Source organism: Ambystoma mexicanum, chromosome 1q (genome assembly GCF_040938575.1).
Source record: "Ambystoma mexicanum isolate Mex_15411 chromosome 1q, UKY_AmexF1_1, whole genome shotgun sequence".
Lineage (NCBI taxonomy): Eukaryota > Metazoa > Chordata > Amphibia > Caudata > Ambystomatidae > Ambystoma > Ambystoma mexicanum.
In genome coordinates, this window is record NC_090922.1 from 876,415,091 (window position 1) to 876,703,448 (window position 288,358).

At 44.2% G+C, this 288,358-nt stretch overlaps 1 protein-coding gene across 1 annotated transcript; it reads left to right on the forward strand.

The window, feature by feature from the left end:
- Window positions 1-17,178: 17,178 nt before the first annotated feature.
- Window positions 17,179-155,860, forward strand: RWDD3 (RWD domain containing 3). Its single transcript, XM_069641528.1, has 4 exons — window positions 17,179-17,352; window positions 118,685-119,154; window positions 155,073-155,188; window positions 155,289-155,860. The coding sequence occupies exons 1-4, from the start codon at window positions 17,265-17,267 to the stop codon at window positions 155,401-155,403; spliced, it is 789 nt and encodes a 262-aa protein (XP_069497629.1). The 5' UTR covers window positions 17,179-17,264; the 3' UTR covers window positions 155,404-155,860.
- Window positions 155,861-288,358: the final 132,498 nt, after the last annotated feature.

The window sequence follows — 288,358 nt, forward strand, 5'->3', positions numbered from 1 at the left end:
CTTTGCATTTTTGTCACAACCTCCGATTTGGATTTGGACTGCCTCACGGATTTCCTTGTTGTTTTTGGTACTTTGGCCACCGGCCTCTTGCAAGGCGTTCGCCTGGCTGCATAACCTGGACTGCCTCAAACCACGGTGTGCGCACATCCACAGAGTTTCGAACACCAACCCCTGACCCTCTGCTACTGGAAGTTCAAGTCCCATCCCAGCCCCACTATCCTTCAGGGTGACACTTCCTATACTTTTAGGTAAGCGGTGCTCTCTTTTCTTGCTGGGTATTCATTGTACAACACGCACATTGTTTGATAATCACTCATTGCCTTGCAGCGCTCCAGGGGTCCTTCTGGCTGTTCCCGGTTCCAGACCTGACGGCTCACAAAAACAACCTGTGGCCTCAAAGACCGCACAGGCACTGAAGATCTCGTTGTCTGTGTGGTACTTGGGGAAGGAGGCATTACTAATCTACACGACCATCAAGATCAAGTCCATAACAGACTGTAAAGCCTTCTTGGTCGTGCTGATTATGGATACCTCCGCCGGGGACCCTTTGACCGCTTTAATGCAGGCTGTCGTGGCCCTTAGGACCGACATGGCTGCCGCCACCACTACCATTCACCATCGTCTCGACGCTTTACAAAGCGCACGTCAACCTTTGCCCGTTGACGCCGAGTTTGGGGATCCCAACCCTCCACTCCAGCCTGCCCCTACTCCGCCTCCTACTCCCACTCCTGTGCTACTCCCAACTCCTCTTCCCCAGGCGGCTCCAGAACGCTACCAAGGCGATCCCCGGAAATACTGCACATTCATCAACCAATGCAAACTACACTTTTTGTGCAGACCCCAGGCCTTCCCCGACTCTGTTACCAAGGCCGCTTTCCTCCTGTCCCACTTATCCGGTGTAGCCGCCACTTGGGCGAATCCATTACTAGAGAACGACCATCCAGCTTTGTACGATTTCGAACTGCTAGTGTCTGAAATGGCAAAAGTGTTCGATACTCGTTATAAGGCCCAATCACGAGACCTGGAACTCCTTGAACTATCACAGGGCAAGCATTCTCTGATTGAATATATCACTCGGTTCAACCAGCTCGCAGCAGAAACATCCTGGCCAGAGCAGAAGAAGGCGATTGTCTACTACCGAGGGCTATGCAACCCCATGAAAGACGCCGTCGCGGTGGTTCCATCCCTTCCTTCTGTTTTCTCTGATCTAGTTGATCTCACTTTCCAGGTAGACGCTCGCAGAACCGAGCGTAAAGCGGAGACGTCTTTTTCTGGCCAGCTCTCTCCTGCTTCGACTGCCACTGGTGGTGAACCTATGCAAATTGGTGGCATCCATAGTCCTATAACCCCAGCTGAGCGGGAACGCAGAAGAACCAGTAATGCCTGTTTTTACTGTGGGATTAGTGGGCATTATGTAAAAGAATGTCCCCGTCGGCCAAAAAACAAAACTCCGGGTTTTCCGAAGGCTCGCCCTTGAGATCGGGGGTACCGGCCAGCCCCTCATTGACCCCCACTGGACCCGTATTTGGCCCTATCAGACCCATAGTGGTACATGCACTGCTGAAACCCTCTAGGGAGGTCATGCATGCCGTACGCATTGTGATTGACTCAGGGGCCACTGGCTGTTTTATTGACATCACTTTAGCCCAGCATCTCAATCTGCCCCTAATTCAGAAAGAACATTCTGAGCCTGTACAAGCGGTTGATGGCACCTCCCTTTCATCTGGTCCGATTAAACAGCAGACTGCCCCTCTAGAAGTGGTGATTCAGGACACCCATAAAGAAACCATGTCTTTCGACCTTATCACCACGCCCCAGTTTGGTATCATACTCGGTATTCCCTGGTTAAGACAACACAACCCCTTGATCAATTGGGGCACTGGGCAGGTAACATTTGAATCAGATGTATGTCAGCATTTCTGCTTAACAGAACCCGAGACACTCACCTCTCCCGCCGCTATTCTTGGCGCCATGGCCTCTTCCCGAATTGAGGATGTTGATCCACCCACACCTACACATACCGTGGGGGCTGTTACAGTTGGTATTCCTGCTGATTACCACGATTATCTGCAGGCTTTTGACAAAGCCACGGCAGAGGGTCTCCCTCCGCATAGGCCTTATGATTGCCCCATTGACCTGATTCCCGGTGCACCAATACCAAAAGGTAGGATTTACTCGTTATCCCATTCCGAAGAAGCAGCTTTGAAGGACTATATACAACAAGCCCTACGGTTAGGTCACATTTGTCCCTCTTGTTCCCCAGCCGCCAGCCCTATCTTTTTTGTGCCCAAAAAGGAGGGTGACCTAGGTCTATGCATAGACTACAGACGGTTGAATGCCATCACTATAAAGAACAGGTATTCCATCCCGCTCATCTCCACCTTGCTTGATAGATTGACACGTGCGTCCATCTTTACTAAGCTGGATCTAAGGGGGGCATACAACTTGATCCGAATGCGCCATGGAGACGAATGGAAGACAGCGTTCTGCTCCCGACAAGGGTTATATGAGTATACAGTAATGCCCTTCGGGCTGTGTAACGCCCCTGCCACCTTCCAGCGTTTCATCAATGAAGTCTTTTCTGACATCCTTGATGTATATGTTGTTGTCTATCTGGATGACATACTGATATTTTTGTCCTCCTTGGAAGAACATGTCATGCATGTCAGAGAAGTCCTATCCCGTCTCAAGAACAATGCTTTATTTGCTAAACCAGAGAAGTGTTTGTTTCACTCGAAGGAGGTGGACTTCCTGGGTTTTCACATCACCCCTGGGGGTCTCTCCATGAATTTGTCGAAGGTTCGAGCCATCATGGAATGGCCTGCCCCGGTCAATGTTAAACAGCTTCAATCTTTCCTTGGCTTCGCCAATTTTTACTGACGCTTTATCGCCGGTTTCTCTGCCATTGTTTCTCCCCTCACAGCCTTGACCAGCCCTCTTGTTCCGTTTTTTTTGGACTCCCGATCATCAGAAGGCATTTGAGGCACTGAAATCTAGGTTTGTCTCGGCTCCGGACTTACAACACCCAGACCCAGAACTCCCGTTCATCCTAGAAGCAGACGCCTCCTCTTTCGCATTAGGGGCAGTACTTTCACTGCCTTGTCCAACGACAGGCTATCTCCATCCGGTAGCCTATCATTCCCAGAAATTCACACCAGCCGAATCCCACTATACAGTTACCGAAAAGGAACTGTTAGCCATCAAGGACGCCCTCCAGACATGGCGGCACCACCTCATTGGGGCAAAACATCAGACAGTGATATATACTGATCATAAGAACCTGCAAGATCTAGCAACGCTGAAGTGTATAAACAGCAGACATGTCCGCTGGCATCTCTTTCTTGCAGCATTTGATTTTGTGGTGAAACATAGGCCTGGTCTCTCCCACGGCAAGGCGGATGCACTTTCCCGGTCTCCTGGGGGGGAATCGTTACCTCTATTTCCCGACACATTGATAGAAAAGGTCCACGGCATCTGTATGTGCACGCCATCCCCTCCTATGCTTGCCTTCATCAGACACTGGGTTTCCCAACACCCACATGCCTTAACAGAGTGGGACGTTCAACTACAGGAGGGGTTGCCTTTTATTCAAGGAAAACTGTTTCTCCCAACCAGCGATGTACGCAATCAGGCACTCGCTTGGTCTCATGATGCTGCAATCAACGGGCACCCGGGGCAAAAACGCACCCTAGAACTCCTACAGCGGTGGTGCTGGTGGCCTTCAATGAGGAGAGACATAGAGAATTACGTCAACACATGTTCAATATGCGCTCAGTGCAAGTCGTCTAGGGGACGGCCTCTGGGGTTGCTCTAACCACTACCAGTCCCGCCCAGGCCCTGGCACACTGTCTCTATGGACCTTATCACAGACCTACCCCACAGACGAGGCTACGAAACTATGTGGATTGTTGCGGGCTGCCAGGGGGAGTCTCCATTGTAATTGCCAGCGCTGGGATGGCCGGGAAACCCCTGGTCCAAACAGTGTCCTGGTATGGCGGGTAAGAGGATGCAGTCTCCGAATGCCAGAGTGCACATGCGGGATCCCCTGATGGTGTTTGGCAGAGGCCGGGTGTGCGGAGGGAGCAGGGAGAGGGTGTGCGGGGGAAAGCGTGACAGAGCCCCCCTCAAAGGCCCACGACCCCGTGGGCTAGAGGGGTAGTCCCTATGGAAACGGGCAACCAGGGTCGGGGCGTGCACATCCCGGGAATGGACCCAAGAGCGGTCTTCAGGGCCATAACCCACCCAATCCACAAGATACTAAAACGACCCCTGAGAAAACGAGAACCCAAAATGGCACCGACTTCGTTCTCGTCAGGAGAGGACACTGAACCAGGCCCTGGAGCAGTATTTGCGCTGTCTTACCCTCCAGTACCAGGATTCTTGGTTTAACCTGCTCCACCTGGCTGAGTTTGCCTATAACAATTTCTGGCATTCATCTACTGGTTTCTCCCCTTTCTACTCCTTGTACGGCCAGCATCCTCGTGCCCTTCCTCTTCCTGACTTTCCCTCCGCCACTCCTGCTGCTGACGCCTGCGCTCGTGACTTGGTCGCGATCCATGCCCAAACCCTTACCCACTTGCGCGAGGCCCAGGTGGTAATGAAAGCAAAGGCGGACAGGAGGCGGCTGGCGGCTCCTAAGTATTGTGTGGGTGACCGGGTTTGGGTCTCGACTCGCCATTTGCATATTCCTCGCTGTCGCAAGCTGCTGCCCCGTTTTGTTGGTCCCTACAGAATTACTAAGGTCCTGAACCCTGTGGCTTTGCGCCTTTCCGTTCCACCTACCTGGCGGATTCACCCTGTTTTCCACACCTCCCTCCTCAAACCTTGTCTTGCTCCTACCCAACTTAGTGCCCCTCCTGCTCCTGTTTTTGTGTCCTCTCCTGACGAGTACGAAGTCAGTGCCATTTTGGGTTCTCGTTTTCTCAGGGTCGTCTTCAGTATTTTGTGAATTGGGTGGGTTATGGCCCTGAAGACCGCTCTTGGGTCCATTCCCGGGATGTGCACGCCCCGACCCTGGTTGCCCGTTTCCATAGGGACTACCCCTCTAGCCCACAGGGTCGTGGGCCTTTGAGGGGGGCTCTGTCACGCTTTCCCCCGCACACCCTCTCCCTGCGCACGCCCGGCCTCTGCCAAACACCATCAGGGGATCCCGCATGTGCACTAAGGCAGTCGGAGACTGCATCCTCTTACCCGCCATACCAGGACACTGTTTGGACCAGGGGTTTACTGGCCATCCCAGCGCTGGCAATTACAATTGAGACTCCCCCTGGCGGCCCGCAACAGAAAAGAATTGCATTTACAAGCTACAAAATAGCTTGTTGATTTTGAACTTTGGACTGAGGCACACTGAAGCCTTGATAGGAAAAGCTATGCCAAATTTTGATTGAGGACATATAAACTGGAAAAGAATACAGTACCCTGAGTCCTTCACCACAGAGTCCTTGTTTGGACCCACTCATGGTGCCACGCAATGGTGACCTCACCAAAGCTAATCTGATCTATTTTGAGTTAGTATTGAGGTCCTACCCGTCGTTGGTGGGAAGGCTCACGAACATAACAGAGTTTCTTCAAGATCCTGAAAACGAAAAGACAATAAAGAGGCTGCTCACAGTGATTGCAGACCAGTTTCTTTTACTTCCGAAGTACGGCGAGTACAAGACAATTGTCCCTCTCAAAAGAAAATAACAGACTAGCTAATGCTGTATTTTTTCACTTACTTGAAGACTTTCCAGACCTTGTGGGAAGACATGTTAATGTCGACGTCCTCACTTTCATCAGAGATTCAGCAAACACAACACACCTGAGTATGCTCCTGCATAGCATTGTGATTCAGGTTGAACTTTCCAGTCATCATCGAAATCACAGAAGAGTGTAGAAACTTTCCTTCGAGGGACAGATCGTAAAGGTGTTGCCAAGGACTTCACTTTTGTTTATGCTGACAAGAAAACAAAATGTTGTCTGGAGTGAAGCAGATTAGAGGCAGAGACTGGGTACTGGTCTATATGGAACATGCAAGTTAAGACCTACTGAACTTATTGCCTCATTTGGAACTTTCGTTAGTGGAAAGAGAACTGTTTCAGACCCAAGAAACAGTCTATTATTCCAACCAAGAGGCTAATCGGTCCAGCACTCATGACCTGCAAGCAGGGACAGCAGAGTCCAGATATAGGGACACTGTTTAGCATATATTAAAATAATTTATTTTGCTTCCTTAGATGCTTGAGATGGGAAGCCAGAACAGCAGCATAATCCTCCCCCATGAGGAGAGACATTCATATTGGCCCAGGAACAAATGCTGTAAAATTACCTACAAGTGTATAATTTGCACATGCATTGTGTTCATTTGTACTGTTGTCATTTTTGATAGGTGCACAAAGCGTTCAGATTCCCGTGCACCCACCTAATGAGGTATGCATGAGACCTACAAAGGTGCCCAGACCTTACATAGTCATTCCAGTTCCTAAAAAGAATGATAGAGTGACTGAGCTTGAAATGGATGTGATTAACAATGACACACACACAGCACTTGTGTTAACAAATGAATTGAAACGCCGGAGACAGGGTCAGCAAAGTAAATTAGATAAGGGATTGATGAAAGGTACACCTACACAGATAATGGGCACATACACACCTGGTCTAGTGTCAATGACTTCAGAATCACATTCCAGAGAATTGGGAAAGCCTGGAGTTAAAAACAATGAGAAGTTTTATGCTAACAGAAGATGAGAGACAAATGAAGGAAGCTGAACTTTTAAGGAGACAAAAAAACTTTAGAGAGTGAACAGACAGAGACAGCACCTACAAGCACACCTGTTCCAGCGATGAAAGGTTCAATCTCAATTCCTGCAAGACAATCACGTGCGAAGATAATAGCAGAAACAATATGGCCATTTATAGCCATTACCAGGAAGAGACATAGGGATAAAGAAGGACTAACAGAGCTTGCTACTACTCAGGGAACCCGGATGGATGTTCCTATAAATCAACCAGCCAGAAAAAGCAATACGGATATGTTCAAAGATGTGGTTTTATCAAACTACAGAAGGACGTTAAGAATTAGAAGAAGCACACAAGAAGACAACAACGAATTGAGTGATTAGTGGATAGCACAGCACACTTGGGAAACAACATATGGTACCAACATATGAAGGAGGTTGGAAGGCGAACTTCAGATAAAGAATGCCTTGTTTGTGCTCTCCTACCGTACAGCATGGGCAAGTCAAAAATCTTCGTAGCTGTTGAGATAGATGTCAAAACAGCACACTGCCTATCACATATAGCAATGTGCACAACCAGAGGCCAGTTCATGGGAAGTGATGCTTTTCTCAAAAGGGCAACTGAAGCAACTGATCCATTTGAAGATGATTATGTCCAAGACATGACAACGAGAAATAATGGCAAAACGATGAACAGTGTGATCAGATATGAGAAACCTGGAGTGAAAGGAGCAGAGATCAGAAGAGAAACAAACAAAAATCTTAATATCAAAGGAAAATCTACAGAAGACACTATAAGATGGAAGGACAGAGGAGGTCAAATGCAAATTTGGGGAACAGTGCTTTCTCCAGAAGGATGGGAGAAAGGGGTGGTGATCTGCAGAGCATGGATGATCATTGGATACTATAAAGAAACAAATGAAAATACACAAATGATATGAAAACAATTATGGCTGAGGCTTGCAAGACTACTGACATGGGTCAAAGACAGAGGAGGACCCTTGCAGATAGTGCCCTTGGATAGTTCGAAACTATGCTTTAGAAACAACGGTACAAGAAAAATGGGAGAGAATCAGAACTGTGGACGAATCTTCGATGCTACAGGAATGATGCATGGAACTGCAGTGATCATGGGTCATTATTGGGCGTGTGGATCCAAAGCATATATCAGATTGCCGAATAATTGAGAAGGTATATGGACATTGGTGAATGTCCATGTTCCAGTATTGGTGATTCCAAAAAGTGATCTGAATATTGACAGTTTCCCGAAAGCAGATGCTCACCTAAGGAAGAAGAGATCTGTGGAACTGCTAAGCCGAATGAAGAGAGAAAACTACTTCTCTGCCAAATCGATAGAAGCCTTCGATGCAATCCCGTATGAACATAGGTTGTTCAGCTTAACCTCATCAGTGTTCATGACAATTCTGATGCCAAGAATTCAGGTTGGAGCAAATACTAAATGGTAGCAGATAACGAGATGGGAGTTACTGCAGACCATCAACACGACCCTAAAAGAATTTAATGCAATCAAAGAAGAGTTTAGAGCAATCAGACCAATGACGCTCCAGAACAGATTTGTCCTAGACATGATCACAGCTATGGATGGAGATGTTTGTGCAAAGATCAGAGAATAATGTTGCACATGTATACCTTCACAAGATGACGAAAATGGAACCTTAACAGAAGCCATAAGTATGCTGACACAACTACAGAATCAGATGATAGATGAAGTTGACGAAGTTGATGATGACAGTTCGTTTGGAACACTGTTTTCATGGGTTCCACAATGGATGGCAGATGCATTCAAGTTCCTAGGAGCCCTGTTGGTGATGATATTGCTTGTATTCTGTGCAATCAAGCTAATAATCTCTCAGTTCCAGAAAACTGCAAAAAAGGACATAGGGTTGAAAATCATGATTGATATTGAGTCAGGATAGAATCCCAAGGACCTGACTGATGAAGAAATAAGAGATTTTGTGAAGGCCAGCATTTATGCACCAGAAGGAGCAAAGTTCTTGTATCCTAGAAAACATAGAAAATATGTGGGAAGATGGATCTATTGCATTGCAAGTAGAGAATGTCAACTAATGACATGGAACAAAGATGAGCATGTGAGAACAGCAGGAGAGAACAGCAGGATGCTTGAAGGGAGTCATAAAGATATGGACACCAAGGAAGCATTTCTTCAGACCTAGATGTCTAGATCCAGAGGATGAAATTAAAGTGGATACAAAGAAGGAAGTGAGAGTGGTCGATGAATCGCCCAGAGGTGGGAGTGAAGAGGAAGTGCCAAGTGTCATCCACACTCCAGCCACCCCCTTGGTAGTACCTGGTACTTTCACACCAAAGTATGTGACATATGAAGAACAAATAAACCAGCAAAAAGCAGTGGTTGGACTCTGCCCAGTGCCTATCAGAGTAACAGCACCTATTGAAGTAAGGACACCTAAGAAAACCTGGACAGTAAGGTACACATTGAGAAAAAATATCTAGAGTCAAGACAAAATGACAGTTGTCAGAATGGAATACCTGAAGAAGCCAAGAAGATAATAAAGGAAGACGAAGAGTGACATCATAAGACATCGGACGGACACACATGTAGATGATGTAAGACCAGAGAATGCTGACGAAAATCGAAGTCAAAAGGAGATACTATGGATAATTGACATCTTGAACCCAATATGTAGGAACTTATGCCATATACACGATGAAGATGTTCAGTTGGTTTAAGCATGTACAGATGCAAGAAACTGCAAGAAGCAAAGAAATCGTGAAGCTTGCTTATGCTTAATAGTAAATAGATTGCGGCAAGCGCCAACATTTACATATATATACCTCAACAGCACTTTATACATGAGTATAATTCCACTACGCACATGAGCAGAATTAAACAAAGGTTACTAAAGGTCTCAGCGGAGAGTGTCACAGCAAACAAATCAATAATTAAGATGGAGCAAAACTCAGCTGAGAGTAACCATGCCAAGAAGCCATGGTCGTATCCGGTTGGAAAAGGTCGACAGTGGATACAATAAAGGAGAAAAGAACATAGTATCATGTTCAGAACGGTCAAGATAATCCACAGATGGTAGAAGACTGGCATAATTAAATCAAATACACGGAAATACATGACGAAGAGGCCGATTTCATGGTGTCCAAGTCACGTGACAAGGCAGGCTGGAAGAGTGAGACTTTCACACCTACGCATGGATCTCTGCCATGCCCATACTCCTTAAAGGTTCTAGACCAAGAAGTAGACTCGAGGCCAAACTACAAAGCAGTAATTGACACATGACCACTAAGGTGATGATTGATTGTAACATAATGGGAGGGAAGCTGGGGTGCAGACAAACTCCCTTCACCTGGCTGGTCTTTCTTCATGCTGCTAGACGTAAGTGGAAAAGTATGAGTGGGGTTGATGCCAACCCAATCATAGTGGACCGTGTACTCTAGGGAACTATTGAGAGTAGTCGTTCTTTTAGTGGCGTTCATAGTGGCCATTTTGAAGAAAGGGCTTAGTTGCCCCACCTGATATTGATTATCCAATCTCCTCTCCCCGTTACCACATACAGATATAGTACCAATGATAAAGTTACCTTCCTATAACCAATCGCGTTACATGTTAGATTTTTAAGATTGCATGTCAATGATGATGAGTTTTTTGCTATAAATACTGTGTTTTTTCTGAAATTAAGTGGAGTTGGAAGAGAGAGAGAAGATCGAGTGGTTGCTGATGTTCATCGTATTCCCCGTTTTATGTACTTGTCATTAAACAGACTCCCTTTGGCAAACTATTGAGTTGACATAGTTATTTGATGCATGAGTATCAATCTGCATCCCGATCTATCTTGAGGGTACTGCTACTCATCTTAAAGGGTTCTTTGGAGATCCCCAGTCAGAGGGCTGGCTGGAGACCATCCAGTTCACTTTGATTTTGAACTGTGTTGCTTGGAACTTGGGGAAGGAAACACCACGTATTGTGTGGAACTATATTATCTTAACGTGAGACTTTTGTGGAACTTTCTTGAACTTGGGGAAGGGGAGCTGAAAAGGAGGCTAAGAGCTGAAAAACCTCAGCCTTTTGTGTTGGCTACCATTTCTTTGATTATTGACATCCCTACGCACTGTTCAACTTTACTTGTGAGGATAAGTGTAGGTTTTGGACATAGACTTTTAAGTTGAACTCTTTGACTCAGACTTTCCTTAGTTTCGTTCAGGTAGGGAAATCCCACCTTAGTATAGGGCAAGTTAGGCCTTCTACCATCCTGACATTTAAGTTAATAAAAACTTGTACTTTGAGTCTGTTGTCTGTGTCGTGCTTCATGATGTCTTCACACTTCCCATTGTGAATCCCTTTTCAGATAAAAAATGTTATTCACTTTTCTTGCCCTTTCCTTGCTTCCACTGCAATAATGATAGCAAATAAGTAGGAGATATTATACTTAGTAAAGCCCTTTGTTATTGATTGTTTTCTGAATAATTATGCCTTTAACTTTTTATTCTTTGATCCCAAAAGGAAAAAAGACCCTTGTGAAAACCCTTTCTGGTTGTTGCTGGTTAGAACACCTTCACCTTACATTGCCTCAAACATAGAAAAGGAGAGGCCTGCTGTGAAACCCATTGTAGTAGTAGAAACACTTGTCAAACTATTTTCTTTAGTACCTTCACAGCTACAGTTGTTATGAAACCTGTGGATTGAATCGCCTTCAGGTATAGCAGAGGGTCAACATCAGAAGATTTAATCAGTAGAGGCAGAAATATAGGGGCAGCAGTAGGAGAAACATGAAAAGGCAGGTGTGAGGCAGGAGATGGAACATGAGGAGTAAGAAATAGATGGGCAGCAGGAGAGGGGATGTGCAAGAGTGAATGAAGGGAATATGGCAGAGTGAAATAGGAGGATGCAGGTGGGGGACAGGAGGAGGTAGATGAGGGGCTGGAGGAGTTGGATGAGGAGCGGGAGTAAGAAGGTCCAGGAGAAACCATTTGGCTGCCAGTGAGTGGGGAGGAGAAGGAGGATGCTGAGAGAGTTTATACTGGTGGCCCCTATCCTTTGGCGAAGAGGAGGCGGGCCAGGTTTAGGAAAGCATGAAAGGGTACTGCTACAATACATTCTTGGATGGCTTCGCCTTGGAATGGCAGTACTCCTCTTGCCTGGGGGAAAGGGAAAATCAGAGGTGTGTATAGTTGCATGCAATCTCTGCAATGAAGAAGTGGTAAGGGGCCAGAACACTGAGCATTATGTATTTTGCACAACTGCAATGCACAAACATAAACACATTTTGCCGTGGCGTAAACAGATGTATCATAGGCAGGTGCCATCGGCTGGCCCCACACACATGGTCATTTCCTTCAGTGATATCGACAAAGCATTTATCAACATGTGTGAATGTGCGAGTTATATCATACCAAGACATAGAGCATAGTCCCATCTGAAAGATGCCCAACATCTTCCAGCAACAATGGCTGTAGTCATGAGGCCTGTGTTGCCAAAGTTGTCTCTTACCCAACTGGAAGGTGTCACTGTGCCATACCTGAGCAGCCACCTGATCCTCTGTTCCAGCATCCACGAAAACACTGTATACACTTTGGGGTTGTGGTAATCCATAGCACGCTGGTAGACGTTGCCACAACTGTTGCTATGCAGGCACTCCTGTTCTCCCATCACCCAACATCATCCCATTAAATTGATTGAAGTGGGAAAGACTGACAAGTGTTCCCTGTTTTAACACTGACTATCAGCCCCTCCCGCCACCCACCTTGACTGTTGATATTTATCACCATTCTTCACCTGGCACTGTACCATCTAGCACCCTCCTTAAGCTCTCTGTCTCTCACACAACCTGTGAATTCTCTCACTTAGGAATCTTCTCCCTCCTTGTGCCCACCCTACTGTTTTAGTTCTCTCCGTACTTCCTAAACATCACCAAATCATCAGCATATTTACTTTCAAGTTGGCCCCTCCAACACCATCTTCAAATATTGGATGGATGGGGCTCCTAGACCTTCACAGCACATTATTTACCTGCGGTTTCCCTCTTGCTATTACCAATGAACACATCATTTCTGACATCTGCCTTTAAATATTCCTTTTTGCTCCCCTGTTGTTTCCCTAGCCAATATGCCAGTACATTGATCACTATCACATGGGAAACAGTAAGAAAATTGTTAAGTCTGTGCATGGGACAAGCTTGAGTAGTGCAGGAAGAACCCACCAGTGTCTCATTCAGACGTCTCTCAGCCCTTTTCAATGGTAGCTCTTCCCAAAAGAACTGTGGTTTAAAAATAACAGGATCTAAGAGCAGAAGAGTAATAGTCCAGATACAAATTAAATCTGACCATGATGTGACAGTCCCATCTCACTCACACCAGCAGTCAGTCAATTACTAGAGCTATCTGTTTCAAAAACACAAGCAAGACAAATCAACCCTGCTCCACTTTTTGGTGTGTGACTTAAAGGGAATATCAAGTCATCATCTGTGCTGATTTTCTAGCTCTTGCTATGTGTCTTGTCATAGTTATTCTCAAAGTAGGAATTCCTCTTTTTAATGAATGTTATTTTCTGAACATGGGGAACTGTTTGACATTGCCTGCCGTCAGATACAATAGACATGTCAGCACTAAATATTCACTCAGACTGTACACTTGGAGAGTGGGGAGACCTTAGGGATTATTTTGCCATGCCCACAATTGGTGCTGGCCAGGTAGTCCACTTACTGTACGATATTTAATCATATTTCATACTCACGTGACATGCACCAAGTAGTTGTCCATCGAGAGGTTGATTTTCTTACCCCTGTATTCATATAGTGCCCTCCCACTGCATAGATACCTCATTGTACAACTCTGGTACAGCCCAGGCTGAAAGGTAATGGCAACTGGAGCATTTCTAGTGTTGAAAGGCCAAAGGAAACTATGGTTCCTCGACCAAATGACTAAAAAGAGGTCAATAGGCAACATTACTGCAAGAGGTGAGCAAGTACACTATGATATTGTTGTCCATTCTCAAACTCCTCCACTTAGGGGTACTATTATTGCTGTAAGTGAAGCTGGGTGTGCAGTCCAGAACAATGTTGTCACATCAGCAATGTTTTCCAGTGTAATAGTAGGGGCTGGGGGCGGAACGGTTATTGGCAGCTGGGGTCAGGGCTGCGGTTACAATCTTATTTGTTCATTCCTTTCCTTTTCATGGTGTGAAATTATGTGGAACTGCAAACACGTTGTGCTTAAGATTTCCAGGCTTTCCTGCCAGACATGTTTCTTTCACATGGTCCAGCTGGCAGGATTCTACTGTTTCTTATCTGGTTTGAAATAAAATAGCATTTTGGGCATTCCTGTTGATCTAAAACAGTGCCTATAGTGCACATCTGACTGTGAAGGTGATAGTGAGAGTGGAGTAACACACACTGGCATTTTGCTCTTCCAGATCTTGCAGATTGTGTTTTAAAGACATTCTACACTGGTGGACAAGTAGCTCAGTCTTTCGCTCCCACCACAGTAACTGTGACATTGTCTTTGTCTACTTTGTATCAAAGGTTTCCAGGATCATGTGTGGTTGTTGCCTAAACGAAGATGGGTCATATTTTTTATCTAGCTCTTCGTCATTCTTTTCAGACTCACTGGATGTGATGGGTAGGGACCAAGAGCTTACCATATCCTGCTCCTCTGCACTATGTAAATTTTCACCTGACTCCTCACCCCCTCTAGACCATGTGTTGTTTTTTTGCATCATCGCAATCCTCTACACCATGTTTTGTCCCTGCAACCATCATGCTCTTTTACACTGTGTGTTATTTGTCCTGGTTTTTCAGTACACACTTCCAAAGAGAGTGGAATGAACTTCCTCTGCATACTATGACTGCAATACTTGGGCATATACTATGTTCCTTGTACCTCGGGCGCTGTTGAATGTGACATTTAAGGAACCTAACTATGCTTTTAATGGTCACTTCAAATCACATGCATGAAGCTGCTGCCACAATCTATCTATGCCAGTAACGATCACTTTAAAGAAAATGCATGAGGGTTGAAGTACCTCATGCAAATGAGTACCAGTGATGATCACTAGCACAGATAGGGAACCCTACCTATGCCACTGATGGTCACTTTAAATTGCATGCATGATGGTTGAAGCGCCTCATGGATATGATTTAAAGTGGCCATTACTGGCATAGATAGGAGACCCTATCTATTCCAGTAACTGTCACTTTAAATCACACCTGAAAAAGGTTGGGACTGGACTAGTGTCTCCCTATACCGGGATAACATTCTAGAAAAAATAACACCTATAAGGGACACATGTGATGATCGTGACTCTGACTATTCACCTACCATCATCAGTCTTACCCAATCTCAATCCATTCAACACATTCTCCTCCTGCAGGAATGTTTCTGTACTCTGTGTTTTAATGTACAGAACTAAATGATTTTATTATATGAAAGTGGGTTAAACATATCTCAATAAACCAAATAACAGTCTCATTTCCACTCTAGGTGGATTTTTCTTCACAAGTGATCTGTGATGTGGTTAGAGAAAGTGAATCAAAATACTAGTAACAGATATTTTATAAACAAAGCTAACGATACTTCTGACAAAAAACATCACTTCTCTAATACGCAACCCCCCCTTTTTTTTAAAGTTGGCAAGCTTGCTCAAGTATTTGGATACCAGAATGTTACTGAGGTTGTCTTGTTCCCAGTGTAGATACTTACCCACAAGACCACAAGCACTTGTTTCGTATTGGGATTTTGTTTTCCAGGGAATATTTCACGAAAGATTGCTGGTTTAAAAGGTGAGCTCCTTTTTTACTTTGCACACATATTTATTGGAACATTTCCTCTCTCAGGTTATTTTTCTGGTGTCCATTACTTTATTTTAAAGTCCAATGCTATTTTGTCTTGCACACTTTCTTCTTAGGGGAAGGTCTATTAAACTGCATGTGTATATTTCACATTAAAATATATGTTCACTTACTGTGCGTATATTCATGGGTGCTAGATTTTGATTTTTGCTATGGGAGCAAAATACCTCTACATATGTTATTCTTGCAGCTGGTCATTTTTTCTCTTTTCTGTGCTGCTTGAATGTGGTTAGTTGTGGTTGTGCAATGCATAGCTCCCAACCTTTTTTGTCAGCATGGCGGGTGAAAACACCCGATTTTCTTTTTGGCGGGTGAGAGGCCCATAGAAGTGAATGGGCGTACGAAGGACTTGGCGGGTGATTCATCTGCTTTCAAGGCGGGTGACACCCGCCAAAAGCGGGTGAGTTGAGAGCTATGGAAATGTATCATAACAGTCACCAAGAGATGAGCCATAAAACAAAGGGCCTATAGCACACTGCTTAACCAAAGTGTTTGAGCCTCAGCAAATAATGTAATCTCACTGTGCATTGACTAAAAACATTGTGAGTTCTCAAAGCCTGCAATACTTTATACGTATTAAAAAAAAGATATTTTTACAGCTATAGTGGGTTTCCCACCCATGCAGTAACCAGGACAGCCCCCACTTAGCTTCAAAGTGAGGAAGGGGCCAGCCATATACGGAGGAGAAATGCACAAATGAACAAATGGTGATTCAGCCAATTCATCCGTGACCATTGCCTGTTGCATACATGCCAAGCCTCCCGATTTAAGTGAGAGAATCTCGATTATTCATAGAAATATATTGCTCTTTTTCACGTACTCCCGCTTAAAATAATTCTATCTGCAATTTATTCCTATGGGAAACGTTATGTCTCCTGATTTGACAGACAAAATCTCCCTAACAGGTGCCTCGGAATGTTGGCATGTATACTGTTGCCATGCCAACCAGTTATTGTGCTTCTTCACAACTGTTATTACTACTTCTCTTTAGCACTTGTTTTGGCACATATGGTGGAGCTTGTGTCAAAACCAAAAAAAGGTGCCCATCAGGCTAAGGAACGGCAAATCAGGGTAAACTAAGGAGCTGCCAACTGTTCCTCTGCACATATCTATCACAAAAGTCAAATCAAAGTAAACGTGCTCTGGTTTTGATTTTGAAGCAGGTGTTATTAGTTGTCCTTTTGGTGTGAGTGTTCCCATTTAGGGTGGTGGGCTGGGCATTGCAAACTACTAAAATATGCAGATGTTTGTAAAGTAGGGGGTGAATACATGCCAACATTTTGTAGCACCTGGAGAGATTCCTCTCAAAGAAAGTAGGATAATTGAATGTCCCCATTCAATTGCATTAGGTGCTGGAATTATTTTAGGATGGAGACAGTAAAAAATAGCAGTTTTTCATTCCCAAAATCGGGAATCGCCCGCCTAAATCGGGAGGGTTGGCATGTATCGTGGTGTGGGCAACGCTCGTGGTGTTACTATCACTGTCTAAAGTAAAGGGGAGACTATGTTAAAGAAACTGACTTCAACACAATCACTTCCCTCATTTTTGCATTCCATGACTTGTTTGGTGGGCCACTTTCATATTGCCGAAACCGACGGGTTGGAGTACACAACTTGAACAGACTTGAAATAAACATCCGCTGGAAGGCAGTGCGCATGCGTTGTGTGAGTCGACAAAGCGTCGGCGTCCTGAATGTCTGATTACGTTGCGATGGAAGAAGTATCGGCCTTGGCCGCCATATACTGCGAGAAGGGCGAGTTCGAGCTACTGCAAACATCAGGTGAACCTTTATTGGGTATTACGATTTCCGTTCTGAGGAACAAGGTAGTTGGTGCATGGTGTGGCTACGTTAGTCAGTCACGAAATATGAAACGTTCAACCCGCCCCTTATTTCCCAGATGATCGTCATTCAACAGACGGCACGCCCACAGAGTGTTACGTATGGCAAAACTGTGGCTGTCCCCAATTGACGTAAGAGCACCGCAACACGTTCCGAGTCCGCCACGTAGCTATCTGGTTCTCTTGAACACCTTGCTCGTTCTGTGCTTTGGTGCAAATCCCAATTCCAGTAGTTATCGGAGCACTAGAATAACTGCCGGGTAGAAAAATAACATTGGTTGCAGTTGCAGATTGCATAGCTTTAAAATTAGGAACTTCACTCTTTTGACACGAGCGTTTTATATACGTGTGTGGTTTGTATATCTGAAATGTTTAAAGTGCAAAAGCTATTAGCGTTTTGAATTTTAAAATAAGTGTTACTTCCACTCTTGTGTTTTCCGATTATTGTGTCACATACGTGCTCTGATTACTTATTGTTAAAGGTATTTGTACCGCGCACCGTCACCAATGGAATTGGTCCCCAGGCGTTCAGGCGGATCTGTAAATGACAAAGGTGGGATGGGTTAGTAAGGTGAAGGAGGGAGTAGGATAATGAGAGGCGTGGTGTTCTGTTGGCAGCTTCAGCTCAGTATACACCGGATGCTGAGCTTTGGTGCGGGTACCGGATCAGAGTCAGTCCGCGTGTGCTGTTGTTCCGGCTTATATGTTGTTGCAGTGTTGTGAAGTGCGTGCGGCTTGTTGTGCGAGAGATGGTTGTGTGAGTTTTTTTGAGTGAGATAAGTATGCAGAGTTTGAGCTTATATTGGTTAGTGGGTTACCTGACCTTTATCATGCTAACATTCACAGTTCTGTCTGTCTGAGTGTGGCACTTGTTTGCCCTTACATTCCCATCTAGATGCGGCGCAAGGCCAATGTTTGGGACTCCATCCAGGTGTGGTCGTGCCAACATTCACACTTTCATCTAGATGCGGCGCAGGCCAGAGTCTGGAGATCCGTCCAGGTGTGGGTCTGCTAACATTCACAACTCCAGGTGTGGCACACGCCAGCATTCACGTTCTTCTAGGCGCGGGCATGTTGTCCTTCAATCAATCCTATCCAGATGTGACGCAGGCCAACGTCTATCTAGGTGCGTCTGCCGGTCTGGATATGTTTGTCCGGTACGTACGGGTGGGAGAGTCACTTGAGGGTTTTCGTCAGGGTCTCGGAGTGTGGTCAGTCTCTGCAGCCTTCCTTAGTGGCTGTTTTCCATGATGTCTTATGCTCTGTTGAGTGGTTGGTTCTTTGGTTTGAGTGTTTGTCCAATTTGAGATTGGCCGAAGTTGGAGTTATTTCCATCATTGTTTTAATGTCTGGGCATTCTAGTGCGTCTCCGCTGTGGTTACCCTTTGAAGAGCCATGATTTGAGGAGTTTCCTGAATGCTAGGTGGTTTGTTGTATTCCGGATATTCTCAGGTAGGTCATTCCAGGTTTTGGGTGCCTGGTGAGAGAAAGACGATCCTCCGAGTTTTTTTCTGTTGTAGGGTTTGCGTTCTAGGCGTATGTCGGTGCTTGATCTTAGTGTTCTTGTCGGTTGATGTAGGCGTAGTTTGTCGCTTAGGAATTCTGCACCTTGTTTGTGTATTGCTCTGTGTGTGATGCACATGGCCTTGAACATTATTCATTGTTTCAGTGGTAGCCAGTGTAGTATTTTTAGGGCGGATGTGATGTGTTCTCTTCTTGGTAGCCTGAAGAGGAGTCTGGCTGCTGCATTTTGTATGCGTTGCAGTTTTTTTTTAAGTCGTTCGGGCATGCCCAGGTATAGGCTATTGGCATAGTCTACTCTGGACATGATCAGAGCGATGATGGTAAGTGTTTTGTGGGCGAATGACGGGAACGGAAGGATCCTTTTTGCGGCTCGCAGGAGGAAGAAACATTTCCTGATTACCGAGTTTACTTGTGGCTCCAGAGTGAGATTGTTTTCCATTAGGACCCCTAGGTTTTTTACAGTTGATGATGGTCCTGGTGTGGTGCCGAGCTCTCTTGGCCAGGGGATGTAGGTGATGTCTCCTCCCTTTTTTGAGACAATCATTATCTCTGTTTTGCCTGGGTTGATTTTGAGATGGTTGAGGTTCATCCAGTTGAATATGTCGCGAAGGCAATTCTCTAGTGTGGTGTTTTCTTCTCAGGTGTCTTGTATGTTGAAGATTGAATATCGTCGGCGTAGTTGTAGCATGTGAGGCCGTGTTTTTTGATGAGTTTGATTAATAGGTACATGTAGATTTTGAATAGGAGCGGGGAGATCCTTGTGGTACTCCGCACGTGGAGACTCTGGGTTTGGATTTACAAGGTTTTATCCATATTGTTTCTGTTCTGTTTGTTAGGAAGGATTTGATCCATAGTAGGGCAGTGTCTGTTATCCCTAGTCCTTCTAGTCTCTTTATGAGGATGGCGTGGTTGACAGTGTCGAAGGCTGCAGACAGATCAAGGAGAATCAGGGCGGTGCTGTTGTCTGAGTCTGCGTTTGTTTTTAGGTCGCCCCGTATTGAGAGGAGAGACGATTCTGTTCCTCTCATAGGTCTGAAGCCAACTTGTGCCTGGTCTAGTAGGCAATGCTCTTCTATGAATTCTTAGGTTATTTGGTAGACGTACGTTTCTAGCAGTTTGGCTGTGTTAGGGTATGTTGGAGATGGGTCTGTAGTTAGATAAGTCCTCAACGTTTCCTGTTGTCTTTGAGTAGCGGCTTGATGTAAGCCGATTTGAAGGCCTGCAGTACTTTACCTGTTGAGACTGAGAGATTGAGGAGGTTCCTGTGGTTTTCCATGGCGGTTCCTTGTTTGAGAATTGTTTTGTATATGTCCGGGGTGCAAGGGTCTTCAGGACAGCCCGATTTGTTGCTTTGGTTTACCAGTTTGACGAAAGCCTCAACTGATATTTCTGGGAAGTTTCGTAGCTTGTTTGCGTGTTTCTCGTCCGTGTCAGTGGGGTTTGAGGTGTGAACGCTTTTTGTATGGTGTGTTGGATGGAGGTTATTTTGTTTTTGAAGTGGTCTCCGAGGTCCTCACAAAGTTTCGTCGATGGGATTGGCATGTTGATGCAGGCCAGTGTTTTTTTTATTTCGTTTATGATTTTGAATAGTTCTTTTTGAGCATTTGGTTGTCGTAATTTTTCCTCTTTGCTTTTTGTATTTCCTTTTTATATGCGCGGATCTGTTGTAGAAATTTCAGTTTGTTTGCAGTGGTTTTGTTGGTCCTCCATTCAGATTCTAGTGTTCGGTTTTTCCTTTTCATGGCGTTGAGTAGTGGGGTGAACCATTTTGCTGTAGTTTTCTTGCGTGATGGGGTGAAGGGCTTTTCTTTGGCGATGTCGTCAAGGGTTGTTGCGATCCAGGTGTGAAGTAGGGCAACTTTTTTGTCTAGGTATGCTTCTTCCATGGTTGATGCTTGTGGTTTGCTGAGTTCTAGGAGCTCGGTTAGGTTGGAGTTTTTTATGGTTCTCCAGTTTATTTTAGTCATGATGGGTTGTTTTTCTTGTTGCTTTTTTGTTGGAGCTGCCGTTGTGATTACGAACGGAATGATGAGGTGGTCGCTCCAAAGTATTTGAATTGCGGGTGCCGTGATGATGAGATCCTTGTTGGCGAAGATTGCGTCAAGTGTGTGCCCTGCTGAGTGGGTTGCTCCTTTGACTAGTTGTTGTAAGTTCATGGCTGCTAGTTGGGAGGTTAGGGATTTTTGTGTGGTTGTGGTTTCTTCGTCCAACCAGATGTTGAAATCTCTGAGGATGATCAGGTGATTGTACTTGATGGCTAGGGTAGTGATTTCTTCCGTGAAAGCGTCTATGAAAATCGCATCGTAGGTTGGCGGTCTGTATATCAGTATGAATTTCAGGTTGGTTTTGGGGTTTACTGAAAGTTGTAGTATTAAGGATTCACATTTATCAATGTTTAGTGGATCTTCCATTTTGATGGCCAGTTGTTCCTTGTGGATGATTGCTAGTCCCCCCCCCTCTTCTGGATTTTCTGTTTGTTTGGATGCATTTGAAGTCTTCAGGCAGGCAGTAGTTGAGGGTGATCTTGTAGTTGTCGTCTAGCCATGTTTCAGTTACAAATAGGATGTCTATGCCTCCTTCTGACAGGAGGTCGTATATTTCCGTTGCGTGTTTGCACATTGACCATGCGTTTATTAGGTTACAGTGGATTCTCTGGGTGAGATTTTGTTTTGAGGTTATTTGTTGTTCGGGTTTGTAATTGTCTGTTTGTGAGGTTCCCGCATTGATGTCGGTAGGATGAAGAACGGCGACAGCTGCTTCTTCATTGAAGCGGTCTAGTAAGTTGATAACAGGGCCGATTAGTCTTGGTGTTTCTGCTGTGATGCTACTCGGATGAAGATCAGCGATGGTTTCTTTGTTGGGTCCGATTGTTGGGTGGGAGGTGGCGTTTCTGGTTGTTGGTACTTCGCCGTATTGTGCGGGGTGTAGTGGAAATCGATGTTGCCCCTCTGTTCTTGTAATGTAAGGGGTAATGGGGTCAGAGCCCTCCCACTCTCTTGTTGAGTGCCCCCATCTTTTTTCCGTGTGTGTCAGGAAATGATTTGTATGTTTCGAGGTTTCCGTGTTGGGGTGTCGGTGTACCGTGGTTGTTGCGAGGTAAGGTGTGAGGTATAAGGACTTTTCTCTTTGTGGATTTTGTTCCGGTTGTGGCTGTTTTAGGCATGTTTTCTTCCAATGGGGCTGTTTCTTGTGGGTTCTGTCGGTGTTGTGTGTTCGCGTCTTGCACAATCTTGTTCTCTTTCTCGGCGTCTTTCTGGTACGGGCCATTTTGAAGTCTAGGTGCAGGCGTAGTATGGTAGTTGGTCCTCTATGCTGTATTGTGCGGTCGCAGTGATCTCGGTTTTCCTTCTCTGGATCCACTGGGGTGTTCTCTGGCTCAGTGTTGCTTTCTGTCAGTGGGTGGGGTGTGTTTCCTAAGGGTGCACTGTTGGGGGGGGGGGGGAGGTTGGGGTGTTAACTGTCTGCTGGTATGGGATTTAATTGAGTTAGGTGGTGGTGGGTTTCCGGGATTGGTAGAGTACTGATCTAAGCGCAGTTAGATTATTTGAGAGACCTGTATAGTGGGTGAAAGTCCTATTAGTGCAGTCTAAGCATCACACAGTGCCGTTCGGAGACAAGCTGAGTCTGAGAGACCTGCCCAGTGGGAGAGACGCCCTCCAGCGCAACCTAAACACGACACAGTGTAGATTGGAGACGGAGCCCCCGCTAAGCTTGGGAGACCCGCGCAGTGGGAGGGGGGCCTATCAGTGCAACCTAAACAACATACAATGCAGTTAGGAGATAGGCCTCTCTCCCATTGTGCGGATCTCTCAAGTTGAGCAGGGGTCCTATCAGTGCAATCTAAACATCATGTAATGCAGTTTGGGGACAGAGCCCCTGCTAAATCTGAGAGACCTGTATAGTGGGAGAGAGGCCTATCGGTGCAACCTAAACATCATGAAATACAATCATTATTATTATTTTTTTTTTTTTGCTTTGGGTTTGGTAAGTGGCTCGGAGTCTGGGGTAGAGTAGTTGCTCTAATCCTGACCCAGGCAACTCCTACCTTACTGGTCCTTGTGGGTGAAGGTTGACGGCCGGCCACTGCTTCCCCTGCAGACACCGGCTGACACTTCTTGGATCCGCCTCTGTTGGATCCACCCTTGGCCTTAGGGCCCTAAGCCGCTGGGGCTGCCGGGCAGAGGGCTGCCCTGGGAGGACCGGTGATGAAGTGTGGATGCACCAATGGGGGTGCGGGTCAGGAGGCGGGCGGGTGGACTGGGGAACCAGGAAGGGGTGCGGGGAGAGAGGGGAAGCAAGGGCCTGCTCCTGGACACAGGCCCACAGGTTACTGGGCTAAAAAAACACCAGGGGGGTGTTTCTAATGGACACACACTCACCGTGTTCCAAGGATCTGCAAAAGGAGCTGGTGGGGGCCTCGCGAGTCGGTAGACTCCGTGTAGGAAGTGGATGCACCAATGGGAGGGCAGGTCGGGAGGCGGGCGGACTGGGGAACCAGGAAGGGGTGCGGGGAGGGAGGGGAAGCAAGGGCCTACTCCTGGGCACGGACCCACAGATTACTGGCCTAAACAAACACCAGGGGGGTGTTTCTACTGGGCACACACTCACCGTGCTCCAAGGATCTGCAAAAGGAGCCGGTGGGGGCCTCGCGAGTCGGTAGACTTGGTGTAGGAAGTGGATGCACCAATGGGAGGGCGGGTCGGGAGGTGGGTGGGCGGACTGGGGAACCAGGAAGGGGTGCGGGGAGGGAGGGGAAGCAAGGGCCTACTCCTGGGCACGGGCCCACAGGTTACTGGGCTAAACAAACGCCATGGAGGTGTTTCTACTGGGCACCCACTCACCGTGCTCCAAGGATCTGCAAATGGTAATGTTAATTACTCCCAACAGTAGTGCCCTGGCCAGCAAAACAAAAATGTGCTCCGCCCACCTCAAGTGCGCCTTTGGTTATGAGCGGGAGGGAATGCTACATTTTTCAATAGGCGCAGATGCTGCACATCAGCTCCCTTTTATTAAATGCGCTCTGCTCCTGAGAGGGGAGCACATATTTTATTTCAAAAGGGTGCCTGCCGTGCATTCTCCCACCATGCCAGCTCAGGGAGACCTTGAAAGACTCCCCCGAGCTGGAGTCGGGGGCCTAATGACAGGGCACCCCGGGCGAACTCCGGGCGGCCCACCCCTAAGGCCATCCCTGCTCACAAGCTTCCGCTTTGCAGTGCTTATTTTTGCCTCAATCCTGCACATTTGGCAGGTGTCACACCATGCAGTCAATAAACTTACCTGCCAAGCCCCTTACACATCCATAAACTGCAGTTGGCCCTCAATTTCCAAATACAAAATCATGTTTTCACCTGCTATGTAAACTCGAAAGTTTGAGAGATATGTTTTTGAGGTTCACCACTTTATACAGGAACCCATAGCCACTCTTTTTTTTTTTTTTTTTTTTTTTTTCCTTGTCCCAAAGTATAAATCCTGCCCTAATCCCGCAATCCTGTTACCAATTACCCTCAGTTTGTATGTCCATTGATGCTTTTTGGGTAGCAGAGGTGGCTCACAATTACTGTGAGGAGTAAGTGTTACACTCACTATGTGTAATGAATATTACGTAACCAATCAGAGCATTATGTAGAGGAGCAGCTGAATGATTCTACAGGAAGTCCCGCACCTATTCTTCCTCGATGTTGGAAACCGGAAATTGTGACATGTGCAAAACCAGTAATGGTACCTATACGACGAAGAGCCTTTGAGACAAGGTCTCCACTGAGAAAACCCTATATGGTGTATCCTTGAAGAGATGACGGTCGCCTAAGGGAGAACCCTGAAGAAATGTGAAGATGTGAAAAGGAGAGGCTGGTGACGTCACAAGAAATGTGCGTGACACACTGAAAAGGATGACTAAAGAAGAGAAGGCATAGACCTTATAGAACGAGATGGCGAAGTAAAGAATTGAGAAGACTTTCATGTGCGGAATGAAGATTGCACGTGTGAAGAAGCACTGCAGAAAATGCAAGTCATTTTATAACTGTACAGATGCCGTAACGCATGTAGACTAATCGTAAAGGCTGGCTATACGTAGTGAATAGTTGCAGCTGGTGTAGTATATATATATATATTATATATTATATATATTTACATGGACGCAGTAGCGTCCATGTAGTTATCGTTAAGTTGGTGTTTCCATAGGAAGAGCATTTTTTTTATTGTGCGGCTTATAACTTCGCTCCCTCTGGACGAATCCTCTCCAAACTTTGCAAAAAAAGTATATGGCCCACTCTGAATTCTTCTGCAAAGTTTGGAGAGGGTTGTTATAGGGGGGGTCCCAAAACTTGTGTTTTTTTCCCATAGACATAATGGGGAAAAAACTTTGCGCACGCCTACAGCCCAAACCGCTGGATGGATTTACACCAAATTTGCGGCAGGAGCGGGGGCTTGGTCCCGAAAGCGTGCTTTTGCAAATTTGGTGTAAATCCGTCCAGTAGTTTTTTTTTTTTTTTCAAATGACCAAAATGTAAGGCAACAAAAATTAGTGATATCTCTGTTCGCTTCGCGGACAGACTTTCCGGTTCGCTCCGCGGACAGTGCCCTGATTGGCCGAGCGGCTTGCGCGATGTCTGCGGACATCTGACGTGTTCGCTGATTGGACGGCGTGGGGCGTGGAGCGCGTCAGATTTTTGGTGGCGCCCGACATCTTGCATTTGCGGACGACCGCGGACAGCGAGGTGAAACTTGGTTTACAAATTGTATTTAGTGGAGTGTGTTGGTGTGTAAGAGTGTTTGGGGAGGGTGGGGGAGTATGAGATAGGTGCAATGTTGTATTTGTTTTATGTGCTAGACGCTTTTGTTGTGTTCGATTTGTCTGTGGACAACACAGCTGTTCTGAAATGTTCGTAAATAAACAGAATGGATTCGGTGTCAAGTTGAAAGAAGACGCGTGGGGTCCTGGAATGTTCGCAGGGGGTGTCCTGAAGACGTTGTCTGTATTGTTCGTTGTCAAGCTGAAAGTGTTCTAAGAACACTCGCGGTGTCCTGAAATGTTTGTACATAAAGAAAATGGGGGTGTCCTGATGACGCTGTCCGTATCGTCCTCTAGCAAGTTGAATGTGTTCTAGGAACCTCCTTGTGTCCGCGGACATTAAAATGGTTGAAATGCTTGAATCTATGGGTGTGATATGCTGCAGTGGTTGTGGCCAGGGTATAGAATGTTGGGTGCATGGCCATTTGGCCATGCACCCAAGACTCTATGCCCTGGCCACAACCACCGCAGCATATCACACTCATATGCCATGCACCCAAGAGTCTATACCCTGGCCACAAGCACCGCAGCATATCACACTCATAGTGGCTTATAACTTTGGGTCAAAAACAAATTTATAAGGAACAATTTTATAAGCCAGTATGGTTGTGATATGCTGCGATGGTTGTATTTATCATGTTATACTTACTGTTTGGTGTAGTAACGGGAGTCCATGTTTTTCTTGTTCATTTCTGTGATAAAAGAAAATAGCATGTTAGTATTAGTATTTTATAAAGACTTATTACATTGTACAATCACATTTTTTTCTTTTTTTTGACCCTCATATTTAGTAGATGACAAACCAGAGTACTGTGCAATTTGCTCAGTTTCTGTGTTTGTTGCTAAAATCATTGGGTCTGTGGGAGAAAAAAAATCCATGTTGGATTAAAAAAAAAACTTTTTCTGTTATGCTACACTTTGTTTTCAGTGTTTACTTGTTTCTGGCTAATGCTTTATACATTGGATTGTTCCAGTTTTTGGGAGCAGTAAGATATTAGGTATTTGTTTGGATATTGTAAAATTTTGAAGCAGTTAGATACCAGTAGGCGTATTATAACTGTTTTTTTTATATAATTTCGTGGTATTGCTTTATCTATTTGGATATTTCTAAATTTTGGGACAGTTAGATACCAATTGCCGTATTCTAACTGTCTTTTTTTTTGCTCTATTTGAGTGGTATTAATATATCTTATTAGTTGTAGCATCTTTGGGCAGTTAGATAGCTTTTGGAATATTGTGACAGTTTATATTTTTTTACTACAAGTGTACTTAAGGTTTAAGTACAGTTTAGTTATCACATTTTGGTTTTAAGAACATTAAATAAGCGTTTGTAAGATTTTCTGGTAATCTCTGCTTTAGAGTAATGGTACTATCATTACATTCAAACCATCCACATTTCTTTTTTATATATGCAATTTAGTGCCCTGAGTTGGTTGTGGCTCCTGTGTGGTAGATAATACCTATTGTTGTGAAGGTTTTCCTACCAAGTGATATTTGACCATGTGTGAATCCAGTCAGCTTGCAGTTCTTTTTGGTACCATCTGCATTGTAACGTAGAAGCATTAGTATTACGTATTTACTATGTGTTTGTATTACTAACGTGGAGCGATTATCTGAATTGCAGGTCGAACATAATCTACTGTGGTTTGCATTTTGTAAAAGTTGCTGAAATGGAACGGATTCACAATTAGGTATTGATATATACACAAAGCGCTCATTGGGGATTTGCTCTTGTGTCACATTGTTGCAGAGAGTGCATGTATGTTTCCACATGTAGGTATGTTTTTGTTTTCCAGTACTAATAGTAAGTACATTAGAACTTCTTGTGGATCTTTCTGTGAGTTTAGAGTGAATTTCACCATTCCAGCATAGTAGTCCACTTGTTGTCTTATTCCATAAACACTATACATGTTGTCAGGATTGTTTGCTGCATTTCTGTGAAGTACTAACATTTGAAAACACAATGGGTCTGTACTGTGTAAGTAAATGTTCTCAACAATTGGTGGTAATTGAAATAGAATATTCATTGCTACATTTGCGTAGCAACTTACACCAACTATATTTGAGAGTTTATATGGACCAGGTAGTTCTGTATCTAACTGCTTTTTTTGGAGTTTGTCTTCCTTCTTTGAAGAAGTACCTGGTTTACTTTCCCTAATTGATTCTTTTTTGCTTGTGGCCCTTGATGAAGTATTACTTTCTTTGACTCTCTTTGGAGGATTTGCAGTGACATCCTGTTGCTTTTCTGTTTTATTTATTTTTCTTTTATAATGTTTTACTTTTTGTGGAACAGAATATGTGTTTAGATGGGGAGTGTATAATGAACGAAGTCTATTGTATTCTAAAATGCAAGGAATATCAGCGTTTATTTTACTTGCATCAAAGTTGATTAGAAATAGACCGTCAAGTGTACGTAAGCGTGATAGTGCTACGTAGCTCATGCCTTCTTTAAAGACTGTGTTACCAATGTCTATCATTGCTTTGTCTAGGGTAAGACCTTGTGATTTATGAATGGTGACTGCGTATGCAAGAGTTAGAGAAAATTGTTCTCTGCGTACATACATGTCTTTGAAGAGAAGGAATCGAGCTGTTGATCTTCCTATTCTTTTTACTTCTGAAAGTTTGTCAAAGAGAATATTGACAGACTGAATTTTGTTGTCACGTGGGTATGTTTGAAAGCCAACAACTGTACTCACTGCTCCATTAACTAGTCCTTGGTCCACATCAAGGTTACGTTTCAGCATTACTCTGCAATTTAAGGATAATTTTAATATCTTTTCCAAGCCTGCTGTGTTTGAGATTGATTTTTCTAAACTATTTAGTCTTGTTGTGGCTTGGTCACACATGGGTAGTGTCATTCCATGTACATCTAGTTTGTCTGTGGCGCTAATTTGCATTATTGGTTGCATTTCTTTACTTAACATTATTTCATTGAATTTGAAACAGCTTGCAAGAGTTGGCATTAAGGCCATACAATTGACATTTTTGTGGGCTAATTGTTCCATAACATCTGTAGCACATGCATTATCACCATAAAGTGCATGAATGTGCCGGGTTTTCAATATTGCTTCTGCTTCTTTAGAAAGTATACCAACTCTGATACTTTTTAAGACGTTGGCATAAGTGAGATCTGCAGATTGCAGCATGTTTTCTGTTAATTCTCTGTATTGGAAATGTTGCCAAAGGTTGACAATTCCAATGCTGCCAACAGTTTTACGGTAGAGTTTGTGTCCTAATGTTTTAAAAATAGGCTCACCTTTTACGGGTGTCAATTGTAGAAGATCTCCGAAAACAATAATGTGTTTTCCTGCAAAGAGCTCTTCATAGTTTGTTTTGAGTACTTCTTGTAATCTGAGGTGAATCAAAGCCAACATTAGGTTGGACACCATGCTCACTTCATCTATTAGTAGCATTTTCATTTGTTTCAATACTCTGCGTAGTTCCATTGCAGCTTCTGCAGAAAGTTTGTAATAGTCTAATTTGTTTTGGTGTTCTACTGGTAATAGTAGTAATCGGTGTAAAGTGACAGCACCTATGTTGTAGGCAGCTAAACCTGTGGGGGCAGTGACAACAGCTGACAGTTTGTTGTTTGTCAATTGTTGAAGGAACTTACTGATGATTTTGATTAGGAATGTTTTGCCAGAACCAGCTTCACCACTGACATATAATAGTAAATAGTATAGGTTTGTAATTTTGACAGGTGCATTCTTTGTTTTCATGTTGTACACCATGTGCAATTTCTTTTGTTACTTCTTGAAAAATGCTACGTTGCTCATTGTTTAGCTTTGATTGTAGTATAGTTGTCTTCTTTTTCTTCACACTGACACATGGTGTTTTCTACTTCTATCATAGCTAATTCTTCCTCCTTTGTTATTAGTGGGTCTCCCAGTGGTTCTTGGCTTCCTGTGACAGAAGGTTGACTACTGTCAGGAGTGTCCTTATCTAGTTGGGCCTGGAGTTCTTCTTCGTGTTGCTGTTCATTGTGCAACATTGTTTTGTACTGTGTAAAGTTTACATCAGTTATGCTGCTTTCATTTGCTTTGAAAGCGTCTTCATATGAGTCATAGTTATCTAGTATTTCTTCTTCTTTTCTCCATGGTTTAAAGAGTTGTAGCAGGGACATGTAATATACTTCTTTATGTTGAGGAGTCTTTAATGACAATTTGATATGATTAATTAAATTTGGTTTGTTGAGTTTTACTAAGCTGCCTTCACAGTTTGTCACTTTGCATTTACGGTTTTGTTCATCAGGTTTTATATTATTTTTGTATGTGTAGTTTTGGGCTATGTGGTATAGACTCATGGTTTCCAAAGTGGTACTTGGGTAGTATGTGTCCAATAAATTGTTTTTTAAAATGTCTTGGCTGTTTGGGATCATGTTTGGCTATTGTTTCTATATCTTCGTATGATTTTAGAACTCTTTTTCTAGATTTAGCTGGACCAAGACTTAGCCATACTATATTTGCAGATTTACCATACAATGCATACAGTTAATCGATCAGCTGCTTCATAGGATCCACATGCTCTATGGGACAGCATTTTTATGCCCAAGCTGTATAATTTCTGAGACACTGTTTTATCTGATGACAGGTCATTCCAGAGGTCTTGGAGCTCTGTCTTTTCTGATTTGGTTAAGTATGCTGTGACATATCGTGCAACTGCAGTAGAATTGTCTGCAATGTACTGCACGTCTATGCTTGCATTCCATAAGTGGGCAATGATTGCATTGTAATCATTGATATATTTTTGTTCTTTTCTTTTTATGCAATATGTATTTTTAGGTGACTTACCTTTAACACTATGTCTAACTGAAGACATGAGGTTGTTCACTTGACCTGTATTTGTAACTGGTCTAGGGAAACCAAATCGGCATTTGGTGTAGTATTTCCCTTTGTTTTTGTATTTGCAACGACAATATTTGCCACATTTGTGTCTTTGGAATTGTAAAGGTTTTGCATGAAGATCACTATTTGCGGATTCTGATGGAATTTCACAAGTGACATATTTTTCAATAAACTGTAAAACAGTGGCATCACTGTCTTGACCAATTTTAGGAGCATCTTTAATCCATCAAAGCATGTGGATATGCGGTGCTCATCTGGCTTGGTATTCTTTTCTCCAAAAGAAGTGTTACACTTCTCCAAGGGGAGGAAAACAGTTTTGTTACAAATAAAATGTAGCATAGCAATGAAGCGATGGTGAAAATATCTTGAAACATTAACAGGATCCTGTGAACAAAGTTCTCCAGGTGTTAGTATATCTGTTTGTTTTGTTTTCGTTTGATATGCGTAGGAAAGCATGTAAATCTTCCCATGCATATTCTGCACAACTTAATGTAACAAACCAAGTGGGTGGGCCAAGATTTCTGATCATACAACGTACATCTCCATGACGTCGAAACCAGTACTCTTTAGTACCACGCATATTTGCTAATAGATTTGTAAGATTTGCTTGTAAAACGTCATCTTTTTGTTGAACATTTTGTAATAATTGTGTAGCTGTCATATTTTGAAGTGTGATCCTCATTTTAATATGTGTGCAACTCTGTAACATAAAGTTGCTAGTTCACTTTCAAAGAGTAGGTGGAATATGTATTCCCAGATTTCAACAAAATGTGGATCTTCAGAATACATTCGTAATGAGCGATATTCTGATGCTGATATTTGAATAGGTCTATCATCGTATCTTCCTCCTTTGCTAGTAGGAAAGAGTAGAGGAAAAGCGCGTGCTTCTATATTTCTTTCCTATATGCTGATTGGTGATCCTTTTGTTTGACGCATTTGGTACGTTTCCAGTGCATCTTCTATGGTGTCATTAGAGTGCAATGGATGAATTGTATAATGGTCTAAAGTGTTTGATATTGTTGCAGGATCTAGGAGCTCAAATTGACCAGCTTCTTGTGTCTCTTGAATTATTTCAGTTGTATCTTTCAACTCTTTGTAATATTCATTATTCTCTTTAAGATATTGCAGGGCTTCTCTAACTTTATGTATATCTACCAGTTGTTGCCAAATTTTTTTGTCTTTTGTAGTTACTCCATTTACCAAGATAATTAAAGATTGCTGCATTGGACGTTGCACTCCTAGAGTGTGCACATTTTCTTTTTGATCTAATGGTAAATACACTACTTTTCCATGAATACCTTTTACTAATTCAGAGGGAGGTAATTTTGCAGTTTTTGGTTGAAGGCATATTATTGCTTGAAATGGGTGCACTGTTTGAATTATGATGCTCTCATATAAATTAAGTTGTTGAAGGGGTTTTGGTAGTGGATATAATTCCAAGTTATTTGTGATAGCACGTGAAAGAGTTTGGTTGTTGTCAAGTTTTGTAGTGCAGTAACTGCAAAGTATTATGGGGTCAGTTATTTCGTATTTGTTTTCTGCTATAAGGTAGAGAGCTAATTCAAACCATTTAGAATCTTCATTGTCTTCTATTTGTATGATAGGTCTACAGTTTTTGTGTTACTTTTATAAAAAGTTCTGCGGCAACATACACACACGTGGTTTGGTACTTCAGCTGAAGTACTTTCAAATTTTAGTATTTCTTTTTTGTATGTGTGTAGTGAAAGGTTGCCATGTGCAGATTTGTTTCGAAGTTGGTTTACAGCTAATTCATCTTGTAAGTGGGCTTCACTTCCAAAATATTTTGTCGGATATAGTCAATTTCTTCTAGTAGGTCTTTTGCTGTACCATGTAGAAGAATGTTATTTAAATTGGCTAGTGCTAAAGCAGGACTTTTAGCATAGTACAGTTTATAAACTAGATTTCTTATACTTGCATGATGTGTTGATATCCTTTTGATATCATGGAAGGGTGTTTTGCAAGTAGGTCCTGTAATGCAGGCCAATGAATGTCCTTGTAGTCCTGTGTACTTGCTTACTGGACAAGCATCCATATTTTGCAGTAGTTTAATTTTGATTTTGTCTTTGCTTTTCACATATTGATTGAGGAATTGGCGTAAAGACTTGAACATTTTTTTGGGAATATTACACATTGACGTGCATGGCCATTTGTACACTAGATGTTCTGATTCAGTTGAATGGAGGGGTAAATCTACGTTTTCAGGTTGTAAGGAGTTCTTCTTGTTCATTATGGTATTGACTTTTTCATAAACTCGACCACTGCTATGTATGGCAATTGTTATTTGTTTGCTTTTGTTTGTAGGCTTCTTCATTAAAGTATGGTTCTGTGCTTGTAGTGTGACTCCATTCACCTCCACAGAAGTTATTTCTGTTGACATTTCGTTTATTGAGAAGTCTTTTTTGTAATTTAGTTATTAGTTTTGTTAGTGGTTTCATTCTGTTTAACACTAAAATAAATAACTTTCATTTGAGAAGAAGTGCACTGTCTATCAACGCTTCTAAGATTACTTTCCTACGATAGGTTTGAAGTGTTGAACCTGGTTTCTCTCTTGTTTTTATAAGGTTTTGAAGGACTTTGTGACAGAACATTTTTGCTAAAATACTTTTCTTGGTATGCTTACTTTGTACTATACCAAGATTTATAGAAGAAGTTTTATTTGTAATGATAGTTGATTATCTGTTAATTGTTTTTTGGGTTGTTTTACTTTTTGATAGAGGAGGCAAAGTTTTTGTACTAGAAACTTCTTCTGTTTCACTACATGACTATTAGCTGTTGTGTTTCAACTTTTTTTTAAAAAAATTCTGCTATAGATGGATGTTTATGTTGGAGACTTTTTCTTTTCATTTGCTCTACTTCTGCGTTCCTTTCTACAGAGTTGCTTTTTGGTAGGCATGCTTTAGGGTCTGTTGAAAAAAATACAGAAGGTATAGGTTGGGGTGTTCTGCAATGCATGTGTGTTGTGTGCATGAGTGTTTGAGTGAGATGATAAAAATGTATGTAATGGTGTGTGATTGTGCATTGGGAAGTACAACTACTAGGGATGGGTATTCTTGAATTAATGTGTTACTAAACTGGGGTTCAGATGACAGAAAAAAGTAAGCTAGTGGTGTGGAGAAGTATAAATAGTATATCTAAAGCTATACAATTAAAACAGTTGTTTCTTCTACATCATCTAAATTCTAGCGGCTGAGTTGGGTAATTTGTGTGGCAAAAAATAGGAATTTGTGGGCCATTCTGCCAGTAAATCACTGTTTAAGACGGAAGGTTTTTTGGTCAGAATGGTGCAGAATCTCTATTATTAGGCACAGCATTAGCATGAATTAACCTTAGTGTGTTTGCTACCATAATATTTGAATTATTACTCAATCTACTTACTTATATTCTAAATTGAGCAGTTTGCTTCTTAGTTGTTCTTTGTGATTCAAATTCGGCTACTTATTTTCAGGAGAATGGTCTTCACTGCAATTGTGAAAGAAAGAAATTAGTAATTCGGTTTGTATATAGCACTGTTTTTAATTTAGATAGATTTGTTAACTTGAAATGCTCAGCGCCTTCCTAAAACCATTAAAACTAGCATATGACTAATTGTAGGAAAGAAAATATCTCTACTATGGCTTGTCAAAATCATAATGTACCACTGTATACCACTATTCCTGTAACTAAGCTTTTCCACGTAATAGTGAGTCCATGTGATGGCCAGCTTTTCCACGTAAGAGGGAGTCCTAGCCTGCTTGTCCTATATAAATGTAAGTAATTATATAAACTAAAAAAGTTAAAACCAAGTATGTGTTTGTACAAATATTATTCTTTGAGATTTGATGATAGAGTGTGCATGTAATTTTGTTTGATCATATGTAGTCTATATATTTTATTTAAAAAATGTTAGTTTAACATTATTTGCGTGTGTGTGTGTACGAAGAAATTAAACGGTATAAAGGTTTGTAAGTCACAGTTCATTTTAGGAGAATGAAAAAATGATCATAGATTCATTTTACTGATTATACAAGGTAAAAGTCGGTTAGAAAATGTGTTCATGTACTGTATAGAAAATATATGCATACCTGGGGTTTGTGTTCATGCATATGGATATGGACGAAGCTGCAAGTAGAAATCTTGGAGACTTGTCTAGTATTTCTCGTAGATCGTGCTTGCCAATGGTATGAGACTTGTAGTCCGAGAGATTCACCGTACATTTGCAGTGCTGATCTATGATGATGCAGTTACATGTAGAGGTCTTGGATTTGATTGGTGGATGGTCATGTGATTTCTTAGCTACATCCAATGAGGGAATGGCACAGAGAGTGAAGTGGAAATGGTAGAAGGGCTGTCCATGTTACGATATGTTCGCGGACATGGCGGTAGTTCTAGGACACCGCGTATTACATCTGGGGAATTTGGGGTGGGGAGGCATGCAAATGAGATTGAATGTAGCAAGGGATTGGTCAGTAAAGTTTAGTGAGTGTGTTGTGCTAGGAGAGGTTTTCTCAGATATTCTTTTTGCTGAGAGAAGAACAGATAGCTATGGCTGAGTGTTTTAAAAAACAGATTGTGTGGATTTTGGGAGACTCGTGGATACATTGGTTGAAGGTGCATGCAGAAAGCTGTGGAGTATCTATAGATCTTGGATTCCCACATGTGGAAGTGCACTGGCATGGAGTGCGTGGAATGAAGTGGCTGGACATGCTACCTCTCTGTGCAACTTTGAAGATAGAGGAACATCCAGACATAATTGTAATTCATTGTGGAGGGAACAGTTTAGGACATGTGTCTGGAATTTCTTTGCAATTTGCAATGAAAGAAGGACTTCAGAAGATCATGGACATGTTTCCAAACTCCAAAGTAATTTTTTCACGGATGGCGCAGAGACAAATGTGGCTTTCTTCTTTCTCATGTGGTCCACAAATGGAGAAAGCAAGGCGTAATGTCAATAAGGCTGTTTGTGCCTTCCTAAGAGATTTTGGCATGTCCTCTTTTCACAATGAAAATATTATGTTTCGTAGTACATACATTTTTCGCAGAGATGGAGTCCATCTTTCCTATGCTGCAATTAGATTTTTCTGAGAAATGTACAAAATGCATTGCGACCTTTTTTAGAAATGCAGCATCCATTTTGAAGTAGGTGTTAAGTATTTATAGTTTTTGACATACAAACACCTCCCAAAGGCTCTTTTCAGAGCCACCACTTCCTCCCAGAGAAAAATGCAATGGTTACAATAGTGTAGCATCCCAATTTTTTTTATGTTCGCCAACTGTCCGCGGACTTTCAAGAAATAGAAAGGGCCCTGCGTTATTTATCTTTACTTATGTTTTTTAACTGTGAAAGGCGGCTCTGAAAAGAGCCTTATTTTTTTTAAATTTTTGTTATTTTGTATTTTTTTTGTTTTTTTACACATGACACACTAGGAGAGGAGGGGAAAGGAGGGTAAAGGGGGGGGGGGACACCAACCACAAGGGATAAGAAGGGCGAGCTGAGAGAAGAAGATGTAGAGTGGGTTTTATTTGGGTAGTGAGCAGGTCTTCTCGTGCTCTGAGACGATAGTCTCAAAAGCACTGCGAAGTCGCTCCCCCCTGCAGAGTACTGTGTCACAGTACATACATACAACTGTGACCCTCGAAAGGTAAGGGTCATCAGAATTCTGTATGGCCTGTGAGGCGGCTTGAGGAAGACGCTGTCCCACAGAGGTGTTCCTTGTGGTGACAGGATCAGAAACGGAGGATGAAGTAGAGGCAATCAACCTACTACGCTCTTCGCAAGGTACAACCTTGCAAATGGACCCAGTGTGAGTTCAGGTGTCGCTTCATGGTCGTAGTCCCAAAGCTATACGAACCATGCCTCCCGCAACTGAGTACCATTTTGCACTCATTGCAGGTGACACGGTTCGCACGAGCCTTAGGACCATTCCCATGAACGTAAACGACCGCCACATCCAAGAATCACGCCGAGGGCGGGTAGTAGGGTTTTCCTCTACCTCATTCTCGTCATCCTCTTCTTCCTCCTCTGTATCCTTACTCCTGTTCCCCTCTTCAGGCCCTTAGGGAAATGGTGGTGGTGGAGGGGGTGGGGGTGGTGCTGAGGCAGATGTAGCACCAGGTGGCAATAGTGCAGCCATGGATGTCATCGGCTTGGAGATGGAAATCTCAAAATCTGCAAAGTATGCAGCAAAATGCAGTGTGCTCTGTGGAATAGCCAGAAACACAATGAGAATAAGCTCTAGGGCGTGGTCTTTATAGGGGTGCTTGTGCGTGGTTTGCGTACATGCGTGCCGTCCGCAAGACAGATCGAACGCCAAAAAAGGTTCAAAAAGTCACAAAAACTATGTGGAAAGTTAGGATTAGTATGTGGGATTTTTGGTATGTTTGGTTTTTAATGAGAAATATTGTGGATTACTTGGAAATGTACTTTAAAGTGTTTGGGGACACGAACAGTGTCCGCATTCAGAACACGCGATCAGCGTGGGCGTGGTCACATGATTGTTTCATGAGCATGTTCGCTAAGGTAGCAGCCGTCCGCAGGACACCCAATGTACGGACATTGTTTTGCGCATGCGTGTTGATGTTCTACGGACAGTGTTCGGTTCCTGAACTTATTAAAAGTGCGTCACATGTAAAACAAACAGTTACGGACAGCCGTTTGTTCTTAGTACAGTTTAATTTACTTGTGCACAATACGGACAGACATAGCGTCTCAAGCACACCTCCATTTTTGTTTATTTACGAACAATTCAGGACACCACAAGTGTTCTTAGAACAGTTTCAACTTGCTAGCGAACACTACGAACAGGCATAGTGTTCTTAAGGACACCTCCATTTTCGTTTATTTACGAACATTTCAGGACACTATGAGTGTTCTTAGAGCATTTTCAACTTGCATGAGAACATTACGGACAGATATAGTGTCCTCGGGACACTTACATTTCCGTTTATTTACGAACATTTCCGAACAACCGCGCTGTCCGTGGACACCTAAATTGGTTTTACCACAAAGAACTGAAAGTAATTACAACACAATATAAAAAAGTAACTTTATTTAACATATATAAACAATTTATGACTGAGAAGGTGGGGCAGAAACGGAAACAAAAACAGGAGAATTAGGGTTTTCAATATAAGTGGGATCAGGTGAAGAAGGGATGGAAATCTCATCAAAACGTTGTGGTCCATGGAGAGAGTTTGGGGTTAAATGAATGGGATATGGTGAGGGGGGACAAGTACAGGTGGAACAATGGTATGTTGTTGGTGGTTTTAGGTGATCTTCCACAAAGTTCTTTAAATCCGTAAAAGTTGCCTTAAGTTGGTCCATTTTGTGGGTAATGTGTTCAAGAGTGTTATCCACCGCGTCTTTTTCTTTGGAAGTTGCAATTTTTGTATGGTCTGTTTAAAAAAAAAAAAAAAAAAAATGTATGTTGAATGTATACTAAATAATATTTATTAATTGGTTTATATAGTAAAGTGTGTACCATTAGGTGGATTATCTTCTAACATTTCGTCTCGTGGGAAATGCTCCTCTAGCCAGTCCAGAGTACTACACATTTCTGTGAGAAAACAAAAAATGTTTTTTTTTTCTAATATAGAAAGTTTATAAATATATACGTAAAATGAAGTGCACTTACTATTTCTGGTAAGATATGTTATCAGTAGTCTATACGTCTGGTCTTGCTGTTAGTTGTGGAGTGTCTGTCAGGTAATTATGTTGGAAGCCACTTTATCTTCTTTTGGTATATTCCATTTTAAAACATATTGTATTTAAATGAATGGTTAGTGTGTTACATATATGGGTTACATTTCTTAAGTATTACTACATATACTTTGTATGTGTGCTGCTTTGTGAATTTGTTAAATGTTCCTATGTTATGATATACAATTACACATACCCCCCCAGAGTTTTTAGGTGGTGGTACTGTTGTCCGAACATGTCCGCGGACCATCAAATTCAGTAGAAAGGGTTCAGTATGTTCCATATTACATGTACATAAAGTCAGTTATTATTGTTAAGTTGCGCTACTAAAAACCTATGAAATTCAGTAAAAAAACTTTGTTAAAGGGACGTTAGGTTTTTAGTAGCGCAACTTAACCATATCAGATTCAGTAAAAAAACTTTGTTAAAGGGACATTTTGGTTCCAAGTAAAACCGGAAAACCCCTGAAATTCGCCAGTTATGGTAAGCTAAGCAACCATAACTCGCGCCACCACGTGCACTGCTAAGACTAACACCCAGGACATCAAAGATGACATCACAAATGTCATTGATGACATCACATGTCTGGCTCCCCCTTTTTTCCTTTATTGACATATCTAGTCCACATGGTTTTCTTCAGTAACAGTCAGGAATTAAAAGTGGAAAAGGTAGTATATTTGTAGACTTATCCTTGAAGTATATTCTTACAATCATTCCCTTAGGGTCCAGTCATATAATATGAAACATATACATAGGGGAAGACACAAGACAGCAATCCTTTCTGTGCATTCAAATTATCAGTAGAGTTATCAGCACTTTCTGATAGTTCTGATGTTTTTTTATTACTGTACTTTCCCTGTATATGCTCATATTTTAATATGTTGTACTCGCACTATTTTCCTTAGGGTCCAGACACATCATGTGATATATATAGATAGGGTAAGTAACAGCTTTGTAACAGCTTTGAAACAGAGCAATCATTTCTCCACATAAATGTAATCAGGTTATGAACACTTTCTGCTACTATTGCTGTTTTTTTTCTTACTTCAATTCCCTTGTATATATTCATATTTGTATGTGGTGTTGTCTCTTTGTGATTTGTCTGTAATAATGCAATTATGTAGTAAGTGGGTTTTATTACCTACTTATCACAAGTTTCACTGTACGTAAAACTCTAATATGAACACAGTTATCATTTCACTGTTCAACATGGCAATCTTATGAATATTGCACCTCCATCATGTATGCTGCACACAATGCCTATGTTTCTACATGAGTACCTTAGTATACTGGATTGAAGTTAATAATAGAATGCTATTTATATCAATGCATATCTTAATTTTAGTATTGTACCTATCTATTTGCACCGGGTGCACACAGTGCTGCTAGTAGAATACAGCTGTGTCATATGGAATGTGATGGGACCTGAGGGTTCCAGGAACTACAGTTGGTAACACAGGATGGGAGAACCTTACTGAAAGGATGTCATCTGTTTAGCTCCCTGCCCCTTTCTATATAACTAGCCCTGTAACTCTGTAACTTATAAATAAACTCACTCCTTTTATATATACTGGTCTCCTGTGCCTTACCTGAACCCAGATGTCTTCTTACCATTCCCGATACTACAAATGGCGACGAGGATGGGATTAACAGGCGGTTGCTGGTTCCTGTTGGACTGTCATATGTTTGCCTGTTGATCCCAAGATAAAAGGACCCACTGATGAAAATTCTGCTGACTCCTGGCATCATAAAAATGCTTTTGGCAGAGGTCCATGATGAGCCCACCAGTGGCACAGCCAGCGCCAGCTTCCATGTGAGATGACTTCATATATCAGCCTACACAAGGTATAAGTGCTGCTATTATTGTTTCTATATGGCAGGCAGCCGGCACGCAAAAGACTATTGAGGAGCATCCATATCAATTAAGGTACTGTGCGGCATGGCTGGGTGCTGTAGCAGCGTTTAGCTGAGTTACAGGGCTATGGAAGAATTGCAATCCCTCTTTTAATGAGGCTGCTAATAAAGTACTGCGTAGGAGCGTTTAATGCAGCTAGAGAAATGGCCAGCTGATCTGCTGTTCTGCGTGCCCCTCAATGATAGTTTGTTTTGGGCCATGAATTGACTTATATGCAGTGAGGCAGCTGTTACATATATATCTCGATAGTTCCGGTGGTCCGTACTGTGTGGGCATTCGTTGTCAATTGATGACACGTCCAGACAAGAAGAAATACCGTGAAATGGCTTGAACTGTATGCGCCTGCTGGAATCTACTGTTTGTTACGGCAGTGACTCGGAGCTCCGTGCTGCCTGATGTGATGATGAATAATGATGACGTCACAACTACTCCGAGGGTATTGGCGGAGTGGTGGAATGCTGGCGCTGCGTTCCGTGAGAATGCGTGAGTTGATCCTGTAAAGTCATAAACGGCGTCGGTCCTCTGCAGTCTGCCGCACAATAAAACTTATGAGGAAAGGCTTTTGCTGCGTAATCTAGCGTGATGACGCATACGGAAGCATTGTGGTTGGCATCAGAAGTATCCTGAGAGCTGCGAGGCCGTATTGTGAGGAAACATGAATACTGGAAGCAGTCTCCGAATTGGAAGATTCATCACAGCGTTGCCGTGTGTGATAAGAACGGTCTCGTCGGCGCAGCAGTTTACAAAGGATTTTAAAAGGATTAAACCTTTCGTTTGCATAGGAAGGGTTTTACAGTGCGCCGTGTGTTTCTTGTGAATGAACCCACCGGCAGCAGTTCCAGTATAAATTTTCTGCATATTATTGGATGAGATGTGGTACAGGTACTGTTTTATTATTGTCACAGCGTTGCCGGTGAATGAAGTGATTTATATACTTTGACATTGACCTGCCAGAGTTATATATGATGCTAAATGAAGGGGGCATTAGCAATGCCTTTCATATGGATGAAAGCACTAAGGGCACCAGCATTGTTTGCCCTTCTTTGCTGTGTTTAATTTCTTCGTGCAATTCATGGACTATAGTGAGTCTTTACTCAGATGGTTATTCTAAGCCTTTTTACTTCCTTGTAGAAATGATATTGTGGGTGCAAATTCAAATGAGGTTGGATGTTTGTCCATGTTGGTGTTCCTGGCTGGGAAGGCACACGGTGCATGCAAGTTTGAATGATGTGTTTTTAAGGGAGACTGGGGTTAGTAAATGATTACATTTGCTATAAGTGTAGGTGTAACATATTGATAATACACTCATAACAATAACCAACAAACAACACAAAGAAAACAAATGTTTTTTTCCTGCGTGTAATGTTTAACAATATTATAGGATTTTCAGGTCTCCAAATGCTGCATTTCATATATATTTGCAATACATATTGATATTTTAAATGTGTTATCAATCCAAAGGGGAAATATGTTCATTAATAATATATTATCCATGATGTGGACTGTAATAAGTATAATTTAAGTGGCACAGCATCGTTCTGATGCCATGTTATAGTATAATATTTTTGGCACAGCGTCGTTCTGATGTCATGTAGTACATGAGTGAAAATATTGAGTGATTTTTCATGTTAAATGAGAAAGCCCTATGGTTAAATGTGACACGAATGTTGCGTGGTACGTATACACAATTTTGGGCATATTACTTGTGGCATGCATATGAATATTTTACCGGTTTAGATTCCTTGGCCTAACATGTTTTTAAACCTTGGATGCTTTCATTTTTTTGGCTGCATTCAAAACAATTTTGTTTTCAAAGATCTTTTGCACTTGGACTCAGATCTGATCAGTCTCTGTCGCGGTGTATTCTCTTCTCGCGCTGTTCTTTTCCAGCTGCGTTGTTTTAATGTGATCTTTGTTTTGTGAGTTTTCTTTTCTGCATTTTCCCACTTTTCATTGTTTCTTATGGCAGGGTGTGTATGTGAATATGTGATGGCGCAAACCACAGGTATTTCTGAGAGGAATGGTGGTGTATGTAGTTATGCAGTTATGGTTGTGAGGCAAATGTAATGTTGATAAGGATAAAATATAAGAGGTTCATATGAATGTTAGATAGTTCCTGATGGTTGCGTGAGTACGCGGTTGTGCTGGGTGTGGCAGACCCTTGTCTCCATGTGGCAGGTGGAGTGGGAGGAGATACGCTTTGATGGTTGAGAGTGTGGCAAGGAACGTATGTGCTCGCAAGTGGCAGTTGTGAGGCCCGGGAGTGGCAGTCCCGGGCAGGTGGTGATTTGTGTATTTGATTGTTTTGATTGTTAGTTACGTGAATGTGGATACGCTTTCTTGGTTGTGAATGTTGTATAGGTTTTACGGATGTGCAGGAGTGTGTAATTTTGAAAGCCTTTTTTAATGCTTGGTTTGTGATACTTTGTTTGGTGTTCAATTGAAGAGAGGGAGATAGGTACAATACTACACATCTATTTGCACTGGGTGCACACAGTGCTGCTAGTAGAATACAGCTATGTCATATGGAATGTGATGGGACCTGAGGGTTCCAGGAACTACAGTTGGTAACACAGGATGGGAGAACCTTACTGAAAGGATGTCATCTGTTTAGCTCCCTGCCCCTTTCTATATAACTAGCCCTGTAACTCTGTAACTTATAAATAAACCCTTTTATATATACTGGTCTCCTGTGCCTTACCTGAACCCAGATGTCTTCTTACCATTCCCGATACTACATTAATGCACTGATTAGCACTTGATATTTATTCCAATAATCTTTGACACTTGTTTTTATTAACATTACACTAAGAATCCCTTGTACAGACTTTTCATGAAAGGTAAATGCACATGTGATGTCATCAATGTCATTTGTGATGTCATCTTTGATGTCCTGGGTGTTAGTATTAGCAGTGCACAGTGGTGGCGCGAGTTATGGTTGCTTAGCTTACCATAACTGGCAAATTTCAGGGGTTTTTCGGTTTTACTTGGAACCAAAATGTCCCTTTTAACAAAGTTTTTTTACTGAATTTCATAGGTTTTTAGTAGCGCAACTTAACTATAACGATATATTCTGGACATTCAGTGTCAAAAATCTTAGTAAGTTCAACCCGTGGAGAAAGGAGAATTAATAGCTGTGTGTGTGTCTGTAACGCTCACCTGAATCCCTCGGAGGCGCAGGTCTGGGCTGGGTGTTCTCGGAGTCTTCTAGGGTCACGCGCAGGCCTCGAATGCCACCCTGGAAAGGCCCCTTCCTCACGGAGATCTTGATCTGAAGGGTGAGGTGTCTGCAATTATGAGAGCAAGGGGTTAATATGGATATATAAGCCTGACTGGGTAAGCTGCCTCCCCTTCCTGGTACTCCCAAGTAGTTCGTAGGCTAAATGTGCTCACCTTATGTAGGTGAAAGCGGAGCTCTCCATCCTGCGTCAGTGCAGGGGCGCCGAAGCCAGTTACTTCACTGGTTAATTGTCCAGCCTCTTGGTTGCAGAGGATGAAAATTTGGAGCTAGGCCGTTGTTAGCAGCACGAACGGCGGTTGCTTGAATATGGAGGTCCGGAGAGCGATGGAATGGCGAAGGTATTGCAGGCAAGTAAGTAGAAAATGTCAATTCAAAGTTAAAAGCACTTCTTAATGTCTCTGTTCCTTTTTCAGGTCGCAGAAGCAGCTGGGTAGAAAAATGGATGTCGAGGAATGCACCGAGGAGTGAGAAAGATGAGCGCTGCCCAAAACACGTGCGTATAGATGGAGTTTGTATTTCTTAATGATGTCCTTTTGTTTTGCAGATGCGAGTAGCAGCGTCGGCGGAGGCGAGAAGAATGCAGCGCAGGTAAGGAAAGTTTCACGGAGGTTTACTAACCAATGTCTTTGCTTCCACAGGGTGCCGGAAAAAATGGAAAGCTGCAGCCCGTGGCTTGAGATGCACCGATGGACTGGGTAAGTGCTGCGCTGGTTTTTATCTCGTGCTAACCTGGTGTTCTTTTCCCTTTTCAGATGCTGCTGAAGACGAAGATGGTATTTCGGAAGGTAAGATTGCGGATTTCTCTTCCCCAGATGCAGAAGTTGAAGATTCTCTGGAGCTGACACGGTGAGCGTCCTGCTGCTATTGCAGAATAACGCGAAGCACGTTGCTCTGATCGGGCGTGGTTTAAATAGCTTACTGGAGTGCTTAGGTGTCTCCTTCCACAGCAGCCTCGCCCAGGTAAGAAGTCCCAGCTTCCAGAATAGTTCCAGTATCCAGTCCCAGGGAGTGGTGCTGGCCACACCCAGAGGTAAAGTAGTTCCAGCCATGGATGGATGAGGATTTCATCCTGCAGGTGAGTGAGCAGCATGGTCTGCAGCAGGTAGGTCCACCCAAGCACCATTCCTTACATCATGAGCCCGGCACGTCCTGTGCCGGGACTGAGTCCCCTTATGAGCCTGGCGCCACTGGCGCCAGGACAAGGTCCATAAGGCCCCTATGGGAGCCGATGGGTGCCTGGAAATGAAGTTGTGACCCAGCTTCCGAGGCAGTTGGGCTAAACCTGACTCCTTGGAGGCTGCGGTCATGACAGTGTCGCAGCAAAGAAATAAGCCGAGGCTCGAAGATGGACCAAAGGAAGACTGCTTGGCCTGGTGTCAAAGGCTAAAAGCAGCCAAAACTGCTTGAAGAACAGTGAATATGAGAACGCTGAGACATCCCTTGTTAAGTTGCAAAGAGAGAACAACATGAGTGCCAACTTCTTTATACAGGACAATTAAATGCTATAAAATGGGCCGATTAACAGTTTCCTGTCACGAGAGTCCAAGATGGAAATAGATGTGGGCATGCAAGCCTGAACCTTCATAAGAACGTGTTCACACTACCTTATATTCCCAGGAGCAAGAAGCAACTACAAGGCCAAGTTCAAAGACAATCTGAATGGCAGAAGGCATGATGTCCTAATTGGGTGGGGAGACACAGTCAAGTTCACCCACCAGCACCTGGGGTACCAGCTTACGTGCTGCTAGAGAATCAAATGTTCCAGAAGGGTAAAAGCGTGACAACCAAATGTAGAAGGCCATATAGCGGAGGGCCTTTATAGTTTGAGAGCCACTAATATATCATGTTTCTAATCACTGTCAAAGATCTCTTGCACAAAGGGAGGGCATGAATTGCCCACCTGACTATAGAGACGCAATCACAATCCAATCCCTTATAGAAAGTATACTTAGATACTCCCCTTATTCCACTCAGAATCCCATGTAGGTTTTCTTAGTTTGCCACCTAGTATGACGTCACGTATGATGAGTTTTTGCTATAAAAGTTATGTGTTTTATGAAATGCATTGAGGCCATGCTGTGAGACGTCCATTGATGTCTGTTGTGCTCCCTGTTTTAGATAATTGAGAATAAAACCGATACTTTGCCAACTTCCTGAGTTGGTCTTATTTGGTGTGAGATTTATTTTCCATCCCATCCATTGTACGATGTGTTACCTTAATTAAAAGGACCATAAGAGTTAAATTACATGTTGGTCCCTCATCCTTGTCCCAGTACTTACCATTGAGGCATTTCAACGAGTGCTGAAGGCGGGCCCTATGAAGAATCATACAGACCATGGCTGCTGTACACTCCCATCACTTTTATTTTTTGAAAGGGGGTAATGAGAAGCTGTACCATATTTTAATTTGAGGGCCTGAACCCAGCAGCCCTATCTCAAAAGCACACATGTTGTTTCCCTCCAAATTCACCTGGTAGAGTTTTGTGAAAGTGTTGGGGACCGCCTAGGTGACCCCCCCCCAACAAATGTTCTACAACGAAACTCCATGGACCTCCACCGAGGATGCTATATATCCATAGTTGATCTGTCCTGCAAACTAAATGGCAGTGGGGCTCCTGCAGTTTCATAGGCCATCAAGATAGCATAGACCCATCTGCTAATGGATGCTACTGAGGCTTTTATCCCAGTCTCGCAGGTCCAAATGTGACAAATTGTCTCCCTCAAAGGAGACGTGTTATCCTTGTATGCCAGTACCGCTCTTCTGCCATTTTTGTTCTGCAATGGAATTTATATTTGGAAAAACACAGGCAATACAATACCAGTGTGACCATAGTATTTCTGCAGGGGTGTGACTGTGATTAATTAGCAACCCAAACAGCTATGTATAACAGTCCAAAATAAAGGGGTTGTCCAATCGAGGCTTTACAAAAAGATATATACTTTAATTAAACATGCCATCTGCAAGAAAACTAAATGGAAAAATACTGTACAAAATCCACCCATGTGGAAAGAACAGAGAATATGCCAAGAGAGAAGGTGCAGCACTCCAATGAAGCAGGTGGAAGAAAAAAACACTAATTAACCATGATTGTAAAAAGGATATATGCTTGAGTGAAAAGACGTGAATGGGGACATAGCCAGTTCCTAGAGCCAAAAAATTGACCCGGGGAAGTTACAAGTCAATAGTGCTTTTCTCTGGTCTTGGCAGTTCGTCGACGACGAGTCAGGCTTCTAGGTGCTGTTCGTACGGTTCAAAGCAGCTTGAGGCAGCAGTTGCGTTGTTCTAGATAAGGGAGCATGTTGAGCAGGGGTCAAACTGGAGTTTGTTGGTGTTTGAAACAATTCTTGATGAAGGCCGAATCATGAGGGCCACTGGGGTCGGTTCGACAGCGAATATGCTGGCGACTGGATACGTTTTTCTATACAGTGACTTTGATGAGGCGCTCAAGTAAGCGTGGATCATGAGGGTGTAGTCAGGGGTCTGCTAATTAGAGCCTAATAAAAACCACATGCTCAAAAAATGGAGTACAAACCGGAAAAGAAGCAATGCTGTTTAGTACAGCTGGGAAAGCAAAAAACGTACCGAACAGTGGATTAGCTCTGATCGTGAGGCTGACATCTGAATGGACCATGAACAGCAGTTTTATAACCAGAAATAAAATAGTTGGAAGTCAGGAGAAACACTTGTAAGTTGGATGATTACTTTTCTCTGTGCTTCCCAGGGATTTCATTGATTTGCAATCTCCTACTCCTCAATAGTTACTATAATTGGTGAAATTGCCATTAGAGCAAACAATTCAATAATTTCCCATCACCTCACCTCCCCATGTGGTACTACATTTTATTCCCAACCCAAACTGGAACATCTTATTAATGAAGCAACATTTGTGCTGACCGCCAGAACTTTAATGGTACTGCCATTGGTCAGCATCATTGAGAACAGAAGACAATAAACCCTGCAGCTGGTGGGAAAGGGGACATTCACACGATACCTGTTAGATAATGACTGTCGCAGACTCTGCGGTAGATACTTTGAGGGCTGGACCCCTCGCCAGAGCTTCGGAACTTAACGTCTGATTGGTCCTCCCAGGAACGCCACTCTGCCCAGTGTTCCTTTCCCACTGCCACCTCCCGATGGGCCTCAGTGGTCATGTGACCGACACACTGGTACTGAGACACCCTCCCCACTACAGTGCAGGGTGGCTTGTTTGGTGGACCACCCTGCAGTTACCTTACCCAGTTCCGTTGTCTTAATTCCGATATGACAAGCAAACTGGGTCTCCTTCCCCGTTTCCACATCCCTGTCATTATGGTCACGTGTTTTAAATTGAAAAGTTCTTAGATCCAGCCCGCTTCAAGGATTTCCCACTATGCGTATTTGTGATTGTGCTATTTTTGTCCCTCCCCTCCTGTATCCAATCGGAGAACAATGTGTTGGACCAAGACCAAGTTTACATCCAATGTATTGTTAACCCCTACTATTCTGCGAAGTCCTTAATACAGTGTGTCTGTGGCCCAGTGTATCTGTTATTCCCCATGTGGCCAACCCTACCGTGAAAATATGCTGGTGACTTGATGTGCAGTTTAGTTCGGGCAGTTTAATGCAGTGTCTGAAGGTCGCAGTTCTACAGGCCACCAGGGTTGGATCGATTGGCAATGAACAGCCGTTTCAAAGGCTGCAGATGAGGAGCTTCATGTTTGATCTGTGGCAATAATGCACTCAGCTAGTGCCGTGAACTGGTTTGAAAGTGCAGTTCAGCGGTTTATAGATCAGATGAGTTCCAAAGGCAGATCTGGAGATTGCTGCCGGTTTGATGCGGCTGAGTGTGCTCGAATCAAGGCTCTCAGCAGTTTGACAGCTGGAATTGCAGGAATCCTGGTTGTCTGGCTCACAGGTACTGTGAGTCCCTCTCAAAGTTGTCGGGGGTACAAGTACAGTCCATGTTCTCAGGCTCCCAATGCAAAGGAGGCTGGTGCACACTTCCAGAGGTCCTTCACCACAATGAGGTCCTGGGCAGCAGTGTGACTGGTTGAGATGCAGGTCTTGTTCCAGCATCAGATCTCCCCCATTGTGTTCTGGGGATGGAACGGGAACAGAGCTCGCCTGTGCCTTGGAAGCTTAATCTTCACCTCACTGGTGGAGCGCTTTGGGAAGTCAATTTAGATCTTTGTTCCAGTGTGAATCGGAGAAGGTGTGGGGACCCCCTTCTTTTAAAGGTAAAACTCTACAGGTAATTGGACAAAAGCAAGTCTGCATTAGAGGTCCAATCCCTCTCCTTGGAACAATTGTACTTTGCCTTCTGTCATTAAACTGAAAGTGCTGTGTGTCAAACAAAGTCAATGGTACAGGAAGGGAGATACAGGGATAAAACAATATAGTAGAATCTTCCTCCAGCTGGTCTGAGATCGCCCTGTCTACACAAACCTTTGACAAAGTAATTCTGGTATACAGCACCCTGGTGGTCTTTTTGAATGGGTGTGACCTTTGATTCCTGTTTCCCATGCCAGCTCCTTCTGGGTGGCTGGTTCACTGGAGAGATGTTTTACCCAAAGTATCAAAAGGAGAGGCATAGCCTTCCACTATGTTGTCCTGTCACCTGGCAGGTCCAGCTCCCTGATCAGTCTCATAACCCTTCCACAGTTGAGATGTGTTCACAGTGCTGACAGGTATAATATCAAGCGGATGTGGCTGTAGTAAGTATGAGAGTTGCTAGCCACCATATCTTAACTTGGGTATGGTTTATCTGTTAAGTTTACAGCTGCCAGGGTAGCAACTATCATAGTTATGCAGTTTTGGGGATAGGGGTGCATATTTTGCATGCAGCCCCTACGCTGCAATGGCTTGGCTGTCAGTGCAGCTGTCAGAGATCACCTATGCTCACTAAGCCTACTCTATGCCATAGGAGAAAAGGCGCAGCAGATCAGGATACTGATTCAGCCGAGAACAGGTGCTTTTGGCATGGAGTTTTTGGAGAGGGAGATCAGAGCAACACACCAACCTCCCAGAGAGAAAACTACCTGCATCATTTTATATTTTATACAAATCTAAAAAAGCTGTACTTCTACACCTCCTGAGAGCTATGGAATTGTGAGACCTCCTTCAGAAGAAAGCCAAGATCACATGTTCAAACAATTGCTTCTAGTAGCACAGACAAACATGGGGGGCTTAATCAACGAGACCTAATTTCCCCCAGACTTCTAGCAGACGGTATAGCCACCAACACACTGTTTTAGATGTAAGGAGCTTCAGTTCAATTTTCTCAAGTCTTATCACAGAGAGGACTGAAGTGCCTTCAAAATAATGGCAGATCCCACAGAGGAACCACATCTGTAGCTATGGGTCTCCAGAGGATAAATGGTTTCTCACGCCAGTTAACTAAAACCTCTCCATGAGACATCTCTTCCTAGGGTTCTCCAAAGGCCTTGATAGCTGCCCTTTTGGAAGGACACTGCCAGCCTTGCAATGAAATCATCTTGCAAAAACTGCATTTCTGCTGGTAGCCCATTAGATAGAGGCATGGGCTCATTCCCAACACCCAGGAGAAACATTTTTCCCCATGCCTGTTGCAAGCATTAAGCGTGGGGGAAACCTATACGTTTTCCCAACTACTGCAATTGTCATCCTGCAAGCTCTGCTATAAGAGAGCCATAGGTCTGAAACGCTTCAGTGGGAAGAGGGGAATCCGCTATACTGGCTCCACCAACATCTCCAGTAGGAGAGAAATCCAAGGCCCAAAGGCCAGAAGGGCACCACTAGTATTACCAGGGCCTCACACTTCCTAATCTTCTGCCCCACTTTGGAAATCAAAGGCATGGGGGGGGGCATTAAACAGACCCATTGACCATGCCAGGGGATATGGCCATACTCCCCAAACTTGGTTGAACTGGAATCTGGGGCAAAAAGACAGAACAACTGAATTCCCTGGAGAAGAAAAAAGATCCATTCAGGGGGTCCCAAACCTCACATTATTTCCCTGATCACTCTTGAGAGACTACACCATTTGCTCAGCAGATATGCTGCTGTGTTCTCCACCCCCAGGTATGAACAGTCCCCAGGGAGAAAATGTGTCCAGCAACCGAACTTGTGAGCGAGACTAGCTATAGAATGGGAACTTGAACTTCCTTGCTTGTTGATGTAAGCCATTTTGGTCATAATGTCCTCACAACCACAACTTTCTAATGCATCCATGCTCTGAAATTCAACGAACCAGGTATACAACTGCCAGATCTTTCCAGTTGATTGGTGCTTCACCTCCTTTTCCCACTTCTGCTCATGGGAGAAAGTCCCCAAGGTAGTCCGCAAACTTACTCCGCTGGCATCGCTGCTAAGATTTTGTGTTGCTACCAGTTCAGTTATTCCCTATGTTTCGTGTCCAGTGTGCAATTGCTTCATTTCATCAGAACTCGGGGATGCAACCTGTCCCATGGAACCATATGAACAATAGCGTCTGTGTGTCCTTTATCTGCAGAAGGTGTCTTGCTGATTTTATTTTCTCCACAACCATGGCTTGCGAAATCTACTAGCCCACTGCAATCGAGGAGATTTTATGAAGGGCGAGTAGCATTTGCATGGTGCTTGACCTTGCTGGCAAATATGGGGATGTTTGAAACTTAATTGACGTTTACTGCGAACAAAAATTTGCTCAAGCTCCTCCTCTTCAAGGAATGGTTCCTCCCTAACACCTAGGTCCACACACCCTCCACTCCCACTCTACCTGATTCAGGGTGATCTGATCCCCAATGTTTCCTCCCCTGGTTGCTTCTATATCCCTTGGGGACAAATTGCCTGCCCCTTCCCCATCTCTGTTATTAGTGCCCTTCTGCCTTGTTTCTAGGCTGACCATGGTTTTCCCCTCTATGATTGTAAAGCACTCTGTTGCTTCCTGAAGCTAGGTCTCCACTCAATAAATACCTTACGAATAATATGAATATAAAAGTTTCACTGTGCATGGCTGGCCTCTGGGTTATGAAATGTGGTTATTGTTTACAGAAAGCCTTAGCGCAAATATTGTGTCACCCATCACCATGGGGCTAGTGCATTTCCTTTAGGTCAAATATGTAAACTAGGGAACTCGCCCTGCAGTTGTAATGGGAGCTTTAAGAATTTGCAAGGCCTGACCACAAGTGTTCCTCAGTAATCTTAATTTGCTTGCTCAGGCTTTGCGAAGTAAAACGGTGTGCAAGTCCATTTTGAATACTGCCCCTAAGTACCAACCTAGACTTATTCCATTTTATCATCCACCCCTAATTAGACAATATACTGCATGTCTGCTCTACCTGGCCATTCAACAAATTGTTCCCTGGTAATCTGACCACAGCAAATCAGCAAGATAGGCAAACAGTTATATCCCCTTCTGGTACAGTGCTGACAGTCTGGGGGCCGAAACCTATGTAAATGTATGTTTTCAGACTACAGGGAAGGGCGTACAATTGTTAATGAGATGCCTGTAATTGAAATCGGAACCATTTCTTATGGTTGGGGTTTATGATAGAGGAGAGGACCTAAAACAAAAGGTGGGGGTAGGTAGCGAATCCAAGGAGTTTATCACCTCACCCCAAGGACCGTCATGCCCTTAGGTACTAGGAACGTGAGACTGCTATGCTTAACACCCTTTAGGGGACATATGTGGGATCCCTCTAGAGGTGACACTTCGTTAGGGCATTGGAAACCCCCAGAAATGGTCTTAAATCCCCATACCACTCCCCCAGGCATGAACACCTTTGCATTGTATGAAGGAGTAAAGGGGTATGATAAACCTATGTCCCCTTTTATGGATAGCGCGGCCTCTCCTACGCACTTTATTCAGTCCTCCTGCTGGGAAACAGCAGAACATCAGAAATATCAGCCTTCTGGAGGCACGTCATAACACAAACCAATCATAAAGGAGTATCCACGCAGTCCGTGGAGTTGTATACCACTGCAGCGCACATTGAGCGTGGGGACGTTTGGAGAGGGAGAACGCCAGATGTGGCATTGCACACAGAATCACGTTGGGCAAGTGCAACGAGTACCAGAAAGCGAACCACCAGACACATGCAGCGTGGTGGCCAGAACGAGCCCGAAGTTCTTTGGAGGACCGAGGTTGAGACCCACACACTGAGCAAGCAGAAATGGAGAGAGGACCACTCATGAAGGGGCTTTGCTACAAGTGGCGGCTCGGGCGGGTGACACAGCCCTCCCAGGGAGTAGTGCTGGTCACACACAGGTAGGCTGTACATCCAGAGGAACAGGATTAGGGAGGCAAATCATGGAAGAGACATAGAAGTCCTGAGGTGGGGAAAGAACCAGGAAGCCCCAGAAAGGGGGAGAAGGACCGAGATGCACCAGATAGGTGAGAATTCAGAGAAGCTCCAGAGTAGGAAGAACCAGAGTTGGGTGAAAGAGTGAGAAAAGCCCTGGACAATAGAGCATAGAGAGAAGCCCCAAAGTAAGGAGGACCAGTGAGAAAAGTCCTGGAGAGCGAGACATACTGGGAAGCCCCAGAGTGGGGAGGACGAGTGAGAAAAGCCCTGTAGAAGGGAGAACACTGAGAAGCCCCAGAGTGGGAACGGGAAGTGAAAGAGAGACCCAAGAAAGATAACCCATAGTGGGGAGAACGTAAGGCAAGCCCCAGAGTGGGGGAGCCACCAAGAAACTCTAGAGTGGGGAGAAAGAAAGAGTGAAGGCCCAGACTGGGGAAAGAAAGAAGAAACCTCTGGGAATTTAAAGGAGAGGAGCCCCAGAGTGCTGAAAAAGAGACTAATTTGAGGGACAGAGAGACTGCCTGGAGACTCTGGACGACACACCAGCAGTAAAAGAACTGCAGACTTGGGATTGTTCACATGGACAAGGGCCTATGGCAAGGAGACACAAGTGTAGGGGTCAGAAGCCTGCAGCCACCCTTAGTTTGGGCAGTGGCCCAAAGACTGTCATGTATTTTCTTAAATACGGAAAAACATTAGGTTAGAACAGGATTCGGGACAGAGGAGTGCATTTATGTTTAGTCACCTTGACATCCTAATGAGAACCTCTTTGGACTTTTTTGTATAGAGTAGGGATTAGTAGCACTGGCTAGGGACATACTAGATCATCTTTCTTTAAAGAAAACATACAAACTTGTGAGAATCTTGTCTTGTCTGTTTCCTGATTCTGACTTACCACAGCAATTATTAGCCAGTCTAAGAACCATTCATCCGTTTGCCAGTTATGGCAGTAACACTAATGGGAAACTATAATAATTTAAAAATTCAGTTTCATTTTACCATAAATGAGAACTGGAAATTATCCCTGGAGCCATGTTGTGCACAGAATATGTAATTGTCACACTGATTAATGCATGAGGCAGTGACCAACCAAGCTTGATTAGTACAAAGCTGAATAACCAGCCGTGTCAGTCACATTGGAGGTTGGGTAATCTAGCTAATATGAAGAAAGGTTCCCAGGGAATTTGAGGCTGGAGAAACGGTGAGAGATGGAGGGTGAACAGTACATGGATTAGGATGATCAGTGGTCAGGCAGCATGGTAGGGCGACCCAGTGATTTAAGAAGGGGGACCAATTAGAAAGGTGTGGAGACAAGCGAATGAGGAAATGCTTTGCAGGCCTTTGCATTTTCCAATCACCAGTGATAATGGACTCTTAGTGAATAAGACATGGGGCCTCATTACGACCCAGGCGGTAAGTTACCGCCTGGGCCGTGACTTTACCACCATGGCGTAAACTACGTTTACGCCATGGTGGTTGGCGGACTTACCGCCCCATTCCGAGTTTGGCGGGGCGGTAAGTCCCCAATCCCCATTTACCCTTCCCCATTCCCATTTTTGCCCCATAGGGCATAATGGGAGTGGGGAAGGCGTTAATTACGCCACCGTAAATTACGGTGGCGTAATTAACTCCATGGTCCCTTAGCGCCACGGATTTTAACACCTGCTAAAAGCAGGTGTTAAATCCGCCATGGCGCTAAGGGACCTCGTACTCAGGCGGTAAGGGTCGGCGCTGTTTACGGCGCCGTAAACCCCTTACCGCCTGAGCTGTAATGAGGCCCAAGGTGTGTGTTGTGTATTTGGAGAATTGAGAGGACAAGTGTCTTTTTATGCCTGGTTTGCAGCTTGTCATTTTTCCCTCTGTGTCAATGGTCAGTTGATGAAGCTGGAAGACCAGTGGAAAAAGCAGGGTGGGAGCAGGCTTAACAGTGAATCAGGGAGCAGTGATTGATGCAGTGTAATAGGTTAATGAGGCAATGTGTTCTGTAAATGCCTAGAATTTTCCATTCCAGTAATGTCTATCTTCCCTCACTACGTTCCAGATAGCACCACATCTGAAAATTAAATTAAAACCAGGGAGATAATAGTGAAAGAAAACCTGTCATTCCTTGTTTTTGTGATCATTTTTTAGCAAAAACAGTTACATAACTTCGGAAAGCTGTGGGGAATGGATGTATCAATTTACAGACAACCCTTTGTCGTTGTCTTTTTATGTGCAGGTAAATCACAGTCAGGAAGATTGATGACCTAAATCCCTGAAGTCAAGGGGAACTTGGGCTGCCTGTTACCACATAACATCATTCCTTAAATCTATTCCTAACATTACATCCCATGCTAAAGGCAGTACATCATTTATAACTAACAACATAGAAAGTACATTGAATAATTCATTTTTACTTTTAGTCATTATTGAAGCACTTATAACTAGAGTATTGAACTAAGTGACAGGAAAGATTTACCAAAGTGCACATGTGTTTTTTTGGTTGTCTCTAGCCATACCAATGCCACTATCATCTGCCTCCGAGTACTGCCAACATACCAACAGAATGTTGGTAGCTGGAAAAAGATGTAAATGCCAGGAAGGTGGCCCACAGTTGAATAAGGCATACATCTCTTGTTCCCAGTGTGTCTCTCACCTGTAGAGTTCTGTAAGAGGCATGATGTATGGAAGGGCCAGAATCACTGAAGTAGGTTCAACTAGCTTTAGTCTTTTACAGACAGCCCCATAGCATGACTTTTTCTGTCTCTCTTCTAACTGCCATGGTATCCTCCCCGCATCATACAATTCCAAGCTTCAAAACTCCAAGCATCACCATAAAGTTTCAATATTCTAATAAGGATATTAACCTTTAAGTACAATAAAACACCCCAATTTCTATTAAAAGAAATACTGTATACATTGATCTACAAAGAGAATAACTTGTAATAAAAGAAATTCAATATTATAATGGCTGAAACAATTGCCCTGTGATACAGGGTTAACTAAAGTGTAAGTTATTCAGAAATCGATGTTTCATGTTCTAGTTTTTCAACCACTGAGGTGACTTGTGCTCCGTAACTCCAGTCACTCTTGTCTGATTAGCGAACGTTTTGCTTCCAGCTGTTCAACCTCCATTTGCTTCAATCACTTCTCTGTCATTGGCATTGTGTGACATTTCGCCATCTGAATTGCAGTCATCCGAACTAGTGGTTTCTATAACAATTGCACTTTCTCCAGCACCTGCACTTTCATCCCTTCCACCAGCACACTATTCCTCAACCTCCCAACACAGTTGATGATTTCCTTTATTTTTATTCATTTTTGTTTATTTTCATACCATCGTCACTGATTTCCAGGCTTCTACTCCCCAGCAAAGGGGCATTTGTAAATCCTATCCAAATTCCATACATATCCATATTACACTGTGATGGCCCAAGAAACAACTTCTATTACCATTTGTTTGTTTATTATTTATAATGCTCAACATACCCAGGGGTAACAGGGCGCAACAGTTACACGTATATGCAAAGCTTAGTTACACAGAGATATATACAAATTACATACAGGTAGAAATTACATGGTGAATATACAGCAAGGGCATATTTCCAGGCCTAGTGAGCATCAAGGGGAAAAGTGGGCTATTCCCAGAAAGGTGTATACAAGATGGGTCTGGTGAGGGATAATTACAAGGTGCAGAGATAAATACATGGATACTGTCAAAGCAGAGAGCATGTTAGGTCATATGATAGTTATCAGGGTGAAGGCCGATGAGAAGCTGGATAGTCGTTATGAGTGCTGGTTATTGGATTTCAGCCATGTGATGGTGTTGGATCTAAACTTATGGTACGTTTGGTCTGTTTTTAGACTATGGGGCAACGTGTTCCGTAGTTTGGCTGCTTTTACTGGGAAGCTGTTGCCTCCAATGGTGGATCGTTTAAACCTTGGAATGGAGAGTTGATCTCTATTAGCACCTCTTACTGGTCTTGTGGAAGTTCGCTTATGAAATCTCTCAGCCAGGTAGATGGGTGCGGCATTGTTGAGGGATTTGTGAGTTAGCGATAGAGTTTTGAGAAGGATTTTGTCGTAAGTTGGGAGCCAATTATTCTGTCTACATGTTTCTGAAATGTGGTCTCTTCTGGATATGCCTAATGCCGCTCTAAGCGCATTATTTTGTAATGTTTGGATTCTTTTGATGGTGGCTTTCGACGAGCCTAGGTAGAGTGTGTTACAATAGTCCAGGCGTGACAAGATAAGGGCTCTGGCCAGAGTAACGCAACTGCTATCTGAGAGGAATGGCTTGCCAGTGCGTATCAATTTGCACATTTAAGCAGTGGATGATGCTAGGGAATTGATCTGTTTGGTGAATGAGAGGTTTGAATCGAGGTAAAAGCCTAGTGTTTTTACCTCATGTCTACTTTTATGATATTGCCATCAATTATGAATGAAGAGTATTTGGGGTCTAGTTTTTTTAAGTTGGACGGGGTGCCCAGAATTTTGAGTTCAGTTTTATCATCATTCAGGCATAGACCATGTGTGGCCATCCATGCCTGGGTGATAATATACACTCTATTTACCAAGGCCAAATCCTTTCCATAATCCCCTGAAAGTGGGAGGAGGATCTGGGTATCATCTGCATAGTTAGTGTAGGTGATACCGAGATTATCCAGATCATCAAAAAGGGGCTTAGTGAAGATATTGAAGAGAGTGGGCGAGACGCATGAACCCTGGGGAACACCACAGGTAATGAGTATTGGGTCTGCAGCTGCTAGCGGCGAGAAGACCCTCATTGTTCTGCCGTTTAAGAAGGATCTGATCCAAATAAAAGCGTCATCAGAAAAGTGTGCTGCTGAATTTAGATGGTTACAGAGGATGGTATGGCCGACTAGATTGAACTCAGCTGATAGATCTAGGAATAGGAGTAATGCTGATTTACCATCGTCTTTAAGCTCATCGATTTGGGTATTCAAATCAATGAGGGCAGTTTGTGTGCCATACTGGGGGCGGAAACCTGATTGTCTGGCAGGTGTTGTTGTTCCAAGTGTTTTTTGAATTTGAGTGTACGCTACCTTATCCAGGATTTTCAGAAGGAAGGGCACAGTAGTAATGGGTCTATAATTAGTTGGTATAAATGAGTCGAGGGTCGGTTTTTAAAAGAGTGGGAGTACCCATGATTGTTTAAGGTTAGTAGGAATGATGCCAGAGGTGAAGGATGCATTGATGAGTTTGATGATGAAAGGGGATAGGTCACGGGCAGCATCCTCTCCATGACAATTTTAAGGTTTAGGGGATAGAATAATTCTTTCCACTTCTAGGATGGAGACCTTGGTGAAGTTGAATCGCCTAGTTTCATGTATGGTTGCCTTACCAGTACTATTGGCAGCAGGTGGATCGTTTAAGGCAGTTCTTTTACATGTGATTTTATTTTTTAAAGTGGCTATTTTATTGGCTAGGGCGATTTGGATATCTTCGCACCATTTTTTGTCTTTCAAGCATGTGTCGGGTGGTACTATAGGCATCTCTATTTCTTTGAGAATTGTGAAGAGTTCCTTTGTGTTAGATTTGGCATTGTATATGCGTGAATCAAAGGATATACGTTTTGCTAGGTATATTTCTTTTTTGTAGAGGGAGGAAAGTTTAGTTAGTTTGAGTTTATTGGCTTCGGTTGGATGTTTTATCCATGTAGCCTCGCAGTGTCTTTTTTGTTGTCTTAAATTTTTTAAGCAAGGTGTAAACCATTTATTCAGATGAGTTTTAGGCTTACTTGGTCTTAGTTTCGCTGGGGCGATCTAGTCCAAAGAGGTGGTCATGATTTTGTTGAATTCTTCAACTAAACTCTCTGGATCTGTGTTGTCAGGGAGTGAGTTAAGAGTGGGGAGTAATCTTGGGATAAGCCTATCTGCAGCCCTAATGGCCGTAGTAGGTGGCGGTCTAATGGTGGAGAGCATTAAGGACACAAGGTCATAGGTTCAGTGAATTTAGAAATAACCTTGGATGATTCCCTCCCTTTCTTTATCCTCACTACATCACTGCTCCTCTGGACAACTCCATATGGTTCTTCCCTGGTTCATATGTGTCTCTGTAAGTGTCTGGTGAAACGTTTGTGACTCTACAGTTCCCCTAGGACATGTGACATTCACTCAGGAAGGATTAATTACAGGATTGCACATCGTCTGTCTCATCATGACAAAAGGAGCAATTTAAGTGGTCCTGTTAGGAGATGACCTAACAGTCCATATCATTGCTTCCGAAGATTCAATTATATTCAATCCCTGACTCAATGCAAGTTCAGTTGTTTCAACAATCACCTTGTCCAATCTTTCTACTAATCCATTGGTTTCAGGTTGATAACTAGCACTACATTTCCATTTGATTCTCATTCTCTAGACATTATGGCAATCGTTGGCTTCGAAACTATGGTCCGTTGACATTAATAATTGCTCCTGAACAACTTTTGCTCCTAAAAACATGTTCCAAAAATGTATTCATCTCCTCCGAGGTGACCTCTTATACTAGTTATATCTCAGGCCACTTTGAAAAAAATCCACATTCACAAATACAAAGTGTCCCTTTTGTGCCACTGTATGATACAGATCTAATACATTTATACCTAAACGTTTCTGTGCCTCAAAGGAAGGGAAGATACTTTGATCTTTGTTTAGGGATTGTAATGCTCTTGTTTGAATTGCAACACCGCAAACATATCTTGCTACAGAAATGTCTAGGCCAGGCCACCGATATTTGTCCCTTATTTTCCTCTTCGTACCTGTGATGCCTGGTTGTACTTCATGAGCTAACAATGCCAATCTTTTTCTCAATGAAACAGAAGGAAGTAATTGATCCCCTGAAAAGGAAATATTCTCCTAAGGACAATTCATTTTGTACTTTCCAAAATGGAACGCAGTTCTCTTCTAATTTTCTCTTTTCGGGCCACTCCTTCAATGTCCCAACATACAACGTATGTTGCCTACCGTGACATTCTTCGTTAACTCCTTATTCCATTCTTGTCTTGATACTCCCCCCCCCTCCTCCCCCTTCAGTGCTACAACCTCCTCTGTCCCATTCTGTTCCCAAAAGGCATAGGTGAGAGCAAACCTGCTAGTTTGTTTTGAGCCCCTGTTAAATCCTCCATTTGAAAATCAAACTCCTGAACTTTTAAGCAGAGCAGAGCGGCTTGGAAGGAAGCAGATGATGTCCTGGCAAAGCAGTGGCTGGAGATCTTCTGCTGTAGGTAATGAAGAGCGGCAGCTACAGGGTCGCGGGCGGTGTCCAGAGGTGAGAAGGGGGAAAAGAAAGAAAGGTTTGTGTAAAAAAGAAAATAAATACATATGTCAGCCGGTGCAGCAGATCCCTTTAATTCCCATAGCGACAAGTCATGGTGTTCATAAACGCTGCAGGCTAGCTGGGACACAGCAATATGGCACTGCTTCTTACAAGCTGCCCTTGGGAATTACAGTGCCTGGGTGCTTGGTGCACCAGTGAAATGGAGAAGGTATTAGGAAAACTAAGCATTTGGAGGCAGAATCTTCCAGTTACATATCCTCCTCCCATCTTGAGCATAGGAGGAAACCGAAGGCAGTGGATGAGGAGTTGGTGCAAGTGCTCAGCAAAGCTTTAAAAAGAAAAAAAAGGAAATACTATCCTTCCTCCTTACCCTACTCTAGCTCGGGTTCATACCCGTACCCATTCTCCAGTAGATTGGGTCAGGAAAAGGAGTAAAGTGGTAACCATCTGGATAAAGAAGGGACTGCTGGTGCAGTAGAACACATTGCCGCGTAGATCCAACTCTGATTTCCAGCTCTGGGAAACGACTGACATCAAAGCAAAAAAAGAAGCATCAAAAAGCCTTTCGTTGTTTCTGGAAATCAAGGAGGACATCTTAAAGGAATGGGCTGAGACTGATAAGAGAGGGACTCCAAGATTCCTCTCAAAGATGTAATCCTCTGATGTGTGTTGAAGACATCCCTCAAAATGTCCAATCTGATGAGATCTTGCCTAGGTCGGCAGGGAGGTGTACCGTATCACCAGAAGAAATGATCTGGACAGTGTGGACAGGAAAGCTGATGCAGCCATGAAAAAGGCATACACAGGGACAAATCTTATGAAGAGATTGTGCATTTATGCTTTGTATGTGTCAGAGACGCTCTGGGTTGTTTTTCACAGTTGGCATAAGGCCACTGAGGATGGCGTTCCCATTTTACGGGACCTCACATACATGTGCCATTTCATTTGGACCTGGCATACAACAGGGTAAAAACATCAGCCATGATAATTGGAGCTGTTGCCACTGCGCAAAAGGGACCTTAATTTGATGGGTTGGCGGTCGGAGGCTCATCAAAAGGCAACAGTGCTCCAAATTTCATTTCCAGGCAGACTTTTTTACCCTAGCAACAAGGTACACAGGGCATTCAAGTGGGACAAGCACGTGGATAAGTTGAGAAGAAAGTCTGGATCCAAGAGGGTAGAATCCAAATTGCAAAATAAGCTCTTCAGGGAACTTAAAGATGCAAGACCTACTTTTCATTGAGTAAACAGACCCATCCAGGTTTCTCGTAAGTTTACACCGAGTCAGGCAGGGGGACAGCAGACGTTCTGATGCAATGCCGAAGGGGACCTGACTCTGGTGGTTTTTCAGAGAATGGCAAGCAATATCATCAGATGTATGGGTCACCAAGATAATACACAATGGATATGCCATCAAATTTGACCGAGTACCAGGGAACGCTGGATTGATAGAAACACTAGTGCCACGAGTAGCAGATCGCCAGGCTGCTCTGATCAAGGTGATATAGGAGTTACTTGAAAAGAAGACAATATCCTGGGTACCGCAGAAACAGAGGGGCGCAGGGGTTCTGGATTTTACTTGATAATCATTTTGTTGCCCAAACCGAATGGAACTTTCCACCTAGTTCTGGACTGCAAGTGATTGAACAAGCATGTATGATCTGTAAGAAACCTAAAGGTGTCTCCCTAGCTAGTCCCCGGGGCTCTGTCATCCAGGTGGCCACGACACGGCCATCACTATTCGATCCTGTTCCTGGGGGTGGACCAGTGAGGGAGGATCACCTGGATGGGGGGGCGTCCTCGGGGAGTGGTAGTTTGACACTGATGCGTGAGACACGGTATCCCCCTTCTCCCAACACCTTTTACCCATCCTACCATGTAGGACATTCAAAACCATCCCCGCCCCCTTTTCCTACACAAACACTTTTGCACGACACACAAGACAATGGACTAACACCAGAGCTGTTTACCTGACATGTCCCAATACGAGGGTACGGCAAAGTCAGGCAATTGATCAAAATCACACACACCTGACAGCCCTTTCCCTTCCCCACAGTGATAAAAGGTGGAGCAAGAGAGCACAGTACAAGCCAGTCTGACCACACGACGAGACAGCTACACAGACCTGGCAGTACAAAAGGAGGAAAGAAGGCGGTGAATATCCAGAGGCTGACGAGGAGAGCCATGACCTTGCCCTTTTCGACTCAGACCTGCAAAACCTCCGCAGAGGGAATCGTAAGACCGAGGTCAATAGCCCCAATGTGTTGCAGCAGATGTCAGCGGTACACGCAGTGTATCGATGCTGATCAGACAGAGTGAGGGAGACTCCTGATACCGTGGTACCAGCCTTGACTATAGTTACAAGGAAAGCCAAGCTGTTCATCACAGTCCATGAGTCGAAGGGAGAACCGATAAGAACCGGTATGTGGTCAATGAAAGTCTCAGAGAGACAAAGTGAGAGAAGTTCAAAGAACTGTATGATTGAAAAGGGGGAGACCAGCTGCAGAAGGGCCCCAGCACCACGTGGGTGCTGCTTTGAGAAACCCTGATGCATCCCCTTCTGAGTAAAAACTACAGATACCATATAGCCGTAGGAGAGCCGCCAAGATAGGGCAAAGTGGTCATACAGGAGATCAAGCAAAATCCCTGTACAGTCGAAAGCCTTTGACCTAAGAACTAGAAAGAAAGAAAGGGAAGTGAATCCCGCTTACATTGAAAGTAATTGTGAATTTGAGGTTGGCAAGAGTGAACCCGGAAGAGGGATGCTGACAAGTAAGGGGCAAAGTCTAAAGTCCCAACAAACAGTGTGTTGGCAAACGTGAACCCGGCTGAGGGATGTCCACTGGAACTGTTTAAAAAGACATTAAGATTTGTGAGTGAAAGGATAAGACATAGTGAACCCAGAGGAGGGAGGCTGAAAATAAAGAGGGGTGAGAGCCCGGAAGAGGGGGAACCAGTGGTGAAGAATCCTCACCCTAAGAAAAACCAGGAAGCAATCTTTCATTTTGTTGAAGGAACTCTTGTTTTGTTATTCGAATACGTCAGTCTCTCGAGGGCAAGAGACTGTCCAGGTAAATGAAACTTGACTATCGAGGCTCCTGATAGACTGGAACGTGCTAGGAAGGCTCGAGTTTGTGCTGTGCTACAAGATCCCATCTTACCTCGTGCTCAAAACGTGGGGAAGGGAGATCCAAGCTACTGCATCCTGGCATATTATTTGTAAACACTTTTTTTTTTCTTTCTTAGCATAGGCCCTTTTTGTTAGACACAAAACCACTAGGACTGCCTTATTTTCATTTGATGGTCGATGCTTGCACCCATCTTAGATTTTGGTTTATTTTAGGCATTTTTCTAACCTGCATACAGTTTTATAAACCCCTTGAACTGTGATCACTTGTGTCTGTCTTTACTGTTGCCCCCATGAGTTCCTTACAGATCAAAATCCCATAAGGTTGAAACCCCCCCCAGAAGATTATTCCTTTGATAAAGGCTTTTTTAGTGTCCGCAGACCTGCAGGGTGCATATTCCCATATCCTGATTTTGCGACACCATCAAAGATACTTCAGGTTTGCAATGGCAAAGTGCCATTTTCAGTTGCTGGTCTTACCTTTCGGACTCAAAACAGCACCAAAATATTTGCAAAGGGCACAAGTTTGCTAATGGCACACAGACGAGGAATGTAAGTTTTCCCTTACTTGGACAACTGGCTTATGAAGGACCTGTCGAAAAGCTTCTCAACTGAGCCTTCTGATCAACTGGAAAAACCTGTATTGATACCTCCACAGAATCTCAAGTTCATTGGAGCCAGGTTCTGGAGAGTGATGAAGAGAGTTCTACTGCCAGACGACCGGGCGATCACACTTTGTTGGCATCCAGGTTGACGGAAGAGTGGGTGTCAGTTTGTCAAATCTTGAAGCTATATGGTGGCCTGTGTCTTTGTGGTCCTCTAGGCACATCTCCACCTGCGTCTCCTGGTATTGTTCTTGTCTAACCATTGGGATCCACAGTCAGGAAAGTTCAGCATAACGAGTCGGATGCCTGCCACCTTAAATTGCAAACTAAGATGGTGATTGGATGTGTAAAACCTATGGCTAGGGGCTAGGAATGGTGGCTTGAATCAGTAGATGAAAGCCTGCATTCAATGCGGCCTGATGGCTGGCTCCCTGTGCCGCCATCTTCCCCCACCCTCTGTCCCTTATTGTTTTTGTTCTGCCCCCCTCGTCCTTCCCCCCACTTACCTTATTTCTGTAGCGGTGGCTAGCTCTTGCCACCGCAGGCGCTCCTTCCTCACGGCTCCCGCAGGCTACGATGGAAAGGGAAGAGGGGCTCTGTTCAGGAAAGGAAAATACTTCAGCTCAATCTGTTACAATTGAGTTCCACACACACAAAAGGGCTGGACAACAGTAGAGGGTGGACAACAGCAGAGTGTATCGGCTGAGTAGGGTCTTCCCCTCGGCCTTGTGGGAGCTAGATCAGAGGATTTTGCCTGAACGTTTGGGGTCCTGACAATACACATCGTTGCATCCCCAGAGAATGCCAAACTCCCCAATTATTTCGTGAGATTTTGCGTGCAGGGCACGGTGGGTATAGATGCAATGCCAGCTGGGTGGCCAGTCGGCTTCTTGTATGCCTTACCCAAGGAGATGCTGGTTCCCCCTCCTAGTGGAGTTAGCAGTGGAACCCATGCTTCCCTTGGAGAACAATGTAGGGCCGATGGTGAAGGGAATGAGACCCAGGTCGGGTTCCAGGAGATTCTGGGGGGGCATGGCTTTTGAAAGGAAAGGGTGGCGTGGGCAGGGGTTAAGCTTTCTACTAGTCACAGTAGTGCAGCGATGAGGAAGGCTTATCACAGGCATTGGCGGTCCTTTTCATCATGATGTGAAAAGGCAACCAGCGATCCTTTACTTTGACCAATTCCTACCCTGTTGCAATTTTTGAAAGATTGTTTTGATTTGGAGCTTGACTTTTCTTGCCTCAAGACTCAGTGGACAGACATCAGAGTGGTTCATGAACCCTGGGGTCATGAACCATCTCCGGTTCCGGAAGCACCTCAAAACCTTCCTCTTCGCTTCTGCCTTCTCTCTCCCTCTCCCCTGCTAAACCTGCTTAACTCCCCACTGAATTCTGCACTTAACCTGCATCTGGGCCACTCTCAGCGACCTCGGTCCAGGGCCCAGCCACTCTCCACCTGCACTGCCTCCCTTGGCCCCCCCTGCACCGTGGGACTGTCACTGTATCCCTACAGCCCCCTTCCCAGCACTTGCTATGCACTTACCTCGCACTTGCCACCAGCTGGCCCTTTTTATTCATTATTTATTTTACGCTACTTACCTTGTACTGCACTTTCCCCCCCACCTCCTCCCCTTGCACTTTCTCCTTTTTCCCCTTACCTCGGCACTTGCGCGATCTGAATGACACCTGGCCTAGTAGGATCGTTTGTCTGTCTTTCCCTTGTTTCCCCCCCCCGCCTCGTCGCGCCTTGAAACACTTGTGTATAGGCGCGTTACAAATACCATATCATATCATATCATGGTTCAGAAATAGAACAGCTGGTTTTCAAATTATTGAAAAGCCTAACTCAATGCAGCCCTTATCAACCTAAAAGGATGCTGTCTTGAAACTTGCCATTTGTGCTCAATAAAGTCTTTGCAGTGTTCACCTTTTATAAGCCACTCTGTACAGTAGAAATAAAGTTTCAGACTCTGCAATGTGTATTCTTAGTATTAGCATTGTTAGCATCCCCTGTTCTTAATAATCCTTCCTGAAACTTTGATTTTGAGGTGTGACCCAAAATTCCTTCTGAAGGTAAAGTCTAGGTTTCACCAATCGCAAGAGTTGTTGCTGCCAGAGTTCTCCCACATCCGGCCTCTCTGGAGGAGGTGTCCTGGCATCTAATGGATGTGAAAAGGCCAGTGCTCATATACCTAGAGAGAACCAAGGGTATGAGAATTGCAGAGGGCCTCTTCATCATCTTTGGTGGTTGTAGTCCGGGCACAAGTGCCTTGGTGGCTGCAATAAGCAGCTTTTTTAAATTCTTTTTTTTGTAACGCGGTTAAGGATCTGGGATTCAAACCTCTGTTGCTCTGCGTGGTCTTGCTTCCAAGACTAGCTCGCTGCCCCTTTGCTATCCTCCGTTCATGAATTGGGGATCTCGTTATGGAAGAATATAGGGTGTCTGGAAATTCTGGTGCCTGGTAGGATACAAGGCAGATCCATGATGGGTATTGCAGTGTCTTTAGGGGAAGCCAGGGGTGTTTCTGTGATGGATATTTCTCAGTCAGCCACGTGGGCAGACCCGAGCACGTTTTTAAAACGTTACCGCCTCAACATTCATGCCCATGTGCCCATGTCTTTTGCTGCAGGTGTTTTTGGGGCAGTCACTGAGCACTGATGTAAAGGGAACAATAATAAATGGTGTTTGTATCTGCAAGACAGCATGCTCTGTGTTTATTGCCCCAGCCATCAATTTGCTTGTATATGCCTCAGTGAAGTAAGTACTAGGACGAGGAAGAAGAATTGGGAGGTTAAGGGGGGGTATTACTTACTGATAATCTTCATGACTCCTAGTCCTGTTCTTCCTCAACACAGTACTTATAACCATCCACGACTGCGCCTTAGGAGGATGTCTGGGACCATTTCAGCAGATGGTATGGAACTGGAAGGGGCCAGGTCAGTCATGGGAGTATATGTGAAGTAAGGTGAGAGGAATGAGCAAATATCAAACGGGAAAGAAGGTTCATGGAAGCAGATTTGTGAGCCTCAATTAAGTAAGTACTATGATGAGGAAAAACAAGACAAGGAGTAATGAGGTTTACTGCTAAGGATTCCCCCTGCTATGCCGTTAAAAGTTTACATCCTTAGTTAACGTTCGTGATTATTCAGTGTATGGAAAGGGTGGATTGTAGAGATCTGGTGAGGAATAGCTATATGGAAGGGGGTTCACAGTTGGGGGAATGGCAGAATTTACTTGGGCCGAGCAGATTGGTTTAGGCCAGGCTTGGGCTTTGAATTATAGCATAATCTCTGGGGGGTCAGAGTATCGGTGGCAAAGCAAGTGTTGATTTCGGGGGTCTATGGGCAGGGGTTTTGGGCATTAGTCTGTTCTTGCACAATTTGTGGTCATGTAGTTCAGTGTGGTATAGAACAGCGTTCGTGGGTGGTGCCAACACCCAGATAGAACAATGGCAGGATGAGCTCTTGCCATTGTAATCTACAAACCTGTCAATCGCGAGTAATGCATTGGGGAACAAAGTTTAATTAGCATTGCAGGAAATCAAGCACACAGTTAATGGTATATCTAGGTCAATTATAGTAAGAACTAGCAGAAGTACGTGTTCTCTGAACGGTTCTGAAGAGTGACATGATAACACTCTCATCCATTGTTGAAAATCAATGATCCTGTAGGTCGCGGTTCCGATTCGCTTATTGCTTGATGTGCTTTGCAACCTGAAGTAAACTGCACTGAGAATGGGCATGTGTGGCTGGCTGACATACCCTGGAGCAGACTTTGGGGGGGAAGGCAAGAGTTGGTGTGTGAAGGTTCTGAAATCAAGGGAAAGGGGTGTGGTGTCCAAATGTCATGTAGCCAGTAATGTCCGTAGGGTCCTAACGGGTAACTATGCAAAATTTGGTGTAGATTTGTGAAATGGTGTGGAATTGTATAAGGAACAACGCTTCGCCCAGCCACAAACCCACACAGTTTTTTTGACTTGTGCTGAAATCCAGTAATCAGGGTGGGGTATCCAAATATCATGTATTATCTTTAGTGTGGTCTTCCCTATCCTACTGTGTTCACCTTCCCTTCAATTATGATTAATCTCCTCGGAATTATTCCTTTGTGATGTTGTAGATTACCATATGCATATGTCCTTTTTACCATAAATATGGTTTGTATCATGTCAGATGCTCCCTTGATTATCACTTATCCAACCTGTAGAGAAGGAGCTAAGTACCCCCACCTCAATCACCTCGCCCATATTGCCTCTATGTTGGGAACCAGAGTGTGAGACGCGTGCGGTACCAGTGAAAATATTGATACCAAGGAGAATCCGAAGGCAAGGTTGCCATTGAGAAAACCATACCTGAATACGAGATAGTATGATGGCCATTTGAATGAAATCCCGGAAGAAGCAGAGCAAATGAATGGCAAAGGGGAATGGTGAAGTCACACAGAGCTGAACTGATGCACATAGAAGAGATGCAGAAACTAGAAAATGCCGATATTCTATAAGGCATCAAGAAAGTATCGAAGAAAAGTGGCATCTTCGGATCAAGATGAAGAAACGTATGCTACAGGAATGATGAAGATGTCAAGTCATTTTACACGTGTAAAGATGCAAAGAAACGCAAGCAGATTAAGTATTCTTGAGGCTGGCTAAGTAGTGAATAGATTGCGGCATGCGCCAACATATACATACACTGGCGTAACACAAGATCTGGGGCCCTCCCCCCAACTTGGCAACAAATCGCGGGTCGCGCCACACACTCGGCCGGCCTAGATTACCATGCTTGCGCAATACGCACAAACGTGCTGCTGAAGGGGTATGCCGCACACTGCACTTTGGGAAAGGTATACATATGTGTTTTAATGCAATGTACAGCACACTTTCTTAGAAGAATTGGTTATATAGCCACATTGTTTGCTATTGTTTTGTAGGGTAACACCAATCCAATACATGCAAGACGCCAACAGTGCACATTAACTTGAATGCTTTGCTATTAAAAATGCCATGCCACAATGAAATCATGTCCAACTGGCTGCACAGTGTAGACCAGTGTAGACACGTAATAACATTATAGTAAAGCATGCCAGGCCACATTTAGACATACCTACACTGGTTGCACCAAAATGCCAGTCGTAGCAATAAGACTCATCAAGAAGAGAGCACATATTCAAGCATGCATCTCTGCGGCCTCTAACAACACAGCCAAACTCTTAATAATCTGCAAGGAACTGGCCAATCCTTTAGCAGTCGCCACCTCTCCTGTTCCCTCAACAGACCCCTCTGTGCAGCTTTGGCCTCTCGCTTGTGCACTAAAACTCTGGACATCCTGTACACTATCTCCTCTCCATCTTCCTCTCTCGGCCCCCCTTTGACTATCTCTCTTTCTAACACCTGATGAGGTTTCTAGACAAGTCCCATCTATGGAAGTGTCATTGAAACAGGTGCTTGCCCGCTCCTTCAGAACCATCAGGGACCATATTGACACCCTTTGTTGGGGAGAAGCTGGACCCCCACCAGGGCTGTGGGGGGGCAGCATCTATGGGAGACCCCAACACCTCCCATTTGGCCCACAGGAATGCAACAGAGACCCAAGCAGACAGCCACATGTTCCAAACTGCGTTTATTCCTGGCCAGCAAAAAAGGAAAAACAAACACGCAGAGCTTCGTGCACATCGAAAGTCCAGGCGCCGTCTCCCCCGTGGCTGGCTTGCAAGCCAGCTTTGTAACACACTGCAGGCTGACCTCACAGAATTGGATCAGCTCCCAGAAACCTATCTCCTCCTGCTATTGGCTGCTAAGTGATAGGTTACCTATGTAGCCCTTATAGAGAGCCTGATAATTGGACATTTGAGTTTTGTGTCATTGGGTTGGTTTAGCTGTGCCACCCACCATTACCTAACTCTGAAATTGTTGCAGTATGAATCTGTTCCCATCACCTTTTAGCTGAAACAAGCTTTTCGTCCCTGGGCTCTGTGTTCATTGGCTAGGGCTGAGCCATTCTTGTTACAATTATGTTTCAAATGGTGTGCGAGTCTTTGCGAAAATGTCTTTTGTTCCCAGAAAGAAAAGAAAAAAAACACACTGGGCTTTGGTGCTTTGCCGTGGCTTAGTCGCATTCGTGGAGAATTAAAAAATGTTTGTTTGCAGAAAGCAATCTTATCTGACTGCGCGACCTTGGCTGCTCGTGGGTTTGCGAGGAGTATTGGTGAAGACATCTGCAGCTAGTGTTCAGTGAGAGAAATTAACTTGGCTGTAATTTTCCTGAAACATGGCTTTACACTGTGCAATTAGACCATGTTAATTCACATAGGCATTTGCAAGCCTTTAAACAGGGATTCTTGTGTTTGTAGATTCTGATATTGCTGCATTGATTGTAATGTAGCATGGAAGTTGCACTGTTGGTGAAGTGGGTGTCTTTCAGCATATTTGTCACCCATGGGTGCGCTGGGGCCTGGTTCAAATGATAAGTGCGCTCCTTGTTCTTCCTGCTGTTCTTTTGTATATGCGCCTGGGGTGAGGGGGCATGGGGGTTTGTCGACCACACCACCAAGCAACATTCACCTCCTTCCGGTCTGCATATCTTTGTCAATTCCTTGAAGTGTCCATAATTGTTCACATTGTTGTTGATGAACAATATATATAGGAGTGTTCTCCTTCTGCGTTCCACCACACTCACTTCCCTTCGTACTTCCTCTGATCACAGGGAGTGTCCACCTTTATTACTGCTGAAACCATGTCGCACACCGCTATCTTCTCCCTTAGTCCGGCTCTTCCTTTCACCATGTCTCTTATTTGCATTCCTATTTCTTCTTCTGCTGATTTCTCGCATCTTGCAATGTATCTTGATCTTGCACAATTATGCTGTGCCCGGTACCAGTCCTTCAGTTATCACCTTCAATCGACCAGCCAGTCATGATGTCATCCGTTGCCATGCAAGCACTAGCCACTTCTTGGCTTTCTCTGTTCAGATGCATGTTTTGCTTTAGGCTCCCGTCGGCCTACTCTCCTCTCTCACTCATTCCTGGTGTCATCTTCAATTCCACTCTCTCTTTCTCTTCTCACATCTCGGACGTTGCCAAAAAGTCCAACTACCAGCTGCACCTCCTCAAAGAGACTCTTCCCTTTCTCACTTTCCTCCATAAGCTCACTGTCTCTAGAGCCCTGGCTCTCTCTAGGCTGGACTACTGTGACAGCCACTTTCTCAATTTGCCTTCCTCTAATCTCCGCCCTCTGCAACTAATCCAGATCAGGACTGCAAGACTTATCCTTGGCCTCATGCCCAAAGACTTTCTCTCCAGCCATGAAATCTCTCCACTGGCTCCCGGTGGCTGAAAGGATCAAGTTCAAGACCCTTTGCATTGTGCACAAGGCTTTCTGGGGCTGGGATCCGCACTACATCCAACGCTCTCTTCCAAAATAACTTCCTTCTCGAGCCCTAAGGGTTAGAAGCTTCTCCATGCAGAGAGTTGGGGATAGATCTCTCTGCAGGTGCCTCCCTCTGGAATAGCCTACCTGCCCCTGCCAAACTTAAGCCAGACCACCTGAAGTTCCGGAAGCAGCTCAAAATGTTCCTCTTCTCCTCTGCTTTCTCTCTCTCCCTCCCCTGCTGACCTACCTGTCTGCTGTACCAACTGATTGGAATCAGTGAGACTCAGGGTAGCCAAGCAGGCACTTTCTTGCTCAGTCACCCTTGCACTGCCTCCAGGCCTACGACGATGTCAGGGGCTGTAACTGTAACCCTACAGTCCCTTGTTCTCCTTGCACTACCCAGAGCCACGCTGCCCTGGCTGCACCTACTCAGAGCATTGCTGCCCTGTTTTCCCCTCCCCTCTCCCTTGCACTTCCCCCCTCCCTTTCCCCTTGCACTTCTCGTTCTCACACTTGCACGATCTGAATGGCACAAGGCTTAGTAAGATCATTTGTCTTGTCCTCCCTCTGTTTTCCTTCCCTAAAAACACTTGTGTCCAGGTGCGTTATATATGACATATCATATCATATAATTTTATCACAGATGCCCAGAAAAATATACAGTGCCGCAGTAAGAAACAGATAGACTGTCAGATCCCAAATCCCAGTCTAGCCAGGTAATTACACTTAGCAGGACTGCTTTATCAGAAATGTCAAGTTAAAAAAAGTCATACCAAACTGAGGAATGACTAGACTGGATGCACCAAAATGCCTCTCTAGCCACTATCACCACATATCATGCCTGCTTAGCATGGACATTGACAACCATTATGATTTATTGCACAATCCTACCACCCACACCCATCCCCTCTCCCTCCCATTCCCTAACCCAACCTCCAAAATCAGCTCACTGGCCCAGAATTACCTCCACGTCCCTCTTCCTTGTCCCAGTGCTTACGTATGAGGCTGCTTGCCTCATAGGTAAGTACTGGGATGAGGAAGAGTGGGACTAGGTAGCTAAGTCAGGCATTAGCTTCATGTACCTCTACCGCATCCCAGTACTTGTGTATGAGGCATAATGCATAATTCTTCTGTTAACCAATTGTCTCCCTTGGTTCTCTCCTAGGGTCATCTAGGGTCATCTAGTTTCCATTAAAATGACCCTGGGGCCCACTATCCTTTATTATCTATCCATGGTCCTGGTATTATTATCAGAGACCTTTTTCAACACAAATGATGAAACCCACGAAATTGCTCTTAATAACCTTTAAAACCAGCGAAAATAATGGCGGAGTTCCAAATTTCAAAAATCCTTATTTATTGAACAGATTATTTTATTTCAATCTAATGAACCTCACTTGATTAATGCACCTTCCTGGGTAAAGATAGAATCAACATTTATTGCTCCCCTTTCATTGTCTCATTTCCTTAAAACATCCTCATGGCCTAGCATTTAAAAACATCTACTTCTACATTCTTTTAAAACCGCACAGAGTTGCGTTCTGTGGATTTAGTGTCCCACAATAACCTGCCCCTGATAGTATGCTATAGCTTAGTCACTGTACTTAGTCCTGCCTAAATATTTCAATACTGTTAGTCTAGTGAACCCAGTACACCCTTCTTGATCAGCTGCCATTCTAGGCCTACTGCATTTGTACCCTGCTAGCTTAACTGAACTGCATTTACTGTGCTCATTTGAATCATACACAGCATTGCCTACTCACTGCACTTTTGTTGGCCGCCACTCTATGCCGGCATTCGTCATACCCGCCTCACTCTACCTTGGCATTTTTAGCCCTAAAATGCATTGTACCTTCGATTATCACCCTCACCGTGTACCTTCATTTGATAGTGCTCCAAAACCTGCACCCCTGCCCATGCGACACCTCGTCGCGTACTTATTGCTCACCTTTCAGGTTCTAACATGGTCACCTCTCCTCACCCTCAGCACACAGTTCTACGTCTTGCCTACTCCTACAAATGACAGATCCTAATCCTTATCTAAACGCCCCGGCCCTCTGGCTATTACATTTTGCCACCAAACCCACACCTATTCAACCATGCTCTATTACCATTAGAAATGCTAGGCTTGGCTCGCGCCTACGCCTCCCACCTCTCCTCCAACCTACAACAATCAACATCACAGCTACACCCGCCAGACACCTCACTGTACCTGACATAGGCATTTTGAATCTTGCTGCAAGTTCGTTAGCTGATCTACCTCAGGCACACACCACTGACCACTGCCCATCATTGCCTCACCATGCCATTTTGAATTCTCCCAACCATTAAAATTGACTCTCCTACTCAAACTCATAAGGTCGCCACTAGCTCTAAACTCAAAGGCGCGCTCATCAACGCACGCTCCGCCCCCCCCCACGCCCTTGATATTGCTGATTATATTGTCACAGAAAACCTTGACTTTTTCGCAATTACGGAAACTTGGCTGCAGGTAGCAGCCAGCCCTTCTCTGACCCTGGCCATCCCTGACAACTATTCCATTCTCAGTTGTGACAGGGACACTAATCAAACTAAGGGGGGTGGATTAGCTTTCATATTTAAGAGCTCGCTTAACCTCAGAGCTGCCAACAGTCTGCAGCTGCCATCAGCAGAATTATTGTCTATTAAATCGCCAATCTCACCTAATCATACGGCCACCGTACATCTCATCTACAGGCCCCACCTCCTCATTCGTCGAGGACTTAGAATCTATCCTAGCCACCACCACTAAACCCAACTCTCAAATTATTATATTGGGGGACTTCAATCTAGGCTACCATGATACAAATGATGCCAAAGCCTCTGACGTAGAAAGAGTCCTAGCCGACGTCGGTCTCACCCAACATATCAATGAGCCCACCCACATCAAGGGTCGCACCCTTGAGTGGGTTACGGACATGAACTGTATGCTTAACGTCACCTATGTGTCTCCATGCGCATGGTCTGATCACCACAAAATATAATTCTCCATCAAATCCAGTCCACCCACAGATGAACCCAACCTTGCCCCTCTCACCTCCACTCGCAACAAAAAGGATATTACGGTTGAGAAATTACTCCTTCCTCTCTTGAATTCGGCGTCCAGGGTGAACTGCTTGGACCCCACAGTGCTAGTAGACACCTACAACCGTGCCATGCTAAAAGCCCTCAACACCATTGCCCCCCTCAAACTGTGCAAACAAAAACCGCGGCTCCACCTTAATTCTTGGTTCACCCCACGCTTACGCGATCTGCGCAAAGAAAAAAGAAAAGCCGAGGCTCATTGGAAAAGCTCACCTTCTCCAGTCAACAAAAACAACATTATAGCAGCCTCCATTACCTACAAAGAAGGCATCCTAGCTGCAAAAAAGGAAGTATATAATAATAGGATCTCTCAAGCCCAATCAAATACCAAGGAACTCTTTAAGATTCTAAGGGAATTTGAGTCTCCTGTCGCCCCGATACGTGCACCCCTGACACTGAATGATGCTCTAACATTCAAAAAGCACTGCTCGACAAAATTGCCATGCTCCAAGCCAAAATTCTAAAAAAAGCTATCTCTGACCCCTTCTCCTAAAACATTTCTTCAAACCCTTCAGTTTCTCTCCACTCACCATCAAGGAAGTTAAAAATATCACTAAGCTTAAGCCTTCTAATTGCCAAGGTGACGCCTGCCCTGCACCGGTCATAAAGGAAGCTGCACATGACATCGCCCCGTTCATTACTTCATTCATTAACGCTTCCTTCAAATCGGGCACTGTACCTGACAACCTTAAGTATGCCTGGGTTATCCCATTAATCAAGAAACCCAATCTCGATCCTACTAATCCCTCTAACTACAGGCCCATCACTACGGTGTCATACTTCTCAAAATTTTTGATCGAGCGGCATATCTCCAAATCCAGGACTATCTTGAAACCAACAATCTATTAGGGCTCAGACAATCTGGCTTCCGTCCCAGACACGGTACGGAGACAGCCTTAATTGATTTGAAAACCCAAATCGAGGAGCTGAAGGACGAGGGTAAACTGGCGCTCCTGCTCCTCCTTGATCTTTCAGCAGGCTTCGATTTGGTCGATCATCAAATCCTCTGCCACCACCTCAAACTTGCGGCCCATTTTTCTGACGCAGCCACATCCTGGATCAGCTCTTTTTTTTTTTCTTCTCTCCCCTTGCCGCAGCTGATCCAGCCCACGTTCCGTGCAGAGTTCCACAAGGATCTTGTGTATCTCCCACACTCTACAATGTATTTACTAAACCGCTCTTTGATATACTTGACTATCTGGGTGTCTCCAACACAAATTATGCGGATGACACCCAGATACTCATCCCTATCACTGGCGATTATGTAACAGATGCTAAAGCGCTCAATGCAGTTTACACTGTCATCCAGGCCTGGATTCAATTCAATTCCTTCATTATTGATGGGAATGATATCAAAGTCTCCCACGTCACAAAAACCCTAGGAATATATCTTGACTGTACTCTGTCCCTCAATCGACAAACTAACTCAGTTGTCTCAGCGTCATCCTATACTTGCAAATTGATCACAGCATGTCGTCCCTTCCTGACTATGGAGAACTGTCTGATTCTCACCAGAACCGTAATCATGTCCAAAATCGATTACTGCAATGCCCTCTACCTAGGGACTAGTCAAAGAAACATTGATAAACTCCAGGTCACGCAGAACAACGCCATAAGGGCAGCTCTCAACATCCCCTTGCGTGCCCACATATCCACTACAAGACGCAACCTGCACTGGCTACCCATCACTCACCGCATATTCCTCAAAGCACTCGCTCTAACACACAAGGCCCAGAACAATGCAGCCCCGGCTTACCTTTCCACACGATTCTTACAACACACTGCATCTAGACCACTAAGATCTTCACAGGCTCACACCTTGACTATTCCTCGCTTCAAGTTACAGACAGCCGGAGGTTCTAGCTTTCCAGTCCTCGCGGCGAAGCTCTGGAATACCCTCCCTAATGCTCTCAGAAACATTCCTGCCATCCATTCCTTCAAAACGAAAGCTAAAGTGTGGTTACATGAACAGGATGCCCTTGCCTCCTCGCTATAATCAATACATCTGTCTATCCCACACCGATTGCTCTTTTGTACATAGACTACTCTATTGTATTCTCAGATTCGTTCCTTCCCTCGCTTTTTCAATGCCCTAACGTTATGTAAATATGTGTAAACTGTAAATCCGATTTTTTTTTTCTTTTTTTCTTCATCATTTGTAACTGCTTCTTAAACGTGTAACTGTTTCTTAAATATGCGCCCAGAAGCCCTAGGGCAAGGCGTGCACTGCAAATAAAATAAATACAAATAATCTGCTCGCCTGTCACCCAAGATGCCACAAATGCCTTTTTATGATTTAATACATTCTTCCCGTTTACACCCATACAAGGTGTTTTGCAAATATGGTACTCTGCCGCCGGAATCTTTCTTGTTGCACATTTATTTCATAATGTACCTGTGCTGTATCCTCAACTGTGCACTTGATTTAATCTTACTACTTAAGTCACTAAAGTTATCCCTTCCTATTGTCATGATTTCCCTCAAAATGTTTAGAGTCAGTCTTACATTTCCCACTCCGTTAAAGCCTCTCAATTATATTCCATACTTAACCAGCCCATACAAGGTAGGATTATCTTCTCTAAAATAATCCAGCAATGGGAATTAGACTGGGATTTGCATAGTCCTCCTGGCACTTGGGATATAATTTGGAAACAGTGTTTTTCCACATAATTGCAGGAAACTTTACACAATTGCACTGCTTTTTTCTACCTAGAGCATACCTTACACCTTTCAGAATTGCAAAAATCTCCAAATCAACTCACTATGCTTGTTGGTCTTGCAAGTCCTCCTCCGCCGACTTCATTCATTCTATTTTTAGATGCAAATATGTTTTTTCTTTGTGGGGGAACATTTGGAATTGCTTACAAACGATGATTACTTTTCAAGAACCTTTATTACTGTGCAATTTAATGATTGGTGTTTTAGTAAATCTATTCATATCATCTATTTCTTAACCAGATTTGTTAAACTTTTTTGTCTATATTTCCTTCCATATCATGGGGGTATCCCTATATGGTCGGTGCAGCTGATAGTTCTAGGCATGGAATTACAGGACGGATGGGTGGGTTTGTACTGAACACCCCACTGGTATCACTTGGGCCCAAGTTGCCATCAGTCAGATCCGCCATATGCCCTGGAGTTGGCGTGATCAAAGCCTGCACAACAGATTCTATGATCTTGGTTCCAATGCATGGAAGCTTGGAACTTAGTTCTTCAGAAATTTCCGCGTGTAGGACACCAGAGGCTTCCTGTAGAACATTGTCCGAAGCCTGATAAAAATCAGTGATTTTAGCATTGTTCTTAGGGCGAATCGGTATGTGTCCAATAACTACTCTCCATTGTGGGCAACCACGTGATCGACGTCTTGGGCTGCTTTGAGGTTTCCCTTTGGCTGTAGGTAGATCGATGTATTCCAATTCGCCTCCCATCCCCCCTCTGTTTGGCATAGCTGTGACATCAAGCCGATTTGGAGAATTATTTTCCACTTCTGAGATAGCCATGAGGAAGGGAGAGTCGGGGTCGGAATGGTTGCTTTATGCATTACTGCAGCACACTTAGATGTTCGTGCTGCGGCTTCATTGTGTCTAAATACAGCGAAAACAGCCTGAAGGGGATCTACTACGATCCATTTACTGAAGATTTCTGTAGTGTATATACTGTTAGTATACAGTGACAAGCATGGTAGTGCCACATGATAAAGAGCAGAGCGTCGCATAGGTGTAGGCTTACCGGTTAAAACTGGCTTGTTGTTGCGGAGCGCTAAAGAAAATCAGAGTTATCCGTCTGAGCACTCGCGCCCAAACACCAAAACACTCACCTCACTCCACGCGGAGCGCGCAGAGTGAGCTATTTATTACAAGGTCTGCTCCTTCTCAAACTGGCAGTGATGGAGATGATAGAAAGACTCAGCAACAGCTCGGTAGGGTTCAGAAATCCAAATTAACACGGCAGCCAAAGCCTTCTCCAAATTACTCAACCCACTCCCTCATAGGGATTCATAGGATTGAAAACACTCATGACTTGTCTTCTAGGACTCTCCCTAAATGTAATAGCAAATAGAGCATTGGAAAAGCACAGCCTTAGAAATGACAGGAAGTGTATGGGTGGGGGCTAAGGGTGGAGAATTGCAGGGTTGGAGGCGAGGATATATGCAAACAAACACTAACTTGCAGACTTGTTTGGAATTACTGGGTATGCTTGGCACAGCATTTATTTCATGTTTGCCCAAGTAGCGAAAATGCAATAACCAGTAAGCGCCAAAACTATTGGCCTTGGCGATGTTTGTTTATATTACTGCAACTGTAGTACAAAACACTTGTGAATCTGGAATTTCAGCATTAATGGTCACTGGGCGTGGCTGGCATGGGTGATATTGACCAGCTACTAGCCCAAAGTGTATAGGCTTGAGTGAAAGAGGCCCCTTTTCCCTTTCAATGTTAGCAGTCAAGATGAGGTGAACAGTATTTTGCTAGGTAAGCCACCATTTCAACTAATAGAGCCTACTAGCAAGATGCGAATGAGCGGTGGCATGAGGAATTCAGTGAGTTGGTGGGAGTACCATTCTGCCTGCTCGGAATGCATGATTGCGAAAATTAGATAAAACCTGCATTCCGAACAATCTGATTGGTGGAGGCGCCCACTCTGGGTTTTAATATAGCAATATCACCCAATCCGGCTGGCCGAATTGGGTGGTAATGGCCTGGGGCCCAAGTTACGATGGGCCCGGCGCTATTACCACCCGATCCGGGCTGCCCCTACATCCCGTTCATTAAAACAAAATACTTAATTAAGATGGCCACCATGCATCTGCAAGGCGGGCCTCCATATAGAGCCCCTCTTCCATTTCCGTGCTGGCCACCAGAGAGACAGAGGGGCCGGAGCGGTGGCGTGCCGCCTCTGAATGAATCAGGTAAGTGGGGATGGGGAGGGGCCCTAGACCTGAGGGGAAGGGAGGGAAGGGTGAGGGGGAAGATGATGGGCGGGTAAGCAGCCATCAGGCTTCTTGGAATGCGCGCTGAGAGCATGGGATTCAGCCTACGTTCCCAGCAACCAGATTGATTGCCTCTCCCGCTCCGGGTGCTAATATCAGTTAGCTAAAGACATTGAACCTCATGACAAGTTTGGTGGTAATCCAGAGGTAAATCACTGGTAATACGGCAAAACTCATTTGGCAAATCCAACACTCAATCCTGTGGCAGTACCATGGGATTTACACCACTTTACCACCACTCATAATCCCATGGTAGTGCCACAGGATTGAGTGTTGGTAGCTCTACCGTGGGATTCTGAGTGGTGGTAAGGCGGTGTAAATCCTAATTGTTGCAGTTAATGGAACTCCATATGGATTTTGAATGGATCTACTGTGAGCTGTAATACCATAACTCTGCAGAGTTCTGGGGTTAAAGTGGAGGATTGGCCTCCAACAAAATGCTGGAGGTATATCCTCCACTTTACCTCTAAACATGTAGTTCAGCAGTGGGAACTATGGAGACCATTGTATATTATGTTCTTTTTCCAGCTAAACGTTTTTTGGGGGCTCTAATGTACGCAAACATGTATTTTGCTTATATTAGAGGTTGGGTTGCTCGTGATGAATTGGTATGTTTGAACAGAATATAGTACGATTGTAAATTGTGGCAGACGTATAGAAAGCCACATTGAGTTTAAGTGCCTCCTTTAGGTGCTTTGTTTTGTGGTTAGTTTATTCCTGGTTGTGGGAGACACTGGCCTGGGACCCAGCTTTTTTGAGAGCATAGAGACTGTAGATGTTTCCTTTGTTGACACACACAAACCGTCCCCTACCGCCACTCCCAACATGTTTACACTGCACAACGGATTTTGTAATGTAAACATATGGGCATTATTTGTAACTTCGTTTTTTAATAGTGTGCTTTGCAATTACATCTAAGCGAGTTACTGTTTATTCATTAAACTGCGGGGGCAACATGTGAAGTGTAGTTAGTACACACACTCACACTCACACTCACACTCACACTCCACCACCCCCCCCCATTTACCATCATAAGGCAACCATAACTGAAGCTATTTTCAGATGCTGTTCAGGTACACAATTTAGATCGCAGGTATACCAATGTGCAATGAATATAAAGAGTGTTAGGTTCAAACAAATGGATGTTACAGCCCTATATTAATATTGCTGGATGAAAAGTTTTCACATAAAGCAATTTATGGATCTGTCTTTTTCTTAAGGATAAAAGGCCAGGACAGCTAGGCTGGGATTTGAACTAGTGATCCTGGGGATTATATGTGCGTGTTACAGGTTTACGGTTCTGTCAGCAGAACAATCCTTCTAGCAATATATATCATAAGCTTTTCTCATGCTAGGTGTCAATTTTTAAATACAAACTGATGTACGGAAATCCTTTGGAAAAAGTCTTGGTTGACTGCCTGGATAAACAACAGAGGCAAATTCTGACCTTGCTAAATCATTCGATGGCAAAAATGCAGCCGCGGGAAACAAAATGACAACAAAGATTTATTAGGTCTAGGCTTAATGGCACATTAAATGCCAGCAGAATGATAATGCGCTTGTTTATTTCAGATGCCCTGACTCCTGTTATGGAGTCAAGCAACAGCTGAAGGATGTGTACAGAGGCAGTTTGAGAAAATGTCACTGACTGCTTCTCCGCTTGTTTATGCTTACCTAATGAAACCACGCTTTCCATTTCCGAAGAAAGCTCATCTTATTTCAATTCTTTATTTTTTAAAGTACTGATAAGATGTATGTTCACAATAAGCGCCAAGAAGCAATTAAGTTATGCAGTGAGCGCTCTTCAAATGCGTTCAAAAAAAAAAAATTGCTTTGGGATTATCTACCATAGATGAAACCAGTAAATCAATCGGCACATTTGCTACCTGCCATCTTGTATACAATTATACTAATAACATATACATGGCTTAATGCAAAAGTAATACTCGAATCGAACCAATGATTAAATGTGTAAAAGGATTTTTCTTGGCTCTTTGAAGGTACATTGAATAAGACAAAGAGCATTTGGATGGCACTAGACAGCAGGACAACTAACTGAAACTTTAGTATACCACTTCAAGTATTCTGTTGGCACTTGACCACTTGGACAGATGTTGAAATGAAGTGTAGAGGTTCCCAGTTTCTGACCAGCTGTGTTTATTCACCTCGTGATTTTTCTTGGAACTTGAAGAGAACTATGTATTCATGTAGTGGGTTTAGAAAGCACTTATTGCATCTTTGAAATTCAATTGAATTTTGTATGAGCCCACTTCTTTGTCAGGATTAAGCTGCTTGGCCGTTTTGCTCAGCACAAACTTCCACACACTTATTTGGTGTTTTGGGCTAGGCAATTTGGGTGGTTCAGGTAGTTCTGGTTAAAATAGTATAAATGAGGCATGGATGGTAGATCGTACCAACCCAGTTCCACACCTGACGAAAAGGTTCAGACACCCCTATCGCTCCATGGTAGGAGATGGTAAGCAGACCATACAATACTCACTACGATAAAGCTGGATCAGCGCAACACCGGCACAGCAAAACGGTCCATAAGGAACCAGCAACAACCCCACCCACAGGGATACATCCCGAACGGGACTAGAAGTACCTGACAAGAAACCTGGCATCAGGATACAGACCCCACTAACCCAACCCTCGACTTTCTGCATACCTAACCCACACAGTCACACAACCATTTATCTCCCAGCAATCCGCACGCACTTTACCACACCACAGCAAAAACACATAAAATACACCCACAGCACACAAGGTCTCGCCCGCTCCGATACTTGCACCAAATCCCAGCACTCAGTGGATACCGAGCTGACGCTGCCAACAGCACACCACTTTTCCCACTCTCCTACTCCCCTCCTCCCGACTAACCTTACCCGCCCTCCTTCTGTTTGCAGAGCGCCTCGGGACCAATTCCGTTGGTGCGCTATATAAATACCTTAACATAAACATAACATCAGTATTGTGGAGGCAGAGACATGCCTTTTGAGGGAATAGTCTTTACTTGAGGATTAGGTAGAAAATTGATCGGATTTAGTTGAGGAAGTGATAGAAAATTGAAATAGCATTGACCGTTTTCTTGACCGCTACTTACCTTGCATGATCTAAACACACACCATTGCTTGTCTGATTGAGTAGTAGATCTTCATAGGATGGTTTAAAGGCAGCATCAGGGAAGAGATGAAATATAGTTGTTGTAAATCAGTTAACCATCTTTTTGCAATGCGTCTAAATATTTGTTTGTGCATAGAAACATTTTCAAAATTCTTTGGGGGTAGAAGGAGATTGCCATCAGTATCTGAAACTGAGTGTTCCAAAGCTGTGTGGCCAGAACAAATACGTGTTTTTTGCCAAGTTACACATTTAATATCTTAGAATTCTTCTTGCAAATGAAAAGACGTTGCACTCTTTTCATGAAGGAGGCTGCATTCAATGGCTGTAAATGTGTGGCTCGCATATTGCAAGCAGCAATATGCTAGCTGCTTGCCAGGAACTGTCTTACAATGCTTTTTATGTAGTAGAAGGTGGTATTCAGTGGCTGTAGCTTAGGGTGCCACCATTTTGTGGTCATGCCAAATGATTGTTCCTTGTGTAGAAAGTCTTTGTAGGCAGTTGCAAATTATATTCAGTGGCTGCAACTCGGTGAATGATATTTTTGTGGCCAGACCAAATACTTGTTCCTTGCAAAACAGTTTTTGAGAATAGAAATTATTGGAATAACTTTTGGTCCAGAGAGTGCTTTCAGTGACGGTAACACTGTGTTTCGTCTTGTGTTTCGTCACTTGTTGCTTGCAGTGAAAAGTCTTGTACTTCTTTGGTGGCTAGAAGTAGGGTGATCACATTCGATTTTCAAAATAAAAAACCGAGGAGTCCACATGTATAGAAGTAGAACTGCATGTCAGCTTTGTTCATCAGCACAAAGGAGGGGGTGCTTTGTAACTGCCCCTAGAGATTTGAATGGCTATGGTTATGTTGTAAATAGTAACATTGATAGTAAAGCCCTAAAACCTGTGTTAGAATATATTACTCAGCCCACAAAGCACTCAATGTAGGAACAAAAGAAATGTTCTAATTGTTTGAAAGGCTTTTGGGCAGTCCGACATTATTATCGCTGGTGGGACTTACAGTAAATAATTTTATATTGAGATAGAGAAAACTTATTACAGTTTTTCCTCAGTCATATCTCTTCCTTCATTTATGCACAATAGCTGGCAAGCAGAAAGGTCAAACGTCACCCATGCAATTATTACACCTATTTCGTCATGTTAAAAGGTTTCTTCCAACTCATACGTTCGGTTCTATGTTCTTAGATCACAGGTTTATTTTTGCAGTTTTTGCAGAATATTTTTAGTTGAAAAAACTCATATAATTGGTTTGTTTTTGGGGGGGGTTTCTCCTCAACCCCCTTCCCCGCGATCTAGTCCCTATTTCCCACAACCTCCTACCACTTATATATTCTTACCTCCCCACATGTTTTTCAAAGTGTTTTTTCAGAAAAAACTCAGTGAAAAAAAGTCTGGCGATGTAATACGGTCGTACCCTCCGTACATACTGTAGTTGGATATGTTTGCATGCCTCAAACAGCCTTCCATTTGAAATAATGAAAAGTACATCTCCAAAATGCACTTTTCTTAATGGCTGCAAGAAGGTGGTGTTGGTCTATGATAGTCTTGGATCATCGGGACTGAGAGACTGTCCCCTCCAAAACTGTTATCTGGTATATTCAGTGTCTGTAAAAGGCTGTGCCATCTTTCTCTGGGCAAACCACACACATTTTGCTTGCAAAAGTGTGTTTAAAAAGCCTACAAATTACTTTTGCAAATTAAAAGTATTAGAAATCTTTTTTATGGAGAGAGTGCATTCTTTGCCTATAACTGAGAATATTATCTTTTTTTGGCTACACGATTTGATCGTTGCTTAAGTAGAAAAGTCTTGGGATTCTCGTCAGACAGAAAGGGATTATACTGGACCTATTTTGAGTGCTAACAACTTGTCCAGAGAAACGTAACAATCCACGGGCACGGGGAAGCACAGGGCTGGAGTGTTTTTTTACATCAACCTCAGTAGTTGCTATCTGCACCGGAGATGCCAGAACCCTGTCAATAGAGGGCATCACTGTTACATTCTGCAGGACATGCTGCGCAATAGATAGTATAGTACATGCTCCGATATTGTGGTCAACGGAGGAGGTGCAGTCCGCTATCTCTGGGGCTTAACCAGGAGAGGTGCAGATTGCCTCTGCTGATGACAAGCGAGGAGGCCCAACACACATTCTAGTGGAGCGTGATGAGCCATGGGAAACCACGCACGTTTTATGGGAAGTTTCTGATTTGCACCATTCAGTAGAGACTAATGATATTTTTTTGCTAGATAAACATTATGACTCATGGGTATGGTCAGCAGCATCACCAGGAAATACTGATTGCAAAGATAGGTGGAAACAACAAAGTTACTTATCCACTTTTACGCAGTCTTTTTCAATAAAGTCTTTGTTTTGGAAGTACAAAGACTCAGTTTATGACAGCTAGATCACCAATGCCACCAAGAAAACCACCTCCCCCAGCTTTACAGTTAGACGTCTGTAATAGGCCGCATCATAGCCTATCATAAAATGTTTGGACATATTTTAACCAGAATAAACATGAACACAATATTGCCACCTATACTCTTAGCAGGAAAACTGTCTTCCAGGTAGGCCTGGCACCAACTTTAGCACCACATCTTTGTGGTTCTGTGGAGAACTTGTTTCAAAGCTAAATGTTTAATAAAAGAATCAGAGCCTGATGGGTACAGGGTGAATGAGAATGTGTTTCTTGTCTATCTATCTATACATATTGATTATTATATTGCGCAAAATCACCCGAGGGCCTCAGAGCGCTCACAAAGACAAAACGTTACATAGAACAGATAGCAGGAAACAGGACATGGACCAGAAACAGGCAGCATGAATTACTCAGTGCCACCATCAAACAACCGTGTCTGAAGTTATTTTTTGATTATACTGATGGATGCAGAGTTTTTTAGTGACAACTACAGCGAGTTTCAAATCTTCGGAGCCCAAAAGGTAAACCTGGTACTACTGGTTCTTTTGAGAGTTTGGCAGGGTTGTAACAGCTCAAAATTACTGTTGGATCGCAACTGTCTCCTGATAAGTGCTTTCTGTATTTCATCCGAGAGGTATTTCGGAACCATCCTGGACAAGCATTTGAAGACAGTTACTGCACTTTTAAATTTGATTCATTGTCCGACAGGCAGCCAATGTAGATTTCTCCTGGCTGCTGATACCTTGCAGTGTTTACTTAATCCATTGACTGCTCTAACAGCTCCATTTTGGATGGTCTGTAATTTGCTTATATTGGACTTAGAGGTACCCATCATCAGGCTGTTGCAATAGTCTAGTTTAGAGTTAACAATTGCACCAGCTATTGTAGCCAAGTTAGGCTTAGATAAATATGGGCAAATTTGCCAAAGAAGGTTAGAGAAGAACGCACATGTGGATTTAAGGTAGGATCTAAGAGATGAGAGTCCATGTAGACCCCTAAGGTCTTTACATGATCAGAAACCTTGATAATACTATTGTTGATTTTAAAGTTGAGATACTTGTCATCAAGAAGTTTAAGTCTCTGAGGGGTGCCAACAATCATTAACTCCGTTTTGGCTTCATTAAGAGCCAATGGGTTAGATGCCACCCAGGTTTGTATCGCTGAAAAGACATCTCTTACTCTGCACGCATCTTGTTCATAGTTTCCAGAGAGCGTGAACACCAGCTGGATGTCATCAGCGTACTCAGTAAAACTGACACCCATCGAGCGCAGCATGTCACATAGGAGTTTGGAGAAAATATTAAATAGAAGAGGCGACAAACAAGAGCCTTGTGGGACACCACATAAGAGTGGGATAAATAAGGAGGAGAAATTCCACTTGATGACAGCTGCTGATCTAGGGCCTAAAAAGGATTTAAACCAGTCTGCTGCTGCCTGGGAGCATCTACCTACTAAGATAAGTCTTTTGGCCAGAAGGTCATGGTTGATCAGATCAAGTGCCGAAGAAAGATCCAGCAAAAGGAGAGCCGTATTTCCATTCTCTAAGATAGACGCAATATTGTCCTGAAGGTCCAAGAGGGCTATCTCAGTGCCATGATTGGCCTGGAACCCAGACTGTTCCTCCGCAAGAATATTGCTGCTTTCTACAAAGTTCTTCTATTGTTCATAGGCAATCTTGTCAATGATCTTCAATAGGAACAGTACATTAGTAATGGGTCTAAAGTTACCCTGGATCGCGAGATCAAGGTTCTCTTTCTTTAGTAAGGGAGTAATCCAGGCTTCCTTGATGGTAATGGGAATGTACGATTCTTCAAAAGACTGATTGCCAAAATGTGTGACCCATGTAGCTAAAGTGGCGGGAAATCTTTAAAGAGATTAGCGGGGAAGGCATCACCTTTACAGGAAGATGGCTTCAGTTTATGAATAATCTCCAAAACTTCCCATTCTGATACTTTCGTAAATGAAAATGTTTCCAGTGGTAGATTGATACCATGGGTCAGAATCTCCGATACTACAGGAGGATTGGGAAGAGTGTTAAATTGTTCTTTGATGGCCTGTTGGTGTTTCTCGGTTTTGAGATTGAAGCCATCATGGATGGCTTGGCACCAAGTGTTGCTTTCTTGTGGTTGATTAGTGACCGAGGGATTTTTTAGCTCCTCCAAGATGGAGAAGATTTCCTTACTATGGGATTTGGCTTGATGGATCTTGTGTGTAATAATGTATAGGATCTTGTGATGATGACATTTAGGTTGCCAAGTGGAAGTGAGCATCATTAGCCTGTAACAGGGTGTGCGCTTTGAGCTGAATGTCAGTGCCAAATAGGTAAGACTTCATGTTTTTAACATCAGAAAACGTTTTCCTCATCTTACTTTGGACTCTACTAAAACTGTGATCTTCAATGCAGCCTTTAGTAAACCGGTCTACTGTTCCAGCCTCCTCCTGGGTCACCAACTGTATTCTTCGCCCCCTCTTGTCAAAGTCCCCAATTTCACTACTTGTGCCATCTTTGTTATCGCTCAGATCTCTACCACCTCTATGCTGATTGGTTATCCATGCACAAACATCCCTTTTCAAATTCCTTCATCTCGTCTTAACTTGCCAACCATATTACTGTGATGATTGTCTCATTACCATCTCTCTGACACTTTCAAATCCCATGCCCTAACTGTTCCCCTCTAAATATTGTATTCTGCAAATTTTGTTTTTCGTATCATATTTTGTATCTGTCAATCACTTGTCCCCTTTCGAAGTTTTAAGGCTGTTTAAACTTTGCCAACTGGTTTCCGTATCGTCCATTATATCTTGCAACCACTTTGGAAGTGGATTGGGAACCACATGGAGACTGATTCCAGAGTGCTGGTCTTTTGTGTCGCTCTTTAATATTTTGTTTTGTTGTTGCCATGAGTGCGATTGTACTCCTCAATATGGCTGAGTTTGTATTTTGAGTTTAGGGTACCATGGGGTATGGATGGGCTTGGAAGGAGGATAGGCAGTTCTTGGGGAGGGGATGTGGGGAATGGATAACATAGTGGCGGTCTCCTGAAGTGGGCAATGTGGGCACCAGCACCCTAACATCATCACACATTAAACACAAAACGAATTGCCTCTGCTGTTGCCTGCCAATAACTCCTTCTTTGCCTTTCATTTTGAATTTCTTCTTACTGCCAATTTTCGTCACCACTTTGTGGTCTGGAACAACGCCTGAATAAGACCTTCATCGCACTGAGCTGCAGAAGAGTGGCAGGTGCCTCCTGTCCATTTCCATGACTTGCAGTATTGTAGCAACAGGCAGTTCAGGAAGGAACTCGAACTTCCTCTGCATTGAATATCTTGGTGCAAACTTGGCTCCTTGAGTTCTCGAATTGCATTCCATCCCCATGGCAGCAGCGTCCTTTGCCACATATTGTTACCCCCTTCATTACATCATATGTGACTCTCAACATTATGCACAGCGCTGCATTCATTTCTAGCTAGGTTTGCATGAAACCCAAATAAAACTACAACCACATGAAGTGCCTTGTGGTCAACAGCACCTCTCAAGTATAGCTGATCAGTGTGGCTGTCAATGGTACAGTTCACGTATCGGGCAACCCTCTACTGTGGACAATCCTCTGGGCTCTCAATCCTCAGGATCATTACTCACTCCACGAGTCGTGCCAATGCTCCTTCTCATGAAGCTTGCATAAGAGAGGGAGCAAAATATAGTTTGAATTCAAACCTCAGTGAACACTTAGGACACAGATTCTTTATAAAATGAGGACGACGGTAATGGAAAAGTGACATGTGCTATGGCATTCTTGCTTCCTCTATTGCAGCACAGCTCTGAAGCCTGCTCATCCCTTGCTGGGACCCGTCAAATTAGTCGGTTGTCACAATGACACCCAACAGGCAATGAAGTGTGTGAGGCTGGCGAAGGCAGGCGCGTGATCACTGCAGCATGTGACGTTCGCCAGAGGGGAAGCCTGGCCTGTCGGCACAGTCGTCAGTAATATCAGTGACAGCAATATCGGCGGTGACAGTGTACTGACATAACCTAGCATGGTCTAAAGCAACAGCAACACCCTGTCGTGCTGCTGTGATTAAACCTGGAATTCATTATTTTTCAGGGAATTTTTATGCAAATGTTAATGTGCACTATCTGTGTAGTGGAAATACAAGGCCACAGTACCCTATAGGTAAGAAGATGAAATATTTAGTGCTTAAAGAAATAAATTACATTCTGGGCTGTCAAAATGAACATCAAACCATTTTGCTAATGCATACTTTATGAGTTTTCACCTTAATGCATAGTTTAAAAGGAGCAAAGAACTTAGTAATTCCAGTAAGGCTGTGCTGCAATGAAGAGAGATCATTTTCTTCCTGTCGCTCACATGAACTGTAAAGTTGTAACCATTGTGTATGACCAAACATGAGGGTGTTTTAGTGTCTATTATTCCGGAGCAAGCAGGGTAAGATGAACATTTATATGGGGAACTTGCAAATTAAATTTTGTGGCGAAATCAAATTTCAATTGCCTTAGATCTTCTAAAGCCAGGACTGTGGCCAGGTCCCAGAAAACAAAAGAATGGCCGTTGAAGGAAGCAGTAGGTAGATGCATTCGCAGGTGTGCTGGCAGAAATCCCAAGAATTCTCTGTGCTCTGCTCCCATGCTAATGTGCAAGTCCCTTTTTAGATTTTAAAACAGGCTTCAGCTGTCTTTTCAAGAGAGGGACTGGAGTGCTATGGCTGTGGGTTGGCAGTAATTGTCTCAGAGATATAGAATGACTGCTTGTCAGATAAAGGGTAAGGCAAAGGGCAAAGGGCCCCAGTCACACCGGAGTAACTCATAAGTGCTAACCTACTTTGCAGCTGCAATTTGTTACCTTCTGCCACATGCTGAATGAATTTACCTGACATTGCAGCTGGTATTTTGAATGAGCGTTGAGATGTAGGCCATCAATTGGCTTAAGTGGTGCAGCTGCAGGGACCCTTTATCAAATGTCATTTCTGTCTATCTTCCTTTTCTCCTCTAATCACATTCTGTTTTCGTCTAAGCAAACCAGGGCTGAGCAGTGTTATTTGATTTAAAAGCAAATGTTTTGGGACATTGCCTTCATTTTACTTGTTTATAAGACTTTTGTTGAAACAAAAAGTGACTTTTCCTAACAGTGACAGGTTGTGACACATTGGCTTCTGCTCTGCAGCAGTAGAAGGATGAGTAGAGGCTAAAGCACCTACTCAGCCCTCACATTTCTACAAACCCAGAGTAAACCCCGGCATAATGGTAAAACAGACACAGTTGAGCGATGTATTTCGAAATCACGGTCTTAACACTATGACCTAAATCCTTTTGTGCGTTGGTTAAGGGGAGGCTATATTCTGAAGAGAGGTGTAAATGTGAAACAGTAGCAACCCAAACAGCAAAGTATAACAGTCCGAAATAAAGAATTGTCCCATCAAGTTTCCATAAACATATAATGTATATGAATATATTTTAATTAAACAAACCATATGCAATGGTAATGACATTGAAAACACTACAAAATCCAACCACTGTACAAAGAACACAGCATAGCAAGAGGCAGTACTGTTTTTTTTATTGCCCCTCCACCCCGTTTCAGTACACAATGAACAAAAAGTATATGTTCTTGAGTTGCATCAAGGGATTAATGAGACATAGACATTTTTTAGTTGCCAAAATGGACCAGGGAGGGGTGAACTACTGTTAACAGTCAATAACACCTTTGCTGTATCTTGGAGATTCAAAAACAGGGAACCAGGTTTCGCTGTCTTATTTGGCAGTTTGATTTGGTTCGAAATGCAGTAGTCGCGGTAGTCCAGCGGCAATCATATGTCGGGGCAGGTTTAACTGAAGGGTTCTGCGGTTTGAAGCATTACTCAAGTGATGCGGATTGTTGCGACCACCAGTTTCAGCTTGTTGGACGAGGCTCGACAGTGAACAGGCTTAGCTCAGGATCTAAAAGTTCCCTCAGTTTGATGCAATGCTTGAAGGAGGGGAAACCAGGGTTGGTTTGATCATCATCTGGATTGATGATGAATAGATAGGTGGTTTGAACAAAGTTGTCAGTGATGCAAGTGCAGCAATGCTTCTTTGTTTGACCCAAGGCTACAACATGCTTCAGCTGGTGTGTTGGCGAATGGTGTTGAACTGCATTTTGAAAGTCAATGAGTGCCAAAGACCGCTCTGGAAGGTCCTGTTCGCTCGCAATGGTGTCCAACGAGCTTGAATCATGGCTGGCAGAGGTTAGATGGCGAAAGAGCATTAAATCTGGCTATCTTGGCCATCAGGAACTGTGAGCCCCGCACTCCAAGGTCACACAGACACAGCAAGCCTTTCTCCTGGCTCCCAAACACGGGGAGGCTGGCACACACCTTCAAGGGTCCTTCAGCATGGTGTCCTTTGAAGCAGTGTGGATGGCAGAGGTGCAGGTCTTGCTCCAGCAGCTGGTAACCCCCATTGTGCCCCGAGGGACAGAGCTTGCCTTTGCCTTGGACTACCTGTCTTCACCTCACAACTGGAGGAATTTGTAACGGACTGTTCTGCCAACAGAGTCCAAACAAAATCTTCAAGGCTTGAAGTCCAGAGATGATTCCAAGAAGGCGTGGGAGACCCTTTCTTTTTAGGGCAAAAGTTTACAGGTGATTGGATAAAAGCTTGTCCGCTTTAAGGGTCCAATCCCTGTCTGAGGAATCGTCATCTGGCAAGGTGTAGGAGTCCTGGTTTGTTTGATATTTATTAAATAATTATATGATATGATTGGTTATTTATAACGTGCTTAATACACAGAGGTTTCTAAGCGCAGACCCGGAGATCGAACCTGTGGTGCTCCATGTCGTCTTGCTTCCAAGGGAAGCACGTTGCACCTGAGATATCCTCCCGAGACAATAATACAATGATGCAGGTAATTCCCTCCCTGAAAGGGACATCTGCTCATTAGATTCCCCTTTCACAAGCTCCATGCCAAAAGCATAGTGTGTACCTGTGCCCTGCTGCATTAGTATCCTGATTCGCAGCACCTTCTCTACCAGTGACACAAAGCAGGTTCAGATGTCACAGATGCCCTCTTGACAACTGCAGTGACATCCAAGTCTCTGCAGCTCAGGCGCTGCATTTAAAATATGCACCCCTTTCCCAAAAACGTCATTACTCTGAAGATCCTGCCCTAGTGGCACGGTAAACAGTAACAATAAGCCATACCTGAGTTGTTATGATGTCAGAATTTGTATCGCGCATGGTCTCCCAACAGCATTATTGCGAGGACACAACCAGCAGAAGGCTAGCAAGAACCTAAAAAATGTGGGTTTTTGAAAGATGGCAAAAATGGAAGTGGTTCTCAACCTGCCTGAGAGCAATGGGTAGGTTATTCCATAGTTTAGCCGCAGAGATGGAGTTAGGGTATGGTGACCAGAGTTGTCCAAGCCACATTAAATTGATGTTGCACATGTGTCAGCCCTTTGGGCCCAGATCAGCTGTGGAAGGCTTATGTGTATTGTTCAGACAAGGCCCACCCCTGCCCACTGGCATGAATGTAGCCTTGGGGGATTGCTTCTCTTTTTTCCTTTGTAAGGGCAGGTAACACCCTTTCCCCAGGCACATGCACTCCACAGGCCGTTGCCTGCAAATGGAAACCAATGGGCTCAGCCTTTCAAAGAGAGCAATGCCTCACACCAGGGTGCATTTTTTTTAAAGGCCTTTTATCTTAGTGAGAAGGTAAATGGGCACTTGTGGGAACTCTGTCTAAGGGAAGGAGACTTTCACCATCTTGAATCTATATGCCTCTCTATCTCTTTCCTTTCCACTCTGCAACAAAGCACTATGGAGGCGACATCAGACGGGCAAAGTCCACACATTTCAAGAGCAGGGATTGGACACTTAAATCAGGCTAGCTTTAATCAAATCATCTGTAGAATGTTGCCTATGAAAGAAGGGCCCTCCCACCACTTCTTTGAACCATCCTTCAGACTTCTAGCCTGAGGAATATTTTGTTGGATCCTTCTGGGCGAGCAGTCATTTCTTAAGTCCTCCAATTGTGAGGTGAAGGCAGGTGTTCCAAGGCAGAGTTGAGCTCTGTCCCCAATCCATCACCAGGAACCATTGGTGGTGAACTATGCTGCTGGACCATAAGCCTGCCTCTCTGCCAGCCACCCTGTTGCCTAGGACCTCCCTGTGTTGCAGGTTCCTTGAAGGTGAATACCAGCCTCTCCCATGTTTGAGAGCCCAAGATGAGGACTAACATTGGCTTTTGAGACCCTGGAGTGGGACTCACAGCAACTGGAAGCAAAGGCCCCTGTTGTTGACGACGTCCCGCTCTGAGCCGTGATTGATGGCGTGCTTGATACTGAGTGATCTACCGCGTCCCTTTGATGCTGCCCTTTGGCGTCCAGTGTTTTCTGAACCGCTGTTCACTGCTGCACCACGCCAGCAGAAGTACGTTGTTGCCTCGGCCCGATTGCCGCTGCCTTGCTGAAGTCGCCGTCGGAAACACCAGCATCGTTATTGCCATTCCTGTGAGTCGATTGATCCAACCCTGGTGTTCCCCGAACAGCGACCTCTGAGCCTGCGCATCGAAATGACTCTCTTGCTCATCTTGGGCCAGCTTGACCGCCGTTGATCCTCGACCACTGAACCAGGTAACCGCCAGATCTGCACAGCTTGAGTAGACACTTCGAGACCACAGCTCTCTTCCATCCGATCGCGACACAATGCCAAATTGCCGCTGGGCCATCACGACTGCTGCATCAGTGACCTAAGCCAAAACTGCTGTCGGCGCTTAGAAACCTGGTTCATCTCCGTTGAATTGCCAAGACCTTTGCAAAGGTATTATTGAATAGCATCTGTCTCCCTGGTCCATCTTTGGGCCCTAGAAACTGGATAGGTAATTGAATCCCATTTTCCTTTTCTCCCTGTCTCATTACCCAGAGTGGTGCATCTTTTCTATTTTTGCATAGTCTGTGTACTTTCTACAGGGGTGGGTTTTATGATGCTGGAAATGCATTGGAGGGACAGGGCCTCTCCATGTCCTTGTCCTGTACTCCTTATGTGTGTTCTGTGTTATTTTCTGCACAGGAGTCCAGTGAGACCCCTGGCAGTGCAGCTCTTCCTCTTTTTGGTTGTGGTGAACAGAGACCCTTGGGATACCCTTATGGCACCCATGGGTTGGGGTACAACCCAGTACCCCTAGTGTATGTTTTTGGCTCTTGTGTGTGGCCCACAGAGCAGGGTATGGGCTGGTTGCAGCTCCATGCTGAATGTGACGGGTGCTCTGCGTATCCTCCCTTTTTGGGATACCTAGGCCCTACCATAGGAATCAGTGAGTTCCTGATAGACGGTAAGATGGCCCCTGCGGCCCCTTGGTTTCTATTGCCTGTTAACTTGTTTTCCCAAAGTCCTGGGAAGCCCTGACTCTGTCCCTTCCCCTGACTGGCTGTTGGGTGGAAGAACAATATATGGTATTGTCCAGGCTGGAGCCTTCTCAGTGACTGTATGTTGTGGGTACACCCTTAGGAAGGGACCTGTGTAAATAGTGTGTGACCAATATGCATTCCATCTTCTCTCCAAACAAGATCTCAAAGTAGATAATCTGATATTTCCGATTAGGAGCCAAGGAAGAGGGTTTATTGCAAAGATTGAGGGGAAGCAAACGCTGCATACTTAATGTGTTTGCCAGTATTAGCACCTGAAGCCTTTGTTGTTGACCTTAGGCATTCATAAGAATAATCAGGGTAACACAAAGGGGAAATCCGAACAGAATATTTGTATTTGTATTGTTTATTTATATAGCACCTATACAGAGGCAAGTGTTTCAAAGCGCTCAAGGAGGGTGGGAACATGGGGAAAAAAACAAACAGTCGTTCAGAGTCCTTGAAATTCTGAGTTGATAATAGTCTGCACAGGCAGAGAAGTGCGTGAAGAGTACATTTACTGGTTTAGGAGACAGCAAATAGGTCTAACAATGTTTCTGAAGTTTCACAGTGCAATTAAGGGGTGAAGACAAGAGAGAGCAGACACAATCTTCAGCCACAGTGCGTAAGGATCGATCAAGTGCACAGAGGGCCACAGGGAGGGGGAGGAACAAGTGCACCTGCTTGGTTGACACTGGAAAGTGTGGAGAGAGCCACTCTCTAGGGTTAATTACTCAATTGAATTGAGTGTGGGTGGGGTTTTGGGGACTGAGACGAGTGCGAGAGAGGACTGACATGGGTGCCGGAGAACAGTGAGACTCTGAAGTACACCCAGCGGCCAGTCAGCATGCAGTAAGGAGAAGGAGGGAAGAAAGGGAGAAAACATAGAACTGGGTTTGCAGGGTACAGGGAGAGAGAAGGATGAGGAGAAGAGGAAAGTCTTGAGGAGCTTCCAGAATTTAAGGAGATCTGGCTCAAGACGGAGGGCTGCAGGGAGGCTATTCCAGAGGGACGTACCTGCTGAGGATAAGGATCATCCTCCAAATCTCTGCTTATAGAACCAGCTCACTCGCAGAAGGTTGGAGGTAGATGAGTGGAGGCCTTGCGAGGGACAGTATTTAGGTAGGCAGCGTTGTAGGTAGATGGGTCCCAGGCCCCAGAAAGTCTTGTGGACAATGCAAAGGGTGTTGAATTTGATCCTTGCACCCACAGGAAGCCAGTGGAGGAATTTCAGCACCAGAGAGATGCGGTCTCTGCGTTTAAGGCCAAAGATAAGTCTTGCTGTTCTGTTCTGGATGAGCTGCAGAGGGGCGCAGGGTAGAAGAAGGGAGGTTGAGGAAGAGGCTTTTGCAATAGTCCAGCCTGGATAGAACCAGGACTCTGAAGACAGTGAGCCTCTGGGGGAAAGTGAGAAAAGGTAGAGTACCTCTGAGGAGGTGAAGCTGATAGACTTTTTAGAGATGTGTTACGTGAGAGCAGAAGGAGAGGTGGGTGAGGGTGCAGGGCCAAGGGAGGCTGGCCAGAGCGAGAGTGGGAAAGTGGGGGCAGGGGTCACAATGCAAACAATCTCTGTTTTAGTGGCGTTGAGGCAGAGGGGGTTTGCTGCACACCAAGACTGAATAGCGAACAGTCAGATATGAGCGAAGAGGAGGCGGCGGCTGAGGGTAGCCTGAAAGATAGTTGCGTGTCATCCGTGTAGCACTGGAAGTTAGAGGTAGGTGAAAGTGGTAATCACACGTGCCAGGGCAGCCATATAGACATTGAAGAATCAGGGGGATAGGTTTGCTCCCTTGGGCATGCCACAGGCTGAGAAAGTGATAGTCGAGTGAAAGGCTCAGAGTTCCACCTGAGATGGGCGGTCGGAGAGGAAGGAGTTAACCACGCCAGAGCCTGACCTGTGATTCCCACGGTGTTACGGAGTCATGCGATCAAGATGCTGTGGTTAACCATATCAATGGCAGAGGCGAGGTCAAGGAGAATGATGATCGAGGGGTGTTAGTGTCAGTATTTGAGTGCAGGTCTTCATGGGTGTTCAGAAGAGCAGTTTCTGTGCCTCTGGATGCTCTAAAGCCAGATTGATGGTTGTGGAAGCAACTGATAGATTCAGTGTGGAGGGTGAGCTGAGAGATAGCCAGTTTCTCCAGGAGTTTGCCCAAGAAAGGAGTGATGGAGATAGGGGCTGTAGTTTGCCGAAATGTAGGGGTCGGCAGAGTTTTTGTTTAGCAGAGGGTGCACAAGGGAGTGCCTAAGGGCAGTTGGGAATGGTCCAGTGGAAAAGGAGTGATGGCAGAGATCATCCAATGCTGGGGCGAGGGAGTCGATAGTGTTTTTAATGGTTTAGGAGGGGCAGGGATTCACCTGTTTGGAAGAGGCCATTATAGATCGGACTTGTCTGTTAATCCCTTCCTGTGTGATGGGTGAAAGAGGAGAGGGTAAGAGGAGAGGGGGTGAGAGGGCAGGGGAGGCTCTGTTGTTGGTGTATGCTGTGGTGTGGAAGAGGGGGTGGAGAGAATATGTTGGGTTTTTGTGGTAAAGTTTATAGCCAGGGCCGAGCAAAGGTCCTGGGTGGGTTTGACAGAATTGGAGGCTGCTGCAGGATTGGCCAGTTCCTTGCAGACTTTGAAAGGTTCTGCCGTGTTGTTTGCTGCCACAGAAGTGTGGGCTTGAATAAAGACTCTTTTCTTCTTGCGGATGCAGAGTCGATAATGCCTTTGAAGGAGGCTTCAGGCCAGTTTGTCAGATGGTTCGCCCGACACATTCCATTACCACTCAGCTGCCCTACACTTGCGTTTAAGGGCAGCCAGGTCAGAGTCGTACCAAGAGTTCCACTTTTTGGAAGGCTTCAGTTGGACCCTCATGACGGGGCAAGAATATCAAGAGTGTTGGAGATGGAGGTTAGCGAGGGCTGTGTCAGGGTGAGAGTCAGCCGAAGGGGTGGGTGGAGGAGAGTAGGAAGAGGCAAAGCCAGGCACTGTCACTTTTTTCATGGGTCTAGTGACTTTGAATCCAAGTGGCTGTACCAGATGTATTTCTGCAAGGAGAGAGGAGAGCTTCAGGTGTGTTGAGAGAAGAGAGTGGTCCGTCCAAGAGAAGGAGGTAGCGAGAGGGATAGAGAGGGGAATGTCAGTAGAGATGAGAGCATCCAAGGTGTGGCCCACGGTGTGTGTGTGGGGCCAGAGGGAAGGATAGAAGGGATGAGAAAGTCAGAGGTTGTGGAAAGGACCTGAGGAGTCACGCGAGTCCAGGTCGATGTAAAGATCACCCATTAGGAGGAGTTGAGAGGAGGGGAGTAGGGAGAAAGCCAGGTCAGCCCATTCAGAGAGGAAGAGAGTGGACTGGCGTGGAGGCCGATAGAAGGTGGCCAGAGTGAGAGAAGAATTTGAGGATAGTGAGAGTCTGCAAACTAGCCACTGTAAGGAGGAGTGGGCCTGAGTAGGGATGATGGGCACAGATATCCATTCTGGAGAGATAAGTGCCACTCCTCAACTTGTCTTCTTAGGTCTGTGCGAAAGAGAGGATTTTGTAGCTTTCAGGGAGGAGTGTGTCAAAGCTTGTGACAAAGCTATCCTTGAATCAGGTCTCAGCGATGGCAATCACATCAAGAGCCATGAGTCCGAAGAGGTTTAAGATGTCAGACAAGTGTTTGTCAGGAGAGCGGGTGTTGAGAGTGGCAATGTGGAACAGCTTGCCATCTTTGAGGGTCTTCCTGGGGGGGGGGGCACATGGGATAGTGGTCCCCCATAGGGTGGCAAGGGGGCCAGGGGAATAGTGGAGGATGGAAAGGGAGCCGAGGCAGACAAGGGAGCCGGAGCAGTAGGGCAGTGCAGGGGAGCATGTTCAGAGGAGGAGGAAGGCACAGACGGCAGGGGAGCCAGTGCAGAGGAGGAGGAAGGCACACATGCAGTGCAGAGGAGGAGGAAGGCACACATGGCAAGGAAGCCTATGCAGAGGAGGAGGAAGGCACAGAAGGCAAGGGAACCTGGCCGGAAGGAGAGGCGAGGTTAGAGAGGCGAGGGAGGAGCCTGTCAAAGAGAAGAAGAAGGTTGGGTTGAGGACCCTGCACCATGATGGAGTCAGATAAACATTAATGATGACTCTGTAAATGGCGAAGAGTTCAAGGAGAACCTCCCAACGAGTGCCACCATTAATGGGAGAAGAGGCGATGGGAGAGAGAAAGCTGACCATGTAGCGAGTCTAGATCAGGTGTGTTAAAGAAGAAGAGGATGTCAGTGATAGTCTCTCTCAGAAGCCGTGACGTAGGTGTCTGCAATAGGAAGGACTGGGTTGTAGCCAAGTATGTCCTTCTTAAGTGACTTCTGGCCAGATGTAGTGATAGTAGAAGGATAGGAGATAGTGAAGCAGTTGGAGAGGATAGGAGAGATAGTAAGTGACAAGGTTGACTGAAGTGCGGTGGGAGACACTTACCAGGCTGAAGCACTGATGCACTTGGAGATAGGGGATAGGGAGTGTTGGGGGCACAAGGGATGGGGGAAGGAGGGGACAGAAGGAAGCACACCAGCTAGTGAAGAATACAAGCAGCCACAAGGCACTGCTAAATTCGAATTGAAGCAGGGCAGGGTGAAACACAATCAGTAACTGGGCTCAAGTACATTCGATTTTTTAGCAGGGCAAGAATGTGGAAGAAATCAAAGGCGTACACACAAGGACAGTCCTGGTGTTGAATTCTTTGCAGGGTTTCAGGATATGACCGGATCTACAAAATACTATCATAAACTGGTTGACAATAGCACGTCAGAGGTCTACCTTATATCTGTTGAACCAGCCCATAGAGGCTCTCAATGATGGGCAGAATCCTGTGCAGTTCCCTTGGGGAACACTGCAAAAAGATGAACACTACAGGAGTAAGCAGTAAACCCAATTTGTAGCAGTCTGCACCACCCAGATTTACCTGGTAGCTGTGGCTGAGCAGTCAGACTTCTCTCAAGAAGAGTAGGGCAGTATATAGAGTATACACAATCGGGCTAAAAACACAGTAGAGCAATCAAACACTGACCAGAGCTTTGTATAAAAAGTATATAATTATTTATTTAAAACACACTTTAGGCAATATACTAGCACTCTAAATCAAAAGCAAGTTAAAACACAGTCAGGTAAAGTATTCACACCTCCCTTAATAACTATTAGACAAGTCATAATTAAAACACCACAATGTGTTAAACAGATGTGAGCGCATAACCTGATGGCACTCCAATAGTTCAGTTAAAGGGAGAGAAAAAGACAGAGGATAGAAATAAAACAGGTCCCAACACTGAGTTCTCAGCAAGGGAATAAAGGCAGTGTAGACTGTAGAGCCAAAGTTCATAGGCCAGGTCCACTTTAAAAGGAGCAAAGCGAAATGTGCCCAGGATCACACGGTTTAAAATGCACTAAAAGTCTTTGCAGAATGTTCAAAAGAGGTTGGGGTGATTCAAGAAGGTAAAGTTAGAAGGTCTGGGGCCAACCCAGTTGGCAAGCCAAGGATTTAAGGGTCACCTTGGGCAAACCGAAGAAAGGGAGGCCAGACAGGACACTGTACCTTAAACAGAGAGGAAGCTCCAGCTGTGGCAGTTGTCCCTGGCAGTGGTTGCAGTTCGTTGTTTCGATCAGGGGAAGAGAGGATCTCATTGAGGAGGAAACGTGGAGTCGTTGCACTGCACAGGGATGAAACCAGCCGCGGAGTTCGTCGATAAAAGGTGCGTTCCTTTTTATTCGCGGTCAAAGTGGTGAACCTTGGCTATCCGGCCGCCGGGGTGCTTGGCAGTGGCAATTCGACCAAGAGACGTCTTTGGAAGGCAAAAAGGGCGAAATGATTGGTCCCACCAGCTCAGAGGAAGAAGACTCGTCCAGCAGAAGATCTTCTCTTGTTGTCGGGAAAGTGGTGAGGTAGTTGCAGCAGGGCTTAAACGGTGGTGTCGTCCTTGCAGATGGCTCAGCTTCTTCCCTCTTCGGATTCTTAGGTCCTGTGGCGACTTCTGAAGTTCCAGTCCCAAAGGCCCTGCTTTTATGCAGAAAAAACCCCATTCAACAGCCTAGCTGTCACTCAAACATGCTAAGTGGTGAGCCGGGCGGCTCACCACTGGCCCAATCAGAACAGAGTGCGACATGAGTTGCTAAGGCAACACAGTCCAGGGTGCCAATTCCCCTCCCCACCCATCCTGTGGAACCCAGACAGAGTGGCACCATTTGGAGGGCTTCTGTGGAGAAGTCCGCCAAAAATGGAACAAAGGGCTCGACCTTGGTCAGAGTTACAGAGACGGACACAAACGCCATTTTAGAAAAGAGTTCTGGCAAAAAGACCCAACCGTGAATTTAATATTAAATAAATAAACCGGCAGTATCTTTAGCATTGAACCAAAAAGTGGGGCGTTTAAAATCAATGGGAAAAACCCATAGAGAATATTCTGGTGGAATATTTCGCGTGGTAACCACTGTCACCAGCCAGAAACTCGACAAGGGGGGGCTGGACAGTGCCCCCTTGAAAACAGACCCAGGGGCAATATAATTAACCCCTTCCAGTACTTCCACAATATGATGGTTTGTACTGGTTCTGTTCATAATTTGAGACTAGTAAAGTCAATGGTGAATTTACATGCCCTCGGAGACAGTATTCAGTCCCAGGGTATGGAGTCTGTTTGGGGGTCACTATGACACCTCTGTGTTACTGCACTGAGGATGCTGTGTAACACATACACAAAAAACAGATGATACCATATGGAGTAAAAGACCCCATAGCCCAAAATCACACAAACAGTCAGAGACAAACCTCAAATCATGCCTAAGAGTGGGAGTAAAAAGAGTCTCACTCTTAGCAAGAGAAAAAAAAAAAACAAATCCAGCAAAGCTGCTGGGGGACTCACTAGGTTTGGGAAATTAGCCTTATAAGAGAATTCTCCAACACTCCCTTTTGTATGTCCAGCAGTGCAGTGAGATGCTCCGAGGCCTGGCAAGGTGGTGTTGCACCTGGGTGTCCAGTTCAAATCCGCTTTAATTAATACAAATCAATTAATCTTTTATAAGGTGCTCAATACCGTACACCAGTCTCTAAGCACAGGCACTCAGATTCAAACCGCTGTTGCTCTGAATGGTCTTGCTTCCAAGACAACCGCATTGCCCCTGAGCTATTTACCTGAACCGACGGGTCAATGCTGCCATGCAGAGTGATCCTTTCAACGTTAGCCTAATCCCCAGACATTGCCACCTGCAGTGCCCCAGTTCAAATTATCTCATCAATCCTCTGACCCTCTTGAGGATCCAGTTTTGTAACACCATTATGATTCTACCTAAAAAAACAAGTGGACGAAATTCATCTTGCCCAGAAACAAGTGAGGTCACTAAAGCATATTTATCATGTTTTCATTTGGAAGCAAAACGTATATAGCTGTCTATTCACCAGCAAATCAAGCAAATAGCAACTACCATTCTGGTTAACTCATTGACAGGTTTTGGTCCACGTTATCTCTTAGTTGACTCCTCCATACAGTCCAACTATATTTCTTCACTCCTATAACACAAGTTGCCACACGCGAGAGATGTGGGAATATATTTTTACAATGCTAGTGACTTCCCTGTGGCATAGGCTACCAATACCGTTTCTCTTCTGTCTGCCTCAGCATTTGTTTGTGAAAATCTTAAAACTGTTTTTATGTACTCAGCTTTCATGTTCCTTTCATGGTTTCCTGAGTACATTAGCTTTGTTATTTGGAGCCTGTATTGGATGCTGTTATTTATGTAATTTGTATTTTTAGTGGTATTGCATCTTGTTCTTTTCACAATTAGCATGTAGCTCGATTTCTGGAAATGGATTGCTTTATAAATGTAATACATCACATCAAATGTCAGTTGACATAGTCTTTGCTTATGATCATGACTGGCAATTGTTCCTGAATGAACATTTACTAAATATTCTACCATGCAAATTGACACAGAATATTCTTGATTTGATCAGGGCTGTGCATTTTTTTTTAAAACAAGCTGTTCACAATTGTTTCGATCAAACATCAAAACAGATTTGTTTTCAATTTCTCTGGCCTCTGTATCAAAAAGAACCTGCTTTTGATTTCATTGGCTCCTGGAGCAAAAGACAACGTATTGTTCTTATATTTTCCCCTCTCTACCAGTCCTCTGTTATAATTTCGAGAGCAGAGAACAGAGAGAGACAGAGACAGAGACAGACCGAGAGAGAGAGAGATACATGTATGACCTTTTTGCTTAAGATTCCAGCTTTAAGTGTCTTGTTACATTTAAGTATTTGTTACCTGAAGCCAAATTGAACAAAAATGTCTTTACTATTTGATTTGAAAAACAAATCAAGTTTTAACTGTGGTATTATCTAAGAATGCAATATCTGCCATTTAACCCTGCAGAGTTGTATCATTTTCATTTATTTTTACCTTTTTTCTTTTTTTTGTGCATTTATTCAAGGAACACCCGAATTTTATCAAACTTTCAAACAAGCTTTCTTGCTTCAATTCTAGGTTCCTCCTAGACTTTGGTCTTGGTCCTCATGTTTCTCTACGATGGACAGACGATGCTCTTCCGCACCTTCATTCGCTGGGTTAGCCACCCTTTGGCTGGGACGCTGGTGAAGTCGGTGCTTGGTTGATCTGCCGGAATGCAAGTTCAATTAAGTTAACCATGACCACCGTCCATCTGGTAGTTTTTCCTGAAATTAATCTGTTCCACAGATCATCTTCTTGTATCATCCATGGGTTTGTTAACAGCGGCAGGAGATGGGTAGATCTATTTTGTTTGGTATTAGGGCAGTTTATCACAAGATGTCTGAGTTTCGACCTCGTCTGCCTTTTTACATAGACGGCATCCCTTTTTATCTTTTGATCCACGGATAGTTATAATTTCCTGTGTTGGCAGTAGATTTAGTCTAGCTTTCATAAAGAGCGATCTCTTTCTTTTTTCCAGAAATTCCGCACAGTAATTTTGAGGTTTTTTCAGTTTATTAAATGTCGGCGGAAGCGGAGTTAGGAGTTTGTTCTCTACTGCTTTCTCAGTCGTGTGTATCTAGTCCATCTATTCCATTTTTTGTTTAATTCTGTCTGGATTTTCTTTTAGCTCTTTTTCCGTGCACGCTATTTCAGTTAGTTTTTTCTTTTTTGTTTTCGACCCATTTGTTTAGGGCTGTGCATTTGCCACTTTCGATTTCATCCTTAATGATGTTATATACGGGTAAGGTGTCAGCCATGATGATTTTCCTATTAATTCTCATGGCACTTTGGTCGACCATAGATGACAGTGACACTAGACCCAATTCTCTTCTGATGGCCGGCATGGAGGCCGACCTAGGTAAGCCTAAGACTGCTTTCCAGACCAGGCCTTCCAATTTATTCCAGAGAGGATGTGGGAGATACAGAGAGGCTTCCATTTCATACACCAAGGCCGGTACCACTTTGGTCTTATAGAAGTTTATCGCAGGAATTAGTGAGAACTTCCCAAACTTATTGTCCACTGTTCTCATTTGCGAGGTTAATCTTTTGGCTTTGTCCCATAGCATGTCATTTATTTTTACATTTGCAGGAGGGCACTTAACCCTAGGGCGTCTAGGCGCTAGTTACAAGCATGTAGTGACTGAGAAGTAGGTTACAGACAGCTTGCGAGCGGTGAGGGCTGATATTTAAAGAGAAAAGTCTTTAATTGTTTCTGGAACATATTGTACAAGGGCTCTGCTCTAGATGTTGCTAGCACAGTCAGTTATTAAGAATGTATATATGTATCTGTGTATCAGACACAATCTTACTGTAACGCTCACCTGGTTCCCACGGAGGCGCGGGCGTGGTCTGGACGGCAGTGGCCTCTTCGAAGGAGATGTTTAGCACCCTGAAGATGGAGTGGGCTGGGTTCCCAAATCCGGCTTGTCTGGCTCGGATGAATACCCTTCTGTGAGCGAAAAGGAAGGGTTAATACTCTGCGGGTTTTGTGTTGATCTCCCGTTCCCCTTCTCACCCTCCTTGCAACCCTTCTATAATTCCCTGTGGAGACTCACCTTAGGGATTGAAAAGGCGAGCTCTCCATCCTGCTTCTGATGCAGGGGCGCGTTGGGATCCAGTTACGTCACTGGATAGTAAGTTCGAGTTAGCTTGTCTGTTCCGCTAAGTACCGTAAATGTTTATGGCAAGCTTGAGTCTAAACTGTTCCTCTTCTCTTTTGCAGGTAATGGAAGACTCCGGGCTGAGGGCGGTTTCCGTCGAAAACCTGATTTCAGGTGAGTTTTGGTGTAGGCCCACTACTGTCTTTTCCTGTCTCTTTTTCCTTAGGGGCCGGAGTTCGAGAATGCCGAAGAAATGGAGCCGGTACGAAGCAGAAGCTGAGTCCGACCTGTAAGCTGGTGAGTTTAAAATAGTTCGTTTGCTACGGTTCTTGCATTCACTAATGTGATGTTTGCTTTTTCCCCATAGGGGCCGGGGTGCTGAAATGCCCAAGGAATGGCATCGACCCGAAGGTAAGAAGAATTAGCTTGGCGGGTAAGTGCTTCTTGGTTATTTTCCCCTTCTCACCTTGCTTTCTTCTCTTCGTCTCCCCGTAGGTGCTGGAATGCTGCAGGAGATCCGGATGGGCGTCGCAGAGCCGAAGGCGCCACGTGCAGGTAAGAGAAGTGCGCCGAGATGTATGCGACGCGGTGAGTATTTAAAATTATGTCTTTTTGCAGGAACGTTGGCGCGCTGAATCCGGAATGCAGCTTTAACAGGTAAGGTTTGTTTTCACCTGTTTCTTCTTCCCTTTTCTATCCTTAGGTGTTTCCAGGATGCTGGCAGGCGTGGTCGAGGACTGGAGCAGGAGCAGGCACAGTGAGCGTCCAGCTGCTATGAGCAGAACAACGCGAAGCATGGTTTGCTGTCTGGGCGTGGCTTAAATAGCCTTTCAAGTAGTCCCAGGTATGTATCCTTCCACTGAAGGTATGTATCCTGCCACCAGCCACGCCCGTGTGTTTAAGTAGTTCCTTTTTCATCTGGAAGTTGTAGAATGATCTGCCAGGTAAGGAAATTGCAGCATGGTCTGCCAGGTAAGTTTGCACCAAACACTGTTCCTTCCATATCTTGTATGAGCCTGGCGCCGATGGTGCCAGGACTGTTATCCCTTATGAGCCTGACGCCAACGGCGCCAGGACTGAGTCCAAAGAGCCCCTATCTGGGGTGGCTGGGACTTCCCTAGTATACATGTTGCCTACCTCTGAGGGTGCCGGGCCCTGTCTGGCTCCTTGGAGGTAGGCATCATGACACTTACCTAGAAAACAGAGTGCCGCACAAAAACATGGGTATAGGAAAGACCGCAATAGTAGCAACCGGGAAGAGGATGGTCATTGACTGCAAGGGTTTTAAGGCGAGTTAGTGGACTAAAAGTTCAACCAAATCACCCCCATCCTGTAGAGCTGCACTGGCTACGCCTTCAAATATGCATCATGTTGAAGACACCCAATATCTACTACAAAGCAGTCACAACCAAAACACCACTCTACTTCGCTGAGAAACTTTGCCTCTCCAGAGGCCAGTTCACCACTAGAAGGCACGGCATTGCCTGGCTGGAAACAAAGAACTGCAAGTTGGCAAAAACTAGGAAAAAAACATTTGCCACCTATGCACCCTGTCACTGGAATGACCCCCTCCATCCTACACTACAGAAAAGACCTGAAGACCCTAGTCTTCAAAGAATATCTTGAAATTGCTGACTAGTCCATTCAAACCAATTTCTACCCCTCAGTAGTTCCCCTCAGCCCGTTCCGTCCTCCCCATCCCATATTCTCTGCTACCATCACCCTACTTGTGCTCCATGGGCACATCCCTTTAGCTCAGTGCTCTGTTGCTGCTTTATAAATCCCATACATACATGCATGCATACATACATGCATGCATAAAGCTGGGTGTTGGTGATCCACTAAGTGACCTGAAACCCGAATGATCGTTGGTGGGAAGATTTAATTTGATGCTCAACCAAAGCGTTCTAAGGTGTTGTGAGGCATGGTGAGTAAAATATTTGTGCAGGACATTAAAAGGCTTAATATCCATGGACACATTGTCAAATATTTTATAAGAACAGAGAGTATCCCTGTTTTTGATCCAATCAGCCTCATATAATGACTTCTTCACCTTGCCTGGATTACTCTCCAGCTCCTCCAGAGAAATGGTTTTGTCAGCTGCCATCAACAGCACTGAATTAACCCAATTTTCACGAACTAGGCAATTGACCTGATTGAGCGGTACGTAAAATTGAATCAACAGTGTGGATTCTGGAGGAAACAATATAGATCGCAGGAGAAGTACTCTTCTCCATTTGACCTCCGTCTTCAGTGAAGTAATACCCAAAATATGTTTTATTGGGGGGGGGGGGGAGTACCAGAAAGGAAGCTTTAGAAATCCTTTCCACACAAAGGCCTCCAGCTTAGCCCAGTCTGAATTGACGTCCTTCACCTCTGCCCCATAAGTTAGTTTTGGGACGATCACCTGATTATACAATTTTAAAGCAGGTATCGTTGAAAAACAACCTTATTTTCTGTCAAGTAAGAGAAGTTGGGCTGCCGCTGTAATAGCTCCTATTCTTAATTCATCAGTTGCCAGTGACATAGCTCGTTTGGATCTAATAGTAACGGCCAAGTATTTAAACTCGCACAGCACACCACCTGTAGCGTATTTCCTCTCAATATGCCATCCAAAGTTAGATCCACCGATAAGATTCTTCTATGGTTAAAGATCAAAATCTTGGATTTTGTGACACTTATCTCGAAGCCTAATTCCCTAAAGACATTCTGAGGGCCGTCTGTAGTTCAGCTGCTTTATAGTCAATTAAGAAAAGGTCTTCTGCATAAAGGAGATATTGAAAAACAACCTGACCGAACCTCGGTGGATTAACCCCTGGTCCCTCAAATGCAGCCCTAATTCCCAGAATGTACAAATTAAAAAGAAACGGTGCTAAGACACATCCCTGTCGCAGACCGCAGTCAACAGAGATCGACCTTGAGAAACCACTCTGCTTATCCAGCTTGACCTTGATCTTCAATTCTTTGTGTAAACACTCCAACATAGAAACCAAGGCTTCAGGACAACCCCACAGCCTAAGCATCCCTCATAGCTTATTGCAATCCACGCAATCAAAAGCCTTGGATATATCGAGAAATTAGAGATTATTCGTTCATTTTCTTTAAAACGCCTGATTTTTCAAAAGCTGCAAAATCAGACAGTTAAGGGCTGTGCTCGTCGCGTTACGAAATCCAGACTGATTACAATCCAGCTTGTAAGCAGAGGAAGCCCATCTTTCCAGGGCATGGAGTAAGAAGCCCAAAAAGATTTTGTACGAGATGTCCAAAAAGGAGATGGGGCGATGGTGTCCTGGATTTGCCCTATCCCCCTTTTTACATATTACTATAAAAATAGCCTCTCTCCATATATCCGGGCACTGAGTCCACCCTACCATATTACGCAGTAAGACCGCTGCCCACAAAAGTGGCTCCGATTTGAGTGTTGGATTAGATATGCTGTCAGGGCAAGGAGCATAGGGGCATCTGAGGACTTAGCCCTCATAATCGCAGTTAAAATTCCTGCAAGATCAACATCTAGTAGGGCCCAAGCCTCTTCACCAAAGAAACCCTGTTTTTTTTTAATGGTTAAACACCCCTGTTTGGAGCCTTGTGAAGCATACAAATTACTAAAATATGCCTCCCACTGCTGACTCAAAATAGGCTTATCCTGTAATGCGAGTTGCACTTGCAACCCCCTGGATGAGTCTCCAAAAGTTAGACGTCCATCGGGAGGACAATGCCCTAAGCATCTTTTTTGCATCAGCTTGAAGAAGCAAGACTCAACGACCCTTTACCCAATTCCTGTATGATAACTTGAACCTGGCAATGGTATGTTCTACGTTTATGCCCGTTTTTAAAGTTTCCCTTATATTCCCTCTCAACCTTCTCTTCATGTCGCGAATGTCCATGTTATACACATGTCTCAATGTCGCATAAACACTCTCCCTTGTGAGATTCGAGGCTGGTATAAGAACAAAGTGTGCTCTGAAGGTGGGGAGAGAATGAACGTGGACACATCTCTAAAATATGCCCCCACAAAATCCAGGTCAATGCTCGAATCTGTGAGCACATTTAGGTTTCCATATGACTACATGATTCTGCAGGTTAATTTCCACTGCATCAGAAAGCAGGTCTGGTGAGTCAATTGTATTAATGCCCCTGAAACCAGCCCTAAGACGCGAATGATCGCTAGCAATGTCAAATTCTGCACTGAGTTTATCAATAAAAAGGAAAAACATGACACAAACACAAAATCTAAAGTGGATCTTGACTGGGCATTTGACCAAGCAAAGCTGGGCGGGACGTCGTCCTGAATATTACCATTTAAGGGAACTAAGTCCAGACCATCCAAACAGGCTCCAATTACCAGCCCACAAGCTCTAGAAGTTCGGGAGAAGCACCTTAGAGATCCAGAGAGGTACCACTTAGAATCTAAACATTCTGAGTTAAAATCGCCCAAAACTATAAAGCACACATTAGGTAATAGGACATGATCTTCAAATACATTGGTAATGGCTGCTAGGAAGTCTGTCAATATAGATGTTACAGGATTAAAATACACATTTTAAACAATCAGCACACTAAAAACATGCCACAAAGGATCAAACCATGTTATTTTACATCCTATCATATCGGGCCGGCCCACATGTATAACCTCAATCTTTGAATCAGGAGAGGTACACCGTGTCACGGCTCGCTCCCTTCGCTCCCGTTCCCGCCACTTGGGGGCATGTTTTGGGGTTTATTCCCTACTGGACATTTCCTCCGAACCTTATGCTACAGTGTCCTGATGAATTGGGAGCGCTAAAACCTTATTTCCCAAATTACTTCCCTTCCGGATCCATTCCAGGTTTTTGGCAGCCAGCATTCTACTGCTACTTTAATCAAATGACTATGCTTCCCAGAATGCCTGGCTCACTGCTTCACCTCCTCCCTTGCAGGACAAGGCTGGGTGGAGGATAGGCAACACCTGTGGCTGCAGGTGCAGCAGGCGGCACGCCTGAGGGGTGTGCTCGTTAAGCAGCTTTAAAAGCCTCAGTTTGCTTCAGTCCAGCGCTGGTCATTGTTGCAGCGTTCCTGTCGTGACTGGTCCCTTGTTCCTGGTTCCTAGTTTTTGTGCTCAGTTTCTAGTTAGTGTTTCTTGTTCCTTGTCCTGGAATTCATATTTGTATGCTTAATTGATTTCTGCCTTCTGGAAATCCCTTTCTCCCTTTCTCTGTCTGCAGGCAGCCTTTCTCTGAGCTTTCCTTTTGCTGCAGCCCAATTGCCTGTGTTCACTGTTTCCTAGAAATTGTCCTTTGCTACTGAAAGACTTGTTGCAGTAATCTTTCCTTTACAGGTTTAGTTTCCTGCCTTTTCACCTTGGATGGGTGGGAAGGTTTCCCTTTTGATATCGTTTTCACTGCTCCTGATCCTTACCTTCTATTGGGATCCATGCTATGTTTTCCTTTACACTTTTGCATTTATTTCCTATTTTATTATTAGGTGTGGGAAGCTGTTGTAACTAGCTCCTGTGTGATTATCTTTTGTTTTCCACACTGTACTATTCCTTCTTGCCTCTTGACTTGGGTTTAGGTATTTAGTTATCCTCACTCTTTGCCTTTACTGCCTTCTGGGTTCTTGTTTGATTTACAGGGTTGTGGGTTAGTACTGACTTTTGAGTGGTCTTTCCGGTCCTCGTGAATACGGACATCCAAGTGGTCTTTCCGGTCTTCGTGAGTACTGGCATTCATGTGGTCATTCCGGTCCTTGTGAGTACTGTTTCCAAATTCTTTATTCAGTACCGTCTAGAGTGTCAGTTCACAGATTCTGTCCTTGATTGCCCTCTAAGTTGGTTTTTAGCGCTGTCAGTATCTGTAATAGCATAGTGGGTAAGGAGTTTGCCGACTTTCCTTTCAGTCATAAGGAGGTTCTAAGTGCTTACCCCACATTCCTTTTCATATATAGGTATTATTGTTTCTCCTGGGTTTTAGTATACACAAGTCTTGGGTTTTGTATGCACATATTTAGATTCAAAATTGTACACTGTGAGATTCCGTGCACATTGCCTTCTTCCTTTCTTAACACACCGGGCACAAAGTAAATCACCTTAAAAGTCGACCTTTTAAGCCCTTCCTCGCGGGCTCATTAATTACTGTGAACCCATCGACCAAGAGGACATCAAGCATAAGGGACTCTTGAATACATATTAAGTCTGCGTCAGACCAAATTCTGTTAATAGAGCCGAGGTGGTTACACCCATGCATGTTCCATTAAACTAACCTCACCAAGGAGATCAGCGGGAACCCCTTTGCAATGGATTATGATGGTGCAAAGAATTGATAATGTGGGACCAATCATAAGTCACATGTTGATTCATCGTCTGTCGAGAAACGTCATTGGTCTTTTGCCCAGCAACCAATTGTAAATGTATCTTTAAGGGGTCACAAGGATTAGATTCTGAACCCGCATCACCCCCCTGACCCAGACTAGATGTGTATGTGACCTCCTGCGGCCAATCTTTGGATAACAAGTAGCCCATATTAGACATTCTCCCTCAGCCATAACTAAGTTATAGACCAGTGTTGAGTAAAAACCTATTTTCACCATATTAGCACGACGGAAGTCTAAAAAGAAGATTCGGACAATGTCTTTGGAAGAGAGAGATTGAAGGCTGGGAATTTGCCCAAACAGAGCCAGAACGTATTGACGATTCAGGGGATAGAGTTCTTTAACCTTAAAGGTATGGCTCAAGCATACGTAACTGAACTGATCCTCCAAAGACAGAGGCAGACCACCAGATGACGACTCTGGGCCTGCCTAAAGGGCCTCATCTCTTACTGGAAGTCTAAAGGAGTACTCCGCTAGGGGATCCCTTGGCAGTCTAACTGGACCTGAAGCAAGACCTCTCAACCCCGGTTCCGTGGGCTGAAGTCATCCTTCTTCCAAAGTAAAGAATCTCTGAGGAGTAATATCCGATAAGTCGTTAGGCTCTTCGGCTGACACAAATGAGCGGGCTGTTGGATCAGGTTTCTTAGGGATGGGATGAGGGACAGTACAAGAACCCAAGCCCACTTGTCTATTGTCTACTATCGCCCTAGAAGGTAGAAGAGAAGAAGAGTCAGATACCGCCAGCAAGCTAGTCTGAATATCTTCTGCTTCAGGATGGATAGAATAAATTGACAAAGTGGAAATATTCAATTGCACCTTGGTAGCATCAGCCTTCCTAGGTTTGAGATATGCTGTTATCAAGGATTTTTTGTTAGCGTCATGGGAAACCAAGGAAGAATGACAAACGGACTTGCTTAATCTCGGAGGCAAGTTCTTTCCCTTCTCACGGGCTGGAAACCAGTGCCTGAACATCTTGGGGCTCTTCCTCCTCAGAAAATATTTCAGTCTGAGCCTTCTGAGATCGTAGGAATTTCAGGGAACCTCTATTGGTCCTGCAGAGAGCCGACTTGGGTTGAGTAAGGATTTTTACTTTCTTTCTCCTTCTGTGGCCAATCACCATGGGCACTACTAAAGCGTCCCCGGCAGTAGCCACAGGAGGGGACATAACAAACACTTCCTTTGGGATTAGTTGAGGGGGAATGGAATCTGGGGATTTGTTGAGGGAGAATGGAATCTGGAGCTGCAATAGCGCAAGTATTAAGAGCCTTAACTTAGGAACTCTGACCATACGCAACCACTTCCTCCTCTGAACCTCCAAGTTTATTAGCATTAGTGGAAGTTAAGTAAGAGTCGGCCCCGGAAGTTTGACATGCAACAGAGGCTGAGTTTACTGAGGTCGACACACCACTAAACAATGCGTTTTTGCAAATAGTCCTCTGGGCACTCAGTGCCACAATGAATCCCTCAAAAAAAGTTCACTTTGGCTAGCAAGTCTTTTAAAGAAAAACAAATCTCTCTTAGTTCGTACATATTCATAATTTGCCCCCGGTCCATGGTGTCGAAAATCGTGTCCCATGTTATTGCTAGCGGGCCTCACCTCCGTAGAAGGAGATGAACAGAATGTTGCAGCAGGCCCTGATTGATTAAAGAAGGTGTGGGCGTCGGATAATGGTGGTGATCTGTGACAAATAGTGGAAAACCTGCCTGCCTCAGACCTTAGCGACACAGGTGGATAAGGAAGAGCTTTATCAAGTTTGACCTCATCCATTCCTCGCAGGTAAGATGGGATCCATGCATAGATTGTGTGATAGGACCGCCCAACGAGAGAAAAACTCTTTTTGCAAATTAGGAAGACATGACTGGAGCCAAAATAGATATGTCGGAATTTAGATTGGAACCCACACGTTCTGTCAGATCCTCAGGATTAACTTAAGTTAATGAGACTGAGAGGTCTTCGTTGGATGCTACATCATTTGGGTTTGTTAATAGCAAAGGATTTAACTGTTCTGATGTAAAGGACCCACCTCCCAAACAATCATCAGGTTTTTCCAACTTGCAAGCTGTGGTCTTACCACTGCGTAGGCCCGGCATAGTTGGTAAACAGCTGGTGGCAAAACTGAAGATAGGAGAGGATGCACTGATGATGCCCCATTCAAATCTCTGCAACAAGGATAGTAGCCCGCACTCCTGAGCCTTGGTACAATAGTATGCTGTCTGGCCAAACAGTAATCGCGAGTGGTCCACAGTCGCTCTCTGTGCAAATACTAGTGAACTGTAACTGTGGATAGGCAGAACACTTACAAAATATTAGGGTCACCAGACGTCCCGGTTTTCCCAGGACAGTCTGGGGAAATCACCCTCCGTCCTGGGAGTTTTTTCATTTTAGAAACCCCGTCCGGGGTTTGCATGGTTGGGCAGAAATGGTAATTAAAATTGTGATTATTTTTCACAACAAGTTCAGAATGTTGGAGCTGGAGGATTGGCTCAAACCCCCAACCTTTGAGGTACAGGTCACAACACTGACTGTGCTACAGAGACTGACTTGGAGTATCAATTAGAGCAAAGCTTGTTTTGAATTCACCGACAAAACTGCACAAATTAGATCATATACAGTTTATAAAAAGGAGAAGTACTGGAAATATGATTGGGTGGTGGTTTGGTGGGGCGGTAATTGGTGGGCCGCACTGGGGTAGTCCCTCTTTTATGTTGTTGGTCGTCCCAGTTTTTCTTTTTGGAAATCTGGTCACCCTAAAAATATGCTGGTGATTTTTGTTGTACAGGGCTTGTAATGAGATCATGAGATGAGGAGGAAACAAAGCAGTTATTAAGCAAACACAATGCCTCCAATTAGCTCAAGTGTACGGGAGAAGCAATTGGTCTTACCGTTGAACCAAATAAGGGTGTTACGATAATGACCTTTTGGAGATCGGCGGCCGTAATCTACTATGCCGAGGATGAGGTGAAATTCAATATGCGTGCGAGGACCTAGCACCAAGCACTCAGACACACTCTCTGCATCGCTCCGCTTCCTGTCAAAGGTTTTGAGGAATCACTGTAGGTACGGTAGAAGGACTCCATTGCAGGCTGTCAATCAAGGTCAATATGTCCACCTAGCCGCCGAAGACCGCTAAAGACTCTGCAAGGCTCTGCAACGCTCTTCTTGGAGCGGGAGTCTTTGAAGGATTAAGCTCCTTCTCCTCAGAACATCAGGGGGAATTTTCAGAATAGACAGGCTCAGCTCCTTTGAAAGTTCACCGCCAAAGACTCTGCCTAATCCTTCTAATTGCTGATATTTTTTCAAAAATACTACTTTAAAGTTTCATGAGCATTTGTCATGAATTGAAATCAGTTTTATTAAAGAAAAACAGAAATGTGTGTAACAAGTATACTTTAATGAACAAGAAAAAGTGATTTACTTAACTAGAAATGTGAAGGTTATGTGTGTCTACATTAAGAGCACGTATGTGATTTAGCACAGGGTTTCTCTGTTGCCATGATTCCAGTTGTGGGATGATGTTTCAGATATTTGCCTTTGCCATCTGCATGCAGAGTTCTGCTGAGTGTCATAACATGCAGCGATAGGATGTAAATACAATGGTTATATATTTTGAAAAAACTATTAATATTATGTTGGAATTTTTGAGCTAGATGAGAAAAAATAAAACACAACCCTATATAAAACTTAAAGTACTGCAGTTTGTTGGACATGTTTTATTGGATACAAATATCTTTGTTGATTTTTACAATAGGTTTTTATTTAAGAAATTAGCATATAAAATGATGTTGTAGAACATTAATCTATGCTCTGTGCAGTGCCAATCAGCATAGTTGGTGATGAATGGTAGACAATGTTTCCTCTTGTTTCTTCCATACCCTCGAAGAGTTCTCTGCATGCACTCTTGGCATATTTTGCTAAATCTATCCCTATTTCTGGTATTCACTCCTCCTTTGATTCTCGTCATCTTATTAAATGTTTTCTCATTTTGCATCAGCCCTCTCACCCATTGCTTTACCGCTGAAAGATAAGTCCCTCGCCCACTGATCCTGAAATCCTTTCAACCCTATCCTCATTCCATTCATCTCATAACTCATATGTTTGCCAGCCAACAAACAATTATCTTAGGATCTATCTTTCTTCCTCTATTTCTGCTACATACTTTGCCCCTGAACTTATTTCCAAAGTGGCTCTACAGTGTTCTTCCTTCACATCCAACACAAACTTTAACTAAAGTAATTTTCTTTTCCCACTCATTCTCTGCCTCTACGTTTTTGTTTCTGCAGTGCCAGGTGTTGCTAGTTATTAGGCCCCTCCAGTTCCACAGCTTCCACTTAACATCTTCCCTTGTCCCTAAGGTGTTTCCTTTCCTACTGTTCTACCTTACAATACTTTGCACTATTTCTCAGAATACTGCTATTTTTCCTTCTGATTTCAAACAATTTGCTATCATTCCTATTCTTAAAAAGCCATATCTCGATTCCTCTTTTCTCTCGAATTACCATCTTGTTTCTCTTCTTCCCTTAATTTCCAAGCTCATTGAGGGAGTGGTATATACACAGATATCTGCTTATCTTAATGTAGATTTTCTTCTCCCTCTTCAATCAGTTTTCCATTGTACTGAGTCTGCTTTGTTGTACATTTCTAACTTGTTGCTCACTTTTCGCTACGCCATGTGTGATGCTGGAAATGCATCGGAGGGACAGGGCCTCCGTATCCTTGTCCTTTACTGCTTTTTAACGTGTGTTCTGTCGTGTTTTCCGCGCAGGAGTTCATGTGAGACTCCTGGCGGTGCAGCTCTCTCTCTTTTGGTTTGGTGAACGGACCCGTGGGATACCCTTATGGCACCCATGGGTAGGGGGTACAACCCTGTGCCCCTAGTGTATGTTTTGGGGCACCTGTGGGTGGCCCACAGAGCAGGGTATGGGCTGGTGGCAGCTCCATTCTGAAATTGACAGGTGCGCGGAGGATCCTCCATTTTGGGATACCCCGGCCCTGCCATTGGGATCAGTTGATTTCTGATGGAAAACAAGATGGCCCCTGTGGCCTCTTGCTTTCTATTACCCATTACCCTGTTTTCCCAAAGTCCTGGGAAGTCCTGACTCTGTCCCTTCACCCTGACTGGCTGTTGGGTGGAAATGCCATGTCTGGTGTTGTTGTGAAGGCCCAGCCAGACTAGCTGGAGCCTTACCAGTGATGTATGTTGTGGGTACCTCCTGTGGGTGGGACCTGGGTGAATAGAGTGTGTGACGAATATGCATTCTGTGTTGTGGATGTCTAGTATCTGGTGGTTGACACAATGGCTGAGACAGCCCTGCCCAAAACCGGTATGAATGCAGCTTGGAGTGTTGAATGGCTCGGTACTTGTCCAAATACACATAATTTGTTGTGAGTGTCTGGAGAGAAGTAAATGGTCTGAATACCTCGTGTGCCTGATTGGCTGCCTGCCTGCCTGAATGCCCTTAGTCGTGATTGGATGCTTGAGTGTGACCCAGCGGAATGAATGGGAGATCAACAGTATATCTGGGAACCTCTCACTGCTAGGAATCGTGTTCAGAAGCTGAAGTCCACTATGACGAGTAACTGGAGTAACTGAAGCTTGACCTTGAAGCCCCGCTGGACGAGAAGAAGTGCTGTTACTCTCCTTCCCAATCTGAAAGCTGCTGTGCCTCCAAGGACTGACCGAGAGAGGACCTGGTAAGGCGCCCTCTTCCCGAGCTACGAGGGACCATCGTGCACAGCTGATCTTTGCCAAAGCTCCCTGGTAGACAGACCTTCGACAGGCTGCCGACCCGAGACGGGGACTGCCGCGGAATCTCAAAGAGAAGCACTCGGACTGTTGTCCGCCACTGTCGACGACTGCGGTCGCCGACTGGAGCCGCCGTGCTCCCGTTTGCCTAAGAACTTCAATTGATCATCGGACGCTCTCATCTGCATTGTCGCCCGCTTTTCTCCCGCTGGAGAAGGCCCGACCGTCGACGCGCCGAGGAGCACCCGCCGGTGGGTTTCCCGCCACCTAAATGCCACAGAGACGCCGACGACTCGACGCCCTTGCTGGGCCACAGTTCTTCATCATCTCTTTGCGGTCCAGAACTATCGTCACCGAGGTGCCCCGCATGCCTCTTCCTTGCAGGACGCCAACACGCTGTTGTCGACGAGCACCGCTAGGAACGAAGCTGCCACCCCCCTGCCATAGTTAACCTGTTCTCCGTCGGACGTTCGACGACCCATGACTACTGCCTTAAACGAGGGGACTAAAGAAGGGCCGTCGATTCCCCAACACCGAACGCCGAGTTCCTCGACGCCTCTCGACGATCCGTGGCTCCTGCCTTAAAGGGAGTCACTCAAGAGGGATCGGTCGACTCATCTTTCGAGAACTCTACTCCACCAGGTACATTGGGGGGGTAAAACCTTAATAGGAGGAAATAAGACTACCGTTTCAACCATCTTACGTTCCTGCCTATCTCTATTGCTGGTTTCCTCGTTATTGATCTATGTGACATTTTAACCGTACAGTTGATGCACTTTAATGATATTCGATAACATTGGTGGTACCACTTTAGAATTGTATATATTTATCTTTGTTGACTTCCGAGTACAAAGTGCGTTATTGTGATCATGTACATACCTTTGAATATTAATTATATAAAGACTGTGTTTTCAGTAATACAGTAAGTGGACATTCCTTTGTGGGGGTTCGGGGACTACACTGTACTTAAGAACCAGCCTGCATCATCTCCTGAGAAGCTAGGCCTTGATTGCTTGTCCATAGCTACCGTAATAGAGAATCTTGGCTGGGGTCTTCTAGGCCTCTCCTCTACCATATACAGAGCAGAAGTACAGACACCGCCTACCAGTCTTTACACCATGTACTTCTCTCTTCCGTTTTTACTTTACTTTTCTGTGGTTTTTGATGTTGGTGATCAATCTATTCTTTCCTCTGCTCTATTTTCCTTAGGTGTTTCTGGCTCTGTACCCAAATGCTATGTTCCTTTCTTGCTGATCTTTCTTACTGTGTTTCTTTTAATGTTGAAGCATCTTTTGCACACCCTCACAAGCATGATGTTCCTCAAGGCTATGTCCTAGTTTCTCTCCTTTTTTCTCTCTACACTATTTCCCTTGATGCTTTTTCTCCTTTGTATCTTTCTGACCACTTTTTGAGGATGACTCCCAGATTCCTATTTAATTATTCTGAGTCACTCTATTGTACCATATCTGCACATCTATCATTAATTCAGTCTGTGATGTCTGCCTCCTTTTTCCATCTCAATCCGCCCAAAAGCAAAGTTTCTTTTTGCCAGCTCCTTATATTTCTTCTTCTTTTCTCTCTCTGTTTCACCCTTCCTAACTTCCCCTCACCTACAGTGGGAGGGCTTAATATCTGAGGCGCTCTCTACCCAACGCCTGCTGGGACTTCCTTAGGAGTGCCCTACTCCAATTCCTACTGCAATAATGGTCTTCACAGAGCAAAGGTGCCATTTCCTTTCCCTCAGCTGCTCTCCTGTGTACCCTTTCTCACACCTATGTTTATTCCTCTCCCTGATCTTACAATTTCCTCATCAACTCCCATTTCCTTCTTTTCTGATCTCCCATCCTATTCTCTCCACCTTCTCCTCTACCCTCCTACTATCTCTGGTCCTCTGCTCCGGTTCTCCCTCCATCCTCTGCTCAGCTCCTATTCCCTCTCTCCCTCTTTTCCCCTCCCCTACCCTCTCCTCTCTCTGTCTCCCCCACTGTCTCTCTATGTCTCTCAGAACCCATCTAGGCCAGCGTCCTGCCGTAGAATAGGATTTGTCAATGAAGGGGAGGGCAAAGACGCTACCAATTTAACCGTTCATAAGGCTTCTCATGCTGTAGTCCCCCGTCCCCAAAACTTCACCTCCCCTCCCTTCTTTCTTGTTACGGCACTTGCACAATCCAAATGTCTCAAGACCTAGTAGGAACATTTTTTTTTTTTCTTTCTCCCCTTTACTGCCCCCTTCCTTGTCTTCATGTGTCTTGAAACACCATTTGCTGTAGAGGTGCATTATAAATACACAATGCATTTTTAAAAAATTGTCTCTCAAGCATATAGTGATATATCCGTTCTGGTTTGTCATATTTATGCATGCCTGCATTTCCCTAAATCCTTGACACACACATCAGATTAGATTTGTGTGTTTATAACTGTGCATTCTGACTGTTAATTTATCCCTGGGGCATGATGATGTTTGCATGATGATGTTTGCATTCTTTACAGAGATTGATGGGATCACACTTAGAATTCAAACTTGTGCAAAAGGACATTTGGAACCAGATAAAAAAGTAACTCTTACATTTAACCTACCCACAACCTACCCAACATGCCCACCAAATATCTGTGTGGCATCTGAAGATCTTACAAGAGCACAATGTGAGGACTTAAAACGAAAGTTAATGGAATACGCACAAGAACTTATTTGTGAACCAATGATACATGAACTAGTTCTATGGACACAACAGAGTCTGGAAAATACCAGAAACGGGTTGGATGTTCCAGACACAGCTCCCAAAGACAAGCTTGATGATCGCACATGGACCGCACTTTTGCAATTGGACCACATGAGATCAAAGACCAAATATGTCAGAACAGTTGAAAAATGGGCTTCTGATTTTTGTTTGACTGGAAGACTGATGTTTATGGGCAAACTCATACTGATACTTCTACAAGGAGAGAAAGACAATATCAAGGTACATGCTGCTGCTTCTGATGTTTTTAAGAACTGTTTTTCTCATTTCCTGTTAAAATGGCAGAGGAGTACTGGAAATGTATTAGTGACAGTGGTGTGTGATAAACATACCCTATGATTATACTAGAATGCAAAGTATGAATAACACTATCTTGTAATACGTTTGTGAAAAAGGTTTCTTTCATTATGTTAACTAATGCCAGAGACTCTAAAGTATGTTCCTGGGGCTACCACCCACAGAACGTAAAACAACGGATGTCAATATGCTTTTCCCTTGCATTTTGCTCATGAACAGCAACGTTTAGAAGAACTATACTTTTGATGTATTGCTGCTTTGGTATTCCACTTTTCTGATACAAAAAACATTGATTTAAATCTGAGATCAACATTCACCAGTTCATTTTTTCCATTTGACATGATTGACAACAAATATTTGCAACATAGAATAGAACTATAATATGTTCCATTATGTGCCTTACTTGGCCCTCCCAGTTAAGTATTACATCAAGAACCAGAAAGCTTTATTGTGTGGTAAATGATGCTTGGCCATATTGGTGGTCCTGATCCGAATGTGTGGGCTGGTAAGGGCTCTAATGCTATACACAGCAAGCTTGAATAAACCTGGAAATGGTGAGAACAACAAAGGGGAAGCACAGAATGCCGCCATCTAGATCACACACTTTCTTATTGTAAAAAGGGAAGAAAATAGGGTATAATTAAGTAATGAGCCCTGATGTGGGGGGTTGAACTGGTCAGGTAATAGCCTGGTGCCCGAGCGAGGGCCTTCACATGAGCTCTGGTGCCATTACCTGACCTGTAATGCTCCTTCCACCGAGGGATTTATCGCTATTAGCATCCCAGCATGATTACCAGGGTGCTAATAGATTATTTCTTTAAGTTGAATAATGGCGTGGTTGACCTTTTCTCAAGTAAAAAAAATACAATACAAAATGGCTGCCATGGACAATGGGATAAAGGCTTGCGATATGGTGGTACAGGGATCAGGGAGGGGAAGTAGTGAGGGGGGAAGAGGGCATGGGGCGACCTAAGGCTTTCAACGTGGGAGGAAAGATGGCAGCCAAACGCTTCTCAGGAGTCTTGCAGTGTTCGAAATTGAGATTCATTAAGCAGGAGCTAAAACCAGCTCCAGGGTGTTGGGCATCACCCAGTAGACAGGAGCTATCGCAGGGGAACCAGATGCTACCAGAGATGCTCCTTTAACATTTTGTCCATTTTGTATGAACTATTGTGTTTAAATGTGCATTAGATGTGTTCTAATTCTTCTTTATTAACATTCTCAAATACTCAAAGTTAATTTCACATTTACATGTCTGGAAGGTACCAGTTGGCTGTAGGAGCCAAAAGTAGTTAATGGTAACTGTTGATTTCAAGCTAACCAAGCTCTACTATGCTGGCAGCAGGAGCTAAATGGCACCCAGCTCCCCTCAATTTCGAACTTTGGAACTCTAGCGGTACCATGAGGCAATCCCACCTTCCAAGCTTCTTGATTGGCTGCAAGGACCTATGAAATGGCTTCCCAGGTTCTAATCTAATCGCAAATAAAGTCAGTTGTAATGGGAAATGCTGTTTGACCTCTATCTAGATAGATGGGCTATTTGCACTGAGGTTGCCAAATAAGGGCTGGCAAGCTAAACCAGATTTTTAATTTGCAAAAAAATATATTCTGCTTGTTTCTTGGCAAAAGAAGACAGAGAACTGGTTTTCTACTTGACTCTTCAGTGAGACTCCCATTGGAAATTTCCCTGAGGACATTTGGCCTAAGTATTTTGTGTCTTTTTCATGGCATTTTGCTGTATGAAGGGGTTGCCTAAAAGCTGTGTCACTGGGTTAAACAAAAGGGTCATTCATTTAACATTACTTGAGCAATAAACCCAGGTAATGCCTCTGACAAGTTAGAAGCCTAAGGAAAGCGACGGCTGTAACTTTAGCCCCGGGACATTATTGCTATTGGTATCCGAGCATGCTGTAGCTGTTTCCCATTTCTCAACTTGAAAAAAAACTACAATGTAAGATGGTTGCCATGGATCTGGGAGAAGGGAACAATGCATAGTCCATTCTCACTTTCCATGGCAGCAATTGCCACAACAGAGCTGCTCCAGGAGCACCAAGCATTGCCGGCGCTGGTGAGTGACAAAGGAGCTTAAGGTAACTGGTAAGGGGTGCAGGTGAGTAATGTGAAAATTGTGATGGGGGGGTTAGGGGAAGGAGGGGAAAAGTGGTGCAGGGGGTGAACTTACCTGATTCCTTGCATGGAAGATGGTGGTCTTCTGCTTACGAGGCGGCTTGGAGCAGGAATTGTTAAGTGTGTTAAAGCCCCAATTCTGAATCTCCTGATTGGCTGGCAGAACACACCCCCCCTTGCCTGGTATCAATAAGAAATGAGGATGAGACTTGGTGGAAGAACAGAACAAAATCAGGACCCTGAATGGCAGCCACTAGTGCTACATTTCTGCACTTTGACACACTTCATGATTCATGTATACATTGCTGAAATATAACTGCTGATTAGACACTATTGTGTTTCCCACTCCGGACTGAGCTAAATTCACCTACAATTACTTAGCTAAGTGGATGATATATTCTTAATGGCTCAGACCCCAATTGTGATGTAGCACTCTGCGATGAATCTGGCGATGTCACCACTATCTCTCCTGGGAAGCTCTCTCCCCATGTGGCCAGGGAAGGGCAACCGCTACCTGATCCCGACCCTGGGGGTGGCTGCCCAAGTGAGGACCATGTGTAGGGAGACAATCCTAACAGGAGTTAAGTGGACTCGCCAGATGAAACGCAGTATTCCCACCAATCAAGGAAACGTTCATATGACCCTAAGAACAATCCATCCCCTAATAGTCTCATAAGTTGAACTCCTCTTGTCAAGCCCCTAAAAAGTACTTTCCCAGTACTGCGATGAGGGAGAGGAGTGGCGGAATGATAATTGCTCCTAATGAAAAATACTGTCAGCAATCTAGTCTTTTTCCAACTATTGAGATCAGAAGGATGCAAGGAGCAACAACGATCACTCCTAATGAGAACCACTATCAACGTTCTAGTCTCTCCCTAAATCCTATTGGCCAGAGCCAAAATAAAAGCAAGGAAAAACTCAGGAATTGTGAGAGGAGTCCTTCCTGGGCAAACCATGTGGAAGGAGAGAAGCCAGTCCAGAGAAGCCAGAAGAAGGAAGGCCAGGATGCTTTCGCAGAGGCAGTGGAATCTCTGACAAGTCCAAGGAGGAGAGACTGACCCAGCAGAGGAGGAAATAGCCTTCCAGCTGAGTAGGGAAACCGCGCTTGCAGACCACTGGATTCTCCAGGCTGGCAGGAGAACCCATTCCCCTTTCCATCTGGGATGAGGCCCATTGAAGTTTACGGTAAGCAGAAACAGATAGTCGATGTCAGCTGCTGCTACTGCTTGCGGGAGAGAGTTGAACCTCTCCATGAGGACCAGGAAAGCAAAAGGCTAAGACTCGCGTGGTGGAGCCAGGCGGCTCACTGACAAAGAAAGAAGCTGCTGCGAGAGCAAGACCTGCTGTGGGAACGCCAAGAGCCAGCGAGAGACTCCTGGGCATATGATATCATATCATATCATTTGCAGGTGAACGAAAGCAGTGTTTCACTTACCAGAGCCTGGAATGAAGCAGACGTGTTAAGTGGAAGTCGTGAGAGACGGAAGAATGAAGATAAAGTGGTCGCAAGAAGGAAACAGACAGAGCACCTTCACCGGCTTACTGCGGGAGTATCCAGGAATGCCAACAAGAGCCAGAGAGTCCGCCCGGAGACAGCTGGGACCCCGGGGCATGTCGGCAGCCATGCCGAATGAAAACAAATGTAAATAAAGTAACTGAGAGAGAAGAAGTGAAAAGATATAATGAAAGGTGGAATTTACTTGCAAGCAAAACCCTTGCAATTATATGAATGCATGCAGTGCAAGCTTTAGGGAAGACATGATATCACAAGTATTGCCACTGACACAATGGATACAATTTGTTAAACTTTTATTGAAAATGTTGGGGTTGGAGAAACTCCTTTTCTGCCCTATAACTTGGATGGGAGTAGTCTCGACCATCAAACTATAAACAAAACAGTCCTAGTGGAGTCTGTCAATTCAAAATGGCCTATACGTAGCAAAAACATTGCCTGCCCTCTCTCTTGTACAAAAAGTGTAAAAAGGAGAACATTTATGCAAAAGGAAAAGTCTGTGATCGAATTATATTGTGTCTAAACCAGCTCTGCTCCCCACGTCAGGCCTCATGAGGTAAGGTGATCCTTGTAGGCAGGATGACACACTCTGGCTCAGCTTCCAACAAAGTACACAGTTCAAAACCAAGGATCGAGGCCCGTCTGACCTTCCACGTTTAAAGTTCCTTTCTCTGACTTTCAAAATAATGTTTCAACCAAAATGTTCACACAGGTCACACTCACGATACAGTTCACACAAAATTGCAAGAGGGCTCCCTTCCTCGAGCTTAATATACTTCAGGTCTCCCTCAATTAGACTCGGACCACTTTCATGTGTCAGTCTTTCAAATGTGCGTGGCTGTCTTTACAGGCCACCACAAGACCACTTTGACTCAGAGTTCACTATTTACCTTATCTTCAAACAATGCACCTTTCACAGAGACTTTCGAATGGGCTACTTCCTTTTACCGGACCACTCTGTTACGTAGTATCGCTGATCTTGCAGCTGTATTTCACTTTGAAGTTCATTCACGGGTCTGCCTTTCTTCGTGTCTCATCCACATGCGTGCAGCCTCCACTTGTGATATGATGTTGCTACTATATTCACTTTAACACACACCGGTCTCTCGGGTCGCTTGCCAACTCACCGGCTGTGCACGCTTCTTTCTTGTTTTGCGTTTTCTGAATTTTGAGTCAATGTGTACCACAGGCTTGACCATGCCTCGCCCAACTCTGTTGTTCACCCGAGAGGCTCCTTTTAAACACAATGCAATCTTCACTTTTGGGATCTGGCCTTCTCCATGCATCTTTTTGCGGCCTGTCGGAGGTAACAACCTCCAGTAGGGAAGCCTTGGGGTTTTCATCCCGCTACTGTCGTCCCTTGGTCTGTTGCTCTGCTGCAGTAGGTGTGCCTTTGTCCCAGAGGTTCTACTCATTCTCGTGTTCTGCCTTGCTCAGAGTGTGTCTTTAGGTGTTTCCTTTTATTTGTGTGAGGCGAGTTAATTGGTATCAGGTGTATGCACTTATGGTAAAATGCCTGACTTTACCTGACCCGATTAACGGGACTTGTCCAGTATGATGTAAGAGAGTTAGTATGGTTACTCTCAGTCACCCTCTTCCTCGGCCCAATGTTTGTGTAAAGAGGGGGGGAGTTGGAAAATCCTATAAAATAATATGGGGTAGATGAACAAAAAAGGGGGGAATACAGCGTCTCACCATCGGCTACCTCACTCCCACTCCCCAAAGACCCTTCACCCAGGTGATCCTCCTGCACTGGTCCAACCCCAGGATGTGGATTCAAAGGCAATGGCCGTGCCCTGGCCACCTGAGAGAGAAATCCATGGGAACGAGCAGGTGAGATACCATCTGGTTTCTCACAAAGCACAGACGATACCCAAACAGAATAATATGTCAAACAGACACATTATCCCATACAGCATATGTGCAACACTGGCAGAGTGTTGACAACCCGTATAATACTAAAAGCCCTGGCAGAAACGTATACCAGACAATTACAAGTGTGTGAATACAGGAAGCCCTGCCAGGAGAGTATATCAGGCAGTCACAAGAAATTTGTAAGATTTAAAGAAGCTCTGAGAAGAATATCAGGACTAAAAAAAAGTAACTGTGTGAACAATATTTCAGGTGTTCTGAGAGAGACAAAACTACAAAGATAAACCACTTTGTCTGACAGTGTTGTTGTTGGTCAAGAATGACACAAGAAACTGTTGTCTGTGTAAAACATCAGGGAGTAAAGATCAATCCAGGGGAAGGGAACCACCCTGGTGAATGTGTGTGTTGGAGCCATTTATTCTTTCTTTATGAACACTTTTGAAAACCATCTAAGGTTAAAGATATTTCCTTCTTTGCCTTAGAGTTTAGTTTATAGTGTGAGGGTCAGAATAGAACTTTGGACATGGGACAGTTTTGATTTTTGACATCCTGACAGACAGATCCGTAGTTTTGGTTTAGGTAGTGAAATTCACTTAGAGCAGGGTTGGAGAGGTGTTTTCCCAACCCTTTTTTTTTTTTCAATAAAAGTCTTAATCCAAAATCATGGCTAACATGTGTCCGAGTTTCATTCCCGACTCCTTACAACTCTCTTATGGGCCTTACATTTTTATTTTATTTTCAATTTACAGAATATATTCCTCTCAAAAGCAAACACATCTGGCCTTTGGTAGGATGATATACAGGAAAGACACATGTTTTTGTTTGGCTCTTGATCATCATAGTTTAAAACTTATTGATATGATATGATATGGCATTTATAACACTCCTATACAAAAGTGAGTAAGTATATTAAATATACCCTCTAATTTCTGTCTTAGTCTGTCTGTACTTAAAAAACAGATTTATTTTTACATCTGTAAAGCGCACTAAGCCCACGAGCATCAAGGCTATGAAATTCTCGTCAAAACAGGTTCTTCCTTGTTCTTCCAAAACCATGAAGGACCACATAGACGCCCTCGCTCCAGTCTTGGCCGATTTCTGCAATCAATCTTTTGCCAGTGGAAACTTTCCCTACCCTCTGAAACACTCCCTTGTGCACACCCTTTTTAAGAAACCTTCAGCTGATCCCTCCTGCCCAGCCAACCATCGTCTGATCTCCATTACTGCTTTCCTGGGGAAACTCCTGGAAAAGCTGTCCGTCTCCCAGCTTGACCTTCATACTGAATCTGTTGGTTGTCTCCATGACCATCAGTCCAGCCAGAAGCATGGAAACCGCTCCCCCTGAACATCTGTGAAGACCTGCTCTCAAACCTCAATTGTAACCTTCCTTCTATCCTCATTCTCCTCAACCTTTCTTCTGCTTTCAATACGGTCAACCATGCCATCCTACGCAACTGGTTCTGTGATAACTGGGGTATCACTGATCAGGCCCTGGCCTGAATGACGTCCTTTCTCACTGATTGACCCTCCCAGGTCCAACTGGGGTCCTTCCTCCATTTCTCTCTCTCTACCTGTGGTGTTCCCCAGGGGTCTAATATTTCCTTCCTGGGCACCTCTTGCCCACTGCATAGCTGCCCTCTGTTGCAACTTCCAGTACTATGCAGATGACACTCTGCTCTCCTTCAGGCTCCACTCAGCCGCCTCTACTCCTTCTCTCATTCCAGACTGCAATTCAGCAGTGGTGTGCCACCAATGATCTCTGGCTTAATGCCAGTAAGACCAAGATCCTCCTCATCAGAACAGCAGCACCCTCCATTGCTCTGTCTCTGGCCGTCCATCCTAGGAACCTGTGAGGCTAAGAACCTCGGGGTCATCTTCGACTCCACGCTCTCCTTCTCTCCTCACATCTCCGATGTCTCTAAGAAGTCAACTACCAGCTGCACCTCTTCAGGGGTAGTCTTCCCTTCCTCACTTTCCCCCAGAGGATCACTAACTCCAGAGCTCTGGTTCTCTCTCGGCTGGACTACTGCAACAGCCTCTTTCTAAAACTTCCTGCTTCTACTCTCCGTCCTCTACAACTCATCCAGAATAGGCATGTGAGACTAGTCCTTGGCCTCAAGCCCAAGGATCGTTTCTTTCCATCTCTGAAATCCCTTCACTGGCTCCCAGTGACGGCAAGGATCAAGTTCAAGACCCTTTGCATTGTCCACAAGGATTTCTGGTGCTTGGGACCACACTACCTCCAGCTATCTCTTCCTAAATATCTGACTTCTCAGGCTCTTTGCTCGCCCACCTCCAACTCTCTAAGGGTCAGCTGCTTTTCCAAGCAATGATTTGAGGGCAGATCTCTTTTTTGGCTGGGGCCTCCATCTGGAACAGCTTCCCTGCCTCTCTGAAACTTGAGCAGAACCATCTCTGTTCCGGAAGCAACTCAATACCTTTCTCTTTGCTTCTGCCTTCTGCCTTCCGCTCCCTTGCTGATCACCTGCCTGTTCAATGCACTGGCCACCTGGTCACCCTCTTAATACGGGTCCAGGTCCCTGCCTGTCCAGCTGTAATGGCTCCCCTGCACTTGTGGTCTGTATCTGTAACCCTACAGTCCCCTCCCTTGCACTCATTTGCCACCCGCTGGCTGCACTCTTGTTTTTCTCCTTTGCCTTCTCCATCCTCCCCCTACCCTCAGCACTTCTCCCTTCCCCTGCTCTTGCACCATGTGAATGACACAAGGCCTGGTAAGATCATTGTTTTGGCCTCCTTTTGTTTCACCCTCCTTGTCTTGTCGCGAAAGAACCACTTGTGTACAGGTGCATTATTAATGCCTTATCATATCCCCTCCTTATCGTATCCTCCCCTTTCACCTTTCTCTCTCCCCTCTCGTATCCCTGTCTTAGTTCTCTTTACCTTCCCCTTCTCTCCTAAGTCCTCCCCTCTTCCTACTGGCTCACTCTACTCCCTTCACCCTCACCCTCTTCCTTTCCTTCCCCACCGCCTCCTCTCTTCTTCATCCTCATATGCAAATTGTTCTACGTGCTGTTTTGCTGGTTTGATTCATATATATTGTCATTGCTTCTACTGTTTCATGTTCTATGTATTCTTGTTAAACTGTAAAGCGCTTTGGATTAAAGCACTATATAAAAATAATAAATACAATATCATATCAAGGTGCTGTTGCATGACCAGTTATTCAGAAAAATTACAGACATTGGGATAAGCACAGTGTAATAGTTGTTCAGTAAAAGAATTACTGTACTTTCAGAGTTCTGACCAGGTAAGGGCCTGTGACCCGCATTCGAGAAAACAGTGTTTTAGAGTTCTTCGTAAGGTACAGTAGGAGGGTTCAGCACGTAGGGTGGGAGGTAGGAGGTTCCAATGTTTGGCTGCTGTGGTCAAAGCGGGGGTAAATCTCTAAGTAATTCCAGTGTGTGTTGCTGGGACCTTTTTATTACAGCATACATATTAACTCATACAGGTTCTGAATTATGGTTGAAATATCTAGCTGCCTTTTTCTGATTTTGACTGGAGAAGTTTGAAGAATGCTTATGGCATCACTTTTTGGGTGTTAGGAAATCTACCTCTACACAATTAATAGTCTTACTATGTTTAAGCTTTTTCTCTCTGGAGGAAATTCAGAGAAGTGTGATCTGAGGAAATGTATATTTGAAAAAAGTCTCTCAAAACACTATTTGCTATGATCAACTGTGCCTTTCTATTGCCTTTAGAGTGGTTTAGTGGAGTGTGATTTCACACAGTTGAGGTGAAATTAGATATCTGGGCTTGCTTACACAGCAAAAAGTACCATGTTGTAACGATGTGAGGTTTTCACCCTTTTTTAATCCAGAGATATTCTTCTTACACCAATGTTTCCTTCCTGGGCAAAACTTAATGAAATAGTACATTTCTTCAGGCATCGAGACATGCAGGAGTAGAAACCACTTTCATGGGACTGAGGATAACAAGGAGTCCCCTGCACTCCCACAAGTGTTCTCCAAAGGTGAGCTGTGCTGCACAATGTAAGTGAGAGCTGCTGGTATCTGCCACACCGTAGGGCCAGAGTGAATCTGATGGTAAAATAGCTTTCATAACAGGAGCCTTTATAGAAGCTTTGGCAAATGTTGAGAAAATGCCAAATTTACATGGGGCCCTCAGCTTCTGTGAGAACATTTGGGGCCTCCTATATGAACGTTTCCCTCACTTTTCATAGATAAAGCACCCGTGGTAGCTTAGCAGCAAATAGCGTATCCCTGTGGTGCCATTACAGGGAAGCATATTGCCGTGGCTGCTGGCACAGAAAGCGCGGCTTCCTTTGGTGAATAGATGCTCGAAGGCCCAAATCAGGATGGTTCCTTGATCTCAGTGTAGGTCCATGCTCCATGCAATTATTGCAACACATGATTACATAATGGGGCCCTATGGCCTCGAGTCAGTGGCCATATTTGGTGCTTTCCCTCTATCAGAGAATGGTGTTGTACCATGCTTTGTAATGATTGGCCATGGGGACAAAAGTCCAGCTGACCGGCTGTTCCTTCCCATCACAAACATCTTGTGAGCATCATGAGGAGAGTTGTGGGTAATTTCTTCATTGGTATTACGTCCCAGTTTTAGCAATGTTCCTCATGTAAATCCTTTGTTCTCAGGTTTGTGAACATATTTTGGCCAAATTATCTGTTACCTATAGTGATGCTTCCTAGGACTGGTAGGTGCTCACTATGTGTGTTATATTGACTTGGTGCATTGTGCCCCTGGTTCATGCCTTTAATACGGTTTTGGATTTTTTTCTTCTTTCTTCATACATGAGCTTCTTTAGCTCTCTACTGGATCTAGTTCTGTTTCTGGTCTGTGAACCACATTTTCCTGGACTGCCCAGAAAAGAGGCCGTACAGGAAACGCTACCCTAAGAAGCCTGTCAATGGAATAGGAGGGCACAGGAGATGTTTACAGGCCCAGAAGACTGGGATGGAGGGTGCAGAAGGGCCAAGTAGGTAAAGGATTTGAGCTGGTAGGAGTGTGCACGGGTGCCAGGAAGCGGGTAAAATAACAGACGGTTCAGGCGTGGTGTGGACAAGAAGATGAAGACAACAAGGTGCAGTAGGGATGTGGGATGAGGAGGCAGCTGTTATGGAGAATTGGGGGTGGAACCACAATGTGATGTTAACACCCGATCCGCGGGCCAGATCTTGTCTTAAGGCCATTAGCACCCCGGGTTACCAAAGCGGTAACTCAGGGTGCTTAAAAAAAGGATTTTTCCAAGTTCAACGGGACGCCGCATGCGTCCCATTGGACAAGGGAAATACTCTACAAAGATGCCCGCCATGGAAAGGGAAGGCGGGCTCCGTACAGAGCCCCTCTTCCCTTTCCATGATGGCCTTTGGCGATGCAAGAGTAGGAGCGGATGCAGCTGTGTGACTCGAGTCTGCCGAAAAAAGGTAAGTGGGGGTAGAAAAAAGGGAACAGAGGCTGGGGGGAAGATGGAGGCAGGGGTTGCCGGCCGTCGGGTGGCTTGGAACGCGTGCTTGTACCAGCAGTTGAAGCCTGCGTTCCTAGCCATCTGATTGGCTGGCTAATGATGGTAAATGCCTTTTGACTTTTTGTGGCCTATTTGAGGATGCTCAGAGGCACTCCAAGAAATGCAGACTTTTTTTTAGAAACGACCTCTAATGGGTGGACATAAAACATTGAATTCTTCCTCTTTAGTTTTCACACAGGTTCATTGTTAGTCAATGAGTGTCATGGCCTCATGTTTGTTAGTCCAGCTTTCTACTATGTATTTCCATTCTGACAATTTGTGACATACTTTGTGTAAGATTTAGGTTTTAGGCAAGGCCCCATGTGAAAGAATCGAGAATGTCTATCCTTTCACAGGAAATATGTAAGGACACACATTTCCTATTTTAATGTGGAACTTGTGGTTCTCTACAGTCAATGGCAATTATTGCCTCATTTTGCATAAGACATGGCATCGGTTTTGAGGAAGAGGGTACATAAATCTATGGTATGTGTGTGTGGTTTTGTCTTTTGGTTAGCTTGGTTCCTTCCCTTTTGTTAAATTGCAACATGCCTCAGCAGGTTCTCGTTGGAGTTTGTCCTGGTTTCGTGGGACTGAAAATGATCCCTGGGGGGGTAGACGTGTGTGCATGACTCGTGTGCATGAATGGTTGATCGTCTGTGGGATGGCAGACCCGAACAAATGAATTGATGTCGTGTCTGAGCATGGCTTTTCTGGACGTGTGATGATGGTTGAATCAGTGTTGTGGCAGGCCTTACATGGGAAGTCTTGTCATGTATTTTAGCTAAACAGGGAAATACATTCAGGAAATATGAGCATTATTACAATTCATGTAGTCTTTTTAATACTCGTGTAGACTTGTAAAAGCACATACTGCAAGCCAGTAAAATGTTGCATTTGAATAGTATTCACAAAGTAAGACTTACACAGAAGTTGGCAAAGGAGTTATTTGTAAGTCTAGGCTTCAAGACAGATTATCACTTGTTGAGGTGCACTGGTAGACTGTAACATAGATTCTGGGCTGCAATCCAGTTAGTTTTGTTTATGTAACTAGTCCCCGATGTTCCAGTAAATTGTAAACGATGTTTCGCTGGACTACGGGGATGTAGCTTGATGTGGCTTCTGGGCAAGGCCGGATGCGCTTGGAGAATATTGTGTATTCATACTTATGGAGCGTATTGATAAACATTGTCAGAGCGTACGCATAAACAAACCAGAAAAAATGTTTGAATATACTCAGAGGGAATCCATAACAATTCTCAAAGTGTATACCTAAACAAACCTAGAAGCTATATTAAGGGGGGGTTCATGTCATTTAATCGCCAGAATTTTCAAAGCCTGGCATTTCAACGTGGAAATGTTCATCAAATTTGTTTTACATTTTTGGTGTGGGGGTGCCCGAACCCCGCCTCCCCCACCTATTTTACCTATTCCCTAACCCCCAAAATCTTATCTGCCCTTTCCCACCCCCTAAACATTTTTAGGAACATTAGTGCACGTTGAAGTGACAGGCTTTGAAAAATCCAGCGATGAAAGGATGTCGTACCATAAAGGGAGGATCTGGGAGAAGTCGGCAGAGCTGTTTGAATGTGCCACTAGATGCGTCATATTGGAGGCAGAGCGAAGGGCCTGAGCAAGGTGGGGAAACTTTTTCCATTCTGGCCTATGGAGGAGGGAAGGGCACATTCACACTCCAAAAGCTTCCCTGTTCTGCTTTTTGAGAGGGCTTGTCTTTTGTAATTGAGCTGTGTAAGGAAGCACCAAGCCATTAACTACAGTATCTGAAACCTTATTCAGATTTGGCTTATGTTTGCATCATGGTCAATTTCAGTTGACACTAGATCTCTTTTTCGGATGTGTTACAGCCAGGACAATACTATAACAGATTTTGTAGGTGGAGTTTGACATTGGATTTGATATTTTGTGGAGTTTTGTGGTTTCTGAATTGCACAACTCAACAAGCCTTCATCCAGCTTCAGGATCTCAGCTCTTGGCTCTGTACTATCACAGCATACTGTTGTGGGTATGCGAGATGGTTTTAACCATCTTTGATATCACATTAAGAGCGAGGAGTGGTATTGAAAAGGCAGTTCAATTCATGAGGCATTTTGGTGAGCATTAGATTGCCTTTGAGAAGATCTTGTGGTTTTTGTTTGGTTGTCTCATTTTAAGTAGTAATATAGAAAAGAAAATGATAGAAGTGTTTTCACCTTTTAACTCTTCCCATATTGAGTATGTGCAGTCTCAATAATAGTTGCTATGTTTTTCTATTACTCATTTCTCTTAATAAAAAGAAATGCACTTTGCAGGAGAATGGGAGAGTTTCATTGCGTGTTCTATATTGAGAATAAAGAATGGGTTGTTAGGAGGTTTAACAGAGAACCTCTATAAATTACATGATATTAATACATCATTCCTGCATTCTCTTCTATTCTATATATATTTTGTATAGCGCCTCACACCTTAGGGCACTGACAAGACAAAGAAAAAACATACAGGCAAGATAGTGGATGCAATTGAGGAGATTAATCTATGCCGTTATTCAAAAAGAAAGTCTTCATGCATTTTATTAACTGTGCTAGGGAAGGAATTGTCCTAAGTGGAGGAGGGAGGGCATTGCATAAGAGGGGAGCCCACACATCAAAACCAGTGCCTTCACATTATCTTATGGAGAAACAAGAGTAGGCCAAGAGTCTTTTCTTGGATCACAGGGTTCATCTAATGGGTTCTTAATGTGTGAGCAGAGACAGGCTGGGGTGTTACCAAACAGGCATTTATACACCAGAATAGTAGCCTTGTGTCGGACTCTGTTTCACTGGGAGCCAGTGTAACATCCGGTGAGCCTTTGCCACATGGGACCACCGCCCGAGTCTGCAGACTGCCCCGTGTTGAATAACCTGTAGCTTCCTAAGGTTGTCATGAGATATACTAAGAGGCTATTACAATAGTCAAGCATTCTATTTATGGTAGCAGAAGCAATCAGCGCCCTGTTATTTTCCGATAAGTGTTAGGAACGATTTCTGTTTACTGCACCTTTCCATCCATTTTAATGCACCCCAAACCTTTTGCTTTTATTTTTGATCTGACCTCTACTTTTTACAGTGCAGTGAAGCCTTAAGCTTCACTACACTGTCTTTTGCTCATCTCTTATAGGGAAACTGACATGTCCTTCGGGCTGTCAGTACTGGGAAACATTGTTTCACTTAGTCTTGTTACTTGGTTACTACTTTTAGTAACTTGTTATCATTGTACAATGCATCTTACAATGGGGTACACTTTTGAATTTGCTCTAGACTAAAACTCAGAGGATTTTTGGTTACTCTAGATGTGCTAAATGGACAAGCGAGTGACAGCAGTGACTTCGACCACTGCTGTGGTGTGTGTGGGGCTAGTTCCTACCTGGCTTTTGGGATAAGAATAGGACCCCTGCACCCACTCTAGAGAGATCCTGGAGAAAACTGAAGAAGCGAAGACTCCTGTCCAACTGTGAGACCTGTGAGGAGACCGGAGACCCATCTGAAGGAAGTCTGGCAACCGACTTCTGCTGCTGTCCTGGAAGAACCCTAGCTTGCTGTCGATCTTCAGCAGTATGGTGAGGGAGCTGCAACCCGTGTAGTGGAGAGAACATCCATTCCTAATGTCTGCTCAGTACCCTGCGAAGAAGAGCCTTCCGAAGTGCCCCGGGACTGCCCTGTAGTGGACCAGCTCTGAGTTTGGGCTACCGTGCTGCAGACGGCACCGTTCCGTGTTGAGGCCTGGAATTTGGGGGATCCTCAGCTGGTCCTACAAGACTTACTTCAGCTAAGGTTCGGAGTCCTAGCCTCAAGAGGACCTGAGATAGAAGGAACATTCAGACCATGACAAGTGAGTCCCTTTGCATCGCCGTTCTGCGGTGACCACCATCCGAAACAGCTTACCCTAATCGAGTCCAGTACTGAGAGGGGTCCTGCAATGTGTTTTGCTGCAATCTGCCACTGATAGTCCTTGAACCAGCCAAAGACATCGACCAGAGATCTGATTGCAACTGCAGCCCCTGTGAATCAAGGACTGAGGCTGAATGCAGGAAAAGCAACTTTGGACCTTCTTCCATTGACTTGCTTAGTCTTGTGAAGAATTGGAGTACGGGGGGGCGAGTTACAGTGGTTCTTACCCGCCCCTAAACTCTCTTTAAAAGTTTTGCTAACTTTTCTAAAACTTTACAATACTTTGGCTCTGCCATTGCTTGCTCTCGCAAGCCTTCTGAAAGTTGGGGACACTTTTGTTAGTTAGAGTAAGGTGTCTTCTAACTCATTCACTGGACCCCATGGATCCTACCTTCATTTTTTTCCAGGGTTATAAACTGTGTCAGAACTTTTCCTGAACTTTTGGGCATAAGGCCACAGACAAGCTTGGGGAAGGACCTTTTGAAGCTAGGGCTAATTCTCTGTGGACCTGTAGTGCATAAACTAATCTACACTTTCCTTTACGGGGGTTTGATCTGTACTATGCCCTACTCTAGTGACTGTATACATGTATTCTATTATTAGTGTTGTGTGATACTTCTACCTGTTAGTAGTCATTGTTCATAGTGTTGTTTGCCCATAAATAAATAACTGTATTTGTATACATACTGTCTAGTGTAATTTGTGACTCCCATTGTGTATACTCATTGTGGACCCTTTACAAGCTCACCACCTCCTGAGACTTAGCCTAGACCTTTCGTCACTGCTACCTTGAACTGATTTGGCTACAACTCGGAGTTGTTTCTGTCACAATATAGGTTGGCCTTCTATACATCTGTCCACCAGGCCAGAGTATAGAAAATCAGTCCCAACAATAAGTAAGGGTGAATTTGACACAAGAGTCGAGTCATGAATGAGCAAGAGGAGCTTAGATATGACACATGTTTATTAAAGATCAGTTACAAATCTAAATAGACTCCCAATGTTTTAGCATGTTGGAGGACAGGAATATCTCTGCCCGCAATCAAATAGTGACTCTGTCCTCTTATTGTTCGGGGTAGGCAAATTCAGTGCCATCAAAGATTGAACTGCTTTAAATACCTCATAGACCTTCTCTACATCCCTGCAGTACGTCCCCGATAGCTCAATGAGGATATGTATGTCATCCGCATAGTTAGCAAATTTCACTCCCAGACTGCCCAGCATTTCACATAGAGTCCCTCGTAACCAGGACTAATGTCTGGCAGAGGGACTCCCAGGACCCCCCTTGTTAAATCTGCATATTTAAGTAACTTTGGGTCTCACCCTAAGTTACTAGGGGAATCCAGACGTGGACCCCTTGCTCACTATTCTTAGAGAGGCACAGATCCACCCTACTGATGAGGTCCAACCAGACCGAAACACGTGTCTGGGGTTTCTGTTGGTACTCTTGTTCAGAGGAGAATTGCTTTGCATTTCGGTGCTGGACTGCCCCAGGGCAGGACAAAGACTGATATGTTTGGGATATTTCTTCTCTGTGAAAGATAGTGAGCTAAAGACTCTGGGTAAGTCCCTCGTAACCAGGACTAATGTCTGGCAGAGGGACTCCCAGGACCCCCCTTGTTAAATCTGCATATTTAAGTAACTTTGGGTCTCACCCTAAGTTACTAGGGGAATCCAGACGTGGACCCCTTGCTCACTATTCTTAGAGAGGCACAGATCCACCCTACTGATGAGGTCCAACCAGACCGAAACACGTGTCTGGGGTTTCTGTTGGTACTCTTGTTCAGAGGAGAATTGCCTCGCATTTCGGTGCTGGACTGCCCCAGGGCAGGACAAAGACTGATATGTTTGGGATATTTCTTCTCTGTGAAAGATAGTGAGCTAAAGACTCTGGGTAAGTCCCTCGTAACCAGGACTAATGTCTGGCAGAGGGACTCCCAGGACCCCCCTTGTTAAATCTGCATATTTAAGTAACTTTGGGTCTCACCCTAAGTTACTAGGGGAATCCAGACGTGGACCCCTTGCTCACTATTCTTAGAGAGGCACAGATCCACCCTACTGATGAGGTCCAACCAGACCGAAACACGTGTCTGGGGTTTCTGTTGGTACTCTTGTTCAGAGGAGAATTGCCTCGCATTTCGGTGCTGGACTGCCCCAGGGCAGGACAAAGACTGATATGTTTGGGATATTTCTTCTCTGTGAAAGATAGTGAGCTAAAGACTCTGGGTAAGTCCCTCGTAACCAGGACTAATGTCTGGCAGAGGGACTCCCAGGACCCCCCTTGTTAAATCTGCATTTCACATAGAGACCTAATATAAACAGGGCCAAGAGGCAGGGGCCCTGAGGGGCACCACATGTAAGAGATATGGGAGAGGATTGGAAATCTTCTTTAACCACTTTAATAATAATGTATTAATGTGTTACAGTTTATAAATAAACTTTTCACATAGTTACAAATTATATATACATATTCTCATAAAAAATAATTTGCAAATCAAAAATAATGCATACACATGAAACCTTCTGAGTCTCATCATAATTACTCAGATATGGTAAAATATACCATAAGGCGTTATCTTCTCTTCATACATAGTAAACCTTCAACGTTCCATTTCCATAGTACGCTAAATGTACTCAAGATCAAATGCCAAGCACATCAAATAGAGACACCTAGTAAACTCTCAATCACTAACCACACATTGTACATTGCTATAAAGCACTTCAGGTTTGTAGAGTTAATATTCCGCCACCAGAAGATGTCCTCCTTTATATGATCTATATCATGAACATACTTATCATAATATCTTTTATAGGTGTTTATTATCCTGTGGCAGCATGTCATTACATGTATCCCTGACTCAACCGATTCTTTGCCCTCACATAATCTGCTGTAATACTCAGAACTAGGTAATTTATTTATTACTCCAGAGTTTTCCAGAACTGGGAGATAGTTAATCCTAACTAGCAGAATAAATCATCTGAGTCTTATTCCTGGGCATAAGTTTAGATATTGTTGAGGCTTTTTATATGTATACAAAATATATTTCACAAATTGATATTTTTTTAGTTGTTCAAGGTGAGTTTAATTTTCTAACCAATCGCCTAGATCTATTTGTTCTTGACAGAGCAAATTTAACAGAGGGGGAGAACTGGCGATGGCTCCAGTTCAAAGTGGCCAAAAAGTTTTCAATATTGGCTTTTAAGGGCGACATCTTAGACTCCTTACACAATTCATGCCGCAGAGAGACCAATAGTTGGTTACTTGGGGTGCTGCCAATCTTCAGGTAGAGTTCTGCCCTTCTCTTAGAACCATAGATTTCAGTGATTGCATCCCCAGCTCAAGTCTGATAATAGCCACCGGGTACAGTTAGGGAGGCCTAAAAGTTTTTCAAAAATCTGCCCTCCACTACCTGTAGCCACTTAAGATCTATCTGTTGAAGGGCTTCAAGGCCATATATCATCATAGGGGTGAGAACCTGCTGAAACAGTAGTCGTGCCTCCCATATACTAAAACCCCTATTGGTCATAGTGAAATGAAAGCACAGAGCCGTGATTTGGGCAGCTCTAATTTTCCTGGCTTGAATGCATAGAGAATAATCGCTCGTATTTTAGGTGTATATAATATGACTAGTTCTTGCACTTTATTTTATAGGAGCAATCTTTTTGTTGGAGAACACCATGATTTGGGTGTTCTCCTAGTTGATTATCAGATCTTCCATCTTTGCGTATAACCACAGTGCTTTAGCTGATCGTCGTAGACCACTAAATGTGTGGTCAAGAATGACCAAGTCATCTGCGTATACGCTGTCCAGTCATTTGGTCGACAGACAAATGGTCGACAGTCAAATGGTCGACGCAGTTTGGTCGAAAGACAAATGGTCGAATTTCTTTTTTATTTATATATATATTTTTCAGGTTTTCGTTTAGGAAAAAAAAGGGTTTTTTAGCAAAAAAAGGGGGTTGGGGAGAACCCCCTCCAAAAAAAAAAAAAGAAAATGTGAAAATGCAAAAAAAAAAAAATTCGACCATTTGTCTTTCGACCAAATTGCGTCGACCATTTGTCCTGTCGACCATTTATTTTCGACCAAATGACCTGTAACCTTGTATACAAGTACCGGGCATCCTTCAGCATCTATACGAGGAGGACAGTTATATACAACAGAAATCGCTTCAGGGAGGTCATAAACAAAAAGATTGTATAGCGTAGGTGCCGTGACACAACCCTGCTTAACACCTCAATTCTGTTCAACTTGTGCAGTCATATTACCTTGTGAATCTAGCTTCAGAGGAGCCGTATTTTCATTGAGAAGTCTTAAATAGTACAGAAGAACTTGCGGGCAACCAAGTGTTTCTAATTTAGTCCATAATCTAGGTCTCTACGTACTCAGTCAAAAGCCACTTTGAAGTCAATGTATAGGGCGTACACCGGGGGTTCCCCTTTTCCTTGAATTCATACGCAAGGTATCCAGAATGGCCAGGTTGCACGTAGTGGATTAACACTGCCTGAAAACATTCTGGAAATGATTAAAGAGCTCCCTCATGTCTAGCCATCTTTGGAGTTCGTTTAAAAGAAAGCTGGCAAAAATGTTGCCGGTACAGTCCAGCATAGATAATAATCTGCAGTTTGCTGGGTCAAACTTTTCACCCTTATAGGAATTAATATGGCCTTCTGCCATGAATTGAGAATTTTTACTTCACAGAAAACCTTTTCGAACAGAATCTTTAGGAGCTCTGCCCAAAACACAGGTTTGTTCTTCAATGTGATATTCGCCAGGCTATTCGGACCCGGTGCATGGGATGATTTTAATTCTTTTATTTTGATAAGCTGGTCAACTGTAATTGTAAAAGGAGGAAAAGGAGCGTCAGCCGTTATGGAGCAGCTACCTTTCTCTCCACAAGGGATATTATGTTCCTGCAAGAATTTTTCCCATTTGTGCGCTCCAATTGGATTAATCATAGGGGTTAACCTATTTCCCTGAGCTTCCCCCAATATTGCCCATGTATATTGTCAATCTTCTTTAACCACTTTAGCATGCCTTGGCCCTAAGAAGGACCTAAACCAGCGAACCGCACTGAGCACTTTCCTATTTTGAGCAGTTTGTCTGTCAAAAAAGCATGATCAACTAAATCAAATGCAGCAGAAAGGTCAAGCAATAAGAGCAATGCTATATGACCTGTATCAATTATTTTTACAATACTTGATTTCAAATCCAATTGTGCATTTTCTGTACTGGACCTTGAGCGAAATCCCGATTAACCCGAGAATTTCATGTTGCTGAATAAAGTCCTGATATTGACAACAAGCCACTTTATCAAGAATTGTTAACAGACAAGGCATGTTGGTTATAGCTTATCTTTTTTCATTAAGGGAGATATCCAGGCTTATTTCAAGCAGTCCGGGACTTGGGCCGGATAGAAAGACATATTCATAAATCTTGTAACCCAGGGGAGTAACAAAACTAGAATGTTTTTTAAAAGAGAGTCCGGGAAGACATCACCTTTACAAGACGTAGGCTTCATCCCTTGTGCAATGTTTTGAACCTTATTATCCGATAACTCCTTGAACGAGAAAAGTAGGTAAGGAGATTCTACTGAGTCACCCAAAATGGAGGATTGTACTTCAGCCATAGAGCTCACAAGAAGTTTAGCTCATTCAGCAATGATGTGATGGCAAGACATTTTCTGGGTAAACTCATCATGAATATTTTGACACCAGCTATTGTCACCAGTAATACTAGAGTTAGCGGGTTTACCTTCTAATTCATGACTGATAGAGAAAGAGTTCCCTCAAGTTATACTTAGCTGCAATAATGTGATCATTAAATTTAGCCACCTCTGCTTTACAAAAAGCCTCCTTGTATCCTTTAACAGCTGTTTTATATGCCCCCCAAAGCAGAATTGTAGGGATTATTCCTTCAGCTTTGCCCGGCAACAGATTTAATCTTCCTAGATGGATAGTACTTCAGGTGAGAAATAATGAGGCTGCTTTGATATTTTTTTCTGAGCAATAGGGCGAAGGGATGCCAAAGTGTTGAATGTATTATTAGTAATAGTTTTAAAATGCACAGTAAAATTAGCTAAAGTCATATTGTGAGTAAAAGTAGATAACTGAGGAATTACTAAGGAGTTAAAAGCCAGCAAGTTGACTTTCCCAGTGTTTCTGGACATAACAAGCTTTTTTTCTTCAGGACAACACAGGCTATAGAGCAAGGTAAAAGAAGGTCAAATGTAATGGATGAGTGAGGGTATCTATCCCACTGTAGGGGTTTATTGTCTTATCCCTCTCTTTGATGCACAGTGACAGCTATATGCTTTTCTCTAGGTCTATTCCTATCACAGCCTACTTTGGGGTCTAGCACTCTCTAATTAGTTAGAGAAAAGACCCTGGTTGTAGAAGTGATACAAATCGAGTCAGTCTAGTGTTGATGCCTGTTTTGTAGGCTTTATGTGGCACTTATTTGTTTAGCTGCCGAGTTGGATGAACACTTTACATCAATTTCCCTGAGCAGATGTCTTCCTTTCCTGTGATGTGCCAAAATGCAAAATTGGGTCTCAACGATAGGGGTATGAACATGAATGAACAGCTGCAAGTAATGTTGCATTTTCCTAGTTATAAGCATGCTGTGTGTACTACATTGTATTATCGAGTTATAGGACTACGTCTACCCTGCCCTTGTGTTGTGGGAGTTTGTCAGCGTCCTCTTCTCCTCACTTCACTGTTACAGCTGGAAGGATTTGGTTGTGTGTAGAGTGGGTTTGTTGGAGCATTGTGTGTGTTTTGTGTGGTTGTTCTTGTGTGTAATAATGGTAGAATCGTTGAATCTGGTGCCAGATTGATTTGACTGAGTGTGCGACTTCGTGAACATGGATTGTGTAAGGGAAGAAGAGGTGTTCTATCCTGTTTTGCCTGTCCTGCTGAACATTCTGAGAGTTACAATATTGATGTGTGCATGAGAGCTTGGGCGAGTGATTTGAATTAATATTGTATGGGTATGCAAGTTCAGAGCTCAGCTAGCATGAGCGAGGTAGCCAATGGTTTTCCCTGTCAATTATGTAACTTGAAGGCCTCTTGTGAAGCTGTACATTGTGATAGACCGGACTCTGTCGCAGAGGAAAAGTCACCCCCAGCATGGGTAGGTGGTCCACTAGGGCATATGTCACAGCCGGCCATACCCGAGAGGTGCTGTGAGAGAATTTGGAGGTCCCCAGTCTCTGAACTATCAGGACCAACGTGAGTGATCCCAGCATACCAATGGAGAGAGCCAGTGACTTCCCTACAGATTCGGATGTTTCAACGCCTGCCCTATACAAGAATGATCATTCTTTGCAGCTTGAATTGAGCAGCATGCTGACCTTTGAATCAGCAAAGACAATAACAAAGACTGTTGAATTTGCCACATGCCAAGATGGGGCATGGCTAAAAGGGGCTTGTGTAACCCTTTAACACAATGGCCCAATCCTGTAGGAAAAGGAACCATAACTTGGGCCCCACAGTCAGGTGGAATGGGGACCCAAATGAAGTGAGGGAGAAAGCTAAAGATAGAAAGCCACTGGTATGAAAGATGTGTCAGAGTGACAACGGCTGAAGTTTAAGTGTGGTCAGGCAGTGCGCAGCACTGAAGAGTTTGTGGAGAAGTTGGATAGGAGTGCAGGTGAGGTATTGTGTGTGAGAGAGAGTGGTATCCAGTGGAGGGAGGGAATCTGTGATTGTGTGAGAGTGTATGTGAGAGTGGGTGGCGGTGGAGTGGGGTGTAACGATTGGTGAAGAATAGGGGGATAGTGTAGTGGGTAAAGGGGAGAGTAGAGAGAGAGAGAGGAATAGTGTAAGAGAGATGGATGCTGGAGAGAGAGAGTGTTGACCAGTATTGGGAGGGTTGTAAAAATAAGAGAAAAGGGGAGATAGGAGTTTTAGAAGGGTAAGATTGGAGGGCAGAGAAATTAGTAGAGGGAGTAGGGAAGTGATGGGATATATGCCAGAGGAGTGTGAGACAATCGGAGGGGTAGGTGAGGAAAGAGGTGGTAGGAGAGAGAGGAGGAAGGAGAGCGATGTAGGTGTAGGTCCTCTTCTCAAAGCACATACCACACTACCCAAATGAAGACTCGTTTTACTGACAATCAGCCACACTATACACTTGCTGAGCCATGCGTTCATGTAATGCACTTGCGGGGCCCCGCAAACCTTTCAGCATACTCACCAAGTTCGTAAACTTGCACAAAGGCACAGTCTTATCAACAGCAGAATTGTCTACCATTTCCAAGGGCTTACATACATTTGCAAGCCTGTTCAGAACTACCAGGGACCCACCTCAGAAGTCTGCATTCCAACAAGTGCAATCATAGAAGTGGAGCTTTTGACTATTGTGATCCCGCTGGTGCAGACCTTCAGTCATATTCCTGCCCAAGAGGAAGGGAACCCTTGATATAGAACCCTGCTAGCCTTGATTGTGTGTGTTGCAGGAGGCAGCAGAACTTGTGGTAAGAGGAGGATTGAGCGTGGAAGGTGCAGAGAGGTTAACTCTCGACTGGGATGAGATGTGAATAGGAGGTGGTGAGAGGCATATGACTTGGGGGATGAGGTGACATCTGTAACAAGAGGTGATGTTTCGAGAATGCGGGCAGAAAGTAGGGGAAAATGTTACATCCTTATGAGGTTCTGAGGATCTAGAAAAAGGGTAGCAGCAATGGTGAGACCACCAGAGAGTAAGCAGAAGGAAGACATGTCAAATAACGCTGGTCCCTTCCCCAGGAATCAACGCCAACTCAAAAGGTTCTGCAAAAGAAAGGGAAGGTTTTGAACCAGCTCTTGATATTTCCAAGTCAAAGAAAACGTTCATCAAACAAAAATCCACTGGTAACAAATCTTTGTTCCTGGATGAAATGCCCCCTTCCAACTTCCAGAAAAAAAAATGGCACCAATGGTAATCCTGGTTATGATAAATTCTCTTCTTCTAGAATTCAAAAGAAGGTGCAATATTCCCCAATATCAATAATAAACAATTCTTTAGGACATCTTTAGGTACAACTTTACATTGGTATATTTGTCAGGATGTTTTCTTTGTGCTGCTGCTTCCACTTTAACAACCACAGTTCTACTGCTGGTACTATGAGAATGGTCACCTTGGTCCCACAGTACATTACTGGTTTAGACCACTTCAATGTTACATCTGCTGAGAATTTAGTATACCACCACAGTTTAAGTACTACTACCACAGTTCAGTTCTTTGAATTGTTTGACATGCTTCCACAAGATACATTTCAACCTCTTCAGGTAGGCAAGGCACTCTTCCTTTCAATGACTTTCTGAAAAGGGGCAGACACTTTTTCTCTCCTGTCTGTCTGCCACAATAGCAACTTGGGTCTGCCCATATGACTCAGTTCTCTCTGGTTTTCACAGTCTTTGGTACCGCAGGTTGTGTCTGCTTCAAAAATATTCTCCAAAAGCAATTAGATCCCCTTCCCCAGCTTTACTCACATCTTTCTGCCAGTTCACAGCCTAAGTAATTACCCAATAGCCTTGGTGCCACTCTCTCAGCTTTGAATAATACTGGCACACTTGTATCTTGGACCACTTCAGTCAGTGTTAATAACTTCACATTGCAGTTGAATGGCTCTTTAATCCTTGGGAAGGTTGGTTTCTCTATAAAAGGGGGGTGCCTCTTGACTTTGGTAATACTTGTTTTTCTATTCAATAGTTTAGACTCTTCACTTCATAGACATTGCAAGAATGTAGCTTCTAGATACAGTATAAAAATCAGTCTTACAGTTCAAAACAGATTTAGTCACACACAACCTTTTTTTAAAGTAGATTGCAAGGTTTAAAGAAGAATAGAGAATGGTATTCCTTTGTAACGTCAAAAGATAGAAACCTGACTTCCTGTGGGAATCACGATTAGGCACACGCAACCACTTTTTGATGTTGTTTTTACACTTTATAACTTGTAACTCTGGTATTTTCAAGATTAGGTATTCGGTAATGGTTTAGCAAGTGTTCCCTCTTCTTTATTAGGTACTCACAACCACTGTTAGACAGCAACAGTCTTTGAATCATTCAACAATGGATTTCAGCAACGTTCGCTTCTCATGCGAGTGTTGGGTCTTTCATGATGGATGAGAGTGCTATATTTCCATTGTTTATAATATTGTGAATGCAACAAACAACTTCTACTTGCATAAAGCCATACACAAGTAAACAAGGAACTGGATACTGTTACCGGCAAGGCTCGCACAAAGTGTTAGAATGCTTTGCTTCACTCACCGGCTTCTCAGACATGTGCTTTGCGAGTTGCACTGCTTTCCTGACTTCCACTTTAACTTCTACTGCTTCTGGCTCACTGGGCACCCACACCCGTCTCTTGAACAGGTGTCTCCAATCCGGCCATTGTATAGTCCGGCCACTCTTTTTGGGAGTGCCTTCTAATCCCAAAACCCTAGTCTTGCCTCTTGCTTCTTGTCTTAGTCTCCTGCACATCCACAGCTCGGCGGCCACTGCAATCGGGCTCACATGGCGAAAACTATTTCACTGGCAGGTCTTCCACTGCACAGCATCTGCACTTCAGGCTTCAGGAAAACAGGACTCAGAACTTGTTCTCCCGCTCCTGCGTGGTTTGCCTGCTTCATGACTTCTGTCTGCTTCTACTGGTACAGCCTGTACTCTATCTCCTGTTTTAGAACCTTCTACTCTTTCCTTCCTGAGGGGGCCTTTTATTCCTCCAGGTTCAGTAATAGGCTACAGGTGTGGGCCATTAGCCTTGATTGCCTGACTACTGCATTGACTATTAGGCTTAATTGCCTGACTGCTACATCTGCATGCCTCTTCAGCCCGCTTCCTTGTCTCCGTACCTCTAGGTTTCATGGACTTTTAGTTTCTTTCAATAAAGTTCAGTTTTTCCACTTCTACATTTTGGCAAATAGCCATCAAAAGTTTGGGATTACAGGGAAAGTGAAATAGGGGATTGCCCCAGTCTTCCTGCTCTGTTCCCCCCCCCATGTGATCCTCCCACAGTACACCACCCCCAGGCTCGGGATGAGGAAACGTCTGCCTTTCCGTGGCCACATGAGGAGGGTCCCAGACCAGGTTTTTAGGTGGAATCATCACTGATCCATCACACCACCCATTGAGACTTCAAGGGTAAGTGGCATAGAAGAGGTGCAATGACAGAGGAAAGCAGAAACTAGCCAGTCAGAAGTAGCCAGGTTCGCAGGTGAGGTTAGCACTAAAAACGATCATATGGTAGGCAGAGTTGCAAGAGAGTTTAATGACAGTTTATAGAGAAGAAAATAATAATTTCTCTCTGCACTGACTGAGGTATGCAGCTCCAATACCATCCTTTGGCTAGTAGTCTTGGGTATGGGGCCCGGAAAGGCCAGATTTAGAATCCAAGAGAGAAGAGGGCTTGGAAACCCTGTTAGCCAGCAACATCTGAGTAGAGTTGCATTGGACCCCGACCTTGCACATTTCCAAGGACTGGGTCTAGAAGTTTAGAGCCAAGAGATCTGGGGTTTGCAGCCAGAAGGGAAAAAGGACTCAGAGTACCCAGAGAAGATGGTTCGGGGATACCCTTGAGCCTACAACAATATAGCATAGTGAGGCACTAGAAACCCCCATCTGGTGCTCTACAAACTGAAAATGTGGCCAGATTTGGAACATATGACATCGAGAACCATTTGGCGAGAGACCTGCAAGGTGAAGTGCATCCCGACAGGGCTTTCTTTTGTTTATTTGTTATTCAAAGTACATGTCCTTTTATTGGCAATTCATGCTTCTTTGTTGTCCTGGCTTACATACATAAACCTGGAAAACAAATAGTCTTGTCTTTCTTTGGGTCCCCACTGCCATCTTTGTGACAGGTGATTTAAGAAGTAGGATCAAAAAGGCTTAGAATGGCTAGCTGACCAAACACCGAGACTTGATGATCACCCTGGAGGCAGCACCAGCACTCCTCAAACACAAGAAACGTTTATTTGCCTCCCAAATCTCCCCAAACTTAAACTCATAATACCACACCATTTAGACCATGACATTGTCACCCTCCCTGTCATGTCCCAGGAAGTTACACTGTCGGGGGGGGAAATTCTGCCGGGGTCGGCCGGGCCGTCCGCAGACCTCCAGGCAGGGAGGCCCCAACTCCTCCCGTGTATATCCCAGATGAGATAGAGTATGAGACACACACAAGGAGCAAGGTGACTCTGCTGTTTATTAGACAAAACGGCAGGGATGGGTCAAGGAGCGTACGCGTCCGTCCTGACACACACACAATCGTGGGGCTCGCAGGCCCTTTTTACTGTATTATGAAGCGCTACTTGCGTCACTTCAGAAAGTTAACAAAAAACCTATCGCCACTCTTAATTGGGTGTTCGAGTGGTGGGGTTAGTATAGCACACATATAGAGAACGATGTTAGTGGACAAAGGGTAGTCAGGTGGTATATCTGGGTAGTCCCTACAATTAGATACATGAGAATTGTTACATGAAGACTCCTGAGGATTGGCTAATATTACTGGCGTCAGTGATAAGAGCCCCATGTTCTGATTGGTGCGCCCGTGAGCTTCCCAGCCTGGGACCACCGCTGTTCCCAGCTCTCGGTGTACCTGCAAGGTGCAACAATGTTTCACTATGGGTACGTGCAGACAATGTGAGGAATTATTCATAGCTGGAAGGCAGACCGCTCCCACTGTCGCAGATGTCCATTGAGCCTTTTAAGTGTATCTGCCGGTGTTTCGTAGCGAGGGATCCAGACGCCTCTGTTCTCCTGGGTTTGGCATCTCGTCAGGTTCGGCTTGGTCACGTGGGGAGGGACCGTGAAAGAGGCAGAATTCTGCACAATTAATATTGTTTTTCTACTGCGCGTCTGGTTTAATTTGCCGGTGTGACTTTAACGCTGGTGCGCGGAGTACGAGGTTGCAACATCGTGCCTTTGATGATTTGTTCTTGGACGGTGGGTTTGCAACATTGCGACCTTGGCTGGTTGTTTTGCCGAGCTCATTCTGCAGGATCAGCAACCTGACTCTTGCTTTGTTAATGTCCACGGGAGCTCTTGTTTGAGGCCTACTTGGCCTGGTGCATAAGTGGTCCGTTTGGTGCACAGGTGCTTTAGGTTATAGGAGCATATAGTTTCATGACCAGTATCGTGTCTTCATTATACTTCTCATGGTGGTAACTGGTTTCAAGAGAAGCGTGAGCAAGCTAGTAGATGAGTTCATGACGCGTCTTGCGTTTCTGCATTCTGAAAGCCTATGTAAAAATAATAAAGATGCACGTCCGTGAATATGCCTGTCGCCTACGTCATAGCACTGAGTATATTCTTCGTGTAGGTTGGTGTGGGAATGTCCAGTGTGTATATTTGTATAGATGTGCTTCCCGTTGTCTAGGTCGTCATGGCATCTCTATCGACGTGTAGATTTTAGTCTAGTTGGTCCGTGCCGCAGGTGTCGGCATGGCCAGTGCGGGCTGCTGGGCAGGCAGATGGACACATCCGTATGTTCCTGTACCAGGGTATCTGGTCGTCTGGTAAATGGACAAATTCTTCTCGTGGCGGGTGTCTGGGTCGTGACCCTCTAGGCCAAGCGCGAGAGGTGAAGGACGGGAGCCTGGTCTTCCATTCTCCCACTTCAACACCAATCCCATTTTATAAAAGAGGAAAAAGACAACTCTCCTCTGCCACGGCCCTCTTGCAGATCTGTAGTGAAGGATCCAAAAATAATCCTTCCCTTCGAGTGACTTTTGAGGGCAAGAAGAGTAGGTATACAATGTGTAGTGGCAGCTCCTGGGTCCAGGGACTCACATCAACCAGAGGAAAGCTCCTCCCAGCCAGACCAACTAGAAATGGGCCATCCAGTCCTTCAACCTACCCTATTGAAAGATTGCATGCATCAAAGCGATTAAGTCACCCTAAGGCAGGAGGAACCATACCAAAAAGCATACAAGCACTGAAGCAGTAGCTAACCACTCACAGCTAGGTAATGGATGGAGAAGGAACAGTATGCTAAGCAGGCGTCTGGGCAGAAGGAGGGACTTCAACATTAGACATCCTCCTCGGTACGATATTGATGGGAAAACTAGTTCTTCTAGGGAACCTTCAGAACAGGGCACCGCTTCCACCCATCGCCCTGCTGCCAATATAAGCCACGGGTGGAAACCCGGAAGATTTTTTTCTAGAACTTTGAGTGAATTGCCAAAGCTGCCAGGTGGGAGAGAGCTAGCTGTTTGGTCTATATTGCCCCGCTCATGACCTGTGAGTTGCAGACAGTGCATCAATTTCTCAATACTGATGGAAGCATTGACTAAGTCTTACTTTGAGTTAGATTTCTCAATGGTTTGGGATGTGATTCAGAGTATCATCCCCAACACCTCTGGGATGGTCACATGTAGTGCCAAGAAATGTTGTAGCTAAAGTTGTATAGAATGATGTCCCTCATGAAAAAGTGGATGGAGCAAAAGATCTCTGAAGTGTTCTGATAGGCATTCATTTTGGAGAAATGTGTGGCCTCTTTGCAGGCCTCCAGCAGAGAGTGATGAGGCAACTCTATAAGCCCACATTGGAGTTGGCCATCCAGACTGCAACCGGGGTGTAGTAGGTAACATTGGAGGCTCATTGGACAGGATCCTCCCACTCCCAAGTTAGTTCCAACCATCATTCAACATGACATCAGGACAAACACCGGGCCCTGAGTCTCAATATAGTCCACACCCAAAAATATGACCAAAGCAGCCAGTGCGGCTGTCTGGTAATCAACATGATGGCCATATGCAGACTCAGTGAACCTACCAACTAAATCCAAAGGAAACTGAAACCTGAATGATGGTTCCAACTGGATAGATTCTCAGTTCAACCTCACCTTGTTTAATAAATTAATGTGGCCCTCAACTTTGATACCCTCCTTAGATCTTAATAAAGGTTATTGTCAGGATCCGTAGACTGGAGGACAAGGAACAATCACCTTTCTCCACTCCAGAAAACTTATTTTAGTTCAATTTCCTAGTTCAAATTCCTGCCCATTAGAATGTGGCCTGGGCCTGCTGTTCTCCAAACATTAATGGAGACAGTCATAAAACCAGACAAACCCTTTGCCTGAGCATATGTAAATGATTTAGTCATGCACAGTAAAACCTGGGACGAACACATGAGACAGGGATGCGTGGTGGCCAAAGCTTTACGGAAAGCGGAGGCTGGTGACTAATCCTGCCAATTATCAACATGTCCAGTCCTTGGTAAACTATGTAAGAAAGGCATGGTATGAAAGTAGGACAGACACAAGTGATCACAGTTCCAGGGTGTTTATTGAACTTTATCAGAGGTGTGAAAAATGTCTATCTAAACCTAAATCTAAGATGGGAGCAATCTAGGACCATCAAACAAAAATAATAGAGTCCTGGTGGAGTCTAGTCAAATAGAAAGGTTCTATACTAAAACAACTATTGCCAATACTTACCGCTATGCTACAAAATAGTGTGGCATAATGTTCACAAAAAGAAAGAAGTATTCACAAAACGATGTTAGGCTGTGGGCCTCTCTTCCCCAAGTTTTTTAGCACGGGACAATGCAGGTCACTCAAGCACAGCACACTCCTCAGCTTCTCTGGCACAAGGTCACAGTTGCTTTCTCCAACAAAAGGGCCTTCTGTGTCCAAGTCTCTTTTGTCCAAAGACCTTGCCTCAGAGGACCTGAAGTACCGCAAACAACAAAGAAAAGTTCCTTTCTCAATATTCACGTCAGGCGATTTACTCTTCACCCTGGATTCCCCTGAGCCGGGCTCCTATCCTTCTTTCACCATTAGCCTCCCTCAGTCTGGTTCAGACCAACTTAAATTTTTAGTCATCCCTCAGTCGGGTTCACATTTGCCGCAACAATTTCCTCAGACGTGTTACTGTTCACCTTAATTCGCAGGTATCCCTCATTCGGTTCCACACTTGCGTCAATAATCTTCTCGGATGCGTTACTGTTCACCCAGGATCCCCCTCTTTCGGGCTCAGACCTCTCTTCTACAATTAGTCCCCCTCAGCCGGGTTCAGACCAACTTCAGTTTACAGACAATCTAAGACTTACGAGTGTGCACAGGATTCATCGCAACCTGCTGCAGGACCACTTCAATTTCACAGTTCAACAATTCTTCGGGCTGGGGCACCACACCGAGACCTTCAAGTGAGCACCCATGCGGACCTCTCTGTATCTGGTACCTATCTTGGTTTCACAAAGTTCAATTTTATTCAAGTTCTATTTCTTCATACAATGTTGACACTTGCAACCTTGAGCATAACACTGTCTGGTCTGCTATCAGTTACTCCAACTCACCGGCTGTGCTGAACGAATTGGCGTTACTTTACTGTCGGAGTCGAGGACAGTACCACAGTGTCAATCACTTCTCCCCGGCTTGGCTATCAATGCGGCAGGGCGCTGTGCACCTTTGGCACAAGCTACACCGTTTATCAGCTGCAATCCCCCGTCTTGTGTTTCTTTTCCTTGAAGCTGCTTGAAAGTCTAGGGGCCTCTTTACACAGAAGGCGGTAAGGGTTAACGGTCACCGGTAATGCTACCGGTGACCGTTTACCCTTACCGCCTTACTACGAGTTCCCTTTGCGGGACCTTGGTGCTAATTCCGGTACCGCAATTTGCGGTACCGTAATAAGCGCCTTCCCCATTCCCATTATGCCCTATGGGGGCAAAAATGGGCATGGGGAAGGGCCTTGGTGAATGGGGAATTACCGCCCCCGCTCACCTTGGAGTAGGGCGGTAATTCTGCCATCCACCAAGGCGGACACGGTAAAATACCGGCGGCAACCATGGCGCTAATAGCGCCATGGTTACCGCCTACCGTGTAATGAGGCCCTAGGTTTTTAATTGAATAGAGCAAGGGTTATTCCCTCCTTGTCGTCCTTTCTATCTTGCCAACTTTCTCCTCAGTTTAAACTGCCATCTCGGAATTGTTGCTTCCTCATGTTTTTTGCCTTGCTCGCCAAAAGTTCTTAAAGTTCACAATGAGGGCTTCCCTCGTTCGGGTTCGAGCATCCACCTCAAGACTTACTGTTCACAGAGAAGGCTTCCCTCAACTGGGCTCGAGCCTCCTCTCAAAAGTCACAATTCTCTAAATAATTGTCTTTGTACTCCCAGTCCCAGAATGCATTTAAGAATTTTGCTCTTACTTCACAGGTCCTCAAAACGGCATTCTGTAGCTTCGGGAGCTACAGGAGCTAATAGGGGATGTTAATCTGAGGCCATGGTCTCACAGCTTGCCCCTCAGAGACCTGGGTTCGCCTGCCTGGCCCAGGGGAGGAGTTCTGCTGTGGGTACCGCCAGGCAACTCCAGCTGCCCCGGGTCTTGCCTTCTGGAGATACAGTTCCCTCTCCACTCTGCAGTCTCCTGTAAGGTAACCAGGCCAGTGTTTGGGCGGTTTTCTCCTCCTGAAGGTCTCCCAGGGTCTCTGCAGCTTGCTTGGCCTTTTTACTCCTTCCTGGCACCTTCCAGCATCCCGACTTGGCTCAAAGTATGCTCTCATGCTCCGCCTTTTATACTTCCTGGGGGTGGTGATTAGGTTCTTGTGTGCATGGTTGTTAAGGGAGGAATGACTTGGCTGGCCTTGTTAATGGGACAGTCTGCTGTCAATAAGAAAGAGTCTTTCTTCTGTTTCTAAGCATGTTTTTCATCAGTAATCTTCATCTTCACAATCCATCTCCTCCTCATCTCTGTGTTTGAAGCAAAAAGGTGGGGGATGTGTTGGGAAGTCAATAAATCCTGTATAGTAGGATCGGGAAGAGGTCATAAAGGAAAGGGGATACCGCGTCTCCCCATCGGGTAGCCCCTATCCTACTCCCCGAGGATCCGTTACCCAGGTGATCCTGCACTGGTCCACCCCCAAGAACTGCACCCAACAGTGATGGCCATGTCCTAGCCATCTGGATGACAAATGCTCGGGGATCAGCACGTGAGACACCTTCTGGTTTCTCACAAGTACCACAGGCTTTGTGTAAGAAATGGCTTTGTACAACCCCAATTCGAAAAAGGTAAAGACAGAACAGAAAGTACATTGGGCCTCATTTTGTGTCTGTCGGTGTGGGAAAAAACTGGAGGTAGTTCTATTTACCTCCATTTTTCCTGCACTGTCAAACTACAAATTTGCCGATATTACCTCTGGTGGAATAACCGTATGGTAGTACCACCAATTTTTGGAGGTAAAGTGAAGTTGTTGCCTCCAGCTTGATCCGGTAATTCCGCCGGAGGCAATACTGCCAAAATTCCCCAGTGGGATTTACACTGCCAAACCGCCACTTATAATCCAGTGGTTTTAAAGCCAGAGGTAATACCAGCACTGGTAATACCGCCGGGCCTTGTGCCGGTCATGGTAATACCATTTGGTGGTATTTCAGTGGTATTACCGCTGCAATACCACCAATGATCCCCAATTGTCTTTTTACAAAGAATGAGCTATGTGTCTTCTTGACCTCATGTCATAGTACTGGCTCTAATCTACCCCTAATGTTTTCACCCTAACTGGGGTCTTCGGGCTTGAACAGCTAACTTTAGATATAGATAGCAAGCTGTTCCAATGAGAGAGGAATTAATCTATCATAGAAGTTCAAAGCCTATACATCAAGCGGAGCATTTTGGCCCATAAATATTATCTAACACAGAGAACGTTTCAATTAGGTCACTTAGTCATGGACCACACCTCATTAACCTGACTGGCCCACAATAAAGCTATGCATCCCCAGGGCATGAGAGGGTCCTGAGTCTTCAGCCCTTTGTGTTCTCTACATTACATAGAGAGGAGAAACTGTAGACTAATGTTGGTTACTTGACTAGCCACCTGGTACCAGAAGGAGGTGGTCAAAAGGAAGGGCAGTAGGTATGCGATGAAGGCTATTGTTTCATACCAGAAGGCGGGTAATGGGCAACTCTAGGGGACAAGAGTACCTACCCATTGCATTATGCGATCCTGGCGGTTATAAGTGGGTTATCCTCGAGAGCTCCCCAGGTTTTCCCAAAGCTGGTAATAAGGAGCAAGAAAATATGTGTCTCCTAATCCTACTCGGTGTGGACTCCATATTCAGCATAGATACCTCAGAAATGCACAGATGTTGCAGTTTACAAATGGGTGGTAAGGGAAAGAAACTCTTGCCACATAATCTATACTCTGGCTGCAGTTCAATGCATGGTGCCGAAGTGCCAGGTTGATTCTTGCGCTCATGAAAATGGACTACCACTTACAATTTCTCATGCAGGATTACAGCAAGGAAAACCATTTCTCACAAACCAGGCAGGTGGAATACCGGCAAGAGAGGCTGCCATGATACCCTTGCCTGACTAAAGTCTGGTGGGCATGTGCATGGATGGACTCGAAATACATGTAAGTTTCCTCATCTGCCAATAAGGAGTGAGACAACATACCCATAGGGGAAGAAGCTGGTTTCACAGGGCCTGGGCTTATCACGGCCAAGGAAACCAAGGAAGGAACGGGCCAACAAGCCAGATCTCTTATTTCCCCCATAACTATATTATTTCCAATATAAAAGGAGGCAGACATCCTGTCTTGGTGGAGAAGAGTATGTTATTCCCATGTACAGAAAGCAGGAGAAGTGAAAAAGGGGAAGGAGGGGAAGAAGCAGGAGTTGTAGAGCAGTCACTGTGGTGGTTAGATGAGGAACACCTGGGAGCAAAGCCAGAGAACAGGAGAAGGCAATCCCAAGGGTCTGCAGTGGGAAATAAGCCAGGATGAGACTCCAAGCTAGAGCAGGAGGCCTGTTGAAGTCCTGGCCAGAGATGCTGTCAGAGACCATACATAGAGTAGTAGAAGAATAGTGTGGGGTTAGGGCCATTATACCCCTTAAAGTTGGCAGATTGAGTGAGATGCTATATCACTGGGCTTAGGACATGAGACCACAGAGACCGGTACGAGCCTCAGACTAGTGTGGCCGTGATTAGGTAATCCCCATTGCACCATGAACCAAAAATACCTTCCTAAATTGGCCCATGTAGGAATACCCCCATGTCGGTAGGGGAGCTAACCATCTTGCCCACTCAAGAGTCTACTAGTCTCCGAGGACTCAGTTGTTACAACCCTTGATAAAGGTCATCTCATCATTCTAGGGGATGTAGCAAAGGCACAGACAACAAACAGGAATGAGGGTCCCAAAGGAATAGACTCCACCAAGGAGAGCTGGGACTCTGTAACTCCCAGAGAAGGTGAATGCCTTTGTTTGACATTTGTCTTGCTTTGAATATTCTGGAACCTTACTCTCAGAATAGGGCCTGCACCTTTGCAATCATCACCATACATCCTTTTAGAGCTAAACAGTACAATGTTTTGTTTTTCCCATCCAGGCACTGTTTGTGCTCTCAGAATGTGTCTCTCATGATTCTACTGCCTTGGCGGTCAGGGGTTCTTCAAGCAGCCTTGTTCTTGAAGACTGTAATTAACATTTGGCTTTTGTTGGGTCTGTGGACTCCCTTGTGATGTACAGTCAGTAGCCAATAGAGCATATATGGTGAATGGGAAGGTGCATACCTAACTGTAGTAATATTGAAATCTTTAGCCACCTCACCCTTAATCATAGTTCTCTACGATCTTTGGCGGGGAGAACTAAGAAGTTGAGTAAGTCAGGTCAAGGCCTTAGAGGGGCATAGAGGATTAGCAGTACAAGAATAGGCTGGGAATACCTTACTGTAACATATATTTAACTCTGCCTATACAGTTTCCATACCAGTTAGTGTTATTACAAAATGGGCATATGGACCAAGACTTCTGAGGTTGACCAGGGAGTATTTGTGGTTTTCTTTTTTCATAAAAAGTTCACCTTATTTATATATGCTACGTCATTACCTTTTGATGTTTGGAATACAAGAACACAAATGCTGCTTCGTTGTTAACCCAAATGATAAACTCTGTGTATATTGAAAGAAATTTGTTTTCTTAGGAGTATTTGATTCTTCAGAAAACCTCTAAAGTAGATGTGGATTCATGTGGAAAGAAATGCAAAGAAAAAATGATTAGTGTTCTTCATGAAGCAAAAGCACAACCTGAACAATTGAGGTATAATTTACGATGCCTTCCGCTAACAACCCAAACACAATTGTAAATGTATTTTCACAAATTAGATTGTATTTTTAATGAGTTGCATTGTATTTTCCAGGTTTGACACATTTGAAGTCCATGAATATTCGTCATTGAATGATCTACAGAGGGAGTTTGAAGCAGCAAGACTGGGACATATTTTCACAGATTTAGTGCTCACCCAGTTTAGATGATTGCTAGAGAAAACTGGATACGCTTACAGGTCCATGTCGCATACCAATCGTTTTCGGCATTGCTTGCTAACATCTGAAACTCAGCCACAAGTCCCCACTACCATGGGAAACCCAAAACCTTTCTGAGAACGTGTTGATTTAGGATATTGCATTATGTATTTTATATTAAAATTGATTGCTTGTGAAATTGTTTGATGGTTTCATAAAACTATTATTGGTTTTAGAAAATGCCATTAATTTAACGTCTTAATATATATTTTTTAAAGAAAGCACTATTTTGTTCTTTAAATATACCATCAAGCTTTTGCTCTACCAGTTGAATAATACATTCCGATAATAATCTTCTCTTTTAATGATTGGTAAATAATTATGCTTGGCACCAATTTCCCATGCTTTAACAGATATATCCTACATGGACAAAATGTTACTATTGCAGATTAAAACATTAATAACGGTCTTTTAAGACTGACTTGCAGGTAGATCAGGTTTTCACACTTTTAGGACAACAGTATTGAAAACTAAATCAAGATTCATTGGTAACTCTTTAAAACCTTTGGTGGTGAAATGAAAAGAGTTCTTATTAGTCAACAAGTATATACAATGGGGACAGTTTATTTTCTTTTTTTATACTTGGGCTTATTGGGCGTTTAAATTCATGATGGTTGGTGGTTTGGGATTTTTAACGAGTGGGAAGCCAATTTGTTTTAAAGTTTAAAGTCTGTTTCTACTGTATGATGATTGAAAAGCAGACAGTTAGTAAAAGTAGAATTATAGTTTGCATTTATTGTATTTTATGTAGTGTTTTATTCCAAAGTGCTGCACAGCAAATAACGCTACATTATAACATGAAAAATTGTCAAAACTACAATGTAAGCATAATATTATACTAATAAGATGAAGAAAGAAAGTGGTATTTAATTGAAGAGTTACATATTGACATTGAGGGAATTAGATCGAATGCGAAGAGGTAAAGCGTACCAGTGTTTAGGTGCAAGCAGAGGGAAAGAACAAAAGTAGGATTGAGTTTATGGGTATCAAGGAACAGATAAAATATACTGAGCAGCTGAACGAAGGGACCATGATGGAGCATATTAAGTGATGAGACATAAAGTAGAGTTAGACTATGTATACATTTGTAGACAATGCAAGAAAGGGGAAAAAGTATACAGCAGTGTTAGAAAACCAAAGTAGTGAAGCAAGTGAGGTAGTTACAGAGGACCGGGTTGGTAGGTGAAATAAAAGACAAAGGAATTAAAAATAGACCATGGGGTGCTAAAGCTGTGGGACCAAAAAGAACAACAATAATCTAGCATTGAAATGCCAATCGTACCAATTGCAATTTTAGTAGTGTGCAATGTCATGAACAAAATAATATTGGTAATATTGAAGAGAATGAAGTGAGCTGACCTTGCTCTTTTGCAAATATTTAGAGAAAAATAAATGGAAGGATTAAAACCAACCTCAAGATTTGAATGGAATGGAGAGAAGTGAATTGAAGGTGGAGGAGTTGCAGGCGGAGGAACAGGAGCAGGAACATTAAGAATTTCAAACTTTGAAGTATTAAGATATAGTAAATCAGAAAGCATGTCGGTTTTGGCGAGCTAGAAGAGGGATACAGAGAATGGAGTATAGAGAAATGGAAAAAGAAGTAAATGTAAAGAAAAATGTTTGAGTCATCACCATTAGAAATTACAGGACTTGTTAAAGAGGAGATACGTTCTGAGAGGGAATAGAGTGCAGAGAGAAAGGAGCAAGATCCTACCATAGAGCCTGGGAGAATAACTTAGTGAAGAGAAAAAGCATCTCAACAAACTGAGTAGGTCTAGAAAGGTAGGAAGAAATCCAGAAAGGAACATTGCCAAAGAAACCCCGACTAGAAAGAGTAGATCAAAGGTTGGAACAATCCACCGTATTGTAAGGCAAACCTCCAGACAACCAGCTAGAGAAAAACAATCCTCTGAGGAAAAAAGCTTGTTGTTTTTCTTTGGAAGGATTGTATACAAAAAGGAAAAAGGTGACGTAGAACCCAACTGCCACAAGCTCTCGGTTCGTTCAAAGCAGACATGCCATTATATAGCAAATCATCTTCACTTGTCACGCACACAATATAAAGTGTTCATCCCCCACCCTCATTGGCTACCACCTATATGCATACTACCAGTCCCCTATAGTCCCTCAACTGATTGTCCACACTCTAATCTACCCCTGCCCTCCAACACAAGGTCTCCTGCTCTGTCACCTTGGGTTCACGCTAGCTGATTGGTGGGCCTCTGAAAATGTTACCATCCCCATGGGCCTAGTCACATTGGGTGCACCTGGTCGTTAACATGAGCTCAGTGGATTCCTCCGAGATCAAATTGGCCCTCTAGAATAAAGGAGCGCATCTCTTGATCCCTGACAATCGGGCACCCCACCATGCCTCCACTTTGCAGGACTAAATTTGCTGGCATCACCACTTTTCTCCTCGTATCACTAATCACGGGATGTTTCCCTCTTTGCTCACCCTTATCAGCTGCCATTCCCTGGAGCTTCTCCTCAACCTCTCGTGGACCACACTAATCGGCCAAATTCTGATGGATTTAGATATTCTGTTTCATGGGCATCTGGCAGTGCAAATGGAATGGCCACTATTCTGGGGGGTGCTAGTGTCCTAAATCTAGACCAGGCATTTGGCAACTCAAGACCTCTGCCCCGGTTATCATGGGTTTTGTCCTTTGGGACAGGCGCAGCCTTACCCGTGCTCTGCCATTCACATTCCTTTCTGGTTTTGCAGGCCTGCAACACGATACAATTACATGTTTATCTGTCAGGCCTGAAGGCCTCTGTTTGGTTTCCCTGCTGGGACTTGACATGGGAAGGTGAGTCAGAACTCATTGCCGTGCTATGCTGCTACTTTCACCAGGGCCCACAGCAGACTAGGTTTCACTTCAAATATGGTAGTGCTTCAGTATTTCTCGCAGCAGGGACCACGGTCCATCTTTACATTGTTATACACTATATTTTAACTATTGTATTTAACTATCACTCATGCCCTATACTGGGCCTACCTACGTTTCCATAACTGCTACGAAACACTGCATTTGTTATTCTAATGTTGCATGCTTGTTATGGACAGTTGAGCTTCATAAAACCATATCTGAGGCAGTACAAAACTCCACTCTTAGTATAAGGCTGTACCACCTGAGAACATTTGGTAGCGAAGACAGAGCAGCCAGGCTCCTCTTAGGAGGGCGGGAGGGCTCTAAGAAAGTAAAAGAAATTGTAGCATACACGTGGTCCAATGAAACACAACCACTATGTATTGCAAAAATATATGGTTTATTTATATACAAGTAGGCTAAGATAAATCTTGGAGAAGTAAGTACTATAACACATAATATGAATTCAATTATAAAAACCAACTCAATACTTATGGGATACAACACAAAGTATAACCTTATTTAGATTACAGTCCGCACTCAAGGTGAGTCAAACCTGTGACACATTCAGAATGGCATTAAGCTATTCTTGGGGGTGGGGAGGGTAAAACCAGGTTAAATATACTTTTTGATTACATTAAGTAGATCAAGGGTACTAGGCCTTATTGGTCTCAATAAAGAGTGTTATTCAGTTTAGACACACTTAATTAGGCCAACATGTTACAAGTATATCTTGCAACATGTATAACTTTCTTCTATTGTAATATTGTAATTTCCTATTTATTTCGCGCTTAATACATAGAGGTTTCTAAGCGATGACCCGGAGATCAAACCTGTGTTGCTCTGTGTCGTCTTGCTTCCAAGGCGAGCGTGTTGCCCCTGAGCTATCCGCCCGATACTAAATGTTCAGTCAAGAATATGTACAGTTATATACCAATGTTACTTTTTAGAACACAGTTCAGCAGCAGTAACGTAACTTGTATACTACTTAGTGCCTTTAAGCTACTCAAAGATAAGTATAAACTTAGTGAATCTATTTTAGAAGTTCCCACAAGCAATTCAGGGAAAGCACAACCCAGCAGGTGAGCAATTTACCATGTACCCTTCTAACCACACACAGAGAAGAGCAGCACCAATTCAAGGTCAGTCAGTAACCTGTTATACATTTCAGAGGGGCTTCAAGCAACTCAACGACAAGTAAGAACTTTGTGAAACTATTTTTGAAGAGCGCTAAGCAATTTAGGGAAAGTGCAACCCAGTGTTATACTTTAAGAAAGACACAATGTATTTCAAGACAAGTAAGGAACCTCATATACTTTTAAGAGGGGCTACATGCAACTCAAAGACAAGTATTAACTAAGATTTTTTGGATCTGTATAAAGTAGTTAAGGGAAAGCAAAACTCAATGGTACACCTGAAGAAGTACATATAGTTATTCACAGTAGGTATACCCTATTGGTAAGCTTTTACACTCATTCAGTTAAGAATAATAAAACAGTACCAATACTATTACTTTTTAGAAGAGTGAAACACAATTGAAACCTAGTAAAATAACTTCTGTACTTTCCAAAGGAGCAATTTAAAGGTAAGTATTAACTTTTAGACATGTTTTAACTTATTCTACGTGCAGAGACACAGTTACCATACTAACTAATTTTCAGGTAAGTACTTTTACACTTACATATTTTCAGGACGGAAACCTTATCAAAGTTCTTCCCTAGTCTATAGCATGAGTTTTTGCAGAGGCAGAAGAGGGACCCTAGTGGTCTAAATGCCAGCTGTAAGCAAGTCGGGATAGGTTTCAGTTGCAGGAAAGTCGAGAGTTCCAGAGGATATCTTCTTCAACAAATAAGTATTAGCTTCAGAGTTAGTTAAGTGTTCAGGGAATTCATTGGAGTATCCCTATATGCTTTCCAGCATTAGACATGGGCTAACTGTATTGGCAAACTCCCAAACACACAAATCACCAACTCCGCGTCGCAGGATTCACACAAGCCTTACTTTAAGTATTACCCAAGCCAACACAGTATCTCAGCATAAACAAACAGCTTCTGGATGAATGCCTTCAGGATGTAGCAGCACAGGGTCCGGTCCTTGGATTCTTGGTCTGGAGACTGAAGGAATGGACACCAAAGAAAAACTGGCAGCAGTCATCGACGGGAGAGGCTTTCAACAAAGGATTCTTTGCAGCTTCTTGCGGGTCTGTGAATTTGGCACCCTTTTAGGTACCAGATGAACGAATATCGCTGGTTGAATTCTCTTCACTCTCTCGGTCCTGCACCCTGTTGAGGGGACTTCAAGGATTCGAATCATGTCTCTGGATGTCGAAATCAGGCTTGAGGTCCCCTGGTATTGGCGTTTTGCAGCCCAGCAAGGTCACAGCACATCAAGGGATGGTTCGTATTGCAGGTCTTCTAGTGGAACTCGCCAACCTCTGGGTAGGAGTTTTCACATTCGGGACCCAGGTCTCTTGAAGGGAAGGGATACATTAGGCTCTGGTTACACAGCAGGCTCTCCAGTCGCTGGAAATAGTTACAGCTGTCTTTTCCTCATCTTCCTCTTTGTATTCAGCTCCAGTGTTCAACTTGACAGCAGCTTCCAGTTTGAGTTTTTTTTCAGGAACTACAGAACACTTCTGTAAACTCTCCCTGAAGATTACTGAAAGGGCTGGTCTGGCTGTCCAGTCAGGACAGCCAGCCCCCCAGTGGGAAATGGTTCCTTTTAGGCAAAGTGAAAGACAAAGAGTTTTGGACTCCTCCCTTGCTTCCTGCCTTCTCAGACCCTCTGGAGGCTGGGCAGGGAATACAAAGCATTGCTGCCGAAGACAAAACTTCAACCATGGTTGTTCCCGCCTAGAATGGCAGAAGAAGCACACGGAAACAAACAAGCAAATGACAAATGGCGAATAAAGGGGCCCACCATTTTAGCAGAATGGTGGCCCTCCTGTGCATTTTTTTAAAAGTCATAAAAGTCGTTTCACTGCCACCAGTCATTCAAGTTAAGTTTCAATTGTAATGTAAATGTTACAAGGTAAGTAAGAAAGGGGATACAGTGCATCTCTCATCACTCCACATGAGGTGGGGTGTGCTAACTCACCATGTAAAATGTAAAGGGGGCAAAATCCCTCTTTACCCCTTGAGAACAGTAGTTCACCCAAGTACATTAAAGAGAAATTACAAAGGGAAGCCCAACGGGGCACCCCGGCCTAAGCCTCAAAGTTACAGGAAACTATAACTCCCATCATGCACTATGGAGAGACATAAAAAGCTCACACATAAAGAGTAAAATACTAGGTGAGAGGGGGAAACTGATTGCCACTCACCTAGGGACAAGGCAAATAATTACCAAGTCCAAGCAAAGCTTTCTGGGGTTGACACAGGTCAGGAAGATTATTCACATTTATGAACATCTTACCTAACACTTGCCCCTCCCAGACTAAGGGACATGAGGATCTAATCCTCTCCTGGATGGATCTCATCTCGCAGTCGGGGAAATCTACTGTTGAGTCCATCAAAAATCTTTTTGTAACTATTTTTGGGATTACTTGGAAAGTTCATTAACAAACTACCTGCAATCATTGCTAGGCAATGTTCTCTTTTTAAAAAAAGGGGTCTGAGTTAACAGTCCCCCAGGAGAGGTTTCAGCTCCCGAACCTGAAATAGGCTTTTGTTTTTTAATGGAATACTTATCAAAAGGTCCCATGGACCTAGATGGGTCTGCATTATTTCTCACCACCTCTCCCTCTGGAGCAGGTTGGGTATTGGGTATCTTAGTTGGAGTGGTTGTGGTAAAGCATGGTAAATGCTCCCACTTCCTCTTAGATCTAGGTTTACCTTGGTTAGAGGTTTCTTTCCTAACACTAGGATGTATAATTGTGACCTAAATGTTACCAGGTAAGTAAGAAAGGGGATATACAGTGTATCTCCCCAGCACCCCACCTAAGTAGGGTGTGCAGGCTCACTATGTAAAATGTAAAGAGGATTACAATCCCTCTTTACCCCTTGGGAACAGTTGTTCACTCAAGTACATTAAAGAGAAATTACAAAGGGAAGCAACCCAGCCTAAGCCCAAAAGTTATAGGAAACTATAACTCCAAACATACACAGGGAGAGACATAGAAAGGCCACCCATAAAAAGAGTAAAAGACTAGGTGAGAGGGGAAAACTATTCCTACTCACCTAGGGACAAGGCAAATAATTACCAAGTCCAAGAAAAAGGTTCTGGGGTTGTCACAGGTCAGGAAGATTGTTCACATTTATGAAAATCTTACCTAACTATGCTCCACCCCCCTACATCCACGAACATTAATTTACTTGTGCACTGATATAGTTTCTGCAGCCTAAATCATTTGGGTGGGTATGGGAGCTGAAAGTGCATCCCAACAGTATTGAAAGGGGTGGAAAGCTCTAGCAGCACAAGCAAATGTGAGGTGGCTGGCACCCTCATCCTTTTCCAGTAGTCAAAACTCGTGTGGCCATACCTATGTCAGTGATTTATTGTAGGACAGATGTAGGAAATGTAGGGCTTGGTGACACCCCTACACCAGTGGCAGACAAGTTCCAGGAACGACTTGCCAAAGTATGTTTTCAAGTGCTAATGAGTCATGAAATGTTCGAAGGGCAGTTGCTAGAAAAGGACTCTAGAGATGCAACATTTGGCATAGCTGGTGTGTAGCAGACTGCCGGAAAATCTGCTGCTTGTAAGAGTGTGTGGAGCTCTACGGTCGGTCACTATTAAAGCACCCATGGGACTAAAGATTGCAGTGAGTGAGAGGAGATAAAACACAGTGGGCCTGATTCATGGAACGTTTTCCTATGGGTTTGCGCCATTATAAAACACTTCCATGAATCATGCCCAGTGTCTTTCCTATACAGCAGGGATGAACAGAGGAGGGGGTGCATTTTTCATTTGTTAGTTTATATAGTGCACTCTAGGGTCCGGAGAGCCAGTGGCATGTTTATTGGAAATCATGTTTACAGTCTTGGTGCAATACTTTATAGTTGTCATTCAGAAAACACGTATGGTTTGTTGTATGTGCCATGAAGTGACTTTGTTTATATCTTGTGTATTTTATATCAGCAATAAAACATTTTGCAGCCTGGCACTCCCTTCACAACTCTCCGTCCAGCTCCTTACCAGCATTCTGTGATCCTGCTGCTGCTGATTTTACTGCCAAAAGAAGACCAATTTCCTATTTTCGGTTGATATTTGTTTCCTACCAAACTACTTCTGGGTTACTTTGGGTATTTAAGAACTTTCCAAAGGGCATTCATTTGACCGGGTGTCCAGAGCAAAGGGCAGGTAGAGCAAAGCACTCCTAGAATTATAGGCCCTCTGTTATACCCTGTTAGTCCCTGTTTGCCACTGGGTGCCACAAAACATGCCTCAAATGAAGCACACACACAACATTCAAATTAAACCCCAAGACAGCACAGATAAACTTGCACCCTCTTCACCTTCCACTTTGCACCTGCACACCCACATGAAATCAATGAGCTAATAAGCACACACTACAGACATACTGTTTCTAATTGAGACGTGGCTCAAACCCCACTACATACCTACTACCCCTCACATGCTTCCCCCCCATAATATTGCATCCTCCACATAGACCGCCCAAACAAACAAGGTGGTGGAATCCCATCATTTACAAAGTTTTGCTCACACTTAGTAACCCCACACACTCCCCATACACTTCCTTTGAATCACTCCCTGTCACTTCCCCCCCCTCCATCACACCCACACCCCAACTTCATCCACCTCATTAACTGTCCCATCCAGGTAGCAACCCCATACTAAACACTATCCTCGCTCCACTCACACCCTGTGACCTCACACAATTCATCACTTGGCCCACACACATAGCTGGTTTATCCCAGGACCTTTTGATTTCAAGCAAACATCTCTTCTCTGTGCAAAATAGAATCTGGGTGGGTGCTCAAATTACTTTACAATCACCTTCACACTCTCTCAACCACACAAGAAACTTCCATCTGCCTCACATCTGTCTTCCTTCCCCAAAACAGACACACCCCTTCATTAGCCTTAACAATTGCAACACCATCATCACACAGACACTCAACAAAATTACACCACTCAAATCACAAGAAGCAGCAACTACCACCATAAACCATCCGTCACGGGTTCCCACCTCTCTATCGAGCAGGAAGCCAGACTTGAAAGAGCCTGGCCAAAGAACACATGCCCCACCACAGGGCACCTCTCAAACACTGCCACAACAAATACAAAATGGTCATATGCAATGCCAAAGGCACCCACTTTCTCCAAGAATTCCAATCGGCCATGAATTGCACACAGAAACAGTTAAACATGATCAAGTACCTCTCCATACCACCAGCCACACATTCCAAACCCCTAATGTAAGGAACTCATGGTGGCAACAGTAAAGACAGACACAAGTGATCACAGTTCAAGGGTGTTTATTGAACAATAAATGCAGGGTGGAAAAATGCCTAAACTAAACCTAAATCTATGATGGGAGCAAGCGTCAACCATCAAATTAAAACTAAGGCAGTCCTAGCAGCGTTGTTTCAAAATAAAGGGCCTATACTAAGAAAAACCTATTGCCAATTCCTTACAACTAATTACAGAAAAAGGGTGGGATAGGGTATCAAAATAAAGTAGACAGTGCTCAAATAATAAGTCAGGATGTGATTACCTTGCGGTCTCCCTTTCCCACGGTTTTAGCACGGGGAAAGGTGGGACTTTAGAGCCCACACACACTCGAGCCTTCCCAGCACGAGCTGACAGTTCCGTTCCAGCTATCAGGTTCTTCGATGGTAAAGTCTCTTTTCAATAAAAGTCTCTTTCCTTCGAGGGCTGATGTATTCAACAAACAAACACAAAGTTCTGCTTCACATAGATTTTGGGTGACAGCTTCACCTCTGGGCCCCCCTCTTCCGGGCGCAGACGCTTCACACTATCGTATTCAACAAATTCACAAGACAGTTCCCTTCTCAGAGAACTTTGGGTGATAACTTTGCACCCTTGGATCTCCCTCAGCCAGGCACTGATCCCAATTGACAAGGTGGGTACTTCCCTTCCCCTTGTCTTACAATAGTTATTGCTTTTTTGTTCTTGAGGTGAGGATTCATCACACCAGGGTCCTCCTCTTCCGGGCCCAGACCCTTTTCGCATGTATTTGTCCCGGTTCTCAGCCTCCCTCATCCAGGTTCACTATGGCTTTGCACAAAGATAGTTCACCCTTTTAACTTTCAGAGGTCTTAATGTCTTTTCAAACAATTCTCGTGGAAATCCCTCTGCCAGGTTCACTTTTGTCAACACACTGTTTCTCGGGACTTTAGACTTCGCCCTTTCTCATCAGCATCCCTCTACCGGGTTCACTCTTGCCAATCTTTACAAACACAGTTCATGTATTAATGTTCACCATGCGGGATTCACTTTCCATAGCTTTCTGAACAGTTTGTCAGTCAAATACTTTCGATTGTACAGGGATTTTGCTTGACCACTTCTATGGCCACTTCGACCTATCTTGGCGGCTCTACTGCAGCCTTCTGGTATCTGTAGTTGCATTCTACATGGGATCGACCCAGTTTTCTCAAGTCAGAACCAGGATGGTTGCGGTTCCGTCTGCAACTGGTCTTCCCTTAACATCTATACAGTTCTTTAAACTCTTCTTCATATGCCATTTTGCGACTTTCATTCAACACAAACCGGTTCTTATCGGTTCGCCCTTCGACTCATCAGCTGCGATTAACTGCTGGGCTTTCCTTGGATCTGGAGTCAAGGCCGGTACAACGGTAGCAGGAGTTTCCCTCGCTCCGGTTTATCGGCATAGGCACGCTCTGTGTACCGTTGACATCTGTTGGAAGACACTTGTGCTATTGTCCACTGCTTTACTATTCCCTCTGGGAAGGTTTTGCGGGTCTGATTCGAAAAGGGCAAGGTTGTGTCTCTCCTTGTCAGCCTCATGGTATTTGTTGCCTTTCTCCTCCTTTTGAACTGCTGGGTCTGGATAGATATCTCGTCGTGCTGTATGCCTCGCTCGTACTCCGCTCTCTTACTCCACCTTTTATCACTGTGGGGAAAGGAAAGAGACGTCAGGTGTGTGTGATTCAGATCAATCACCTGACTATGCCTGACCCTTATGTCGGTACATGTCAGGTAAACAGCTTTAGTGTTAAACCATTGTGTTTTATGTCAGCAGAAAGTGCTCTTGTTGGGAAAGGGGATAGGTAGAGTTTCTAAATGTTCTGTGGGGTAGGAAGGAAAAGAGGTGTTAATGTGGAATTCTAACCCTTGTATTAGGGTTTATAGTGATCTCAGAAGGGTAGGTTTTGTAAGGTTTGTGCAATGAGTAGGAGGGTTTGTGGGAACTGTAGTCATTGTTTAACTTCAACTTGGAGTTCGGCCAATGATAGTCAGAGAGACATGTTTTGTAGGGTTTGTGAAGCAAATCGGAATGACCGGGATTGTGAAATGAACACAGGGGGTTGTTAGAACTTGAGTGCTTTGTCAAGGTAGACTGGGTGTTTGGGAATGGATCAGCGGAAGGAAGAAGGAAAGCATTACCGGAAGTATTCGGAACAGACACCGATAAATACAGGATTTGTGGAGAGATCCATTTTTTGGATGTAACAGGGTTTGTTATCCTAGGGGATTTCTTACAAATAGAGGGGTTGGTGGATTTCGGTGAGCGAGATTCAGTGCGAGGTGGGGGGCAGATGTGGCACAGCCTACAAAGATCTTAGTGATTTTGTTGTCCTCTTTGGTGCTATACGACATCTCACCTGGGTCATTTTCTTGAGCATAACCCCGGGCTCCCCATCCAGGTGATACTCCTTTTCCTGTCCACCATTAGGGTTGGGACTTGAGAGTGTCAGCCCTTTCCTGGCCACCTGAATTAGGGAGCTCAAGGTCACACACTACCCACTTCAGTGTGCACCTCCCTCATGGACTATTTAAACTAGAAAATACACAACATCCGGCAAGCCGTTCTCTCTACTCTTTTGCTCCTACTCCCTGACATTCCAAAACTTTGTACAGCTTCCACCGTATCCACACAGGCACTCATCGCCCATGCCCACCTCAAGCCGCATTTACTTGCATCACCACCATCACATCATACTGGCTCAACATCATTAACTCCTGACTGAAACATAGTACTAACCCCTCAATGCTCTCTAAACTGGAAACAATTGCCCCTTGGAAACAATCTCTCGACCCAACCTTGCCCAAAAACGACCACGCTATTATTATCCTCCCGTAACTTGCAAGAATTATGTGTGCTTTGTCACAAGCCAGCTTCAACAACACTTCATCTAAAACAACCTCCTCAACCTTTTCCATTCTGGCTTTCAACCTGGACCTAGAAGAGAGACTGCTACGCTTCCTAGATGACCTCCACAACATCCCTGACAAAGGAAGAACAACACTAGCTATTTGCAACCTTCAACAACATCGACCTGATGAGACGATTCTACTCTCCATCCTATTCGTGCAGGATGAAACACATGCACCATCCTCAATGGTTTACCTCCTTCCTTACTGACAGAAAACGCTTTGTCTTCATTCCCCTTATTGTTCTGACCCGACCCCAGTCAAGTACGGGTTTCTACAAGGTTCCTCCATGTGTCCACTCCTCTTCAACATAAATGGAGAATCCCTTGGACAACCCTTAGAAAACACGATGGTAATTTCCGCCAGTATGGAGATGACATGCAAATATACTTCCAAATCTCATCCCCTTCACAATTCCACACCCTCAAATGTTGTTTTGCCACCATCAACAACTGGGATTTTACCCATTTCCTCAAGCTCAACTCTTCTTAAATGGAATACCGCATCTGCCCCCCAATGAACAAACCCAATTTCCCCCCTTGGATCAAAGAACTCGCCCCAAACAACCCTCAGATATCCCTCTCCACACCTGCCAATTCCCTTCGCTCCACCATGATCCTCCACTTTCCCTTCAAACACCACATGGCTGCTGTCTTTAAAAACATGCAATTCACAACTACACCTCCCCTGCAAGTTCATACAAGTCCTTCCCCATGATGCCAGCCACACTGCAGTTCATGCATTGGTTCTGTCCAAGCTGGACTATGGGAATGCTCTCTTCGCTGGACCCTCCAATAGCACCTCTTTGCCCCCCTACAATTTAAACAAAATGCAGCAGCAAGACTCATCTTCCACCTGCCCAAACATTCATACTTCACCCCAGCTCTTTCACACCTCCATTGGTTCTCTCTGCCCCAGAGAATTGTTTTCAAAGCCATCCACCTCAAAGCCGCATCTTAACTTCAAGGCAAATTCAAACCCATCTCTCACACAAACACCAGACAAGGGAGCCAGTATCTTCTACACATTCCACTCTGATCCATGCACAATCTAGCATTACCAAGTGGGCACACAAAGCATGGAACACCATACCACTTCACATCTGCACTGCAATCTACAGAACCACTTCCCAAAGAAGTTTCAAAACATACCATTTTCACCACACGTAATCCACTTGTCTATCCTACTTGTCCCAGTTTTTGAACCTTTTAACATTGTAAGGTGCATGGAAACCCTCTCGATAGGGCCAGCAGTGGACAACAAATTCTAATAAATAAAATACGTATTTTATTAGCTTGAAAGAAGAATAACACATAGTTACCCAAATAAGCACATACCATATGTATATTGGATGTAGATCAAATTGTAACATTTAAAGAAAAATCCTTTTATCAAAATAAAGCATACACCAAGAACCGATTCAAATCTTAATAAAAAATGATAAAAATCATTCAGATGTATCTCCTTACTTTACAGATAGAGGCTCATTAGGAGTTCCCCGGTCCGAATAAAATGCCAGGAATTCAACAGTTTGCCGGTGGGGGGCAGTGAACTACCGGGAGGCCTAACCTGCCAGAAATTCAGGCTCCTACTGGCAAATACATGCTGGAATCACCAGTGCCAGTAATTCAGGCAATGCCATCCCTTGGAGTCCTATGAGACTCAATGAAATGGGAACCGTCATCTCCGCCACCCAAAATATCCTGGTAATACTGGAGAATCAGGTAGCGGAAACAGTAAGGCAGTTTTGCCAGAATCCCCATGGAATTATCGGCGTGGTACCCGCAAAACTGTAATGAGGGCCATAGGGGTCATTATGAGTAAGCCGGTCCAGGAAAAATACTGGTAAAACAGCCAGTAATACCGGATCTGGCATTTTCCCCAGACTGCCTTACTCCGAGTTTGCCGGTAGGGGCATTGCACTCCCGGCAGGCCTGACCTGCCGGTTGTTCAGACCACTAACGGCAAGGAATTGCCCCTATCAGGCACCGTTACTAGACTCCATGGAATCGGTACTTATTGTTGCCGGCACCCATAATATCCTAGTAACACACCGATATCGGGCACTGGCAATGATATGATATAATATGGCATTTATAACGCGCCTCTACACAAGTGTTTCAAGGCACGATGCGACAAGGGAGAGGGGACAGAGGGAAGACAAAGACAGCGATCATACTACGCCGAGTATCATTCAGATTGCGCAAGTGCAGGGGAAGAGGAAAAGTGCAGAGTGGGAGGTGGGAAGGTGACAGTGCAGTACATGATGTAATAGAATAAATAACAATAAGAGGTGGGCCAGCTGGTAGCAAGTGCAGGGGAAAGTGCAGACATCAGGAGGTGTCGAGTGCTGGTGGGGGACTGTAGGGATACAGAAAACAGTCCCCAAGTGTAGGGGTTGCCAGAGATACAGTGCAGGTGTGTAACTGGTGGGGAAGGGGACCTGGGCCCGAGATCAGCGGGCGGCCAGGACACCAGTACAGTTTAGCCAGAAATTCAGCAGGGGAGAGGAGGAGAGAAATCGGATGCAAAGAGGAAGGTTTTGAGGTGCTTCCGGAACCGGAAATGGTTCTCCTCAAGTTGCAGGGAGGCTGTTCCAGAGGGAGGCCCCAGCTGAGGAAAGAAATCTAAACCAACTTGTTGCTTGGAGAAGCGACTGACCCTTAGGGAGTTGGTGGCAGATGAGCGAAGAGCTCGAGAAGGAAAATATTTAGGAAGAGAAAGTTGAAGGTATTGAGGCCCCAGAAGGCGTTGTGGAGAATGCAGAAGGGTTTGAACTTAATCCTGGCAGCCACTGGAAGCCAGTGCAGAGATTTCAGTCCTGGAGAGATACGATCCCTGGGCTTGAGGCCAAGGACAAGTCTCGCAGTCCTGTTCTGGATGAGTTGCAGAGGGCGGATCATAGAAGCAGGCAGATTAAGAAGGAGGCTGTTGCAGTAGTCCAACCTAGAGAGAACCAGAGCTCTGGAGACAGTGAGCTTCTGGGGGAAGGAGAGGAAAGGACGAATAACTCTGGGGAGGTTCAGCTGTTAGTAAGATTTCCTAGAGACGTCAGAGATGTGAAGAGAGAAGGAGAGTGTGAAGTCGAAGATGACTCTGAGGTTTTTTGCCTCGCAGGTGGGAGTAGGAAGAGGGCCAAGAGAGGCCAGCCAGAGAGTGACAGGAAAGGAGGGAGCGGGCATGTCGATGAGGAGAATCTAGGTCTTGCTGGCATTAAGGCAGAGATCATTGGCGGAACACCACTCCTGGATAGCAGACAGACAGTCCGAGATGAGCGATGAAGATGATGTGGCCGAAGGTAGCTTGAAAATGAGCTGAGTTTCATCTGCATAGCACTGGAAGTTGGGGCATAAAGCGGCAATGCGGTAGGCAAGAAGTGCCAGGTATTGGTTGAATAGTCAGGGCGAGAGGTTAGACCCCTGGGGGACACCACAGGTAGAGATAAAGATAGAGGAGAGGAAGGACCCAAGTTGGACCTGAGAGGGTTGATCAGAGAGGAAAGAGGTCTGCCGTGCCAGGACCTGACAGGTGATCCCCAGGTTATCATAGAGACGGTTGAGTAGGATGGCATGGTTGACCATGTCAAAGGCAGAAGAGAGATCAAGCAAGATGAAGACACAGTGGGTGTTGGACTCAAGGTTTGAGAGTAGGTCTTCACGGATGTTCAGGAGAGCAGTTTCTGAGCTTCTAGCAGCTCTGAAGCAAGGCTGATGGTCATGAAGACAGCCAACAGATTCAGTGTGACGATTAAGCTGGGATATGGACAGTTTTTCCAGGAATTTGCCCAAGAAGGTAAGTTTGCTGGTGAGCCGCCAGTCATACCGGTGGCTTATCAGCAAATCGGTAATGAGGGCCATAGTCTTATTTATGCTTTTGCCTTTGCAAAACAATATTGAAGATTACACATAGTTACCTTTTTGGAGGCTAAAAAAAATATATTGCTGGCTTACTTTGGGCAAGTCTTCAGTTTTTTAAACAAGGGTTTATCCTGCATGTCTTACATCTCTTACATGTCTTACATCTTTGTAGGCATAATCAGGAAAGTCACTATCATATGTTAAGTCAGTTACATAATTAATGGACTTCCTCCAGACTTGGAGGACATGGCTTTACAGCACCATTCAAGATCAGTGCAATTTCCTGCTCAGCCTATCCTTGTGATATAACTATCGCCTCTACGGCTCTTTACCATTACAAATAATAAAGCCTGATGCTGCATCAAGTGCCCTTGTGACTCTTGTTATGGTTTCTCAGCAGCCTGTTCCGCCTCCAGTCATCACACTGAGCCAGGAAATGGGCGGAAAATGGGCGGACCTGCATCCTGGACAAAGTCTGACATTGCATTCACACAGTCCTTTTTTAACCGTAAACAAATATATGAATCAGTTAATTGCTATAATAAATTCAGAGTCTGTCCCATCAAGATGACATAAATAGTCAGGTGAAATGCGGCATGTGATTCATCATGGTTATATTTTCCAATGTGGCATGCAAGGTATTTGTGTACACATTAAAAGAGGGTCCAGCACACACTCTTGCTTGAGCCACCACAGCTGTATACCTTATGTAGTACTGCAAAACTGCCTCAGCCTCCCATGGATAATAGTCAGAAGCCTCACAAGTCTAGCTGATAGCTTCCCCGGATCCACATGTTCGAAGGTGGTTAGTGGGTCCATAAATGCCAAATACATGGTCCCTCCCCAATCGTGACATATTTGAATAGGAGCAAGTACAAACTCAAGGCTTTGTTTGTTATAGTTTGACCTTTTCCAGAAACCATTCAGTTTGGGTGAGTATAGTACTTGCTGATAGCCGCTCTGTTAATATGCTGTGAATAACACGTTTTGATGCTACATCCAGTAAAAATATTTTGCAATAAGATTTTAGGGACAACTTCTCACCCACCTTAATTATGTGGGCAATTATTGCAATTTCTCCACTGTGTGATCACCTCACTTGCAGCACATTCATTAAAGACATTTGTTTGTAGTGGAGCCCGTAGGTCCAAATTATATGTATACAAATGAACCAGAATTACATTTGGTCCTGGTCTTCCATATGACTTCTGTAGTACTAATACTAATAACATTTCACTAAGAATGAAGTAAACACATTGATCATAATGTCCCATCTCCATCCTTTTGCTGCCCAATTTCATGTCCATTTTGTTCTAAAACATATATAAATGTATCATATTGAGACAGAATCACAGAAGCCAAGAACAGGGCTGGGCGAAATTGTGAAATTCTGTTATGCCAGCCGCGGAAGTGAAATCTGCAAGATTTCGATCAGTTTCACTGCAATCCATCATTGCGTCACTTCTGCATATTCAAAGAGCAGCGCAAAGTTTCTCGTGCCATCTCGTAAAATGAGCCGCGCAATGTTTCTTGTGCTACTGATGAACCTAGAATGGTTCCAAAAGTGTGGCATGAAGTTTCTTGTGCCACTGTGCAAACCTACCACAATACGAAAAGAGCGGCACAAAGTTTCTGGTGCTGCTGTGCGAACCTACCACGAAACAAACAAAAAGCAGCGCAAAGTTTCCTTGCAGCTGCATAAACCTAGTACGAATCAAACAAAAAGCGGTGAAAAGTTTCTTGTGCCGCTGTGCGAACCTACCACAAATAGAACAAAAAGCAGCACAAAGTTTCCTTGCAGCAGCATGAACCTAGCATGGTTTGAAAAAAGGTGCAAATGTTCTCGTGCCACAATGCGAAACTAGTAAGGATCTAAAATAAGCCAGCGCAAAGATGCTCGTGTCGCTCTGTGAAACTAACACGGATCATGGAAAACTGCGGAAATGTTCTCGTGCCACTAGACAAAACTACCACAGATTGAAAAAGACTTGCACAAAGTTTCTCTTGCCGCTGCACAAAACTAGTATGGATTGAAGAACGTCCTGCACATAGTTTCTCATGTTGCAAACCTAGCACGGATGGAAAACAGACGCATACAAAGTTTCCCATTATGCTTTGCAAACCTAGCACAAATTCAAAAATGGTGCAAAGTTTCTCGTGGCACTGCGCAAAACTTGCATGGTTTGGGAAAGCACAATGTTTTTCGTGTCACTGCACAAGACTAACACGGATTGAAAAAAAGACATAGAAGTTTCTCATCATGCTACATGAAACTAACATGGGAATGAAACCCAACGTGCTATGTGAAACCGCACAAAACTTGATGAAATTTCAGTGGTGCCGAAACCACAATGCTAATTTCGCATAACATCGTTTTGCGGGCGAACATTTTGCTCACCCCTAGCCAAGTGTGTGGAGGGGGTCGGTGGATAAAGTCAAATGGGCAATAATTGAGGGAAACAACAAGTACATGCACGGTACTTAATTGTCAACTGCTTAATTAGTCACAAAATATGAAAATTTGGCAATGCATAATCACAATATCAATATCAATAATTGGAGAACATTTAACTTAAAAATGTCTATTCTTATGTAAGAAACAGATGGTACTTTATAGTGTGTTTTTTTAGAAAGCACCGACGATGTTAAAAACTCATGCTTCATGTAACATTTCTATGGGTTAGCATATTAATCATGAAACATCAAATATATGATACTAGTGTAAAACCATGTGTACACTGCTAATGTCCGTAAAGGGCGACATTTTCAGAGTGTAAATATATGTGGTCTGTTTTAATGCAGCTAATTGTCTGTTTCACGTTGTTGAAATTCACATTTTGTGCACCTGGAAGTTGAACTCGAAGTCTTATTGTTGTATGCGTAAGGCAATAGCTCCCTCTAGCGTTGATAACAGCCAAAGCGGGCAGGGTGGCTTCGGACAAACATATATCTGGACTTTTGTTATATAGAATGATAAGGTAGATAAATATATTGTGCAGCATTCCAATGATATCCTGTGAATTACGTAAGGATCACCCACAGTATTTCATGCAGTACATTGCATGCCCCATTAGTGAAATGTCCCTGCCAACCTCTTGTAGGCCTGTGTTCTGCCACATGGTAGAAATACCAGATAGAGAGATCTAAGAGTGGCTAGAATAAATATGGTGCCCTTTTGCCAGGATTCCATTGCTCTTATACCAAGTTTATTTTACAAACGAAATGTATGTTTTTCACGGATTTCTTGACCTATGTGGGGGTTGATGCGGGCCTTTGAGAAGGGGGTACAATGCCCATTTTCCTAGCCAAGGGATCAACAGACAACTCATCCCAGAGAATGTGGTTCATTTTACAAAGAAAACATGCAAATCGTTTACAGTATAGTGAAATGCTGTGGAATTATTAAAGAAAACAAGAATGAGCAATTCCAACTTGCTTAAGGCCTATGTTCCATCTGATCTCTTTCATTTTGTTCAGCCACATGGCAGTCCAGTAAAGTCACTGACACTCAGCCTACAGGTTTTTAAGTACCTCATAAAACATTCTTGGCTTGGTTGAGTGGTCGCTCCCTCACTGTAGTTGTAAATATATTGCACTTCCTTATCGAACTATCCACTACCGTGTCATTGAGGGAGCCAGGCTCGTGGTCTAAGGTCCCATTGTTTTTAATGTTGCACCAAACCTCTCTGGGAATTGTAAGGTTCAGGCCTTTGGTTGGTACTGGCAGTTCCTGCAACATTGCCATCAGCACTGCGGTGGTGTGCACCCTACAAGTTGGGTGCCGCATAGCTATGGCACACACTTATTCTCCTGATCACCCTTGTTCTTTCCCCTCTGCTCTGCTGTTTTCAATTTTCCTGCTTCCTCGACACCCCCACATCAATCATGTCTCTTCACTTAGCCTATTGGCATACAGCCCCTGCTTACACCAGCCTTCTTTTTATCTCTTCTTTCCTCCTTCCTCCTTAAATCAGTAAGGTGCATGGTTGTGCTGCTTTACAGTTACACTCACGGCGGTGGCCAACCGCTTTCGATTCTTTCTGATCAGACCGATACATTGGTAGGCAGAGTACTTTCCCTCCTTTGTCCCAGGACAACCAGACACTTTCCAGATTTCATATTTCCTTTACTAGAGATAAACATTACTCTGTATCTGATAACAATAAACAAGCCATGACAAATAAAATCATTAACTGCGCTCAGCAACCCACACATTTCAGTTGGCTCTTCTGCACCCGTTCTGCCTCCTCACCTGGCAGTTAGTGATGCATATCTATTCCTGCTGTGGAAGCCACATCTCCATTTTCCACATGGTTTGGGGCATACTGGCCCTCTTACTATATGATAACCTCTGTCTGCTAAAGCCGCCTTGCCTATGCATGTGGCACTCCAAAACATGCTTATATATGGCCAAAGGGAAACAAGTCATAGGCGAGAACTGTGAAAGCAGGAAGTGCCAGGCAATACGCGGTCAAGCCTTCGAGGTCTGGACATGCGCATTGGCACGGTTAAACATGGCAGTTGGCATTGGCTGATCATCATTATAAGAAAGTGAAGTGATTTAGAAGATCATTTGAAAGTTTCAAACCTCAGTTTTTCCCCAACTTCCCCAAACCACCTGATACCTACTGTAAGGGCACAGATGTATGACCATGACACAGTGGTGGCATAGTGGGTGGCAGAAACTTTTATTTAAATCAAAAATTAAAAGAAATCCCTTTCTTGACCTAACTCTAAGGGAGGTTTCCCTGTGTCAACAAAAATAAGGAATCTGTCAGGATGTACAAGAACTAAAAATCCACCGTCCTGTGTCCAAAAACCTATTTCCAACCCTTACACTTACAACTAAACTAATAGAGTTGACTATCTCCTTGGTCCCGAAGAATGACTGTCTTCTTCTGCACAGGCACAGTTCCATATATCAGGGTAACTGGTTCCTGAGGGAATGGCTCCCTTCCCCAGCTCGCAATCCCTTTCCAAAAAGGTCAAATCAAAGTTCCAAATTGGGGAAAAACATAGTTCCAAAGTAGCAAAAACGTCTCATTTTTGTCTCAGAAAGAAAACAGTTCTGAATCAAAGTTCCAGTATTAAGAGAATGGCTCCCTTCTCTTGGTTTTTCCAGCAAAGTGTTCATAATGTTCACAACTACACCAGGGTGAATGACTCTATTCCCCAGGTTCTCGCCTGGCTCCTTGCACTGCCACAAGAATACCTCCCTTCTTGTATTTTTCCTGGCTCTCTCTAGGTTACTTGCAATGCCTCCCTTCTGTCGGCTTTTCACAATGTTCAAAAACACACCAGAGGGTATGATTCCCTTCCCCTGTCCTATTATAGCGTGTTCACAAGTGGCAAGAGAAAACCTCCCTTCTCCGGGCTCCACACAGTGTACACAAGTACCAGGGGGGGTGACTCTCTTTCCCTGGTTTCATTTAGGGTGGCCATTGTATACTACCTGCCAGAGGCGGCCTTGGGTTCACAGACCCTCTCTCAATGGCTTCCATTAAACAGTTCAATGGACAGCCCTGTTGTACTTGCATACCAGGGACTGCCTTGGGTCCCAGAACCCTGTGCATTATTTGTTCAGTGGTGGGCCCCAAACCCTTTTACTTTGGTTTCCCAGTTGTGGGCCCTAGACCCCTTTAATACTGTCTTTTTAGTCACTGGTTCCCAACCCCTGTGTATTGCTTCTTCGTTGTGGGTCCCAGACCCCTTTACTTTAGCTTCTCAATAATGGGTCCCAGACATAATTTCTCTCATTTCTCAATCGTGGGTCCCAGACCCCATGTGGGCAGTCTTCCTCTCGCCCTTCTATTGTATACAACCTCCTTAATACCCCAATATCCATCCATGTACCTTGTTTAGTGGTCCGCGATAGCCCTGCACTCTCCAAGGTGTCTTGACTCAGCAATGTGGTACTGCTGAGGCTGCCGGGGACTTGCACGGGACTGCAGTCTCGCTGCCATCTCCCTGGTCACGTGGTTCCCTTTCTCTTTGTACCACTGACCTCCCAAGCACCAGGAGCCTGCGTCCTCCGGATCATGTGGTGGCACTTATTCTCCTGACCAGTTCCCGTACCTCTGCTCCTCTCTCGGCATCTGGGTCTGTCACACCTACGCACCTCCTCAAAGAAGGATTGAACAAAAAGAAAAGTCCTTCTTCTCTTATTATTGTACGCATGGAGTGGTTGTTCCAGGTTGTCTAGTCTGCTTGCCTTGCGCTCCACATTACTAGGCACCTCTTCCTCATCTCAGTGGTTAACAGTGGTTCCTTCAACTCCTCCCTATTCTTCCTCGTCTCAGCTTTACGTACTTGCCTAGTTTTACAGAAGTACATGGAATAGGAGGGTATGGATGGAGAGAGTGGGGCTGAAGGAGAGGTGTAGGTGTTGGGTGACTACTATGTTCTCTCTGAATAGTCATCACAAGTCCCACAGGGGCTTCTCTCCCCATTAGTTCCACCCACTGAGTACCACCCTCAGAAATAAATATCACTGAACATGTGACAGAACTTTTTGCATTCAAGCTTCTGTTCAGCTCCATGTTAAACACCTCCTGATGTTTCCATTTTGAAGCTATCTTTCCACTACCCGGCACAAGGTAATTTTGATCCCCACATGTTTAATATTGATGTTTATACCTATAGGGGATCTTAGCACCGATATAGCACCTTCAATCCTAACATTTAGCATTTCTTTCTTCTCTGTAGCCACCTCCACAGTCCTTGAAACAATTACAACTGTACATGTAACAGCTGCCAAAAAATTGTTTCCCAAGATGTCTTCACTTACTTTTAGGTAGGTGCAAATAAACTGCATTTCTTTGTCTACCTTAACAAATAAGGTACCAATCACACTTTTTAATCCCCCCCCTTTTTATATATTTGACGTTTTCAACCATTTCTACATGTCTTTTGACAACATCACATTGTGTCCAGAGGAAAGTTCCTAGCACCATCAAAATTGTGTTATTCAGAGAATTAGTTGCAAAACTGTATCCGAACCAGAAATGCACACTATGGGCCTCATTATGGGCTTTTAGCTCTATGGCTGCCTCCAAACCGGGCTCCGTTTCCGGGTTCTTGCAATGGGGACTTACTGGGCCATTCCGACATAGGAGGACCCGGTAAATCCTCCTTGCAGGAACCATTCCCCATTCCCATTTGAGCCCCCATAGGGCTCAATGGGAATGGGGATGGAGGTAACAATGGGCACATTATAAGTGTCCCGTTGTTACCTCCCTCTTCCCCTCGCGGGACCCAGAAAGGACGCCTGGTTTTACCAGGCATCCGATCCGGGTCCCGTGATGGTAAGCTTGTAATCAGCCCTGACGGAATGAAGGGGGCCGGTCCAGTACCAGCCCCCTGCATTCCGTCAGCACAAGCCTCGTAATGAGGCTCTATGTGTTGACAGTAGAAATGTGCTGCTAATGTTTTACTGTAAATATAACCACTTTGTATCTGCTACCTACTATACTATGTATTGATTTGCATGGTTCATGTATAGTGGATGATAATGATCTTCACGTACTCCTCTGTGATTTTATTAAGTGTCTGTTGATTCAGAATAGATTTTGTTTTACCTATATTCTTTTACCCTGTAAGTGTGATCCTCCACGGCTAGTTTAAATACTTTCTAGCCTTCTGCACATTTTCCATCACTACCTGTGTGTCAAAGGGAGGGGTAGCCGCTGACTCGGCCTTCTGTTCTTTTCACTACTAACAACCATGCCTCCCCCTGCAACAACATCAACCTTGGTGACTTCAACCGCTATAGTTCCCTTCCAGATACAAATCCCATACTAAAAACTATCCTTGCTCCAATCACGCCTTATGATCTCACACAACTCATCACCTATCCCACTCACAATGCTGGCACACCCTGGACATTTTGATCGCAAGCAAAAATGATGTCTCCTTGGATAATTGAATTTGGGTATCTTGGTCTTACCACTTTTGTATCCCATTCACACTCAACCTACCACACAAAATCCCACTACCTGCCACTCAACGTCCTAAACCCCAACCAGACAAACCAAAAACACAGCAGACATAGCCTTAACACCACTCATACCACTACCCTTCCCTACATGCACATCACTCCATCCTACTTCACCAATACAACACCATCATCAAACTGTCACTCACCAAAATGTCACCCCTCAAATTACAAAGCCCCCACAACAAGCACCATACACCATGGTCCAATAGTTCCCTCCTCTCCTTCAAGCAGGAATCCAGACTCCTAAAAACAGCCTGGCAAAACAACCCATGCCCATCAACCAGGAAACCCCACTAATCTTGCTGCAACAAATATAAAACTGCCTTACACAATGCCAAAGCCACTCATTACTTCCAAGAATTCCAATCCACCACCAATCGTACCAAGAAACTATTCAATATCATCAAGTCCCTCTCTTAACCACCATCCACACCTTCTGCACCCCTTTCCACTGCAGTATGCAACTCTCATGACCTCCACAGCATCAACAAAGGACACAAAGCACTTCAATACCATCGACCTCACCATTCTGCTAGATATTCTAGCCCACAGGATGAATCTCTCTAGCACTGTACTCGACTGGTTCACTGCCTTACTCACTGACAGGACACACTTTGTCTGCATGCCCACTTATTGATCAGGCCCCTTCCCTGTTAGGTATGGGGTGCCACTAGGCTCCTCCCTATTTCCACTCCTCTTTAACCCATATGTTAAATCCTTTGGACAGACCCTTCGCAAACAGAACATACATTTTCACCAATGTACAGATGACGTGCCCATATACTTCCAAATTTCATCCCCTTCTCAACTCCACACCCTTAAAACCTGTCTGTCCACCATCACCAAATGGATGACCACCCACTTCTTCTAACCAACCCTTCAGAAACAGAATACCTCCTCATCTGCCAACCAAGGCAGAAACCTGGCTTCCCCCCCTGGATCCAAGAACTCACCACGGACAACCCACACCAATCCCTCTCCACAACTGTTAAAGTCCTTGTTTTCAACATTGACCCCCCACCTTTCGTTCACACATCACATAGCTGCTGTCACCAATACTTGCAATCTGCAACTACACCTCCTATGCAAAATCAGACATATCCTTAATTCTGATGACTTCCGCACAGCAGTCATAGCACTGGCTCCCTCTAAGGTGAACTATGGAAATGCTCTCCTTACTGGACTCCCCGACAACATCCTTGCCTCCCTGCCAGCCATTCAAAATGCATCAGCCAGACATCCTCAACCTACCAAACCATTTAAACATCACCCCCGCTCTTACCCAGCTCCACTGGATCCCCGTACCCCAGAGAATTGACTTCAAAGGACTCTGCATTGTATTCAAAGCCATCCATCTTAAAACACCATCTTACCTTCATGGCAAACTCAAACCTGTCACCCACACAAACACCAGACAAGCCAGGGACCACCTTCCACACATTCCACTCTGCAAACTCACATGTACGCAGAAACAAGCATTTACCCACTGGGCACTCAGGGCATGTAACACCCTACCTATCCACAAATGCACTGCATCCTCCATCCTCACTTTCTGAAAGCCGCAAAACACACCTGTTTTCCCACACATAACCCTGCCCCCTCCACTGCTATCACTTGTCTATCCTAATTTTCCTATCCTTTCCTGAAACATTTTTATTTCAACTCCACCTTTTCAATATTTGAACCATGTAAGGTGCTCAAAGACCCTCTGGGTCTGGGCCTGGGTAAAGGGCAAAAGAAAATTCAAATAAATAAACACCCTAAACTGAACTGTGGTCCATTATGATTTGAACAGTCAGCATTTCCAAATTAAGCTGTCGTCTCACTAAAATTGAACTGGCACCCATCCCAAATTAAACTGTCACCAATCCCAAAACAAGTTGTTTCCTGTATGGATTCCTTAAATTGGTCTGATGCTAACCCTGAATTGTGCTGTCACACTCCCTGAAATGAATTGTCATGCAATCTGAATTGTTACCGACTTTTAACTGTTTCTGGCCTAATCTGACTGACTGTCCCCCTGAAGTTTGTCTCCATGTTGGTCTCCCATTGGAGTGTACGTGTGTGTGTCAAAATCCAGATTTTTGTGTCTCTTTCGAATTCTGTGGACGAAAGGCTATGGATAATGAATGTTAAAATAAATTGAAGCAACCTATCCTTCTTACACATAGAAACAATCATACTTCCCTTCTAAGAGCAAGGAAAGGGACGGAGGTACACTGCATAGATAGGATTTGAACAACTATGAAGTTGTTTGGTGTCCATAAAAGTCTTGACCAGTGCTCCAGTGAGGCTATGAGTGCTACCATTGTAATGGTGTTGGAACCTAGGCGTGGGTAGTATTGAGGAGGCTGCTGGTCATGTGACCAGGCTCTGCCACTCAGTTACTCTGCCTACCACCTGTTTTCACGACTTCCAGGCAACTACTTCAGGACTCCAGGTCAGCTCCAAGCAAACTACATTGAGGATGCTCTTTTCCTTGCAGTTGATGAGCAGGTGCAAGTGGATCATGACCACTTGATGTAAGTCTGCTTTGCTCCTTCCTTCCTTCCTTCCTAGATAAAGGACCTCTCTTATGCGGGTGTCAGAAGTGAAGGACAGACAAAGAAAAGGGCAGTTCCTGTTTGGACCTGTTTGGACCAGAAAGACGCAAGACCAGCATCCCTGCTTCTCTAACATTGGGTAAGCTGCCTCAAATATGAGTTTCTCCCCTCTCTCCAAACAGCCCAACCCCATCATCAGCACTCATCGCCAACCAGGCAGATCACCAAGAACATCATGGACTATGTATCACAGCAATCTCACCCGCATCCCCATTGCCCCATCAGCACTCCAACACCCACCACTACATGAAAACTGATGCTCGCCAATGTTCCCGCAACAACCAACCATGCAGCAGACATTGCTAACCTTATAGACACACATGACTTGTATGCCATATTCATTACTGAGATTTGGGTGACATGCACCTCCACCCATTTCCTAGATGTCCTCATCCCAGACAGCTACAGAATTCTACAAAGAGACCATCCAAACAAGATCCACAAGGCATCATTGCCATGCACCCAGCTGAACGCATCCACCATTGGCTCTTTTGAGAAACATTATTGACGCTTCCCGCTCTCACCAAAACATAGTCACTTTTCACTTCATACACAGACCACTCAAGCCCAACACCTCCTTAAGAGAAGATTTCACGGAATTGGTCACAACCATCTCTCTCATGCATGCCAGCTACACCTTTCTCAGCAGCCTCAACATCCCTGGAAACCAAGTCAATGGAGGAAGATCTCCACTCTCCTCTGCACTTTGAACCTTACAGAGCACACAAAAAACCCTTCTCACAGGAAAGGTAATATCTACCTCATCACCGCCTTGCTGATGCTCCATCACAGCTCTCCATTCCTTCTGAACTTGTCATGCCATCTGGCAATCCAGTTTGACATTAGTTACACATCAGTCAAGCAAACCCATTTGAAACCTACCAAATAAGCCTTCAGATCATTCAAGAACTTCCCATCGGAAGCTCTCAAGGAAGACCATGCCAAACTCCACTTCACATGGGCTGATCTACCTCTGATGAATCAGGACTGTGACTCACTTCTCCAAGAACTCAACACCACCCTCAAAAACAACTTCAACTGCCATGCTGCATTGAAACAATGCACACTCAAGTCTAAACCTTCTGTACATTCCGAACTCATTCTCAACAAACAAACCATCAGAAAATAAGAAAAGACTTGTCGAAAATCCTACATCGCATCCAACCTCACACTGCTCAAGGAACTCTGTGCTACATGCAGACTGATGACCACTGCCAAAGCCAACTACTTCCATAACCAAGGCCAACAATGAAAGCAGCGCCCTCTTCATGGCCATCAAGCACTGCATCAACCCGTGGCCCAACCCACCCTTACTGCACTCCATTAAAACATTCACCACCAACTATTTCTTCAACAAGTTCAGCATGATCTGCCAACACATAGACATTGCTACAACTGACAGCACACTACACATCCCACTTTACAAAGCCAACATTACCTGGACAACTTTAAAGACACTCATGGCCACCCTACTCTCCATCGAGGCCACATCGTACATGAACATCCTCCCTGTCTCCATACCTTTCTTTCTGTAGCACTCCTCCCTAACCTGTCAATCAACATCTCGCTAACTCAAGGCACTTTCCCCTCGACCATCAAGACCATACAAATAATCCACCTTCTCAGGAAACCAACATTGAACCGTGAAACCTCAGCAACTACTGCCCCATCACTAAACTTCCCTTTCTAGGTAGGATCCTTGAGAAAACAATAGCCATGCAACTTCTCCAAAGCATCAAAGCCAACAACCTCCTTCAGTCCTGCCAATCTGGCTTCAGACCCAGATATAGCACAGAAATGGCTAATTTCAAGGTGATCGATGATGCCCTTAAAATCCTCCATGATGGCCATCTTTGCCTCCTAATTCTCTTGAACCCTTCAGTAGGATTCGACACGGTAGACCATCAGACACTCATCAACAATCTACATCGCCTCATAGGGACCAGCAAGATCATCCTCCACTTGTTAAAATCATACCCTGCTAATCGCTACCCGTTTGTATAAATGGATTGCTACAGATCACCAATTCTACCCATCGTCCTGCCAGGATCCATCCTCTCCCTAGTGATCGTCAATCTTTACATGGAATTATGTGGAACCCTCCTCACTCCACACAACATCCACATCCACCAATATGCAAATGACATGCAGCTCTAATTTAAGATATCCTCCATCAAAGACATCCACAAACTCGAGACCTGCCCATCTTTGATCCAGTCGTGGAAGTATAATGCCTACCTGAGGCTCAACCCTTGCAAGACTGAATTCCTTATGCTGACCAACAACACCGAACACCCTGACATCCAGGCCTGTCTCTCTGATATGCACCCTGAGGGCTGCTCACCGCAACTTGCCATCTCGCCAAGTCCCTACAGTTCAATATTGACAGACATCTCTTCTTCAAACAGCACGTAGCAAGGACAAAACAAACTATTTGTTACCAATGTTATCTCCTTTAGAAAATGAAGGCCTTTACCCCAAAAACAACTTCAGATCTGTGGACCAAGCCTGGGTCATCTCCCACCTGATGGCCCCAATGCTGTTTGAAAGGTCTTTTGATGACTAACCTTGCACCACTGAGCTGAGTCCTGAATGCTGCATCATGACTGATCAAATGGCTCAGCAAATTTGACCACTTCACCCCAACCCTCATCAAACGGCACCTGCTCCCCCTGCAAGCCCATATCTTAAATTCTCCCTGAATACCCCAAGCGAACTCACTAAGAAACTCAGCATCTCGGTGGCCTAGCATCCACCCGAATCAAAGGGCACACTCATTCACAAAAAGGCTAACCTCACAGCAGGGTGCTGCATACCAAAAGAGCCTTTGAATCTATTGAGAAGGGAAGGAGGTGGAGTAGTGTTTACAGAGGGAGCTCCTTAGAGCTGGAGGAAGTTTCCACCATCTTGTTTCTCTCTGCCTCTATCTTTCCTTCCTGTACACTTAACTTCCTATAGCACAAAGCACATTATGTGTGATATCAGATGGAAAAGTCCACTTGTTCCAAGGACAGGGAATGTGAATGGACCCTTAAAGCAGTCCTGCATTTGACCAATTGCCTGTAGACTGTTGCCTTTAAAAGAAGGGGTCTTCCATTCCTTCTTTGAATCATCTATGAACGTCAGCCTTAAATAAGATTTTGGTTGGATCCTGTTGGGAGAGCAGTGCTTTCCGAAGTCCTCCAGTTGTGAGGGATGCCTCACTGCCTTTCTGACAGCCACACTGGTACCCAGGAACTCATCATGCTAAAGGACCCCTGTAGTTATGTGCCAGCTTCCCCAATGTTTGGGAGAGCCGAGAACAAGTACTACTCTTGTACTTGATACCATGGAGTGTGACACATGGCACCCAAGGGCCAAGATAGCCAGGATTCCAACATTCTCATAATTGAACTGCTGCACACCTTGATTCAAGCCTATTGATTTTGTTTTAACCAACAGGACAATCCAGGAGATGCCTTTGGAAACAGCCAAATTTCAAACTACTGTAATGCATTTTCAAACTAGTTTGCTATCGCACCGTACCAACTAAAACATGTTGTTGCCTCGTCCCGGACAAAGAAGCATCACTGCAGCTGCATCCGCTCGGACCACTGTTCAAACCTCCAGCCTCTTCATAACTGATCGAGTTGATGATTGAACTGACCCTGGTGTTCTTCCTGAACTGCGTCCTTCAAGCACGGCATAAAACAGACTCAATTTGCATTTCCTGACCCCATCCATCATCAAGCCTTGACAGGCGTACAAAACATGATGGTCTCCATAATCTGCATCTCTCCAGTAATGCTTCGAACCGCAGCATCCTTCAGTTTGTTCCCACCCCGACATCTGCTTCCTGCTGGAATACTGTGACTATTGCATTTTGAACTGAATTGAACCTCCAAACAACACAGGGAAGCATGGATAGTCATTGTCGAACTGCCAAGATAATGCAAATGTAGTATTGACTGATAGCTGGCCCCTGATCTATTTCGGGTCATAGAGATCTGATAGGTCACATGCATCCCTTTCACAACCCAAGAATATCCTTTCTGAACATTGTGTTGTATTGCCTTTTCCCACTGTCTCATTACCCAGAGTGCTGCATGTTGCTATCTTGCATATTCTATATTCTTTTTACAAGGGTGGGTTTTGGTAGCATTTTCTATTAGATTTTAATACATAAGTTGTGTTTAATTAAAGTATATGTTTTTATTGAACTTTGATCGAAAATTCCTTTATTTTGGACTGTTAAACTTCACTGTTAGGGTTGCTACTGTTTCACATTCACATTCATAATTATTCGCCACAAAAGACAAATAAGGTATATCTCTTAATTTCATGTTTTACCTTTATGATTGGGTTGGCTCTTGATTTGTAGAAGTGTAAAGGCTGAGTAGGCACAATAGCCTCTGCTCATCCTTGTACTCCTTCAGGCAGAAGTCAATTCACCACACAGGGTAATAACAGCCAGGGTGTCAGTTTGCAGCCTTGGTGCACACATTTTTCAATTTGTAGAAGTGCTGATGTTCACCCTGTCACCATCCTTTAAATGCTGTACAAACAGATAATTTTTGATTTTAGTGAGGGGGTTGCCAAGGTCCAAAAGTATTCTCCATAATCTACCACGGTCAACAACATCAAATAACATTTTAAAATCAACAAAAATGTCAAACAATGTTACCTTTTTGTTGACAACAATCCTTTGTATAACCATAGTAAACACAAGTCTGGTCAATTGGAAAATGATCTTTCCTGAATCCAGCTTGTGCATCTGCCAAACCCCGTTTTCCTCTACCTACTCCTTTAGCCGCCTTACAGGAAGTTTCTGTAAAACTTTAGCCATCCAATCAGTTAATGTGATGTGGCAATTATTATTTTGAGTACACTTGTCCCCACACTTAAATTTCAGCTGATTGATAGCTCTGCTTGACATATTTGGCAGCATTGGGATCCTTACCAACCTGGTTAAAAAAGGAGTTCAAATGTCACACTTGTACAAATCCATTGATAATTGTATTTGTTGTTGGGGCCTTTCCTCTTTTCCCGATTGTAGTGCCAGATCTGCCTGTTCATCAGAACAAAATAGAGTTTTAAAGACTCCATCTATTTCAGTAAGCCTAAGGGAGGCAACAAAGGAATCTTCCTATGATAGTGTGTTTTTATAGACACGTATAAAACAATTAACCCCTAACTGTACCATCATACATTATTCCATTTCCAGACTCCTTTCACTTGAATCACCTTTGTTATTGAGAATTAGTACCCTGCGAGAGTCAAACAGAATGCCACACGCATTCTGATTGGCTCTCGCCGGGTCGTTACCCGGTTGAGAATCCTTCAATTCTCGGCCGGGATTCTAGCCACCTTGTCCTCGGCAGGGGGCATGGCAGCCCCTCAGCTAATGAGGAGCCACACGGCTCCGAGTCTCCACACGGCTGGAGGCTGCCAGGTACGTTTTTTTTCCCCTCCTTCCCCCAACCCCACTTACCTTCGGCTCCTTTATTTCAGGAGCAGACGCGCTGGAAACACTTCTATTCACAGCGTGTACGCTCCCGATGGCCACCATGGAAAGGGAAAACAGACTCCATTTTCCGTTTCCCGGTGGCCTTTTTCTTGGTCGCTGCAGCATTTCGGGACAGAAAAAAATGCTTTTAGTGCCCTGGTCACGCAGATATTGGGCTTCGCCTATGGCCATGCACCCAAGACTCCAGGCCCTGACCACAACCACTGCAGCTTAATACAGCCATGTAGGCAACATTTTCATGCTGGTATAAGGATTGGAGAATTATATGTAGAGAATGCATATTTTGAAATTATAAAGAAGTGTGACATCATTAATTGTATACTTACAGTTTGTTTTGTTGAGGGTCTCTGCAGTTTTTTTCATTGTTTTACCCATTTTACTTTCATTGTCTGTGATAAAAGAAAATATGGCATGTTAGGGTAGGTACTTTGTAAGGGTATATTGCATTACATTGTAGACATTTGTATAGTTTGTTGACCCTCATAGTTAGTACTTAACTAGTACTATGGTTTAAACAAGTGTACTGTGTAATCTGCTCAGTTCTGTGTTTTTTAGCATAATCATTGGGTCGGTGGGAAATATGATCCATGTAGGATTAAAAAAAAAAGTATATGTTTAATTTTTGTTAAATTCCTTAGTTTGGTTTAGTGACATGAGCACTATTTATAGAATAGTTGTGGATATTTCCATTTTGGAATTGTTATTACTATGGTTGTAGTTAGATACCAGTTGGCGTATTCTAACTTTTTATCCTTTAGTTCTATTTAACAGTTTTTTTAAATGTTTTTGGTGGTTGTTGAAGAATTGTAAGTAATATTGAGAATTGTGGGGGTTGTTAGACACCAGTTGGCGTTTTCTAACTATTGATAGATTGGAAGTTGTTGAGGGTTTGTTTGTAGCAGTGTGGTTCCTGAAGGTTGCTTTTGGTAGATTGATTGCTGGAAGTAATATCAAAGTACTATGGTTGCAGTTCTTTTGGCAGATTGATTGTTGGAAGAAATATCAAAGTACTATAGTTGCAGTTAGATACCTGTTGGCGTATTCTAACTGTTTACAGTTTTGTAGTTTTGCAGGCTATGTTTTCAAGCACGTTAATTTTTGATGGTACATTTACACTTTTTAGTACTGTGTACTCCTGTTGCATTAATCTATCTGTGGTTGGTTTCAGGACACATTGTAGTTGCTCATAGAATGGATTTTTGTAAGTTATTCTTCTTTTGTGGATTAGCGAGTAGATTTTGGTTTCAAGAACATTAAGTAAGCATTTGCAAGATTTGCTGGTGATCTTTGTTTTAGAGTAATGGACGTATTATTGCATTGAAACCATCCACATTTCTTTTAAATGTATGCAGTATAGTGACCTGCATTGGTTGTGGTGCCTGTGTGGTAAATTATGCCTACTTTGTGAAGGATTTCTTGCCAAGTCATACTTGTCCATGTGTGAAGCTAGTAAGCTTTCAGTTGTTTTTGGTACTATCAGCATTGTAACATAAAAGCATTATTATCACGTATTGGCTATGTGATTGTATGTGTAAAGTGGAACAATTATCGGAATTGCAAGTAGTACATAACATGCCATGGTTTGCATTTTGTACTAGCTGTTGAAATGGAATGGATTCACAGTTAGATATGGATACATACACAAAGCACTTGTTGGGGACTTGTTCCTGCACAACATGGTTGAAGAGAGTGCATGGATGTTTCCACTTGTATGAAATTTGGAAGTTTTCATTTATAGGTATGTTTTTGTTTTCTAGTACTTGCAGTAAGTACATTAATAACTCTTGTGTGGATCCTCTTGGGTGTTTATTATGAATTTCACCATTCCTGCACAGTTGTCTAACTCCTGTCTTATTCCAGAAACATTGTAAGTGTGGTTAGGATTGTTTGTTGCAATTTTGTGAAGTACTAACATTTGCAAACACAACTGGTCTGCACCGTTTAAGTAAATGTTTTCAAAAATTGGTGGCAATTGGAACAGAATATTGATTGCTACATTTACATAGCAATTTACAGCAGTTGAATTGGAAAACTTGAATGGACCAGGCAGTTCTGTGTCTGTGTCATTTGATGCAAGTCCATGAGATTTCTTTGCAGAGATAGTTTTTGTTTGAGAAGTTGGGTATGCATTTGATTTTTTAGTATACCCTTCTGTTGTTTAAGTAGATGGACTATTAGCTGATTTCAATTTCTTTGGTGGTACTATTGGGAGATCCTGTATAAATTCTGATTGCTTGAGTTTTCTTTTACAAAGTTGGTGTTTTTGAGGCACAGGGTACATTTTGAAATGGGGCGTGTAGAGTGCACGTGGTCCCTTGTACTCTACGATACAAGGAATGTCTGCATTGACTTTACTTGCATCAAAGTTTACTAGAAATAGTCCTTCAAGTGTACGTAGGCATGATAGCGCTACATAACTCATGCCTTCTTTAAACACTGTGCTGCCAATATAAATCAATGCTTGCTCTAGAGTTAGACCTTTCTATTTATGAATGGTGACTGCGTATGCTAGAGACAGAGCAAACTGTTCTCTGCATACATACGTGTCTTTGAAAAGGAGGAATCAGGCTGTTGACCATCCTATTTTTTTACTTCTGAAAGTTTGTCAAAGTGAACAGTGACAAAGTGAATGCTATTGTCACGTGCATATGTTTGGTACCCAGTGCTCCATTAACTAAACCTTGGTCCACATCAAGGTTACACTTCAGCATTACTCTATCATTTAAACACAGTGTTAATATTTTGTCTAAGCCAGCTGTTTTAGAGGTAGAGTTTTCTATGGTGTTTAGTCGTGCTGTGGCTTGTTGAAACATAGGTAGTGTCATACCATGGATGTCAAGTTTGTCTATGGAGTTAATTTGTATAAGTGGTTGCATTTCTTTTTCAACATTGTTTCATTGAATTTTGCACAGCTTGCAAGAGTTGGCATTAAGGACATACCTTTTAGATATTTGTGTGCTAATTGTTCCATGACATCAGTAGCATATGTGTTATGGCCATATAGGTCATGGATGCGTCTAGTATTCAAGATAGTTTGTGCTTCCTTAGATTGTACACCAATCTGACAACTTTTCAAAATGTTGCCATAGGTGAGGTCTGCAGACTGACGCATGTTTTCTGTTAGTTCTTTGTATTGGAAATTTTGCCAGAGATTTACATTGCCTATGCTTCCTAGAGTTTTACAGCACAGTTTGTGTCCGAAGGTTTTAAAAAATAGGTTCTCCTTTGACTGATGTTAATTAAAGAAGTTCTCCAAAAACAGTAACAAGTTTTCCACCAAAGAGTTGTTCGTAGTCTGTTTTAAGGACCTCTTGCAATCTGAGGTGAATCAAAGCCAACATTAGGTTGGAGACCATGCTCACCTCATTTATTAGGAGCATTTTCATTTGTTTTAAAACTCTGCGTAGCTCCGTAGCAGCTTCTGCTGAAAGTTTGTAGTAGTCTAATTTGTTTTGGTGCTCTACTGGCAGAAGTAGCAATCAGTGTAAAGTCACACCACTTATGTTGTGGGCTGCTAAACCTGTGGGGGGAGTTACAGCTGCTGAAAGCTTGTTGTTTGTTAATAGTTGGAGGAACTTTCTGATTCTTTTTATTAAGAATGTTTTGCCTGAACCACCTTGACCACTTACATAGAGCAGTATAGGTTTATAGGCTTGACAGGTACAAGTTTTACTTTCGTGCTGTATACCATGTCCAATTTCTTTTGTTGCTTCTACGGAAATGCTATGCTGCTCATTGTTTAGTTGTGATTTCACTAGAGCAAACTCTTCTATAGATTGCTCATACTGATACATGGTATTTTCTACTTCTGTCATGGCCAATTCTGCCTCAATTGGTATAAGTGGTTGTCCAAGATGTTCTTGGCTTCCTGTTAGAGAAGGTTGACTGCTCTCAGGAGTGTCTATATTTAGTTGTTCTTGAAATTCTTCCTCTTGTTGGCGTTCATTGTCCAACATATTTTTGTGCTGTGTAATGTTTGTCTGTTATGGTGCTTTCAGTTGCATTGAAAAAACCAACTAAATATGTCCCCACAGGTGGTTATCTATTGGTGGTATGGTATAACTCTTACCTATATACACCTTGTTTACTCTGAACAAGGAGAGCAAAAAGATTTTGCACAAAACTATTTAAAAATAAAGGATCACTACTATCTGGGTGGACCAAACCATACTTTCAGAGGGTGTCCTAATTTTGGCTATCTGTTCAGACTAACATCTTACATGCATATAATAATACAGGTAAATATCATTGTCAAAACAATCATTTCCTTTAGTTTTGCCACTTAACTAAACATAAGCTCTGACCAGAGGTTTTTGAAAATGTTTTTCATTTTTAATATAAAACATAAAACAATCCTTTTTATCGGAGCCTATGTTGTATTTTGCTAAATGTTTGACAATGTTCTTTTAACATAGGCTCAGTTTCAAATACATAACATATTACAAAAAGACCAATGACATAGGATAAGTCATAAACCATAAAGCATAATGGTAATTAAAAACAAATAAGGCAAGAGCAAAAAAAGATATAACATTAGAAAAATCAACCAAGAAAAGGAAAAGACCTTTCTGTTTAGAAGAGACCACTGAGTATCACAAAAATTAGGTTTCTCTCCTATAAAAAGGGATATTAAAGGATTACTCAGTTTACACCCTATTTCAATTAAGGGAGTCCATAGATATGTATTCCAAAGATGTCAAAGGGAAGGAATTTCCAGATTATTACTTATGAACCTATGTTAAAAGGACATTGTCAAATATTTTACAAAATACAACATAGGCTCCGATAAAAAGATTGTTTTATGTTTGTGCAATGGGTGAATTGTATAGGGGTCTAAAATATTGGAGGCTGCAGTTTCTGAGGAATCTTGAATTATTTCAGTGTTTATTTCAGTGTTTTCCCTCAGGTTTTCTTTCAATGTTTATTTCTTTGTAGTATTCATTGTTGTCTTTAAGATATTTTAAGGCTACTCTAACTTTGTTTAAGTCTACTAGTTGTTGCCATTTTTTTTGTCTTTTGAAGGTACACCATTCACTAAGATAATTAAAGATTGATCTATTGAATGCTGTACCCCTAGACTATCTACATTTTCTTTTAGATCTAATGGCAAATAGACTACTTTGCCTCAAATTCCTTTTAGTAGGCTGAAGGCATATTATCGCTTGAAATGGGTGTACTGTTTGGATTATAATGCTCTCATATAAGTTAAGCTGTTTTAGTAGTTTTGGCAGTGGGTATATTTCTAAGTTATTACTGATTGCTCATGAAGTCATTTTGTTATAGTCTAGTTTTGTTGTGCAGTATTTGCACAGTACTGAGGGGTTGCTAATTTCATATTTGCTTTCTGCTATAACGTAGAGAGCTAATTGGAATCATTGGGACTCCTCATTGTCTTCTATTTTGTGCATTATATCTATAGATTTGTAGCTTTTTTTATAAAAAGTTATGCAGCAACATACACATACTTCGTTTGGTACTTCAGCAGATCTTTGCTTAAACTTTATTTATTTTTGTATGTCTGTAATAGAAGGTTGACATTGGGATGAGTTTTGGTATTGTTTTTTAAAGTTACTGGATTTTCAGAGAGCTCTTTATTTCCAAAATATTTGTTTTTGATCTCCTCTATTTCTTCGAGGATTTGTTTGGCTTTACCATGTAGGAGAATGTTAGCGAAATGGTCCAGGGCCAAAGCAGGACTTTTTGTAAAGTATTTATTTATTTTATTTATTTATTTAAATTTGTATAGCGCGCAAGCAGCCCAGGGGCATTGAGGCGCTGTTACTTGCATGAGCTTAGTTACAGGCATGGTATCAGTAAGAGGCATATTACAGATAGGAACAAGCAAGGTTATCATTACAGCTTATGCGGTTGGTCAATACAACTTAAGCAGTGGGTCCTATGGTTGGTATTATGCTGCTGCGAGGGACCTTATGAGAAGAGGGTGGTTTTCAGTGCTTTGCGGAAGGCTAGGAGGGAGGGCTCACTGCGGATGGTGGGAGGTAGGGCATTCCAGTGAGTGGGTGCGAGATAGGGGAAGCTGGATCCACCTGCTCTGGATCTTTTTACTAGTGGCACTGAGAGCATGTTGGTGTAGGGCGATCTTGTTGGTCTTGTAGAGGCGATGGAGTGGATTCTTTGTGAGAGGTAATCGGGGGCAGTGAGATGGATGCATTTGTGTGTCAGTGTGAGCGCTTTGAAAATTATTCTCTCCTTTATTGGGAGCCAGTGGGCTAGTTTTCTGGCTTCCGAGATGTGGTCCCTTTTGGCAACTTATGAATGAGATGTCTTACACCAGAATGGTGTGTTGCTCACATTTTGATATGGTGGAAGGTTGCTTTTGCAAGCAGGTCTAGAAACTAGAAATGCAGGCTAATAAATGTCCTCATAGACATGTGTATTTGCGCACTAGACACAAATTCATACTTTGCAGTATTTACATATTTGCTTTGTCTTTGGCTTTTACACAATGATTGAGGAACTCTTGCAAAGATTTGAAAGTTTGTGTCTGCACTTTACACATTGATGTGCATGGTAATTTGTAGACAGGACATATTGGTTCAGTTATTCGGAGAGTTGATGCTAAGTTTGTTGGGGGTATTGTTCAAATAAGTGTTTCTTCCATAATTATTTTGTCTACTTTTTCATACCCTCAACCACTGCTATGTATGGCAATTTGGTTCGTTTACTTTTGTTTGTATGCCTCTTCATTGAAATATGGTTCTGTGCTGGTGGTGTGACACCACTCACCTGTGCAGATGTTTCCAAAGTTATCTCTGATGATATTGCATTTGTTTTGAAGTAGTTGTTGTAGATTATTAATTAATTTTGTTAGTGGTTTTATTCTGTTTAAAGTTAATATAAAGATTTTCCTTTTGAGCACCATTGCACTGTCTACGAGAGCTTTCAGGATCAGTTTTTTGCAGTAAGTTTTAAGCTTTCAGCGTGGCTTTTTGCCTGTTTTTAAAAGGTTCTGAAGGACTCTGTTGTGGAACATTTTTTGTAAAATACATTTCTACGAATGTTTTCTTAAAGCTATATTACCATTGGTAAGTGCAGTATTACCACTAGTGGTTGTTGAAAAAAGAGGAGTCACAGTTTATTTCTTATAAGGTGTTTTAGCTTGGCTTAGAGAATGTAATAGCTGTTTTGTTTGAACCTTTTGGATACATTTTGCTAGAGCAGGATGCTTATTTTGTACGATTTTAGTTTGATCTGCTCTACTTATGCGTTGCTTTCTACAGAGTTGCTTTTTGGAAGGCATTCTTTGGTGTCGGAGGAAAAAAACAGTGGGTTTGGAGGTTGTGTATTGTATATGTGTGCACTGTGCATGAGTGTCTCAGTATGAGAGTAGGCATATGTTTCGGTTGGGAGGGCTGTACTTGTATCTGTATGTTACTATGCAGGTATTGACATGGTAATACAAAGTGTGCTCCTGTTGAGGTGCAATTAGTAATAGTGCATGAAATAAGGTTGCGTTTATACAATTGTATGTCTTGCTATGTCTTGCAATAAAAGAACACTGCACTATCTTAATAATAGGCAGAACAGTACAGTAGTATTCTACTTACTTTGTTGGCTGTTAAAATGAGGTTTCTTTTGGGTTCTGTTTTGCACTTGAGACACCACTGGCCTTGAGGAGTGTGGTCTTCACTGTAGTTTCAAAAGAAGGAATTAGTACATATATGTACATATATGTGTTCATTGTGATGTAATTGCTTTTGTAACACTAGATGAGTTAAATTTGCAGAAAGATTTATTGTCAAGTTGAGGTATTGTATGTGTTAAATTATGGTGGTGTGTATATGAATTGGTCATTTGCAGTTGTAGTATCATTGTATGGTAGTGGAGTATTTGTAATTATTTTGTATTTGGTGCACTTTTGTAATTAAATGTGTTGTTGCTGTAGTATTTATTGTGTAAATAGATTATTGAAAGCTGTAGGAGGATGAGAAAAAAGGTTTAGAAAGATATATAGATTGTAGAGGAGAATGTTTTTGTCTGTAAAAATTAATTAATCTTTCTCTCTAAAGATGATTTAAAAAATTGTGCTTTTTGTTAGTTGTGCAAAGGATGCACTTGGTATAGTTTGCTAATATATGCAGTTTACTTTGTTTGGTAAAATACAAACTGGTTCTCAGTTCCATGTCCATTGTAGCAATTTGATAACATCTGTGTAAAGGAGTAAATATTTGTGAAAATGAGCAATAGAAAGAAGAAAAATATAGTGTGCATATTACAATGAGTGATTTTGGTAAATGCAAACAAGTAAAGCAGATAGATTTGCAAGTGAAACTTGATGACAGGATGTGAGAGAAAATACAATTTTGTTGTTGTTGTTGTTGGTTAGGGTAAGTGCCGATATTCTGTTTATTTGCATTTATAATAGAGTTGAAATTCTAATATACAGACAGTGTTCATACCTGTATTTTATGTTGATGTATGTAGATCTAGATCAATCTGGAAGCAGAAATCGTGTAGTAGAGTATTACAGTAGTTTTTGCTGTCAGTGTTTTCCAGTGACAGAAGACGTGCAGTGAAAGTGTTCAACGGTAGATCTAATCTGCTGAATTGTGATGATAGTTAGATATAGAGGTCTTGGATGTGGTTGATGCTGGTTGTTTAACAGTAGCCAATCAAAGAGTGCTGTAGAGAGTGAAGTCAAAAGGGAATAAGGGCTGTCGCTGTGTTACAATGTCTGCAGACACCATGAGAGTTTGCGGACAGGGCATGCCACATCTGGGGCTTCAGAGTCTCCCTTGCATGAAAATGCGAGTATACTTGAGAATTAGCCACACTATGTTGTATAGGAAGGGAGGGTTATAGTTTTATTTTCATTCCTTTGTTGGCTGTGTAGTGAAGATGGCTAGTGTTGGAGAGAGACAGAGTATTACTGTGTGGATAGTGGGAGATATTTTTGTGCATTATCTAAAGAGGTACGCTGAGGGAAGAGGCATTTCTGGAGATCTTGGTTTTCCAGGTGTGCAGGCTTTTTAGAACGTTGTGTCAAGCCATAATTTGCAGGCTTTGTTTGATTTGTGCAGAGATATGACTACTGTTGGTAGTCCTGATGTTTTGATACTGCACTGTGGAGGAGAGCATTTGGGATATATTAGTGCTGGAAGTTTGCTTCTAGACTTAAAGCAGTTGGTACAGCAACTGATGATGTTGTTTCCTACTGTGAAGGTGTTTCTTTCTTATATAACACCTAGAGCACTATGGAATAATCCAAATTTACTATGTCCCCAGCAAAAGTTTGGAAGGTGTGTTGTTAACAGGGGAATATCAGCATTTTATTTGCAGTTGTGGAATGTTCTCCTGTGACAATGACAACATTAATCCTCAGATTTTGAACTTTTTCAGTGCAGATGGCATTTCTCTATCCACTATTGGAAATGCTGTTTGGTTGTGCAACCTAAGGGATGCTTTGAAAAGGTTCATATAGGTCTGTGAAGAAGAGGAAAATATGAAAAAATAAAAAAGTAAAGGTGTTTGTTTACAAGCACCTTTACAAACAAAAATGTTCTTTTAAGAGCCAACTTTACATTTAAATATCCTACCCTGGTTGAAATATGTGTCTCCATTCCCACAAATTGCACGATATGTCCGTGGACACTACGGTAGTCCACAGACTGCGCATGTTACATCCGGGGATTTTGTGGTTGGTAGGCACGGCAATGGGACTCTTCATGTTAGGGGATTGGTGAATAAGGTTTACTGGGTGTGGTTTGTAAGGAGAGATTGTGTCAGAAGATCTGTTTGCTTAGTGGAGAGCAGATGCCTATTACTATGGCTATGTCTTTTAAGAAGCAGAGTGTTTGGATTTTAGGACACTTGTGGATACATTGGTTGGAGGTGCATGCACAGACATATGGAGTAGCTGCAGATCTTGGATTCCATCTTGTTTGTGTGCAGTGGTGTGGAGTGTGCAGAATGAAGTTGCTGGATTTGGTCCCTCTTTGCGCCACTTTGGTACCACACCGTCATCCAGACAGTATTATTATTCATTGTCGAGGGAATAGTTTAGGACATGTTACTGGAATCTCGTTGCAGTTTGCAATGAAAGAAGGACTTGGGAAAGTGATGGACATGTTTCCAAACTCCAGAGTAATGTTTAATCGTATTGCACAGAGACAAATGTGGCTGCGCTCTTCTTCATTTGGTCTGCAAATGGAGAAAACAAGACGCAATGTCAACAAGATTGTTTTTTGAGAGAGGTTGGCATGTCCTCTTCCCACAATGAAAATATGGTCTTTCGCAACTTAAACATTTTTTGCAGGAATGGAGTCCATCTGACTGATGCTGGCAATCAGATTTTTCTGCGAAATATTCAAGATGCATTACAGCCCTTTTTGGAAGTATAGCAACCATTCTTTCAGTAACAGTTGACCAATTGAACTTTTCTGAAAACAAACACCACAAAAAGGCTCTTTTCAGAGCCACCTCTTTGACCTTGAAAAACACTGGAATGTTTTTGATACCCTTGCAGCAACATTTTTTAAAAGTCTGCGGACTGTCCGCAGATTTCTAAAAATGCACAGGGCCCTGCAGCATTTCATTGGCACTTCTATTTTTAAACTGTGAAAGGTGGCTCTGAAAAGAGCCGTTTTCTTTTGGTTTTTGTGGTTTTGTATTTTTTTTTTTTTACACAACACAAAAGGAAAGGAAAGGTAAGGAGGGTCGAGAAGGGACACCAACCACAGGGATAAGAAAAGGCAGGTGGAGAGAGGAAGATGTAGGGTGGACCTTACTTAGGTAGTTGGCAGTCTTTGTCATGCTCCAGGTCCACAGCCTCGAAAGCATTCTGAAATGAATCTCTCCCTGCAGAGTACCGAGTCACAGTACATACATAATACAGTGACCCTTCAAAGGTAAGAGTCTACTGCATCTCATATGGCCTCCGAGGCTGGTTCAGGGATGCGCTGACATGCAAAATTGTCTCTTGTGGGGAAAAGAGCATATTTAGAGGATGCTGTAAAGGAAATCAACCTATTACTTCTATCGTAGGGGACAACCCTCCGAAGTGCCGCCTTGTGGAACGAGTTTAGGTGTTGCGCCTGGTAGTGGTCCCATAGCTATACAAACCTTGTTTGCCACGACTGAGCTCCATCTGGCATCCTCTTCATCATCCTCGTCTTCCTCTTCATTGCTCTCTACATCTCCACGCCTGTTCCCCTCTCCAGGCCTTTGGGAAGGTGGTGGTGGTGGAGGGGGTTGGGGTGCTGCTGAGGCAGAAGCAACAGTAGCAGGAGTAGCCATGGATCCCATCTCCAAAGTTCTCAGGAACCACCAAGAAGTCACCAATCAGCAGAAATGAAAGCACAATCCAGCAATGTGGAGCAGTGTCTGTCCTGAAAGTCCAAAAACAGGATGAGGAGCAGCTCTGGGGTGTGACCTTTAATAGGGGTGTTGGGGAGAGCTTTGCAGACAGCTGTGCGGTTTGCAGACTCTTCGAACACTAAAAAGGGCTAAAAAAGTTCCAAAAAGTAACCAGATCATCAGAGGCATGGTCTAGGACATGTTCATGGGTGATGTTTCACAGTAAAACAAATTGGATTGCACCAAAAATCACTTTTTCAAATCAATGGCCTTTGCTCAGCGTGGGTGCGGACACATGATGACATTGCGGACACATACACCTATTGCGCGGCTTCCGTTGTACGCATGCAGGGTATGGGTCCCGAAGTAATTAAAACTGCAACACACATGCAGCAGACAGTTATGGACAGGTGCAATGGTTGTAGGACACTAATGAATTAAAGGTGCGTCACCAATTTGCAGACATTAGGACAGGCTCTGTGTTCTACGGCCACCTCCATTTTGATTACAGACAGCCCAGACAGATAAAGTGTTCTTAGCACACACCCATATCGCTTAATTATGGACAGGCCATCAGGTTATGTGTCCTATGGACATCCCCATTTTAATTGCGGATATTACAAACAGGTATGTGCCCTCATTCTGAGGTTGGTGCTAGTCATGGCACTTTTATACCGGTACCGCCACCGACTTGGTGGTATGGGGACTTACCGGTCTATCCCGACCTTTGCAGGACTGGTAAATCCCCATTTGAAAAGCCATTCCCCATTCCCATTTGAGCCCTCATAGGGCTCAATGGGAATGCATCAATAATGGTACCGCAAATTGCGGTACCGTTATTGACCCCGGTATCCCGTTGCGGGTCCCGTCCATAACGCCTGGTAAAACCAGGCATTAAGGTAGGGACCCGCAAAGGTACCTCGGAATAGGGCGCAAAGGGATTACCGGCACCGTTGTCATTACCGGTGCCCGGTATCCCTTTGCGCACAGGTCGTAATGACCCCCATAGTGTCCTTAGGACACCCCCATTTTGGTTAATTGCAGACAGGCGAACAGGTTCTGTGTCCTAGGGCATTTCCATGGCATTTCCATTTTGATTACAAACAGTATGAACAGGCATAGTGTCCTTAGGACACCCCGATTTTGGTTAATTACGGACAGGCAAACAGGTTATGTCCTACGGACACCCTCATTTTGATTGCGAACAGTACGAACAGGCATGGGGGGTCATACTGAGGTTGGAGGTAAGGGATAAACAATGCCGGTAAAGGATTACCGGCATCGCTTACTGCTCTGGGCTATTCCGACCAGTCAAACCGCTATAAGCAGCACTGTAAATAACGGTGCTTCTAATAGCGGCATGGGCATGGGCATGGGCACGTGGCCCATCATACTGGCAATAGCGGCATGCCGTAAAATGGAGGACATCACAAGTGAAGCGGACATGCAAATACCGGCATCATCAAGGCGCTAAAAGTGGATTCCGGCATGCCGTAAATACCGGCATCTCTGACCAACCGTAAAATGCCATGTGCAGTGTTCCCAACTGCCACAGGTGCACACCATCAGCACAGGTAGAACCAATGGAGTCTGGGCCGGAACAAAAAGAGTACACCCACACACAACACCCCTTTCCTCACCAAGATAAATACAATAGTAGCATCAATAACTGAGCTGGAGGACATACATGCATTGCAACGCCAGCAACAACACCAACACCAACAGCAGGCACCACAGAAGAGACGCAGCAGGAGAAGGAGGGTGAGACAGGCCCAGCATGCCCCACCAGTGCAGCCAGCATAACCACGCATGCAGCCCCAATCCCAAACATCAGAGCCAGTCCTTCCAACCCAACCCCGGAGCACAACCACACCCTGTACCATCTGGACCGGGACACCATCAACACCACAGTGGACATGATACACGATTGTCAGCCTCATTGAAATACGCACCACCATCCCCCCCTCTACTGAAGGTAGTGTTGGTGCTCCACTTCCTTCCCACAGCCACCTGCCAGCACACAGTGGGGCACATGCATTGCATATCACCACCCTTATTCACTCGCATCCTGAAGCAAGTGCTGGATGCCCCCCTCAAGCACACAACAGAATACATATCCCTACCACGGACTCCCCAGGAGATTCTTGAAACAAAAGGTGGCCTCCATGCCATGGAGGTGGTTTACCGCAATCGGAAGCAATACCACTCCAACCAGGTGCAGATGGGAGGTGACGCAAGCAAGATCATCACACATTGTTGTGCCCGATATCCTCTATCAACCACATGAATGCTGCATGTCACAATGGCAAAAATCAGCACAGAATGCCTAACATTGCAGAGCCTAGTGCCAACGGTCCCCATCAGAAAATCCTACATAATGCTATCACTAAATGGACACAGACACAGCTGTATGTGTACACAATGCATGAGCAACAACACAGCAGAGCACACCGTCTATCATCTTGAAGATGCAACCCACACCATTATTCCATGGCACAGGACACATGGAGGGCATAAAAATGGCGTGCATACATCCAGGGACATGTGGCCAACGATAATCTGGCATGTGTATTCAACGCAACATGCCCCTGCCCCCTGACATTGAACTGCAACCACCATGAATAAATGACACATGCACAATGAGGAATGTCCACTCAGGTCTTGCTTTTGACACAACAAGTGTATTGTATTTAACAAAGAAAGCAAACGATTGTGCAATAACCCTCCACCACCCTCACCCCTCCCTCCACCCACAACTCCCCTACACACCCTCACCCACCTCTCCCTCCTCCCACAACTCTCCCACACACCCTAACCCCGCTCCGCCTCCCCCCACAACTCCCCCACACATTTCCCATCAAGTCTCTAAGGCCTACATCAGGTTGCCCAGACTATTAATTAGCACTCCCTGGACCTGGTGGCGGCTTGTCTGGCCGGTGCAGGGTGCGGGATGACCTGCAGAGCGGGCTCATCTGGGTGGAGCTAGACGAGGATGGCAAAGCTGCCTGCTCAAATTGGGTTGCTGGATGCCCAGACTCCATGGCATCAGCTATGCGGCTCAGTACCTGCCGCAGGGCGGATACCTACTTGCAGGATAGTGTTCTCCACAAATATCTAGCCCATGGAGGTGGTGTTGTCTGAGATGGTCCTGCTTAGAGAGGCAATGTTCACCCGCCACTTCTGCCTTGCCTGTGCATTGTCCTCCACGAACTACCGCACAAGGGCAGTCAGCTGCTCAGCACGCTGCGACCCTGCAGGTGCACCTCTGGAGGTGGACGGTTCCTGGGTGTCTTGCTCGGCCTCACTACTCACCACTATCGGACTAAAGGGCCCTTCAATTAACTCCCACCTAGACTGCTCTGGGGTGGTGGCGTAGTCTGTCTCAAGGGATGAGATTTGGGGGATGCCTGTGGACGGGGCATGTGGGGCAGTTCTGAGGAATCCACGGGCACCCATACCTAATCCTGTGCCTCCTCCACAGCCTGGGGTGCTGTGGCTGCCGCCTCCCCAGCCAAACTTGACTCCTCCGAGTGTGGTGCCTTGGCTGTTTCCTCTAGCTGTGTAATAGGCATTGGCGCTTCCGCCTCTACGGCCCTTGGCAGCACCGGTGCAGTGGCAACCTGGGCTGTCTTCACTGGTGGTGCATGGTGGCCCTTGGGTTGTCCCTTTGAGGTGTAAGGCTGGTTGGCCTCATCCTGGGACCCCTTCTGGGGTGTGGTTTTCACGGGTGTTGAGTCCTGGGCATCGCTGTCATGGTCAGAGCCTGTGGGGGTTGAAAAGAGCCACGGCATGAGTGATGTTTTGATAGGCATCATACATACATTTGTACAATTGATCATCCACACAATTGAGGGTAATAGGCATTTGAGTTTGGATGAACACGTTGTTTGATACATGGGAGGGTTATGCAGGCATATGTCAGGGTCACTCATGTTGGTCAAGACCTATGCTATGTCATATCCATATGTGTTGGGGCCTGCATGCTCTGTGACACATGGCTATTGCATTTTGTGTGGTAAGTGTCAAGTACAGCATTGCCTTGCTGCTGTAATGGTTTCCATCCTTACATCTCAGAATGTGCATGGCAAATGGGACTTTACTGGGTCTACAGCAGTTCAGGCAGATCCCGACATTGCTGGTCTAGTGGTTAATGCGTCCTCTACGCATCTACCGGAAGGAGTGCGTCGAAGGGAAACCGCCGACACGCCCCCAGTGAGCAACGTAGACACGTTAAAAGAGGAGAACGCGGACTGCACGTCGCGTCACTACTCTGCTAGAGACTACGAGATGCTCTGTGACTACGCATCAGGGCTAATCTGAAAGTTTCATTCTGGTGTTGATCTGTTTAGGATTCTGTCAGCCTTTGTAAGCTTACACACCTTTCTTTACTGCCTTATTCAAGGGTCAAGGACTTGTTTCGGTGGACGTGTGCAATCCGCCTTCCATTTTATTCCATCAGCTTCTGTTTTCAGCTCTGGTTTTCTACATACCGATAGGCACACCTTTAGGGGCATACTAGTTAGTCTATTCTACCTCCACTGTGGGTGAGACAGTATCCGATTCCTGTTTTCTTCCTCGCCCTCTAGGAAACAGCAATTGTCACAGGAATCGCATTTACCAGCTCCGGGACGACCATTCCCAGAATCCTTTTCCGGACTCGATTCACACTCCTTCTCTTTCATGCAAGGAGGCACAGCTTCTTCTCTGTGCAGGTAGATAGGCTTTCTTTCTCATTTTGCTCGACATTACAGAGCATTCTGTTATCAATCTATTTTACACCCTCTGCTTTGTATCTTAGCATTCGCAGGCTTAGGGAATTTCCTCCTCTACAACCGTCATTGAGATTCCAGTTCATATTGCATATTTGGTAAGGGGCAGGGAGACTCTTTGTAGCATCAGTTATCCTTCTTCTTGACAGTGTGTAGCTAATGATTGTTCTTTAACCTATTGTGCAGTTGGGCGAAATGGAATACGCAGCTACTCCATCACCTGAAAGCAAGAACACCCGGCTAGTTCCGTGAGAAGGAAGGCGTTTATCAACGCTCCCTAGCAGCTCGGCACAGGGTTTTTTTCCCCCCTTGAGGGTTTCCCTGGGGTTGAGGGTTTCCCTGGGGTTCTCTTCGGGGGCTAGCCTTCTGGTGCTTTCCGCGCAGGGAGTTGCAGGTGAATCTTCTTTCTCGTCCGGGAACAGTGCCAACCACCCTTGCACCTGTCTCGACGAAGACGAGGTAGGAACCGCTGTCAGACTGAATTATCTGTATATTGTTGGCACTCAAGAACTAATCAAGGTTGATTAAATACGTAAAAGTGACAGTATTACAGCTGCAGGCATCTGCATGTGTCTGTGATGCGTCCGGCAACTTTGCTGGGTGTGTGCGTCTGTGTGTTGTGTGTGTTGGGCCATGGCTTGCCTCTTTGGACGGACATATTGCTTGACTTTCATCAGACTCTGCATTACAGTGTTTTCTTCGGACACTCACCTCCATCCGCCAATGTTGTGGCACCACACTCCATGTCACCGATACCTTCTATCCCCTCAATGCCAATCATGCTGTTGCAGATGTCCTCCCATGGGGTCAGCTTGATGGGGGAGCTGGCACCTCCGCCCGTTGCCATTGCCTGGCTCCAGTGGCGGCTGGTGAGTTTCAAAGCTGGTGGGGCATAACTTTCCTGGGGGAATTTAGGAGCGAGCGCGCAAGCTCATACCTCCCAAGAAGGGTGCAGGGGGGGTTCTCCCCCTGAACATTTTTGAAAAATGGCCTCCAAAATGTGCAATTTACTGTCCTACAAACCCACCGAAATATGACATAAAAAGCCTTAGGTTTTACATACTAATGGTTGTACATTATTCATACGTGTGCAAGTGTTTATTTTACAACAGTTTGTAATGAGAATAGCTGGTACTATGGCGTATGCATCCAGAAATTCATTATATAGTCAGTAATGATGGCAAAATGTAATTCCATCATGCGGTTACTGGCATTCATATGTGTTCATCTTAGTAAGGTGGGATCTTGGGCATTTTCTGAAAGGGGAGAAACCAAGCAGAAATATTAGTTTTTAGTAATGCAACATTTGTCCTACCTCTAATGGTTGTCTGCCTCGCCATTGCTTCAGTTGCTCCAAGTTGAAACACGTGCAATGCACAGGTCACAGAAATAGCGCACACATTGCATGGGGAAAAATGCAACAGTTTATTATTTCCAGTGTTTTATTATCAGAACCAACAAACATAACATCATAATGTGATCAACAATTAAACAAACTTCACATATGTCACTGTTTGTAACATTGAAGCTCTACCAGAATAGTTTCTTTACAATGTGTAAAGAAGTTACATGTCCCACAAACAAGTGTGCCCTTCCCCCAAAGTCTCCAATGTACCACTACCTTCTCTACCTACATTGAAGGGTTAGCCCCCCTCCCCACATAGGTAAAAAGTAACACCCAGAACAACTGCGCAAACATGAAGCACATGCATGAAGCACAAACTCCACAATGAGTCTGAATTGAACCTGAGACACTGCGGCCTGAGAAACAATCTACAGTGGTAAAAGTGTACTGAAAAAAGTAGTGGAACTGTGGTTTTGGCAGGGAGGAGGCCAGGCGGAAGCATAGTACCACATGTGACAACAAGGACAGGTACACACAACCAGGGTATCGCAATAGTCTAAGTGACTAGTAACTAAGGCTTCTATCACAACTTTACACTTCCACAGGGACCTAAATGGACAAATCCTCTATATAGAATGGTGAATGTGGTCTTAAATGGAGAGGAATGGTAAACAGAAAAAAATTAAGGTAGTGGAACACCGCTCCTGAAGTCTGCTCAATTCTATCAATGATTCAGAAATTGTTTTGCATTAATGCAGTAGTACCGGCTTAAATCGATTAATGGTTTGCCGGGTATTTCAAGAAAGAAGCAGAAAACCATAATGGTCTGCTTCTTTCTTGAAATACATGGCAAACCCTCCAGAACGTATATAGAAAAGAAGAAAAAAAGACCATACAGGGGACATGGAGGTGAAGGTGTGCTTAGAGCAATACCTAGGGTAGTATACCGTATAGAACACAGCAGAGTGGTCCAAACAATACCCACAAAGGGATTGTTGATGACTACAGACATCAGGTCCATGCACAAATTATATAATTACTAGGAAAACACACATGCACACCAACCATTTTAAAACATAGCTTTTTTTAAAAATAGGTCAATGGCCTTGCACAGTTAAGATAGTTACCGTATCTTCCTCTTATGGTGCCTGGATGCCTTTGGGCTTTGGCGCCTTACAAATGACCTAACATAACTACCTCCCCTGGCCACTAATATTACCAATGGGATTTCAAGCCAGGATGCTCCAGGTTCCCTAATCATGATGCTCCACTAACTCCCACACTAACATTCTCAACATTGCCTCTCAAACACACTATACAAATACCAATAAAAACAAATCTGCACACGAATTTAAGAATTTCACAAAAAACATCAAACAACACCATGTTTCACCTGTGCAAACAATGTACACATTTCCTGATTCAGGATACTGTATGCGTCCCCCAAGACTCAAGCACACCCCGGATGTTTAGTAATTGAGCCAGCCCTGAACAACTCTCTGAGCTGGGAGCCGTGATGCATTGCAGAACCCCCTTGACTCAGAGGAAGAAAGAGTGCAACCGCAGGATTATTTACATAGAATTTCACTAGTACCCACTTCCCCTCAAATCTCATGATCTGCCAACTACTCCATGCAAGATGCGGATCAGAAATTAACACTGACGTACTTCGACTACTATGTATTGATCTGTGGTAGTGAAGCTTTGAACCAGGCACCATTTCAGTCATATGTAAAATGTATTTGTGTCGTGTGCACCACAAGTTTCAATCAGGGCACACTTCTCATGGGCAGCTGCATGATTTTCTGCTGCAACGAAATGCTCTTGGGTTTTGTGGTAGACCTGGCATCTGAAGCATTGTGATACCTCAGGTGCGCCCTATCAGAACTGACAGTGCACAACTTGCCCATCCATTTTCTCGCAGGTACTGTGCTGCAAGTAGGAACACTGCGACCCAAATTCCACTTGCCTGCTTTCTTTGTTCCCACCCACCTGGGGGAGTATTTGCACGAACACTTTGTCAGCTCAAGGGTCATCACTGCTCTTTTTGAGGGGAAGTCCCTCACTGAACACCTGTCGCCATTGCCAGGGATCTGCGTCCCCGCGACAGAGGAGGGCTGTAAAATACAGACCCAGAAAAAAATGTGATTTCTTCCTAGCTGCCCCAATGGCGGGAAAGAGACACTGAGGTCCATCCGTGCCTTCTCCTCCAGCCGGGTAGAAACCCTTTACATATGAGCCTGGAGTGCTGAAAATCAGAGAACACTGGGGCGCAGCACTTAAAAAGCAGAATTGACGCATGCGAAAGGCAACACTGCTTTCAATTTCCTGGGGTTCACCCTTCGTGTGTGCATTCAACGATTAGACACAAACAGGCAGCAGACTGTGATGTGCGCATAGAACAGCTCCAGTCTGCGCCTCGACGTGTGCTGCTAACTTCTGAGCCGTCGCCTCCTTCCCTGCAAAGCTGCCTGGACCAGGCAGCTTTGCAGGGAAGGAGGTGACGGCTCAGAAGTTAGCAGCCCACGTCGATGAGTCTCGTCCTCGACATGTGCATAAAAAAGTGAGTCCCTCCTTTCACGTCATGCTTAATTGACTCACCGACTCTGAGGGCCTAGACTAGGCCCTTGGACCGAGTTGGACCGAGGGCCTAGTCTCTAGGCCCTCCTCGGAGTCGGCGAGTCATCCACCCCGGCCTCTAGTCTTAATAAATTAAGTTAATTCCCTCCGGAAGTTGGCGAGTCAAGCAGGGCCCTGGAGGGAATCAACTCAATTAAGACTAGAGGCCGGGCGAGTTACTAATAAACATTTAATTTTAAACAAATACAAAGATGACTTACCTTACCAGCAGGAGAGTTGGCGGCGCTTGAGGGCGATAGTTAGGTAGCTGTGAAGTGGCAGCCTAGGCCCGAGGTTCTCTCTTTGGGCAGCAGCTCAGAGTCTCCTCCTGACCTGAAGACAAGACACAAAGTGAGAGAACGAACAAGAAGGTGGCATCACGTGTGCCCATGACCCGACGCGACCGCACCCACACTCATGATTGTCATTGGCTGACAAACAGCCAATGACAATCCATTGAACCACCTGGGCCTGGCTGTTACTATGCTACTAATTTACCCTACCAAATTGAAATTGACAGAGTCTGGCATTGCGCTGTTTGCGCACAGTCTAATTGTGGTGGGGCCACCCCTCCAGCGCCCCGCCAGCCTCCTGCATTGACGGTGGTTACTAACTGGTTACGTAGAGTGCGTGGAGCTACGAGCTCCACTCACTCTACAGTAGGGAAAACTCCATAGAAATGGGACGCGCCCCGCAGCTGGCCCATCATTCATCACAGTCTGTCAGAGACTCAGCATTGCAGAGCAGAGCGGCAGATAAATAATTAATCTACCACTAAGCTGCCGCTCTGCAACATAATTTGCTGCCATGCAGATGTGCGGAGAAGCTTAATGTTCTCTCTCTGCACCTGGGGGCACTGGGGGTGGGGGGCGGTGCCCTCCCACCCTATGTAAGCAGCCGCCACTGCATCGCTCCTGTTGATTGGGAGAATGTTCCGTACCCGGAGCCGCAAGTCATCCCAGCGCTTCCTGCAGTCTTTTATGGTGTGTTCACGACTGCAGGTTCAAAAAACCTGTAGTCCTCATAAGTCTTTAGGTCTTTAGTGCGGCATCCCCGCAGGACTCTGATCCACGAACCCATTTGGGTCTTTGTGGATCTTCTTGTTTATACTTCTGCAAGGGGGGAGTCATAGCATCTGTCACGGTTCAGTGCAGAGTAGCAAAACAAAAAATAAATAATAGGAACAAATCCCAGAGTGCTCAAAATTTGACAATTTTGTCTAAAATTAAATTGTTGTCTAAATTGAATTGTAAATAAAACAACAATGAGTGCTGACAAAGTGATTAGTTTCGATGACAAATATGTCACTGAGCTTTTAGCAAGAGCTTCCATTTTTTCAGAAAACGGCGAAGGTTCATTAATTTCCAATCTAAGTAATTGGGACGAGCTATTACAGCTCTAAAAAAGTCTCATTAGAACGTGGCTTCACGGCTCCATCATGATAGAGTACCTAAGAGCCGGTACCCTCCCGCAAGGACTTGTTGTCCACAATGAGCCCATGTTGCTCTTAGACAACAAAGACTTCGTCATAAAATAGAAATACATTCCAATAAATGTGGGAGTGACTAGCTAATTCTTATCATAGATACCACCAACAAAATGTCCATCAAAATCACAGCAGAATTACTGACTATGGAAGCTGAAATTGAGAAACTCGTCCCTTTAGATACGTTTAAACGGAGATTAGACGAAATTTTGGAAAGAGATGCAGACTTTAAAGAATATACAACAAAAGAAAAGATTAAGAGGATGAAAAAAAACCTCACAGAGTTCTTACATGAAAAAGCTTTTAAATACACCCAAGAAGAATATGAGCCATAAAAAAATCAAGTAGGCCAGTTCCAAAAACAACGCAAGGTTCACTTTGGAAATACCTCATATATCGGTTTCGTCAGGCAACGAGAACACCTCATTTCCAAGGGCATAGAGGAGCAACAATAGACCTATGAGACAACAAGGACGAGGCAGACGGAATAGTGACGGACGCCCTAATTACACTAGATCTTATAGAGGGAGGTCGGGCCCCCCGACCCCAAAGGCAGCATTTATTAGAAGAGGAAGCGCCGAACGAGGGTTGGGACTATGCCCCATGCCAAACAAGGAGCACCAGGGGCTATTAGTCAATCTGTCCCAATACATACCGTCCAAATCAGAAGAAGATCTACTGAACAAAGGCCTGGGTTTTGTACCTACACGCCCTATGATGGGTTTAAATTAAGAGTAGAAATCTACCAGTTATTCCAGAAGATCCACCTGAAACAGTTTTTTCATGAAAATTCTTATGACAAAGAGAAAAACAATAGTGGTCTTAAGAATCCCTCTAGCTTCTGTCCTCCCACTTCAAGTCTGACACCTGAAGCACAGGTTTTTGAGAAAAGAGTTCGTCTGAATTAAAATCACTAGAACAGAATCACATCACCACCACCATTTTCAAAACCTGACAAGAGTAGAACTGGAGCCCTACAACATTTGAAGAACAATTCCGAAATAATAGTGTGGAAAGCAGACAAAGGAGGTGCTAGTACACCTAGACCGAGATAATTACATCTTAGAATGCAAACGTCAACTAGAAGATCAGACATTCTATAAGAAACTTCAAGTAGACCCAACACCATGACTGAAGTCCATAGTCAATCATAGAAGAAAAAATAAACAAAGCACTTGCAAGAGGGTGGATTTGTAAACATGAACACACATTTTTACTCTAAAAAAAAACATCCATACCTCATCCAGGACACCACAGAGGTCATTACATTGATTGAGAATAATCCATTCAATGGTCAGACCCAAATGTTAGTCGGCCTAGATATTGTGTTGTTATATACCTCTATCCCACAATACCTGACTTTAGAGGTGCTTGAAGATGTGTTTTTAACTAAAAGAACAGAGAGTGTCCCAACAGTTTCATCCTTTGGTGTGCTTCCATGGCTTTGAAAGAAACTTTCTTTAGCTTTGATCAAGAATTGTTCCACCAAATCCATGGGACATCAATGGGGTCGTCGGTGGCTCCGTCAGCAGCTAACCTATTTGTTGAACATTTTGAGAAGAATGTTATCTATGACCTCGCGAATCCATTCTTGTCCAAACTACAGATTTGGTGTAGGTTTATAGATGACATTCTTTTATTTTGGGATGGCAGTGCTTCGGTATTTTGGAAGCATGTTTGAGTTGGCTAAATGGACAGAATACATTTCTGCAATTTACAGCCACAAGCAGTACAACTGAGATCAACTTTCTAGACGTAACCATTTGGGCAAATACCACAGAAAACACCTTAAAGGATAAACCGTACCATAAGGCCACAGACCGTAATTCTTTGCTTCAATTTGACAGTTGTCACCCAAGACACACAAGAGAAAATCTCCCTGTGGGACAATTTTTTAGATCAAAGCAGAATAGTACATACACCAATACATTTGAACAAGAAGCAGCAGCTCTAGGGGTTAAACTAACAGCAAGAGGATACCCTAACAAAATTGTAAAGACAGCCTGGAAGCGCGCAAGGAACAACAATAGAGAAGTCCTTCATGAGTATAGAATAAAGTGAATGCCATTATAAAACGCAACTGGCATATATTAAGTGGAGGCGACTGCCCTCTCAACGGCCATTATGTGCGTTTAAAAGAGGCCCAAATATTAAAGATCTTGTAACAAAGAATGACATCTCTTACAAACCAGTTCAGAAAACGCTCACCAAATCTTGGGGTATGAGTAAATCCACAGGCCATACTCTGTGCGGCTCATGTAGTTGCTGTTCCAGCACAAAAAGTACTAAGGAGGTCGATTTAGGCCTGAAGAAACCATGCCGCCAACATCAATTCACAAACTGTAATTCAAAAATGGTTATTTACGCTACTTGGTGTCTGTGTCGGAAAATCTATACTGGCATGACAGAAAGAAAAGTCAAGCAAAGAATCATAGAACATAAAAGTTGTATACGGAACCGGAACCGTAACGTATCTGCTCCAATGGTAAGTCATTTTCTGGCTATGGAGCACACAGCTGAATCACTCACGTGGAGTGTACTCCTACAGTTGAATTCAGGAGAACAAACATCAGCCAATAAGAAAAAACGACTAAACCAAGAACAAAGATTAATCTATCTTTGTAATTCGGTAGAAACCGGTCTAAACGAACTGACTGGAAATCTTTGTGACCTAGGTTATGTATAGGTGACATACCCTGGAGCAAAAAATAACACCACCAGTTCACAGATTGTCATGTTGTTCTATGTAATACTGCAGAAATTATCATTCGCACATACTACCATCCTTATAGCGACCTTTAATGAAGAACAAGGTGGAAGCGCTGCAAGTCTTCTATAATTTTAGAAAAGCACACATAAACTTGCATTTTTCTTGAGAAACGACACGTGTCCAATAGTTAGCTAGCATATATGTGGTATGTATTCGTAAGAACGTAGCAATACTATGCAACATAAATAAGCATCCATTGTCCCATTTTATTCAATACCGGTTATGAATCTTGATACTGATTGCATTTCGATCTGGTCTGCCCTAATGTGACCTGTACTCGAATAACCTTTTTTGTCTCCTCAATGGAGGTACACAAGGCACACTACACACTTCTCGGAACGCTTTCTAGTGTTTAAGCACGCACGGCTGTCACGTGAGTCCTACTTCCGGTTGTTAGAGTAGATCTCTATGCGGGGAGTAAGAGGCAGTCATCTAAATAAATCTGACCACGGGAATGGCGTTTGGCAGAAAATGCTGCAAGTTTGCTTAAACAGCACCTTGTCAGTGAGGTAAGAAGCTGCACGTTACGGAATTTCGTCCGTCCCAGATACAGAACCCTAATTTAAACTGTGCGAGTTAGCACTATGGACTCACCTGTGGCCAAACATTAAAGTACAGAAGTACTAATAAAACATACCAGCGCATATGCCGGTGCACAACCTTCTAATAATTGTTTGTAGGACTCAGCGCAGAAAACGTACAAACGCTGTATTGTGCCCAATTAGAAACAGGGCCACTTGGATAACAGGCGCGACTTCCCAGCAACAGTTTATGGTGCTCGCAATGGCCGCGTCACTTTTGCCACAGGTGGAACATGCAGTGGTTTTTGCATAGCAGACTGCAAAGCACAAGCCCCAGAAAGTAGAAGTTTGTTTGTTTTATTGTTTATAATGCGCAGATATACCCGGGGTATCAGGGCGCAGCATTTACAATATGCGAAGGCTAGTTACAAAGTATAAAATGTACATATTGGCAAAGGGAGTATATACAAGGCATAATAAGGTAAACAGGCAATATATACAGTATATGCAGGAGTACAAAGTGGGCACACGTGGTTACACAGTATGCGGATAGCATGAAGGGATAGCCTTGGCACTTATCTATCTTGGTGGTCCTTCAATTTCAGCCAAGACACTACCTTGGAACGGAAATTAAGGTAGGGCATGTCTACTCTAAGGTTGGGAGGCAAGGAGTTCCATAGTGTGGCTGCTTTTACTGGGAAGCTGTTACCTCCTATAGTGGCAAGTTTGAAGTTTGGGACAGAGGAGGCTTGTCTATGGAATCTAATCGGGTGGATCGGGGCGGCATTGTTAAGAGATTTGTAGGTAAGAGAATGCTGTTTTTAGGAGAATTTTGTCTCTAGTGGAGAGCCAGTTGTTCTGTTGGCTAAGTCCTGAGATGTGCTCTCTTCTGGGGATGCCTAGGGCTGCTCTCGGGGCGTTGTTCTGGAGGGTTTGTAGCTTGCTGGTGGTAGCCTTGGAGGTTCCCAGGTAAAGGGCATTGCAGTAGTCAAGGCGTGATAGTATAGGGCTCTAGCGAGTGTGAGGCAGCTAGTGCCTGACAGAGATGGTTTGGCTGAACGGATTAATTTGCACGTGTATGCAGATGAGGATGGCAGGGAACTCGGTTGTCTTTTGAAGGAAAGGAAAGTAGAATCCAAGTAGAATCCTAGTGTTTTGACCTCCTGTCCAACTTTGATATTGTTCCCATCTATCATGAAGGAATTGTAGGCCGGGCTGAGTTTCTTTAAGCTGGACGTGGTACCCAGGATGATAAGCTCCGTTTGCTCATCATTCAAGCATAGTCCATGAGTGGCCATCCATGCCTGGATGATGATGTACACACTATTTAGCAAGCCCAAATCCTTTCCATAATCTCCAGAAAGCGGAAGGAGGATCTGGGTATCATCTGCATAATTAGTGTAGGTGATACCGAGATGATCCAGATCATCGAAAAGGGGCTCGGTAAATGTGGTGTACAGTGTGGGGGAGACGCAAGAGCCCTGTGGGACACCACAGGTGATGGGTATAGGGTCTGCTGCAGCAGTGGGACAGAAGACGTTCATAGTTCTTTCGTTAAGGAATGAGGTTATCTGCTGCTGTGTGGAGGTGTGAGCATAGGACAGAATGGTCGACCAAGTCGAAAGCTGCAGATAAATCAAGGAGGAGGAGCAAGGCAACTTGCCCTTTGTCCCTGAGTGTGTCATTCTGAGCTTTTAGGTCGATAAGTGCAGTTTCGGTCCCATGTTGAGGGCGGAACCCTGATTGTCTGGATCCTAAGAGGTGGTGTTCTTCCAGGTGCTTCTGTATTTGTACATAGGCGACCTTATCTAGGATTTTTAGTAGGAAGGGAACAGTCGTTATGGGCCGGTAGTTTGTGGGTATGGCTGGGTCAAGAGTGTTTTTCTTTAGTAATGGAAGTACCCAGGATTGTTTTAGGTTGGTGGGGATGGAGCCAGTGGTAAAGGAGGAATTGATCAGTTTAGTGATGAAGGGTGAAAGGTCACGGGCGGCATCTTTGATGAGCTGTGCTGGGCACAAGTCTCTCTGGCAATTAGAGGGTTTCAAAGACAGGATGATTTTTTCTACGTCGAGAATATTGACTTTAGAGAACTTGAAGCAGGTAGGATCTGTGCACTTATCCAGACTATTGGATGGGATCGTGTCTTTTAGGGCAGCTTTTTTGCTAGAAATGTTGCTTTGCAGGGTCACAACCTTATTTGCTTAGGCATTTTGAATTTCTGAGCACCGATTTTTATCTTTGGTGCAGGTATCAGGTGGTAATATAGGGGTTTCTACTTCTTTGAGTATAGAGAAGAGGTCTTTCATATTAGATTTCGCTTGGGATATGTGAGAGTCAAAGGAGGTTCATTTAGCCAGGTAGATTTCTTTTTTATGTAGTGCGGCTAGTTTGGAAAGTTTGAGTTTATTAGCGGCTGAGGGGGATTTTTTCCAGGTAGCTTCACAGTTTCTTTTTTGCTGCCTTAGGTTTTTCAGGAATGGTGTGCACCATTTTTTAAGGTGCATTTTCGGTTTACTGGGTCTGAGTTTAAGTGGGGCGATGAGGTCCAGCGAAGTAGCCATGACCTTGTTGTATTCTTCAACCAGGATCTCTGGATCCAAGTTGTCGGGAAGTGTGTTAAGTGTGGGGAGTAAATTCGGGATGAGTCTTTCTGGTGTAATGTTCTTCTTGTTTCTTGTGAGGGTAGGGGGGGCCGTGGTGATAGGCGGAGGTCGGGGTCTGTCAATAGATAACAAAAATGATACCAGGTGGTGGTCAGTCCAGACTAGTGGTGAGATATTTGTGATGTTTGCTAGGCAGTTGTGGTCGGCCAACCAATCAAGTATTCTACCTTTCGAATGGGTGGGTGCCATACTTCTTTGCGCAAAGGCTAGATCGGCAAGAGTGGTGACAATAGTGCTGGCTGTTTTGTCTGCTGGGTCATTGTAGCCCATGTTAAAGTCCCCCAGGGTGAGAACTTGAGAGGAGCTTTTGAGATTGCTCGATAGAATGGCGTTGAGGTCTTCATCAAAGGTGTCGATGGGGCCTGGCGGGCGGTAGATCAAATGGATATTGAGGGTTTGGGTATTAGTAAGTGGGACTTTGACTGATAGAGTTTTGCAAGAAAGGACATTGGTGGGAGTTGCTAGTCTCATAGACAGGTCACATTTGTGTATAATGGTGACACCCCCTCCTCTGGAGTTGGGGCGATCTTGCCTCAGGATGGAATAGTTATCTGGGACTGCTAGCATGAGCATGGGGCTTTCTGCAGGGTGTAGCCAAGTCTCAGTAATAGCGAGGAAGTCAAGATCGTCTTTAAGGATCAAGTCTGCGATTTCTGTAACGTGAGCTACTAAAGATTTCGCATTGATCAGGGCTCCCTTGATTTTAAGGCGGCTGTGTTTTTGGTAGTAGTTATATGACGTTTGTCCTGTGTTAATTCGAGAGTGCCCTGACTGGGGAGGTTGTGCAGGGATCTGGGGATGAAGTTTTGTGGTGGATTAGAAGGTTTAGTGTAAAGACTAGATTGAGGCGGCTGCTCTATGGACTTCTGTAAAATGGGCAGTGAACGGGTGAGAGGCTCATACATTTTGGCTAGTCTAGCTCTAAGTCCTAGGTTCCTATCTGTGGTAGTACGAGGGAGACTAGTGGGTAGTGACTGAGGGTTGATTATGTCTAAGTTAGGTGCCTGGTCGATAAGCATAGTTGGTGAAGGCAAGTTGGGTGAATGTGGAGCCATCTTAGGCTGAATTGCAATGTTTAGGACGATGATGACGCAGGCAAACAACCTAGTAGTGGATGGACACATTCTACGTAGTGGTAAGCGTACTTGTGGGTTAGGGATCGGCTTAGTTAACGCCAGTTGGACCAGTGTGCAATTATAATATGGACCTGGGGTGGAAGTTCCACGATTTGAATGAAGTTCTCTAAGGTTACACTAAGGTTACATCTAGATTCAAGATGTGGCAATGAGGCTAAAATGCATAGGACATCAGCTACAATCGAGATATGGCAATGAGGCAAAAATGCATCTAAATTCGAAATATGGCAATGAGCTAAAATGCATAGGACATCAGCTACAATCGAGATATGGCAGTGAGGCTAAAATGCATCTAAATTCGAAATATGGCAATGAGGCTAAAATGCATAGGATATCATCTAGATTTGAGATGTGGCAATGCGGCTAAAATGCATCTAAATTCGAAATATGGCAGTGAGGCTGGAATGCATAGGACACCAACTGGTTCGAATGTGGCAGGAGGGTGTCATGATGCCTACCTCCAAGGAGCCAGGTCCGACCCAGCAACCCCAGAGGCAGGCATCATTTCCGCCAGGGGAGTGCCAGCGGGCCCAAGCTGGGGCCCTTTGGACGCAGTCCTGGCGCCTGAGGCGCCAGGCTCATGTTGGACCCCTGTCCTGGCGCCTTAGGCGCCAGGCTCATAAAGCTAGACATGTGTTCAAGTGTTTTAATGTGCACTTACCTGATGCAGACCATGCTGCCACATCCAGGCCCTCTTGAGGCCTGAATGGAACTACTTAACCTGTGGGATAACTTTCCAACCGGGTGTGGTCGGGGAAGGATACATACCTGATCGGAGGAAGGATACACTTTTGGAACTTCTTCCAAAGCTATTTAAACCACACCCGATCAGCAACTCACGCTTCGCGTTGTTCTGCTCCTCGCAGCTGGACGCTCACCGTGTCAGCTCCTGCATCTGGACTTCAGCCACGCCTGTCAGCATCCTGGGTCACCTGCAAAGGGAGACAAGAGACCTTACCAGCTAAATCTGCACCACGGAGACATCACCGACTATCCTGAAAGGGAAGACATTATTTTTAAAAGCATTTCGTTACGATCGCTGCAGCACTGCATTTCACTCACCTTTCCTGGGTTCCACCATCTTCAGCAGCGATCATCCGGATACACAGCCACTTCCCAGAGCCTAGAGAAAATGACAAGAATAAGAGGTGAGAGAAGGAAGGGAATAAGACTTACCTGTTGGGTCATTCCCATTTCATTTCGGGTCTTGCCACTTCCAGGCATGTTCCGGACCCCGGCCCCTATGGGGAAAAAAGACAAAGACATTGAATGAGCATATGCAAAGACAGTTCCCGAGCGCTCATCCAGAACTAACCTGTCATTTACTGGAACTGGAACTGCACGTTTCACTTCGGGTCGGCGCCATATCTCCGGCATTCCGAACCCCGGCTCCTAAGGGGAAAAAAGACATAAGCATTAGCGCTTGCTGCAAAAAGACAATGAACATTATTATTAAGCTTGGACTTTTGAACTTGCAACTGAACTTTTACAGAGCCTTACCTGAATAGTCAAGCTTACCTGAACTCCCATCAATCCTCAATCCAGTGAAGTAACTGGGTTTCAACGCACCCCTGCATCAGAAGCAGGATGGAGAGCTCATCCTTCCTGACCCTAAGGTGAGACTTCACGGGGAATCGTGGAAGGGTATCGTGGAGGGTTGGAAGAGAGTGGGAGGCTTGAACATAACTCAGTCAGTAGGTAATACTCCCTTTTCACGCACAGGGGAATATTCGTGCAAGCCGGAGAAGCCAGAGTACAGGGCCCTTCCTGCCCATCTTCAGAGTCCTGCGCTTCACCATTGAAGAAGCATCAGCACTCGAAGCCAGACCTGCGCCTCCGTGGGAATCAGGTGAGCGTTACAGAGGGCTAGAATACATCGAGCACCTCTAAGTTCAAGATTAGCGGGTAAGGTAGGTTGTAGCCCACCAGGTATGCCTAGTCTAGAGGGTGCATGTGAGACAGGTGTGAAAAGCCAAGTTATTTAGAATATGGAGGTTCACATGCAATGTGTTACAGTTGCACAAAAAAGGTTATCTTGGTACATGAGTCAGTTGCAGGGAGAGCAAGTGTGTGCACTTAGGCAATGTCTTAAAGTTCATACGAATTTTGTATGGAGTCAATGGCGTTGAGACATGAAGTTACCTTGATGGTGATGGAACGTGGTACCAGAAGTTCTGGTAGACAGGATGGCAGAGGCGGCAAGGGTGGCGAGAGGAGCTCCTAATCCGAAGCCAGCTCCAGTTATAAAACTTGTGATGGAACGCTCCTTACCGCTCCATAACGCGAACATGATGAAAACAGGGTCTTTGTACGGCCTTCGTGCAGGCCGCTGGTGCTTCTGCCTACCGGTGGATGTACAAAGCAAATTATGGGCCAAATCGAGGCGCAGCCTTGCTGTGGGGCCGCGTTGCACCCGGCATGGGCAGGTCATGCATAGAATAGGACACAGTCAGGCAGGCCGTGTAGTATGCAGAGTGCTGGTCTGCACTAGCATCAAGATTGCTGCCTGATGTCCGTGGCTGCAGGAGAGGAGGGGGGCTCCTGCCCTCTTCCCTCAGTGGTCAAACCTGCCGACTACAATCTAGAGACAGCGAAAACCCACATTTCTTTATTTTTTGAATAACAGCTATACTCAAGAAGCCTGATCAAAGAGTCAGCCCAGAGGACTTAAACAGAAGCCTCGACTACTTGCAACACGCCTAATAGGGACCAATAGGAAGACTCCACCAAGGCTGTCCTTTCTTCTGCTGTTTTTACCATCCAGGTATGATTATTACACACTATTTACACATTGCAAACTTTGTCAATTACCATTCGCACTTGAAAATAATAAATGCCTGTGTAGCGCTGTTACAGTAACATATTGACTCAATTAGAGAACGTTGGTTACAGCATAAGAAGTCATCAAGTTTCCTCACCAGACCAATTTTCTATCTGGGTCATACCTGGGCGTAACCAATTCTCATAAAGTAGATTTAAACATTAGACTTTGAACCCGCATTATGGCCATATTATGAATTTACCATCACAAAGCCATTATGGCACAACCATAGCATATAGCATATATATGTAAAGTGAGGTTGCTATACCGAATTAACAGCATAGGCTTAAAGCAGTTTATTGTTAAGACTTTGAAAAATATTGTAAAATGTGACATTTTTGTCCGTACCGAACACTGAACATGTGCCATTTCCTTTTTTCCACCCTAGGGAATCAGCACTCTATTTATCAGAAGCACATTCTACTTCACTTGCAATTCTTCAAGTTTGAAGTGTGGTAAGCTTCACCTAATTAATGAAATACATAGCTAGAGATGAGTGCTCAGCGTGAGTTCTGAGCCTAACACAACTGACTTTGCATCAGGTTATAGTTCATTCATAACCAGAAGGAATCCCTCGAGGGCTGCAACTCCGGTCAAACCAATACGTTTTTAAGAGAATCAACACTATTCAAGTCTGGCTAATGATATGCCGTCCGAATTTTGAAGCAAAACCCCTGAAGAATTTCCGTTTAAAAGATAAATATACCTAGGGAATGATACATGTCAGATTAACGATACCGTGTGATTAAAGACACGTTCACAATAGAACATTTACAGCTTGATTTACTAAAAAATACTGAGTAATCCTGCTATCAAATATAAGGATCCATCACTAGACAGTTTAATGTTATACCAAGACAGCTTTGCTAGTAGCGTAAATTGCTTTTCTTTCATTTGTACAGTGGTTTCTTAATGCGTTTTTATGAAATCTCAGTGTATTGTTCTTCTCTGTTTTTCTTGTCGACTCTGTAAAGGTTTTTTTGCAATTAGTTAGTGACACAATTAAGGTGAAGGTTTGTTTTGGGCCTTTAGGTGGTTTCAGTTGATATACTGATCCCGTCACTCACACCTTTTTTTACAATTGTGTTTTGTTATTTTTCTGTTCTTTATGATGGTAATGAATTTGAGTGATGATTTTTTAAAAATAATATTGTACACCTATTGAGGTTATACAATTTGTAAGAGCAGTATGAAAATTGATATGATGAAATAAAATACATATCATTTTTCTAATACCATGGGTCCAAAAGCGTAATTTGGTTGTCGTGTGATGTTGCGCATCCTCGAGGGTCCAGTATGAGTAATTATCTCATTTAAGAGGGGGGAGAGTTGAGATAGCAGACCTCTTTTGTAACTTTTTCATATTTGTGTGAGGGGCACGGTCCTGGCCTCATGTTAAAAAAAAAAAACCTATTCCTCATTAGTCTTTAAGTGTTCCCGACTGCACACACTTTCTGCCCCACAAGTGCCCAGATCTCTTTTTTCTTAATGATGGCCTCCCTCTTCATGCTGTTGTCGAACATAATCTCAGCATGTTCCTGCAGGGTCCCGGCTAGCATCTCCAACTCGTCTTCATTGAAGCGCTCCTTGCACTGGCGGGTCGGCTCCCTTCTTAAGGGCCTTGGGCATTGTGGTTTGTTAGATGAAGGTTTTCAAACAGCAGAGTCCCACAGGTACTGTGTGCTGAGGATGACAATGGATTGTGTTTTTAAAGATGGCCGCCGTGCTCCTTCCCATTCCTGTTCGATGACGCTACTTCCTGTTCCGATTATTTACGGTATAATTTCTGTGCATGAAGGTAATCAGTTAGGTTATGAACACTTTCTGGTAGTACTGCTGCTTTTTTGCTTACTTCCCTTTCCCTGTATATGCTCATATTTGTATGTGCTGTCTCTTTGTGTTGTGTCTGTAATAATGCAATTATGTAGTAAGTGGGCTTTATTAGCTACTTATTACATGTTTCGCAGTACGAAAAACTCTAATAAGAAAGCATTTATCATGTCACTATTCAGCATGGCAAGATTATGAATATTGCACCTCCATCATGTGTGCTGCACACAATGCCTATGTTCCTACATGAGTAGCTTAGTATACTGGAAAGAACTTCATAATAGAATGCTATCTATATCAATGCATTGCTTAATGCAGTACTCATGATATTTATTCAAATGATCCTTGACATTTTTTGTCAGCATTATAATAAGAATCCCTTGTACAGACTTTTCATGAAAAGTAAATGCACATGTGATGTCATCAGTGATGTCATAAATGACATTTGTTTTTCATCTTTGATGTCCTGGGTGTTAGTCTTAGCAGTGCATGGTGGTGGCATGAGTTATGGTTGCTTAGCTTTCCATAACTGGTGAATTTCTGGGGGTTTTCGGCTTTACTTGTAACCATAACATCCCTTTAACAAAGTTTTATCACTGAATTTCATAGGTTTTTAGTAGCACAACTTACCCATAAATTCCCTTTAGCAAAGTTTTTTTCATTGAATTTCATAAGTTTTTAGTAGCTCACTTAACCATAACGTCCCTCTAACAATGTTTTTTCACTGAATATAGAAATAGATAGCATGAATTTTATAGGTGTTTAGTAGATTTTCCTTAGTTGATATACATGTGACATAGAACCTACTGAACCCCCTGCCCCACACTAGTGGTTCTGAGGTCTGCGGATGGCACGCATGTCTGCAGACGGACTCGGTCAACATAAACACTTTCCTAAAACTCAGGGGGTATCTTACATTGTTGTATCATACAATACAAACACTGAACATGTTCAAAGAGCAGCACATAAATAAATTACATTGAAGAATATATAAGAAGTGAAAACTGTATATCTAACACACCAACATTCCAATTACATATTATATGCAACATAATGGAACATACCAAAAGAAAATAACATATGCCTCCAGCAGAATTATCTCACAGAAACTGCACAGCAAAAACCAACAGCACACCTACGCAGCAGTAGTAGCAAAACCTAAGAAGAAACTTGTAAGTACACTACATTAATTTCATATATTTATAAACTTTCTGTATTAGGGTGCACTGAAAAATATATATATATATATTTATTTTTACACAGAAATGTCTATTACTTTGGAATGGCTAGAAGAAAATGTTCCTCGGGACGAAATGGGTGAAAACAGTGATAGTGATGGTAGACACTACACTTCTCTAAATAAACCAATTAATAACCATTATTTTATGTGTACTTAACATATATTATTTTTAATAGACCATGCAGACAATAAGAACAATACAGAAACAGACACCTTGGAACACTATCTGCAGTCTGTAAAGCAATAAAATGATCTATTAATGACAAATTTCACTCTCTTAAAAAACTTTGTGGAGGGCCATATAAAGGAGAAAATTAAATATCACTGTCCCACATGTACCTTTACCCCTTCTCAATGTCCCAGCCAACCATCCCCAAAAACTACCAAGCAAGAAAAACATTATGATGAGACTACAATCCCTTCCTCCGCTACCTTCCAACATATACAAACCCCTAATTCACCTGTATTTGTATCAATTTCTGCTTCCCCTTCCCTTTCATAATTTTTATATTTTTATACAATAATAAAATATTATGTGTGCTGTTACTATATTCATCTGTGTCTTGTTTTTTTTAAAAAAAGGCAGTTAGGTGTCCTCAGACAGTGCGGGTGTCCGGGATGTCCACAATTAACCAAAATGTTGCTGTCCTAAGGGCATTATGCCTGTTCGCACTTTTCACAATCAAAATGGAGTTGCCCTTAGGACACACAAGATGTCCGCCTGTCTGCAATTAACCAAAATGGCGGTGTCCTAAGGACACTATGACTGTTTGTACTGCCCATAACCTTATCAGAGGTGTCCGCAGAACACTAAATCCGCCGGCATGTCCGCAACTATTCACAATAAGGTGTCGTTAGAACATACCCTCTGTTCGCATTGTCCGGAACCACAATGAATACATCCATAGAAAACATAGCCCGTCTGCCTGTCAGCAAAGTGGTGATGCACATTTTATTTGGTAGGGGACCTGAACTCTGTCCGTAGAACACCTGCACGCATGCCTATTACACCGTTGGGTCCTACGAACAACGCGCCTGTCTGTAACTGTCTGCCACATGTTTGTCACACTTTTAATTAGTTCAGGGAAATGAACACTACCCGTAGAATACCCGCACGCATGTGTACACCCGACCCCATGCATTTGGTGTCCTACAGATAACCATCCCATTTGCGAACGTGTCCGCAACGTCATTATGTGACCGTACCTATGGTAAGCATGGGTCCTTGTTCGCTAACACAGTCTGGACCCCGGACATTAAAAAAGTGCTTCTTTGAGCAATCCAAGGTATTTTCCTGGGAAAATTCACCCTTGCACATGTCCCAGAAAATGTCCCTAGTGATCTTCATACTTTATAGAACTTTTTGAGCCCTTTTTTGGTGGTTCACATGTTAGCAGACAGCACGGGTGTCCACAAGCACACCCCAGCACCCTATAAAAGGCCACACCCCAGACGTGATCCTCATTCTGCTTTTGGATTTCCAAGCAAGACAGAGCATTGCTGGGCATTGATCCTTGGTGGACCTGCTTTTGCTACTGCATTAATTCCTTTTGGGAAATTCTGACAGCTGTCCTGATGGCATCCATGGCTGCTGTTGGTGCTACTTCTGTCTCAGCATCACCCCCAACCCCTCCACCACCACCATCTCCCCAAGGGCCTGCATAGGGGAACAGGCGTGAGGAAGTAGAGGAGGATGAAGAGGATGAAAAGGATGAAGTAGTGGAAGTCCCTACTACTAGCACTCACCATGAGTCTTGGGTGTGGAGGTTATTTGCCACTCTTGATGGAGTACCAAAAGCTTGAGCAAATGTGGCGCTGCACACAGTGGCAGATGGTGCTGATTCGTGGCAAACCAGATTAGTACAGCTACAGTACTACCTCAATGAAGTGACACCTAAAGTCATTCCATGGTGGGGCTATTTGTAAGGTTGTACCTTGCGATAAAAGTAGTAGGTTGAGTAGCTCTGCAGCATCCTCCATTTCTGCTTCTGCCACCACAAGAGACAGTCCTGTGAGGCAGCAGATCCCTCCAGCTGCCTCACAGGCCATACGTGATTCTGTAGATTCTTACCTTTAGAGGATCACAGTATTATGTAAGTACTGCAATGCAGTACAATGCAGGGGGGAGACCCTTCGAAGTGCTTTTGAGGCTGCGGTCCGGGAGCATGAGAAGGACAGCCAACTACCTGAGAAAGGCCCAACCTACTGTGGGATATTTTGACTGATACCAAAGTGCCTCACTGCATCACTTTCACAAATGGTGAAACAGCCTAAAATGGATGCCCTGACTCCTGTGCGCACCAAAATCTTGAAACTGCGTTTGAGTCAAAACCAGAAAAGGCTGCACACCTTGCCACACACAGAAAACAGAGTTATCACTGCAAGAGCATGCCAGTGGGCTCTGCCACATTCAACATGGAGCAAAGCAGCATAATTGTGCTGAAAACAGAAAATGGCGTTTAAAATGTTAGCTTTGCAAATTTAAAAAGGGCTAGATCCATTCAGTTCCATTAAATCATTGAGATTAAAAGGGTACTGCAATGCCCGGGATCATCCAGTGTAGCTCAGAGGAACCGGGCCTCATTGACTGGCACTGCTATAAAATGTATCTAAGGAAAAAGCAACCCAGGAACCTTTGTTTAAATTTCCACGGGAAAAACATGGCTAAAATTGCAACAAGTAACAGAAACATCTGTACAGAAAGAAACTCTAAGAAAAGGCATGATACATGTATCCAGACTGCAAACAATCCCAACACTCAAGGGAAGACCTAATGCTGAATAAAATGTGTATGTGCTGCATAGGAAAATCGGATTTAAAGAAAGCAGTTTGATGTGCTTTTTATGAATGAAGTGCAAAATCGCCTGTTAAAGTATGTTTTTGTTTAAAGGCTTAATTCTTTAAGAAATGTCAATGGATTGCTAATGTAAAAATCAACCTATAAACTGTGTTTATTTTATATGTTTAAATGAACGATTTAGGTAAAACTTAAAGTTAAAACCCAGTCTTGAGTTAATTAACTGTTTAAAAAAAATAAACAATTCTGATCCGACAGTCCATAGCCTGGAAAGGTTGACACTTCACTGCTGGCAGGAAAGGCTGATTGCTATTCGGAGGCCTTGAAAACTCATTACAAAGGACCTCATTAGACATTCGTCTTTGCTGCAGGCAAAGACAATAGAAGGCTCGGACACTCATCCTTCCAGGGGAGGGGCAGTATGCTCCGCTCACCAGGAAGAGGCTTCTCATTGAACTTCAAAGGACTTGCCATTTGCTCACACTTGTGAAGGAAGAAAAACAAAGTACTTGTGATTTTTGGATTTGAAATGCTTCTTTGCCACTGAACCTCAAGACATTGGTGTGCTTTTTATGAATGAAGTGCAAAATTGCCTGTTGTGAAAGTATGTTATTGTTTAAAGGCTTAATTCTTTAAGAAATATGAAAGGATTGCTAAAGTAAAAATCCACCTCCAACCAATGTATCCACAAGTCTCCCAAATTCCAGACAATCTGCCTTCTGAAAGACACAGCCATAGCTATCAACTCTCCTCTCAGGAAAAAGACTTTCTGACAAAGTCTCTCCTTACACATCACACCCAGTAAACCTTATTGACCAATCCATTGCCCTGCTATGTCTCATTTCAATGCCTCTCAGTCTCAAAATCCCTGCATGTACTAAGCACTGTCCGCAAATAACCACGGTGTCCACTGACAAATCTCAAAATCTGAGAGTGGGGAATGAAAATTTAAATCTTGTGCCCCATTTCTCCTTTGAGATTGTCTCTGAAAAGAGTCGTTTTATTTTTTGAAGATGCTTCAGAAACACCTTTTTTTTGTAAATTATTTATTTTTTTCCTATTTTCCTCCAAATATCTTCAAATTAGCTTCTGCAGAGCAATCCTTATATGCCAAAACAGCATGGCATTTCCCATAAAAGATAAGGACATGCCATCTTCTTTAAAGTAAACAACATTACCAGAATCAATGTTGTCATTATTACGAAAGAACATGCCAGCTCTAATCATAACAGCAAATATGCCTTGGTTAATTAAACACCTAGCAACATTTTGTTGAGGACAAAAACAGAACTATTGTCCCATACTGCCCTAGGTACCAACGCAGAAAAAATAACCTTGGCATATGGAAGTACTTTCATTACTGCCTGAACCAAGTTTTTCCGATCTTGCAACGAAGTAGGTGCACTGACACAGCCCAAATGCAAAGCACCACAGTGCAGGACAACCACATGTGGACTATTAAACCTAGCCATATTCTGACAAACTTCTAGCATTGCCTGCAAATTTAAACCAGGCACAGTGCACCACACCACCTCTACTCCTTTTATGTCAAAATTGTTAGCCACATTCCTAGATTTATCATACTGCTCCAAACCATTCACAAACATATCTCCAAACACCAACACCCTGACTTTCTCCACCTCCGCCATCTTCACTACACACAGCCTCTCTCAATACAAAGCAGAACCTCAACACCTGATTGGCTAATCCCCAAAATACACTCCCATTTCATGCTTGGAAGCCCCGGATGTGGCACGCCCTGTCTGCGAACAGCCACACTGTCCACAGAGCGTGGAAGTAACACTGTGGCAGCCCTTCTACTCTTTCCACTTCACTCTCTGCACCATTCCATCATTGGCTACTGTTAAGCAGTTCAGTACAACTGAAGTTACAGGGTATCACAATCTTGTCTCTACCCATATATTTTTCACACATCACAGACAGAATTTAATTAATTAGAAAAGTTATTCCTCAAACTCTGTTCCTACATCAATGTAAATGTCCCTACAAAGGAAAATCTCACTAGCCTTTATGGTTTGTACTGTCCGTAGTGGGGCACTGATGTGTCGCCTTTCTAGGAAGGGGAAAGGAGACACAACTTGCCCTAATCTCTCTCATACTTTTCTGAATTGCTAAAGGTAGGCGCACACAGTGTGGAAGTCAAACTTGCTATTTTATTCCTGTTACTTCCACTTGTGTGGCTTATCATACATACAAAAATTAATAAAGCAGTGGGGGTGTGACAACCACTGTCTCAGCACCCTTTCTGCTGGTATTTTAAAATTATGAACTATCAGCCACGTTCACTTGTTCAGTGAATTGGGTAAACCAGGACATCACCCTGGCTATTTGCTCAGTCAACCAGTTTTAGCTGGATTGCAATTATTTATACCCCTTTCTTCTGGACAATGTGACTAAATATGACACAATACATTAAAAAGACAGTTGCAGTGTTATCTAGCTTTCATTTCCAAATTCCTTGACTGGAAAGGGCATCATCGACTTCTCATGGGTCAATAAGCCAATTACTCCCAACCCTATAATGGGGGCAAGGAGAGAGAAAAATACACGTATCAGAAACCCATCTCCATATCTATAGATATTATGAGTATGTGTATCATAGTGTCATCAATCTTACCTGCGTGGCAGCTCCCACCAGGTCTCAGAGTGTTCTGCTGTCTTAGTCGTGCAGTGATGTGTTCCTGTGGGTACCGACTCCTACAGACACATGTAGCATGTCATGTCAGTGTGGCAGTTTTTTAAAATCTACTGCTTCTATAGTTGACACAAAGAGGTTATGCAATCTCACTTACCCCTTATTTCCTTATTCTCTGGTCAAGATGGGACTGGTCCTTCTTCTGCAAGTTAATAGGTCCAGACACTGGATATTCTGTCTTCCAGCGTTTTCCGGTTCATTTTCTATAGGTGTGTGCCCTGCATCTAGATTAGGGAAAATGAAGGAAATGAAGGAAATGAGGGAAGTGTGGGGTTATTCAAAATTTAGTATACCTTCTGTTAAGCAGTCACACAACCATCCACCAATCACATCCAAGAACTCTACATTTAACTCCATCATCCCAGTTCAGCACTTTAGATATACTATTGATCACTCTGAGTACAATAGGGCTGTGATTGCAAAGCACGTACCACAACAACTACTGTAAAACTCTCCAAGATTTCTGCTTGCAGATTCATCCACATCCACATGAATGAACACAAACTACAAGTATGAATATTTTCTGCACAGTACATGTAAAGCTCTTGCATATATGCATATAAATGAGGGAAGTGGCACTTACCCTGTACAACCTGTAAAAAAAGATTACTATCATTCCTCCCATCTCCTACAATCAAGCGTCGCTTGCAAAGCTGTCCAAATTTTTATTTACCTATGTTACTAACTGTAATGTGCAAACAACAGTTTTTCTCTTCAGTTAGTCTATCATTTGTGTGACAACTACCACCTATTTATCCACATTTCAACTATAAAAGTATTTAATGCATTATAGTGCATAGGATGTACATACACTTTCCTTTCTATACATTCCGGATATTTTACTTACAATCTATCATTTGAACTTCCTTTAAAATGATTACAATAGTAATCAGACACAACACACACAGCTGTCTAACAAAGTGTCATTTCATGTTGAAAGATGTGAGAAATAACAGTATAATTGTGGGAGAAAGCTTTGTAGTGTGTTATAAAATGACACAAAGCCAGGATGAGTACATGCATCTTTATTCATGCACACAGATAGTCAATATCATTTGAAAGGCTTCGAGCTGAAACAACACCACTGCCTCAACAACTGTTCTCCCAATCTAGACAGCTCTCTCATTCCAGCTGGTTGCCCATTCCGTTCTAGAATTTAACACAGCATTCAACTCCACACATGTGCAGTCATGACTATCATATAATTTACAACTATGTACAAACAGTGTAGTAAACCAACCCATACAACATCTCCCCCGTCCCTTCAGTCTGCAATGCATGCACCACACCCTTCATTGCAACCCTTACTTTACTTCAGACTCTACCACTTCCAAGCACCACACCATCACCCAGTACTGTGCTAATCACCTGCAGTCTGGTAAACTTGCTTTGTCCCTTTGCCACTTTTCAAGTTTTCTTATTGGAACCTTCTACCCAACAACTATCCTGGGTAGTTATAAGCTGCTGGACCCATCAAATCCTTCTGCTTTATTTCCCTCACCTTCACAAATGCATACATTGCATCCACAGTTCCTGCCATTTACCCTGTATAAATAGCAAGAAAAGCATACGGTTATTTCTCCTATATCCCAACATCCAATAACACTGCATTAAAAAGCCAAGTGTACTCTGTGTACTTTCTATTGTACTCATTTCTAAGGCACGTTCTACTGACAGATTGTAAGTAAAATATACATAATGCACATAGACAAAGGAAAGTGCATCTACATGCTATGCACAGTTATCAGAAAGCACTGCTACTGCAAATAGAAACACATTCATTTCATGTCTACATTAACAACAGTACTATTACCACACATATTTACTAACTTATTTCTTTCCCAATTGCAGTGAAGACCACACTCCTGAAAACCAGCTGCGTTTGAAGTACGAATCAGAACTCAGAAGAAACCTACTCTTTTCATCCAAAAAGTAAGTGCAGTACTGCCATAATGTTCTAACTGTTAATGAAACACTGTAGAATTTTAGTATTGTAGAACAAATAATTGTATTAACCCTGCAGCATTAGATTCAGTATGACTGCTTGCCCCTCAGCAGCTCCATACTTTGTATTGTCATCTAAACATGAGTATAGTAACACACAAATACAAGAATAGCCTTCCCAAACTGAAGAAACAGCCCATTGGACAATCACACATCTCTACATACATGCTTAGCAACATACTCAGACACTCATGCACAAAGCACACATACACGGCACAACATCCCAACCCACACTTTCTTTTTTTTTTCAACTGACCCCAAAGAATGCCTACCAAAAAGCATCTCTGCAGAAAGCAACGCAAAAGCAGACAAAATCAAAATAAGTGTCCAAAATAAGCATCCACCTCTAGCAGAATTTGTACAAAAAGTTCAAACAAAGCAGCTAAGACTAACTAAATGAAACAAAACCAGCTTTGACTAAGGATACTTTGCCTCCTCTTTTAAAATGTAAAACGAAACAGAAATTGATTAACAAGACTGCAGCTACCACTACTGCACCTATAAATCTCGATATAGCGACAAGTAAGCATACCAAAAAAATTACTTTACAAAAAATGTTCCACCACAGAGTCCTTCAGAACCTTATAAAAACAGGAGAGCAATCATGCACAACACTTGAAACCTACAGTAGAAGGTAAGTTAATCTTAGAAGCTCTTAGAAGCTCTCATAGACAGTTCAATCCTTCTCAAAAGAAAATTATTTATTTTAGTTTTACATAGAATGAAACCACTAACAAAACTAAGTACTAAACTACAAAAAAGACTTCTCAATAAAACGAAATATCAACAAAGATAGCTTTGCAAACATCTGTGGAGGTGAATGGACTCACACCACCAGCACAGAACTATATTTCAATGAAGAAGTATACAAACAAAAGCAAATAAACCCAATTGCCATACATAGCAATGTATGAGGGTATGAAAAACTTAATACCATTATTGAACAAGAAAAGCTGCTAACAAAAATATCCCCAGAAAACTTAATATCAACTCTCCATTCCACTGAACCAATGTGTCCAGTCTACAAATGGCCATGCACATCAATGTGTAACATAGCCAATAAATCTTTCAGATCTTTACGCCAGTTCCTTAATCAGTATGTGAAAGGCAAAGACAAATTGAAAATAAAACTATTACAAAGTATGGACTCCTGTCCAGTGTGAAAATACACAGGACTACAAGGACATTCATTAGCCTGCATTTCTGGACCTATTTACAAAAGCACCTTCCACCATATCAAAATGATATCAACACACCATTCAACTATAAGAAATCTGGTTCATAAACTGTACTATGCCAAAAGTCCTGCTTTAGCACTAGCCAATTTAAATAGCAATTTTCTACATGGTACAGCCAAAGAACTACTCGAAGAAATAGAGCATATCCAGAGAAAATATTTTGGAAGTGAAAGCCACTTCCAAAATACAATTGCTTTACAACAGACTAGAAACAACATAAAATACTAAAGTTTAAAGGTACATCTGCTGAAGTACCAAAAAATGTGTGTGTGTGTGTTGCCGCAGGATGTTTTATAAGAATAACACAAAAACTGTAGCCATAATGTACAAAATAGAAGACAATGAAGATTCAAAGTGGTTCCAATTAGCTCTCTTTTTTTATTTACACATCACCTGGTTTTTATTAAACCTTAGATACAATCTTTAAATACATACATAAATTGTTTACAAGGAGTTATTTATGAAGAATTGTTTACGAACAAAGGAGAAGAAAGAAAGAAAAAAAAGGAGAAAAAAAAAGAAAAGCAAATCCTTTTCCTCCCCAAAGAACCAGTCTATAGAAGTTGTTTTCGTCCAACGTTTGTGATTTCGATGTCCTCCATGGTGGTGAAGATTAGCCTCACAAGCTGAAGTACGGCTAACGACAATGAGAGCCGAGCCCCACATCTGATGCAAGCCCACCATTCGTCCTGCGTTTTCGTTGTCGATTCCTCAAGGAATCTCCCCAAGCAGTTGGCTCGTATAGAGTTTAAGGGCTCACATACTAGCACGAGGTGTTTCAAGGTCTCAAAACTTTTGTTGCACATCCGGCATTTTAGTACTCTCTTTTCCTGGGCCTTTGTTCTCCTTTCTATAACCACCCATGTTGGATAGAGGTCTAGACGAAATGTTAAGAAATGTTGCCGCCCAGATGGAGAAGGAAATCTGTCAATGTACGATATGACCGATCCTCTTCTATAGTGTTCTGCTGGTTCGTCCACGTATAGTTTGTATCCTTTCACTTTTTGCTCTGTCCAAATCAGTCAAGGTCCAGTAGTTTATGCTTCACCCTCATTGGGTTTTCAGTTAATGTTTTGCCCGAGAGTGCTAGAGACAACAGTATAGAAGAGCATAACTCATGCCAAGTTTTTAGAACTTATACCTGATTCCCTTCCATAGCCTCCTTAATTATAGAAAACCCACTGACGCCTGGTGGATGAAGACATTTCCTCAGCAAGGATAAGGATTTACATTCCATCAGAGAGTATAGGGAGGACAAGCCCAATTCCCTCTGTACCCGTTCTATGGGTATTGAGTTCGGCAGTGCCAAAACCCTCTTCCAAAACAGGCCTTCCAAACGGTTCCAGTTTTTGGGGTCCATAAAGAGGTTGGCCTCTGCTGTGTAGGTAAGTATAGGTGCAACTTTCAGTTTGTAAAAGTCCAGAATTGGAACCATGGATAATTTACAGTAGTGCCCTTTAATAAGCAACGCTTGGAATGCCAAGTTGTTTACTTTACTTCTCAAGTGGACGATACCAGGAACATCGCCCAAGCTGTTGTTTAGGGTTATCCCCAAATACAACATCGATGCGACCACTGGTATTTGTTCTCCGTTCAAAGACCAACTACATTTGTTTCCGCTTCCTGGCCCTGCATCAGGATTTTAGATTTTTTGGCGTTTATTCTGAGGCCATGTTTGTGAATGTAGAGAGACAAGTCTGTCAATTGTCTCTGCAGCCCAATTTCCGTCTGGTCAAGTAGTAACAGGTCTTCAGCAAATAGTAGTCGTCCCACAGAATGGCCAGCAATTTTAGGTGGAAAGCATCTCGTTTTCATGAAAGCCTCAGCCATGTCAGATATAAATAGACAAAAGACTGCTGGGGCCAGGCAACAACCCTGCTTTAACCTGCTTTCTGAAAGAATTTCATTAGACAGTAGACCCTTTCTGTCCAACCTGATTCTTAAGGTGGTATCACAGTGAAGGGCTTCCATGGGTTCTCTCAAGGCTTGGGGACAACCCCATTTCTTAAGTTTGTCCCACAGGATTCTGCGGTCCACTGAATTGAAAGCCTGTTCCAGGTCGATTGAAGCAATGTAAATTGACCGTATCTTTTTCTGGTTGACCAGGCACTTAAGTATACTAATAATGAATATGTTTAAACTAGTGCCGATCCCCTTTCGGAAACTGGACTGCCACTGATCTTGGTGGTGGGACATCAGACTCCATTCATTAAGGTGCCTCAAGATGATTGCCGCAAATATCTTGCTGACCACATCAAGAAGGGTGATAGGCCTGTAGTTACAGGGGACAGACCTATCCCCCTTCTTGAAAATGGGGACCACTATAGAATGGGTCCAGGATAATGGCAGTCTCTTTTCCCTTGCCACGGTGGTAAATAGTTTGAACATAAATGTTGCCCAGCCAACTGGGTCTTTCTTCAGAATCTCATTGGTCAGGCCGACTGGGCCTGCCGCCCTCGACACATTTGACTTCTCTATGAGATTGGTTATTTCTTGAATGTCAAAATTAAAGTCCCATGCGGCTTCTGCGTTTGTGAGGGACTTGGTGTACTCCGGCCCTTTGGATGCATATAAGCGTGTGAAGTGCGCCTCCCACACTTGTGCAGGTACTGAATATGTTGTTTCTGATTCCTCATGGGTGTTTCAAGTCATTTATTAGCTTCCACACACCTGCGGTATTTTTCCGGGTGGCAAGATGCATCATTCTTTCACCGTCTTGCTGAATGATTTGTTGTTTGTGATGAAATAACCAGTTCTTAAAGGCATTTTTGGCCTTTTTGAACAAAATTAAGTTTTGAGTCATTTTATGCTTTTTCACTCGTCTTCCTAGTCTGTTAATGTCTCTCTTTCTTTCTGCAATCTGAGTGTTGAAGACATACTGCTTCCAAAGGTTGGCTTCATGGAAATAACCTGCTTTCCTCTAAAGGCCTGTAGGAAGTCTGGGTATTGCAGTATACTGCCACCTGGACAAAGTGGATCTGAGTTCAAGGCCAGCAGGGAGGATGTTACCAACAATAAGTTTTTTTTGTTGATCCGTAAACGATTACCTCCCGAAGAAACCTGGAGATTCTGATCATCTTGATGGTACCTCCTTGATGGATTTCCAGAGGCCCAGTCTGTGCATTCGAGTACCAGAAGATTGTGATCGCTTAGCTCTGTAGGTGTCACTTGTAAGGAGGTCAATTTTGTTAGTAGATTTTCTGTGGCGAAGATGTAGTCGATAGTACTTGATAGAGCCCCCCTCTTCCATGTTGCAGCTGCTGGTTTATCACCCGGCAAGTTGCCATTGGCCATGTAGATGTTTCTCTCGATCAACTCCTTTTTGAAGTCCAGTCCCCTTCTTATATTCTCAGCCGCCCCAATTGGTAACACTTCTATTTTGCTGCCTTTCTTGTCGAAGTACTCCATGTTAAGATCACCACAGAGAAGTACCACCAGGATTATCCTAGTAGACCTGGCCTCGTCAATTTCCTTTAGCAAGATATTTTTAATACTTTGCCAAGCTGCTTCTCCAATAGATGTTACAAATTAGCAGCAACTGGTTCTTGGTTTCCCAGTGGGGTGAATTATTTGTGCAAAGGTGAATTGAATTTCAGAATTAATGTTGACTGAGGTGATTACAATTAAGCCACTCATTCTTTTTATTGCAGTTAGAAGGCCTGCCATTGGACGACCTTTCACCCCCTTCGTGGCCGGGTTTCGGTGTCCCTCATAGCCCTCCAACACAGGTGTCTCCCTCAACCAGGTTTCCTGGAGGCAAATAAGGTCGTATTTTGTTAAGTTTATTTCACTTTTTCCAAATAAATGTACAAAACCTCTAGTGTTCCAGCTAGTTATTTTCCTGAAGGGGTTTGTAACGCTCTTGGTCTGGCGTTATAGTGAACCTGCCAATGTTCCAGCTAGCCAACTCCAGTCTTCTTCACTGTGGACCTTCTGTCCCACCGTTTTCTTCAAAGTGACGCACCTACTACCCTTGTAGATGCCAATTTTTTATTCGTCTTTGCCCTCTTTAAAGTGATTGCCTGTGTTGTTTAGGGCAACAGACTTTTCTTGTGGGAGTATTCTTTGGCCTACATCCTGATTCTGAAGTGGGCTTTCGCTTGAACTTGTTGTGTGATTTTCTAATTCCTTTAATGTGAACCCGTGAGCATTCAGTTTTGGCCCTTCTTTGAAAAGTACATTTTTGGTGTTACGTGATGCTATATGAAGGATTACATTGTCAAAAGTGGATCGCTCGGAAACTCAATTAGATCGATATCCTTTGAGTTTACTTGATCTAAAGTTGGTACACATCGCAGTAACCTCATCACATTGTTTCTATTCATGACAAGGTTGTCTGGAAATCCTAAGGTTCTTGTCAAGGATAATTTGAACGCCTTAGTTTGTGTGGTGTTGTTTAGATCTTGCTCCGTTACTTGTTTAGTTTTTGTAGCGACTCTCACCGGCTTGCTGGTTTCTGCCCATGTGATGAATCGTTTTGGGTCCCCCACGGAGGTGAACCTGTGATGATTGCTAAGATGTTTCTCGTTCGCCTCTACTGGTGTAGTAGCATAGATCGTCTTTGTTCCATTGTCAAAAAATATGCTTCACAGTCTGGAGAGGTAGTATCTTCGTCCCCGTCCGATGATTCGTCAGAAGTTTCCACCTTGTTGGTTCGCTTCGACCTCCATTTAGGAATTATTTCGTCCTTTTTGTCAAGCGGGACAAGGGGCCTTAGTTCTCTGCTCCTGGTGTCTTCCTTACCCACATTTTGGTTTTGTGCAATGTTTGTTTTTGTGGTGGTACTTGGAGGCCCAGAGTCCCTTGGTTCAGGTCGACTATTAACCTGCTGCTGACAGTCATTTGTCTCGAGTACCCTTAAGCTGTTGTCATCTCAGTAAGTTGAGAAGTTCATTAAATCACTTTCTGTGCCACTATTTGATGATTCGTGTTCATAGTCCTCTTCACTAATTGAGTATTGGTCTGTCACCATGTAGGGTCATGGCCCTTTTGTGTTCGACAAGAACCTTGTAGGGACTGCCGCTGGTCCTAAAGTTAGAATGTTTCTTGGAAGAGTGGATTTGTTGGACCTAATCTGTCTGCAGGCCCTCTTTTTAGTCACAACTGGAAATGGTTTAATTTCTGGAGTTTTTGTTTTTGTTTCTCCGCTGTGTGTGTCAGAATGAGAAGGTTGTTTCTTCAAGTAGGTGTTTGATCCCTTTTTGTTGAGGACCATCTCGGGGCTTGCCAATTCCCTCATTCCTTTTGTTTGGGCCCTGAACATGTCGTAGATTTTAATTTGAGGCAATATGGGGTCGATCACCATTTCCCTTGGTTTGGCAGACTTGTTCTTTTCAGGCAAGGCTGACTACAAGCCTTGTCCTTGGTGCTAGCTAGGGAAGTAGACACCAGGTTAGGTGGGGCAGCCGTGAGTTTGTCTGTGTTGGTTGATGCATCTTTTATTGGGACAACTGTGGAGTTCTCTCTTATTGGCACAGTTGTGGCCGGTAAATCTGTTAGAATTGAGGTTGCAGTATACTCTGCTCGTGTGGGTCTGTTTGAGCACTTGAAGACAGTGAGTTACAACTCAACCTGTCAGCTCTCCGTTTTTCTTTCTGAAGAATAATTGGGTCCAGTATGCTCTTAAAAATGTGCGTAATTTGGTCAGTGTTTTTGTCCAGATTGGACTGGAGTGCTGAAATGAACCCTTCCACGAAGATCATCTTAGAATGCAACATGGCTAGTACCGTGGTTTGGTCATGGAGTTGCTCAGTTTGAGTCTGAATTAATTTCATAAATGGAGACATTGTGATAGCAAAGGCTGAAATAATTCTTGCATCAATTAGCGCAGTTCCTTGTCCAACAGAAGATCTTCATCCGACAGAAGAGCTTGACAACGTTGTCTTTTACTTGGAAATGGGGCCTGCTGACGTGCTTCAGCATGTGGCGGCCTTCTGAAAGACCCCCCTGGCCAATGCGGCACAGGCCTTTGATGTAGTGATTTTTCTACAACATTTAGACGAGCCTTGAGGACCGCTCCGTCTTTTTTTTGTTGATAAGTCGGCGGTAGTGAATCCTGGATTAAGTGTGCACCGACATTGCCTTGTGCCATTGTAGAATTTTGTCCGGTGCTAAAAATGTCAGGGTAAGAACCTAAATTAGAGGTGAGACCAGGTGGGTTCCAACTTTTAGCAGTTACATTGTGACGTGATGTTTTCTGTTTAAGGTGGGGGTCTGTACCAAAGGTAAATAAATCCCGTGGAAACAAGACATCTGAACTGCCGCTCTGGCCACCACTTGGGGTGGATTAACCAGAGACAACAAGCCTCTTTGGGCCAATAATTGAGTACATTTTTGGGGGATATGCGAGGCAGGTAACGGGCTAACCATTGGATTTAGTACCTCCTCCCCCGTTTTCCCATGTGAAGAGTTATCCTCCTTGGCCTCAACTTCCACGGCTATGTTTTCCGGGGACGAGGGTTTAATCGGTGTAGTAGGAGTTAAATCAGTCATTTCATTTGTGTTTAGCAACGGGCTTAATCGGGCTTGTCTGCCCCTGGTGACTCCATGTGATTGAAGCTGGTTTTCATATGATAAAGTAACTTTTGAAATTTCAATGGAGGGCGATAACACAACCCTAGACATTGTTTATAGAGTTGTCATGAAAGTCAATAGTTGCACAAAATTGTTAGTAGGAAAGTGTTGTTTACCTTGACTTGAAGTCGCTGACGTTCCTTTCCACTGGAGTCCCATGCAGCCCATGCAAACCTAGATGTCGGTCACTGCCCTTGCTGGTGATGCAGCACTCAGTAACGACCCTCTGCTGGCTCCGTACAAGTGGGGCAAGTTGTGGGTATGTAGCCTGGTCGCGGCACACGGCGTGCGGCAAAGCAGCAAACAGCGTCTTTGGAATGCAGACCGCCCTTAACTTGCGCCGGGCTTTACGCCGCAAGGGTGCCAGTCCTGTACTTTTGTAGCAAGCTTCCTGTGGGAGGAGCCTCACAATTCGATTTCCTGAGAGGAAAGAGGCTTGGGGCCGGGATGCAAGTGGTTATGGGAGTTGAAGTCTTCTTCCCTCGTCCACCAGTTTAAACAAGTCCTTGCATCTCACCAGCCTCTCGCCAACTTATGCGTGTTGCTCCTCGGGATTCACTAGCGCTGGCACGAAGCTCAAAACAATGGAGAAAGTCCTCTCACTAGTGAAGGTAGCAGTAGAAATAAATACAGCCGTGGCAAGCAGCACAACGAAACAGTGTCTTTGGAATGCAGACCGCCCTTAACTTGCCCCGGGCTTTACAATTAGCTCTCTAGCTTATAGCATCAAACAAATATGAAATTACTGACCCATTAATACTCTAAAGTTACTGCACTGCAAAACTTGACAACAACCAAACACCTTCACATGCTATATCAAATAACTTGGAATTATTCCCACTACCAAAACCCCTGCAACAACTTAATTTGTGTGAGAGCATCATAATTCAAATAGGGCACCCATTTCAAGCATTAATACACCTTCAACCGAAAACAGCCAAACTACTTCCCCCTGAATTACTGAAAGGCATTTGTGGAAAAGTAGTTTATTTGCCATTAGATCTCAAAGAAAATGTGCACACTGGGAGTGCATTAGATCAGTCTTTAATTATCTTAGTAAATGGCGTATCTACAAAAGACAAAAAAATGTTGGCAACAACTCTTGGACTTACCTGAAGTTAGACAATATCTAAAAAACAATGAATACTACAAAGAAATACATGTTGAAGAAAACCTGAGGGAAACCACTGAAATAAATCAATACTCATCACAAACTGGTCAATTTCAGCTTCTAGTTCCTGCTACAGAATCCAGTATTTTAGACCATTACACAATTCACCCATTACACTCTAAAGACACCAATGACGATGCACTGGATACGTACCAAATGCGACAAGCCAAATGATCTCCACTCAGCATACGGGGAAAAAAGTATAGAAGCACGTGCCTTTCATCTACTCTTTCCTACTGGAAAAGGAGGAAGGTACGATGTTAGACCCACACAAATAACAGCATCAGAATACCGCTCTTTAAGAATGTATTCTGATGACCCCAGATTCAGACAAAACGTAGAATACATATTCCACCTTCTATTTGAAAGTGAACTAGCAATTCCATGTTGCACACACATTGAAATCAGGTACCAATTTTCAAAATATGTCAGCTACTCAATTACTCCAAAAAAGTGCAAGAAAAAGATGAGGTATTACATACAAGCACTACAAATCTTTTAGCAAACATGCATGGTACAAAAGAATACTGGTTTCGACGTCACAGAGCTGTACGCTGTATGTTAATAAACCTTGGCCCAGCCACTTGGTTTGTGACATTAAGCAGAATAAGCCTGGGAAGATTTAAACGATTTCCTACTCATAGCAAGCAAAAACAAAACAAATATAGATATACAAACTCCAGAAGAACTCTTCTCTCTAGATCCTGTAAATGTATCAAGATATTTCCATTTTGCTTCATTGCTATGCTACACTTCATTTGTAATAAAACTGTTCCTCCCCTCGGAGAAGTGCAACACTTCTTTTGGAGAAAAGAATACCAAGCTAGAAGAGCACTACACATCCACATGCTTTTATGGATTAAAGATGCTCCCAAATTTGGTCAGGACAGTGATGCCACTGTTTTGCAGTTCATCCAAAAATATGTCACTTGTGAAATCCCTTCACAAACGACACATAGTGACATTCATGCACAAATCATATGAAGACATAAAAACAATAACCACCAGAATGATCCCAACATCCAGGACATTTTGAAAAAAAACAATCTACTAGACATATACTATCCAAACAGGAGTACCACTTTGGCAACCATGTGTCTATACCACATAATCCAAAACTTCACATACAAAAATGATATTAAACCTGATGAGGAGAAAGTTAGATACAGAGTGGAAAATTGTGAAACCAGCTTAGTGAAATTTACCAAACAAAACGTAATTAATCATACCAAATTGTCATTAAAAACTCCTCAACATAAAGAGCTATTTTACATGTCCCTGCTACAACTTTTTAAACAATGGAGAAAAGAAGATTTATTAGATACCTATGACTCCTATGAAGATGCTTTCAAATAAAATGAAAACACTAAAACAGATGTAAACTTTACACAGTACAAAACAATGTTGCACAGTGAACAGCAACAAGAAGAACTACTCCAGGTACAACTAGATGTGGACACTCCTGACACTAGTCAACCTTCTGTAACAGGAAGCCAAGAACTACTTGGACAGCCATTAATAGCAAATGAGGCAGAATTAGCCATGACAGAAGTATAAAATACTATAAGGGTAATTCATGGAATTTCGCACAAAAGTGGCGCACGCGGCTGGCGCACAGTGTCCCCGTGCGATACACTGCGCCAGCCGCATGCAATAAAATCCATTTCATTGCACAGCGTATTCATGGATTTGAGCCTCCAAAACCAGCCGTGGCACAGAGTGGCGCAGCGACCCTGCAGCAGCGCCAGTTACGCCCCAAAGAACGCCCTTGCGCAAGGAAAAGCCATCAAAATTCCCAATTCATCACAAATGTCTGCGCTAACCCTGGACCAGTTCACAGAGCTGCCAAACAGCAAACGCCAAGCGGGGAACGTGTATTTCAGGGATTCGCAGGAAGTTTCACACGCGATTGTCCTGGGTACGTGTATTCCAGGGGTGCGCGGGAAGTATCACACGCAAATTTAGCACGGTACGTGTCTTTCAGGGGTGCGCGGGAAGTTCCACACGCGATCGTCCTGGGTACGTGTATTCCAGGGGTGCGCAGGAAGTATCACATGCAAATCCAGCAGGGTATGTGTATTTCAGGGGTGCGCGGGGAGTACTACATGTGAATTGGCCATGTGGGTCCTCCCAGGTGTTCCCTCTACACCCTCCACGGCCCCTGCAGGCAGCCCACACCACAGGGGACTACCCTGCACCCCTGCTCATGTCCCGCAGGCAGCCCATCCACCATGGGCATGCCTCCCATCCCAGCCACATGTCACCTTGCACTACTGATCAACAACGCATGTCTCCCAGCACCCTCACCCCCCAGCACTGTGGGGCACCTGCCAGCAGGCCCCCACACATGTCCAACTCATGTCCCCCTGTACCCCCACCCCCCAGCACTGTGGGGCACCCTCCACCAGGCCCCCACTCATGTCTCCCAGCAGCCCACCCCCGCAATGCAGGCCAGCCTCCACCAGGCCCCACACATGTCCAACTCATGTCCCCCTGCACCTCCCCAGCATCCAGGGGCACCCTCCACCAGGCCCCCACTCCTGTCTCCCTGCACCCCCACCCCCCAGCATCCAGGGGCACCCTCCACCAGGCCCTCACTCCTGTCTCCCACCTCTCTCACCCCCCAGCAGTGCGATTTGCCTGGGTACGTGTATTTCAGGGGTGCGCGTGTAGTCTCACACGCGATTTCATCAGGGTACATGTATTATGGGTCCGCGTGAACTTCCACATGTGATATCAGCAGGGTACGTGTATTACGGGGTTCGCGGGAAGTTCCACACGCGATTGCCCTGGGTACGTGTATTTCAGGGTGCGCGGGAAGTTCCACACGCTATTGTCCCTGGTGCGTGTATTTCGGGGTGCGCGTGAAGTTTCACACGCGATTTCAGCAAGGTACATGTACTCCGGGTGCACAGGAAATTCCACACGCGAATCCAGCAGCCTACGTGTATTTCGGGGGTGCCGGGTAGTCCTACACGTGAATCGGCCGTGTGGGTCCTCCCAGCTGTTCCCTCTACACCCTCCACGGTCCCTGTAGGCGGCCCACACCACAGGGGACTACCCTGCACCCCTGCACATGTCCCGCAGGCAGCCCATCGACCATGGCCATGCCCCCCAGCCAACCCACATGTCACCTTGCACTACTGCCCACCAACACATGTCTCTCAGCACCCCCAGCCCCCAGCAGTGCAGGGGCACACTCCACCAGGCCCCCACTCATGTCTCCCTGCACCCCCACCCCCCAGCACTGTGGGGCACCCTCAACTAGGCCCCCACTCATGTCTACCTGCACCCCCACCCCCCAGCAGTGCAGGGCACCCTCCACCAGGCCCCCACACATGTCTCCCAGCACCCCCACCCCCCAGCATTGCGGGGCACCTGCCAGCAGGCCCCCACTCATGTCCCCCAGCCAACACGTCATCAGAATCTAGATCCCTGACCCTTATGGTCTGCCTCCACATGCCAAACACCCACCCAAGTATTGCATCCACCCACTTAGAAATGCCAATTACATGACACAACCCCAATGGCAAGTATATAAATGAACACATGTCCCTCACATACACACAATGGGTGTCAGTGAATGTCAAAACCCATATCATGACATGCATGAAACCAATGAGATGATACTACACATTGAAGTTTGATGAAAAAAATGTATTAAAATCAACATAAATGGAATTAAAAATAAACAAACGACAATGGGAATTAAAAAACAAAAGCAGCATGTCCGTAAAATAATGAAAAACCACAAATCATAATCCAAAGGAAAGGTGTCCAAAGTCACAGTTCAAAAAAGTAAATCCAAGGGAAAAACAAAACAGAAAACCATTGCTCCATGGGTAAATCCTGAAAAAAAACTAAAATCCAACAGTCAACTATATACAGATAAACAATCCAGGGTCCATGATCCCAACTGAAGAAATGAAACCTATCTAACAATACTACCTAATAAAAAAACTATATACAAAAATGTGGTCCATTGTCCAAAAGGTCCAAAAAGTAAAGGAAACCTAACACTAACTACATAACTATTTACAAGGGCAGCGGGCCAGTCCGACGGCTCACTTCGGGATGTTCCGGGCCAGGGCATCATCGAACTCCTGCTCAATGTCTTGGAGGCGGTCCTCCTCCATGGCCCCGAGGGTCCGCATGTTCTCCACTTGGCCCGCCTCAGGGCCCTCCACATGGAGTTCTCCGCCCTGACCATCGTGAGCTGTGCCTCTTCCATCTGCTGCCGCTCCGCATCTATGGCGTGGCCCAACCGCTGCCACACGGAAGACACTTCCCATCCTGGGTCCTCCTGCCCTCCGGCCGATGCCTGCCCCTCCGATGTCGAAGGCCCCGAGCCATCATGGCTCCCACCTCGTTGCTGCTGCTGCTGTGCCTGTGCCCTCGCTCCTGCTGCCTGCACATCCTCCACCGGCTGGGGTGCAGTCGTTGATGTGGCCACCCCTGCTGGACATCCGACTCCCGACTGTGGCAGGGATGTCTCCTCCACCAGCCTGGCCGCACCATCAGAGGCAGCTCCACAGGGTACCCAGGTGACAAATGGGTGGGAAGATGGCACGGAGGAAGACTGGCGTGTAGGGTGTGCAGTTGAGGAGGGGGTCGGAACAAGCTCCAGCAAACGGAGGAATCCGGCCTGGGTGACCTGTCCCAGTTGGCCGACGCGGTCAACGAGCCATTCGAGATGACGTGCAGTCTCCTCATGAAAATACTGCAGGTCACCTCGCATGGCCCGTTGATGCAACGCCACACCAGTCGGGACAGGCTCAACCCGTACCTGGATAGCCGCGTCCGCAGGCAGAGGAAGGCCAGTTGTGTGTAAACTCATCCCCTGCCTGAAAACTGGTCTGGACGTAGGCATCCCTGCTGGTGCAAGATGATGCAGTGACAGGGACAGGATTGCACACAGGCACCTCCACGGCGGCCTGTTCTGCCTCTTGTCCCTGGTCTTGCACTGCACCACTAGCACCAGTGGAATCCCCACCTCCAGACCCTGTCTCTGTCGCTTGCATGGCCTCCTCCTCCACCAAACCCCCCACCAATCCGGATGACTCCGTGCCATCTTCCCCCGTTGGGCCCTGTGCGGTCCCGGCTGCTCTTCTGCTGCCGCCGAGGAGTCCAACTCCAACCTCCGCCTCTTGGACCTCCCCCCGGCAGCTGCGGCCTGGGACGCGGCACCGGACTCCTCACTCCCCAACGAGATGATAACCTGGGAGGGGAGCCGGGCCTTGCGCTTCCGGCTGGCAGTGCGATCCCCGCCGCTGTGCTCCACAGCACCTTCTCAGCCCTCTTCATCAGTTGACGATGCAGACAGGGAGAAATAAAACACAGGCATCAGGGCACTGTACAATGGACACATACACACATGACAGTTGTACATGAGTGGCATTGGCAAACCTCAGACATGGCATCACAATCGCCAACACACATGTCATTTCAACTCGCACACTTGAGCCATACCACAGCCACATCGCAACAGCCAGCACCATCCATACACATACAACAGCATGAGCAGGCAAAGGTGAGCCAGACATCACATGCAACACAGGGAGTGCACTACACATGCACACACACCACCACACTTGCATGCATGTGTACACCTCTGCCAACTGTCGCAGTGTTCAGATGGCATCCATGTCACATCTGCCAATCAGGCCTCCACATCCCGCTGTCACATGCGTCCATGTTGTATCACTGTTGCACCCTTGTCAAATACACACACATGCACATGTACACAGTGCTGATACGTGAGGCTGAAACCAACATCCATGTGTGACATCACAAACATGCCTACTTACATACACATTCATCCAAACATGTGTGCCCACACAACTGCATTTGGCATGCAAGCCTACACACACAAGCACCATCCATGTCTCACAAATGAGAGCCCTCGCATGTGTTAGCCACACGGCCCTGTACACCCCCCCCCATACTTGGCCCCATAAAAACACATGTGCAACCTGCACACTACTGGCACATCACCACACGCACAGCTTACAATCATGATGCATGTACACTTACCGCTCAACTCCAGACGGGTCTGCCTCTCAAGGACCTGGACGTGGAGCGCTGGGGATATGCGTTCCAGGACCCTCATCTGATTGTCTGACAAGTGGCCCCGGTGCCCCTTAGCATCCGCTGCCTTCAAGAGGTGCCGGGCCTTGTTGAGGGTCCTGGACCTGAAGTCCTCCCAGCGCTTCTTGACATGATGGAATAGACGGACTGCCACCCCCTCCGCGTTGAAGGCAGTCACGATGTCCGTCCAGATCCGAGTCCGTCCTTCCTTGTCGGCGCGCAAACTTCCGAAGAGGGCATCATACTGCCCCAGGACTTGCTCCACCAGGACACCAACTTCGGTGGCAGTGAAGCTGGTGCCCCTCTGCCTCTCTGGCCGGGGGTTGTCAGTGGTGCCAGATGTTGCAGTGCCCGACATGACAACCCCAGAGGCAGGAGTGGGTGGGCAACTGGGTCTTGGGGCTGGGCTGTGGGGTGATGGAATCCCAGTCGGGAGTCTTCGGTTCCAGCAGGGGTGGTCACAGCAACAGCACCCCTGGCTGATGTGCAGGCAACAAATGGCAGGGCACGTGAGCAGCAGGCAATCAAGCAGCAGCAGATGGCAGGTGTGAGCATGCTCGGGGCTCTGGGGGGCAGTAATTCGGCCTTCTGGGCAGGAGCGTGGTCTTCCATATGCTTACGCGTGGCCAGCTTGATACGGAGTGATTTGGCACGTGAAAATCCAGCACATCTCCGTGTAATTCGAGGAAAGGGCCTTAGCGCGTAAGCGCGTCAGCACACGTACGCAAATTCATTGGCCCAAAGGTCACCAGCGCGTATGCGCGTCTGTGACGTGCGTGCACGGGCGTTTCCCTGTACACGGGTGCATGTTACACGTCCAATGACTGTACGTCAGAGTGTCAGCTCGTGTAATTGGAGGATGGGGCCTTAGCGCGTACACGCGGAAGTGACGCTGGACGTGTGGGCATGTTTAAAAGGTATGTGTAGAACGCCATTTCCTTGTACGTGCTTTTCGTGGAGAGCGAGTGAGTGAAATCTGTACTTCTTGTCGGTTCACATGCGATTTACTTCACAGCGTTCCAAGTTCGTACTCCCTGTTACCTCTGACAGCTTTTTCTCTTTTTTGTCTTTCTCCTGGGCCTGTTTCCTCAAACAGCGTTCACTTCTCCTGTTGTCCTGTCTCCTCAGACAGCGTACAATTCTTCTTTTGGCGGGGGTGTTGCCAATGTATTTTTCACGCGATTTTTCCAGGCAGACAGTGAGTCGCGCACGTATTTAACATCTGTGCTTGCCCTGTGTGTTGCGTACCCCTTCAGAGGTCATTCTAGGCTGCGTGTGACACTCATACGTTCATGTTTGTGTTTCTGGGTGCCACAGCGTAGTGCAGGTTTATTTTTCCACGCACGTGGTCTAGGAGGGGTTGCGTGCACATTCTCCCTTTTTTGGGGTGCCTGTGCGTTGCGTGACCTGTCATCTTCCCCCAGGGGTCACATACAGCCTTGCTAGAGCATTAGGGTACCATCTAGTACCCTACCCCTTTGACCCCCAATTGCCCAGGACAATAGTTTACTGCAACTCCGATACGCACAAGAACATCAGTGCCATGGTTGGGAGGCGAGCATGCGGTAAGGGTGGCAAAGGTGGGCGAGCCTCAAGAGGTGGCCATGGTGGATACGGTAGGGGACGTGGCCGGGACTTGTAGGGTGCCCCTAGCCCCCCATGTATGGGTGACCAGTTAGGGACACCCATGCCCCCCCGGTTGAGGGTAACGTGGCTGACACCATCCCTGCTCAGCCCTTGTTGGACAAGCCCATTGTGGCACCAGACCTGGCACAGGGTGACTCCATGGCTGACTTCCAGGTCAGCAGGTCTAGGCCACATGTGTGTCATCTGCTGCCCAGAGTAGGCAGGGTGGGGAGGCTGCAGGGGCAGCTGCGGCTCCATCCACCCCAGCTCTGAGTTTCCCAGGCAGGACAGTGTCAGTCCCAGTCCATCCTGCTGACGTTCCCCCTGACTACATCACACTTCAGCTAATGCCTGCACCAAGTTCCATGGTGAGTGTTCATTCCCACACTCCTAGTCCACAGTCCACCGGGGCTCCTGCCCCTACTGTCCAGAGCGGCATAGGACACTCAGGATCCCCACCACCTTCCAAGCGGAAGATGAAGAGTGCTCGTCCAGTACAGGCTGATGCCCCAGACACAGCTACACAGACCGGCCCACCAAGGAAGCCCAGCTTCAATCAAGCCGAACTTGATGCACTTGTGGAGTATGTATCCGCACATGATAGCGAAATGGTGATTACTGCAGGATGCAAGACCACACCTTCACAACGTCAGGCACACTGGCACACCATTGCGGACATCATAAGTGCCCTTGGATTTGTGATTGCTACAAGCGCTGGAATGACCTGAAGCGCAGGGCAAAGAAAACGCTGGCCTCAAGTCATGCCGCAACTTCAGTGACTGGAGGTGGGTCTCCAGCAGAGGACATTGAACTCACTCCACATGAGTATGTTGCTGGGACCTACGTCACGGAGGGACAGATCCAAGGCGTGGGAGACCTGCCAGATTACGAGGCATTGTCCGGTGAGTGCACATGCATGTGTGTGTCATCTATGTGCATGGTGTGTGTGTGAGGGATTCTGATTGAGTGCCAGGTGAGGGTGTGTGTGCCTGAGTGGTTTGGGTCACCCATGTTCTTCATCCAATACATTCTGCGCACCAGGATTTGGGTATTGCAGTATCCCTTCTGGCAACAGTAGACATTCAGCCCAACCTCACGCCAGTTGCCCTTGAAGTGTCATCTTGCCACAACATAGTTGCATATTATTCTGTGTTCATTCAGGCTGATTGTTTGCATTCCACCACTTTCACTAGGCATTTCTCAGTCCTATTGTCACATGTGTAACATGGCTATGGTACATGCCATCTGTGTGATGGCATGTTTCATTTATGTGTATTGGACATGCCAATCACAGGCCAATGTGTGAAGGCACTGCTGGCCAGCATGCAGCAAATGTGTTGGTCTTCCATCTTGGTGTCATCAATGTGTGCCATTTGCCTCCCCTTCATACGCAGTGACGGTGCATGCATGGGAGGGTTATAGTCATGTGGGACATGTGTCAATGAAGTACTGTTTCTGTTGCTTCTCAGCCCTAATTCTGTGCCATGGTGCTAATGCCTGTTCCCATTTCTTTTCTTTCATGTCTTTGCAGGGGATGATGCACTTGATACTGCTGGGGTTGTGGAGATGGTGTAGACCCAGCAGGGGTCTCAGGCCTGACTGGGCACCAGTGAGGGATGTGGTGTGGTGGTGGGTGAGAACCCACACTTGCTGCAGACCATTATCTCAATGGGTGCCTCTGGGTGCACCTCCCCTGAGCTCTATTCAGGTGTTGATTCGGATGATGAGACCTATGTGCAGTCGCAGGTAAGTGTTTCTGGGAGGGATTTTGTACTGTCCAACCCACCTGCACCAGGGGTAGAACCCTCAATGGGGATGTCAGTGTTGGTAGGTTCGCCTTTGGTGGTTACGTATGCAGGGTCACACTCCGCAACATCTGATCCTGTTCCTGGGCCAGCAGATCAGAGGGGGAATGCAGTCCTGCAGCCTCAGGCAGTGCCGGCAAAGCAAGGCGCAGTTCGCCTTGCCCCAGACAGGTGTGGTGCCCGTACGCCACCTGGCAATACCGCATGAGAGCAATCCATATACGGTATGGCAAACCAACAGGCAGCATCATCTGAGATGATGGCTCAGGCCATGGATAGGGTGGCCACTTCCATTGTCCCCCAAGAAAGGCTGATGGAACAACTACAGCAGGCAACAGACTCCATTTGCCAGTCACACAGGAAGGACATGTTGGTGTCCAACAGGGACAGACAGGCGGCACTGGAGACTCTGCAGGAAGCCATTTCTATTGAGTCCCAGGGCCACACGGAAGCCCTGAGGGTGGAACTCCGTCAGTTCAGGGTGACTCTTGTTGAGCTTGAGGCTTCAACTGACACGAGGACAGAACAGCAGCTGGAGCGGCTCACATGTACGCTCTCAGCTGAGATGCAGGCAACTAGGGAGGAGGTCTGGGCATCCCGTGAGTTGTTGCATGGGGACCCCCGCACGATTATCCTCCAGAACCAGACCTTCCACACCCGCATGCTTGCTGCCATGGAGGACCAGACTAGGGCTTTGCGTGGGCTGCCTCCCATAGTGCCACCACCTCCTGATGCAGCTGCAGAGGGTGAGGAGAGCGACAGCAGCGATTCTCCCACAATAGGGTAGCCGTGCAGGCCATGAGCCCATGGAGGTGTTTTTTTTCCGCAAGATCCACACAGGTGGATTTTGGTGTGCACCCTGTCCTTGGACCTCCTGGGTGGCCTCCCCCATCCCCCCTGGCCCATACATGGGCATTTTTGATTTCTGATTTATTTGACAGTGTGTTTCCTTGTGTGGCTCCCGTGGGCATACACTGTATTGTGGCTGGGCACATGCAGGCTTGTCCTGAATTTGGGTTAGATGCTTGGGTTTGTGTGACACACACCCCTCCTGCTTCCCATTTCCATGGGCTTGCAAAGGGTGTGCCCAAGTAACATTGACTTACACAGTGACGTTGGACTCCCATTTGATGTGTGGCCAGTCTGTAGTCAACACTGCGTATACATTCCGAGTGCATATTGTTGGTGTATTGTACACTGCATGGTGTATTGATATGTACCTCTGCATCCATCTCATCCTCCTAATTTGCAGGTCCATTTCTCATGTCTTCAGAAGGCGGTCTACTTTGGAAATGGAGTCCATGTTGTAAGCAGTGCACCTACACTTTTGCGTGGCGCTAACGCTGTACAGTTAGAAGTGTTCAAGGTGCTGGCATCATCAGGTAGTGAGACTACCATTTTTTTAAATCCGTACTGCCATGTTTATGGTAGGTTGGTTATGGTAGGTTGGAGGTTGTGTAGGTGATTAGTATTATTGGTAAATATTTTGTAATGTGTGTTGTTGGTCCTGCATTACTGTGAGCATTTCATGTGTGGCCAGTTTCCATTAGGGACACTGTAGTTTGTGACACTTGTGTAATGTTGTGGGGATTAGTTTGTTTGCTCTCACATAGCATGACATGCCATGGTGTTTGTGTGGTGGTGCCGGGGAGGGGTTGGGTGACATGACACTGTTCTCATGTTGTATTTTGCAAGTGGGTATTCATTTTTGCTGCATAGAAGTGTGTCTTTTGATGACACTGCATTGGTGGTGTTTGTGTAGGTAGGGATGCACACATTGTGACACTTCCAGAGGAACAATCTCAGGCTGTTATGGTTCTGACAGTTGACTGTCCCTTAATTCATCAGAATTGTCAGATTGAGTCATCATTGATTGTCAGATGGTATGTGCCAGGGCTGTGTGCACTCCACAGGGGTGTGATTTCTATGTGAAGTAATTAGCCACCAGCTGCGTACGGGCTGCCTCATCCCGTGCCCTTTCACCTCCCATGCGCAGCGGGCATGCATGTGGTTGGGGATGTAGGGGCACCGCCATGTCCACAGCCAGGCCCCGGCGTGTTGCAACATTGTGCAGGACACATGCTGCCACTATGATCCTGCACACTACTGGGGGAGCATATAAAAGCTGCCCGCCAGAACGGTCAAGGGAGCGAAAGCGTGACTTGAGCACTCCGAATGTGCGCTCCACTATGCCCCGGGTTGCAATATGGGCTGTGTTGTATCTTACCTCGGGAGGCGCGATGGGGTTCCGAATGGGCTGGGTACTGACATCCTGTAAATGAAGCTGTAGTGGGTGGACCCTGGATAGTTGGCATATACAGAGGTGATGATTCCCTTGGCATCACATACTACCTGGACGTGAATGGAATGCCAGTGCTTGCGGTTTCTATAGTTGTGCTCAGATGCCCTGGGGGGACGTAGAGCCACATGGGTGCAATCAATGGCACCTAGCACTTTGGGGAATTGTGCCACCCTGTAGAAATTCTGGCTGACAGCCTGCCTTTCTGCAGGTGTTCTGGGCAGGTATATGTGCCTGCGGACCGATGGGCGTGCAGTGATGATTGCGAACACCTGGTGTAAGCACCGTGACTGCGTGGCCCGTGACACCCCCCCACTATGGCACTTGTCCGCTGGAATGATCTGGTAGCCAAGAAGTACAGTACATTGAGGACCTTCTCCAGGGGGATGAGTTCTTGGGAGCGCAGGGTGGGTGATGTGAGGTCATCCTCCCACTCACTGACCAGGTCGAGTATTATGTGTGGTGGAAACCTGTACCTCCCATACACCTGGACATCAGGCATGTCAAATAGGCTGGTTCTGGGTATTGAAGATTCTGGCCCTGACCATCCTCCTCCTCCTGCGGTATCCCACGGCCACTGCTGCTAGGAACGGTATATTCATCCTGGGGTCTGAGCTTGTTTGTTTTTTTGCGCACTCTTTTATGCGGCGCGGGACGTGCGCCTGCTTCATGCTGGCGTACGTGTTTCCGGATTGTACCTTTTTTTTTGGTGCGTTGTAGGCGACCGTGTAAATCTTCCCGCCCACCCCAGGAATACACGTAACACGCTCTCCCAGGCCCAGTCGCGGGGTAAATATTCCCGCCCACCCCAGGAATACACGTACCCCACTCTCACAGGCCCAGTCGCGTGTGGAAGTTCACGCGAAACCCGTAATACACGTACCTGCTGATATGGCATGTGGAAGTTCACACGGACCCATAATACACGTACCCTGATGAAATTGCGTGTAAGACTACCCGCGCACCCCTGAAATACACGTGCCCAGGCAAATTGCACTACTGGGGGGGGGGTGGGAGACAGGAGTGGGGGCCTGGTGGAGGGTGCCCCTGGATGCAGGGGGGTGGGGGTGCAGGGAGACATGAGTGGGGGCCTGGTGGAGGGTGCCCCTGGATGCAGGGGTTGGGGGTGCAGGGAGACATGAGTGGGGTCTGGTGGAGGGTGCCCCTGGATGCAGGGGTTGGGGGTGCAGGGAGACATGAGTGGGGGCCTGGTGGAGGGTGCCCCACAGTGCTGAGGGGTGGGGGTGCAGGGAGACATGAGTGGGGCCCTGGTGGAGGGTGCCCCACAGTGCTGGGGGGTGGGGTTGCAGGGAGACAGGAGTGGGGGCCTGGTGGAAGGTGTCCCTGGATGCAGAGGGGTGGGGGTGCAGGGGGACATGAGTGGGGGCTTGGTGGAGTGTGCCCCTGCACTGCTGGGGGGTGGGGTGCAGGGAGACATGCATTGGTGGGCAGTAGTTCAAGGTGACATGTGGGTTGGCTGGGGGGCATGGCCATGGTGGATGGGCTGCCTGTGGGACATGTGCAGGGTAGTCCCCTGTGGTGTGGGCTGCCTGCAGGGGCCGTGGAGGGTGTAGAGGGAACAGCTGGGAGGACCCACACGGCCAATTCATGTGTAGGACTCCCTGGCACCCCCGAAATACACGTAGGCTGCTGGATTCTCATGTGGAATTTCCTGCGCACCTGGAGTACACGTACCCTGCTGAAATTGCGTGTGGAACTTCACGCGCACACCGAAATACACGTACCCTGCAAATTTGCGTGTGAAACTTCCCGCGCACCTTGGAATACACGTACCCTGCTGAAATCGCATGTGGAACTTCCCGCGCACCCCAGAATACACGTACCCAGGCCAATCGCGTGTGGAACTTCCCTCGCACCCCGTAATACACACGCACGCTATTTTTCACACAGCGGGTGTCCGTGTTTGTCGGTACCCCTTTGCACCTCATTTGTCCTAGAGGGCCACAGTATGGATCATTCATCATAGCTGTATATAGGTGCTTTTTGTTAGCACACATTTTGGCGCACATTTATTTCAGGCGCAGGGACGCTACCGCCTGCTTTCTTGTGGCGGACTTGTTTGGCCCTGTGCGCGTCTTTGACCGTGCGCTGGTTTGCCCTATTCGATTCCATGAATACGAGTTGTAGGCGACCGTATGGGCGTTCTGCGCACTTGCCTCCTGTACTTCCCCCGTGACGCCCATATTTTCACGCGTTGTTCCCCATTCCGAGTGTTACGCCCCGTGTTCCGCCTACTTTTGTTATGTGTGCCGCGCTATGTGCGATTTCGCAGCGGCCATGGCGCACGCCGTTGGATGAACTGTGCGCTGGCGTGTGCCGCGCACTTTTTCAGTGCACAGCCAATATTTTTGTCGCTCACGGACTTCCATGAATCGATGTGCGCTGGTTTCCCTGCGATTTTCGCACTTGCACTGCGATTCGCACGTTTTGCCACCTACGCGCCGGAATTTTCGGCGCACATTAATTCCATGAATCGGCCTGTATGTGTCAGTATGAGCAATATACAGAAGACTTTGCTCTATTAAAATCACAACCGAACAATGAGCAGCGTAGAATTCTCCAAGAAGTAATACAACAAATTGAACATGGTGTGCAGCATGAAAATAAAAATCGTACCTGCCAAGACTACAAACCTACACTGCTACGAGTGAGTGGTCAAGCTGGTTCAGGCAAAACATTCTTAATCAAAATCATCAGCAAGTTCCTCCAACAATTGACAAACAACAAACTGTCAGCTGTTGTAACTTCCCCCATTGGTTTAGCTTCCTACAGCATAGGCGGTGTCACTTTACACCGATTAGTACTCCTTCCAGTAGAACACCAAAACAAATAAGACTATTACAAGCTTTCTTCAGAAGCTGCATTGGAACTACGGAGAGTTTTCAAACAAATGAAAATGCTGCTAATAGATGAGATAAGCATGGATTCCAATCTAATGTTAGCCTTCATTGTCCTCAGTTTACAAGAGGTCCTGAAAACAGACTATGAAGAACTCTTTGGAGGAAAACACGTTATAGTTTTCAGAGATCTTCTTCAATTAACACCACTTAAAGGTGAACCTATTTTTAAAAACTTAGGCTACAAACTATGCCATAAAACTCTTGGCAGCATAGGAAATGTCAACCTGTGGCAATATTTCCAATACAGAAAATTAACTGAAAACATGTGTCAATCTGCAGACCTCACATACGCCAACATTTTGAAAAGTATTAGAGTTGGTGTACTATCTCAAGAAGCACAATCAATATTGAAAACCAGGCACATCCACGCACTCTATGGCCATAACTCATGTGCATCTGATGTCATGGAACAATTAGCACACAAAAATGTAAACTGTATGTCCTTGATGCCAACTCTTGCAAGCTGTTCAAAATTTTATGAAACCATGTTAAAAAAGGAAATGCAACCAATACTTCAAATTTGCTATACAGACAAACTTGGCCGTACATGATATCACACTACCCATGTGTCAACAAGCCACAACATGTCTAAATACCTTAGAAAACTTTATCTCTAATACAGCTGGTTTGGAGAAAATATTAAAAGTATCTTTAAACTGTAGAGTAATGCTTAAACGTAACCTTGACGTGGACCAAGGACTAGTTAATGAAGCACTTGGTACAGTTGTTGGCTTTCAAACATACCCACGTGACAAAAACATTCAGTTTGTCAATATTCTCTTTGACAAACTATCAGAAGTTAAAAGGATAGGACGATCAACAGCCCGCTTCATTATTTTCAAAGACATGTATGTACGCAGAGAACAATTTTCTCTAACTCTAGCATACGCAGTCACCATTCACAAATCACAAGGTCTTACCCTAGATAAAGCATTGATAGATATTGGTAGCACATTGTTTAAAGAAGGCATGAGCTATGTAGCACTATCACACTTACGTACACTTGACAGACTTTTTATAATCAACGTTGATGCAAGTAAAGTAAATGCTGATATTTCTTGCATTCTAGAATACAATAGACTGTGTTCACTCTACACCCCCACCTAGAAACCTATCCTGTTCCGCAAAACGCAACATTTTGTAAAGGAAAACTACTTCACTCTCAAGTTATGCAGGATCTCACAGAAATTCCTCCAAATAAATTAAAAGAAGCTACTTCTTCATCAATGACCACAACCAAAGAAGAATCTACTGCACAAACAAAGCCAACTACCTCTTCAAAGAACCAACGTGCACTCAAAAACAAATGACTTGGACACAGAACTGTCAGGTCCATTCAAATTTTCAAATATAACTGGTGTAAATTGCTATGCAAATGTAGCAATCAATATTCTATTCCAATTGCCACCAATTATTGACAGCATTTAATTACACGGGACAGACCACTTGTGTTTGCAAATGTTAGTTCACAGAAATGCAACCAACAACCGTGACAACACTTACAGGAATAAGGCAGGAATTGGATTACTGTGCTGGAACGGTCAAATTCACTATAAACACACAAGAAGATCCACAAGAATGTCTAAAGTACTTACTACAAGTATTAGAAAATGAAACATACCTATAAATGAAATCTTCCAGATTTCATAGATGTGGAAACATACATGCACTCTTTGCAGCCATGTCGCACAAGAAGAAGTTCATAATGAACGCTTTGTATATGTACCCACACCTAACTGTGAATACATTCCATTTCAGCAACTTGTACAGCAGATTATGTACTACTAGCAATTCAGATAATCGCACCACCTTACAAATACAGACAGATAGTAAAGACATAATACTAATGCTTTTAGTTACAATGCAGATGGTACCAAAACAACTGCCAGCTAACTGGATTCACATATGGTCAAGTATCACTTGGTAAGAAAACCTTCACAACGATAGGCATAATATACCACGGAGGAGCCACAACCAATGCAGGTAGTAACCAATGCAGGTTACTACACTGCATATATAAAAAAGAATTGTGGATGGTTCGAATGTAATGATACTTCCATTACTCTAAAACAGAGATTACCAGCAAATCTTGTAAATGCTTACTTAATATTATTAAAACCAAAATATAATAACTAATCTATTAATGAACATTAACAAAACTTCAACTTCAAAACTATGAACAGTTACAATACGCCAACAGGTATATAACTGCCGCAAGATTATTCAACAAGCAAACAGATAAATGAATACCACTGAAAGGAAACAATAAATAAAGAGTTAGTATACGCCAACCGGTATCTAACTGCCTCATAAATCTGCAACAAGCCAATGGGTAGATGAATACCACTAAAATAGAAAAAGAAATAAACAAATGGAATACACTAACTGCTATCTAATTACAACAATACTACCACCACTTCCAAATTAAAAACCATACACCTATTCAATTCCTCCTACTGAAATCAATAAAAGAAATGTATTGTACCACAACGTAGAGATGTTTTTTTTTTTTAATCCAGCATGGATTTTTTTCCCATAGACCCAATGATTTCATGAACAAACACAGGAACTGAGCAAATTGCACAGTTCACTGGTTTGACCTGTAGTACTTCTAAAGTACTAATTATGAGGGTCGACAAAATACAGAAATGTCTACTATGCAATACTCATTGCAAACTACCTACATTAACATGTGTTTTCTTCTTTTTTCCACAGTGATTCTATGGGAAAAAAATAGATTTTGGGACCCCCCTTTGCCCCCCCTTGACCAAATCTCATCAAACTTTGCAAAAATATTCAGAGTGGGCCATTTACTTTTCTTGCAAAGTTATAAGCCGCCCAAAAAGTGCTCTTCCTATGGGTTTAGCAACTTAACCATAACTACGGCAGGCCATGTAGTATATATGTATATACATTTTTAGTTGAACATGGCCTTCATTTTATTTTTAACCAGAACAAAGCATCAAACTGACAGTATTTTTCTGGTGGATTGAGTGCATTTGACAAAGGAGAGGAATAAGCCTATGTGATGTTTAACAGTAATTTGCTGGTTTAGTTCTGTTTTTTCTATAGCATATAGATTTTTTGTTAATACATTTGTTTGCCTTTCCTTGCCTAAATTATGCATTTCCTTGCTGAAGTATATGTTGTGATGCATACACAGTGGGCCTACGTTCGAATGCTGTGTTTGGTAATGGTGGGTTAACATTGTTCCTGGAATCATGTCTTCACTTGCTTGAGTGTATGTTCGAATGTGTATGTTTTGGGGGTTGAGTGTATGTTTACAATGTGTATGCAGTGGGAGTTGGTGTGTATGCTGTGTGTGGTTATGGTATTGTGGGCCTAATATTTTTCCTGGAATTATGTGTTTTCTTGCTTGAGTGTATGTTTGAATATGTATGCTGTGAGGGTTGAGTGGTGAGATTGCGTATGATGTGTGTGGTTATGATAATGGGGTGAGTGTGTAAGTTTTGTCTGGACATGATAATCAGTTGAGTGTATGTCATGATAATGGGGTGGGTGTGTATGTTATTGGGAGAGTGTGCTGCTGTGTGGGTTCATTTTTTATGTTGTGTGTGATTATGATAATAGGGTGAGCGTATGTCATGGGGTGAGTCTCCCTCATGATAATGGGGTGATTGTGCATGTTATGGGGTCAGTGTGTCTTTGTGTGGGTAAGTTTGTATGTTGTATGTGCTCATGATAATGGGGTGAGTGCGTATGTTGTCTGTGGTCATAAGGTTGGCTGTCTTTTTTTGCTGGAATTTTGTATTAATTTGCTTGAGTGTATGTTGGAATGACAGTCATTCTATACTGTGGTGTGGTGTATTCTCCAGTTTGTACTTGGGCATCTATCATGGTAGCCACTGTTGTCTGTCAGCCCACTATTACCATCATCATCGCTGAATTAGGCATATTATTTTCACAGCATCTTAGTCCCAGTTGGCACACACAGAATATTAGGAGAAGAAAGACAATAATGGGAATGAGTATATTCGCTGCTATGTTCACCCATGATGGTATCCAGCTGAACAGATTGTCGAACCACGTGTTGTTGTCTGCTCCACCTTCTGTTCTTATTCTTTCTCCTAAATTATGCACTGCTGTTACCACGTGTGACAGTGTCCCGTTATCAGCATCTGAAGTTGGTGCGAACGTGCAGCACGCCCCCCCAATTCTTTTGCAAACACCGCCACCCATCGCCGTGATAACATCTAAGACATATCTGTTTTGCATCGTCATCAGGCGCAGTGCACAGAGCTCTATTTTTATGATGTTGAATCCTTCTTCAGTGTCGTTAGCCAGCTGGATGAGCTCCCAGCGTGTTACCTGCAGCCATTTTGCGTTTGTCCTTGCTTGAACGCCTGATGCTAAAAATGATGCAAAAAATGTCTCTGCAGATATAATTGGATCTTTTGCTGCGTGACAACTTGCTTCTCTGTTTCTTTTGACAATAGTTCGTATGCTGGGGGCTCTGTGATTGTCTCATCGGGCGCTGTCGATGGTTCAGCCGATTGCCCTGCTGCCGATATGTCAGCCAATAGGCCTGCTGTCGAACTGTCAGCCGAAGGCCTTGCTGTAAACTGAACGTGGCTCTCTGGTATCACCATTAGTGCTGAGTGAAGTGTGACTAGGGCACAAGTGCCCATCCAGGATGCTGGGAGATGCAGGTAAACTCGTTTGCCACAGATCCAGTATATGTCCATTAATGTGGCAGTGCCTTTTTTCATATCTGGTATTATTAAAGTCTTATTGCACTGCTGTGCGTTTCCCATATTCACCTTCCCTTCTCCATGGAAGCAAAGTTTGTGCGGTATTTCCCTTTGAATCTTTATGGGTCTCTCCAGGGGTGTGACCCATGTCAGCTTGGTGATATACTGTGACCAGATGGGGATGCACGTTTCTTTTGCCCACTCGTATGTTTCTCCTGGCAGCCCTCGAAGCCCCTCAGCTTTGCATTCAATCGTTTCATCATGACACTTGTCCTCTGCATACCTTGTCCCTTTTATGATGAAAAATGGCTCTTGGAGGCAAATTACTCCTTGTCGTCTGCTGGTGCATGTTTGCACGTTTTCCAATTTTTCCATGGTGACTGTGTGTGCCTGAAATGTCTTTTTTATTCTACACAGCATCAGATAAATCAAACATTGGGCCTCAGACAAGGGTACTTTCTGTGGAATTAACATTTTTGGGGTTCCAGTTGCATGAGGGATAAGTGAGCACACGTAGCAACTTTCATTACTTGCTTGCTTTGCTGCGGTGCTCATGTCTGAATACCATTTATTTGATTGGTCAGGGTGTCGGGGGTCCTCTATTTCATCTAACCCCAGGTTGTGATAAATATCATATCTGTTTTTTCCCGCCCCCCTTTTTCTCCTCCTTCTTTTGTTTTTTAATTGGATACCAACTCGTTGATATTGCAGCGGCAATATTCTGGACCATGCATCATCAATGTTGTTCATGGTGACGTGTGTATTCAGTAGTGGTTTCTGGTGCCGTGTGTGTGTGCATGCTTGTATTTCTGGAGTTAGTCAACCAATAGTAATTGTTATTTACATTCCATCCAAGCGCTATTTCCTTGGCCATAGTATTACTCAACAATGGAATAGCAGTTTTGTTCACATACAATTTGTTATAGGGTGGCGTTGCATTTATACTATTTGATTCAACGTTATAAGTGTCCTTAAAAATGGTTTTTACTCCAGTCCATATTAGTTTAGACCCTGGTTTTGTCATATTAGCCCCGCTCCCCCCTTTGTTAATTTAATTTGCCACAAATAAAACAACGTTATACCAAATAAAATAAAACATCATTATTGCAAATAGTATGGCAGCATATTTTACAATGCATTCTACATTGCTCAATCTACTGTCACTAGTGGCATCCCTATTGCTATCTAACATTTCAGCCTGCTTAGCCCTTTCATCGCATTGGCTCATGTTGAACCTATGTGGGTGAGACAAATTCGTTAAGTCATCATGAAAAGAAACATATTTGCAATTGTTCATTCTTTTTCATCTTTTTGCTCAATTAGGCATTTAACAATTTCTTTCCATTTATCATAAAAACAATGAAGAAAAATAGAAAAAATAACACGATTCATATGAGATTTAAAAAGAAAAAAGAAAAGAGCGAGAGAGAGAGAGAGAAAGAACATTTTGCTTTTTCACTATACTTTCCCTGTCTTAGTTGCAGTTTTCATCCTGTCAGACTGAGTTAGCGATGCCATTCACACAGTCTGTTTCATTTTGGGGGAGTGCGACACTGCACGCCCTTCTCACGTCTGAGAGGTGCACCCAGTATTTCAGTCCCTTCACTTTAACTGCAGTTGGGGTGCTGTACACCACTGTGTATTGACCATGAAATCTTGGTGAATTCCACCTTCTTACAAAACTTCTAACATAGATGTGTTCCCCAGGCAGTAATGGCCCCTCCGGGCTATCTGCTGTCGGCATGAAGGTGTCTGTTGCTGAAGGTGTCAAACATCTTCATTAAATGGCGGAGCAATTTGTTTTGTTATGCTGCGTACTGCGTGCATTAGCTGTGCTAGGTATTCCTTAAACTCTTCCCCCAGCACTGTGGCAGCCCTGTGTGCATCAGACACCCTCCTAACAGGAGAGAGCGGCGTGTGCATTCTTCTCCCCGTCACGATTTCGTGCAGGCTCAAATGGTGATTCTTGCATGGTTGATTTCTGAGTTGGAACAGTGCTAGGGGCAGACAATATACCCAATTTTTTTCAATGTGCTGCATAATTTCGATAAATTGCTTTTGAGCAGCCTGTTGATCCTCTCCACAACTCCATTGGCCATTGGATGATAAATCGAACATAGTTTATGTTTCACCCCCAGAAGGGAGGTTACTTCTTTGAATAGATCATTCACAAAGTGCGTGCCGTAGTCTGAACGGATCACGTCACAGATTCCCCACCGCGAGAATACTTCTCACACAAGGAACTTGGCAGCACATTTTGCATCCGGATGGGGACAGGGGCCTGCTTACACCCACCGTGAAAAAGGGCATACCACCACAATCAAGTATCTTGCTCCATTACATATTTCTCCCATATCGGCGTAGTCGATATGTAGTTCTCTGAATGGACCTGTAGGGCGTGGCAAAGTGCCACGCAGAGTTCGTAATGTCATTCCTGAATTGTAAGTTTGCCATGTAGTACATTCAATCACAAATTTAGACAAGTATTTGTGCAGATTGGGAACAAACCAATCCTCCTGAATGTCTGAGACGATGTGTTGTTTTGTAACGTGAGCTGGGAAGTGCAGTTGTTGGAACGCTACTTCTAATAATTCTACAGGCATCACTACCTTGCCTGTCATTTCCTGTCTCCAAATGAGATCTGTGGCTGATTGTTTACACCCTCGTTTGCCCCACAACTCCTGCTCTTCCGGTGGGGCCCCTCAGTGGAGTTCTATCAATTGTGCTATGGGCGTGTTACTGTATGCTGGTTGTTCTGCTGTGGCTGTTTTTACAACGTGCTCTGATGTTGGTGTCTTATTGAAGTACGAGGCTTCCTTCGCTGCTGTGTTATTGGTATGGGCTTGGCATTTAACCACTGCCACTACCGATGGCTCTGGTAAAGCTTCTATTAGTTCATTTGGTAACGTGGCATGTTGTACGGGGGACCCGTCTGCTCTTCTGAACCCTCTCCTTCACCAGCGTGATAGCCCTGAGTGAACTGTGGTGGTGGCGTAAACTGAGTCTGAATATATTGTTACGGCACAATCTTTGGCTGTGTGTAACGTGCTGATTAGTGCAGTCAGTTTGGCTGCTTGTGCAGAGTAATGTGAGGGGAGGCGCTTTTGAACAATCACTTCGTATGTGTCTTCTTCCATGCGCACTACTGCCATCCCCACATGTTTCTCTCCTGTCTCTGAGTTTATGGATGCTGACCTGTCTATGAAATAGATTTCTCCTTCTGTAAGGGCATTTTCTCTTGCTTTGGGAATGTCACCGCCCTCTCCCTCATATGTGCTACAATCGTGTTCCTGTAAATCTTCAGTTGTGCATGGCTCTGTAATGAATGTGGCTGGGTTCACTGTTTTGCATCTGGCCACATGTACATTTGGACTGGATATTATTATTTAATAAGCAGATGCTCTCTGTGTTGTGAGAGTAGATTTTGATCTTTCCAAGATAGCAAATAATGAGTGTTTCGCATATAGCATCACTGAACATCCCATTACGATCGTGGCACTTTTCTCAATGGCGAAGGCCGCTTCAGCTAGGGCCTGTTCGCAAGCGAAATGTCCCTGCATTACTGGGTCTAATATTCCACTGTAGTACGCTAATGGTTTGTGGCCTAGCGATGTCTTTTGTGTCAATACTGCTGTCATCAATGTTACATTGCTGTGTGAAAACAGGAAAAACTCCCTTTCATAATCTGGATTTGCAAGGACTGGGGCGTCTGTAATAAGGTCTTTTAATCGGGAGAATTGGACAATTGTCTCATGTGTCCATTTTATTGGGGCCCTGTTCTTCTGTGCTTCCTTCACTGCTTGTAGCATTGGCCGTGTGTATGCTGCATAATCGAGGATCCATGCTCGGCAATAGTTGCATATGCCAAGAAATTTCTGCATGTCCTTCACTGTTTTTGGTATGATAATGTGTCGAATGGCAGCAGCTCTGTCTGGTAGTATTCTTTTTCCATCTTTAGATATTTGCTGGCTGAGATATACAACGTCTGCAAGGCAGTATTGTAACTTTCCTTTGTCCACCTTGTATCCCTTGGCAGCCAATATGTTAAGCAATGTTATCGAGTCTTCTCTACACTCTTCTTCTGTTTTGCTGCAGATGAGTAAATCATCTACGTACTGTATAATGGTGCTCCCTACATCTATGTTGCCGATGTCTTCTCGTAGTACTCTGTTAAAAATGCTTGGGCTCTCGCAATACCTCTGTGGGAGCCTGCAGTGTTCATATCTGCTGTTTCCTAATGTAAAGGCTGTAAGGTACTGCGATTCTGGTGCAAGTGGCACAGAGAAAAAGGCATTTTTCAAATCAATGACAGTGAAGCAAGTTGCCTCTTTTGGTATACTGCACAATATTGATGCCGGGTTAGGCACTAATGGGAACTCTTTTTGGATGACGTCATTGAGTGGGCGGAGATCCTGGACCATTCTCCACGGCCCTCTTTTCTCTTTTTTAATCGGAAAAATCGCTGTGTTGCATGGGGAAGTTGATGGCACTAAGATACCTTGGCTTAGGAGTGCATTCACTGTTTCCCTAATATCTTCATCTGCTTCTTTGGATATTGGGTATTGTTTCACTCTGGGTGGGAGGGCACCTGGTTTCAGTTTTATCTTTATGGGAGTCACCTCATGCAACCATCCCACATCGTGTGGCCCTGTAGTCCAAATTTCAGGTGCTACCCTGGCCATGTCTTCCTCAAATATTGTCAGTGGGGCCTTAATGTTAGCCATGAGTGGGTTGTGTATTTCTCTGTATTGGATCATAATGTCACATGGTATGCTTATTTCCATTATTATTTCTCCATCCCCCTCATAATCGGTAAACAATTCTTCATCAGTTATATCTTTTAGCATTATGTTCGGCTCTATGCATAGCACACTTCTCCACTCGCGTCCAGGCCTAGGGCCACAATGCGTTTGTTGGAAACTTGAACTGCCTCAATGTCTATAGATATAATTGTGCCTGGCACTACATCTGTTGGTGTGATTGGGCGGAATATGAAGTCTGATGGTATTCTCCACTCTTTTTGTGTTTTTTCAGGCACTACTCGGGCTAATACCTGTATTCCATAGACGAACGTGTCCATGTCAATGGGGATCCCTCTTACTGCAACTTCCTTTGTAATCGTGCTTATTATCAGGAGTCCTCGTACGGGGAACACCCCTGGCGTCGAGCACACTATCCCTCTTTCAGTAAAGGCTATGGTCATGTTTAACTTACTGGGCAAGTCTCGTCCCATCAAATTGATTGGCACGTCTGCGTAATACAATAAGGGTGCACGCACTGTTTTTCCCCCTACTGTTACATCAAGATCTTTTGTATAAGGAACTTTTAAAATGGCCCCAGAGAACCCCTGCGTCTCCATATTTCTTCCCGAGAGCTGAAACCGCCCTTCTGTGAGACATGATTTTCTGCTCCATAGTCTACCATAAAGATAAACTGCTTGTTTCCCATCTCTGCCGCCACTAGTGGTTCCTCATTTGCACTTTGTGTGGTGGATAGGACTGGACACGCAAGTACTCCCTGTGGGCTCTCCTAGTCTTGGTATCTTTGCTGACCTGGCACTGAAAAAACGTTGTTACCTACGACCGTTACGCCACAGAACGACCGTTACGCCACGGAATGGTGCAAGAGCACCGTTTGCGGCCGCTGCAAAAGGGTTATTGTTTATATTCCCTACTGAGTTTTGTCTTGCCATGGGCTGTAGTGCGTTTTGCTGTTGTGGCTGCTGCTGTTGCTGCTGTTGAGGGGCTGGCTGTCTTTGTTGCATTTGGGGTTCATAGCAGTACTGATCTTGTCCCCCCCCCACCCATTGGAGCTCCACAAGGGCTGCCTGGGTGTGGGCAGCCCCACCCCTGTTCATTGTTCATGGGCTGCTGCTGCCACTGAAAATACCCTGATGGTCGCATTCTACAATCTCGTGAATAATCTCCCCACCTTCCACAATTCCAACATGACCCCTGTTGTCCTCCTCTTGGTCCTTGCCCACCATATCCTCTGTTTCCCATTCCTCCGTATCCTCCCCTCTGCCCACGGTACCCACCTCTTCCTTGGGCCGTCCTCTTCTGCCACTGTGATCCTTGGCATGGCTGTTCCTCTCCTTTCCACTGTCCTTGGTCCTCTCCAACCCACTGCGCTGCTATCCCAACGGGCCTTCCTCCTGCGTTTTCCTCTCCTTCGTTTCCTCTGTCTGCGGTTACACTGGCAGTAATGGCGGCGACCTTAACTAATTTTGTCTGCACTAATTTTGCTTCATCGGCCAGCCTCTTTTGTGTGACCTACTTTTCCTTCCCTTTGATCCTCCTCCAATGGTGTACAATTATGCTCAGAATTTCAGGCCACCCTTTGGCTTCGATCCCAGCTATTTTGTCCAAGGCCTTCCTCACCTCTTTCGGCAACCCCTTTTTAATGATAAAATAAAATAAGGTTGCTGATTGATTCCATGACGTACCAGTTTCACTTCTCCATACGTCTTGCACTCGCAAAATGAATTGCGCAGGATTCTCGCTCTCCTCCATCAAGCGCGCATCACTGCATGTAAATCTGGAACGTCTGGAAATGCACGCTGCAATGCATCTCACACTTGTGTTCGAACATTGTTGAATGGTGATCCATCGTGGCGATCACAGCTCATTGTTACTCCCGGGAACCCTGCCCTTTCCCAGATTGTGTCTGCTTGGTCCCTGATTGCTGATACTAATAAGCTTTTCACATCACCTATAGCTAACGGCACGCCTGCTGTGTTCTTCTCAAATACATGTATCCACTAACCTGCTCCTCCCGTCAGCGGCGGGAGGAGTTTTAACAGGTTGTTTTTGTCCATTTGGGCCCACGGAATATAGTTTGGCCTACCTGCTCCTTTATGTATCAGTGGCATTTGTAGTTTCTGTTTCTTTCCTGTTTTGCTCGTTCTCCCTTTTTTCGTTTTACTTACCAGTATGTTCCCTGTCCTCCCTGTTCATTGTCTTAATCTACCCTGCCATAATGGTGGTGATAGTGTGTCTGGGTAACAGCAGTTTGGCAGTGGGGAACCCTCTGCGGCAGCTGCCTCTTCGTATTCATCTAAATCATCCCATACTTCTTCTGTTTCTGACTCTGGCTCGTTATTATCCTCCCAATTTTCCTTGGGTTCACTTCCTTGTCTTTCATCCTGATCTCCACTTTGTTGAATCTCTGGTGTATCTTGGCGTATAATTCTCACTGGCTTGTTATTCAATTGGAACAGGAACTGTCCTGACTGCCACTCTTGTTCTCTTCTTTGCTGTGATGACGTCCCTTGTGATGCTATAGATTGTCCTGATACTGAGACTGCTGGGGTTGTATTGCTTGCTGCCCCTATCGGGGGTATGAGATCTGCCAGTGACAGCGGGGGTACCTCCCCTCCCCCTGGCAGCATTTGCCCTTTGTCACATAGAGCTCTTAACCGTGTTATTTCCATTTGTGCGTGTGCTAGCTGGCGATTTAAATCGCCTGTTAAACATGCTATGTTCACAGGAGGCGCACTCATGGGGCTGTACAGGCCTCCTTTGTCATATGGTGGGGGTTCAGGGGCTATTGCCCCGCACTGAGCAGTGGGGGTGGGTGGTATATACAGGGGCTCACTAAACCCAACTGCTGGCCTGGTCATTAAGGGATAGATTTTTGTTACTTCGTTCTCGGTTGTAGTTGTTGAGCACTCCCCTTTTGTTGTCCCGCTTACTTCTTCAGGTATTTTCTGCTTTTCTATCATTCGGCTTGTACATACTTCTGCCGTGGGGGTAACTTCCTCGAACATTTGCCATAAATCTAACACTTCTCTCTGGTTCTGTAACTGTTTCCCTTTGTATCGGGCTAGCAAATGTGTTGATACTAGGTCCAACACTCTTTTGTCGAATGACCCTCCTTCTGGCCAAATTGGTATAACCCCATCTCCTTTTATCTCAGTGATCCACTGACCGTGATACTTCTGTATCCTGTCGCTATATAGTGGAAGGTGCTGGCAAATATGTGCTAGTGGCGTTACTCCCCCCATGGCAATGCCTTTTTTTTTTGTTCCTTTCTTGTGTGTTCTGGTACCCTTGAGTCCTTCCCACCTTTCACTTGATATGTCAGTTACAATATGTGAAAATACGTTCTTTATCAATGCTCGCAATTAGGGTATGTCACATTAGTTCTTTCTGAGAGGTGTTACCTGGTCACCTCTCACAATTTATTTCTTTGCCTATTATTTATTAATGAACAAGTTACTTGTACTGAAATACTTTAGCGTGTTCAACAGGACATATACACAAAGCAGACGGACAAACATATAATCATGCAACATACACATCCGTTACTGTCCCTGTTTTTTTTTTTTTTTTCTTCCCTATGCTACTATTTCGCATTGACTCCCCACCTCTTTCACTTTTATTATCTCTCAAGATTTCTTACCTCCACGGAAAAAGAATATTCTAAAACTACTCCGAGTCTACTCAATATACGAGACCCCTACTATTTTCTCTTTATCTCTATTCTACACTTGGTCGGGACAAATGCTATGCGGCGCCACCTTCTACCCCGTACGGGCTAGGATACCACTTCTCTTCTTCTCACTTCTTACAACACCTAATGGCCATATAAAGGATAGATCAGAAAAGCCTTGCCGTCACTCACACAGACCCTATTCTTAACTACTTTCCCTTTCTTTCTAATTCCCTTCTTCCCGTATTTCCCCTTACCTTCCTTTGGGGTCTTTGCAACCGGGATCCACGTGTTCAGTCAGGTACTCCGAGGGTCGCCGCTCACGGCCGGACCTCGCTCAGGTCCGTCCCCCAACCAAGCCGTGGCCTGCCTTGGCGAGCAGCCTTTTCGATCGGGTATTCGTCTACCGGGAACCCTTGACCCTTTCTTCTTGGTGTGCACAGTCTGATCAACCGCAGAGGTGATGGTTTTGCTGGGGGTGTCCTGGATCTCGCTGCCGGGCGGTGCAGGCCTCGAGGCACCGCTCTAAATCATGTCACGGGCATCACCAAAAATGTAGGTGCCTTTCCCCTGCTTACTACATGTGAGAGAAAATAAAATAACCAACACCACCCCTGTCGGGGAAGGAGGCACTGAGACCCGGCTGCAAGAGTTCAAAGGATGGTTTATTTCTCCAGCTAGGAAATAACCCAAAAAACCCCACCCTCCATTTACATCATTACTCATATATATATCAATTAAAGTAACTCTAACAAAAAATACTAAATGGTCCCGATTGGCCAGGCGGTGTGGTGCTGTAGGTGTGGGTGGCATCTCTTCCTTCTGGTTGGCTGAGTGGCTGACGAGATGAGGGACGTCAAATATCTTGTGCTCCTCTGATCTCAGAGGAAGAAAACTGTATCATATCGGTTGTTGCAACTTTCTCCGGCTTCAGCGTGAGAATGGGAGCGCAGAGCTTTCCTTCGCAGGGGGAGTGGAAGGGTGGGGGACAGCTAGCTGCCTGCACGCCTTGTGTGTGTGTGTCTCTGTCCTTGGCTGCTGCGGTGGAAGGGGAGCTGAGCATTCCTGTACTATCGCAGTGAGGCCTGTTTATCCAAGATGGAGTCGAAAGGGGGCACAAAAGATGGATGCTCCGTGTCCTACTCAGTAGTCCCATCTATGAAGCGGTCAACCGTGGTTAACTTTACATAAGGGCAAGGGGCAATCCCACTACCGGAGGCACGTGGTCCAAGCTTTCTACTGAGGAGTGTACGGCGGGAGGGAGCCTGGGGGCTCCTCACTCCCATACACTTGTTACCTAATAAATATGGTAACTACATTGTCAGGCAACGTCTTTTTGTCCTTTCCTCTAAGCCTTTCTCTCTGCTGTCTATTGTTTTTACAGGTTACTTTAGTTGCCCATTATTCCTACCGATTAATTTTTTCATATTTACTTCTGGCTCTTTTGTTTGTGCCGGGACATCTGTTAGGCGTTTAGGTGAGACTTATTTAATCCTGAGTATCTTCATTGGTGCTTGGCATTCATAGAAAACACGGGGTGCCGTGTAAGTCCAGATAGGCCTGGTAACCCGTTCTTATCCTAACTTATGGCGTTGTATCACGATCAACATCTTATAAAGCTGAACTAATCAGATTTGCATTTAAGATGTATGTGTTGCTGCATAGCCGGCGTCAAGCAAGTGGGTTACCATATATACCTGTTTTTTCTTCATCACCTCTAAAATTACAGTTTTGCTGATTAGCTTTTCCATTTTGTCTCTTCCATGTGGAATTATGTGAGTCTGCTGCACCTTCTATCTTATAATAGAGCACTCCGATGTTGGGAAGCTGTGTTTGTTCATACGTTTATAACACTGCCTACCAGCACTTTTAATCTGGTGGTAAAGCAGCCAGACCAAGTGGCAGTAGCGGTAAATCCATTTGGTGGTATTTCAGTGGATTTACTGACGAAATACCACAAAACCTGTAATGAGGTCCGTAATCTTTAACATTCTTCTTCGAAGCAGGCCGCCAAAAATGTCTGGCCAATTGTTTTGTCGTGAATACAGAGAAGATTAGTTTGACTCCTGAACAGAAGTGGAGCAAGATTGAGAATGCAGCGATCAACAGTCTGGAATGGTTTCAGGACATATTACGAGAAGTAATAGTACCAGACTGAGAAGGACCAGAAGCACTGGGAGGAATGTTGGGAGGACTCAAAGGCACCGGTTAAGCATGCAGGTAAGTGGGTGGAGGGGCAGGCACCAGATCAGGAGGTAGATAAGTGGGGGAAGTTGCAGGTGCCAGGCCAATGGGTAGGCAAGCAGGCAGAGCAGCAGGCACTAAAACAGTGGAGAGGTAAGTGGGAGATGCAGCAGGACACAGACTTAAGAAGCATTGTGTTATAGTGTAGGTTCTGCTGCTTCGGGGATCAAGGGATAGCACATCCATTGGCATCACAGGAGGCACCATCTTGGCTGAGGAAAACACTATAGTGATACTTCTGGTTACGGCTGAAGGTCCATAGCTTCCATGCTTTTATCAATGCTACAGAGACCAGTGCCTCAGCATGTAAGGATATGTAACACTGTTCTGTGGGATACTGTTAACACATTGTGGGGAAGGCTCTCTGGATAAACCTCAGAATTGAGTCAGTGTCAACATTCTGTAGATAGCTAGAGAAACTGTAGTGTTTGCATTCTTGTGGAGAGCTGGGAAACTGAGGGAGAGGCTCTCAGTGGGAAAGTTATCACAGCTGAAAAAACCATGTGATCATCTCAGCTCTTTGGCAGAATGAGAACAATTGCGTGAAACAGTACGTTTTGTGGCAGAGTCAGATAACTTGCAGGAGAACTTCCACTGAGAGAGCCTGAAACATTGAAGCAGTGGCTGAGCTCTGTGGGAAAGGTGGAAAAAGTATTGCAAATCCGGAAACAGTGAAGTAGTAACTCTGGTTTGTTGGCCAGCTGTAAAATGGAGGCCCTCTCTCTGCTCTACATGAGAGCCTGGCATGAGTGGTTCTCCTCTGTAGGAGAGCGTGGCTCATTGCAGGTGATGCTCCACACTGTGAAAGAGCTGAAATGAGTGTCAGAAATGCGATTCTTTGTGAGGGAGATGGAATCATTAAGGGAGTCTTTCCTCAGTGCCCCTAGCTGTGATTCCGTTCTCTACCACTAAGAAATTAGGGGCACCTATTTTTCATTGTTTTTTTCCACCACCGAAAATATTACATGTGCCTCTCTCTGGTTTTGTTTTCTTTAACCCAGGTAAATTGCATATGCTTCTCTATTACCTTTGTCTCCTACACAAAGTAACTCGTGTGCCGTTCTGTGCTTTTGTTCTAAGCCATCCAAAGAACCACCCTGTGTGCCTCTCTGTAGTTATGTTTTATATTACCACAAAATCGTGTAGCCTATCTGTGATTATGTTCTCCTTGTATTCATCTAACTGACTTAGTTCACCACCTCCCAAATAAATTGCAGCTGCTTTTCATTGTTGTCATTTTTCTTCTCTTTGATTTGGTTCTCCATGGACCAAGAAATCCCGATTGCCTTGCTGTGATGTCGTTCGCTTGCTAAAAAGAAAAAAAACGGATGTTGTTCCCCTCCACCAAGAAAAGTACAGAGGCTTCACTGACATTTTGTTCTCCTCTGCCCATTGGTTGCTGGGGAATTATTTTATTGTAGGTACATACATATTTCCCATCAATGTGTGAAAGTGTCCAAACGTAGTGAGGATAAATGAAACAACCAAAGAAGGTTTTTAAATCTTGAGTTCAAATATGTATTTTACTGCACATTTTTGACAATAATTTGGTAAATAGCTGTACAATTTACAATCGGTTTTCGTATGAAAAAAGGTAATGGAAACCAGGTTTCCAACAATGCACAGAAGAATTACCAACTGCATGTTTATGATGATTTGCTCACAATATATGCCGGTCTAATAAGGTGTATTTATGCTGGCTGTGCCCCTTAAAGCCAGCACCAGTATATGCCGGAATTCCCACATAAGAATACCCTCATGTTTGCTTTGTTATTAATTCCACTGTAAGAAATCATGTCTGTGCTGCCTGTGCCAATATTTGCACTTTGCCCAGAATGCTGGTAATGCACTGCAAGAAAATATGTCCATGCTAGCTGTATTAATATGTGCCAGTATTCACATGTAATTACAAAGCCATGTTGGCTTGGCCGATAATGCCAGCAATGCCTCTGTAAGACATCATGTGCATGCTGGCTACACCAAAATATGGTAGTATTGTCATCTTAGTACAACCACATGTTTGCCCATAAAGCCAGTAATGCCATTATAAGAAAACATGTCCATGCAAGCTGTGGAAATATATGCTGATATTCCTAAGAACGCACACCCTTATGTTTATTTATCTATTTTATCTATGTATTTATAACGCTCGGAAAGCCCACAGGCATCAGGGCGCACATAAAAACTAGAGACACAACCTAAAACACAGTAGAATGCGAGATAAAGGGAGCAAACGGTAATTAGATTTATTGTTGGCTTTGCCAATTACTCCTTTAATTCTCCTGTAAGAAAATGTGTCCATGCTGGCGGCACCAATGTTACCCATTATTGCCACTTAAGCACACTGTAGAGGAGATATAGAAAACAATATGACCAGACAAGCCAGAAATAGCTTTTGGGAACTGAAATCTTTATTCCAGACACCTAACAAATGAAGGGATATGTCTCCCAGTCCGCCCTGTGGAGGTAGTAAAATTTATCAGGCATCTTTTAGGCATGATGTTACCAAGCCTGGGATATAGAAAGAAGTATCTAAAAATCTTTGCTTACAGAATTATTCAAGTTTTGATGTGGTTGCCTTCTTGGCCCCGAGAGACTCTTTTGGATTGGTTTCCTGGGTCAGGTTTCCCATCTGCCAAGTGTGACAAGACTGGCTTTATGATTATGAACGTCTCAAATAGTTGGCCAATATATATTTCTTCCTACACAAAGAACCAGCATCATTGCAACCAGTTATTTCATCACCAACCAATGTAACTGTTTCAGGTAGTCTCTGGGCCATCATTATGGTCTTTAAAGCAACACAATGTTTTTTCTCATATATTGTCTCTTCTGATCTTTACCCCATGCAAGTCACAATCTCTGAGTACACCTTGTTTCCCCTCAGGTGGAGAGTTGGCAGGATTCAGGAGGTTTGGACAGCTCCTTGAGGTGGAACACATGCTTGTTGCACGACCAGGTTTTGATGCAATAGTGTCCACAGTGTCTCCCTGCGGGAGGTAGGCTATTTGGTTTCTGGGTGCCTCAATAGGTACTGCCATACTACTCCCAGGTCCCAGAACCTGGTCCATTCACCCAGTCCTTGATTGATTCCCCTTTCACCAAACCTACGCTCTGTTCTGTTTGTTTAGCTCTATTTTAGTGATCATGCATCATAAAAGAAACATTTTCAATATATCATTCATGCCATATTTAACTTATTAAAATTGTAGCACCATTAGATCTTGTATCATACATAAAAATAATTGTACCATTTGTAAACAATAGTTACTCAGCCCCCCTAACGTAGATCAACTACTTACCTTTTACAAACCAAATGATTGCTTACTTACTCACAAACAATACATACAACCTTTCTAAATGATCAAATAAACATTTTAACAATGCATTGTTTTAACAGAGCCAATTCAATTAGGTTTTGAGAAATGAACAAAAGGGCTATTCCACTATTAGAGCACATCCTTTGGAAACTTAGCATCACCAGAACCTTATGTTGTGAGATGCTTGCATTACCAGGCTAGTCCCACTAAGTGCCATTTTAGTACACCAAGTACAATTTTCAAGGTATATAACATTGTAAATCACAGGATATACAGTACTAAAATGTATCTAAACTGCATTAAACATGTATAAAATGGTAAGATTTACATTAGAAATGTATACACCACAGGGAAAACCTTACACAAGTTACCACTATATGTACAAAGGTACTTTTGTACGTGATTCATGAGGAACGCAAAGGCCATGCTATTTTTTAGACCCATTTCCTTAATTATTGGAACCACCACCTCTTCAAATCCCCAAAAAGCGAGCAAAAGAGCAAGAAATTGACAATATCTTCCCTGCACAAAATGGATGCACACTCATTCCTGGGTACCTACATCTGGGCCTGGACACTAACTGGCTGTCTATCAGATAGACGCCTTCCCAGTTAGCCGCAAGCTTGTTCCTCTTCCCTCTCCTTCCAGAAAATGATTTGATGAATGCTGTCTTACTCTCTGTCTGTGACTGGCTTAGGGCACCAGATACCTTCTCACTCTGTACCTTTCCTTTCAACTTCTTCTTCCCTCTTCCAGCTTTGCTTTCTGCTTATAGGCTGCTGCGTCCATGAGAACAACTTTCTGTTGAAACAGTAGGTTGGTTTTTCCTAGTTTCCTTTTCTTTTTTCCTCTTTCATGGTTATGCATTACCAAAAGCTACGGTGGTTATTTTTAACATGCGTAGAAACTGTATATCTACCTCCCTTTTCACCTCCCATGAGTCTGCATAACTGTGTGCCGCAGGGATTTCTTCTAATTCATTTAAATGGGCTGAGTTAGAAGATTACATTGGTAACATACTTTATGTTGTGGGCCCCCTGTTCCATGCCCCTTGTGCTATGGGAGAGCTACAAGGGTTCTTGCCCATACCATTTCCATTTTTCAATATCACATAATGAGTGGTGGGGAAGGGCCCTGAGTCAAACCCACACACATTCTCTCGGAGACAAACGGGTGACGTTGTAACGACACCCTTATCTGTGCTAAGAACATAATGTCAGTAATGGAAAAAAAAACATGTCCTTGCTGGATGTATTCATATATGACAGTATTTCAATTGAAGAGCACCTTTGTGTTTACTTTTCACAGAAATGCCTTTAAGGCAATTTTAAGAAAACTCATCCATGTTATTTGCACGAAAATATACAGGTATTCCAAAATTAGAACACTCTCATGTTTGTTTTGCCCATGGTGGCGTTAGTGCTGAGGTAAACCAACCTGTCCATGCGAGCTGCATTAATATAAGACGGTATTCCAATACACACACACCTTTTTGTTTGCTTCAACCTTAATTCCAGGAATGTCACTTTAAGAAAAAATGCCCATGGTGGTTGTGCCAATTTATATGCCAGTATTACCCAAATAAGAACAAACCCATCTTTCTTTTGCCCATAATTCCAGTCAACCCATTGCAAGAAAACAAGGCCATGATGGCTGGGACAATGAATGCCAGCATTGGCCCACGTTGCCAGCCCCTCTGTGACTCATTCCCCACCTTCTAGTCCCCCCCCCCCAATCTGCATTCACCAAGCAAACTCTTCTGGCTTGCACACACACTACACGTTTACAGTGAACTCAACTCTCACACACAGCCCCACACACACATGCATACACACTGCATGGACATCAGCACACCAAGTGGACACATTCACACATGCACACACATGTTCACTGTGATGATGGCCTCTTCCTGACCCCTTGTGTAGATGGCACAGAGGCCAAGGGAACCTGGCACCACTGCCCGATATGGGTTCCACGGCTTGGGCAGTGCCTAGAGTATCCCTATGCCTATGCTGCAATGTCTCAGTTATGGGACAGGGGCTCATCACAGTTTTATCCTTTGAATGGAGACCCGAGACAGATTAGACCATCAAGAAAACCACCCCTCATTCTAGAAATGGCCTGCAAAAATGCTTACTTCAGAGATATAAGGAGCATCCAAGACATTGATAGAGAAATAGCACCAGAGAGTGATCCAACTGGGAGAAATCTGCATATTTTCAAGATGCATTCATGGTTGGAGATTGCTGAGCAGAGCCGCTGGGAATGAAACACTTCTCTGGTGGCATCACTTCACACACTGGCATTCTAAGAAGGCGGTCAGCCTTGATAAAGGCTTGCATAGGGTCTTGAAGTTATTGTGGGACTAGCATAGGTGACGGCCGGGAGACTCACAACATAGTCATATGAACCAATATCTTAACACACGTAATCACCATGCACAGTTCAATACACTTGATTGGAGAAGGCACCTAGGGGTTAGGGCAAGTCAGGTTTTATAAGTAATACACTTGTAAGCAGAGTGTGGAAATGTGGTCATATGAGGAGTGTTGTTGGAGAAGGTTAGAGACAGGAAGTGAGACAGTTGGACTAGGTGGAAGTAGGCTAAAGAGTGGTGATTGAAGGGAAGGCAGGAGGTGGTGAAAAACAAGGTAGAGAATGAAGTGAAGATAAGGAAGAGGAGGAGGTGGTAAAGAACAAAGCCAATTGGGAGGTGATAAGGAGAATGGAGAGTGAGTGAGTGAGTGAGTGAGATTAAGCAGCCATTGAAGAATGAAGACGGTGTCAGTAGTGAGAAGGAGCTGCAGAATAACAACCAATTAAGTGGAGTGGAAAAGAGAGTAATAGGAGGATAGGGGGAAGGTGAAAGATGAAAGGAGGCAGGAGGTATAAGCACTGGCAGAGGGGAGGAATGTACTTTGGAACACTTATAGTGAGAGTGGGGAGTCTGAGAGAAGACTAGGGAATACAAAAAAGAAGAGAAGGAGCAGGCAGTCTAAAAGCATGAAAAAGAAAAGTTAAAGAATTGGAGTATTAACCATGTGATGCAGTGTTGATGAGAAACAGGAGGACGTGAACGAAGGAGACTGAAAAGGGAAGAATACAGAAAGGACAGGAGAGGTCAGAGACCATTGTGATGCATTGAGGAAGTAGAAGAGGCTAGGGTTTTGGAGCCTGTATGTTAAACTGTATTCATATAATACTGCCTTGTTATGAATAATGTCCTAAACCCATTCGCATTGCACAGAAAACCGTGTCTGAAATGTTCCGATTTCTGATCAACTTCACTGCCATTTTAAGAATCATCCGCCATTTTGATTTTAACTCCTGCTAGTGTTCAAAAATGGTGGACTGTTTTCAATTTGCAGCCGAGACAAACGACCTTTGAGTTGTGTCAACATTTAGGCTGACTGAGAGCCGACTGTTTGTTCTATGTAAAGAAACCTTGTGACTCGTATGAATTGCAATACAAGTGTTGTCTGCGCTCACAAGCCTCATCTAAACAGTGGAACAATGTAGAACAAACTCAGATCGTGTGTTTTTGCTGGACTGCATTGTAGCGATTCTTGAAACAAGGCTTACTGTGGGTCAGAGACCCAATGTCACTATTTGTACCTTCATGGACATGCAAACTTGTTAAATCCGTTGAACAATATTGTAATATTTGTCATATGAACGGGGCACAAACCCAAGCATGTAAATCATTACTTTGGAGAGGGGCTGGACAATGATTGGAAACTATATAAAAAAAGCCTGTGTTAAGATGTCCAGCACTCTCAGCCCTCCGTGTCTGCTGGTACACACTGCGAGGTGTTGGGAGCCAGATAGCTATTTGTTTGCTTTGAATTCTGTACAGAAATAAAAGATACTTGTATCTTTTCGACCCGTGATTGGCTTATTTCATTTTGTGGTTCTAAGCCTCAATATTTCTTTGGTCATTCATGTAGCAATATCCCTAAGAAAGTGGGGGATTATCAGGATATTTGACCCATTGGGAAGTTGAACTGGGCAAGCTTTGGCTAGATCATTTGGGGCCTCTCACCATACCACCCAGACCTGGTCTATCAGTGGGAAAGCTCAGATGGCCAGTTCTCTGGTGGACGTTCTGGATTATAATGGTGACATAAAGTCCTAGTTTCTGTCACCATCCCACCCTAATGTGCAGCAATTCATGGGGACCGAGACCCAGGCAAAGGGGTTTCCCCAAGAGTTCAGACGAAATATAAAGGACCTGAATCAAAGGAACTAGGAGATATGAAAGAGGTGGGTGCCGCTCAAACACCCTGCAGTCTTATTGACAGATTTGATAAGTCTCGGGAAGGAATTACGGTTTGTAAATAATGGTACACAGAGACTCTGTTGCTGACCCAGAGATGTCTGTGTGTTCTCAGAGACGTTTGCTGAATTCCAAGAGACTCGTTACTGAATCTAGAGATCGTGTTGCTGGAGCCCTCAGGTGAAGCCATGTTGTTCTTGCCTTTCTTTGCATCGTTTGACCCCACCTCCTTGTACCCAAGAGAGTGTTCAGGGCAAAGGAGAGGCCTCTGAAGTCTGGGATACAAACCTTGGCTGAACAATGGAAAAATCATCATTGTAATTTCCTTTACAACACTTTCAGGGTCCTAGTAATTTGTTAATTGTTTTGGGGTTTAAGGTATGGTCATACTGAATAAACCTTGGTGTATGTGTGCTCTTTATCCCACTTGGCTTTGTGTCCGCACATAATTGCAGACACACAGACACAATTCCTTGACTGATTGACAAAGGTTTGCCAGTCCAATAGCACAGCAAGTAGAGCGCACGCTTTGACATCTGTGCAGAGACTGCTGACACAGGTTCGAATCCCACGCTTTGACATCTGTGCAGAGACTGCTGACACAGGTTCGAATCCCGGCAGGGCCAAACTCAGCCTTTCATCCTTCTGAAGTCAATAAATGAGCACCTCACACCGTGGGTAATATTAAGCAGCAATCAGATACCTGAGGGTTTGTAGCGCTATATATAAATGCTAAATTATTATTATTATTATTAATTATTATTATTTGTAAGGCACACAAATTGCCACAAAATAGCACCATGGCACACAATATAAAGGACAATTAGCAAAAGCAGAACATTTAAAAGAGCAAGAAGCAGTAAGATAACACAAATAGTCCAGATTAGGCAAGATAAACTATTGAGTAAAAGAAACCATACTCACATACGTGCATAACATTCCTATAAACGCACACGCATATAGATTGTTCTTGGCTTACCCTCATGGAACATGCTTTCTTATAGTGGCATGAACGGATGGAGTGAGAAGATGCCCATGGACTCATTTGGCATGCACAGCTAGGCCACTCCAAGGGACAACCTTGTTTCCTCCTTAACACAGACGGCCCAGTAATGCTTCTTTAGCTTCTATCTGCAGCTGAGGGAACCCTCAGGTTTCACAGGGTCAGCTTTTGCTCCGCCTTAATGACTTTAGGCCCAAACCCTCTTGCCCATAATTGAAAGCTGCTGCTCCAAAAATAACGTACCTATCAGTGATTTGCAGATCCCCTTCCACACAAAAAATCCTGTGCGCCTATCTGTACATTTATTTTCTTCTGTGAAAAAAAATCATGTACGCTTACTCGCTATGTATAATTTTTGTTCTCCGGAGCAAAAAAATCAAATTGTCCACCTTATGTTTTTGTCTGGCTGTTGTCCGTACTGGAAAACAAAACGAATGCTTAGGCTAGGGTGTACCCTAATTCTCGTCACTATATTTAGCCATACCCTGAATTCTAAATACATTCCCTCCTCTAGGATAGTCTGAACTGTAACCTCTTGCTCTTTTCTATTCAGATGCGAATTCGAGAGATTGCATTTTTTTTCCCTAACTGATTCCCCCATGCTTAATGAGAATGAATGGATTCATAGATTTCAAGAGGGTGTGTGCCGCAATCATGTGAATCCTCATGTCTCTTTATGAGAAGTCTCGGCATCCATTGAAGAAAACTGTCTTTCCTTATCAATCTGTTATCCATCTACCTTGGCAATACAATAGCCAATTTTCTCTATCGAGCACGTTCTTGAGCCAGAGCTTAAGCTCATCTGTGAACCTGCTCGGTAGCTCTGACAGCCATCATATTTCGCTTTTCTGTGCCATCGAAGAAGATTGTGTCCAACTAGGTCAAAACATTTTCTGGGATTTGATAACTTCCCGCTGAGTGACCTTACATTTCGGGCAGAATGACTGTCTTTTTAAGGCGGGTCCAAGACTGATTTGTATGATTACGGCCCTTGTCAGTTAATGACTCAGATGGGCTAAACACTACAGAATGTATTGCTAACTACAAGAATAGCAGGCACTTAAAGAAATGTTGGCTGAAGCATTTCATCCATCACTTTTTGGGATTCTCAGTGACTCCCCTTATATAGAAATAAAATATCAATCAATCAATCAAACCCTGGCATGGAACCATGGTTATATGCAAATCACCCCACTTCAGATGCACGCTGTCATCGACCAAAGTTTTATAAATGTGAACCTTGTTATTTACAAATGCAGAAACCCCCTTGCCTTTGTTCCTCTAGGGCTAGCATCTCAAGATGCTAAGGGGATCTGAGCAGAGCTTTATGTAAAATTAAAGCTGGCATACCTTGCCTTCTGGAAAGGTGGATTTTAATTAACTCACTCCCAACACGTTTCTATCTTTAATGAAGGCAGAGATGGAAGCCTTCTAAATGGACCTGTACGTACGATGTGAGTTGCACTCCTCACCCCTAGCACAGAGATGTGATGTTAGCATTGAAGTAGGTGGCGAAAAGGCTGCATTTTCATTTGAACACAGCGTGCGCTGTCTTCCCCGCAAAAGACATTATTTTTGTCAGCCGGATACCTCCGTTTCAGTTGGTGAGACATAGAGAAACCAGTGCTTTTTCTTCTCCAACTTAATATGTACGTGGTCAGATCAGATCCTCAGCTTTCTGTGTTAACCGCCATGCTTTGTTTTGATCTGTAAACCCAGAAAGGCTAACGCTAATTTGATGCGTGTGAACAGGCTCCATTAACTCCGAGAAAGTCATGTCAGAGTGGGTCGAGCTCGTCACAATTGCTTGGCGATGGATGAAAAGGGGTGACGATACATGAACTCATCTGGCTTGTAATGGGTTTTTGATATAGTGTTGTAGCACACAGCTTGAGTGAATAAAGCAGCCCTGACTTGATACTTGATGCAAAGTATCTCCACAGGTGCTTGTTTCCCAACAAAGCAAAGGGAAAGGTGTTCCATAGTTTTAAATTGTGTTGTCACTCAAAATCTAGCATGCAGCAAACACATTTCACTAGGCAATTTCCAAAAGATTTTTTTCCCTAAAGAAATTCAAACACGTATTTATTGATTTATGCAATTATTAATATTTGTATAATACATATTTTCTTTGTATTCACATACATTATTCTTGGTAATTATAAATGGAAATGTGTGACACTTATTAATCTTGCTGATTTAAGTCAATATTTTGTAGCACTTACTGAGAGTCTCTACTTGAATGCATAAACCTTACTTCATTTAATTTAAAGTGACACTATGCAGTTAGTTCATGGTAGGGAGAATGATATTTTACCAATTTAAGCTCATGAAATATCCCTTGTGTCAGATTCCTAGTCCCCAATGCTTCAGGATATACATGTTCAGGTCAGCCCTTCACAATATGTTTCATTAGATTGGGTCTTGTCATCTGTTCTCAAGTTGGAAAAGAATAAATGAAATTATATTTTATGTATATCGCACTCGTATAGAAGTGTTTCAGAGCGCGAAATAATGGGCCTCATTATGAGTTAAAAATTGTGGTAATTCTGCTTTCACCACTTTGCTGCTGCTTTGCTACACTGCCAAAATCTTAGTTTGTCTGACGGTGACGTGGAGATTTACCTCCAACATATTGCATCCAAAAGTTGCCAGATTTTTTATTCGGTGGATTTACCGTTTTTGGTCATTCTTCCAAAATGTATAATTGAGTCCTACGGATTCCTGCAAAAATATCTCTTCGTTTACACCACTCGTAATCCTAAAGTAAGTCTGTGGGACCAAGTGGTGGTGAACAGTGAGTGAGTATGGCAGTATTTCCGCCAAATTACTTTGTATTACCTAACGAGACCCATTTTTTGGGGCCTCGCATAAAAGATGCACCTCCCCTAACCTCGCTGTTGGATGGATTGCAAGAACTGAAGTAAGTTACAGTAGCTGAGGGGAAGAAGACATTGAGGCGCATGAGTTATCAAAGTATCACAGCATAATTATTTGAGTAAAATCAGAATATGTAAGGGGTGACCTAGTTTGTGGCAAAACCGCTCCAGCAGTTGCTAGTAATCTAGCATAGGTTCTTTTTTCTCTAAAAGAGCATGTAAGGGTGTCCCTAATTATGCTCACAAAAGAATAAATACACCCCTCAGGGAAAAGATTGATCTTGTAAGGATAACAAGTTTAATCTTACAAAATGAGGATGTAGCAAAGGACTCTGCTGCCTGAATGGTCTTCTCCTGTCCTTCTGCCGTTCCTTCCTGCCAAAGTGGTTTCAGGCAGGGGTTTATATAGTCCTGGCTTGCTGTGGTGGCGGCACTGAATATGGATCATGGCTTCATACCAATCTATCCTTTTTCCATAATAGGGATGCTTTAAAACATTCTTTCTTTGTTGTCAGCACTTTTGTCAGAGCATGCTGTTCTACATTTTGCTAGCTTATTCAAAAACACTCTGCAGCTCTGCAGACATTTACAATCCTTGAGGCCTAGCCCAAGGAGAAACTACACATTTTTATGTGTTTTAACATTTTCCAGTTATTGTCTCCATATTCCACTCATCCTCCACACTTTACTCTTATAATTTGTCCCATTCTGCATTTTGTCACACATAACATGTCATTCCTATTTTAACCTGCATGGACACTTGACGGACAGTAGACAGCTGGTGAGTCAGTATGTGTTGCGATTGCTAGCCATAGTGACGAACACTGCATGAGCGCCTGTGGTCAATTTTTAAAAGCCCACAGGCCGCATTCCTTCTGGGAAGGAGATCGACTCCTCTATAATACTGAGATTGTACAATGCCTAGGATCTAAAATTACAAATCTATCCAGCTAATAGTTAATTGTGCCTTATATTTAGACAATAACTACCTTCTTCAGTGCTTGCCCATTTCTGTGTATGTGATTATATTTGTGTGAGAGAGCCTCCCCAGTGCCCATCATTCCCCACTAGTCCATTTTAGTTCCTTAAGGAGGTCTTGCAGACTCTAAAGCGCTTGGGGGTTCGGCAGAACCCTGGGTCCTTCCCAACATTCCCCTCTAGTTACTTCGACAGTAACAAACTTTTCCCCACCCGATATCTACAACCCCAAAAAGTTTTGCTGTTTGTTTGGCACGGTGCTTTAGAACCCCCAATTGATACCATCATGTAGGCACTACATTGACACAACTTCGGAGACCCAATAGGCACTTGCAGAAGAGGACCACGAAGAATATGATAACGGGCACCAGTATTTTTACTGCAGCCCCAGCCATGACCAGCCCCAGTCAAAGGCAAGCGTTAGCCAATCCGTGTTCTGAACTCCCCCTTCTTTCTTCATTTGAACACCTAGATTGTGCACCGCCTCAATGATGTGGGATAGTGGCCCATTCTCAGCATCTTCCAGGGGTACAACCGTGCAGCAGCTACTTCCCGAGTTTTCACACACTCCTCCTAATATGGCTGTTAACAGATCCAATATATGGCGGTTCTGCATCGTCATGAGTCTCATTGCACAGAGCTCCACTTTGATGGTGTTGAACCCATTCTCTGTATCATTGGTGAGCTGGACTAGTTCCCATCGAATGATCTGAACACTTTTGGCATTAGTAGCTGCTTGAACCCAAGGAGCCAAAAAAGATGAAAAGAAAATACCTGCTGAGCTAAGAAGTCGATACTCGTCAGGTATTCCTCTCAGCAATGCGGAAGAGTCTTTTGAGATATTGTTTGATCTCTTCTTTCTTTTCAGCATTTGAAATTCTTGTGTGATCTGCAAGTCTCTGTCTGCTTATTTAGGTGCTGTAGTGGCTGGTGGCTGTTGGCACCTTCACAGGCATTTCTTTTCTCTTCAGGTGTTCTTCTGGGATTACGGTCATGGCCACATTCCCAGGATCACAAGAGTGGTACCATCAGGTGGAGGGAGCAGGGAGCATCATGGGTCACACACGTCCCTTTGAGACATTTATGCATGGGGGGCCTGGTTGGACACAGTCCTGGCACCTTTGGAGCCGGGCTCATGGAATTATTTAAACAGGACATTTCTATTATGGGCAGAAGTGCTTAGAATAAACAGGAACTCTTTTAATATGAACAGTAATACTCTCAAGAACTCTCATTCGTGTAACTAGTCCAGGTGTGGTGTACATCTTCATCTGCATCTGCACGTGCATCTTCTAACTTCTAGGAGTGTCAGAGTGTGGCCTTAAGAGCTCAGCTATAAAAGACAGCCCAACTCCAAGGCACACGCTGCGCGTTATTCTGCACCTCCGCCTGGGATTTCATCTTACCTGGAGTTATCCTGCCATCTTCATCCGTGCTTGTCACTGGAGAATCCTGCTCTTACCTGCACGCTTCTCCTGGTACCGCGGCCCACCTGCAAACATCTCGGAGTGCAGACATCTTCTTCCTGGCACCACGGCTCACTTGCAAACATCTCGGAGCACAGACATCTTCTTCCTGACAACGCGGCTCACTGGCAAACACCCCAGAATGCAGACAACATCATCCAGACACCACGGCACGACACACACCATCCAAACTCGCAACACCTGCAAAGAAAAGGCAAAAGACAAGGTTAGACACTTAACAGACATTACATTAAGGGCTTACTGCCATTAAAACCTTGCATCTTCCCTAAATCTATCACTCACCTGCTGCTAGACATTGCAGTTGCATCCATCTTCCGCTCAGCCGCGTTCAGCGCCTCCACAGCCGTTGGTAGGCTGCATTCCCACCTATTTGGTAGAAATCAGAGAGAAACATTATTCAGTGCAAAGCAACCACATTGAGAGCAATAACATCAAGACATTGAGAGGGAAAAGACAAAGACATTGAAAGAAAGCAGAAATAAGGGAAAAGACAAAGACATTGAGAGAAAAGCAGAAAGAGGAACTTAGTCACAGCCGGACTCGACTAATACTCAGGAATCAGTGAAGGAACTAGATTCCACCAACAAGCGCCCCCACCAGAAGTAGCACGACGGAGAGCTCATCATTCACATTAATCAGGTGAGCCTCATGGGCCGGTACGTGCGCACAGAAATCGCACCTTGGGTCAAAGGGGTTGGGAGATACCACAGTCACCTACCAGCTCATTGTGTTCCCATATCCACGCAGGAGCAGAGCCAATTGTCGCCGCCCATTGATGATTTGCAGGGGACGAAACCAGAAGGGGGAGATCTAACAGCAGGGTGGGCTGTAATCGTGCCCCAACGCCTCCGCAGAGACCAGGTGAGCGTTACAATTACTAGTAGTACTGAGTGCAGGGTGGTCAGTGAACACTTGCCCCTCCAGGATGATGGGAGGTGCAGGTAGGCTTGTCGGCTACAAACTCATCACCACTGCCATACCTTTCATCATATCAGGGATCAGAAGAGTGTGGTTGCAGGAACTGTTACTTCAATGATTAAACAAAGTTCATAGTCCATGTCTCTATTTATTCGCACTGGCTTCTCCATTGTTGCAATCCATGTCAGCCTTGTGATGTATTGGGACCATATTTGCGCACACATAGTCTCTAATTGGGCTATTATTTCTTTGCTGTGCTCGATCATTCCATCTGCCGGGCACATCACTGTGGTTGTTGACATGTGAGTGACCTCCCAAGGAAAAATATGGTGCTTGTAAACACTTGCTGTATTTTGTACTGCCATTGCATAGCGCTGGGTCTAGATCAGTGCTCCTCAACTTCACGCTCTGTGCCTGGAATGTGTCCTTTATCCTACATAGTGCAAGATCTACCAGGCATTGTGCCTCTGTAATTAGGACTGGATGTGGAACTAAAACTTTAGGAGCCCCTGACGCAGGCGGGATGAGTGCACACATGTAACAGCTTTCATTCAGCACATTTCCTTCCCGCAGTACTCATATCAGAGTACCAGCTATTAGATGACTATGAATGCTGAATGTCAGAAATGGCATCAAAGCCCAACCCCTTATATAAATCATACATCATTCATACTTTCTGTTTTATTTATCTAAGAAAATCTGTAGGGTTGGGCTGCAAAAAGTGAGACATTGTTTGATTCTTTTTTATTATAGACATATTCATACGAGCATTATTTTCGTTTATATGTAACTGTCCATCCCCCTTTATATGGCTACCCCTTATAACAGGCATACTTTCATACACTCCAACAACCACGACCAGTGTCACACAAAACAATATAATACAAAGAAAGCATAATGCATATTTCCTAGAACTTGTTAGATTCATTGTATCACTATCCCTACATAACAGAGAGGTTTGAACACGTTGGTCAGGCATCCTTGCTTATCCCTGGAGAGGAGGAAAAGGTTACCAAGAAAGAGAGAAAAAGGGGGAGGGGGAAAGAGAGCGAGAGAGAGAGAAACCAAGAGAGAGGAGATCGAGGGGCAGAGGGAGAAAGGGAGAGAGAAAGAAAGACTATTTTAGTTAAACTTAAGCCACCCTGTAAAGGAGATTAATTTCCAGCTACAGCTATTAAGGCTTGCTTGAAACTTCTTATTGGCTCTTTAACCAAGATTGTTAATGCATCATTCAAAGAGGGTAGGGTTCCCACTAGGTTGAAGGGTTCATGGATCACCCCTTTGCTAAAAAAAAGTCTGACCTTGAACCAAAAACTGTAACCAATTATCGGCCAATTACCAACTCGCCATTTATTTTGAAAATGATGGACATAGTCGCGTATGAACAACTGTCTTGCTACATTAAGGATCACCCAATTTTGAACAACGGGCAGTCTGGTTTTCGACCAGGCTCTCATACTGAGTCAGCAATGTCCTTGGATTTTTCGGCGGCATTCGATTTAGTGGAGCACCCTCTCCTTTTGGATAGGTTGCAGAACATGGCTAATTTTAGCGTTTATGCAAAAAACTGAATCCAGTCCTTTTTAGGGATGAAGACTATGCGAGTAAGCAGCGAGCCAGCTGAAGCAAATCCTGTCACAGTTAATTATGGCGTCCCATAAGGGGCTGCTCTTTCTCCAGTTCTATATCAACCTTTCACAGCCCCTTTCTTTCATGCACTTGAAAAAAAGATCTGCTTTTCAAACTATGCAGACGATTTACAGTGTCTTATTCCCCTAACAGGCGATTATGAGCAGGACGCTATAGTGGTATCAGATATATATGAATCTATACTAGAATGGATGGACAGGAGTGGCATGGCACTGAACCATGGGAAACCAGAGCTCATGGTAGTCGGTTCTAGACATCAGAATACCAATACTTTAGTATTGCGGAACATAATATTCCAACAAAGGAAAAAATAAAGATTCCAGGAATAACATTTGATCAGACATTGAGCATGTCTGCTCATGTAAATAGCCTGGTGTCAGCATTGGCTTACTACATCAGGCTGCTTTCTCACATCCACCCTTTTAATCTCAAAAAGGCTGCAAAACCATTGCTAGAACTGTTGTTTCCACAAAAATTGATCACTGGGGTTCACTTCTCACTGCAGTGAGTAACGCTGAATTAAAAAAAAAACTCCAAGTTATGCAGAATAGCACAATAAGAGCCATCATGGGCCTATGAAAGTTTACGCATGTCTCAGAAATGGGAAGAAAATTACACTGGCTACCAATTGCGGAAAGGATTGAATTCAGGTTGCTTACCGTTACCTTTAAATCTCATATTGGCGTTTTTCCGGCATATATTGCCAATAGATTAAAAAGGAAACTTGTGGTACGCACCCTTCGCTCAAATGATGACAAAAGTTTACAACAAGTCCCAAAAACTTCACTGGAGCTAGTTAGAAGGGGCGCATTCTGGTCTGCAGTTCCGACAAAATGGAATGCCTTACCATCGGCCCCAACAAATTGTTTTGACGCTCGAGGAGTTTAAAAACAAACTCAAAATACACTTATTTAAATGAAGTGAAAGTTCAGCTCCCTATATTCAGTGGATGTTCCATTGATAGTACTTGGCGCTCGTATGCCTCCGGACCACTTTGGTTGCACATAATAAATAATTTCAAGTAAAGTAGAGAAGGCCCTCTCATACAAATATAATCACATACACAAACATGGGCAAACACTGAATAGGGTAGTTATTGTCTAAATACTAGGTGCAATTAACTATTAGCTGGATAGATTTGTAATGTCGGATCCTAGGCATTGTAAAATCTTAGTACCATAGAGGAGACAAGCTCCTTCCCAGAAGGAATGCAGCCTGTGTGATTCTAAAAATTGACCACAGGCGCTCATGCAGTGTTTGTGACTATGGCTAGCACTGGCAACACAAACGGACTCACCAGCTGTCAAGGGTCCATGCAGGTCAAAAATAGGAATTACATGTTCTGTGCGACAAAATGCAGAATGGAACAAATTATAAGAGTAAAGTGTGGAGGATGAGTGGAATATGAAGAGAATGACTGGAAAATGTTTGTACACACAACAATGTTTAGTTTTTCCTTGGGCTAGGCCTCAAGGTTTGTAAAAGTCTGCAGAGATGCAGGGTGTTTTTGAGTAAGCTAGCAAAATGTAGAACAGCATGCTCTGACAAAACCACTGACAACGAAGAAAGAAGGCTTTGGAGCATCCCTATTATGGAAAAAGGACGGATTGGGATGAAGCCATGATCCACATCCAGTGACGCTACTGCTGCAAGCCAGCCCTATATAAACCCCTGCCTGAAACCAGTTTAGCAGGGAGGAACAGATCGGGGGACAGGAGAAAACCAAGGAGAAAACCATTCAGGCAGCAGAGTCCTTTGCTACCATCCTCATTTTGTAAGATTAAACTTGTTATCCTTCCAAGATCCCTCTTTGTCTTCTTTCCCTAGAGGGGTGTATTTATTCTGGTGCGAGCATAATTAGCGACAGCCTTACAAGTGGTGACTATCCCAATGTGATCCCAGTCCCCCCCCCCCGTACTCTGAGGAAAGGCCCCTGGCCAACTTCACCAGGAAAGAGCCACGCCCACCTACAGCGACGGGTTCCCCAAATCAAAAAACACGTGTTTCCTCAATGGTTTTAGAAGGAGCCATTTTAAAAGAAATTCTCTCTGCTCACTGATGCAGGTTTGGCTCCAGAGAAAAGGACAGGCCAGTATTGGGACCCCGTAATGGAGGGAAACTAGGGTGAACACGCATATTTAAGAAGACTCTTGTAAGAGAAAACAAGAAGGGGACATCTGTTTGTGACAGTATGTTGGTGTGAATGTATGAAGTACAAGGTCAATGACATAGATTGTATAGGACTTTTGGTGATGTGTTAAGATATAGATTGAATAGGACCTTTGGTAATTTGTTAAAGTATAGATTGGATAGGATTTCAGGCGATGTATTAAGGAATAGATTGGATAGGAGGTGGGTTATGTATTGAAATTGTCGTGTATTTCTGTTTTTCTAATTTTTATAAAGGAGGAAGGCAGCCTCTGCGTATAAAGACTGAGAGGTAAGGGATCCTCCTCCATAATAGGTTGAGAAGGTAGTGCTGCGTGGAATTCTTTTATGACGATAAAAACAATGGGTCCTCAGCATGTAAAAAAAGTTGAGAATGTGGTTCTATGAGGATATAAGGAAAAAATAATTAGTGGCTCGGTATAAGGAATGGGCCTGGATTTTAGTCAATTATTTTTGTATATTTTCTCTTGCTGTCTTTTGGGGTACTAAAGGAAGGAAGGTGGATGGGTCGCAGTGTGTGTTTGTGTGTGTGTGTGTGAAAAAGTGGGAAAAAAGGGGTGGGGGCAAAAGTGGGTTGATCTGTATTTTTGTGTAACAAGCAGCAGCATGCGCAGCATGTCTTTAAGGTCTAAGTAAAACATAAGGGAAGCCCAATATTAGTACAGAGGAAGAAACCCCAATTAGACACATGCACAGGGCCCTGCCAATGTATTGTGACAGGATAGAAAAATATCATAAATAATGGGTGTTGGAAACAAAGGAAGGGGGATGTCCTGCTCCTGGCCAGAGCAGGGCTTCCATAACATAAACATGCTCGAAAAAATGTACATCTTTTTAGCAGCAAAATAAAAGGGAAAGAAGTTACAAAAAAGAAAAGAGATTTTAGACCTCTGGTGATTATTTGAGGATATGGAAGACCAGGAAGATGAAA

Bases quoted from the DNA above. Each gene is read 5' to 3' on its own strand.
- RWDD3 (XM_069641528.1), top strand. From the start codon at position 17,265: ATGTCTGATTACGTTGCGATGGAAGAAGTATCGGCCTTGGCCGCCATA. The intron at 17,353-118,684 runs GTGAACCTTTAT...CATTCTTTACAG, and splicing joins CGAGCTACTGCAAACATCAG to AGATTGATGGGATCACACTT. The intron at 119,155-155,072 runs GTACATGCTGCT...TTGTTTTCTTAG, and splicing joins GAGAGAAAGACAATATCAAG to GAGTATTTGATTCTTCAGAA.